Source organism: Dendrobates tinctorius, unplaced genomic scaffold, assembly GCF_039654945.1.
Source record: "Dendrobates tinctorius isolate UK_male_01 unplaced genomic scaffold, ASM3965494v1 ptg000370l, whole genome shotgun sequence".
NCBI classification, from domain to species: Eukaryota; Metazoa; Chordata; class Amphibia; order Anura; family Dendrobatidae; genus Dendrobates; species Dendrobates tinctorius.
The window spans coordinates 5545211-5833568 of record NW_027362036.1 but is presented as its reverse complement, the minus strand read 5'-3'; the positions used below and the strand labels follow the sequence as shown (position 1 = coordinate 5833568).

General features: G+C 45.2%; 2 protein-coding genes across 4 annotated transcripts; both read right to left on the bottom strand.

The window, feature by feature from the left end:
• Positions 1-48901: 48901 nt before the first annotated feature.
• SLA2 (Src like adaptor 2) lies at positions 48902-76764 on the bottom strand. Of its 2 annotated transcripts, none has more exons than XM_073562912.1 (8): positions 76608-76764; positions 59781-59901; positions 58075-58174; positions 55000-55086; positions 54698-54801; positions 52968-53117; positions 52360-52489; positions 48902-50588 (listed from the first exon to the last, which is right to left on the bottom strand). In XM_073562912.1, the coding sequence occupies exons 2-8, from the start codon at positions 59854-59856 to the stop codon at positions 50438-50440; spliced, it is 798 nt and encodes a 265-aa protein (XP_073419013.1). In that variant the 5' UTR covers positions 59857-59901; positions 76608-76764; the 3' UTR covers positions 48902-50437. The 2 variants fall into 2 exon arrangements, with proteins under 2 accessions (XP_073419013.1, XP_073419012.1); XM_073562911.1 differs by lacking the exon at positions 76608-76764 and adding an exon at positions 73981-74110.
• Positions 76765-160151: 83387 nt separating this feature from the next.
• NDRG3 (NDRG family member 3) lies at positions 160152-273267 on the bottom strand. Of its 2 annotated transcripts, XM_073562909.1 has the most exons (17): positions 273110-273267; positions 226594-226683; positions 220271-220306; positions 209871-209976; positions 207023-207143; positions 206815-206877; positions 206663-206723; positions 190151-190237; positions 189879-189935; positions 189631-189734; positions 188047-188109; positions 187043-187098; positions 186805-186848; positions 184707-184742; positions 164705-164756; positions 164175-164213; positions 160152-162907 (listed from the first exon to the last, which is right to left on the bottom strand). In XM_073562909.1, exons 2-17 carry the CDS (start codon positions 226648-226650, stop codon positions 162726-162728), a joined length of 1164 nt encoding a protein of 387 aa, XP_073419010.1. In that variant the 5' UTR covers positions 226651-226683; positions 273110-273267; the 3' UTR covers positions 160152-162725. The 2 variants fall into 2 exon arrangements, with proteins under 2 accessions (XP_073419010.1, XP_073419011.1); XM_073562910.1 differs by lacking the exon at positions 164175-164213.
• Between the last annotated feature and the right edge of the window lie 15091 nt (positions 273268-288358).

Sequence of the window (288358 nt, the reverse complement as noted above, 5' to 3'; positions counted from 1 at the left end):
GGGACTTTTCATGTAGGTTGTATTATGTCCTCATGAGCCATATTGTGACAGGTGGGGGTTCTTCTTTACACATGCTGTTGGGTATTTTCAGTATTATTATAATAACCATGTCCTTATATCATGTCATGTTGGCAGATAATCATGGATGTTATGGCCATGCTACTTTACTTAAGTTTTAATGTTTTGGCTTTTTTGGTGTATTAATAAAGTCTATTTATAACTACTTCAATTTTTGCGTCAGTGTGTGCAATTTTACAGCAGTGCTTTCTCTCCCTTTGTCTATTGGAGATTCCTTTTGCTATCATGGCTAAAGCAAAGTGGCTCATTGCCACCTCCATGACACTCACTACTAGAGGCACATTCTCAGGTTGATCCTCTAACTATACACCTGGTCTGGCTAATCACTCGGCAGGGATGACAATAGTGTTAGAAAAGTTTCATGCAACTTTGTTTCATTTCAGCTCTCCATGGCTTTCTTTAGAGGCTTCACGTTCAGACTGTCATAAACAATGGAAAAAGCTGATCTGAAAGGAGAATGATGGCTTTCCTAATTGCTGTCACTTCATTGGCAGGGATCACAGTGGCCATACTAATTGAATATTGGTGGAATGTTCTAGTTATTTGCCACCAAATGTCTATTTTAAAATAACCTCTTCAAGGTGCTTCAACTAATTATTAAGTTCTATAGGGTTGTGTTACTCATATGGATTCCCTTTTTACTACTATAAATACTGGGGATGATTGTGGTTTACAGACATTTTCCACCCAGTCTTCAGCTGTACAAATTCAGTCAAATAATTTCTTGTTAAAAAGGAATCCCCTGTGGTTGGTCTCGTTAAAATGACTGTAGAGGTGAGTGGTGCTGAAGATTGTAGGCAGCTTTCTCCAGTGACTCACCTACCTGTCTGTTAGAGATTCAAAGTCTTCTGCCTTGTTCTCCTCCCACATTGGGAAGAAATATCACTCTTTTCTGTTTTGTATTTTGTACAAAGAAAGAGAACCTACAAATGATCGTAAACCAGCTCAGTTTAGAGAGTGGAAATATTATATAGTAAAAGATATGACTTTTAGGAAAATGCTTGACTCATATATCATGAGTTATGCTACTGTCAGAATGAAGATATTTAAGACATTGTACTACCCATGAAAGCATGGGGTGACCTCCAAAATGTAATAGTAACACCATAGCTAAATAATTACAGGTTGCAAGCTCCACACTGAACAGCATTTTGTATGAACCACTTTTGGAAACTAACATGCGAAGCACACGTTACGGCAGCGGTGACACTACAGTGCACTTCAGCTGTATATGCCATAGGTGAGAAGTAATATTTCTTTATGATACTTTTCTAGTACTATGATATGCACTATCATTTTCCCATTTGGTGTATAGACTATGGCCCGATTCATCATTGCCTTTGCATATATTTTTGCCTAGTTTTGTCTGTTTGCTCTCTTTCTTTTTGTTCACCCAATTCATTATTGTATTTGTGGCTATTTTTAAAGTCTATTTTATTTGTGCTCGCCTGGGTTTTTTTTCTGTTTTGTAAGCTCAGTTTATTGTTTCCACATATTTTATCCTGATTCATCAATCAATCAAATTTTGTGCAACTTCCCTCCAGTCCCCAGTCCTTGATGGCACAATTTTGTGACTTTTGGCACCAATATGTGACTTTTGGTTACAAAAGTAAAAGAAACCAAAGTCCAAGACAGGAAGAGAACCCATTTTTTTATTTTACACGAAATTCATTAATTTCGTGTGCCATTTTTATACATTGATGCCAAAAATGTTAACTGATATTTCAAAACAAAAATAGTAAGCAAGTTAAAAAAAAACCCTCAAATGACGAATGGGGCCTATATGTTCTTGACATGTTAGTGAGCAATACCCTGCCTTGGATTGCCTTAGTATGCACTAGCAATTTTTTGTGAAGCAGCAAAAAGAGCGGTCTATAGGAGTGCTAAAGGAGAGGCAGAAACCAGAAAAAGTGTAAAAAAAACCTCTGCTTTTATACTTCCTACAATACCCACAACGCGTTTCTACGGTCACAGCAGAGGAAGATGGCTGTGACCATAGAAACGCATTGTAGGCATTGGAGGAAGAATAAAAGCTGAGTTTTTTACCCTTTTTCTGGTTTCTGCCTCTCCTTTAGTGCTCCTATAGACCGCTCTTTTTGTTGCTTCACATTGAATTTTCCTCTCTGAGGATTAGCGGCAGGAGCAGCTTGGAGGGCAGTTGTTTGGGGGAGAACCTGCATTTGCTGGGCGGTGCTGGGAAGCTCCGGGACCCTTGGTGTTCACCTACAGCTGGAATTGGTTTCAACTTCACATCCGGAAGCCGGTGAGAGATGGACTGACCAGGAGAGCGGAGGTTTCTGACAGCCACACACAGTGCCCTTCTGGGCTGCGAGGACACGCTCCCCAACTACCATTTACGTTCACACCGTGGTTGTGCAAGGGTGGCACAACCCTGTAAGGTGAGCACCCTGTTGATTCAGTTAGGGACTTTAATTTCAACACAGGTACACTCATTGCGCCTCTCTTTGCATTTTTTTTTCTAGCAATTTTTTGGTCTTACTATTTTGTCATTTGAAACAGGATGCAATAACTTGTTTTTATTACAGCTGATATTGTTATCATTGTAATCGCTCTGTTTTGCTACTTTAGATTTTGAATTTTTTTTCTACTTAGGTCTCTATTTAATATGAATTATGTGTGTGTATTTTAATGTGATATAATAAATGTAATATTATTAGTGAGATAGTATTGTGACTTTTTTATAGAACTCTAGTCTACTAACATTTTTAAGGCAGTAGAGGAGAACATAAAATGTTGAATATTCAGTATACAGCTAAAGAGAGCAAATTTTGTACTAACCTTGTATGTAATGCTTTTGTAGTATTTCATAGAATATTTGTGTAGGGTTGCCAAAAACAAATATATTTATATATTTTAATATACTGTTTGTTTTAACCCCTTAGTGACGGAGCCAATTTTTAAAATTCTGACCAATATCACTTTATGTGGTGATAACTCTGGAATGCTTCGCTTCAACAAATCCCATTGATTTTGAGATAGTTTTTTCATGGCACATTATAATTTATGATAATGGTAAATTTAGGTTGATATGTTTTGTGTTTATTTATAAAAAATATCAGAAGTTTGACAAAAATGTTAAAAAAATTGCAATTTTCAAACTTTGAATGTTTATCCGTTTAATCCAGATAGTCATACCACACAAAAACATTAATAAATAACATTTCCCACATGTCTGCCTTACATCAGCATCATTTTTAAAACGCTATTTTATTTTGTTAGGCTTTTAGGAGGTTTAAAAATGTAGCAATAATTTTTCATTCTTTCAAGGAAAGTTACAAAATTTATTTTTTGAGGGACCTATCCAGGTTTGAAGTGACTTTGGGGGTCCTATATATTGGGAAACCCCAAACGTGATACCATTTTAAAAACTGCACCCCCTGACATATTGAAAACTTCTGTCAGGTAGTTTATTAACCTTTCAGGTGACTTTCAGAAATTAATGCAAAGTGGTATAGCAGAAATGAAAAAGTGTTTGTTTACCACCTAAAAGTCACTAACATCTTAACTGACCACTATATCCGGGAGACTCTAAGGCCGCTAATTGGCCATGAAATGCTATGGCAAACATCAGGACCCCACAATCATGATCTCGGTGTGTCTACTTGATTAAAGCAGAAGCCCCCACAATCTTTCAACCATTTTTCCGATGTAGTCACTTTTTACAGCAGCAACTAAGGGGTTAAACAGATATGGACAGTGCCAACACTGATCGTTTGTGGTACAGCAAGTTTTCAGCTATAGTGTACAGCTGACAGCTGCTGGATTATCACCTGTGTGGGGATGATAGTCTCTTATATCTCAGGTCAATAAAAAGACGTATTGGCTGTCATTAAGGGGTTAATACTGTACAGCTAAGGAATTGTTATCAAAACATTTACTGAAAATGGTTTTGTTATATTTAATGACTCATTTTTTTCTTTTTTGACATATTGAGGGAGATTTAGGGGAACAGTGGAGCAGTTGTAAATGGCAGACGGTAAGTGGTAAAGATGTAGCAAGTCCCAAATCAGAATACTGGAAAACTTGGTAGTTGAATAATGACACTGAAGAGAAGAGAGGTGTTTTAGGCTATTGGTGTCTTTGTAAAAATACTTTTAAACTTTAATTTTTGTCCCTGACCATGGCTGCTTAACTCCTTAGATACTGTTGTCAGTAGTCACTACATCATCTAGATGGTTAACAGAGTGTGAGGCTCTCTCTTTAACCCCATTGGCATTCTGAAATTATGATGGTGTGGTCCTTATGTTTGCCATTACAATTGAAAGCCAAATAATGGCCATAGAGTCTGCCGGCTATAGCGGCCTGTTCAGAAGAAAAGCAACTTTTAGATGGTAAAAATATTTTTTTCATTCCTGTCATGTCACTTTTCATTAAATCCTGAAATGCACCTGAAGGGTTAATAAAATACCTGACATCAGTTTTGAATATATTGAGGGGTGCTGTTTTTAAAATGATGTCACTTTTGTTTGTTTTTCTAATATGTAGGACCCCAAAGAGACTTCAAAACTGAATAGGTCCCTAAAAATTAATTACTTTCAAAAATGCTAACAAAATAAAAAAAATAAAAAAAAACATTTTACAAATGATGCTGATGTAAAGCAGACATGATGTAAATGTTATTTATTAATGGTTTTCTATGGTATGGCTATTTGGATTAAAGGGATAATCATTCAAAGGTTGAAAATTCATTTTTTTAATTCAATTCCTGTCAAAGTTTTGATTTTTTTTTTTTTTTTATAAATAAACACAAAATATATCCATCTAAATTTGTCATTATCATAAAATATAATGTGTCATGAAAAAAAACAAGCTGAAAATTACAGAGATATGTTGAAACTTTCAAGAGTTATTACCACATAAAGTGACTTTGGTCAGATTTCAAAAATTTAGCCCAGTCAAGGGGTTAAAAAAGTCAGATTACCTGCATTAAAAGTAATAATTTTCTTAAGTGTCAAATATGTGTTCAAATAAAAAAAAACTACATTAGAGAGTAAAAAAGAACAAAAAATATATATAAAAATACAGAAATATGAATTTTTTATTTTAACACTACAGAATTGATTTAATACATGTTTCATTATAGTTATTTTCACTTTATCTGCGGGTATAGTTAGGCAGGTAAGCTAGCAGTAAAAGAATAAAGTATAGCTTTAAAAACAATACAGGAAACACATTGTAGAAAGTTTTATTGTATAATTCTGTCTATGGCATATACATTTCCTTATTTTTTAAAAACTTTTGTAACACAAATAAACAATGGTGTTACTAACATATACACATATGGATGTGACTTTAATCTGGTCTATGACAAAAATTGAAAACCGTTTGGGGTTAGTGAGATTATTTTTTCAAAAAACTCGATGGCCTGTCTGTGTATGAAGCTTTTTTTTTTATAGCTTATTCTCATAACCTTAAAAAAAAATTCTAGAAAAAAATCCATCTTCAATGTTACAAAGTATAAACAGGCTGCAAAATGTTTGAAATTAATGTCATTTTATTCTACAAGCATATATAACACTGAGAAAAAAGTGTGGGACAGAGCCGTAATATCTAATGTATTTTATTGCTTTATATAACTATTATATACCGCTCTTGTCCTTTCAAGATAAAAACAATTAGGCCGGGATCACACACAGCGAGATACGGCAGAGTCTCGCAGGTTAAAACCAAGCTCTGGCGCCGGCACTCCGGAGCGGAACGTGCAGCCGCACAGCAATACATGGAGCTGCACGCTGCGCTCCGGAGTGCCAGAGCTTGGTTTTAACCTGCGAGACTCGGCCGTATCTCGCTGTAGTGTGCCTCCGGCCTTACAATTCTTATCACTGGTAAAGTTACTTTTTTAATTATTGATGTGTCAAAAATAGGCACTTTATAAATTGATATTTTAGAAAGTACACACTGCACTTTTTACCAGCGGCCTTGTCTAGTGGAAACCGCTTCAAGAATCTTTACTTCTTTTTGGAGTTTTCGGAGGAATTTTGCGTTTCCTGGAACGTCTTTGAAAAGTTTTTCTAATGTTTTTACAGAATTTTTTTTCCTGAAGTTTTTTTTTCATCCTTTTTTTTCATCCTTTTTAATTGAACAGTGCCCAGTTTGCAGTATTTTCTTCAGGAACTGCTACAAAGAAGTGACAGCCACTTTCTTTTCTCCAGCTAGGTATTTTTGAAAGCCTGAAGTGTTTAAAAGAAGCTTAAAAGCCTAAATATATGAACAGCAAGTCATTTGTCTGTAGAAATGAATAGGAAATAGTGATACTACTGATCACTAGTGATAATAGTATACTCTTTGCTCGGGTTTTCCCGAGCATACTCGGGTGGTCTCCGAGTATTTTGGCGTGCTCGGAGATTTAGATTTCGTCATCTCAGCAGCATGATTTGCGGCTGCTAGACAGCTTGAATACATGTGGGGATTGCCTGTTTGTTAGGGAATTCCCACATGTATTCGGCCTGTCTACAAGTCGCAAATCATGCAGCTGAGACGACAAAAACTAAATCTCCGAGCACGCCAAAATTCTCGGAGGACACACGAGCATGCTCGGGAAAACCCGAGCAACGAGTATACTCGCTCATCACTAATAGGAAGATTCTTTTAAACATTTTGCGAGCACTTTTTCCAGTGTTTAGGAGCTGAGCCCCTTAAGGAGACACAGTGTGAGCATACCCCAATAGGAACATACTTTACCTGAGCTATTTTTGATCGTACATTAATAATACAGGGCGGTGAACTCAGAGATAGTAGAAACATACTAACTCCAACTTCAAAAGATAAATATTGCATTTTATATATTAGCCCCTTTATTCCAAGGCATAACATTATTTTTCCATCAAGTAAGCCATATGAGGATTTTTTTTTCAGGACGAGTTCAAGTAATAGATAAGAAAAAGGGAAAAAATTCCCAGTGGTATAAAATGTTAAGAAAAATGCTATTCCACAATGTTTTCTTGTATTGTTTTTACAGTGTAAATTGTGGGGTGATATTCAGGTTAGTATGACTATAGCAAACTTTCTTTATACTTTTTTTTCATTATTATTTTAGTGTTTAGAAAAAAATTAAAAACATTGCAGCAAAAAAATTGTTATATTTTCTGAGACTAAAAATTTATTTATTTTTCCACCAATGAAGATGTGTAACAGTTTGCTTTATTTTGTGTGGTGAGCACGTGTTTTTATTAAAACTATTTCGGGGTACCTATGAGAATTTGATAGCTTTTTATTTCATTTTTTTTAAAAAGGTGCAGCAACTCAAAAATGGCATTTTTTACTTTTATTTTTTTCTTTTTATGGCATTTACTGTACTGGTGAATTACTTTTATAATTTGATAGATCAGATTTTTACTAATGTGGTAATACCAGAAATGTCTATTTTTTGTTTCTTTGCTTTTAAACTTGAAAAAGAAGGGTGATTAAAATTCTTCTTTTTTTAATACTTTTTTCCCTTTCTTTTTTTGTCCCATAGAGGACTTGAACCTGCAATCCTTTGATCGCTTGCTCTATATACTGCCACAAAGCTGTATTGTAGTATAAGGTGTACCTGTTGGTCTCCTATGAAGCCCAGTTTGTGGCTGAGTACCAAGATATCAGTTATGGGGCCCTTGAGCAGGCTCCTTGTTGCCATGGCAACCCATCGACGCTCTGCAATCACGTTGTGGGGTGCTGATGTCGCTCCCATTAAATGTTGCTATCAGTGATTTACAGCAGCATTTAATTGGTTAAACAGCAGCGATCAGAGCTAGTTCTGTTTGTCACAGTTACAGGCTGCTATGTAACATAGCTATTTGCTTGAAGTACTGTAGATCCGCTCCATACATGACAACCCCGGCACTAAAGATCTGATAACCCCCATATACCCCCCATTTTTTCCTATTTTTCATTATATTCCACGTTACAATAAATGGTGTCATCCAAAGCTACAACTTATTCCGCAAAAATCAAGCCCTCATAACACTACGGCAATGGAAAAATAAAAAATAAAAATCTTTGGAAGAAGAGGTGGATGAAAGAAAAAGCAAAAAAAGAAAATTGGCCAGGCTTTAAGGGATTGTAGGGAATCTGTCAGTGGGATGACCAAAGCTAAGCCGTCTATATGTGAATGTTGGTCATAGGAAGCTGACTAAAATGATGCCTTGATATCTGCGATCCGATTCCAGAGAAATCCACTTTTTTCTTAATATTCAAATGAGCTATAAAGAACTAATGGCATGACACTGATCGGCATGAGAAGCTGTCTCCAGGGCTTATTCCTAATAAAAGGGAGAAATACCAGTGTGAGACATGAAGTTATCAAAGCACAATCGAACTAAACTTTGCCTTCTGAGGCTATGTTGCCATGTGATTTTTTAATAAAAGCTGTTGCTTTTTTTTTTTTTTACACCAAAATAACTTGTTGTGCATTTTATTTTGTTGGGCTATGTAGTTTGGGTGATGTGCTAATAATATATGAAGGTTCATCCCATATCCAGAAATCATGAACTCCCCGGAGTACTAGGCATAGTGACGTATGACAGTAGGAAGGGGGGACCCTCAAATCTTGGAGTTTTTTGGAGTTTTTATTATTTTTATTTATATTGCTTGTATTAGTATATGTGTTTCTCGTTTTAGAATCAGCAGTCCAATTGTGTGCCTGGATTTGTATTACTGTTGAGAGGGAGGCGTTAATGAAAAAATATAACTTCCTGTCTCACTGTCTCTTCCTCTTACTCCTACCAGATGAGATGGCAGAAATATTTCCTTCCCACCTGCCTCCTTTCCCTTTTTTTATTGTGCAATTGTAAATGTTATACAGGGTGGGCCCTTTATGTGGACACACCTAAATAAAATGGGAATGGTTGGTGACCCAGATCGGCGCGCTGAATTTGCAGAATGGGCAAAACAAAAATTGGAACAGGACCCTCAGTTTACACAGAACATTATGTTCAGTGATGAGGCAAACTTTTTTGGGTGGGCCATTTATATGGATACACCTAAATAAAATGGGAATGGTGACAGTTTTCTTGTGTAGGGTGTCTTGCATTGAAATCTGCTGCAATGACCCGAGTACAGCCTTCATCAGACATCAACACAATTTCTATCAGCTCCTCACGTGTTAACCTCTGTGACATGTCAATGGCTGTAAACAAAGAGAAACTTGTAAATAACTCATGAAAGAATAAAGTTACCTTAAAACCAAGCACACCATTGTTTTTCTTCTGAAATTCTCAATAAATTTGAAAAAAATAAAGTTGGATCCAAAATGGCCAACTTTAAAATGGCCACCATGGTCACCACCCACCTTGAAAAATTTCCCCCCTCCCGTATACTAATGTGCCCAAAATTTTTTATTTAGGTGTATCCGTATAAATGGCCCACCCTGTATATTACTTGACTGCTTACCCTCTTTAGGTTAATGTATATATCTTTCCTCTGTCTGTAACCTTTCTTGGTATATGTTATCATCATATCATGTAAAAAAAAAAAAAAAAAAAGTTGATTAGCATTAACCTTCTAAGCCCAAGGAAGGACAATCCTTCTGTCATGGTTCCCTAGAGATTTCCTTCACAGGGTTTTTTTCCTTTCCTGAGTGCTGAAGGATATCTAGTTGGAAGTTTAGTGTCTTTTTATAGATTTTAACCTAGTTGTATTAATAAAAAATAAATTAAAGGTTGGAAAAAGGTAATTTAAATCAGATTGGTATATTATTGTCACAGCTGTGATATTGTGATTGGGGAGTCAGTTGGAAGTGGGCGGCAAGTTATGATGGACTTATTTTAATTTAGTAGAAGTTGTTAGGCAATGGTGGTGAATAGGTTGAGCTTTGGTGGCCAGCCTGAAGGATTCAGATCATGATAACATCATCCATGGGCGATTTAGCTATAAACATAGGAATGAATAACTTTGGTAGGGTCATTGGAGCCCTTGAAGTGGACTGGCCTTGCTACTGTGGCAGGTCAGAGCGTGCCAACCCTAGATTGCTCGGGGATCTCACAGCTTGGGGATCTCACGATATCCGTGAATCTCAATATTCTTGTCTAGCATTTCTCCTCACTCTTACTATACTCATTTGATTTTCAATAAAAGCTGTGGCCTTTTTAATATCAAAATAACATGTTGTATATTTTATTTTATTGTGCCGTGTAGGTTGGGTTATGTGCTAATAAATGAGGGTCCATCCCATTTCCAGAAGTCATGGCTTTTATGCTTGTAAAAAAAATACGTTCGTAACATATTTAGGTTGGCTTCATACTTTCTGTGTTTTCATGCACACAAGAAAAAAATGAACCATTTTTATCAGTGTTCTAGATCTGATTTTCGTTCATTTTTGGTCAGTGTGTCAGATCTTACCACTGATGTGTAAAAAAACAGTTCATAATTAGAAAAAATCTCAGTATTTTTCTTTTTGTCAAAAAAAAAAATTGTTCATGTGAACAGACCCATAGACTATAATGGGTACTTGTTTTATGTGAAAAACTAATAGCTCCAAGTTCCAGGGCCCACGCTGCAATTTGTGTACACTGCATGTATGAAGTGGGGTCAGCAGTGCTGACTGAGTTGTACTGGTGGCACCCTATAGGAGCACTCCAGTGCTGCGATTGAAGCTAGCTTGAATCACAGCAGATCAACCTCTTAAATGTTTATGTCTATTGCCATAGATGCATTTAAGAGGCTCTAGATGGGAGAAGGTGCTCCTTCTAGAGCCCACTAGCCCACCCACACCATGAATGTCACGGCAGATGAGGGGGGCCTTCTGGTGGCTCCTATGTTTGCCATCATGTTTCTACACTCATGGCTGGGCTTTTAAGGAGATATTATAATGCACTGCAAAAGTAAAGTGTTGCAGTGTATTGCATAAGTTAACAAGTGATTACAGGTTCAAGTCCCCTAAAAAGAGCCATACACTATGTAAAAAAATAACTAAAATATATATACAAAATATATAATATAAATGTTCATAACAAACCCCTTTTCCCATAATGTACATAAAATCTTAAAAAAATAATTACATACTTGGCATTGCAGCATGGGTAGCTGAACTTATAAAATATAATATTTATCACTTTTAATAATAGTAATAATAATAATAAAAAATATATACTGAATATACAGTATATATATATATATGTATGTATATATAATTTTTGAATAAAAATACATCAGAAAGTGGCATGACATGGACTCCAAAATGCTAATAATAAAAACTACAAATTTCTTTACAAAAAAATGTGAACGTTTATGCAACGCTATAAACCAAAACAACAAAAGCAATGTATAGTTCTTGTTGCTCAAGGGCCTGCATATACATGGCCATACTGAGAAAACAGAAATAGAAAAAATAAAACAGATATAGAAAAACTAAAATGTGAGATTCTCAGTGGCAACATCCATTGAGGACTCAGATTTTTTTTATTGTACATGTAATGATTTTCAGTAAATTGTAATCTCGTCTTCATTTTTTAACTTTTGCATTATTTTTTCCATGTTTCCATAGCTCGTGTTTAATTTTTATATTGTAACTCTAGATTTTTATCTTTGCTAAATAATGACTACAAATATTAATGATCCTATTAAAAGTAGGACTGCTTATACTGTATATTCTTAATTTCTGTCTTGCTGGTATTAGTAATTATAAGAAAAGGTACTGTATGTCAGGATAATTACTGCCACATTAGTGTACCGGTATATAAGAGGAACAATTGTAAAAACAGAAGGAAATAACAGTAAAAGGACTTGAAAGCTATGAGCAAGGCTCAGTGTAAAGCCAAAATGTCGTACACATACTGTATAAAATGTGCACAACATAAATAAACCTGTTTAAGGTATTTGTCAAATTTTAGTGCTTGTTGCTTTTGGCTTTTCATAGGAAGGTTCTAACCCTGTGTTAACGTGCACTTGGCCTGAGTTACTGGAGGCTGTGCTGTCTAAGGCCACGTTCACACGTTCAGTATTTGTAAACCAAAACCAGAAGTGGGTGAAAAATACAGAATCGGTGACATGTTTCTATTATACTTTTTCTCTGGTTCCACTCCTGGATTTGGCTTACATATACTGATGCAGAGTACTGACCAAATACTGACCGTGTGAACGTGACCTAACTTGGTTTTATAGGAATAAATGTATATGCATGGTTAACCCCTTTCCGACATGTGGCGTAATAGTGCGCTCATGTCAGACTCCCCCTATTTGGTGTGGGCTCCGGTGCTGAGCAGCACCTTTCCGGACACATGACAGCTGATCTATACAGCTGGCATGTGCCCGCAACAGCCACGGGTGGAATCACAATCCACCAGTGGCTGTTAACTAGTTAAATGCCGCTGTCAATTTCTGACCGGGCATTTAACTCGCGCTTATAGGAAGCATTGCTAATCCCGCCCATCGGTGACCCTGTCACATGATTGCGTCTCACTGATGTGTCAGCATGACAATCAGAGGTCTGCAGCAGACCTCTGTGGTTGTCATTGCCAGATTGCTATGAATGCATGCAAAAAGTTAAAAAAAAGTTTTTCAAAATATAAAAAAATAAAGGTTCAAATCACCCCCCTTTCACCCCATTCAAAATGAAACAATAAAAAAATTAAATATGCACATATTTGGTATCGCTGCTTTCAGAATCGACCGATCTATCAATATAAAATAAGAATTAGCCCAATAGCTAAACAGCGTAACGAGAAAAAAATTAAACACGCCAGAATTACGTTTTTTTGGTAGTCGCTACATTGTAATAAAATGCAATAACGGCCGATCAAAAAATATCTACACAAAAGTGGTATCAATAATAACGTCAGCTCGGGAAATTTGGGAATTTTTTTTCACCACTTAAATAAAAAATAACCTAGACATGTTTGGTTTCTGTGAACTTGTAATAACCTGGAGAATCATAATGGCAGGTCAGTTTTAGCATGTAGTGAACATGGTAAAAAAAAAAAACCTGTGGAATTGCACTTGTTTTGTAGTTTCACCGCACTTGTAATTTTTTTCCCGTTTTCCAGTACACAATATGTTAAAACCAATGGTGTTGTTCAAAAGTACAACTTGTCCTCACATGGCCATATTGACAAAAAAATAAAAAAAATTATGGCTCTGAGAAGAAGGGGTGCATAAAAACAGAAATTCAAAAACTGAAATACCCCTGGTTGTTAAGGGGTTAAAGGGTCGGACATCTTTGGGGACATTCTTTTTTATTAAGATTCATGTATTTTGGGCTAGGGGTCAATTTTGTAACTGGGTTTCATTAGAAATATTGAACCATTTTACTTTTACAGGCATATTGTTTCCCAGCACATTCATTGAAGGTCTATGGTCATAAGTCAGCTGAGAGGAACACAGAAAAAGGTAGATAAGAGTTACACACTTTCCTCTTAAGGTCCCGTTACATTTAGCGATGCACCAGCGATCCCGACAAACAGGCAGATCTCACCAGCGATGCAGCAGCGGACGGCGGTCGTTACTTACCTGTCAGACGCAGCTCTGATGACGTCTTCCGCCCGCATCCATGCGTCGCTCGTCGGCGCCAGCAGGAAGCCGGCAATGAGAAAATGGACCATCCCGTTCTCGCGCGATTAGTGATATCCAGCGGGGGGGTGGTCGGAATTAAGTGTCACATGTAGCGAGATCGGTAGCGATATCGCTGTTGCGTCACAAAATCGGTGACGCTTTAGCGATATCGCTAGCAATCTCACTATGTGTGAGGGGGGCTTTAGATAGAACAAGCTCACTGACTGATTCTCAGGTAAAGCTGTCGGCCATTTTCTCCTGTTAGTCTGTGAGGAAAGCTGCACTATGTAGCACTTCTCTCCATACAATGGCTGCTGGTAGAGGAGCAGTGACCAGACCTGCCCATTAAACACCTCACATGGGAAAGCTCTCTTCTATTGGAGGAGGCTGATGGACAGGTCTGGTGACATGACCCTCCATCAGCGGTCATTGTATGGACACAAGTGCTGTTCAGTGTGGGAGGAAAGCTGCACTAACAGGACAAAATGGCTGACCTCTAACTGAAAATCTGTCAGTGAGCTCGTTCTCACAATCGGGAGAGTTTGAACCTCATTTCTCTTTTTCTGCGCTCCTCTCAGCTGATATATGCCCACAGACTAATTTATTGAATGTGCTGTTATCCAAAGCCTGTAAAAGCAAAACTGTGCAAAATTTGTAACCTAACCCAATTGAAAAAAATATTTAAGCCCAAAATACAGGCAATTAAGTAAAAACAAAAAACAACAACTTTATCCACAAAAAACAACAACTTTATCCACAAAGGTGGACGACCACTTTAACTAACCATACACAGCCAGAAGTAGCATCATTATTACGGATTGGATCCATATATAGTGTGTCTGACTGTATGGTGCCTCCATTAGAAAACACATTCTCCCCAAAAGCAATGTAAGGACCCTTACAATACAATAATACCATAGTGTGTGTGAGCCCAGGATTAGGAGCATTACACGTAGAGTAAAACTAATAGGAAGCTGCAAAGCAGAACTCTCCTGGAAGCAACGTCTTGGATTTTAGTCAGTGTCAAGCAATTATAGATCATTAAACAAAAAACATGCAAAACACCTTGAATTATTCAGCCATTACCTGTATAAATTGTAAATGCTGTGTCCAGTACCTCACAGATTGTCTGCTGATTTAAATGCCATCTTTAAATGCTTCACGTTACATGAAGCGTCTGTGACTTTCACAGTTTCTGATATTACTTTATTATGCAGAAATGTACTCTGCTTTGTTCCTAACGCACACCGACACACCGCAGGCCTCACACTGCTGCCCACCTACTCACATCATGTATACAAAGGCAAAGTGCGAAAGAATACGATGAGGAGGATCAAGACAATTTCAGTTTCATGTAGATAAAGATACTCAGGAACTTTACAAGCTTGCCTCCCACCAGCCATTACCACAACTCAGTAAAAACAATGGGAAATCCACAGCTGTTTTCACTCATAATCAGAATGAATACACCCAACATTGGTTTCTAAACTTTTACATTATTTGTTAGATTTTTTTCATTATCAATAATTTTTTTTTTTGGATGGTCACAACAAGCGCTCAGTAACATAAGGGGAAAAAAATGAGGGCATGGCAACGCCCGCTCATCTAATTCATTCAGCTGTGGCATATCTTATACCACAAAGCTTAATCCAATCTCTGACTGAATAAGGTGCATCTCACTCTAATATGCCCCAATGTCAAGACTGGTGGGAACATGACTAGTCCTAATGAATTGGGTCAAATAGTTACATCTATTGGTCCTTATATGAGTGTAGGAGGAAGGGCCCCCGCCGAGTGTCCGGGCCGGAACCAAGGGGACCGTCATCTAGGTTCCTAGGGGGTCTGTTTCCGGGGAGCAGAGTTAGGGGACGGACCACTGAGACTTCCAGGACGGTTGGGGAAGGAGCCTATATAAAGGGGCGGAGGACGCCAGTCAGAGTGAGTCAGCAGAAGGGGAGAGAAGGAGCAGGAGACCGAGAGGGTGCCAGGGAGCCAGAGCCTCCAGCAGTAACCAGAGAGGAGGACGGCGACAGGAGGGAGACTCATGGTGGACCGCAGGGAGATGCCGCCGAGCCGACCGACAGAGGACCACTGCTTCACTCCTCTCCTGCCCGCGGCTGTTGCCGCCTTGCTTCAGCTCTCAGCTGCGGCCTGCCCGCAACCACCCGCGGCCGCTGCCGCCTCACTTCTGCTCGTGGCTACTGCCTGCCCGCTGCCACCCGTGGCCATTGCCGCTCCACTCCAGTCCGCGGCTGTGGCTTGTCCACTACCACCCGAAGCCACCACCGCACCGCTCCAGTCCGTGGTAGGGGCCGGGCCATCACCTCCAACGGGTCCCCTAGTGCAGTCTGGGGCTGCGCAGGTGGCTCACCAACCGCCACTCAGCACCGCCACTGCCCGCCCCTGTCCAGGGGCTGCAGCCTCCACTCTCTCACTCCCAGGCGGTTTCCCGCTGCCTCCGTTGGTGGACATCCCTCCAGAGAACTCTTCTAGGGCCTGTTGTGCCCCTACCTCGCCGGGCGTAGGAACGCCCAAAGACTTCGCCAGATCCTCAGCGGCTGTGACGCCGAGGCACCATCGAACAGCACGCCGTTGGACGTCAGGATGGCTAAGTGACACATAGTATCTAAGGACCCGTAGTCGGCCATACCGTAGCCCTATAGTTACCGGCCTTTGCCGGGGTAGTTGTGTTCTCATAATAAGTGTTTGTTTGTATTTGGTCCCTGTGAGGACAATTGCTGTTATCGTGTTTGGTTGCTTAGCATCGCCCACCGGCATCCATCTATAAAAGTTCTACCTAAAGTTCAATCCGTCTCGCGTCTCGTTACTGCATCCCGCGTACCTGCCATGACCACATGAGGCCAGAACTTCTAGATGTCATTATCTTCATCATCACGTGTAGAGAACATTTACCTCCCTGGAGGACCTAGAATGTCTGTGTGATAGGGCTCATTTTTGGACATAGAGACCCCCTACTTCTTCTAGGGTTTCTGTGTTCTTATATGAAGGGGTGGAGTGGTGCCGTGTGGGGGATTTTTTGTTCAGGAAACAAGTATATACATATATATGATGTTTTAATTTTCAGGGGCATGGTGATCAGTGCGGGAAACTCTGCAGTGACCGCATCAAGGCTTTGGAACATCAATATGGAGGTTTGACGAGATTGTGAAGAAAGAAACAAAATGACTCTAATTAGATAAGATGATAGCCTTAAAATTACTGGCTGCAAATATCTATTCTGTATCTACACTGTACAAGGGTCCGTTTACATGGATGACCTGCGTCAATAAGCGACCGTTGACTGGTAAACTATTAACAATCGGCCCGTCGTTTAATGGTCTGTTTACACTTGAAGACCACAGTAAATTATTCCCACTGAATGATTGATCGCTCAGTGCAAATAGGTTACCATGGTGTTCAATAGTGCAAGTCTTGTTTACACAGAACAGCATATTACCGAGAATGATGATTTTTTTGGGCTCCAAAAAGGATCCTTTCACCCAATGAACGAGCAAAATCCAGCAGTCTCTCTACACTGAAAGATTATGTCTTAAGAATACTTGTTCACTATTATCTTTCAGTGCAAATTCCACTTTACTCCCAGAAAGATGAAAATAATATACTTATTTGTAAAGAAAACATCCTTATTATGTATGTTATCTTCCCATAGTATATAGGGTCTGTATAGTGATGTCCCTATTTAAATAACATTCCCTCTTGATATGTATAGTATAATGATGTCCTTATTACATAGTATGCACTTTTGCAAGCCTACACAACATATTGCCCAAAGGATGTTTTGTGGCCCACGAAGAACCAGTAGATGCCAGCTCTCATCTTGCTATGTTCAAATGTATTCACGTTTTTAAGCCACATCTGCATTTAAAGATTTTAGCACTGGGACAGAGCAGTGCTCGGCAGCCCTCAACCTTATGTACAATGGTGTTATGACGTCTTCATACTGCTGACCTCATTACAATGCTGCCATTGCCGCAGAGGTGGCAAGGACATGGCGGGGAATGGTGGAGGAGTTTTGTGTTACTGTAAGGGTGCATTATGGGGCAATGGAAACATTGGGGCAGCGTGAGGGGATATTATGAAGAGGTGCTGTGTGGTGAGGGACATTATAAAGAGGTGAAGTGTGAGGGAATATTTTGGAAAAGAGCAGTATGGGGAGATATTATGGAGAGGGGCAGTGTGGGGTGGACAATATGGAAAGGCCATGTGGGGGTATTTTGGAGATTGGCAGTGTGGGAGTGTAAAGGATGCTGGAGAGAAGTTCGTTGGATGCAGTGAAGAGCCGGAGGCAGAAAAGGGGTTAACAGGATTTACTAAAACAGGTTATTGACGTACAAGGAATACTCCGCACAGGGAGATTAGATCAACAACGAAATAAATAACAGTGGAACACTAAGCGCAACAACAGAATTTGAACAAAAACATAATATTTTGGAAAAAGGTGTACAAAAGAGATAACAAGTTGCTTGCAGTTCTTGTTTGAGAGAGGCTGGAATATCTCCCGCCGGCGTCGTAGATTGTGGACAATGTCTCTGGCTCTGTTACGGAGGAACAAAATGCACTGTCTCCCGACCCTGCCGATGTATACAGACTCGCTTGGCTTGAGTGTGTTGGAATGTAGAAACAGTCTCTTTTGTTGATTCCTCTGAAATGGCGCAAAACACAAACAGCATGCATACTCGCAGGCCGCAGCAGTGTGCGAACCTCTGACATACTCGTTATGAACAGTACAAGAAAAGTTATCTTTCACTGGGAGCGTGAAGGACCCGACCGGTACGGGAACGTGTGGGAACAGCTCAGTAAGGTCACAGTCAGTAGGTAAGTCAATCCGCAGGGAACTAGAGGATGAGGCGTTCGCAGTCGGAGCAGTGGGGAGGGAGTCAACCTTCTCTTTGTTCTCCTGTCGCCTTCCTGCCAAATCTCCCCCATTCCTGTGCTCAACCCCTTTTATCTCCCCCACGCCCCCTGCTGTCCATTGCAAAGGTCCTCCCCACTCAAAATAATTGTCTCCCGGCAACAGTGGTGACAGTCCCGATAGTTCCGGCCCCAAAGTGTACAGGGAACCGCTGACTCTGTCCTGGCTCATCTTACAATGGGAAATTATGAAGTGCTGAAAAGTGTGGGAGACATTTTGAAGAGGGATACTGGAGGAAAATTCTGGATAGAGGTGGGAGCATTATGGAGAGGGACAGTGTATTGTAGATATTATGGAGAGGGGCAATGTGTGGAAGTTATCATGGAGAACGACAGTGTAGGGGACATTATAGAGAGGGGTAGTGTTGGGGAGACATTTTGGAGCGAGGCAGTGTGGTGGGATATTTTGTGCAAGAAGCACAGCGAGGGCCAATTATTCAGGGGCACAGCAAGGGAACTATTTTTATTCATAGGGCATTATTATGATATCTTTATTTTTAAGGTTAACTTGTCGGGAAGTGCTGCAGAAGCCTGTCGAAGAGGGAAATCTGAAGAGATGAGCTGTGCGCATTAACTCTCATCATGGCATCTATACTATGACAAAAGGATTAAAGACAAAAGGGATGGAAATGATTTCAATCAGAGAATATGTCGTCTATAAGGCACCAGGATGTAAATTTTTATTTGTGATTCTGACTACATCTTATCACTTTTGTGGTTCCTATATGGCCAACAATCTGATGATGGGTGGTAACAACAACTCGCAGTGTGTCCTTAACATTATTTTAGACATACTGGAAGTTGCATTTTCACATGACATAAGTGTATATGATGCTGACCTGACACTCCAATTGAACACAATGCTAAGCTTAGTGATGTATTCCTGCACTGTTGGTTGGTTTGGCACTGCATTTATGTACAGACAGTGGTTCTGGTGATGTATTCATATTCTGACGGTGTCATGATATATTCACGTACTGACAGTTGATTTCTTGTTGTATGCATGTACTGACGGTGGTCATAGTGATGTATTTATGTACTGATGTACTGATCGTGGTTCTGATCTTGTACAAATATAGCAATATATAACATGCTACATGGCACTGTTGAAACTGAAAAATCCTCAAAACTTAATGTTTTGAGATTGAGGGGGATTTGGTTGAGTTTTTATTCAGTTTTTCCTCCAAAAACTCAGTGCATGTTTGGGTGTGTTCACGATGCTGTATTTGTCTCCTTGCCTCTGCAGATGTGTATCAGAGCACCTGTGTGTTCAACATGTGTCCTATCACATGACTTCCAAAAAACATTATGTGAATCGTCACATGAGACATTGGGTAATGTTTGGTCTACACACTCTAAACTTACAAGGGCCCTGGCTACCCTTATTTATTTCTTGCACTAACATAATTTATTATTCTTGGTTTTGGTAAATCAGCATCATTATATGTACATGCCTTGTTACAGCACATACAATAATTGCATTTTATGTTGTAAGGAGCTTATATAATGTTTTTCATAGGTCAGGCAGCTTTGTGTATAATAAGGTGTATTTTTTGCCATTTATAATGGAGAGCCAGTGTGATTTTTGTGTGTAGCACAATGGAGCTCTTTTAAATGTTTTCAACCATTTGTGTTGCTTCTTAATTCTGCATTGAAGCTTTACTAAAATTATGTGAGCATGTAGCACCAAGAGATTACATTTAGGCTGTGCTCGTCAATTTACTGAATGTAGATAGGGCTTGCTCAGACAGCTGGTCAACATGTTAAACAGTCAGTTCCAGGGGAGTACTTAATTGGCGCAATTGGCTGTGAAGAGGCCCAAGAGGTAAGGGGCTCACTTTCACCTTCAAATAAGCAAGCAGGTTTGGTCACAGACAAAAAAAGGGGTCTAAATACTATTCTTGTACAGGCGTCCTCTTCCGACTGTGTCCCCAGCACACTGAACCAATAATAACCAGTGGGCCCCAAATGCAGAAATACTGTGCCAGTCACACAGCTATTTAGTTCAGAAGGTAATGAAAATTGTAGTATCTTACAAGACCAGGACCACTAGCGTCAATGCATGTTATTGTGGCGCCCCTGAGGGTTCAGTCGCCACAGAGGTACTGCACCTCCTCCTGTGGTGTGGTACCCCACCATTCAGGTAAGGTGGAGACATCTGACCACACTCCAACACCTGCATCCCACACAACATAGTAGTGTAGCAAAGCACCCTTGGTGGCTTCCTGCTTGGAACACGAAGCGTGCTGGGGGGCGGGTGGAGTTTAGTTTGCATTAAAAGAGCGGGAAGAGGATAGGATTTAGTCAGTTAGTCACAGGAGTCAGACGAGGTCAGTCTGTGAAAGGAGATCCCCTGAGTGGGATGGATGAAGGAAGTGCTGCAGCCGACCTCAGTGATCTGGTTCCGCTGGCACAGGAAAGGAACATTACTAGACAGCCTGACTCTCCATAAGAAGGGAAAGATTAGTACGGAATGTGAGGAGAAGAGAACCAAGGATGAGAGTTAGAGGAGAACCCTTCCCAAGTTCTAAGCGCAAGGCCGGGGTCCGGTCCCCGAGGCTGTATGGATACTAATGGTCCTGCAGCAGACACCGGAGGAATAGAAGTCACCACTTTATTCCCACACCAGACTTGGGGGCACAACAGCAACGTGTGTGAGCCGGGACTAGGTAGTAAGGAGTCCCCGAAGCAGGCTACAGCTGTCTGCTGTTCAAGTAGAGTTCATAGAAACATCTGACAGGAGGAACTCCAGTGTAACTCAGTACTGTGAGTACTTCACTAAAGGCGCTAAGAGGGAGAAGTTCAGAAAAGGCACATATGTTGGCGGAGTGTTGGAAAGGAGTACTTCATCTTGCCTGGAAGTTAGCTGAGCTCCTGACCCGGAGGACACAGCATGGATGCGGGCTCTGGTGCCACAACAGACTGAGTAAAGCCTTGGAACTACATGCCCCGGTGTCCTCCACTTATTCCTGCGTCAACCTGCCTAGCACTGCTACATCCCCTGCGCCCGACACTTCCTCATCTAAGTGTCACTTCACCTACTCTGCCCTGGGAGTACTGCCCTGCCTGTGGAGGGCTATAACATCATTGCTGCACCACACCATCTGTCCCAGAGTATCTGTCTGCAGCGTCGGCTCAACATCTCCATTGCCGAACACCACAGGTGGCGTCACGACTCATTCATTCATAAACTCTAATCATGATAAGCACACTGAACATTTTCCCCTCTTTTACACGCCTAGGGCCACGGGCCGGGTCCCAGCTGCTGTGACATCTCCCATTGAAGCTCATCGGGCCCGGTACCGAGTACCCCACAGCCCTGGGAGGGCGACCCAACTTTGGCGTCACGAACAGGATGACGAAGCCCGGTGCCACCGGGTTCTGTGTGCCTACGATTTATTGGACTTAAAAATTTGTGGAAATGTGCAAAAGACCAAATTTGATAGACTGTAAAATGAACGCTAAAAATGGCCGCCGGCGCAGAGAAGAAGGGCGTGACAACAAGGGTGGTCCTAAGAAAAGACTGCGAACTGTCCTGGGCCTCGCCTGCCTGAACTTCTATGCAACTGCAACATGGCCCACCCCCTGAGGGGTTCGTATACTGGCTTGGTATGGAGGAGTAGGAAGAAGACGCCGCCCCCAGAAGGAGGAGCGAGAGCCGGTGGCGGGAAAAGAGTCCAGACAGGAAGAAGAAGGAGGAGAGAATGTCATGATGGAAGGAGAGAGGAGGCCTGAAGAGCGAAGGGAGGTTGAGCTGAATCTCCCTGCCGTAATGGCTGAAGGCTCCGATCTGGCTTCCTGCATGAGCCGTCAGCAGCTGGAGGATGAGATAGCCCAGCTGACCACCGATCTGCAACTGAGGCAGGAGGCGTTATGGAGGATGACCTGGCAGCACGCCCAGGAGGGACCTTCATCAGCGATACCCCAGTCACCGGTACCCACCACTGCTGCACCGGACCTCCCCCAGACAGACCCTGTGGAGCCTGCGGCCGCTGCAATACCACCGGCAGCGTCTATCACCATCTCCCCGCTGTCATCACCGCTGGGTGAGGCCTGCCAGGAGGAGTCAGCCGAGGGCCTGGGAGCTGAAGTGGAGGAAGAAGTTGAGCTCCCGCCTGGACCTGACGTGGCTGTGCAGGTCCCACCAGAGACCCCTGCGGACCCAGAGCCGCCATCTGCTCCACCGCTGGTGACATCCAAATGGACTATCCCTAAGGATGTTCCTGTTGCTGCCTGCCGCCTCAAGCCTGCACAGGAGCCAGGACACCACCAGGAGGCCCCAGGTACGTCTACTGCCCCTGCCCCTGGGAAGGCCTCTGGGTGTGTAGCTGCTGCAGCGTCCGGACAAGTGGTGCTGGACCTCGTCTGGGACCGGGACTCTGAGCCCTGGGGTGGAAACACCTGAACCCCTAGCGGTAGTACCCTTGTCCACTGTGGGTAGTAGCAGGCCCCGGGAAGAGGAAGATGAGACACGGGCTTGTTGCCAAGAAACCATTCGTCAGCTGGCAGCCGAGCAAAGAGAAAGGGAACGGAGGAGGCTGGCTGTGCAGGGCCCTGATCTGAACCAGAAGGAAAAGGTCCATGCCTTTCACTTTGGACCCCGGGACTCAGCTGGATGGCGACAGGTCCTCAATGTGAACCATGAGCGGGGGTTTGGGTTCATTGCAGACCCCAAGAGGATCAGTGACCTGTTCTTCAGCAGGAGAGATGTGGAGTCGCACCTGAGGAAGGGATACCCTGCTAGGGATCTGAAACCGGGGGAATATGTAACCTTTACCCGGCATGAGGGGCTGCGTAGATGGTACACGATGAACGTGCGCCGCATTCCTGAAGATTTCATTGCAGCCTATAAGAAGGAACACGCTTATGGTCCCTCAGCAGGAATACCACCCACTGTAGTGATCACACCTACCAACGCCAGGCCGGCAACATCTACCCCTGTCGCCCACCCCATGGTACAGGTAGTTACACCAGCTGTACCTTGGGCAGCAATCCACCCAGCTGCCACCACCTCGTCCTATGGTAAACAGACAACAGGAAAAGGATGTCCAGAAGTTCTCCCCTGGAAGCAGCAGCCCAAGTCATTAGCTTCCAGTACCCCAGGAGGGGAACACCAACACTAAAGGAGAAAATAACTAACTCTGTTACCCAGAAGGTTATTTGCACCATTGTGCCTGTTTTTCTATTTTTCTATTTTTTTTGGTTATCATGTTTTCCCTGTTGTTTCCAGTTTTGTTGCCCAGTTTTATTGGCATCGTTTTTCTTATTGAACTGCAGTGATCATGAACTTGGAGTGAATCACAAACTTTATTGTATATAGTTGTACCTCTTTAGGTGCCCTTTCTTGGTTTTACATAAGTCTTTTAAGAATAAGGACTACCTCACTAAGAATAAGGACATTTCAAGACATCTTGGCTGGATCAATGTCTATATTGCACTTATTAATAATGTCTAGCATTTTTGATAGAAAAAAAAAGTAGATAGTGAATGTTTTATAGAATTTAGACCAATGCTTCGAAATTTGAGTAAAGATTTAAAAATTGACCGGTGACGAACCCGGCATCAACGGTTGTCACTTAAGGTTAATAATAGGAAGTAGAAAAGGTGAAAGAAGAGATGAAGAAGAAATGTGTTGATGAAGAATACTTGAAGTGGTAGTGAGTTACTGCCAATAGCACTTTTGAATTAAGTACTGTATTAAAACATAGATAGTTCAAATTGTTTGCAACGTTCAAGAAACAGTGCCTCTCATATTGAGAAGATTAGATAAGAATTGTTCACTAAGCATTACAAAAATTTTTGTATGTTCCTGTATTTGTCAACCTTTGTTTTCTTGCAGCCCGCGGACGTGCTGTGTTTAACGGGGGGTATGTGGCGCCCCTGATGGTTCAGTCACCACAGAGGTACTGCACCTCCTCCTGAGGTGTGGTACCCCACCATTCAGGTAAGGTGGAGACATCTGACCACACTCCAACACCTGCATCCCACACAACATAGTAGTGTAGCAAAGCACCCTTGGTGGCTCCCTGCTTGGAACACGAAGCGTGCTGGGAGGCGGGTGGAGTTTAGTTTGCAATAAAAGAGCGGGAAGAGGATAGGATTTAGTCAGTTAGTCACAGGAATCAGATGAGGTCAGTCTGTGAAAATAGATCCCCTGAGTGGGATGGATGAAGGAAGTGCTGCAGCCGACCTCAGTGACCGGGGTCTGCTGGCACAGGAAAGGAACATTACTAGAAAGCCTGACTCTCCATAAGAAGGGAAAGATTAGTACAGAATGTAAGGAGAAGAGAACCAAGGATCGGGGTTAGAGGAGAACCCTTCCCAAGTTCTAAGCGCAAGGCCGGGGTCCGGTCCCCGAGGTTGTATGGATACTAATGAATGTAGTATATATGTAGTATGTATGTATTGTATGAGTGTATTGTATGTAGTATGTATGTAGTATGTATGTTGTATGTCTGTAGCATGTTGTATGTATGTTGTATTAATGTAGTATATATGTATGTATGTTGTATGAATGTAGTACAGCATATATGAATGTAGTATGTATGTATGTATGTTGTATGAATGTAGTATATATGTAGTATGTATGATGTATGAATGTAGTATATATGATGTATGTAGTATGTATGTATGTTGCATGAATGTTGTATATATGTAGTATGTATGTTTTTTTTTTTTTTTTACATTCAACACATTAGCCGGATGATGGGACTACTACTGTCCCATTATTGGCTAATGTGTCAATCACTGTCATTGTAGCAGGCATAGCCCGATGGGACTTGTAGTCCCATCGGAACAATGCCTGCACACACACAAGACCCCCGGCAGGCCCGCACAGGCCCCCGGCAGACCCGTACAGACCCCCGGCAATCGACACAGGCCCGTACAGACCCCCGACAGCCGGCACAGGCCCCCGGCAGGCACGTACAGACCCCCGACAGCCGACACAGGCCCCCGAAGGCCCGTACAGACCCCCGGCAGCCGGCACAGACCCCCGGCAGGCCTGCATAGACCCCCGGCAGCCGGCACAGACCCCCGGCAGGCCCGCACAGACCCCCGGCAGTCCGCACAGACCGCTGGCAGGCCCGTACAGACCCCCGGCAGGCCCGTACAGACCCCCGGCAGCTGGCAGGCCCATACAGACCCCCGACAGCCGGCACAGACCCCCGGCAGCCAGCACAAGCCCCTGGCAGGCCCGTACAGACCCCCCGCAGTCGGCACAGACCGCACATCATGATGCGCACAGACCGCGCATCATGATGACATCATTTCAGCAGCCAATCACAGCCACAACAGTGGCTCATTGCATTATGGGAACTTCCAATTCCGGTATCTGATATTGAAAAAATATCGATACTCGGTATCGGAATTCCGATACAGCGAATATCGGCCGATACCCGATATTTGCAGTATCGGAATGCTCAACAATAATAATAAGTATGAAACTATAATATAAAAAACAAGGTCTATAAACACAACTAAATGAGTGACAGCCTGGAACATAAGAAGAGGAATGCTGCACATGAGAATTTATAATCTACAAATAAAAACTGTGAACATACCCTAATGCCATAATACCATGACTACTACTGTTATGGATATATATGTGTATATGTAGTTCATCTAGATCTCATTTGCCTGCCATAGGCTATATACTGCTATATACTCCATATACTCATGTATTCTTATATAGCCATACTGCACACAGATACATATTCACAATTTGAACCTTATAACTAGTTGGTGGAAATTGACCTGCTACCCAGTCATCTCATGATAGCATTGTTTTGTGACTTGAGAAATATCTAGCAGACATAGGGAATGAGGAAGTAAGGCCAGGTGGTCCAGCCGATATTGAAGACTTGCTGACGAGTGCAAGACTCCGGACAGTAAATCACGTGGTGTCTAAGTAACCCCAGGTCGGACACCCATATATGTTCATGTATTTAAACTGACCAATTAGATAAGAAGTAAAGCCTTTATGTTAATGAGTAACCACTCCTTTTTGTACAGCTGATAAAACCAAGTATATTCAATAAAGTTTCCAGAGTTCTGCTGGAATGAGTTGTTGCTAACCAAGTGTAGCTTCCTCTTTTCCTTTGAGCGCTCAATAAGTCTCTGTCTAATTAGGACAGGCCACAGCATGCACAGAGATATATATCTATATCAATCAAAATTTTCCACATCAAGAGACGCCCAACTCGTGGCTGTGGACGAAAACGCACGGGGATCCTACTGACCGGAGAGGACAGAGGTGCCGGCCAAGGTCTTGGCTCATGGGAACGGAGATTTGCGCAACTCCATAAGTAAGGTAAGAAAATCTAGTTATCTTACCTGAATGTTCCCTGTGCCCAGTCCGGTGTCAGCAACTCTAGCCGGTCAGTGTGGTCACCAAACCCAGGTAGTGTGAAAAAAGTCCACGCTCTTATCCAAACTCTGGGATAAGCTAAGTGTCTGCTGTGGTCCTGTGTGTTTTGATCCGAGGGAGAGAGTTGGTGGAAACACGGTGACTGATTGTGTTTTTTGTGGCTGCTGAGAAACCGATAGCAAGACACTGAATCTCTCTGACTAAGTTACATCACGTCCCCACGCGGAGGTTTTGACTTAGACGGGATATCACATGTGAGTTCCTCTGAAAACGCTGTCACGGTCCCCACACACATACACTGAGGTGTCAGCTTCAAGGAGGTATTACAGGTGAATCCCTCGTCTGCCACCGTCCCCGCACACACGCGGATGCAGGCAGACTGGAGAGATATCACAGACTGATCACTGGAGAGATTGTAACGGTCCCCGGGTGCACACGGAGGGGTGATAATCTAGTGGGATATCACGGCGCCCGTCTCCCAGCAGACGGAGGGTGATACATCCCGGTGCTAACCAAAGCGCCACGGGTGATTGGCAGTTACCGGTTGTCAGCAGCTGTTTGACATACGAGTCACAAAACAAGGGCTTCGATCTCTCCCCGGACGTCTATATGTGAATTCATTGCAGGTTTCCACGAAGATCTGAAGCAGAAAGTGTTTTTTTCCCTTTTTCCTTTTGTCTTGTAAACTTCCTCTTTTGCCTACAGGGTGTGCCCCTGATATGTATATTTTTCATACTGTTACATTTTGTTCTATACTCTGCTGTTTGCATTATTTCATCTTGCATTTTTGGTAGAGTTTTGTTACTGCAGTGTGAGAATTTTCGGGAAAGCTGGGTTTTCCATTGCTTTCTATTTTCCATTGTTCTCAGATTTGACTGAGAGACACAGGCAGAGGAAAAAAAAAAAAGGGGGAAGTGTGTGTATCCTGCATCATTTCTGCATTAACCATTTTATTGTTGGAAGTTGTACTGATTTTTAGATTCTTATAAATATTTTGGAGTGTTTTTACCAAGGTTTATCAACTTCTTGATTGTGCCTTTTGTTTTCTTTCTTTTTCCCTCCATTTTCCATGAATTTATTGGTTTTTGGTTTTTCTGAGTGGTTCTTTTTAAAGTTTATATACTTTTTGATTTTATCAATTTTTTGGGTTTCATCCTTTAAAAATCTTTTTAAGGAAAAAAAAGAAAGAAAATCATTTTTCCCTTTTTATCTCTTTTTAGTTTTCTTCCACTTTTTGTGACATTTTATCAGTTTTCTTTAGGTTTTTAGATAGCAGAAGGGAGGTGTGGGCCATCAGACACTGCACCTGCTAACTCTGAGACTGAAGATCCTATGTGCCACATGGAGCTGCAGTCTCAAGGGGGGGGGGGGGGGAAGTACCCACACGCAGAAAGACCATCACACAATGGCACAGTTCCTCCTCTGATGAACATGAAGAGGAGATTATGCTGCACAGCATTAGGGGAACTCACAGACACCAAGAAGGCAGGGGCAGATAGAGCCAGAACTCTTACACTATGTGCCCTTCACCCCTAGTCAGGTGTTCAGTATTCCAAAATACCTGCCAGACCCAGATATGGACCCCATGCCATTTTACAGAAGAATGCAGCAGAGCCAGCAGACATATGCTGCAACCTGGAGTGATCTCTGGTCCATAATGGAGGTAAAAGCAGGTGAAACACTCTGGCCAATTATGAAGGAACACTTCAAGCTTCCATCAGAATTAGATGTGCATTCCTGGGAATCAGGATCGAAGCTAATTGAACAGCTTAGGCCTCTTTCACACTTCAGTTTTTTGCATCAGTTCAAATCCGCCAAAAAGTCAGACAAGCGGATCCGTTCTCAACTGATGTGAACGGATGCCACAGGATCCGTTTTTAGACGGATCCTGAAAATGAGGAAATTTAAAGGAAACGCTGGGGGGGGGGTGGGGGGGGGAGAGAGAGAGAGAGAGAGAATTTTTTTTGTCCAGCACCCAGAAAGAATTTCGGGTTAAATGAGTGTCTGGAGGATCCGCCAGAGAAAAAAACGTTGCAAGCTCCGTTTTGAAATCTTTGAGGATGGTGACGGACAGAAACTTTTGGCGGATCCTCAAAAAAAACGGATACAACGGACAGCAATCCGTCACAATCCGCCATTAATGAAAGTCAATGGGGAAAAAAACGGATCCTCAAAAGAAAATTGAGGATCCGTTTTTTTTCAAAACCTGGCGGATTGTGATTGATTGTAAAAAACTGAAGTGTGAAAGAGGCCTTAGAGAGTGGGCCAACTCCAGACAAGCACTTATCCTGCATAGCATGGGCGAAGCCGAGACAGAGTCTGTAGACGAGTTTCATGGCAGAGTGAGGCAAGTATTCCAAATTTTAGGCTTCACTATTCATGATCAGGTACACGGACAAATGTTGGCACAGGCCTTTGTGCATGGACTAAGAGAGCCAATCAAGAAACTACTGATAGTGGCCAGGCCTGAGTACAGGACAATAGCAGTAGATGTCCTGCTCGCAGTAGCCAGAAGAATTGAGTCCCTCCCAGGAGTGCGGAGGACAGGCCCTCCTGTGGTGGCCACTGACGTAGAGGAGCAACCACCCTGCAGAGACAGAAGACCTGTCAGGTGTTTCAACTGTGGCAACCTTGGCCATCTCCGGAACCAGTGCACAGCACCCCGTCAACCCAGGTCATCATGCAGAGGAGTAGGCCAAGAAAGAAACACAGAAGACAATGAAGAACCCTGTCCATAGGACAGAGGCAAAACCAGGTCCGCCAGACGCCACGCCCCTGACATGTGAAACCTCATCAGCGGACCCAATACCTCAAATCACTGGGGGCTGTCATATCTTTCCTTGTGGACACTGCCGCAGTCAGAAGTGGAAATCCCTGACCCCACCAGTCCATCAGAGCACTCTGTGTCTTGTATGGGGATAAAAGGTCAAGGCAGACGTCCCCCAGCTTGCAAGCCCCTGAGCATGTGGACACAGCCAGGATACTCCATCCTCTTCCAGTTTATGGTGGAGACCTGCCCACCACACCTGAAGAGCGCAGACCTACTGCAGGAAGTGAAGGTGACCAAAGTGTCCCATGAAGATGTGACCTTGACCTCTTCTCCACCCCAGACCCAAGAAGAATCAATCATGCCCATGCTGGTGGCCCTACAAGAGCCTCGCTTGAACAACCAGTGCAAGCCTACCCAAGGAGGTGCTGGACATAGCACCCGGAAGCCTATGGCCCAAGGGAGAATTCAAGTCGCGCCAGTGCGGGTGTCACTCAAGTCTGGAACCCTGGACACTCAGAAGGCCCAGCATCCGCTGCTCATCACCCAGAGCCAAACTGCCTCTGACCAACTGGAGGTCTAAGTGGAACTGCAGTTCAAAAAACAGCCTAAGAACTTTGGCATGGGCCAGGAAAACTCTCAACCCAGAGGGACCACACCCGCTTCGTGAAATGGCTGCACTGCTTCTGGCTCCAGCGCCAGAGGATCATCTTGGACAAGATTCTGAAGGTGCTCCCTAAAGTTAATCCAGGCCCTGGACCAGAAGACAGCCACTCAGCTCCTCAAATTGGTTAACAAGATGCTGACCTGAGATCAAGCTGGGTGAAAGGAACTGCTGCTGGCTGGTAAAGAAGACGCCCCAGCAAAAAGACCCCCTGTAAGAGCAAGAAAGCTCAGCTGGATGTCATCTCTGATGAGGAAGACCCCAGCAAATGGCTTGCTTTCCTGCTGGCCCTGTGCCAGAAGAAGGGAGTCCCTCACGGCACTGTGAAGAGCAAGGCCAGATTGAAGCTGCCTCACCCATGGGAATCATCATGCAGTCCCAGCTTTTCTCGATCAAGAGAAAGACTGTGGAAGGAGAACCAGACTGGATTGAATGGTGCATAAGCTGAGGGCTGTGAGCGAAGCAACTGTGTTTGAAACGCCAGTTGTGCCATGTCTGCACACTCTGCTGACAAACCTGCCAGCCACAGCAATGGTGCTCACGGTGATGGATCTGCCTGTAGCTCCCCTCAAAGTTCCCCCTCACCTGGATGACCAGTTCCTGAAAAGGCACAAGGGGGGTGCAGAACAAATGGACAGTGATGCCCAAGAGGGCCCGGAACAGCCTTTCACAGCTCGCCAGAGCATTGTCCTCCATCCCCGTCAACTGGATTGCGCAGCATGCAGAAGTCATCGACATCGCTACCTGCACAGCGCTTTCCATGTCTCCTCTACTCTGCCTGATGGAGCAGCAACGTAAGTTTTGCAAAAAGCAGAGTCCAGTGGTGTCAAAAGCAAGTTATGTTCCCGAAGACACCGTATCGCCCACCAGACGAAACTCTTGACAGATGACCGGAGGACCGCGGAGGAGAAGATGGCTCCCTCAACAACTCCGAAGATGCAGGCCTTCCTTAGTCTAGTCTCGTACTGCAGAACTTGGATCCCTGGTGCTCCAGGCTTAATGCAGCCTCTGTACAATTGCATCAATGCATTGAAGCCTTTATCTCGTACAGGAAACTGAAAGACTTCATAGTCTCTGCGCCAACTCTAGGCCTCCCTGACTACGAGAAGCCATCCCATCCTGACCGAACGGAAAAAGAAAGACAAAGAAGGAGAAGGTCATGCTACTGGCCAGGCTTAAAACAGACCCACGGAGGAAAACCAGAGGCCTCTAGACTACCTCTCAGCCTGCCTGGATCCAGTTGCAAGGGGGGGGCCCTCCTGCATGAAAACAATACCCGCAGCACACGCCCTCCTGACAAGGCTGCTCTCCACCACTCTTCAGTGCTCTCAGCCGTTAGCTGTCTCTACTCCCACTCCCAAGGGGGGATGCGGATACGGACCCTCAGATGAAAAATCTGCAAGATACCGTAGATGGCTCCAGTTTTGCAAATGATGAAGGAAGATTCCACACGGGATGTGCAGTGACCAGCAATCAAGACATCCTATGGTCCAGAAGTTTGTCAGCCAAAGAGCCCAAGAAGCGGAACTAATAGAGCTGACGAAAGGCCTGCCAGATTGCGAAGAACAAAACTTCCAGGTACTCGCATGGCATAGCATATGACTTCGGACCCATCTGGGCTGCAAGAGACTTCATCACAGCAAGCGGGTCGACCATGAAGCACCATGGAGCCATCAGAGACCTGCTGGACACTCTCCAACTACTAAAAGTGGTGGCAGTGTTGAAGGTCAAGGCACACTGAAAAATTGAACACAGTAGAGACACGGGGCATCAACATGGCAGACGTGGCAGCCAAAGAAGCAGCCAGAGGAAGACAATCTGGAAAATGGGAGAGGTCGTAGAGCCGGATGGCTACTACATGACGACAGAAGACGAGAAAACCTGGCATACAGAAGTCAATGGGAAAACCGGTGAAGACACCATCTCTGAATTGGACAGAAGTGCTGCCTCCTCCTCCACCAGCCAACGAGCTGAATCACTTCCAGGATGAAGACTCTGACATGGATATGAATTCTGAGGCAGAAGAATGGTGCCCACCTTTGCCAGAAAGGACGTATTTGATGGAGAACATTTCAGAAGATTGTCCTCCACCACCCCCTCATGGGGAAGCTTCTTCTCCAGCACAGTCCTACTGTCAGCAGTCCACGGCAACACTTACCCCATCCCCCCAAGACGAGCTGCATGAGTCCGAAGGTATCCCAAGGCTACAACAGTTTGACCTTCCCCCTCATCCCCGGAGAATACCGGCTGGATCTGTACCAATGCAAAGAGTCCAAAGTCCTCCTCTGACACAGTCTAACCCGAGTCTCCATACAGAGGGAGGCACGGACATAGACGAAACCTCAGCTAAAATCCCACAATCAGCTCAGAGAATGTCAATTACCACAACCCAGTCAACTAAACCTGACAAAATGACTTCCTGAAACCTGTACAAGAAGTAGCAGGATCAGACTCAGAAGGAGAAGGAAAGCTGGATGCTGTAGGGCAAAAGGACTGGGTTCCAAGAAACGTCTACCTCAAACCGTCTACCTCAAAACGTCTACCTCAAAACGTCTACCTCAAGACAGACCCAGTCTACCTCAAAGTGTGTACCCTACAGTGGTTCAATGGGCACATGGCCCCCCGCACAGAATTGAAGACACAGATGAATGACCTGATTAGACTGGACTCTCGCCTTAACAGCCAAAATTCCCAGCAGCTGCCTGGCCACCGACAAATCCAACATCGGACAAGCGGGAAAAGTTCCCCCACATCATCCAGCCTGAAGACTTCACAGTAAGGAACCGGTTGGCGAAGACTACTGCAAAGAAGTTACTCTCAAAAATAGTGTGCAGATATGGGGGTTCCAGAAGCAATAGCAAGTGATCAGGGACCCACATACACAGCAAACCTGACACAAGAGACCTGATTAGCAGTAGGGTCAGACTTAGGCCTGCACACTACCCACCATCCCACACCATAGACTACGTGGGACACTTAAGAGCAGCATGCTAAAAATTTTGCCCAAGAGACAGACAAACCCTGGCATTAGACATTCCCATAGGCTTAGAAGAAGCTGTCACCGATATGAAACTTTATTTGGGTCTAAACCCAGGTTAGGGGTATTCTTTACTTAGCAGTTGACTATGCAATATGATACTTTGTCTGCATGTGTAATTGAATTTATCAAGAATTTTGCTAACGTCCATTCTCGAGTTTTTCTCCCTCATTGCCAGGTCCAAGATTCGGTGCCTGGTATGCACGTCCTGAAGTCAGGAGACTGAGTGTGGGTGGAAAAAGTCCGTAAGAAGAAGCACTCGATCCCAGATTTGATGGCCCTTCTCCAAGTGCTGACGCCACCAACCTGGAGGGAAAACCCCCACCTGGATCCACGCACTGCATTGCAGGAAAAAGCCTTCATACCAGAGGACACACCTGAGCTGGAATGATGCTGTGGATGACCTACCTGACTGAATAAATCACCTACGTGACAGAGAATACACATGCATTGACTGCATAGACTGCTAACTAAGAGACTTCGATCACATTGCACCACACCCCCCTTAGGGACAGATCTCCTGACCGCCCATTTGCGAAAGTCTGTACAGAGGAGGATGTATGCACTAGGCATATGTCAGTCCACTGGCGGCATAAAAGAGTTGTAGCGCTTTGGGCCAGGAGCAGGATTTTTAGGGCAAGTGATATATAAGGGGGGATTGTTATGGAAATATATATGTATATGTATTTCATCTAGATCTCACTTGCCTGCTATAGGCTATATACTGCTATATACTCCATATACTCATGTATTCTTATATAGCCATACTGCACACAGATACATATTCACAGTTTGAACCTTATAACTAGTTGGTGGAAATTGACCTGCTACCCAGTCATCTCATGATAGCATTGTTTTGTGACTTGAGAAATATCTAGCAGACATAGGGAATGAGGAAGTAAAGCCAGATGGTCCAGCCGATATTGAAGACTTGCTGACGAGTGCAAGACTCCGGACAGTAAATCACGTGGTGTCTAAGTAACCCCTGGTCGGACACCCATATACAGTGGGGCAAAAAAGTATTTAGTCAGTCAGCAATAGTCCAAGTTCCACCACTTAAAAAGATGAGAGGCGTCTGTAATTTACATCATAGGTAGACCTCAACTATGGGAGACAAACTGAGAAAAAAAAATCCAGAAAATCACATTGTCTGTTTTTTTTTCATTTTATTTGCATATTATGGTGGAAAATAAGTATTTGGTCAGAAACAAGCAATCAAGATTTCTGGCTCTCACAGACCTGTAACTTCTTCTTTAAGAGTCTCCTCTTTCCTCCCCTCATTACCTGTAGTAATGGCACCTGTTTAAACTTGTTATCAGTATAAAAAGACACCTGTGCACACCCTCAAACAGTCTGACTCCAAACTCCACTATGGTGAAGACCAAAGAGCTGTCAAAGGACACCAGAAACAAAATTGTAGCCCTGCACCAGGCTGGGAAGACTGAATCTGCAATAGCCAACCAGCTTGGAGTGAAGAAATCAACTGTGGGAGCAATAATTAGAAAATGGAAGACATACAAGACCACTGATAATCTCCCTCGATCTGGTGCTCCACGCAAAATCCCACCCCGTGGGGTCAGAATGATCACAAGAACGGTGAGCAAAAATCCCAGAACCACGCGGGGGGACCTAGTGAATGAACTGCAGAGAGCTGGGACCAATGTAACAAGGCCTACCATAAGTAACACACTACGCCACCATGGACACAGATCCTGCAGTGCCAGACGTGTCCCACTGCTTAAGCCTGTACATGTCCGGGCCCGTCTGAAGTTTGCTAGAGAGCATTTGGATGATCCAGAGGAGTTTTGGGAGAATGTCCTATGGTCTGATGAAACCAAACTGGAACTGTTTGGTAGAAACACAACTTGTCGTGTTTGGAGGAAAAAGAATACTGAGTTGCATCCATCAAACACCATACCTACTGTAAAGCATGGTGGTGGAAACATCATGCTTTGGGGCTGTTTCTCTGCAAAGGGGCCAGGACGACTGATCCGGGTACATGAAAGAATGAATGGGGCCATGTATCGTGAGATTTTGAGTGCAAACCTCCTTCCATCAGCAAGGGCATTGCAGATGAAACGTGGCTGGGTCTTTCAACATGACAATGATCCAAAGCACACCGCCAGGGCAACGAAGGAGTGGCTTCGTAAGAAGCATTTCAAGGTCCTGGAGTGGCCTAGCCAGTCTCCAGATCTCAACCCTATAGAAAACCTTTGGAGGGAGTTGAAAGTCCGTGTTGCCAAGCGAAAAGCCAAAAACATCACTGCTCTAGAGGAGATCTGCATGGAGGAATGGGCCAACATACCAACAACAGTGTGTGGCAACCTTGTGAAGACTTACAGAAAACGTTTGACCTCTGTCATTGCCAACAAAGGATATATCACAAAGTATTGAGATGAAATTTTGTTTCTGACCAAATACTTATTTTCCACCATAATATGCAAATAAAATGAAAAAAAACAGACAATGTGATTTTCTGGATTTTTTTTTCTCAGTTTGTCTCCCATAGTTGAGGTCTACCTATGATGTAAATTACAGACGCCTCTCATCTTTTTAAGTGGTGGAACTTGCACTATTGCTGACTGACTAAATACTTTTTTGCCCCACTGTATGTTCATGTATTTAAACTGACCAATTAGATAAGAAGTAAAATGTCATGGTCACGTGTGTCAGGACGCAGATGATACCGCAAGGCGAACCCATGTGACACACGTGACCCTGGATACACCGCCTCCAGTGGGGCGCATTTAAATAATAAAACGTGCCGGTGGATACGCCGCCTCCACCTGGCGAATTTGGGAATTACATGTTATACATAAAATCTGGAAACCCCGCCTCCAGTAAGGCGAATTTAAATAATAAAGGGGGAACCTGGGAAACTTTAACAATGGTGGGCCCTGCGATAGGGAATGGGGACATGGAGACCTCCTAAGCTCCCCTGAGCCAGTGTCCCTGCACTCCTCACATTCCCTAAACAGGCTCCGCACCTGTCGCCGCACGCGTACCTTAATGCCCTTGCTCACCCTGACCCTAAACCCTCACTAGGGAATGGGTCGGTGCAGAGACTAATCCCACCACTGCACTAATAACACACATGAGGAAAGAGACAATACAGGGGAAACACCACTTAGCTTTGCTCTGCTGCGTGCGCTCCCAGCAACAGAGCCCACCACCTGTGTGCGTCTTCTCCTCCACCCGGATCCATCACCATAACAGGATCCTTCACCTTAGTGCAGCCTTGGAGCAGAGTCCACCACCAGTTGCAGCTGCTTAGAACCAGAGTCCCAAGGATGAGTTCAGCTTCTGACCCGAAGTCGAGCATGCTTGAGTCCAGTTCAGCAGCCAAGTCCCACATGGTGAGTGCCACTCTCCATAGTCGCCACTCCACCAGCCCATGCAGACACTTCCCGCTGACACCATCACTGCGACTCCACCACGCCATGTCCAGACACCATAGCTGAAACACGTCCCCCCTGGCTAAGCTGCGCAGGACTCCTCACCAGCTCCGTCCTTCCTCCAGGCTCTCCAACTCAAAGTGAAAACAAACTCACAATATCACAGGCAGTGATTGCACCCCCTAGCACACCTTTATAGGGTGTCACACCTGATTCATAATTAAGTGCACAAACCTAACCTAAGGTGCAATACCACAACCACCACCGGGGACAGTCAAAACAGCTTTGAACTTTCCAAAGTAAAAAAAGTTCACCCAGTGCAATTTAAAACTGTCAGATCATGACAGTACCCCCTCCTTAATGAGGGGCCTCTGGACCCTCAAGACCACCCCTCATTAGGGAAACACCCACAGCGGGGACGCCCAGATCCTGAGTTCACCCCACCATTACCTGACATTTCAGGTTTATGACAAATGCACCGCTGGAATTGGCAATAAAGTTCATTTTGGAGGTACCACTCATCTTCACAGCGCCGACCTGGGGAACGAGTTTATGTATGTGTATGTTTGTTATGAGCTGATCAGGCTCCACAACACACATCCACAAGATGTTTTTTGATGGCACACATACACGCTCGTTCACACACAGGTCCGGACCTGAACGTTTATTGCATATATTCATTTGTCATAACTTGGTGAACTCACTCTGGACTTGACAACAGAGGCGTCCCCCTGTGTCACCACACTCACACCCCCACTATTCACCAAGGGACACCACCCTCCAACCCTTTCACCATGAGGACTGCGCCTCCTAGGGTTGGTTAATGGCGAGGGTAGAGATTTGTCCCTACTCCCCCGCAGCACACCTGCTGCACACACCAGGAGGAGAAGGGGACCGGGAAATGGAGGAAATATACTCTCGCTGGTCATCTCCACACGACCAGGAGGGCGGCTTCTTCGATGGTATGAAGATTTGGCGTAAAACCCCGCGGACTCTACATCAGTCTGCTCATCACTGGAACGCACCCCTTCACCTCGGGGAACACCAAGCAGCTCCGTGGGGCACCATTCCTCCCACCTGCCTGGGTACGCCCACGTGCATGAGCAAGTCCCGCTCCCCAGCAGCGACTCTAGGGGGCTTTAGCCAGACCGCAGCCGCCATTTTTTTTTTTTGATTTTCTGGTTAGCTGAGCAGAGGCCCCAGACCCTGATAACTGCTGCTGCAGCGGCACTAACACACCTTGCCGCTCCCCACACCTCAGTGAGGCCCGGCATCAATTACTAACAGGTCTCCTCATGGCCAAGGCTCACCAGAAAAAAAAACTGTAGGGCCTGTGATAATGTCATGGTCACGTGTGTCAGGACGCAGATGATACCGCAAGGCGAACCCATGTGACACACGTGACCCTGGATACACCGCCTCCAGTGGGGCGCATTTAAATAATAAAACGTGCCGGTGGATACGCCGCCTCCACCTGGCGAATTTGGGAATTACACGTTATACATAAAATCTGGAAACCCCGCCTCCAGTAAGGCGAATTTAAATAATAAAGGGGGAACCTGGGAAACTTTAACAATGGTGGGCCCTGCGATAGGGAATGGGGACATGGAGACCTCCTAAGCTCCCCTGAGCCAGTGTCCCTGCACTCCTCACATTCCCTAAACATTCTCCGCACCTGTCGCCGCACGCGTACCTTAACGCCCTTGCTCACCCTGACCCTAAACCCTCACTAGGGAATGGGTCGGTGCAGAGACTAATCCCACCACTGCACTAATAACACACATGAGGAAAGAGACAATACAGGGGAAACACCACTTAGCTTTGCTCTGCTGCGTGCGCTCCCAGCAACAGAGCCCACCACCTGTGTGCGTCTTCTCCTCCACCCGGATCCATCACCATAACAGGATCCTTCACCTTAGTGCAGCCTTGGAGCAGAGTCCACCACCAGTTGCAGCTGCTTAGAACCAGAGTCCCAAGGATGAGTTCAGCTTCTGACCCGAAGTCGAGCATGCTTGAGTCCAGTTCAGCAGCCAAGTCCCACATGGTGAGTGCCACTCTCCATAGTCGCCACTCCACCAGCCCATGCAGACACTTCCCGCTGACACCATCACTGCGACTCCACCACGCCATGTCCAGACACCATAGCTGAAACACGTCCCCCCTGGCTAAGCTGCGCAGGACTCCTCACCAGCTCCGTCCTTCCTCCAGGCTCTCCAACTCAAAGTGAAAACAAACTCACAATATCACAGGCAGTGATTGCACCCCCTAGCACACCTTTATAGGGTGTCACACCTGATTCATAATTAAGTGCACAAACCTAACCTAAGGTGCAATACCACAACCACCACCGGGGACAGTCAAAACACCTTTGAACTTTCCAAAGTAAAAAAAGTTCACCCAGTGCAATTTAAAACTGTCAGATCATGACATAAAGCCTTTATGTTAATGAGTAACTACTCCTTTTTGTACAGCTGATAAAACCAAGTATATTCAATAAAGTTTCCAGAGCTCTGCTGGAATGAGTTGTTGCTAACCAAGTGTAGCTTCCTCTTTTCCTTTGAGCGCTCAATAAGACTCTGTCTAAATAGGACAGGCCACAGCATGCACAGAGATATATATCTATATCAATCAAAATTTTCCACATCATTACCATTACTATTATACACTCTGGCATAAACAAGTGCTTCTCACTAAATTACAATATCATCAAAAAGTTAATTTATTTCAGTTATCCAATACAAAAAGTGAAACTCAAATATTATATAGAGTCATTACAAACAGAGTGATCTATTTCAAGTGTTTACTTTTGTTAATGTTGATGATTATGGCTTACAGCCAATGAAAACCCAAAAGTCATTATCTCAGTAAATTAGAATAATTAAAACAAAACACCTGCAAAGGCTTCCTAAGCATTTAAAAAGGTCCCTTAGTCTGTTTCAATAGACTCCACGATCATGGGGAATACTGCAGCTTTGACAGATGTCCAGAAGGCAGTCATTGACACGCTCAACAAGGAGGGTAAGCCACAAAAGGTCATTGCTAAAGAAGCTGGCTGTTCACAGAGTGCTGTATCCAAGCATATTAATGGAAAGTTAAGTGGAAGTAAAAAATGTGATAGAAAAGGTGCACAAGCAACTGGGATAACCGCAGCCTTAAAAGGATTGCTAAGAAAAGGCCATTCAAAAATTTGAGGGAGATTCACAAGGAGTGGACTGCTGCTGGAGTCATTGCTTCAAGAGCCACCACACAGATGTATTCAGGACATGGGTTACAAGTGTCGCATTCCTTGTGTCAATCCACTCATGACCAATAGACAATGCCAGAATCGTCTTACCTGGGCCAAGGAGAAAAAGAACTGGACTGTTGCTCAGTTGCTCAAGGTGTTGTTTTCAGATGAAATTAAATTTTGCATTTCATTTGGAAATCAAGGTCCCAGAGTCTGGAGGGAGAGTGGAGAGGCACACAATCCAAGCTGCATGAGGTCTTGTGTGAAGTTTCCACAATCAGTGATGGTTTGGGGAGCCATGTCATCTGCTGGTGTAGGTCCACTGTGTTTTATCAAGACCAACATCACTGCAATTATCTACCAGGATATTCTAGAGCACTTCATGCTTCCCTCTGACGACAAGGTTTTTGGAGATGGAAATTTCATTTTGCAGCAGGACTTGGTACTTGTCCACACTGCCAAAAGCAATACCTGGTTTAAAAACAACAGTATCACTGTGCTTGATTGGCCAGCAAACTCGCCTGACCTTAAACCCATAGAGGTGTATTGAGGTATTGTCAAGAGGAAGATGAGAGACACCAGACCCAACAATGCAGACGAGCTGAAGGCTGCTATCAAAGCAACCTGGGCTTCCATAACACCTCAGCAGTGCCACAGGCTGATCGTCTCCATGCCACGCCACATTGATGCAGTAATTGATGAAAAAGGAGCCCCGACCAAGTATTGAGTGCATTTACTGAACATACATTTCAGTAGGCCAACATTTTGGATTTTAAAATCATTTTTCAAGCTGGTGTTACAAAATATTATAATTTACTGAGATAATGACTTTTGGGTTTTCATTGGCTGTAAAAGAAATAAACATGTGAAATATATCACTCTGTAATGACTCTATATAATATATGAGTTTCACTTTTTGTATTGAAGAACTGGAATAAATTAACTTTTTGATGATATTGATATTTTAATTTAGTGAGAATCACTTGTATATCAAAACTGTCTTAAAGAAAGTATCTTTGGTTCTCATAGCAAATGTCACAGCAAGGTTGATTAGAAAAAAAAATAAAAGCAGAGCTCCGACTGGTTGCTGTCCCCAAAGACAGATTCTTTTTCTAATACAGTTTTGATAAATTAAATAATAAATAAAATGAAATCCAATTCCTCAACAATATTACCATACTATTATTACTAGTGGGATTGCTGCAGTGTGAAGACGGAAATGGAGGGGCTTTAGGAGGAGGCTGTCTGTGGGTAGCATGAGAAGAGACTGGTTAATGGACAGCTGAAGTGGTGGTGTGGATAAGGCAGCGAGTTCGGGAAGGATGCCTGCAACACATGCTTTAGAAGGGAAGTCTTTGCAACGCCAAGCATATCTCTGCTCAAGCACTGCAGAAGACCGCTTGCCCCATTTCCCCTGGCTAGAGATGAGTGACTTTGCCTTTTATAGGGTCGAGTCGGTTTCATGAAACCCGACTTCCGCAAAAGTCGGGTTGAACGAAATCAGCCGACTATAGGGAAAAGTCCGAGGCCGACTGAAACACGAAACCCAATGCAAGTCAATGGGGAAGCAAAGTCGGCAGGGAGTGGAGGACAGTAAACACACCTACAGTGCCCATTTCAATGCCAAAAACATCAATTCTTATCACTGAAGCTTGTCAACCTTAATTTACTTCATAATGATAGTTACGCATTGAAAACTGGGGGTTATTTGGCCAAAGTTGTGGGGGGTAGGGCTAACTCAAGGTTTTCGTGTGCCCTGGGCCAATGAGTGTCAGTGCGCCCCTTTAACACATACCACAACTCATGATGCTCCGATACGGCACAGAAATATGGGTATAGTACAATGACAAATACTTCACTGCTTACATGACATGACTGATCTATTTTAAATTGTACAATAGCTCAAAAAAAAAGACAGTATATTACTCCATACAGTATTATGGCCACCACATTGTGCGCCATACAGAATAATGAGCCCCATATACAGTGGGGAAAAAAAGTATTTAGTCAGTCAGCAATAGTGCACGTTCCACCACTTAAAAAGATGAGAGGCGTCTGTAATTTACATCATAGGTAGACCTCAACTATGGGAGACAAACTGAGAAAAAAAAATCCAGAAAATCACATTGTCTGTTTTTTTTCATTTTATTTGCATATTATGGTGGAAAATAAGTATTTGGTCAGAAACAAAATTTCATCTCAATACTTTGTGATATATCCTTTGTTGGCAATGACAGAGGTCAAACGTTTTCGTAAGTCTTCACAAGGTTGCCACACACTGTTGTTGGTATGTTGGCCCATTCCTCCATGCAGATCTCCTCTAGATCAGTGATGTTTTTGGCTTTTCGCTTGGCAACACGGACTTTCAACTCCCTCCAAAGGTTTTCTATAGGGTTGAGATCTGGAGACTGGCTAGGCCACTCCAGGACCTTGAAATGCTTCTTACGAAGCCACTCCTTCGTTGCCCTGGCGGTGTGCTTTGGATCATTGTCATGTTGAAAGACCCAGCCACGTTTCATCTTCAATGCCCTTGCTGATGGAAGGAGGTTTGCACTCAAAATCTCACGATACATGGCCCCATTCATTCTTTCATGTACCCGGATCAGTCGTCCTGGCCCCTTTGCAGAGAAACAGCCCCAAAGCATGATGTGTCCACCACCATGCTTTACAGTAGGTATGGTGTTTGATGGATGCAACTCAGTATTCTTTTTCCTCCAAACACGACAAGTTGTGTTTCTACCAAACAGTTCCAGTTTGGTTTCATCAGACCATAGGACATTCTCCCAAAACTCCTCTGGATCATCCAAATGCTCTCTAGCAAACTTCAGACGGGCCCGGACATGTACAGGCTTAAGCAGTGGGACACGTCTGGCACTGCAGGATCTGAGTCCATGGTGGCGTAGTGTGTTACTTATGGTAGGCCTTGTTACATTGGTCCCAGCTCTCTGCAGTTCATTCACTAGGTCCCCCCGCGTGGTTCTGGGATTTTTGCTCACCGTTCTTGTGATCATTCTGACCCCACGGGGTGGGATTTTGCGTGGAGCACCAGATCGAGGGAGATTATCAGTGGTCTTGTATGTCTTCCATTTTCTAATTATTGCTCCCACAGTTGATTTCTTCACTCCAAGCTGGTTGGCTATTGCAGATTCAGTCTTCCCAGCCTGGTGCAGGGCTACAATTTTGTTTCTGGTGTCCTTTGACAGCTCTTTGGTCTTCACCATAGTGGAGTTTGGAGTCAGACTGTTTGAGGGTGTGCACAGGTGTCTTTTTATACTGATAAGTTTAAACAGGTGCCATTACTACAGGTAATGAGGGGAGGAAAGAGGAGACTCTTAAAGAAGAAGTTAGGCCGGTTTCACATTAGCGCATTTTCAGCGCGCGCACGGCCGGGGGTAGCTCCGCCCCCGATCCGGCTCTCTGCCTGGCGTGCCCGCCCCTTGCTTGTAGCGCCGCCTACTAGCGGACAGCGGCGCCTGCGATCGGCGCACCCTATCTTTAGCATAGGGTGCGCAGATCGTGCGCAGGCCGTGCGCTAGTTGCGCTTTGACCTGTGCTGCGCACTTTTGACGGTGCGCCGTGCGCGCCAAAATCAAACTTTTCGGATTTTGGCGCGCACAGCGCACCGTCAAAAGTGCGCAGCACAGGTCAAAGCGCAACTAGCGCACGGCCTGCGCACGATCTGCGCACCCTATGCTAAAGATAGGGTGCGCCGATCGCAGGCGCCGCTGTCCGCTAGTAGGCGGCGCTACAAGCAAGGGGCGGGCACACCGGGCAGAGAGCCGGATCGGGGGCGGAGCTACCCCCGGCCGTGCGCGCGCTGAAAATGCGCTAATGTGAAACCGGCCTTACAGGTCTGTGAGAGCCAGAAATCTTGATTGCTTGTTTCTGACCAAATACTTATTTTCCACCATAATATGCAAATAAAATGAAAAAAAAAAACAGAATGTGATTTTCTGGATTTTTTTTTCTCAGTTTGTCTCCCATAGTTGAGGTCTACCTATGATGTAAATTACAGACGCCTCTCATCTTTTTAAGTGGTGGAACTTGCACTATTGCTGACTGACTAAATACTTTTTTTCCCCACTGTATTTCTACTTACAGAATAATTGGTCACATATAATGTTCCATACAGTATATGATGAGCTCCACATAATGCTACAGTATATGATGGTCCCCATGGACAATGCTCCAGTGTCTTATCGGCCCAAATAATGCTCTATATATAATGGGCCCAATTTCTAATGCTCCAGTGTATAATGTGCGCCATAGATGCAGCTCCAGTGTCTGATCTGCCCCATTTAGAATGCTCCATTATACGATGGGCCTCATGGATGATGGTCCAGTGTCTTATAGGCCCAAATAATGCTCCATATATAATGGGCCCCATTTGTAATGCTCCAGTGTATAATGTGCCCCATAGATGCTGCTCCAGTGTCTGATCTGCCCCATTTAGAATGCTCCAGTACATGATGGGCCCCATGGATGATGCTCCAGTGTCTTATGGGTCCAAATAATGCTCCATATATAATGGGCTCCATTTCTAATGCTCCAGTGTATAATGTGCCCCATAGATGCTGCTCCAGTGTCTGATCTGCCCCATTTAGAATGCTCCAGTATATAATGGGCCCTGTTATGAGCTCATTTTCTCCTTCACCTTTGATGTCTGATGAACTCCCTCTGCTGGTGAAAGGAGGTAGTGAAATTGATTTGGATGGGAAAAACCTGTCAACTGAACAGGTGGAGTGTGATTGGACATCCGGAATCTCTGAGTGGATATAAGGCCGCCGATGCCCTGCTGGGTTGCTGGTGATCCTCTCTGCTCTGTGCTTTGGCCTCCAGTTTAGTCCTGTTTACTAAAGCTAAGTTTTTGCTCTGCTATTGTTCCATGAGATTTGGTCTGGTTTACTTAGTGTTTGTGTTCAGCCAGCCCTGGTTGGGACTGGCTGAACTCCATTTTTGTCTCTGATCAGTTGATCGCTTTGCTCTGTTTTCAGAATATACCTGAGTGCTGATATAGTGATTTTGAAGTCTAGTGACTTCAGGGCCTTTTCTATCAGACGTGTTGGACATTATTTTTGGCAGGGCTTTTGCGTGATTGCAGACAGTTGCTTTTCTTTCCTGTCCTATCTAGTTAGTGAGGGCCCCATCGTTTGCTCAGCCTATCTTTCTGTCTGTGTTTGTGTTTTCACCATCAATACATGTTGGGGGCTGTCTATTGCTTTGGGGTCTGCTCTGGGGCAGTTTAGATTTCCCCTTTCTTTCTTTAGGTTTATTTAGTTCTCCGGCTGTGAACTAGGTGTCTAGGACCACCGTAGGAACACCCCACGGCTACTGTTAGTTGTTGTGAATAGGATCAGGGGTCTGCAATCCGCTAGCTACCAACCTCTCCGGTTTTCTGGACTTAGCTTGTATTTTTGTTTTTTCCTCCTCCGGTGACTCATTCATAACAACTGTGTCTGTATGGAAAATTGTCAGTCTCAGTCTACTTTTATGCGGAGTGACACACGCTGTCTCTGTCTAGTTTTGACCATAATCAAACAGCAGATATACGAAACTGTTTGAAAAGCGGACAGCTCTATAAGGTGTAGGTCTGGAAAAATGGAAAATCTCCTTGGCTTGTTTTTCCAGAGTCACACCCAGATACCTTCTATTTGTCCGTGATACCAGCCGGTACACGGTAGTGTGTGAGGAGCGTACACCGCTATACGGTGTCTGTATGGAAAATTGTCAATCTCCGTCTATTTTTATACGGAGTGACACACGCTGTCTCTGTCTAGTTTTGACCATAATCAAACAGCAGATATATGAAACTGTTTGAAAAGCGGACAGCTCTATAAGGTGTAGGTCTGGAAAAATGGAAAATCTCCTTTCCTTGTTTTTCCAGAGTCACACCCAGATACCTTCTATTTGTCCGTGATATCAGCCGGTACTCAGTAGTGTGTGAGGAGCGTACACCGCTATACAGAGTGTTAAAAAATGAACGCTCGGTAACTCACCAGAACAAATTAATAAAAGTTGGAGTGCTTTGAAAAAAGCAGTTTGAACAGTAGTGTGCACACAGCAATGCAGCTATCAGGTAGCCTTAAAAGGCAGCCTAATGACCACCAGCGCTGCTGCACACAACAAAAATCCTCCCTTTCACTGCACACTAACTGTACAGTGGAAAGCGCTATCAGCAGAAGCAATTTTTTTTCTTCTTCCCTGCCTAATGCTCTCCCTATTCAGAATCAGCAGCAGCACCTCTCCCTATTCTAAGATCGGCAGAAGTAAGATGGCGGTCGGCGGTCACAGCCTTTTATACCCACTGTGACGCCACACAAAGCCAGCCAATCACTTCAATGCCCTTCTCTAAGATGGTGGTGGACGCTGCCCATGTCATCAAGTTGCCCACAGTGTGCGTCCTCCATCATTGGCTGAGAAAAGGAGCTGGAAGCATTATTTGAAACGTGACTTTGGCGCTCGGCGACCTCATGGCTGACCTCACGCTATGGTCGGGTTTCGATTGGAGAAACCCGACTTTAGCTAAAGTCTGTGATTTTTTAATTTGACCGACCCGTTTCGCTCAACTCTACCCCTGGCTAAATGCTTAATCGGCCATAAGGTATTCTTCCTTGTGAGAAACCTATACACATACTGCAAGGCTATATTCACACTTGTGTTGTTGCTTATGTTCACCACGTTCCACAGGATTCATTGTAGGACAGATACCACCATCGACTCCCTATGTTGTACCAGGGTTTCTGTGTTGTACCAGCAAAAATGCTGCAGCTATTTATACAGTATATTTAGTGAATGCTTGATCAATGACTGTATTAGAACACTTGGTACAGAAAGAGTGGACTTGGCTTTATCAGCAGCCCATATGGGTCACAGACTGCAATTCCGATCTTGCATTGCACACCGGTGTTCTTCCCATGGCTGCAGAATAGATATTCTCCACGCTCTTGTGTATTTCATATTATGTCTACTCTACTGCCAAGTAGCTCACATTATTTCCCAATTACAGCTGCTACCAACCCTAACTTTTATTGCTGAAACTGATGTCACGGCTGTGCCAGGTGCATCAGACAATCATTTTTGATCCAGCTGTAGAAGGTCATTGCCGCTTTGCTTTGCAAGCACCTTCTTGATTTTCATCTCTGTATGGAGTGATATCCTTTCCCTTTAGAATCTAGCAGCGACCTCCACCTTCTACTGCTTATTTACCCACCCTTGCTGGATGTTTAAATACCCCGAGTCCCTTCAGCAAGGTGCTGGTGTTAGCTCTATTTACCGTTGGAAGTGCTAGAAGTCGACTAATTTTTCTAGGATTGCTGGCGTGAGCCCTCTTGTGTCATCTCAAGCTAAGTGTATTTCCTCATTTGTCTTCCTGCTTTGTCTTTAGTTGTATTGGGGGCTGACTAGTGCTCACCTAGTCCCTTCCTTATTCAGGGTCTATTGCTAGGGGCAGACAGGGATTAGGCTCCTGCTCAGCGATAGGTGCGGAACCTCTTTAGGGACGTTAGGGCAGACAGGGTATTGTCAGATCTGCCTAGGGGTCTCTATTCTCTCCTTTCCTAGTGTTTTGGCTCCCCCACCTTCTTCCCATTGTTGTGCACCTAGCTTCTCCCTCAACCAGCGTGACAACTGAGCAAGCTCAACTAGCAAAGTGAAGTGGAACTACAAATTGTAACCGTAGGCAGCGAGCTATATGCATAACATTTTGGGCCAATAATGCAAGTTTTGTGTAGCAGATTCCTGTTGACAAAATGAGATAAAAAGGTAGGTTTGACCCAACTATCATTGCTGCAAACCACAAGCACCCTCATTGTTTTTCCAAAATACTCCTTATTGGGCTGGTTAAATATCTCTATGAAACATAGTCCGTGCTCAGATCAAAATACCAAGGCCCAGTAGCCTCATCTCACTGAATGTGAGGCAATTAGACAAATCAGAACACCTAAGAGACTGGGTTGTTTATTCTGATTTCAGTACGGACCTTGTTTTACAGATGTTTAACACTGACCTTACTTTGCATACAGAAAAATCTGTCAATCGGCTTAAGGGGGCCACCACAGCACATCAATATGCCTGACTCCTGCTTTATAGTGCTGACGGCATGCTACAATGAGACAACAAAAGCAGGATCAAGACACTGTCCATAGAAGGGCAGATAAGGTACCCAGAACAGTGCGAGTGCACGGCGCCTGCGCGGGATTACGGTGCCGCATCTGCACGTCATAGGTCAGTGTGACGTGCATGGGAGGTGGGTGCTATTATAATGGAGAGGAGGCAGGGATTTCTTCCAGGCACCCGCATGCCATGGAGCCTGGAACAAATTATTAACATAAAAGATTAAAAGTGCATTTCTCAACATCTACACTGCAGCTATGAGGCATACAGGTAACACTAGTTTACCCCTTCTACTACCTGTATGCCCATAGTAATAGCTTAAAAGCATCACCAGAGGTGACAGTCTCCCTTTAATATTGTACATGCCAGATACAGTTAATCAGAATGTGTCATCAGAATATGACCTAGCATTTAAATGCAATGTATTTTTTCTATTTTTGTTATGCACTTTTTTCATTTTCCTATTACTATCCAATTTTTTTTTAAAAATCTGAAATCTTAATAATTTTCACACTAGCTACAAGGCTATATGCTGGACTCATATTTCCTATTCTGTACAGATGAATTCTCATCTGCCTTATTATTACCACAGACTGGAGTACAATGGCAGGTAGCACCTTTATATACAATATACATCCACCATTCTCCTCCCCCTTCCTTCACAATGCCTTTTGCCCATATTACAGCATGCCCAGTTTATTCTTCTCTAAGAATGTCTATGGCTGTTGTTGTCCATGTTAAGGAAACGAAGCATGAGTCTATTACACTCTTCAACATTAAAATTGCAACACCAAGAATAATAAGTGGTGAAATTATGGAAATCACAGGATTAAAAAATGTTTTTTAAAAATCGATTTATTCAGTATCGAGTATAAGCTTCACCACAGAAATAGACGCTCTTGCACGCTTTGGTATGTTATCAATGAGGTTATAAATGGTTGCATGCAAATCATCAAGATCCACTGTGGCAGCTTCTTTTGTCATTTTCAACTAGTGATGCCCCATGTGCTCGATGAGAGACAAGTTCACAGACCCTACAGGCCATGATAGCACACTTAGACTACTCAGGAAGCTCACAGAAGCACAAGCATCTTGCAACCTGGTGTGTTGAAAAACGGCTCTTGGAACTCTTTGGAGAAATGGTTGTACCAGTGATTCCACTATTGATCCACTCCATACTTCAAATGAAATTGGACATCACAGACCCAATATAAGGTATCAATCATTGTCTACACAAACGATCAGAAGGTTTTTGCACAATATTGGGCATATACTATTGAATCTGTAGCCTATGATTTCTATTGAATCCGTACCCTGCTTTGCGTGCACATACAGCTCAGTAATCCTGCCTTATGAGCTGCATGCCTCAGGATTCAGGCTCCCATTGATCTACTTGTAATTTTAAGGGCACGCAAATATGAAAATATCTTACAAGGGTCTAGTTATGCTTTATGGGAGGAACATGTATAAACTACTTATACTCATATGTCTGCATCTGTCTTTTAAGGCTGATTTCAAGCAACCTCATTGTATGGGAAAAGTTTAAAGTAGTTCACCTTTTCAAACTTTTGCCACATATTCAAAAGACCTTGACTAGCCAAAAATTTGTGCACTACGGGCGGACCATCCATATCCTGTCTGCTGATAGTATGCCCACTGATCACTGATCAGGCCTCACTCTCTTGCTAAACCTCACCTTTTCAAACTTCTTTATTTTTCGTTTCATTTCTCGGTTCCTTGTGAACGCCGTTGCAAAGAAGAAGAAAGAAATTTGAAATAGTGAGAATCTATACTGCATATTCTGTAAACTTTCCCCACTCAATGAGGTTGCCAGGAATTTGCCATAAAAGACTGATGCAGCCATATAATTAGCTTATAAATATTCACCCAGCTGTCAATTTCCCTTTAATGGCTTCTCAATTAGAAATTTTGATGCATTTCTACTAATGATCAGTAAGATTTTCTCTAGATTTCAGTGACTACTACACATTAGTGTTAATTGGTCATTGAATTGACTATCATGCTAGTATATAGAACAAGCTCACACATTCACAAATTGTCTCCATATTAGAGTGGTTCAAGTTTTGAATTCACCAAAGGTTTGCCTGCTTCTGTACCTATTCATTTCGATGTTTGTCATGTATTGGTCAGTCCATAGCCGCAGAGGACATTTCTTTATGATTGACAAATAAGCTGATAATAGAAAACGCAAACACACAGTAACAACAAAGCAGCTCAGCTGCAATAAATATAGTACTGTCCTCCCCAGAACCAGTCAGCAAACATTGGCCTGCAACGTCTCGCTGAACAGGTACCGATTCACTGATGAAAATTGTCCCTCTCCCAAACAATGAAATGAGCTTGCAGGTCACTTTATACATTCCACCGATGATCTCTCTCCAGATCTGTCATCGAGTCCATCTCTTCTGTCATATACATGTAAGAACTGACCGCCTCCCTGAGACCCAAGCTCACCGGGCAGTCTTCTTCATTTAAGTTCGTATTGTCACTAAATAGGGCAGAGCTGTGGAATAAAAGAAAAATGCATGAGAGATCAAACACAGATTGGCAGGTTACTGCAACTCCATGCTTCATACACTTCATAAAAAATCTCCAATAAGCTTATAACCCACCTCCCCACAATTTCTCTACCTATAATGTCACCACCTGGCAGACAGCCAACTATTTACTTACTCACCCACTGCCTGTATTTGTCTCAGGATCTTTAGATTTTGAGCTCCTAAATCTAAGGTTATCTTTCCTGAATTTAAAGGGACTCTGTTAGCACAGAATGACTGTTGGAACCAAGTCCAGCCGTTCAGTGCTTCACAGCGGGGCCAATCAATTAAAACACCTTACCACATGCTTGGTTTCCATCTATCTCCTCCTTTCTCTGGCCATTTGAAGCCAGAGATGTCAATCAAAGACAAAGGAGGGAAGAGCTAGAGGAGAAACAAGCAGGTGGAAAGGTGTATATAAATGACTGGCCCGCCGTGAAGCACTGTGCTGCGGGACTTAGTTTGAACAGTCCTTCCTTGCTCACAGAGTCCCGTTAAAGGGTGTCTGTCAGCACAAAGTGACTGTTCACATTAATCACAATGCTTGGTGCTCACATGGTGTGGCTACACACTTTAGTACACCTTCCCACCTCTTTGTTTTTCATATATCCATTCCCTCTTTGGCTACTGTAAAGCCAGAGCTGTCAATCAAGGAGGAGAAGGGTAAAGATAGATACAGAACAAGCTGGTGAAAAGGTGTACTTAATTTCTTTGCCATGCCAAGGGTACACTGAGAGACTGTGCTTGGTTTGAGCAGTCATTTTGTGCTGTCAGACTTCCTTTAAATATCGCAGTGGTTGAATTAATTGTTTAGCACCTATCTCCTCCATCAAATTTTATATGAGGTTTGGAGAGATGCTCCTACACAGCAGGTGTGATGGTTGTAGAGGTATCCTTCTGATGCTAGCAAGCTTCTATGACTGCCTCCACCATCTGAATGCAGCAAAAAATACAAAAAAAGCTGGGGAGAAAAAAGAAAGAGATCGTATTGATATATGCTGACCTGATCTAGGATTGGATAGCTACTGCAGATCCATGGGTGATTTCACTAAAAAAATAAATAAAACATGGAAAGTTTATGGTCAATATCCATGCTGTCAGCTTGTGAAGAAACCTCAAATGCCAGAGGTATTATTAATTTAAAAGAAACCATAATTTTTATAATACATCCGGGGTTTGATATTTCTTCACAAGCCAGCACCGCGGATATGGATCACAAACTTTCCATGTTTTATTTATATGCAGAAGAATCCTTAGGACAGGTTATCAATATCAAATTGGTACAGCACTGATTAGCTGCTAGAATGTCCCACGGCAGAGGCAGGTACACAGTGTATGGAGCTGGAACAGCATAGCTCCATACACCTCATAGTGGCTGCTCTCAGTTACTGCAGCTCAGTTCCCATTATGCTAAATAAATACGTGTGGATTGCAAGTCACAGTGCCCCCTTCTGACAAATGATGGCAAGTATAAATGTCTTCTTCTACAGTGCATGCAGCAGGCAAAGTCAGACAAATCTCGTCAGATCTTTTTGAATTATTGGTGTGCATCATTTTACGGAAAAGAATAGTTTTTCATCTTGCGCAATTCTCTTTGTGAAATATGCCGTAATCTGTAAATCGAGCCTTTTATGCTGGAGTGAACATAACCTGGCTCAGACATTTTTGACACTTTCATAAAAGCAGAAAATGCTGGAGAGGAGGATGTGGTTATTTGGGATCTTATCTGTATTTTACCTATCTAGATCTCGCCAGTTCAGCGTTGGTTTCCTGACCATGGTGGGTTCTGTTGTCAGAGCAGCAGGAGGGACAAAACGTTGTGCTACACATGGCTCCTTTAAGATGCAGCAAATTCCATCTGCCAATTCTTAAAGAGAAAGACAAAAATCAAACTAAGTTTATAGATAAATAAGAAAGTGTGAAACAGTTGAAGATGTCGTTATCCGGCATACCTAGTTACAGAAAAGACTCTTAAAAAGTAATTGGTCTAAAGATTTAATATATATTTATATAAACATTGCAGAATTAATGCACAATTTGTATTATACAATCAGTTATTGCTATAATTAGTAATTAGTTGTTAGTTACAGATTCAGGATAAGAAAACAATACTGTATATACACTAAATATAAACTTTTTTTTTTAAACAGAATTAGTTCCATTTCTTATCTTATTAGACTGCAAATCAGCTCTATTTAGATGACCAGTCTGAATAAGTCAGTTGCACTACCAGGCACAGCCTGTAGATAATAGTGGCACTGTTCATAGAAGAAAGAAGCTATGCTTTTCTAACATCAGACATACATGGTTATATACCGTATTTACTTTATAAAACTTGGCCTTACCGGAGTAATACTCCACCATTTCCTGAAGTGTGGAAAAGGTCAGACGGGGTGAAATATAATACCAGCCATTTTCTAGCTGGTTAATACGATAATGCTTGATAGAATCCAGTGAAGCTTGATTTGATTTCCGTACCGATAAACTATAACACCCTGTAATGAAGAAACATAATTTTTTGTAAATAGGTGTCCTATAATCAGCGCATTGCTGTAATGCTGATCTGAGGTGCTGGGGTTATATTAGTTGTAAGAATGAAAAATTAGTATATTTATTTTTAGCTTTTAGTGTAATTATTAAAAAAATCTTATATCCAATTTTAGAATTCTTGCTCTATATTCCAAAACATGCCCCACACAAGACTCTCAAACCAACACCATACAACCATATCACTGTTCTGTACCTTATATTACCTCATTATACTGCTCTATCAGTATATCCCATTGTACCACTCATATATAGCCACAGGAGTTAGAGTTATGTTTGCTGCTCTTTAATGATATCCAGTAAATTACACTTTGAGGACCCAGACACATATATGACATTGGCTGCATTGCACCTGGGTATGAGCACCAGGCTAGATGGTTTCCTGTTACTAATGTCTTCAGAGCATCATTTCCACAGCTCACACCACATATTGTATGACAGGTGTGAGGACTTCCTGATGGCTGACAAGAGCGCTCTTTGAAAAGTACGGCCCTTTAAACAGACGTACATCTGATATCTAGCCTATATGCAATTTATGCCTTCACTCAACGCTATCTGCAATTCTCTCCAATATCCTATTTCTCATAAGTCACACTAACAGGGGTGCAATAAACTGCGATATCGGTAGTGGTTTGGCTTTGCTTTCATGCTGGTCTGTGATTGATTCCAGCTCTGTTATCCCTATTGAGTGGTTCCCTTCTTTGGCCCCTGTAAGAGTAATGTGGTGGAAAGGTTGGAGTATAGGTGTTATCTGCAGGTACATCTGTTTTTCCAGGTTAAGGGTGGAGTTAGTCTTCCTCATTGTACAATTAGATCTTTGGGATGGAAAATATTTCAAAATATGCCCAGCCACAGTGAGTATCGTGCCGTACTCCCATTGATTAGAATAGGACCTGGACAGAATGCTCACTGCGTGTCGGACTTTGCATCGCTCTACGTTTGATGTTAGATTGGGTCGGAGAGTAATTATGGACAAGCCTTCGATCTTAGAGGCTGGTTCAAACCAAACTCAACCCACCTTAACCTTTACTAAGAGAATAGATTAAAAATATCCTGTGTACCGCTGATATGTATATGCATATATATATCTCCATAGTTACAGACTACAAACAAATCCTGAGCAGTCTGATCCTGCAGTTAATATTACTACATATTATCTTGCCCCCTGCTTCTTTATAGTCAACTGAACAATTAGTGAATAGTGATGAGCAAACATGATTAGATAAGGTGCTATCTGAGCAATCTCGGGTACTAGCCAAGTGTCTTCGGCGTACTTAGAAAATATGTTCAAGTCCCTACTCCTGCACGTCTCGTGGCTGTTCGACAGCAGCAACACAAGCAGGGATTGTCTAACAAACAGGCAAGCCCTCATATAATGCAACTGTCTAACAGCCACGAGACATGCAGCCTATAGCCAGAGATGAGTTTTTACCACTAAACATTTTCTTTACTTCTATTGTTAAAGTAATCTTAATGTAATGGATGAATTGTGTTTTATTATAGAGGAAGGCTATCATCCAGATCATACCTCTTCTGGTTTCACTTTCTCGAATCAAGAAGGAACCACTTTGGTTACAGCTCACCAGAAGCAACTCTTCTGCTTTCTCCCGGTTTATTCCTTTATATAACCACCTGTAATAATAATCAGGAACTTGAGGTTAGGAACTACCTGGTTCCTTACGTGTTATGTTGCAATTTTGTCATATATTTGTACAGAAGACCCTTTATGAGATAATTTAATGTTGTAGATTTAGACAGCACAAAAATAGACAAGATTGAAAGATATCGGTGCATTGTGCTAATGTTACTACGATTATGATTTTGGTTTACCTGTTGTACACTTTTGCAACATATTTTCTAGGCATGTAGCACTCTTTTCCAGTTGAAATTGACTTTACCTTCCACCATTCACCATCTCTGTAAGATAATAATAATAAGCATTGGTTACGAATAACTATTAGTTTACACTTATCACATGATCATAGCCATCATCTACAGAGAACTGACAAATATCCAAGGCAATGCCTAATGTAACAGTGAAGTAATGCCCAATGTTCAAAAAATTCATTGTATTGATGTAAAAAAATGTATAAACCCAGATTAGGGACAGAGATGGAATCACTGCAATATGCAAAACTTTAGAACAAGCCAATTAGGAGAAGAGCAGCAAATAACTTGTCTGTAATGCCCTGGTTGCAGTGGGGATCCACACCTTTTCCTCTTTGAAGAGGGTATTTGTATATTAACATTCCCAGAGATGCATGGCATTGCCTATAAGTCTCCTTATACTGGCTTGACACTCTCTACAAGGTGAAACGTTCCCCCTTAGACCCATCCAGAGGCCTCTCACCCAGCCAAATCAGAACTCCTGCTTTGCACTTATGAGGAGCAAACTTCCCAAAACATGTGTCTGCAAATTGAGTGTCTGGGTTGGATTCTTATCTTTTTTTTTAGCAGGGTATGTGTGGCGCCCCTGAGGCTTAGTCGCCACAGAGGTACTGCACCTCCTCCTGAGGTGTGGTGCCCCACCATCCAGGTAAGTTGGAGGCTCCTGACCACGCTCCAACATCCGCACCCCACACAACACAGTAGTTCAGCAAAGCCACATTGCGGCTCTTTGCTTGGAGTGTAGCAGAGCACCTTTGGTGGCTCCCTGCTTGGAACACGAAACGTGCTGGGAGGCGGGTGGAGTTGAGAATACATAAAAGAGCGGGGAGGTTTAGGATTACAAGTCAGTCAGACAGGGAGTCTGAGGAAGGAAGCCACTCGGAGAGGAGTGGGGATCCCTGGAAGAGGGATGGAGGAAGGAGTGCTGCAGCTGCCTCAGTGATCTGAGCCAGCTGGCACGGGAAAGGAAAGAAGGAGAAAGACATTGAACTGAGACCCTATCTTCCATAAAGGTACTGTCACACGTAGCGATGTACCAGCGATCCCGTCCAGCGATATGACGCGGACAGGATCACTGGTACATCGCTAAATGGTCGCTAGTGAGCTGCCACACAGGCAGATCTCACCAGCGACATCGCTGGGGACGGGGGTCGCTACTTACCTGTCACACTAGGCGATCCTGCATCCTCCCGCCCGGCTCCATGCTCGTCGCTCGTCTCTCCACAGGAAGCGCCGCAGGAAGCTGCCGACGAGAAACAGTCCTGGACGTTCTCGCCCGATCAGCGATAACCAGCGGGGGAGCGGGTCGTAGGTAAGTATCAGACACAGAGATGTCGCTAGCAATATCGCTATAAACGTCACAAGTTATAGCGATATTGCTAGCGATATCGCTTAGTGTGACAGTACCTTAAGAGAGAGAGAGATTAGTACGGAACGAAGGAGTAAAAGGGAATAGAGAGGACGTGGGTTAGGAGAGAACCCTCCCTAGAAGTTCTAAGCGCAAGGCCGGGGTCCGGTCCCCGAGGTTGTATGGACACTAATGGTTCTGCAGCAGACACCGGTGGAGTAGTGGGCTGTAAATGCACTACTCCCATCTAAGACTTGGGGGCACAACAGCAACTTGGATAGAGAGCCAGGACTCAGGAGTAAGGAGTCCCCGAAGCAGGCTACAGCTGTCTGCCGTACAAGTAGAGTTCTTGGGAACATCTGTCAGGAGGCACTCCAGTGTAACTCAGTACTAGGAGTACTTCACACTTAAAGGTGCTATAGAGGAGACGTTCAGAAGGGTACATGTTGGCAGAGCGTTGGAAGGGAGCATTCCATCTTGTCTGGAGGTTGACCGAGTCCCTGACCAGGAGGACACGGCACGGAGGCAGGCACCTGTGTATACTATAGACTGTGAGTAAAGCTGTGGAACTACAAGCCCTGGTGTCCTCCATTCATTCTCGCGCCAACGCACCCAGCACCGCTACATCTGGGTACCAGCTTCTACACCGCTTGTGCCTCTCCTCTAATTCCACATCTACAATGCCCTGAGACTACAGCTCCACCTGTTGGGAGCTTCACCATCTTGGCTGCAACACACCACTAGTCCCAGAAGATCTGCAGGCAGCGTCGGCCTAACACCTCATTTGCGGAGCACCACAGGTGGCGTCACAAACTATTCATCTAACTACATTCCACCACCATTTCAATTCCCCCCCATTAATTGGGCACCCAGGGCCACGGTCCGGGTCACCGCTGCTGTGACACATCCCGCCGACACCGGCCTGGTACCGAGTGCCCCACGGCCCTGGGAGGGTGTCCCATATGTTAAAATCATGAGGGCATCACAAGCCCACTAACTCATTATTGCAATTCAAGTGTTATCACCCTAGACATGTAGAAAGAGCTGTCCCATATGGTCAGTTTCTGAGGCCCTGTCATATTCATGCCACATATTCATGCCACTGGCAGTGATTTTAGCCAACAAGCAAAGGCCGTTTTAATTTAAAAATTAATCTGAAGCTATTATTGAGAAAGCATTTAATAAAGCCAAACATAAAAAAAGAAAATACCTCATTCAGGGGTCCAAAGAATAGAACGCAATAAGGAATTTATTCTATTATTCAGTTTAATCATATGTCTAACTTATTGAAAAAGTGATCTCAAAGTGATCTGGACATTGTGATATATCAATTGGTCTATGTCTAAGGCAAGTGATGAGGTGTGTCGTAGGAGTATTGTAACAAATCGCACAACTTCATTCACTTTTATTCATTCATTAGATCTTTGAATGAATAAATGAAAGAATTAATGAATGGCCCATGTATTGTCCACAATTCTGTAGGGCAGGGCCACAGGGACTTCATCTTCAACCTCTGTGTACAAGGATCTCTGTGTGTGTATGAGGCTGTGCATGAATTAAGGATGATGCCAGGTTAGGTGAGTATCTCAGACAATGCCAACCTGAAAACATATTTATCTGCATCATAGTCAACTTGCAGGATAAAAACAAGACAGTTTGAGGTCACTTACTCAGAAAGAACGTTGAGCTGCTCCCCAAGGCGAATGCTTAAATCACCTTGACCACCAGATGGGAAATTGAACAAAGCCACAAACACGCACTTGTCCACTGCTGAAAAACAAAAAGCCATGTTTGTGCAACGCTATAGAGAATGTGACACGTTGTGACTGAGCAGGTGGCTTAGTAATGATGAGAGAGAAGGAAAATACCATTACAGTTCCCAACATACTTATGCTTCAGTTCTCTAAATGTAGAGCTTTCGCTGATATGCAGAACCAACTATTAATAGGTTTTCTAAAGGGCTGGACTTACTGGAGACATACTTGGGACATAACATATAATTCATGGATTTGCAATTCTATAATATATATAGTTTGTCTCCATGTGGTAGTCTATTAAAGATGACAGAAGCAGGTGCGTAAAGTAAAATTTACATGCTCCATAATTGTACTTAATTTTTATTTGCATTGTATGGATGTTAAAAGCATGTATGGAGGCTAATAGCATTACAATACTGTCCAGCCACCTTACTGAAAGCCAGGCGAATGAGAGAAAATGATTATTCTTCTTCAGGGAGCCGCTGGCTTTCAGTCATGGAGGCATGCCCGTAGCGCTTACAATCACTGCTCAGTACACAGTGAACGGTGGCATAAGCACATGCCAGCATTTTGATTGACAGCTCGTTCTACATAGATGCACATCTGAGAGCTGTCAAAGTGCTGGGGCTTACTACAGCAGCCACTCACAATGCTGTGAGCAGTGACTGAAGCCACTCCGGGCACGCCTCTTTGACTGAAATCTGGAAGGAATGAAAGCTGGGAGGAATAAAGTTAATTTCCTCCCAGTAGCTGCGCTTTCAGTAAAGCAGCAAGACAGCATTTGCACGCTATTAACCTGCAGATTAACCCTATATTTGTGTGTTAATAGCATTTGGGGACATAGCAGGTTCCCTTTAAGAAATGCAGCTTTGTACTTGGTCTATATGGTCATATAACTGCCCTATACATAAAGTGTACATTTAGAGATCTAATCCTATGTTATGAGTTCTACCATCAAATACATGCTACAATACAGTCATGTGAATGAACTCTTACCAACCAGAAATGGGTAGTGCTTGGGAATCCCACCTATATTAACTTATGTTGTCTAATGTAGGTCACCCCATTACAGACGTTGTTTACATTCATAACCATTTAACTATTAACTATTGTTTCAATGCATCCAAAATGGAAAAAGAAGTAACTTGGCAGAGTGCTGAATTTCCTTTACCATTTTGTTTTTACAGCTCTTGTGCAAATCTATGCAACACCATGGCAACAGACTACAAACAATCCTTTGCAGATCTATGTGTTTCCATGGTAACAGACTACAAACAAACTCTTTTGCAACACTGTATACTACGAATGGCAATTATTGAAAACTTTTATGTGGACGTGTGCAGCTCAATGCTAATATAATGGGTTAAAATTAGGAAGTTTGATATTGAAAGCTTCTATGTGTTCAGATAAGAAACAGCAGATAAGAAATGGTTCCCTGTTCTTCACTATTTGCATATCATTGTGTTGTCTTTCACTATGAGTGATGGAAAAAGTGAATACCGCCGCCGAGCACAGTGGAGCCAGGCTCCTGGCACAGCACCCAGAAGGAGGGCATCGACATGCTTTGCTGGAGAGCTGGAGAACTACAAATGCAATGGAAGTAAAGTAAAAGTTCTTACCAATAGGGCTTCTCTGAGTGACTGACATGGTGGACTGTATAGCTGAATATCCCCTTTTGCTGGGCAAGCTCCCCATTCCTTAATTTGCTTTCAGTAGTGAAATTCCTTCAGTAGTAAGGATCTGCCAGAAATAAGAGCCAAGTAATTATACCATTATTTGCTAATTCTTCTTATAAGCTTATGTGTCATGCACCATGGTAACCAGACGCATTGTTACTAGACGATCAGATGTAGCAGGGCTGAATTGGTTATTAAACCTTTCCTGCCTTATGTGAATAATAATCATGCAATAGGTTTCCATTTCCCTCTAGTTCGGACACTAAGGACCTGTATACAAAGCCAAGCACATATAGAAGGACTTGTTGACAAAGTGTAAAGTTAAGCTGGCCATACACATTAGAAGGCTACCAGAGAACAAATCATCGGCTGATGGTTTGACTGACAGCCATCTCAGCCGACATTCCTATACACAGGAGCTCTCGCCCGACCAAGCGCTTCTGTGATCTCTATGAGAAAGCCACCGACTGAGACATTGAATTGTTCTTCTGGAGATGAACGTTAGACAATCAGCGGACATGCACGATCAACATCTCTCCTGACCATCAGTCAGCCTGTGCCCACGTACACATTAGACCGTTGGCGGAGTCCATCAACATCGGCGTGTTCAGCTATTAGTCTAATGAGTGTGGTGACCTTTAACGTCTGCCATTAAGACCATGGATCACAAATCAACGTATTTAATTATTTATTTTTTTACAAAATTCCAAATTTCTTTCACCACTTAAATAAAAAATAACTATACAAGTTTGTATCAGTGTAGTTGTACATCTTTACAGAAAATCATATTGCTAGGTCATTTTTACCACTCAATGATCTCTGTAAAAACAAAACCCCAAAAATCAGTGGCAAAACCGTATTTTTTTCCGCCATTTCGCTGCACTTCAATTTGTTGTTTTTTTTTTCCGTGTTCCAGTATATCGTATGGTAAAATGAATAGTGTCATTCAAAACTACAACTCGCCTTGGAAAAACACTCGTCTCATATCGCTATGTTGGCAGAAAAATAAAAAAAAAAACCTGTTGCTCTTGGAATAAGGGGAGGAAAAAACAAAAGTGTAAAAACGAAAACTGTCCATGTCCTTAAGAGGTTAATTTGTAATGTACAGTGGGGAAAAAAAGTATTTAGTCAGTCAGCAATAGTGCAAGTTCCACCACTTAAAAAGATGAGAGGCGTCTGTAATTTACATCATAGGTAGACCTCAACTATGGGAGACAAACTGAGAAAAAAAAATCCAGAAAATCACATTGTCTGTTTTTTTTTCATTTTATTTGCATATTATGGTGGAAAATAAGTATTTGGTCAGAAACAAAATTTCATCTCAATACTTTGTGATATATCCTTTGTTGGCAATGACAGAGGTCAAACGTTTTCTGTAAGTCTTCACAAGATTGCCACACACTGTTGTTGGTATGTTGGCCCATTCCTCCATGCAGATCTCCTCTAGAGCAGTGATGTTTTTGGCTTTTCGCTTGGCAACACGGACTTTCAACTCCCTCCAAAGGTTTTCTATAGGGTTGAGATCTGGAGACTGGCTAGGCCACTCCAGGACCTTGAAATGCTTCTTACGAAGCCACTCCTTCGTTGCCCTGGCAGTGTGCTTTGGATCATTGTCATGTTGAAAGACCCAGCCACGTTTCATCTTCAATGCCCTTGCTGATGGAGGAGGTTTGCACTCAAAATCTCACGATACATGGCCCCATTCATTCTTTCATGTACCCGGATCAGTCGTCCTGGCCCCTTTGCAGAGAAACAGCCCCAAAGCATGATGTTTCCACCACCATGCTTTACAGTAGGTATGGTGTTTGATGGATGCAACTCAGTATTCTTTTTCCTCCAAACACGACAAGTTGTGTTTCTACCAAACAGTTCCAGTTTGGTTTCATCAGACCATAGGACATTCTCCCAAAACTCCTCTGGATCATCCAAATGCTCTCTAGCAAACTTCAGACGGGCCCGGACATGTACAGGCTTAAGCAGTGGGACATGTCTGGCACTGCAGGATCTGAGTCCATGGTGGCGTAGTGTGTTACTTATGGTAGGCCTTGTTACATTGGTCCCAGCTCTCTGCAGTTCATTCACTAGGTCCCCCCGCGTGGTTCTGGGATTTTTGCTCACCGTTCTTGTGATTATTCTGACCCCACGGGGTGGGATTTTGCGTGGAGCACCAGATCGAGGGAGATTATCAGTGGTCTTGTATGTCTTCCATTTTCTAATTATTGATCCCACAGTTGATTTCTTCACTTCAAGCTGGTTGGCTATTGCAGATTCAGTCTTCCCAGCCTGGTGCAGGGCTACAATTTTGTTTCTGGTGTCCTTTGACAGCTCTTTGGTCTTCACCATAGTGGAGTTTGGAGTCAGACTGTTTGAGGGTGTGCACAGGTGTCTTTTTATACTGATAACAAGTTTAAACAGGTGCCATTACTACAGGTAATGAGTGGAGGAAAGAGGAGACTCTTAAAGAAGAAGTTACAGGTCTGTGAGAGCCAGAAATCTTGATTGCTTGTTTCTGACCAAATACTTATTTTCCACCATAATATGCAAATAAAATGAAAAAAAAACAGACAATGTGATTTTCTGGATTTTTTTTTCTCAGTTTATCTCCCATAGTTGAGGTCTACCTATGATGTAAATTACAGACGCCTCTCATCTTTTTAAGTGGTGGAACTTGCACTATTGCTGACTGACTAAATACTTTTTTTCCCCACTGTACTTCTGACAGAGAACAAGCTCATATGCAGAAGATTTGATCATATCTCTTATAGATGGTGTTTTGGCATATACTGATATAGGAAAGTTAAATTATTGCTTCTTTTGATAACAGGTTAACCTGCAGTCCTATGCAAAACTACTAACGACACATTTTAGTTTTAACATATTATTGCGGTTTTTCATAATATTTCCGATATTATTACATACATACACCTGACTCCCATGTAGGCTGGTCACACAAATTCTGATACCAATCAAGACAATGAATGCTTTGGAAACCGCTGTAAGATTTCCAGCCCGATAAGATTTGTATAAACAGAAGTGAAAGAACGCGATCATCATATATATATTGAATTTCTGCCTCCTGTACAGCGGAAAATTATTCATGTAGTGTTCCAGGTGTGTGATGTGTGTATTACACATTGCGCTTTATTTCATGTGGGTGACGGGAGAGCCAACCTTTTATAATAAAGATGCCTTGTGGCAAGTAGAAAAGTTTGTACATGGAAAAGCTACAGCTGTCACCGGGTCATAGAAATGGCTGACAAACTGGAAAAATGTAGATAATATCTAACACAAGGAGAGAAAAAGTGATTGTGCTAGAGCATCCAGGGCAGCTCTAACTACATACATTTATATCTAGCAGGTGTAAATTTGTGCAATAATTTGCACCAATATCTGTCACACTTAAATCAATTTATTCCTGATGATGGCACCAACACTTCAGTTAATTCCCCCTGCTTTTTTGCTACTTTTTAAAAGTGAAGACAAGAGAAATTAAAAGAAAGTTGCACAAATGTATATGTGCCCAAATTTGCAACTTTCTTACCAAAATTGTTAATAACTCCCCCCCAAAAAAACAATTTTGAGTAAGTTTTTGAGCCAAAGTTAGAAATGGATTCAGCAAGAATGTGAAGCATTAGTTGTTTCTTCGGCTATTCCATTTATTTTTAACCTACTCTTGAATTTTTCTCAAGTAGGCTAGGGTCACACAACATATAAAATCGGTCCAATTTTTATCCAGAAAAGTGGGTCGATTTTTTTTCCTTGTCATTCATGTCCAGTCTGTTTTTTTAGTTAACAGGTACTAATCATTTCCTAGACCATAATGAACATTGATCTAATAGTCATTTTCACTACCTTCAAAACTATCAATGGTCACCTCATCAATAAATATTGTCCATGTGGCGTTCTATCTATCCCATATCTATCTATCTATTCTATCCATCCCATATCTATCTATCTATCTATCCCATATCTATCTATCCCATATCTATCTATCCCATATCTATCTATCCCATGTCTATCTATCCCATATCTATCTATCCCATATCTATCTATCCCATGTCTATCTAACTATCTATCTATCTCTACCAGGAAGCACACAGAAGAACAGGGAGAGGAGCCTGCAGTATTGAGAAGAAGCAGTGTGCTGCTAAATGTAGATTTATCAGATAAGAATTGGATCATCCATTCAGCTCTGTAAAGCTGGGTCCAGGGAGAAGCAGAAGGAAATTTGAAAAGAAAGAAAGGTATTGGAAAAAAAACCCACTATATGTTGGTCTTGTACTGTATATTAACAATAGCCTTGCAGATAAACACTTAAGATTGGCCAGACATATTCAATTACATCAGGAAAAGTATGTGTCACCTTTATGGGTACATTACTTCAAACTATTATATTTCATATATTGTATAAAGATCTAGCATAAGACAACTGAAGGATAATGTTACACTCAGCCAACCATATTTCACAATGTGCCCAACGTCAACTAAAACGATCGCTCACTGTTAAATTTCACTTCATAAAGGAATGTTATGGTTGAAATTGTCCATTTTCATATACTTTGCACATTAAGTCTAGTATCTTTATTCCTCTTAAAGTTGCTCACCAGATCAAAGATCAAGAGGAAAGTCTTCCTAAAGAGGTGGCCTTTTGGATAGGTTTCCTTAAAAAAAAATATGTGAATGAAAATAAATGAAAAAATGACCTTACAGTAATCCCCAAATTATAATATGTGGCTACTGCAGGCAGCAAATACGCAAATCTACCCTGTTCTAAGTTGATTATGTGGTATATACATTAGAGTTTATGGATGATTATTGTTCACTTTTACATCAAGAGAATATATATTACCTTCAAAAGTTATTGTTGATTGATAAGTTCAGTTCTGCTACATCTGAATATAGCAGGATTATACATGACATATACGTTAGAAGAGTAGTAGCATGAATTGTCGTTACCCAGAGTTTTCTTAGAACCTAGTTATATATAGACATTGCCTCCCACCAGTGGTTGAGGTTAAAAGCCAAAGGAAAAATAACTTAGTGGCTGTATTGTGCGGACAAGTTGTTATATTTTGTTGCCAGCAAAACTGACATATGCAAGGGTACTTAAACTGGATGTGAGGGAGCTTAGGACAGAACTGTAAGAAAATATATTTGAGATGCGGGGCGCCACTGCCAGCATTTTTTCATCCTGTGTCATTAGACCACAGTCATGTTATATCCATAGTGAAGTGTCAATCAAGTTAGCTTTGTTATCTTGGTTGTTGGCTACATAGAGAGCGGTAGCTGACTGCAAACTCATCTTGACTGTTGCAATCTGTAAAGGCAGCGACCGAGATGACAGCGGCTGACCAGCTAATGACTTAAGACTGTGTTGAATCATGCACTCTTCCTTAGCTCTCTACCTCTTCTCTTGAAAAAATTTTTGAGAAGAGAGACAGAGACCTCCTGGGAGGCTTCCTTTAAAAAAACGATTGAAAAAAATATGTATGCATGTATAATGTTTCATTTTTACACACTTTTGTAATGCTACCTATTGAGATTGCTAGGGTTAGGGTTAGGACTAGCATTAGCTTTAGAGTAATTACTGAATAAAAAATGTAATAAAGCAAAAAATAAAATAAAAAAAAATATATTATGAAAATGCATAACTGTTTATTTGCTACTTTTTATGTCGGATTTTAGCAAAATTCTGAAAAAAAATAGAGAGTCAAGGACAAACTCAAAGTACAGTTTCTTAAAAGATAGTACATGTGCTTTGGGGATAAAGGGTTAGCTACTGGACTTAGAAAAGGGACTTAGGAAGGGCTGGTGGTCCCCATGTAAGGGAGCGTTAAATACGTGTCTTGTCCTGAGCTCTGGCTACCCACGCTACACCACTGTTTGGACAATTGTGACATTAGGCTACTATACACCACATGCAAATGGGATTTTGCTGTCTTAGAGAGCAATCAGACGGCTATTTTACTCGCGCAAGGATCGCATCACAATACATGGACTGGCCACCAACTCTCCTGACCTGAGCGTGACAGCTGCATAGAAATATATGCTGTCGCTCTCAGGTCAGGAGACCAACGGCCAGTCCAAGGATTGCGATGCGATCCTTGTGCGAGTAATACGGCTGTCTGACTGCACCCTCAGACAGGTTGACACAATTAGCTGCAATTAATTTACCGACAAAATGTGCTATGATTATTACTATTATTACAAGCCTAGAAAACCAATGGGGATGTCCTAGTAGACAATTGCAGTAGACATATACAGATTGATGCTGACTAAAATGGGTTTCACAATGAAGTCTCTAAGGGAAGATGCGCTGCAAGGAGAAGGAATATTCATACTGAAATCCCTCAGCGCACTCTAATTGTCTCTGCATGACTAAGGCTGGTTTCACACTAGCTTTTTTTGCTCTGCGTTTTTGCGCATACATGTGCTTGCGTCCTTTTCCCTTTCTTTAACATGGGTGCGCATGGTGTAGCATTTGCACGCGTTCGTACGCGTTTTACGTGCGCATGCGTTTTTTTGCAGTGTTCGCCCAAGCGCGCCGGACGCAACCTGTTGCATTTTTGGTCCGTCCGACCTGTCTCAAAAAAACGCATGCGCACGGAATGCGCAAAAAAACACATTACAGTCTATGGGAACGCAGATGTGCGCATGGATATGCGCACGTCTGCATTTAAAAACGCATGCGTTTTAAGAGTAAAAATGGCTAAAAAATGGTTAAAACACATGCGCAAAAAAGCAGCAAACACATACAAAATGCATGATGTTTTTTGTATGCGTTTGCACTGCGCAAAAACACAGCGCCAAAAAACGCTAGTGTGAAACTAGCCTAACCGATATGTCAACATGTCATATATAGTAGGTACCTCACATTTACTAATACTGTACATAGACCATAAAGCTCCAGTTACTTTCTTTGTCTTAAAGGAAATAATATGTTTTCCTCTTTGATCAATGCAAATTGCCTCTTCAGAGGAAGAGGACTAGAATTCTAGTGCCACCTATTGGAAGTAGCAATCCTAGAAGTCAATGTCGACCCTTTAACAAGACCGGTCACATGAGTTAGGATAAAAGCCAAAACCAGAATCTCAATTTGCAGACACTGTGTTTCGGAGTAATGCCCCTCATCAGTGCAAAGTGTGAGATCTGGTTTGGCTGTGTGAGAGTCTCATTGATCAAGAGTTACATTGGCCATATGAAGTCTGAGCTTTACTAGCATTGGCAGCATTAAATAGACACTAATGGTTTAGGGGACTGACTATCCAGTCATTTATGGGTTGGGTACATCCAGTGCTGTTTCATCCGTACCTGTACAGGGAACACAGCATATACTTATTCACTAGTGAAGATAGATGTAAGCATAGGAAAATTTCATGAATATCCAGTAGATATCTTTGGTCACAGCATGGGGCGCTTAGGTAGAAACTGTCCTCTCAAAAGGTATTCTGATTTAGCACCCATTAATGTTTATGTCATTAGTATTACGTAAGGAGAAGTGGACCCAAATGTTTTTGGCAACTGGCTCTTGTTGGACTGGGTGAAAACTAATATGATCTAGATAGAATAAGTGAGCACCAACAGCAACAAAACAGCCATACATTGTTCGCTCGCTCCAAATTCTAGTTGGTGGAGAACTGCAGTTCCAAATCTGGATGGAAGAGGGTGAAGAAAACATTAGCTCAAGAGTCCATTTTTAACATTACACAAATAATTGTTCACGGGAGAGGTTTACAGAATGATTATCAACATCCACAAAAGTGAAATTTTATTCTACAAAGTGTAAAAGCTAGGCCTTATTCGCACATCAGGTTTAAACACATAGAAGAAAAAATGGTCCCTGTGTCATGAATGTTTTGGATCAGTGTGTCCCTGTTATCCATCTGCGTCATCAGTGTTTTTTATGGATGGATGAAGAAATAAATAGCTTACAAAACTTCTCCTATGCTTTGCGGTGTTAAATACGGACAACACACAACCTGTACACAGAAGCCATGTGCTGTACATGTTTTTCATGGACCCATAGACTTGCATTGGCACTATTCATTCATGACACAGGAAAAAAAATGAACAAGTATCTTTGAGTTTTGCATGGACCCACGTCCTCAGAAAATATATGGACAAGTGAATAGCACCTAAGGTTATAATGGGTACGTGTGCTATACTTGAAATAGAACACGTACGTGCAACATGGACGTGTGAATGAGGCCTTAGAGAAAAAGAATGTGCTCAAGGATCTGTTGCTTTCCCTTGTAGATACAGGTGCTTCTCACAAAATTAGAATATCATCAAAAAGTTAATTTATTTCAGTTCTTCAATACAAAAAGTGAAACTCATATTATATAGAGTCATTACAGAGTGATCTATTTCAAGTGTTTATTTCTGTTAGTGTTGATGATTATGGCTTACAGCCAATGAAAACCCAAAAGTCATTATCTCAGTAAATTAGGATTATGAACAAAAAACACCTGCAAAGGCTTCCTAAGCGTTTATAAAAGGTCCCTTAGTCCGTTTCCGTAAGCTCCACAATCATGGGGAAGACTGCTGACTTGACAGATGTCCAGAAGGCAGTCACTGACATACTCCAAAAGGAGGGTATATTTTGTATTTCATTTGGAAATCAAGGTCCCAGTGTCTGGAGGAAGAATGGAGAAGCACATAATCCAAGCTGCTTGAGGTATAGTGTGAAGATTCCACAATCAGTGATTGGGAGCCATGCCATCTGCTGGTGTAGGTCCACTGTGTTTTTTATCAAGACTAAAGTCAGTGCAACCGTCTACCAGGAAATTTTAGAGCACTTCATGCTTTTTCCTCTGTCGACAAGGTTTTTGGAGATGGAAATTTCATTCTCCAGCAGGACTTGGCACCTGTCCACACTGCCAAAAGTACCAATACTTGGTTTAAAAACAACAGTATCACTGTGCTTGATTGGCCAGCAAACTCGCCTGACCTTAACCCCATAGAGAATCTATGGGGTATTGTCAAGAGGAAGATAAGAGACACCAGACCCAACAATGCAGACGAGCTGAAAGCTGCTATCAAAGCAACCTGGGCTTCTATAACACCTCAGTAGTGTCACAGGCTGATCGCCTCCATGCCATGCTGCATTGATGCAGTAATTGTTGCAAAAGGAGCCCTGACCAAGTATTAAGTGAATTTACTCAACATACATTTCAGTAGGCCAACATTTCGAATTTTAAAATCAATTTTAAAGCTGATGTTATAAAGTATTCTAATTTCCTGAGATAATGACTATTGGGTTTTCATTGGCTGTAAGCCAGAATCATCAACATTAACAGAAATAAACACGTGAAATAGATCCCTCTGTAATGACTCTAATATATGAGTTTCACTTTTTGTATTGAAGAACTGAAATAAATTAACTTTTTGATGATATTCTAATTTTGTGAGAAGCATCTATACATCTTTCAAGCTTACACGGCTTCCATTATCAGGAAAACCACAAACTATTAGGCCATGTGCAGTGTATCAGCCCTAGATCTAGATTTCACATCTGTGCTATTAGTTACATTGCAATATCATGATAATGATAATAGTTTTATCATTTTTAAATATGAGCAGAGAAATGATATTAGATAGACTGACATTAAATATTTTACATGGATCTCAGATACACATGACAGATATGTGAGATAGATAGATCTATAGATAGATAGATATGGGATAGATAGATAGATACAGTAGATATATAGATACGGGATAGATAGACAGATATAGAGATAGATATGGGATAGATAGATAGATACAGTAGATATATAAATATGGGATAGATAAATAGATAGATAAATAGATACGGTAGATAGATAGATAGATATAGAGATAGATATGGGATAGATAGATAGATACGGTAGATAGATAGATGTGGGATAGATAGATAGATACGGTAGATAGATAGATATGGGATAGATAAATAGATAGATATAGAGATAGATATGGGATAGATAGATAGATATAGAGATAGATATGGGATAGATAGATATAGAGATAGATATGGGATAGATAGATATAGAGATAGATATGGGATAGATAGATAGATAGATATGGGATAGATAGATAGATAGATATGGGATAGATAGATAGATATGGGATAGATAGATAGATAGATAGATATGGGATAGATAAATAGCTAGATAGACAGATAGATATAGAGATAGATATGGGATAGATAGATAGATATGGGATAGATAGATAGAGACAGATAGATATAGAGATAGATATGGGATAGATAGATAGATAGATAGATAGCTAGATAGATAGACAGATAGATATAGAGAGATAGATAGATAGGGGACAGATAGATAGATATGGGATAGATAGATAGCTGAGTTGAATATTCCATTGAACCTTCTAAGACTCAGTTGGGATAAATCTGTAGTTATCCGACAGAGAAGCACATTTATCGCCCTGTGAATTCACAATAAATTGTGGCAAATTCCAAACTTTCTATCCTCAATATCGCATCAGGAATAGTTTTGAAATATTTCGTAATTTTGAATGTAAAATGTCATCAGATCAGATTTGGAATTGCAAGTTGTAGTTACCACAATAAACGCTTCATGCTAGAAAAACGTTTCCAGCGTCCGCTATTCAAGGTTGAGATTATGGTGCGAGATCTTCATAAAAGTTTTCTAATGTCAAAAAAAAAAATCTACAAAGACTCCAGTGCTAGTTAAGTATTTAGGAACAAGCGCAATGATACCTCAAACACTACCCAAATGTCAGAAAACAAATATATTGGCCTGGTCTGACATGGTGAAGGATGTCCGCCAGTTTTTAGACGCAGAACATGTGATCAATGTCTAATAAATTTGGTGCATTCTTGTAAGAAATGACGCTACATCCCAGACTGAAAAACGTTCAGATCTTGAGAAAACATGAAAATGTCTGTTAGATGCATTGGAAATATTTGCTCCCTATAATTTCTTATAAATAAGCCTCAACTTCGGCAAAGTGACCGGAATGGAAAACAGCCATTTCTATATAAGACTTTCAATAACGACCATATGTAGCAAAACTGAATTCTTCACTTTGATTGTATTTGAATGAAGTTCTTTATACAAACCTGAATCATATATTGTGATAGTCAGTAAAAACCTCAACTCTGCTTTATTTCCATGTGTTTTATATAAACATTTTTCTTAGGTAATTATTGCCAAATATATGATGGTGCACAGGCAGTGCTAAACTTTAATCAGGACCTTACCATAAGTTTTTTTTTTTATAGATTCACAGTTAGGTGATATATGACTAGAGGCAATAAATGTGTCTAACATAGCAAACAACCCCCAAATAAAATATACTTTTCATTAATATTGATTAAGGTAACAAAAGAACATATCCCAAGAAAAGAAAAAGTAGTGGTAGGTGGCCCCGCTCTATGCTCGCCTCAGCTTCTTATGGAGAAGATATTTTGTCAGTTGCGAGTGACTGGTCTCATAGATTGTAAGTTTGCGAGCAGGGCACTCATTCCTCTTGGTATCTGTTATGATCTATGTGATTATTGTTATGCTGTAATGTCTATCGTCTGTACAAGTCCCCTCCGAAATGTAAAGTGCTGCGGAATATGTCGGCGCTATAGAAAGACAATTATTATTACTGGTTTTCATGTTGTAATTGATGGAAGCTCGTATATACATATAGATTGAATACATGAATTAATGTGATACTCCTAATTACTAAGGTTTGGAAAAGGACTTTGTATACGGTATGTCTTCTCCCACATGTAGGATTGCAACAGATTCCGTATTAAGAGGGAATACGTAGTAGCTCTAGGTTGTAGAATATGACTTTCCCTGGTTAATTTGCAAATGTTATTACTACATTATTTACTAACTGTCATTTATATAGCACCAACCTATCCATTTGAACTGGACAAAATGTATATACTCACATCTGAGCACAATTTCATTTTGCTTCTTTATCTCCAGTTTTGTAATTTTGGAGACCTTGTTATTTCTAGCAAAAAATTAAGACATTTGTTTTCTAGCAAAAACCATGAACCAATAGATACAATTTTGAAATCTAGTTTTGCTTCCAAATCCAAGTTTACCTGCAATTTTCTTCAAGAATACCATGGTAAAGACAGAGATAAATGGTTAACTATAAAAATTGTAGAATTGTCACTATGCCATAAACTGAACCAGTTCATTATTGGATTACGCACCTGAGAAAATAATACATCAGACCCTTGGGACTACCGATTACATACTGTTTCTTACTGATACACAAAATCAAACTTTGACAGCCACAGTTTGCTAGAAAGATACACTTTTTAGGCATTTATACATGTGCAGATATTGATGCATGAATGATCTGATACCACACAAATCTAAAAAAGCAGCATAAACAACAAACCTAAGTACAACCTATATTATTAAAGTACAGTAATGCTACGTACAGACCAGAAATGTGCAGACTTCAATACTAGGAACTTTCAGTAGATTACAGTAATTGTATGCACGCGGAAAAATAAAATAACACACATAAATGGGTAATATAGATAAGTAAAAAGTTACTACAGAAAGCATAGATTTTCCAAACCTATATATAACCCTATATAAATACTCTGCTTCATAGATTGTGACATCACTGTGTGTGATCATCCAGAAATCCTGGATTAAGGATGGTTGAAGAACCGTTGAATGAATGCATGTCTGGTGGACATTAAATTATCAAACAGAACCTTGTAACCCGCATTGGCACTTGCAGTTGTTCTAATTAGCCATACATATTCAATCACTCCAGGGGATGAGCAAACAATCTTTTTAGGAATGTTCTTTCATAGAAAGATCTTTTGTGAATTAGCAATTATGGGACAAAAATATAAACATGGCTGATTTCTTTTTAGTCAGTGACCGGCTGCCATAAAACTTTCTAAGACAATTGTCTTTTATGTTTCATTCAGTCAATGATTAGCTTGGTGGAAATCATCCGTGTGGCCACCATAGGTCACAGAGCAATATGGAACTATTTTGCCCCCATATCGTGTCTACAAACTCGAACCTGACCACAGGCCTAATAACCAGAACAAACATGATAGATCCCTATGTGTCCTTATATATAAACCTGATCATTCTAGATGGATTGTGAGAGTAGAATTCCTCACACCATTCTAAACATTCACTATATACATCGTACACCCTTATGGTGCTGTTTGCTGAGATCACGAGACCTGCAGTTGGGTCGGCATTAAGGGGTGCAGAAATGCACTTGTCCAAAATCTGACAATGTGCCTCTTGTTTCCTGCACACAATTGCAATACAATGTGGAGCTTCACAATCACAAGACAACAGAAGCAGAAGACTGATCAGAGATAACAAACTAGAAGCTTATCTTTATGGCCTTCCCGGTAGCAAATTTGGTGTTAACGTTTATTTCTAAATTTTTCCCCGCAGGTTCTCAACCTTTACAAATGAGGCTTAAATACTTTATTATGAAGACTAATAATCCCAAATATTTCATTGATAAATCCCTTTCCTTTTGGATTAAGACAGGAATCACGCAATGGCGCAGATTTTTAAGCCCTTTGTAGAAGTGGATCTAAAAAGAAGGAAAAGGAAAGACTTAAATTCTCTTATGGATTCACTCCTGTGTTTGGCTCAAAAGTTGCATCAAAGCATACAAGTGGGATTCTGACCCAAAGAAATTATATCATGTAATGTTACCGGAGTCAGTTGTTTTGGGTTGGAGCAGTGGACAGTGCTTATCAACAGTTGAATGAACATTAATACTAAAATATTTTCCCCACTGTGTTATTATCGACTTTATGGTTCTTTTATTCCTAGAAAAGCCCCTATATATTAGATTAAAGTAGGGCAAACCATCCAAAGTGCTCGATCCTCCTGTTTTCCCTCGAGATTAGCTGTTGCCATAAGTGTCTGGCAGCTATTTACTCTGCTCTCCCCGTTAAAAACATACGAACGCTCAGGCCAACCCATTTTTTAACCAGAACTTGCAAAAAAATAATATAATAAAACAACAGAAAACTATCCTAGATATAGCCAATTGGCATTAACATCTGTATTTTGTATACATCAGAATTACAGATTTGCCTCTTCTACTTTTGACATGCTCAGCTCTCCTAAATGACACAGTGTTCTTGACAGTACATCGTAAAACTTACTTTGCTAGCATGTTTTCCTCTGCTCAGAGCAAGGTCTGGGTTCACGACAGTGAGAGTTAATGAAGGAGGAAGTTTCCAGGTTGACAGCTTGGTTCTTTATGAGCAGCATATGGTCACACCAGCATCTAAGTGGGAAGTCTCTGCTGGTGACATTAGAAGTTATGTTCCCACAGGCGGCTTTCACTCCCAGATCTCTTAGGGGAGACCTGTATGCATCATTTGTAGGGGTGTCTGAAACTACGGTACTAGTCGCCTATGTGTGTCACGGACTGTATGCTGCAATATCACTAGACGCATAGGTCATGGAAAGTACAAATTGTTTTTATGGCTCTTTAAAGTATAGAACATTGAAAACACATTTCTTAATACATCACACCTCAGTCACCCCCAGACCACAAGTCTCTACATAGCCTGGGATTCTGACATCCCACTCTACAGCTATAAAGAAAAATTGTATATGTCCCTATTAATTGTAATTTATGCAAACTCTCAATATAGAAAAGCTCTATAAAAATCTCTATGAACTCCAAACATCCACTTTTTAATCCTAATGTGACTCCAATTTAAGGAATTGTACAAAATTAGAGAAAGATACTTTTAGCACCACATCTGTCTGCAGGTGGTGTGCGGTATTACAACTCAGTCACCCACGATTTCAGTGAAGCACAGCAGACATGCCAGAATAATCAAACGACAGGTGAAAGCCACCATGTGTTTATAATCCTGTACAAACCCTATGGGGGACCTTCAGATTATTTTTTTTCTTGCTCTGTTAATTATGTGACATTTTGAAAATGTATTTTCCCTGGTATAGTTGAAGCAGATGGATTTATAATTACTACAACCTGTGCAGCAGCACAGGGGTCCAAGATTTAAGGGGTCAAAGTGTCGCGATTCCTCTGCTGAGAGTGTCTAGGACAGCTCTGGCATCCTATCCTATGCTGGGGTGTGCTGTGCTGTCAGTGCTTTGATTGACAGCTCGATCGACCTATCTGACTGGAAGGTGCAGAGACTTCCACAGGTGCTCCATATTCTTGGTAATTGCCCTGTTATTTAGATGAGCTGTCTGGCCCAGATCATTGCCAGTCAAAAGCTTGTTCTAAGCTGGTGCTCTCTGGTGTGGTCGCCCGTACCCTGTGCTGTAAGTTCTGATCTTCTTCTGCTGTTGACCTTTGGACCGTGTTCAGACTACCTGTTTGTCATTGCCTCTTTGCATCTTATATCCTGTTGCTGACCTTTGGACCATGTTAAGACTACCTATTCGTTATTGCCCCTTTGCATCTGATATTCTGTTGCTGACCTTTGGACCGTGTTCAGACTACCTGTTTGTCATTGCCTCTTTGCATCTTATATCCTGTTGCTGACCTTTGGACCGTGTTAAGACTACCTATTCGTTATTGCCCCTTTGCATCTGATATTCTGTTGCTGACCTTTGGACCGTGTTCAGACTACCCGTTTGTTATTGCCCCTTTGCTTATCTGCTATTTCTCTGGCATTCTGACCCTGGCATGTGACCTGACTTGCGACTTCATATTTTCCCATGGTTTACTACGTGATCTTTTGGTATTGACCCAGGAACATCTGACTGCGCTTATTCACGGCCTAGCCGTGGGTTGTGACTAGCGTCACACAAAGTAGGTGGAATTGTGCATTGTGATGAACTTTTGGACTGCAAGGGGGCCACATTTTTTTCTTGCAAAAGGGCCATCTTTTGTTGGTTTATGCTCCTATTTCAGATTCTGATATAAAGATAGTAAATATTATATAGGAAGCCCAAAACCTGATGTCTGACTGCATCTGTTCCTGTAGTGTGCAGAATATTGTGTAATGCAGCTGAACCCTACTACTTCCCAGACACCTCTGATGAAAACTTGGATGAATGTGAAAATGCAACACACATACACATATACATACTCACATATTTATAGACAGAGAGAAAAAGGTAGATATATGTGAGATAATATCCAGTGTGATACCTGTACAAGTACAATACTTTAAACAGTCTTTACTTTTGTAAGGAGATGGACGTATTGTTCAGTGTGGTGTTTTGTGAAATGTGAATTGTGATATGCGTTAATGATGTTGGTAATGTGTGTTACTGGATGGTAGGGAGAGTTAGAATTAAGTTTGGGACTAGCCCAGAGTCAGAGGGGCTAAGCTGAGGGGACAGAGATAGTTTTCTTTCCGGACATCAGATAGGGGGCAGTGTGCTCAGAAAGCAGTCCTGAGGTCTGATCTGAGCAGTGCAGCATGACATGAGTGTTCCTAACATGAGAAAAGACCATGATGGAAGATAGCGAGATCCTGGTAGAAGGAAGGGTAAAAGTAACGGAAAGACAGTGATTGATCAAAGACAGGTCTCAGGAAAGGACAACTGGCAGTACAACCCAGAGTTTATAACTACAAGAAGTAATGGGCCAAGACAGGACACAGTACGTGAAGCATAGAGAGTGCCCAAGGTGGCTATTGTAGAGCGTTTGGGACAGAGAAAATACAGTTAGGTCCATATATATTTGGACAGAGACAACAAAACAATTCAGATGCAGTTGAAGTTCAGACTTTCAGCTTTCATTTGAGGGTATCTACATGTTCCTGTTTTTTTGCAGCTTAAGGATGGCTTGTTTCACCTGCATGGAGAGCTCCTTTGACCGATTGTTTCCTTCACAGCAAAACCTTCCAAATGCAAGCACCACACCTCAAATCAACTCCAGGCCTTTTATCTGCTTAATTGAGAATGACATAACGAAGGGATTGCCCACACCTGTCCATGAAATAGCCTTGGAGTCAATTGTCCAATTACTTTTGGTCCCTTTAAAAACAGGGTGGCACATGTTAAGGAGCTGAAACTCCTAAACCCTTCATCCAATTTTAATGTGGATACCCTCAAATGAAAGCTGAAAGTCTGAACTTCTACTGCATCTGAATTGTTTCATTTAAAATTCATTGTGGTAATGTCTAGAACCAAAATTAGAAAAATGTTGTCTCTGTCCAAATATATATGGGCCTAACTAAGTACCAGCCATACAGCTATACTGGCAATATACAGTAGTTCCCTGGAGGGGAAAGAAGACACGGAACCGCAGGTTGAGTAAAGGACTTTTGCTAACTGAACTGTGATATTGAGCTTGTTGTGATAAAGTAAGGAATAACGTGAAGATAGTTGACAAGCGAGTAAAGAGGAAGGACTTGAAGCAGTGTTTGGAAAATGCTTCGCTTTGGGAAGGAAACGCTAAGTAAGTTTTGTGCCTGCTATTAACTGTATATAATCCCCGCCAAGTTATAGTTTAGTAAAAAGTTTATTTTTCACTGCTAGTCTCCCTCATTGAACTGTCAAACATCTGGTCCTGGCCAACCAAAGTCAATGATTAAATGGGGCATGCATGGGCATAGTACTCCCACAGCACAAATCCACACACCCTGCCAGGGCCACCACCTTCATATAACGTGCAGGATTGTAAGAGATGAGTAGCTTGCCCATGGCTACCACCCATGCCATGTTACACTTTCCACATTCAACTTATTATGTCACAGATGTCTGGGATGATTTAGTGAATCCTGCTTTGAGCAGGGGGATGGAACAGATGACTCAGGAGGTCCCTTCCAACTCTACCATTCTATGATTCTATGCTTGTAGAATTCTAAGATGTGGAACAAAACTGGAAGACATAGTTATTCAGCAGGCATATAAAAAGGATCAGTGAATAGATTACACGATACAATCTACATAAATTATGTAGATTTCAGACCCAATGAAACTGGTGTACTTACTTTGAAAGTCCAAGTCAGAATTTTCCTATAATTGGCTGAGCACCTACGGCAGGTATAAAGTCTACACAGCCCTAGTAGAATGGAAGGTTTAATTTTTTCCACCTTTAAAGTCATCAATGATCTGTACAATTCAATTGAGAGAATACACTGAATTCTTATCAGAAGGAAAAATAAAAATAAAGAGCTAATGTGGTTTCATAAATATGCATACCTGTTAACTAATGCTTTGTTAAAGTATCCTTTAAACTTATGATAGCATTCAGTCTTTTTACTTTGCACATCTAGAACTGGCAATCTTTGCCCACTCTTCTTTCCAGTAGCTATCCAACTCTGTCAGATTGCAAGGGCATCTCCTTTATACAGCGCCATTTTCAGGTCAGCCCACAGATTTTCCATTGTATTCAGGTTTGGTCTCTGTCTGGGTCATTCAGAAACTTTGATCTTTTTGGGAAGTTTTTTTTACTGAATTGGAGGTATGTTTAGCGTCATTGTCATGCTGAAAAATAAAATTCTTCTTTATTTTTACCTTTTTAACAGAGGCCTAAAGATGCAGAATTGACTGATAATTGGAACTGTTAAAAATTACATCCACCTTGATTAAATACTCAGTTCCAGCTGCTAAAAAACAGCCACAAAGCACAATGCTGCTTCCATCATGCTTCACTTTGGGTATTATGTTCTTTTGTTCATGTTCAATGTTGGCTATGTGGGAATTATGGCCAAAAAGTTCAGCCTTGGCCTCATCAGACCATAACACCTTTTCCCACATGATTTTGGCAAACTTTATCTTGGTGTTGGCAAAACATAGCTGGGCTTTGAGGGATTTTTTGGTAAGAAAAGGCACACACCTTGTTACCCTACCCACCCCAAAGGACAGATTTATGAAGAATATTGTGGATTATCATCACTAAAAGTGGCCATTTTAGTATTTTACAGCCTAGGGATAGGAAGTCAGAGCGCACGGTCCATTATTGTGGTGAACCACTACAGTGCTGGTAGCCTTAGTCTGTGAATAATAATCCAAAAATTTAAATAACAGGGAGTTTCTGGACCTTCATAGTCAGTGTGACTGTGAAATGATTGATCTGTCATATATTGCAGTAGCAAAAACTTAACAGCAGCTTTTTTTTTACTTTTCACACACTGCAAACAACGAGAGCAGTTTGTGATTAAATGTTCATAGATCGCAAAAAAAATGCCTAATCTACTAAAGATTCAGAAAGCTGACTCATGGCATCAGCCATTGCCAAGCTGGCTTCCTCACAGTATCTTGGATTTTACAGTGTTAGGCTGGTTTTACACTTACTGTATTTTTGCGGGCTGCGAACCTATTTTGCGAACCTATAGCTTTCTGTAGGGCCACAAAATTGGCCCGCAAAAATTCAATGGTGCGCCGTATGGCCATGAGGGCCGTTTTTGCGGCCGTGATAAAAGATCGAGCCTGCTCGATCTTTTATATGGCATATGGACATGGCCCCCATTGATTTACAGAAATTTGTTTTTGCAGCGCTCCGTGATTCCGGTTTTGCGGAACACCGTTTTTTTCCCCAATACTATTTCCATAGTATTCGAAAAAAAAACCTGTGATCTGCAAATTTTTTGCGGACCGTTATTGCGGTACACCACAAAAATGCGGCGATACGGCCCACAATGACGGCCCGCAAAAAATGCGGTAAGTGTAAAACCAACCTAAGGAAAAGATGTCAGAGAACACAGCATAGTGCGCTAAGGGGTTGGAAAAGTCTTAAACCTGATTGTGGTGTACTACAACACTGATGCACATTGAAAATGAGAATGGTATTCTCAGTCTGTGAATAACATTCTAAAGATTAAAGTAATATAAAAGTGCTGGCTTTGCAGTGTGATTGTGAATTGATTGATCTGTGATATACTGCATTAACATCACCTTAATAACAGCATTTTTTATTCTTCACACACTGTAAACAAGGAGGGTAGTTTAATACCCATTTGTCCTAATTTTGCTACTAAAGAAAATCCTGAGACAAAGGCTTGTGTATCTCAGAAAGTGTGCTTTTTTGTGATCAAGTTAATTTTCGTCACAGGGAATAACTTTGAAATTTTTTGGATTTCATCTGATCATTCTTCATAACACCCTAGAGTTAATGCAAATATAAAAACTGAAGCAGCAAACTTTGTGAAAACCAAAACATGTCAGTCTCAATACTTTTTATCATGACTGTAGCCACTCAGCAAAACAGCATTTTAGAGTTACTTTTTTATAAAAAACGGGATCATTAAAAATAAATAAAATACTAAAAGAGATTAAGGTTTTGCCACTGTTTAACTAGTCCAATTTAACAAGCATATGCGTCACAACAAAATTTGTTTTATTATAGGGGGGAATTTAAACAAAAAATATTGTGTGGTAATAAGGTAGTGACCCAGGATAGTTCAAATTAAATGTCTTTATTTTAGCAACTTATGAAAAATAAAACTAAACATGATCCTCCGATTTGCAGCCGGATCGTCCGTAACAGGCCCTATCAGTCCTCAGACAGGCCAGACATGCATAGCGCTCCATCTCTGCTGTTTGCAAAACCAATACTGACACACCCAACCCTTACCTGAAAGGTTAAATGGGAATCATGGACATGGGACACTTCCACGACCCGATCTGGAGGGAGAGATTTGTCCCACTACGCTCCTACAGATCTCTCCAAAAATAAAAGCCAATGTCAGGTTTTCCTAAATCTGACTTGGTCAAATAGCTTGACCAAGTCCATACTGTCTTTTACTTTGCACTGTGCACTTTGCAACTGTGACTGCAGTTACAATGCTCTCCAGCAAGTTCAGTTTGTTTCTATGCACACGGGGGGGACACATAACGACTCTCGTATGATTCCTCTCACTGCCTCACATAATCCCTCTCTGCTTAAACTTGGTAGAGTTGAACACTTGTTACCAGACAGGGTGCCCGTTATAGGGCATCTGCATCTCCTTTACGATTTCCCAGCTTGATGTTCCACAGAGAAAATAAAGATTTGCAACAACAAAACCCATCTGGTGATCTGAGCATTCCTCTCCTTGGCATTTCTCATCCAGACCAGGGGTGAATGGTCCATTACCAGGTCGAACTGTCACTCTGTAATAGCATAGGGACTCCAAGGCCCAATTAATAGCCAAGTACTCCTTGAATGTAGTCTTTTATTTTGTCGACTCTGTCAAAGGCACCTGCCAGTAACCAGGGCCGATTTTAGGCAAAGTGGGGCCCTAGGCAAAGTTTAAAATGGGGCCACAAATGCTAACATATTGCACATCACACAGAAGCATTTTGGTTGTATTTACATGCGTTCAGTTCAGGCTGCTAAATGAGTGTCATCGAGAATATTGAAGTCGTTCGAAGTCATTCAACACTTGTTTCCCGTTCTCTTTCCACTGTCTGAGAAAGAATGATGGGGACAGAATGATCACTAATGGATCAGATCACCATACAGTATCATGTTATCAGCAGCACATCTACAGTTTACACCCCATAGTCCTCCATATAATATAATGTCCTCCATATAGTATAATACGCTCCTCATAGTCCTCCATATAGTATAATACACTCCCCATAGTCCTCCATATAGTATAATACACTCCTCAGTCCTCCATATACAGTCATGGCCAAAAGTTTTGAGAATGACACAAATATTAATTTTTACAAAGTCTACTGCTTCATTTTTTCTAATGGCAATTTGCATATACTCCAGAATGTTATAAAGAGTGATCAGCTTAACAGCAATTACTTGCAAAGTCAATATTTGCCTAGAAAATGAACTTTATCCCCAAAACACATTTCAACATCATTGCAGCCCTGCCTTAAAAGGACCAGCTAACATCGTTTTAGTGATTGCTCCATTAACACAGGTGTGGGTGTTGATGAGGACAGGGCTGGAGATCAATCTGTCATGATTAAGTAAGAATGACACCACTGGACACTTTAAAAGGAGGCTGGTGCTTGGCATCATTGTTTCTCTTCTGTTAACCATGGTTATCTCTAAAGAAACACGTGCAGTCATCATTGCACTGCACAAAAATGGCCTAACAGGGAAGAGTATCGCAGCTAGAAAGATTGCACCTCAGTCAACAATCTATCGCATCATCAAGAACTTCAAGAAGAGAGGTTCCCTTGTTGCCAAAAAGGCTCCAGGGCACCCAAAAAGACCAGCAAGCACCAGGATCGTCTCTTAAAAGTGTTTCAGCTGCGGGATCAGCCACCAGCAGTGCAGAGCTTGCTCAGGAATGGCAGCATGCAGGTGTGAGTGCATCTGCACGCACTGTGAGGCGGAGACTCTTGGAGCAAGGCCTGGTCTCAAGGAGGGCAGCAAACAAGCCACTTCTCTCCAGGAAAAACATCATGGACAGACTGATATTCTGCAAGAGGTACAGGGAGTGGACTGCTGAGGACTGGGGTAAAGTCATTTTCTCTGATGAGTCCCCTTTTCGATTGTTTGGGACATCTGGAAAACGGCTTATTCGGAGAAGACCAGGTGAGCGCTACCACCAGTCTTGTCTCATGCCAACTGTCAAGCATCCTGAAATCATTCATGTGTGGGGTTGCTTCTCAGCCAAGTGAATGGGCTCTCTCTCAGTCTTGCCTAAAAACACAGCCATGAATAAAGAATGGTACCAGAATGTCCTCCAAGAGCAACTTCTCCCAACCGTCCAAGAGCAGTTTGGCGATCAACAATGCCTTTTTCAACATGATAGCACCTTGCCATAAAGCAAAGGTGATAACTAAATGGCTCAGGGAACAAAACATAGAGATTTTGGGACCATGGCCAGGAAACTCCCCAGATCTTAATCCCATTGAGAACTTGTGGTCAATCATCAAGAGACGGGTGGACAAACAAAAACCTTCAAATTCAGACAAAATAAAAGCATTGATTTTGCAAGAATGGACTGCTATCAGTCAGGATTTGATCCAGAAGTTGATTGAGAGCATGCCAGGGAGAATTGCTGAGGTCCTGAAGAAGGGTCAACACTGCAAATATTGACTTGCTGCATTAACTCATTCTAACTGTCAATATAACCTTTTGCTACTCATAATATGATTGCAATTATATTTCTGTATGTGATAAAAACATCTGACAAACACACATAAAAACCAGAGGCCAGCAGATCATGTGAAAATATAATATTTGTGTCATTCTCAAAACTTTTGGCCATGACTGTAGTATAATATACTCCTCATAGTGCTCCATATAGTATAATGCACCGCCATAGTTATCCATGTAGTACAATTCACTTCCCATAGTATAATACACCCCATAGTTCTTCATATAATGTATTCCCCATAGTCCTCGATACAGTATAATGCAGCCCACATATAGAATAATGCAGCCAACCCATAGAGCAGGGGTCCCCAACCACCGGTCCACGGCCCAGGACTGGGCCATTGCAGTGCTGTTGCCGGTCCTCGGAGCTGGACACAAGGGGAGCCAGCGGCTGTAGCTTCCAGATCACATGGATACTCACCCTCAGTTCCTGTATCCCTGTCGGCGCGGCGGCTTCATCCAGCGCTGAGCGGTCACGTGGTACCACTCATTTAAGGTCATGAATATGGATGCCACTCCTCTCCCATAGGTGTGGCGTCCATATTAATGAACTTGATGAGCGGTACCACGTGACCGCTCTGCACAGGAAGAAGCTGACACGCCGCGAGATGCAGGGAAGTTCAGCGACGTGAGGGTAAGTATGATGGGGGAGCCCAGCTATGCATACACGGGTGGGAGCGGAGCCATATATACAAGGGTGGGAGGGTGCTTGCGGAGCCACATATACAAGCGTGGGATGGTGGAAGCGGAGCCATGTATACAGGATGGGAGGGTGGGAGCAGAGCCATGTATACAGGATGGGAGGGTGAGAGCGGAGCCATGTATACAGGATGGGAGGGTGGGAGCGGAGCCATTTATACAGGATGGGAGGGTGGGATTGGAGCCATGTAGCCATTTATACAGGATGGGAGGGTGGGATTGGAGCCATGTATACAGGATGGGCAGGGGAGCCATGTATACAGGATGGGAGAGTGGAAGCAGAGCCATGTATACAGGATGGGAGGGTGGAAGTGGAGCCATGTATACAGGATGGGAGGGTGGGAGTGGAGCCATGTATACAGGATGGGAGGGTGGGAGTGGAGTCATGTATACAGGATAAATGTTATATTAAATGATAAGTATGCACTGACTACTAAACTACAACCCTGTCCATAGCCCCGCCCCCTTATTAACAAAGCCCCACCCCTGAGTCACCTCCATCCCTGCCCTGCCGGGCCATGGAAGAGTGGTCTTGCTTGAAGCCGGTCCCTGGTGCAAAAAAGGTTGGGGACCACTGCCATAGAGCATAATGCAGCCACCCCACAGAGTATAATGCAGCCCCGCCATACAATATAATGTAACCCCCCATAGAATATAATGCATCCCTTCTCTTATAATATAATGCAGCCACCCCTTAGAGAATAATGCAGCTACCCCAGAGTATAATGCAGCCACTACACAGAATATAATGTAACCCCCATAGAGTATAATGCAGCCCCCCATATAGTATAATGCAGCCCCCATAGAATATAATGTAGCCCCCTCATAGTAAAATGAAGCCCCCATACAATATAATCTAGCCCCTCATAGAACATAATGCAGACCCCCATAGAATACAATGTAGCTTCCTCATATAGTATAATGTAGCCCCATCACAAAGTATGATGCAATCACCCCCATAGAATATAATATAATACAGCCCCCCATAGAATATAATGTAGCCCCAAATAGAATATAATACAGCCCACATCCCCGTAGAATATAATGTAGCCCCTCCATATTATATAACACAGCCTCCCCCATAGAATATATTGTAAAATGTACCCCCAATGGTATATAACACAGCCGTATAGTATATAGCCCAGTACCACATGGTATATAGCACAGCCCCACATGGTATATAGCACAGCACCACACATTATCTAGCACAGTACCACACATTATATAGCACAGCACCACACGTTATCTAGCACAGCCCACCATGGTATATAGCCCAGCACCACATTGTATGTAGCCCAGCACCACATTGTATATAGCCCAGCCCCACATGGTATATAGCCCAGCCCACCATGGTATATAGCCCAGCCCACCATGGTATACAGCCCCACATAGTATACAGCCCCACATGATATACAGCCCAGCATGGTATATAGCCCAGCATGGTATATAGCCCAGCATGGTATACATCTCAGCATGGTATACATCTCAGCATGGTGTACAGCCCAGCATGGTGTACAGCCCAGCATGGTGTACAGCCCAGCATGGTATATAGCCCAGCATGGTTTACAGGCTGCACAGTATGGTATACAGCCCAGCATGGCATACAGCCCAGCATGGTATATAGCCCAGCATGGTATATAGCCCAGCATAGTATACAGCCCATCATAGTATACAGCCCAGCATGGTATATAGCCCAGCATGGTATATGGCCCAGCATGGTATACGGCCCAGCATGGTATACGGCCCAGCATGGTATACGGCCCAGCATGGTATACGGCCCAGCATGGTATACGGCCCAGCATGGTATACGGCCCAGCATAGTATATAGCCCAGCATGGCATACAGCCCAGCATGGTATATAGCCCAGCATGGTATACAGCCCAGCATGGTATATAGCCCAGCATAGTATACAGCCCAGATGGTATATGGCCCAGCATAGTATATAGCCCAGCATAGTATACAGCCCAGCATAGTATATAGCCCAGCATAATATACAGCCCAGCATGGTATATAGCCCAGCATGGTATACAGCCCAGCATGGTATATAGCCCAGCATAATATACAGCCCAGCATAGTATACAGCCCAGCATGGTATATAGCCCAGCATGGTATACGGCCCAGCATGGTATACGGCCCAGCATGGTATACGGCCCAGCATGGTATACGGCCCAGCATGGTATACGGCCCAGCATGGCAAATAGACCAGCATGGTATGCAGCCCAGCATGGTATGCAGCCCAGCATAGTAAACAGCCCAGCATGGTATTTAGTCCAGCATAGTATACAGCCCAGCATGGTATTTAGTCCAGCATAGTATACAGCCCAGCATGGTATACAGCCCAGCATGGTATACAGCCCAGCATAGTATACAGCCCAGCATAGTATACAGCCCAGCATAGTATACAGCCCAGCATAGTATACAGCCCAGCATAGTATACGGCCCAGCAGGGTATACGGCCCAGCAGGGTATACGGCCCAGCAGGGTATACGGCCCAGCAGGGTATACGGCCCAGCAGGGTATACGGCCCAGCATGGTAAATAGACCAGCATGGTATGCAGCCCAGCATGGTTTATAGCCCAGCATAGTAAACAGCCCAGCATGGTATTTAGTCCAGCATAGTATGCAGCCCAGCATGGTATACGGCCCAGCATGGTATATAGCCAGCATGGTATACACTCCATCATGGTTTATAGCCCAGCATAGTATACAGCCCAGCATGGTATATAGCCCAGCATGGTATATAGCTCCCCCAGAATGGCCCCACAGTCCAGTACTCACACGGATTTAAAAAAAAAAAAAAAAATACCACTCCTCACCTTCTCCTTGTGCCTGCACTGCTTCCGGCTCCTGTCTCCTGCACTGCCTTGCACACAGTGAGTGAGCGATGACGTCATCGCGCACCCGCTGTGTCAGAGGCAGAGCGGGGAATGATGGGAGAGGGAGCGTCAGCTGATGCTCTCTCCTCCATCATTGCCTCCTTCAATGCGGCGGCGGTGGGATTCGACGCTGGGGGCAGGAAGGCCCCCCTGCCCCACAGGGACCCCATAGCGACGGCATGATGTGTCGCTAGCTGGGGGCCCCTGGGGGAGCGGGGGCCCTAGGCAACTGCCTGGTCTGCCTGCCCCTAAAGCCGGCACTGCCAGTAACCCTTGGTCAGATCAAGCATTGTGAAGTACTGGGTCTGGCCCAGTTTCTCAATCAACTCTTTTACCCAAGGCATTGGATAAAAGTCAACTTTTGACACTTCATTCAATTTCCAGAAATCATTACAAAATCGTAGCAATCAATCTGGCTTTGGGAACAGTAAAATGGGAATACCTCACTTACTCCTGAACTGTTCAGTAACTCCTAGCTGGAGCATTTGTTTCATGTCAACTGTGATGGCTTACCTCCGGGCTTCTCGCACACAGTATGGTTTCATTCACACCCTTACTTAAGGCTCTGTGACAATGTCAAGGTGGATCACAGATGTACAGCAGGGAAGTTCTGAGAATACGTCTGCATTCTGCTGCACTAATTTCTGAGCCTCCCATTGCTGCTGTTTAGAGAAAGCATTTCTTATCTTTACCTTGTTCCCGGCCTCCTTCTCGGACAGTGTCAGAGGGTCCATAGTCGATACAACCGGAGTTGTGTCTGTAACCATACATTCCCGTTCATTCAACACGTTTAACAGATTTACATGATATAGTTGCTCAGGTTTCCTCTTCACTGGCTAATATACCTTGTAATTCAACTCGCAACCTTTTCCCGGACTTCGCATGGCCCTTGCTACTTGGCCATGAGCTTACTTTCTGCAGTGTGCACCAAAACTAATAACCTATCATTTTTTTTTTTTTTTTTTTAAAGGATCTGACTGTGGCCTTTCTATTGCATGTTCGGCTCTGCACCACCCGGGCATCGACTAGATGTTCCTTTATAATAGGCATCACAGCCTCAATCTTGTCCTGCATAACAGCAACATGCTCTATTACACTTCTATGGTTAGGAGGCTCCTGCGGCCACGTCTGTATGGCTATGTCCAGCAGGCCCCTGTGAGGTTAACCATATAACAGTTCGAATGGAGAGAACCTGGTTGAGGACTGTGGTACCTTCCAGACAGCAAACATTAGATAGGCAGTAACATATCCAAATCCTTCCTGTCTTTGGAGAACACTTTTTTTTTAGCATAGATTAAAGGGTTTTGAAAAATCTTTCCACTAGACAAATTGTCTGTGGGTGGTACACTGACATGTATTGTTTTATCTGGAGCATTTTACAAAATTTCTTTGTAACATTGCATATAACAGAAGTTCAAAGATCTGTAAGGATCTCCTTAGGAAGCCCAAGGTGACAGAACATGTAAAACAGCTCCATTGCAATAAGTTTAGACAAGGTGTGACAAAGCGGAATTGCCTCCAGGAAATGAATTTCATAGTCTACTACCGCTAATATGTCTTGGTTGCCACAGGCTAACTTTACTATGGGGCCCACCAGATCCATGGCAATCCGCTCAAAAGGCACTTTTATAATAGGCAGGGGAACTAATGCACTATGGAAAATTGGGTGGGTGTTGTCAGCTGACACTCTGAGCAAGACTCCCCAAACCTCTGAACCTCAGAATAAGTTCTGGGCCAAAAGAACCGATGTAGAATATGCTCTAGTGTTTTACTAATCCCTAGGTGACCACACAACATGTATTTGTTGGCCATTTCAAGCATTGCCCGGGGGTACGATTGGGGCACTACCAGCTATTCCACTACTTCATCCCGGATTTTGTCAACCCGATATAGCAACTCCTGGTTGACCACCATGCGCAGAAAAAAACCCTCACCTCCAGGTTGCTGAGCCACCCCATTTATCTCTATCACTCTTTCCCGTGTCCGATACAGTGTGGGTTCCTGGAGCTGATAGTCCTCTGGGATATTTCCAGCTCTGAGATTGTTGTGGTCTCTTCGACCTCTTCTGCTAACACCTCTAGAGTAAACCTATCAGGTTTACACTCTTTCCCTATGATGGTGACGCCTACAGCAGGTATCTCTGACTTGGGATCTTCAGGTTCTGCACCCGGATACACCTTTACCCTGGGAAAGGTATTTTTACTCTCCCACAGGGACCAGAACAAGGGTAAGTCCCTTCTCAAAAAAGTCCTTTAAGGAAGGGTCTTTACTACTCCCACCACATGTTTAACCTTCCCGCACGGAGTGGAAAAGATAATCTATGTAGTCGGATACTCCCAGAGTTCGCTATGTATACAAATGACCCTAATTTCCCCCCCAGTGGGTTCTAACCCGGAGATCTTTGACCTATGGACTAGCGTCACTAGGCTCCTTGAGTCAACATGAACCTCTGCCTGGTGTCCGTTGACGCGCACCTGGCATCTGCGGTGTAGACGGTCTGGGCATACATCGATACTTGGTAATTAAACCCTCAGTCCATGGGTTCAGCAGTCAGGGAGCAATTGGAAACCAAATGTCCTGGCCCTTGGCACAGCCAGCACCTGATAGCAGTGGCACTGCTAATTCTCAAGACCAGTTATGGGGAAACTGGTCTCGTCTCCCGTCACCCTCACTTTGGGGTATCACCTCAGTATAGACTTTGTTCTGACTGTCCTCAGCAGAGGGTTGTGTCCCTTTTCCAGGCTACTGGCCTTTTGCACGGGACAGCTGTGGCTGTAATTACAACATGTTTCTATGCACATCCTGGGGGACACGTTACGACCCTCATATATGATCCTCCTCCCTACCTTACAATATATCAAATAAAAAATAGAAAATAAATAAACTTTTTGTCACCAGTTTATTTTTATGTGTATACTTCCCAACAAATGTAGCAATCTTGGTTACGATGTTTTTTTGAGGGTCATAATACTGTTTTTGTTTTTTAACCCTTTCAGCCCAAAGCCTGTTTTCACCTTCCTGACCAGGCCAAATTTTGCAATTCTGACAAGTGTCAGTTTATGTGATAATAACTCTGGAATGCTTCCACGAGTCCTAGTGATTCTGAGAATATTTTTGCATGACATGTTGTACTTCATGTTAGTAATAAATTTTGGTTGATATTTTTTGCTTTTATTTGTGAAATATGGGAATTTTGGCTACAATCGCAATTTTCAAACTTTCAATTTTAGATCCTTAACCCCTTTCTAACATTGGAAGTACTATCCCGTCCACGGGACCCGGGCCTGTATGACCGTGGACGGGATTGTGCGTCACTGAGATCCGCTACGCTCCCGGGGGGCACAGCTGATCGCGGCCGGGTGTCAGCTGATTATCACAGCTGACACCCGGCACTATGTGCCAGGGGAGGTCACAGACCGCCTCGGCACATTAACCCCTGGCACACTGCGATCAAACATGATCTCAGTGTATTGGGGGCATAGGAAAGAATCAAGCAGGGAGGGGGCTCCTTGCATGCTTCCCTGAGACCCTTGGAGCAACGTGATGTGCTCGTGTTGCTCTGATGGCCTCCTCCCTGCGAGCCCCTGGATCCAATATGGCCACAGGGGCCTTCGGGGTCCTGCAGGGAGGCGGCTTTCTCAGTGCCTGCTGAGAACAGGAGCTGAGAAAGCCTCCTGCAGTGCCTGTCAGATTGCTGATCTGACACAGTGTACTGCAAAGTGTCAGATCAACGATCTGACACTTTATAGCAATGTCCCACACTGGGACAATATAATAAAGTAAAAAAAAAAAAAAAACCAAGAGTAAAAATAATTATAAAAAAATTCCTAAATAAATATATTAAAAAATCCCTAATTCTTTTATTTGTAAATAATAAAAGAAACATAGTAAACATATTTCGTATCGCTGTGTCTGTAACGGCCCGCCCTTTAAAACTGTCCCACTAGTTAACCCCTTTAGTGAACCCCTTAAAAAAAAAAAAACAAGGCAAAAAACAATGCTTTATCATCATTCCGCCGAACAAAAAGTGCAATAACATGCAATCAAAAAGACGAATATAAATAAACATGGTACCGCTGAAAATGTCATCTTATCCCGCAAAAAACGAGCCGCCATACAGCTTCAGTGAAAAAATATCCTTGTCTTCAGAACATCCACGCTGAACAAATGGGATGAAAGTGGTGTAGGTACTACCATCTGTGACTGTGAGCAGCAAGCGTTTCAGTAGAGAGAGATGTGAGGCGGTGACGCTGATAATGGTTTCATTGCCACTCATCATCTTGGTCGAGTCCTCAAAGTTTTTGAGAACCACATAGATGCTAATCAGCTCTTATGTGCGGAGGCTGACCGGAATACTGCCGTGCATGGTGTAGTTGGTATTCAACTACTGCCCCATGCTGCTTACAAAGCCTTCCAATATTGTGTGTAACATCGCACACCAGTCAGTAATATGGAAGCTGCAAATGCTACTGAAGTACTGCCAGGACGGCGGCAGCTGTAGCTGACTTGAGGAAATGGACACACATGCGGCGTACTTTAACAAGTAGTTCAGGGAGGTCTGGGTGCGTTTTGAGAAACTGCTGAACCACTTAGTTGAGCACGTGGGCCAGACATTGTACGTGTGTGAGGTTGCCAAGCTTCAGAGCCGCCACCAGGTTATGGCCATTGTCACACACGACATGCCTGGTTGTAGGTTGAGGGGCGAGAGACACAGATCAGTCTGGTCTGCTAGACCTTTCAACAACTCTGCGGTGCTGTGTGGTTTGTCACCTAAGCAGATTAGCTTCAACAGAGCTTGTTGCCAGGGACAGCTGCTGCCATAAAGTTACGGAAAGGTTCCGTCACCACAAGCCTAAACGGCAACATTTGCAGGGCAAGCAGTCTGGAAATGTGGCCGTTTATTATTTTAGCCTGTGGGTGGCTGCGTATTTACTCTTGCGTTCCAAGGACTGGGATAGAGACAGCTGAAAGCTGCGTTGGGACAAGGATATGGACGTGGTTGCTGACGGTGGTAGCAAGTGTGCAACAACAGGTGCAGGGTGGGAGGCATCTTTGCCTACATCATGGACAGGGGATTGTTGTGCACGTAAAACAGGGTAAGGCCTCTTTCACACATCAGTATTTTTGATCAGTATTTCATCAGTATTTGTATGCCAAAAAAAGGAGTGTCTCCAAAACAAAGAACAGACTTCAGTCTTTCAATTATATTTTTTTCTTGGTAGGTTCCATTCCTGGCTTTGGCATACAAACACTGATGGAAAATACTGACCAAATACTGACGTGTGAATGAGCCTTAAGAGGCAGTGGTGTCACCTGTGGACACTGTTTCTGGACTTTGGCGTTCGGCCCAAGTAGTCAAGTGCTTTGCTTGCATGTGCCTGAGCTTACTGGTGGTGATCAGGCTGGTAGTTATGATGCTCCTGCTGATGCTAGCATGGCAGATGTTGCAAATGGCCTTTATAGGGTTAACTGGAATGTCTTTAAAAATGCACCAGACTCATGAACACTTAAATTTCACTTGTTGGTTCTCTGGGGAACAGTTGCCTGGCTTGTGTCTCTGGCCAACCCACTGCCTCTTCCTGCTGTTTGTAGTGCTGCGGATCCCTCCCCCTGTGTGCTGCTGTCCTCACTCTGCATGTCACCTTCCCAGGTTGGGTCAGTGACTTCATGCCACCACCTCTCTTCCAATTCCACACCTTGGTCCTCCTCCTGACTTGCTGACACAACAACACTTGTTGGCAATTGTATGCCATCATCATCCTCTACCTCTTGCGACAGTAATTGCATTTTCCCACTGTCATCTTGTGAACGTGAGTGCACAAATAATTTGGCATTTCTACTTATGAAGTCCTCATGTCCCACTTGAAATGGGCAGGGTGAGAGGCTAGAATCTATAAATGGAAATCTGAACAGCTCTTTGGAGTGTCCAAGTGTGGGATCACTTGTCTCTGGGCACTTGGCATGGTGTAAGGAAGAAGGAATACGTGCCAGGATTATGTGGTCCAGAATCACGGCTACTGAGACTTGACCACGTGGTAGACAGGGTAGTGCTGGCAAAGTGACTGGAAGCATTATCTGCTGTCTATCCAAAAACCTTTTCACACTGGTCTGACTCCAAGAGTGGTGTTCTGTGCTCCCCCCCATGAAGTGGGACAAGAAGCTATATCGACATGTGTGTGTTTGTTGTGCTTGCATGGCAGGCACAGTTTCACCTTACCCACGGCCTCAGCCTCTGGGCTCACCATCACGTCCACTTCCCCATCCCTGACCACGCACCTTGCCTATTTTAAGTTACATATTATACATCCCTGTTGAGAAAATGATTCAGAAAGTATTACAATGCCAGCAAAATTTGCCCAATACCAACATATACGACTGCAGTATCAGTATAGCAATGTTTTTTTTTTTTAACAAACAATTATTTCTTTGGGAGTGTTTTAAGGCCCAACTCTACCATGATAAATGCCGTATAAAATGTCAATGCAGAAAAAAATTACAATATTACAATGTCAGTAAAATGTGCCCACTTCAGATGGATGTATAATACTACAGTATCAATATAACAATGCGATTTTTTTTTTTTTTGAACAAACTATTTTTGGACGGGGCTTTTGAAGCCCAATTCTAGCACGATAAATGCCATATAAAAAAAAAAAAAATCTTAGCGTTAACCTCCTATATATTCAGACCTAGCTAGGGGGAGCATTTATGCAGGGGTGGCATTTATGCACATGTAATCGAAGTACATGTATCAAAGTACTACTGGCAGTTATAACATGGCAGTTAGAGAGGGCAGGAGACAGGTAAGACATTTATATACATCTACTCCCTGTACATTAGGAGTACAACAAATATATACCATATGCATTTGTGTAATTTTTATTCTGGCCGCTGCATTCACACACATCCACCGTCCTGGCATTAACTCTCTACACTCCATCCATATCGACCCCTCGCTCCTTTCCTCTCCTATGTATAGCACTCACGCTCTTTTCACATTGTTAAATTGCACAGATCCAGTCAGTCCCACCATTCAACATCAGAGACGCTCTCACAAATCACTTAACCATCTGCTCACTCTTTCTATTCTCCTTCTCCTAGTCGCAGGAGACATTGCTCCCAACCCTGGTCCCCCATGTTATAAAAAAACGAAACCCCCAGACTTAGAAACCCCTCTAATCTTATTAATATTACCTGCATGCCATCTGTCTCTCTTAATTGTGCACTTTGGAATTCTCGCTCAGTGTGTAACAAACTCTCCTTCATCCATGACTTCTTCCTTTCTAATTCTCTTAACCTCCTGGCTCTTACTGAAACCTGGATCCAGCAGTCAGACACTACCGCTGCTGCTGCTCTTTCATACGGGGGGCTACACTTCTCTCATACCCCAAGATCAGACAATAGAGCAGGTGGAGGCATTGGTCTGCTCCTATCACCAAAATGTACCTTTCAGGTTATCCCTCAAGCACGCTCACTTGTCTTCCCTTCTTTTGAGGTCCATGCCGTCAGACTCTACACCCCCTTCTCCATGCGAGTGGCGGTGGTGTATCGTCCTCCCGGCCCCTCCCATCAGTTCCTGGATCATTTTGCCACTTGGCTTCCACATTTTCTCTCCTGTGACATCCCTACCCTCATCATGGGAGATTTCAACATCCCCATTGCTCTTCCCCTCTCATCATCTGCTACTCACCTTTTATCTCTAACCTCCTCATTTGGCCTTTCGCAGCTTACTAATTCTCCAACGCATGAAGACGGTAACTCCCTCGACTTGGTCTTCTTTCGGCTTTGTGCAGTGGATGATTTTGCAAACTCCCCTCTCCCGCTCTCTGACCACAATCTTCTTTCATTCTCTATCAAGAACTGCCAGGCTGCTCATGTCACCCCCACTGTCCAGACTTATAGAAACATACAGGCCATTAACACCCAGAAACTTATGAAGAACTTACAGTCTTCATTGGCCCCTATCTCCTCCCTCTCATGTCCTGATTCTGCATTGAAGCATTACAATGAAACACTTCAAAGTGCCCTGGATGAATTTGCACCCCCTATAAATAGAACACCACATCGCAGATGGCGACAACCCTGGCACACAGTGCAAACACGTTTCCTGCAGTGGTGCTCCAGGTGCGCCGAACGTCTGTGGAGAAAATCCAATCTACACGAAGATTTCATCCATTTTAAGTTTATGCTTAGAACATACAACACTGCCCTTCACCTCTCCAAACAAACCTATTTCAACACCCTCATCACCTCACTGTCCAATAACCCGAAACGTCTTTGACACTTTTAATTCTCTACTCAATCCAAGAGTACAGGCCCCAACCACGGAGCTCCGAGCTGACGATCTGGCCAATTACTTCAAAGAAAATATTGACCAGATTCGACAGGAAATTATCTCCCAATCACCTCATACCATGCACTGTCCTCCCTCCCCCACTGCATCTAGCTCACTCTCTGATTTTGAACCAGTCACAGAAGAAGAAGTAAGCAGGCTCCTTGCATCTTCTCACCCAACTACTTGCACCAGTGACCCATTTCCGTCACATCTCCTCCAGTCCCTTTCCCCTGCTGTCACCCCTCACCTAACTAAAATATTTAACCTCTCTCTCTCTTCTGGTATTTTTCCCTCCTCATTTAAGCATGCCATCATACATCCACTACTTAAAAAACCATCCCTCGACCAAAACTGTGCCGCTAACTATAGACCTGTCTCTAATCTTCCCTTCATCTCTAAACTCCTGGAACACCTGGTCCACTCCCGTCTTATCCGCTATCTCTCAGAAAACTCTGTTCTCGACCCTCTCCAATCCGGTTTCCGCTCTTTACACTCCACTGAAACTGCCCTCACTAAAGTCTCTAAAGATCTGCTAACAGCTAAATCAAATGGTCATTACTCCATGCTAATTCTCTTGGATCTCTCTGCAGCATTCGACACTGTGGATCATCAGCTCCTCCTCACTATGCTCCGTTCCATTGGCCTCAAGGACACCGTTCTCTCCTGGTTCTCCTCCTATCTCTCCGACCGCTCCTTTACTGTTTCTTTTGCCGGTTCCTCCTCCTCTCACCTTCCCCTTACTGTTGGGGTCCCCCAAGGATCGGTTCTAGGCCCCCTCCTCTTCTCCTTGTACACTGCCCCTATTGGTCAAACAATCATTAGATTTGGTTTCCAGTACCATCTCTATGCTGATGACACCCAATTATACGCTTCTTCTCCTGACATCACGCCAGCCTTTCTAGAAAACACCGGCGATTGTCTAAACGCTGTGTCTAATATCATGTCCTCACTATATCTGAAACTGAACCTGTCAAAGACTGAACTCCTGGTGTTTCCTCCCTCTACTAATGTACCTATACCCGACATTGCCATTTCTGTGGGTGGTTCCACTATTACTCCCCAGCAACAGGCCCGCTGTCTTGGGGTCATACTTGATTCTGAGCTTTCCTTTGCCCCCCACATTCGATCACTGGCTCGCTCTTGTCATCTGCACCTCAAAAACATTTCTAGAATTCGGCCTTTTCTTACTTTTGACTCTGCAAAAACTCTTACTGTTTCTCTTATTCATTCTCGTCTCGACTATTGTAACTCTTTTCTAATCGGTCTCCCTCTTACCAAACTCTCCCCTCTCCAATCTGTCTTGAATGCTGCAGCCAGGATCATATTCCTCACCAATCGTTACACTGATACCTCTACCTTGTGCCAGTCATTACACTGGCTACCCATCCACTCCAGAATTCAGTATAAACTTATTACCCTCACCCACAAAGCCCTCCATGGCTCAGCACCACCCTACATCTCCTCCCTTGTTTCAGTATACCACCCTACCCGCGCCCTCCGTTCTGCTGATGACCTGAGGTTAGCATCCTCAATAGTCAGAACCTCCCACTCCCGTCTCCAAGACTTTACACGTGCCGCACCAATTCTTTGGAATGCACTTCCCAGGTCAATACGATTAGTCCCCAATCACCACAATTTTAAGCGTGCCCTGAAAACGCATTTATTCAGACTGGCCTATCGCCTCAACACATTAACCTAATCTATCCCTGTGTGGCACAGCCAAAAGTTTTACCATAACCAGATTTCCCGCATCATGTTCCCACATGCTTTATGCATCCATTAGCCCTCTGTGTCCGTACTGTCACACACCTAACATTATGGCTGGTCCATACAATCAGGGCAACTGTTACCACCCACCTTTCGTGTCTCCCTCTTTCCTCATAGACTGTAAGCTTGCGAGCAGGGCCCTCTTTCCTCTTGGTATTTGTTATAATCTACTGTATGTGATTATTGTTATGCTGTAATGTCTATTGTCTGTACAAATCCCCTCTGAAATGTAAAGTGCTGCGGAATATGTCGGCGCTATAAAAATAAAATTTATTATTATTTTTATATAAAATGTCACTGCTGAAAAAATTGCAGTATTACAATGCCAGGCAAATTTGCTTCAGATGGACATAGACTGCAGTATCCATATAGCAATGCTACTTGTACCCAAGCAATTTTTGAATTGGTGTTTTTTGAGGCACAACTCATAGAATCATAGAATAGTAGAGTTGGAAGGGACCTCCTAGGTCATCTGGTCCAACCCCCTGCTCAAAGCAAGATTCACCAAGTCATTCCAGACAGATGTCTGTCGATCCTCTGTTTGAAGACTTCCATTGAAGGAGAACTCGCCACCTTTCGAGGCAGCCTTTTCAATTCATTAATCACCCTAACTGTCAAAGTTTTTTCTAATATGTAATCTGTGTCTCCTCCCATTCAGTTTCATCCCATTGCTTCTAGTCTTTCTGTGACACTTCTGAGAAACGCAGCGTCTGAGAGTGGATCCTCTGGGTCACGGAACTGAAGCCCCCGAGAGCGAGAGCACCAGGTGGAACCGACCCCTATACAGGGACCGTTAGGGGCAGGCCCGCGGGAGTCAGACACCGCGACAGCTGGAACCAAGAGGGACGACTTAAGGGACTGGGGTGTACCTCAGGCAGGATAGAGTGCAGGACCGAGCACAGCGTACAGGAGCGGGATGTACCGGACGGAGAACGGGATGCTGGATACCAGGCCACAGGAGATGGATGAAGCAGGTACCGGGTGGTGGATGCAGCACCCAGCACTGGGCAAAAGGCACAGGAAGGAGCCTGGGTACAGGACTACAGGACCAGGAGTAGGATGGGCACAGGGAACCAGGACAGGAGTGTGACGGAGCACGGAAAGGAGCAGGAACTAGGACACGGAGCACAGGACGGGGCAGGAACTAGGACACTGAGCACAGGACGGAGCAGGAAATAGGACATGGAGCACGGAGCACAGGGCAGAACGGAGCACAGGGAAGAGACGACCACAGTAAGGCGGCCAGGATTAGCGCAGGCAGGGCGCACGATAATCAGGTGCCTCTAACAGGGAGGAAACGCCATATATATCCTGCGCCAAGAGATGATTGGCCAGCCCTGGCTTCAGAATGGCCGCTGCAGGGTTAAAAGACCTGCAGGGCGCGCGCACGCAGCCTAAGGCGCATGCGCGGGACTGCGCAAGTGAAGGAGGGAGGAAGCAAGGAAGTGATAGGCGGGGGCACACAGCGTAGGGAGGCGGTGGTTACAGCCGCCGCCGAGACAGTACCCCCTCCTTAAGTCTCCCCCTTCTGAGATTGGCCAAAAATGTTTTCAGAATACGTAGGGCGTTAACATTCTCCCGAGGTTCCCAGGACCTTTCCTCAGGACTATATCCTTTCCAATCAATAAGCAAGAAGGTTTTTCCCCTAACTCTCTTCATGGCTAGAATGTCTTTTACTTCAAAGGTGTTATCAGCCCCAATTGGCTGAGGGAACGGAAGTGGTGCCGAGTGAAAACGATTAAGAATGAGAGGTTTAACCCCTTCATGACCAAGCCTATTTTGACCTTAATGATCAGGCCATTTTTTGCAATTCTGACCAGGGTCACTTTGTGAGGTAATAACTCAGTAACGCTTCAACGCATCCTAGCGATTCTGAGAATATTTTACTGTGACATATTGGGCTTCATGTTAGTGGTAAATCTAGGTCGATAATTTTTGCGTTTATTTGTGAAAAAAACAGAAATTTGGCGAAAATTTCGCAATTTTCAAATTTTGAATTTTTATTCTGTTAAACCAGAGAGTTATGTGACAAAAATAGTTACTAAATAACATTTCTACTTTACATCAGCACAATTTTGGAAACAAAATATTTTTTTGTTAGGAAGTTATAAGGGTTAAAAGTTGACCAGTGATTTCTCATTTTTACAACAAAATTTACAAAACCATTTTTTTTTTTTAGAGACCACCTCACATTTGAAGTCACTTTGAGGGGTCTATATGGCAGAAAATGCCCAAGAGTGACACCATTCTAAAAACGGCACCCCTCAAGCTACTCAAACTACATTCAAGAAGATTATTAACCCTTCAGGTGATTCACAGGAACTAAAGCAACGTTGAAAGAAAAAAAAAAAAAAAAAAATCGACATTTTAATTTTTCCAAATTTTCTTTTAGCATCAATTTTTTCATTTTCACATGGGCAACAGGATAAAATGGATCCTAAAATTTGTTGGGCAATTTCTCCTGAGTACACCGATACCTCATATGTGGTCATAAACCACTGTTTGGGCGCACGACAGGGTCCGGAATGGAAGGAGCGCCATTTAACTTTTTGAATGGAAAATATTCTGGAATATTTAGTGGTTGCCATGTCATGTTTGGAGAGCCCCTGTGTGCCTAAACATTGGAGCTCCCCCACAAATGACCCCATTTTGGAAACTTGACCCCCCCAATGAACTTATCTAGATGCATAATGATCACTTTGAACACCCAGGTGCTTCACAAATTGATCTGTAAAAAAAGTACTTTTTTTCACAAAAAATTTATTTTAGCCTCAGTTTTTTCATTTTCACATGGGCAACAGGATAAAATGCATCCTAAAATTTGTTGGGCAATTTCTCCTGAGTACACCGATACCTCATATGTGGTAATAAACCACTGTTTGGGCACACGGCAGGGTCCCGGAAGGAAAGGAGCACCATTTTACTTTTTGAACGCAAAATTGGCTGGAATCAATCATTGCACCATGTTGCTTTTGGAGACCCCCTGATGTGCCTAAACAGTGGAAACCCCTCAATTCTAACTTCAACCCTAACCCCAACACACCCCTAACCACAGCCCTAACCCCAACACATCCCTAACCCTAATCCCAACCCTAACTATAACCCTAACCCCAACACACCCCTAACCCTAATTCCAACCCTAACCCTAATTCCAACCCTAACCCTAATTCCAACCCTAATTCCAACCCTAACCCTAATTCCAACCCTAACCCTAATTCCAACCCTAACCCTAATTCCAACCCTAATTCCAACCCTAACCCTAATTCCAACCCTAACCCTAATTCCAACCCTAACCCTAATTCCAACCCTAACCCTATTTCCAACCCTAAACCTAACACTCTTTCCAACCCTAACCCACTTTCCAACCCTATCCCTAACCCTCTTCCAACCCCAACCCTAATGGAAAAAAAAATAAAAACAATTTCTTTATTCTATTGTTTGTTCCTGCCTATCGAGGTGATAAACGGGGGGTTTATTTACTTTTCATTCTATTTTGATCACTGTGAGAGTTTATCACAGTGATCAAAATGAATGAAAGGAAATTGCAGCCGGCGGGGCCCATGGTCCGGGACCGCGGGACACCAGGAGCTATAGCGGCACTCGGTGAGTACCGGGGGGTGATCGGAAGGTGGGGGTGATCGGAAGGTGGGGGCGATCGGAAGGCGGGGGGGCAGATGATGACAGCGGTGGCACATCGCCACTGTCATTCAGTGGCGGGGGGGCAATCGCTGCTGGGGGAGGTCAGATCGGTGTCACCAGCCATGTCCGATGCCACAGCAGCGTCGGACATGGCTGGATTGTAATATTTCATCAATTTTCATTGATGAAATATTACTATCGCTCTGATTGGCTGTTAAAAGTCAAACAGCCAATCAGAGCGATCGTAGCCACGTGGGGGCGAAGCCACGCCCCCCGTGGTGAAGTACAAAGCCCCCTTTATCTGAGGGTCGGGTGATCTTTCAGTGACCTAGGTCACCCGACCCGCAGGGGGGCTTTAAAGTCATGACGCCACATAGGCGTCACTGGTCAGATTGGTACCAGTTTTCATGACGCCTATGTGGCGTCATTAGTCGTGAAGGGGTTGAGGAGCGAGACATGGAAGGCGTTAGGGACCTGGAGTGAAGCCAGCAACCTCAATTTGTAAGCCACGTTGTTGATGCGTTCAAGTACCTCAAAGGGACCGATGTACGAGGGACTCAACTTGTACGAAGGGACTTTCAGGTGGATATACTTGGTCGAAAGCCAGACTTTGTCGCCAGGATGGTATGGTAGGAGATCCCTCCGTCTCTTGTCCGCGTGTCTTTTTATCCGAGCACTGGAGTTTGCAAGAGCCTCTCTGGTCTCCTTCCAGACTTGAGAAAATTACAAGAAGAGGGCATCGGCTGCGGGGACCCCAGAAGAAATGGAAATGGGTAGCGGAACACAAGGGATCCGGCCTGAGACCACAAAGAACGGGGATGTGGTGGTGAATTCATTAGGATGGTTGTTATGGGCGAACTCCACCCAAGGAATAAGAGAAGCCCAGTTGTCTTGATGGGTGTAAGTAAAGTGACGCAGGTAGGATGTCAATACTTGATTAATCCATTCTACTTGCCCGTTGGTCTGAGGATGAAAGGCGGAGGAAAAGTCCAGGGATATACCCATGAGTTTACTGAGAGCTCTCCAGAATCGGGAGGTAAACTGGACTCCTCGATCAGACACAATTCGTTGAGGGAGTCCATGCAGATTGATGATCTGATGGATGAAGATCTTGGCTAACTCAGGTGCTGAAGGCAAGCCGGGCAATGGAACGAAATGTGCCATCTTGGAGAAGCGATCTACCACTACTAGGATAGTAGTACATCCAGAGGAGCGAGGTAAATCAGTGATGAAATCCATTGCGATTTGCTGCCAAGGAGCCTCGGGAAGAGGCAGAGGATGAAGAAGACCGGAAGGGAGGCTTCTAGGCACCTTGTTCTGAGCACAGATCGTACAGGAGGCTACGAAATCCGTCACATCCTGGCGAAGGGAAGGCCACCAATAATAGCGGGAGAGAAGAGTGAGGGTCTTCTTGGTCCCGACGTGTGCTCCAATCTTGGAGGAGTGCCCCCAGCGTAGCACCTCCAGTCTTTTGCTCTGTGGAACGAAGGTTTTGCCCGGTGGGATAGGGGAAAGACTCACGGGAGCCACGGTGATAACTTTGGCAGGTTCGATGATATGCAAAGGGACCTCCTCCGCCTCAGGAGATTGCAAAGACCTGGAAAGAGCATCCGCTTTGGTATTCCTATTCCCAGACCGAAAATGGAGTTTGAAGTCAAAGCGAGAAAAATATAAAGACCATCTGGCTTGCCAGGAATTGAGTCTTTGAGCTGACTGAAGACAGTCTAAGTTCTTGTGGTCCGTGAAGATAGTAAAGGGATGAACCGTCCCCTCCAGAAGATATCGCCACTACTCCAGAGCCATTTTTATGGCCAGCAACTCCCGATCTCCAATTGAATAGTTGCATTCGGCGGGGGAGAATGATTTAGAAAAGAACCCACAGGGAACCAAACGCCCCGCTGGCTTCTGCTGAGAAAGGACCGCCCCAGCTCCTGTGGAGGAGGCATCCATCTCTAGGACGAAGGGCCTGCTGGCTACTGGGCGGTGTAGGATCGGAGCTGATGCAAAAGACCGTTTCAGGGCAAGAAAGGCATCTTCCGCCTCAGAAGGCCTAACGTTAGATCCTCTCCCCTTCCGGGTCAGAGCAGAGATGGGCTTGGTCACCGAGGAGAAGTGGGGGATGAACTGCCTATAATAATTTGCGAAGCCAACAAACTGCTGGATTGCTTTTACTCCGACTGGACCTGGCCATTTGAGTACGGCGGACAGCTTCTCGGGATCCATCTTCAACCCGGAGTCCGTGATAATATACCCCAAGAAAGGCAACGAAGTTTGCTCAAACAGGCATTTCTCTAGCTTTGCATAGAGTCGATTCACCCATAGGCGTTGCAGGACCAGGCGAACACTCTTCCTATGGGAGGATAAGTCAGGAGAGATGATGAGGATGTCATCTAAATATACCACGTCTCATCAGTACAGTAGGTCCCGGAAGACCGTCGGGGCATTGCAGAGTCCAAACGGCATGACCAAATATTCGTAATGACCATCCTGTGTACTGAAGGCAGTTTTCCACTTGTCCCCAGCACGGATTCTGATCAAGTTATAGGCCCCCTTGCAGGTCCAACTTGGTAAAGACGCGGGCCCCCCTCAGGTGGTCAAAGAGTTCTGGGATTAGCGGAAGGGGATACCTATTCTTGACTGTGATATTGTTCAAGCCTCAGTAGTCAATACATGGCCAAAGGGATCCATCTTTTTTCCGGACAAAGAAAAAAACAGCGCCCGCAGAAGAAGAGGATTTCCGAATGAAACCCTTGGTCAAGTTTTCCCGAATGTACTCTGACATGGCCGAGGTTTCTGCTGGAGACAGTGGATAAATTCTCCCCCTGGGAGGGGTAGCCCCTGGAATCAGGTCGATTGGGCAATCGCAGGACCGATGCGGCGGTAGGGACTCAGTCTCCTTTTTACTGAAGACATCGGCGTACAACTGGTAAGCTGGGGGAAGCCCAGGAAGATCGACAGGAACTTGTAGCGGTTTGGGACGGCCAATCGATAGCAGACAGTGTTCATGGCAGGAGTGGCCCCAGCGCAGAATCTCCCCTGAACGCCAGTCAAGAACTGGCTCATGCGACCTGAGCCAGCGTAGGCCAAGGAGTACAGCGTGAGATAAGTTGGGCAGGACGTAAAAGGCTATTCTTTCCAGAGGAAGTGCTCCAACTTGCAACTCCACTTTGGCAGTAACCATGGTGATGGGCTCAGGTAACGGTTTGCCGTCCACAGAGGTGGTGATCGCATGCGGGTTTTCAAGGGTAACCACTGGAATCCGGAACTTGTCCACCTCTTCGAGCCGAATGAAATTACCAGCCGTACCAGAGTCCACATACGCCTCCACAGATCTACGCTCCCGACCTAGAATAATTAAAGCTGAAATGGTAAGGGGCAGAGAGGAATCAGGGTCACCTAGGGAGGCCTCTCTTACCTGGCCTAGGTGGAGGCGTTTCCCGGCTTCTCCGGTCTCTCTGGGCAAGAACGCAAAAAATGATTGGATCCCCGCAATAAAGACACAAACCCTGCGTCATTCTCTCCCTCCTCCGCTGTTCGGACAATCTTACCCAGTCCACCTGCATGGGCTCAGGAGCGGCACTGGTAGGCAGTGTGGGGGAAAGAGGAATGGGAGCCTGGTATAGCCTAAAGGGTCTCCTCTCTCTAACAGCCTCGCGAGAGCGCTCTAGGAACTGTAAATCTATATGGGTAGCCAGGGATATGAGGTCCTCCAGGGTGGTGGGAGTGTCCCGGCCGACAAGCTCGTCTTTTATTTTGCCAGAAAGCCCTCTCCAAAAGGCCCCAACCAAAGCCTCATTATTCCACCCTAACTCTGAGTAAAGTGTCCGGAAGCAGATTGCGTACTGTCCTACAGTAAGGAAACCCTGACGGAGATTAAAAAGAGCCTCGGTAGTAGAAACCAATCGTCCGGGCTCATCAAAAACCTTACGCAAGGTATCCAGGAAATTTTGTATACTAGATACCACGGGATTATCCCTCTCCCACAGAGGATTTATCCAAGCTAGGGCCTCCCCATCTAGGTGGGACACAATAAACGCTACTTTGGCCCGGTCTGAGGGGTATTGCTGGGGCAGGAGCTCGACGTGCAAACGACACTGGTTCAAAAACCCTCGGCACAGCTTGGGGTCTCCGCTATACCTAGGGGGCTTCCCCAAACGTGGCAGCGGGTGAGATACAGGGTCCCGGGGCAGAGCTGAGGCAGCAGCAGAGGACTGCAGGGTAAGTAGTCGATCATCAACGGACGCCATGTAGCTCAGCATGTGGGACTGGGCATCACGTTGCTGCGCAAGCTCCTGCTGGAGGCCTGCTAGCAGGGAAGCATTTCCTGGGTCGGTGGTCTGAAGAGCGGAAAGCCGGGTATCCATGGACTTCATAAAGGCAATTATTCAAGTCTGGTTTTCCCGCAAAAAGAGTAATTCTTTTTGTGTAGCTGCCGCAGCACCAGCGGGGGTCCATGGCCGGATAATACTGTGACGCTTCTGGGAAATGTAACGTCCGAGAGTGGACCCTCTGGGTCACGGAACTGAAGCCCCCGAGAGTGAGCGCACCAGGTGGAACCGACCCCTATACAGGGACCGTTAGGGGCAGGCCCGCGGGAGTCAGACACCGTGACAGCTGGAACCAAGAGGGACGGCTTAAGGGACTGGGGTGTACCTCAGGCAGGATAGAGTGCAGGACCTAGTACAGCGTACAGGAACGGGATGTACCAGACGGAGAACGGGATGCTGTATACCAGACCACAGGAGATGGACGAAGCAGGTACTGGGTGGTGGATGCAGCACCCAGCACTGGGCAAAAGGCACAGGAAGGGGCCCGGGTACAGGACTACAGGACCAGGAGTAGGACGGGCACAGGGAACCAGGACAGGAGTGGGACAGAGCACGGAAAGGAGCAGGAACTAAGACACGGAGCAGGACAGAGCACGGAGCACAGGAAGGGGGCAGGAACTAGGACACGGAGCACAGAGCACAGGACGGAGCAGGAACTAGGACACGGAGCACAGGGCAGAACGGAGCACAGAGAAGGGAAGAACACAGTAAGGTGGCCAGGATTAGCGCAGGCAGGGAACACGATAATCAGGCGCCTCCAACAGGGAGGAGACACCTGATATACCCTGCGCCAAGAGATGATTGGCCAGCCCTGGCTTCAGAATGGCCGCTGCAAGGTTAAAAGTCCTGCAGGGCGCGCGCCCGTGGCCTAAGGCGCATGCGCGGGACCGCGCGAGTGATGGAGGGAGGAAGCAATGAAGTGACAGGCGGGGGCGCGTGGCGGAGGGAGGCGGCACAGCGGAATGGAACCCGGTGAGTGAAAGCGGCGGCGGGCCCTGCCACTGAAGGAACGGCAGAGGTTACAGCCGCCGCTGTGACACTTTCCTTGTGCAAAAGAGAATAAAGATGATCCTTCTACAATGTGACAGCCCTTGAGATATTTGTAGACAGCTGTTAAGTCTCTTCTGCAAGCTAAACATACCCAAATCCTTTAACCGTTCCTCATAGGACATAGTTTGCAGATCGGTCACCATCCTGGTCGCTCTTCTCTGAACTTGCTCCAGTTTGTTGAAGTCTTTTTTAAAATGTGGTGCCCAAAACTTGACACAGTATTCCAGATGAGGTCTGGCCAAAGAGGAGTAGAGGGCAATAATGACTTCATGTGATCTAGACTATATGCTTCTGTTAATACATCCCAGAATTGTATTTGCCTTTTTTCCTTTTTGCTGCTGCATCACACTATTGACTCATGTTCAGTCTGTGATCTACGAGTATATTCAAGTCTTTTTCACATGTGCTGTTATGTAACCCTATTCCACCCATTCTGTATATGCTTTTTTCATTTTTATTGCCCAGATAAAGTACTTTGCATTTTTCCCCTTAAAAATCATTCTGTTAGTTGCTACCCACTGCTCTAGTTTATTTATATCTTTCTGAATCCTCTCTCTCTTCTCTAGTATTAGCTATGCCTCCTAGCTTTGTGTCATCAGCAAATTTAATTAGTTTACCCTCAATTCCTTAATCTAAATCATTGATAAAGATGTTGAACAATACAGGGCCCAGGAAAGAGCCCTGTGGTATCCCACTTGAGACATTCTTCCAGCTGGATGTGCAGCCATTTACAACCACTCTTTGGGTCTGACTACTAAGCCAATTATAAATCCACCTAACCATTGCCTTGTCCATTCCATACTTAGTCATTTTTTCAATAAGGATAGTATGAGATACTTTGTCAAATACTTTGGTAAAGTCAAGATATACTATATCTACCACATTTCCCTGATCCACCCAGTCAGTGATTCTGTCATAGAAGGAAATTAAGTTAGTCTGACATAACTTATTAGTTACAAACCCATGTTGACTCTGGATAATCACTTAATTCTTGTCCAGGTACTTGTATACATGTTATCTAATAATTTGTTCAAAGATCTTTCCTAGTATAGAAGTCAGACTTATCTACCTATAGTTCCCTGGGTCCACCTTCTTCCCCTTTTTGAAGATAGGAACAACATTTGCTCTTCTCCAGTCTTCGGGGACTTCGCTTGTTCTCCAAAATTTTTCAAAGATTATGGACAGTGGTTCAAAAATTTCTCCTGCTATCTCCTTCAGTACTCTGAGGTGTAATTCATCTGGACCTGGAGACTTGAATTCATTTATCTTAGCTAAGTATTCCCTCATTCCCTCACCATCTCTGTTTATGGATAGTGTGGACTCTTCTATTCCTTTAATAGGACAGTGAAGATCAGTTGATGTTACATTTTCTTTCTAAGAGAAAACAAATGCAAAATAGGAATTTAAAAGTTCGGCCTTCTCAACATTCTTTTACTATTTCATCATTTTCATCCTGTAAAAATCCTATAGCATCTTTGACTTTTCTTTTACTTTTTACATATCCCCAAAATCCTTTTTTATTGCCTTAATTCATTGTCAGCTTTAGTAATCTGATTCGGGCCCTGAAGGTTCTGCAGACAGCATTATATTCTTCTTTAGATATGTCTCCCTCTTTCCATTTTATGAACATTTCTTTCTTCCTTTTTAGCATGTATTTAAGTTCTGTGTCATCCATTCTGGTTTCCTTAAATGCTTCCTATTCTTCCCTCTGTTCGGAATTGTTTGTTAATGATTGTGCTCTGAGAATCTCATTTTTCAAGATTTCCCATCCTTCCTGGACATTTTTGTCCTTCAGGATATCCAGCCATTGGATCATTCCGATTCTCTTTCTGAATCCCTTTAAAATCTGCCTTTTTGAAATCTAACCTTGAAGTCTGAGTCTTCACGGGTCTTCCTCCTTTAGTTATCCAAAATTCTAAAATAGCATGGTCTCTACCTCCTAGGGTCCCAGCCACTTTTACCTCCTCGACCCTTTCCTCCCCGTTTATAAAGATTAGATCCAAGGTAGCAAACCCCCTTGTTTTCTCCCCTACCTTTTGGAAGATAAAGTTGTCAGCAAGAGAGGATAAGAATTTGCTTGACCTGTTAGTTTTGCCTGATGGAGATTCCCAACAAATGTCTGGATAGTTGAAATCTCCCATGACCACTATGTCATATCTTTTGGAGAACTTGGCCATTTGATGCATAGAGTTCATCCATATCTTCAGCTTGCACAGGCAGCCTGTAGTAAATGCCTACAATAGTGTCCTTTCTGTTGTTCTCTCCTTGTATTCTTACCCTGTTTCCACAGAACTCCCAGGCTCTGAAGCTTTAATCTCTGTGCAGATATACGCTCTTCTAACATACAACTCAAGCACAATAAATGCTGTATAAAATTTAACTGCTCAAAAAGATTGCAGTATTACTATGGCAGTAAAATTTGCTTGCAGCAAATGGACTAGTTACACTGCAGGAGCAATATAGCGATACTATCGAGATCCAACCAAGTCTAGCTGTATGCTTTTGAAGCAGAACTGCCACAGTATAAATGATGTATAATATTTCCCTGCTCAGAACAATTTGCAGGATTAAGAATATGATTAGTCCTGAAAAGGGGTTTCCAGGTCACCACCTGACAGCACATTGGAGGACGTCCTTCTCATCCGTAGTGGGACAGGAAACCACGAGAGTTTAAAAGGATCCTCCCCTTTCCATCCCTCTGTTTTTCCTTTCCCACTGCGGATGGGAACGACGAGAGAGGGACAAATATAGCCGCGACATCGGTAGCATGCTCCATGCATCTGTGGATAGATGACCTAGAGGAGCATCTGTCAGACAGAACCCCGAGGGAAACAATCCTAGAATCACTCCCCTTGCTTAAGTTGGCTACGGGATTCTTGGCCGACGCCTCAGCAGAATCAGTTAGGTTCTCGGCCAGAAGCCAGTCCCTGTCCAACACAGCCAGAAGAGCTATCTGGTTAAAGAATTGGACAGGCGACATGCAGTCAAAAAATAAACTCTGCTCAATTCCTTTCTCAGGGGGCAGGGTCTTCGGGCCCGTGCTCGACGACATTTTAGAGAAAGCGTCGGATGAAAAAAAGGGTTTCCCTGAGGAGAAACGTAAAAGATACCAGCCCTTTCGTAGGCCCCGTTACAACCAGAGAGCGGACTACAGGGGGAAAGGTAAAACGGGTAGATGGAGCTACCCCAAAGGAGGCGAAGGTAGAAATAGGAATAGAGATAACATCTTTTCCGGCCCAGGGTCCAGCTCCCGGAGGAAATGACGCCACCAGAGTAGGGGGGCGATTACTCAAGTTCCCGGGAAAGTGGCAAAAGGTCACCTCCAGCCCCTGGGTATTACAAGTCATCTCAAAGGGGTACAAAATAGAATTCAGCTCCCTACCCCCGAACAGATTTCTGGTGACCAGTTCACGCCTCAGTGCAGCTTCCCCAATGTGGTTGGACATCAAAGATCTCCTAGACATGGAAGCAATTACTCCGGTCCCCGCCCAGGAGGAAGGCAGAGGACACTACTCGAGTATCTTTGCAATAAAAAAAACCCTCGGGGGAAACCCGAACAATAATAAACCTAAAACCTCTGAACAAATGGGTGTCTTACAGGCGCTTCAAAATGGAATCGATAAGATCCACGATTCCCCTTCTGGGAAGGGATGTGGTAATGTGCACTTTGGATTTAAAAAACACATATTATCATGTCCCCATCCACCCGTATCACCAGAGATACCTCAGGTTTGCGGTCGAAAGAGACGGCACAATATACCACTATCAGTTTCGCTGCCTGCACTTCGGCCTAGCATCGGCCCCGAGGGTCTTTACAAAAGTAATAATAGCGGTAGTGGCCTACCTAAGGGCCCGAAATATCACGGTGGTCCCATACTTAGACGACTTCCTATTTATAGTCGATTCAGCAGCCCAGCTCAGGATCGACGGTCAATCCTCAATCTCCACGCTGCAGAGTTTAGGATGGATAATAAATTGGGCAAAATCAGATCTCATACCCAAACCCAGAGTAAAATTCCTGGGGGTCATGTTAGACTCAGAAAAAAGGATGTTGTATCTACCAGCCGAGAAACAGACTTCAATGCCGAAGAAAATTCGTCAGTTCTCGAGAAATCAGGTATCGGTCAGAGATGCAATGAGGATCCTGGGGCTGATGACTTCTTGCATTTCCTGTGTCAGATGGAGTCAGTTCCACTCCCGCGACCTCCAACACGCAATTCTAACATCCTGGGACAGAAGGCAGACTTCTCTGGACAGCAAGATATGGTTTACCCTCCGAGCCAGAATATCGCTTCTATGGTGGACCATTCCGAGAAACCTAAAAAGGGGTGTCTCATGGGTTCAGTCCCCGGAGGTAGTAGTGACGACGGACGCAAGTCTATTCGGCTGGGGCGGACACGTCGCAGGAAAGTATTACCAGGGGCAATGGAGTCCAGAGGACAGCAGAAGATCCTCCAATGTCAGAGAACTACATGCGGTCTGGAAAGTGCTGCTCGTCGCCAGGTCCCATGTGAGAAACAAACACGTCAAAGTCCTGTCAGACAACACCACAACAGTAGCCTTTCTCCGCCATCAAGGCGGACCAAGACATCCCACACTTCAGGCCTTAGCAGATCAGATTTTCGGATGGGCAGAGAGGGAAGTCCTCTCAATCTCGGCCGTACATCTGGAGGGCTCTCGGAACCAGATCGCAGACTTCCTCAGCAGGAGAAGGGTAACGGCAACGGACTGGGAGCTCAACGACGATGTGTTCAGTAGCCTGTGCGATCGTTGGGGACAACCAGCGGTAGACCTGTTCGCGGACAAAGAGAACGCAAAGCTTACGACCTTCTACTCCCTGAACCCCCTGGGAAATCCGGCAGGAATAGATGCCCTATCACAGTCTTGGAGCAGGGGTCTGTTGTATGCCTACCCGCCCCTAGCCCTCATTCCACGGGTCCTCAGAAAAATCTGCGAGGACAGAGCCAGTGTTATATTGATAGTTCCCTACTGGCCAAGAAGAAGCTGGTTTCCCCTACTCAGGAAGCTAGCGGGCGAGGAACCCATTTTTCTACCAAGAAGGAAAGACCTCCTCCATCAGGGTCCGGTTCTGCATCAAAAACCGGAAGCTTCCCAGTTGTCAGCCTGGATCCTGAGCGGCAGGTCCTAAGGGCAAGCGGTCTATCGGACGAAGTCATTTCTACTCTACAAGCAAGTAGAAAACCCGTGACCGCGGCAATATATAATAAAATCTGGAAAAAATTCTGCAGCTTTTGTGGGGAGGAGACAGTCGGAACTGACCAGCCTGACATCCCAAAAATACTCGACTTCTTACAGGAAGGGTTCAGGAAAGGCCTTAGACCCAGTACTCTGAGAGTACAGATATCAGCCTTGAGTGTACTCTATGACACAGCCCTATCATCACACCCATGGGTAGCCTGGTTCTCGAGAGCGGTGCAAAGGCTTAAACCCCTAATTAGGAACAGCATACCACCTTGGGACCTTAACCTAGTCCTCAATACGCTTTGCAAACGGCCATATCAGATAGGGACAGAGACAAGTATTCGTAATCTCTCTCTTAAAACAGCCTTCTTAGTGGCAGTCACCTCAGCCAAGAGGTTAGGAAAACTGCAGGCCTTATCAACCCAGGATCCCTACTTACAGGTATTCAGTGACCGGTTAGTGTTAAGACTCAACCCAGCCTTCCTACCCAAAGTCGTCTCAAACTCCAACATGAATCAGGAAGTAGTACTTCCTTCCTTTTTCCAGTCTCCCAAAAATAGCAGGGAAAAAAGCTACCATAGCTTGGACGTAAAGGAAACTGTGCTCAGGTACCTGGATGCAACCAGACCCTGGAGACAGGATAGTAATCTTTTTGTCCAGTTTAGAGGTCCTAATAAAGGGAATAAAGCATCAAAATCGACAATAGCAAGGTGGATTAGGTCCACTATTAGCATAGCCTACAAATCACAGGGTCAAAATCCCCCGGGGAACCTTAGAGCCCACTCAACCAGGGCCATGGCCGCTTCATGGGCAGAAAGGGAGGGCGCCTCGGCGGAGCAGATTTGCAGGGCGGCATCTTGGTCTAGTCTTAGAACTTTGTCCAAACACTATAAACTAGACATAGCATCCACACAGCTGGCATTTGGGGAAAAGTACTCCATGCAGTAGTCCCGCCCTAGGACCAATATACTTTGGTACTACTCCAATGTGCTATCAGGTGGTGACCTGGAAAATGGTAATTAGACCTACCGGTAATTGTGTTTCCAGGAATCCATCCTGACAGCACTGTTAGATCCCTCCTGATAATACTTTTCATACAACTGTGATGTAACATGTGTATGGAGAATGATGGTTTTAATAAAATCTGTTTGCATCCATCCAGAGGTGTTACTTTGTGAAATCACTGAGGGATGGGAAGGGGAGGATCCTTTTAAACTCTCGTGGATTCCTGTCCCACTACGGATGAGAAGGACGTCCTCCAATGTGCTGTCAGGATGGATTCCTGGAAACACAATTACCGGTAGGTCTAATTACCGTTTTCGTTATCAGTTGCAGACTGCTGCATAAAGGACATGCAATTCACCCTAGCCTGTCCTACATGATCCCTTAAGCACAATCTCTCCCTAAGTTCTGCTAACAGCAGTATTACTATTGATTATAAATAGCCCTATGAAGGACTGTTGTTGTTCTTAAAACAAATATAAATGTGGTTAAATTCCAGACTAATATGCAGTTACAATTGTACCCATCTTTAACTCCTTCCTGACCTTTGACGCCACATAGGTGTCATGAAAAGTCGTGCCAATACGACCCATGAGGCGTATGTGGTGTCATGAATTGATTGCCCCCCTGCGGGTTGGGTGACTGGGGTCACTGAAAGGTCACCCAACCCACACACAGAGGACCCTTCATAGTTAACCCCAGGGGGCGTAGCTTAGCCCCCACGTGCCTACAATCGCTCTGATTGGCTGTTAGAAGTGAAACAGCCAATCAGAGCAATTGTAATATTTCACCAATGAAATTTTGTGAAATATTACAATCCAGCCATGCCCGATGGTGCAATAGCATCAGCCATGGCTGGAGACACCGATCAGACCCCCCCCACAACTGACGGCATTGATCGTCTGTCACCACCAACTGACGGCATCGATCGGCAGCCGCCGTCATAACCTGCCCCCCCTTCCCTCTGCTCCCCCCTGGGTTACGATCCCCCCTCACCCTCCACAGTGCCTCCGACGTCCCTCTGGCCGTCCCGGTGTCCCGCCGTCTCGGATCATGGGCGCCACGTCTTGGAAAATGGCGGGCGCATGCGCAGTGCGCCCACTCGAATCTGCAATGCTGCAGATTCATTCATTTATTTTGATCACTGTGATAAACTGTCACAGTGATCAAAATAAAAAAAGTAAATCATGGCCCCCTTATCACCCCCATATGTAGGGACAAATAATAAAATAAAGAAAATATTTTTATTTTTATTTTTCCATTAAGGTTAGGGCCAGGGTTAGTGCTAGGGTTAGGGTTAGTGCTACGGTTAGGGTTAGAAATAGGGTTAGGGTTGGAATTAGGGTTAGGGTTGGAATTAGGGTTAAGATTAAGGTTAGGGGTGGGTTGGGATTCGGGTTAGGCTTGTGGTTAGGGTTAGGGTTGGGATTAGGGTTAGGGGTGTGTTGGGGTTAGGGTTATGATTAGGATTGGGATTAGGGTTAGCGGTGTGTTGGCGTTAGGGTTGGAGATAGAATTGAGGGGTTTCCACTGTTTAGGCACATCACGGGGTCTCCAAACGCAACATGGCACCACCATTTATTCCAGCCAATTTTGCATTCAAAAAGTCAAACAGTGCTCCCTCCATTCCGAGCTCCGACGTGTGCCCAAACAGTGGTTTACCCCCACATATGGGGTATCAGCGTACTCAGGAAAAATTGCACAACAACTTTGGGGGTCTAATTTCTCCTGTTACCCTTGGTAAAATAAAAAATTGGGGGATAAAAAAAATTGTGTGTAAAACAATTATTTTTTATTTTCACGGCTCTGCGTTATAAACTTCTGCGAAGCACTTGGGGGTTCAAAGTGCTCACCACACATCTAGGTTTAGTTCCTTGGGTGGTCTAGTTTCCAAACTGGGGTCATTTGTGGGGGGTTTCCACCGTTTAGGTATATCAGGGGCTCTGCAAACGTAACATGACGCCCGCAGACCATTCCATCAAGTCGGCATTTCAAAACGTCACTACTTCCCTTCCGAGCCCCAACGTGTGCCCAAAAAGTGGTCCCCCCACATATGGGGTGCCAGAGTACTCAGGACAAACTGGACAATAACTTTTGGGGTCTAATTTATCCTGTTACCCTTGGGAAAATAAAAAATAGCGGGCTAAAAAATCATTTTTGAGGAAAAATTTTTTTTTTTTTTTTTATTTTCATGGCTCTGCGTTATTAACTTCTGTGCAGCACTTGGGGGTTCAAAGTGCTCACTACACATCTAGATAAGCTCCTTGGGGGTTCTAGTTTCCAAAATGGGGTCACTTGTGGGGGGTTTCTACTGTTTAGGCACATCAGGGGCTCTGCAAATGCACCATGATGCCCGCAGAACATTTCATCAAAGTCTGCATTCCAAAATGGCGCTCTTTCCCTTCTGAGCTCTCCCATGCTTCCAAACAGTGGTTCCCCCCCACATATGGGGTATCGGTGTACTCAGGACAAATTGCACAACAACGTTTGTGGTCCAATTTCTCCTGTTAGCCTTGTGAAAATAAAAAATAGCGGGCTGAAAAATGTGAGGAAAAAAATGATTTTTTATTTTCACTGCTCTGCGTTATAAACTTCTGTGAAGCACTTGGGGGTTCAAAGTGCTCACCACACATCAAGATAAGTTCATTCAGAGGTCTAGCTTCCAAAATGGGGTCACTTGTGGGGGAGCTCCACTGTTTAGGCACACAGGGGCTCTCCAAACGTGACATGGTGTCCGCTAATGATAGGAGCTAATTTTCCATTCAAAAAGTCAAATGGCGCTCCTTCCCTTCCGGGCCCTGCCGGGCGCCCAAACAGTGGTTTATGACCACATATGAGGTATCGGTGTACTCAGGAGAAATTGTCCAACAAATTTTAGGATCCATTTTATCCTGTTGCCAATGCGAAAATGAAAAAACTGAGGCTAAAAGAAAATTGTGAAAAAAAGTACTTTTTTTACGGATCAATTTGTGAAGCACCTGGGGGTTCAAAGTGCTCATTATGCATCTAGATAAGTTCATTGGAGGGTCTAGTTTCCAAAATGGGGTCACTTATGGGGGAGATCCAATGTTTAGGCGCACAGGGGCTCTCCAACCTCGACATGGCAACCGCTAAATATTCCAGCATATTTTCCCATTCAAAAAGTCAAATGGTGCTCCTTCCCTTCTGAGCCCTGTCGTGCACCCAAACAGTGGTTTATGACCACATATGAGGTATTGAAAATGAAAATGAAAAAATTGATGGCGAAAGAAAATTTTTGATGGAAAAATTAAAATGTCCATTTTTTCCTTCCATGTTGCTTTAGTTCCTGTGAAGCACCTGAAGTGTTAATAATCTTCTTGAATGTAGTTTTGAGTAGCTTGAGGGGTGCAGTTTTTAGAATGGTGTCACTTTTTTGTATTTTCTGCCATATAGACCCCTCAAAGTGACTTCAAATGTCATGTGGTCCCTAAAAAAATGGTTTTGTAAATTTTGTTGTAAAAATGAGAAATCGATGGTCAACTTTTAACCCTTATAACTTTCTAACAAAAAAAAATTGTTTCCAAAATTGTGCTGATATAAAGTAGACATGTGGGAAATGTTATTTAGTAACTATTTTGCGTCACATAACTCTCTGGTTTAACAGAATAAAAATGAAAAATTTGAAAATTGCTAAATTTTCACCAAATTTCCATTTTTTTCACAAATAAACGCAATAATTATTGACCTAAATTTACTACTAACATGAAGCCCAATATGTCACGAAAAAAACATTCTCGGAATCGCTAGTATGCGTTGAAGCGTTCCTGAGTTATTACCTCATAAAGGGATACTGGTCAGAATTGCAAAAAATGGCCTAGTTATTAAGGTCAAAATAGGCTGGGTCATGAAGGGGTTAACCAGCACCTCTCCCTACTCTGCCTTTGTCTGGGGTACAGTGTGCCGAGCATGGCTTATATAGACCTGACGACACTATGTGGCCAGCCAATCAAAGTAATGCCAAAATCAAGATTGCTACGGCATTACATTGACTGGCAGGCAATCATCCCCACATGTTGTCTAAAAAGCCACAAACATGCGCGGGTGGGGACTCCAGCTCCCGCACGAGGTTTTAAAAACTACTCGCCAAGTAACAAGCATCCCATGCACACTGATGCTCGAGCGAGTAGTGATGAGCACGCTCGCTCATCACTAGTAATCAGTGCAATGTTTGGCACAAGGAAGAGGCATTGGTGTAGTGGCTGGACAGAAATATGACCCTGGCAACTGCATTCAGTTTGAATTGGAGAGAAGACAGTTTGGTAAGAGGGAGACTTTTCAGTAGAGCGTTGCAGTAGTCCAAACAAGAGTAAATAATGGCAACAGTAACAGTTTTTGCAGTTTCAAAGCAATCACATCACATGTCTAGTGCTGCCAATCAGGGGGCAATCACAGGATAAGAGGTCAGAGTGCACAGCTCATTACACAAAGGGATAGAAAAAGGTCTAAACCTGATTGTTGTGTTTTACTGCCAAGCTAAAGGGCCTTTTAGGCTTTTCAGTAGACCGTTGCAGTAGTCCAAACAAGAGTAAATAATGGCAACAGTAACAGTTTTTGCAGTTTCAAAGAAATCACATCACATGGTCTAGTGCTGCCAATCAGGGGGCTATCACAGGATAAGAGGTCAGAGTGCACAGCTCATTACACAAAGGGATAGAAAAAGGTCTAAACCTGATTGTTGTGTTTTACTGCCAAGCTAAAAGGGCCTTTCACACATAGCGATATCGCTAGCGATGTCGCTAAAGCGTCACCGATTTTGTGACGCAACAGCGATATCGCTAGCGATCTCGCTACATGTGACACTTACGTCCGACCGGCTCCCCGATGGCTACAGCTGATCGCGCGAGATCATCCCGGTCCATTTCTCATCGTCGGCTTCCTGCTGGCGCCGACGAGCAACGCATGGACGCGGGCGGAAGTCGTCATCATCGCTGCCGTCTGACAGGTAAGTAACGACCGCTGCTACATCGCTGTGAGGTCTGCCTGTGTGCAGCTCACTAGCGACCATTTAGTGATGCACCAGCGATCCTGACCGGGTCGTATCGTTGTCGGGATCACTGGTGCATCGCTAAATGTAACGGGACCCTAAGGCATAATGAAAATGGGAGTGGTTGTCTCAGCCTGTGAATTCATCAAGTGATATAGGGAGGTGCTGCATTGGCAAAGTCAGTGTGACTGAATTGATTCATCTATGACACACTGTAGCTTAAAAACTGCATTTTTTTTATTCATTACACAGCAAACAAGGATTGCATTTTACCTAATACTTTTGTGTCCTAATTTTTCCTACTAGACAAAAATTCTGAAACCATGGCTTGTGTGTCAGAGAAAGTGTACCTCCTGGATTGTGAGATGGACACGCATTAATTAAAAAAAACAAAAGAAAAGTCTCTACACTACAGAAATTAAAACACAACTGTCTACTTCATAAAGTGTGCATATTGTAGAAAGAAATCTTTTTTCATGCCTCCTTGTAGTAATAGGTAAATATATGTATTTCAGTATAAGCATTGTAAATGAAACTTGCATAAATCTAATTCTCATGTTGCAGAAAAAGTTGACATAATAATTTCACATATTAACTTAACCTCAAGGGACAGTTTTAAATGTCCATAATAAAGATGTTTATGAATTAGTTTCAGATGTTGTGTTGTAAATTCATATATAAAATGGGCTTACTTGTATAAAAATCCATTGCCTCAAGTCACCAAGCATTACAGCAGCCCTTGCTGGTGACTCAGTTATTCTGATGTATATTTGAATTGATCGTTCTATGGGCCTTTGACATCAGAAGCGATATCACTGAAATCCCGCTCATGCTCTGAACGCCTCTGCTGTGCGCAGGTAGTATACACCTCAGTTTCAAGATGCTTACTGCGCATGGCAGAGGCATTCTGACCACGTCCAGAACAGAGCATGCACAGGACATCAGTGACATTGCCTCTGGTATCCCTTAGAAAATATTGATTATGAAAGGAAACTATAGGGTTTTCTGACAAATCTAGATGGCTTCAAAACTATATGGCATTGGTGAGGAGTACAAATAAACATGCATGGTGCCTATAGTGAAACATGGTGGGGTAGTGTCATTATGTTGAGCTGCATATGTTAGGGAACTACAGTACATTTCATGAATGGTATGATGAATTCACAGATGTACTGCTCAATATTGAAAAAAAAGCTGCCATCATGGTACATATGACCGTTTCGAACATGACAATGATCCAAAACACACATCTAAGGCCACTGTTGAATTTTTGAAGAAGGACAGGGTGAAAGTGATTTAGTGGCCAAGTATGTCAACTGATCTGATCCCAATCAAAGACCTATGGGGAATGCTGAAGAGACAAGTTGAGCATCACTCTCCATCCAGGCTCTAAAACAGGTCGTTCTTGAAGAATGGAAAAAAAAACAAAAAAAAAAAAAAACATGTTGCAATATGTTGCCAACTTGTTTTTTACATATCTAGAAGACTTGGTGGTGTACCTAAAATTCATGATGGCGATACAAAATTCTAGATTTAGTAAATTTTGATGTGGGGTGTACTCATTTTTGCATCAAATAATTTGAGTAAAATTAAAGATTTTATAATGAAAGTTAGATTGTTAACCTTACTTTTATGTTATGGGTTAAAAAATGTTCTATTAAGCGCAAACTTGTCAAAATTTTGGAAACTGCTTGTGTTCAGTGAGATATTGATTAACATATTACTTTTCAACAAGGGTGTACTCATTTATGCTGTACACAGTATATAAGAATGTTGAGTTATATTCAGGAGACCCACAGACAGTACGTTCATGTTCAGACTGTGAATGCTGGACATGTGAAACTGGCCTTAAAGAATTTAGACATTACTCATCACATGTAATGTTTGTAGGGTGGATTTAACCCCTTCACTACCAAGGGTGGTTTGCACGTTAACTCCCGGGCCAATTTTTACAATTCTGACCACTGTCCCTTTATGAGGTAATAACTCTGAAACGCTTCCATGGATCCCGGTGATTCTGACATTGTTTTCTCGTGACATATTGTACTTCATGTTAGTGGTAAAATTTCATTCAAATAACTTGCGTTTATTTGTGAAAAAACGGAAATTTGGCGAAAATTTTTAAAATTTTGCAATATTCCAAATTTGAATTTTTATGCCCTTAAATCACAGAGATATGGCACAAAAAAACTTGATAAGTAACATTTCCCACATGTTTACTTTACATCAGCACAATATTGGAACCAAAATTTTTTTTTGTTAGGAAGTTATAAGGGTTAAAAATTGACCAGCAATTTCTCATTTTTGCAACACCATTTTATTTTTACGGACCACATCACATTTGAAGCCACTTTGCGGGGTGTATATGATGGAAAATACCCAAAAGTGACACCATTCTAAAAACTGCACCCCTTAAGGTGCTCAAAACCACATACAAGAAGTTTATTAACCCTTTAGGTGCGTCACAGGAATTTTTTCGAATATTTAAAAAAAATTAACATTTAACTTTTTTTCACAAAAAAACTACTTCAGGTTCAATTTATTTTATTTTACCAAGGGTAACAGGAGAAATTGGACTGCAAAAGTTATTGTGCAATTTGTCTTGAGTACGCTGATACCCGATATGTGGGGGGGAATCACTGTTTCGGTGCATGGCAGAGCTCAGAAGGGAAGGAGCGCCGTTTGACTTTTTCAATACAAAAGTGGCTGGAATTCAGATCGGACGCCATGTCGCGTTTGGAGAGCCTCTGATGTGCCTAAACAGTGGAAACCCCCCACAAGTGACCCCATTTTGGAAACTAGACCCCCCCCCCCAAGGAACTTATCTAGATATGTGGTGAGAGCTTTGAACCCACAAGGGCTTCACAGAAGTTTATAACGTACCGCGGTACAATTAAAAAAAAATCATATTTTTTCCACAAAAATGATCTTTTCACCCCCAATTTTCATTTTACCAAGGGTAACAGGACCCTAAAAGTTATTGTACAATTTGTCCTGAGTACGCCGATACCCCACATGTGGGGGTAAACCACTATTTGGGCGCATGGCAGAGCTCGGAAGGGAAGCAGCGCCATTTGACGTTTTTGGCTGGAATTGAGATCGGACACCATGTCGCGTTTGGAAAGCCCCTGATGTACCAAAAAAGTGGAAACTCCCCACAAATGACACCATTTTGGAAACTAGACCCACCATGGAACTTATCTAGATGTGTGGTGAGAACTTTGAACCCCCCAGTGCTTCACAGAAGTTTATAATGCCTGGGCGTGAAAATAAAAAAATCGTATTTTTTCCACAAACATGATCTTTTAGTCACCAACTTTTTTATTTTCCCAATGGTACCATGAGAAATTGGACCCCAAAAGTTGTTGTCCAATTTGTCCTGAGTACGCTGACACCCCATATGTGGGAGAAAACTACTGTATGGGCACATGTCGGGGCTCGGAAGGGAAGTAGTGACGTTTTGGAATGCAGACTTTGATGGAATGGTCTGCGGGTGTCATGTTGCTTTTGGAGAGCCCCTGATGTACCTAAACAGTGGAAACTCCCCACAAGTGACCCCATTTTGGAAACTAGACCCCCTAAGGAACTTATCTAGATGTGTGGTGAGCACTTTGAACCCCCAAGGGCTTCACAGAAGTTTATAATGCCCGGGCATGAAAATAAAAAAATCTTATTTTTTCCACAAACATGATCAATTAGTCCCCAATTTTTTTTATTTTCCCAAGGGTACCAGGAGAAATTGGACCCCAAAAGTTGTTGTCCAATTTGTCCTGAGTATGCTGATACCTCATATGTGGGAGAAAACTACTGTATGGGCACATGTCGGGGCTCGGAAGGGAAGTAGTGACGTCTTGTCATGTTGCTTTTGGAGAGCCCCTGATGTACCTAAACAGTGGAAACCCCCCACAAGTGACCCCCATTTTGCAAACTAGACCCCCTAAGGAACTTATCTAGATGTGTGGTGAGCACTTTGAACCCCCAAGGGCTTCACAGATGTTTATAATGCCCGGGAATGAAAATAAAAAAAATCATATTTTTTCCACAAACATGATCAATTAGTCCCCAATTTTTTCATTTTCCCAAGGGTAACAGGAGAAACTGGACCCCAAAAGTTGTTGTCCAATTTGTCCTGAGTACGCTGATACCCCATATGTGGGAGAAAACTACTGTATGGGCACACGTCGGGGCTCGGAAGGGAAGTAGTGACGTTTTGGAATGCAGACTCATGGAATGGTCTGCGGGTGTCGTGTGCGTTTGGAGAGCCCCTGATGTACCTAAACTATTGAAACTCCCCACGAGTGACCCCATTTTGGAAAGTAGACCCCCCAAGGAACTTATCTAGATGTGTGGTGTGCACTTTGAACCCCCAAGTGCTTCACAGAAGTTTATAACGCCCGGGCGTGAAAATAAAAAAATCATTTTTTTCCACAAAAATGATATTTTTGCCCCCAATTTTTTATTTTCCTAAGGGTAACAGGAGAAATTGGACCCCAAAAGTTGTTTTGCAATTTGTCCTGAGTAGGCCGTTACCCCATATGTGGGGGTAAAACACTGTTTGGGCGCATGGCAGAGCTTGGAAGGGAAGGAGCACCATTTGACTTTTTCAACGCAGAATTGGCCGGAATTGAGATCGGACGCCATGTTGCATTTGGAGAGCACCTGATGTGCCCAAACAGTGGAAACCCCTAATTCTAACTCCAACCCTAACCCCAACACACCCCTAACCCTAATCCTAGCCCTAATCCTAACCCTAGCCCTAATGGGAAAATGGAAATAAATACATTTTCTTTTAATTTTATTTTTTCCCTAACTAAGGGGGTGATATCGGGGGGTTTGATTTACTATTTATAGCGGGTTTTTATTTTTGGCAGCTGTCACACGCTAAAAGACGCTTTTTATTGTAAAAATAGTTTTTGCATCACCACATATTGAGAGCTATAATTTTTCCATATTTTGACCCACCGAGTCACGTGAGGTCTTATTTTTTGCGGGACGAGTTGACGTTTTTATTGGTACCATTTTCGGGCACGTGACATTTTTTGATCACTTTTTATTTTGTTTTTTGGGACTCAGAATTTACAAAAACCAGCGTTTCATGAATTTCTTTTGGGTGGTGCGTTTACGCCGTTCCGGGTGCGGTAAAATTTATAAGGCGGTTTTATTCTTTGGGTCAGTACGGTTACAGCGATACCTCATTTAGGTCGTTTATGTTTTGGCGCTTTTATGCTATGAAAACAATTTTATATAAAAAATAATTATTTTTGCATCACTTTATTCTGCGAGCTATAACTTTATTTTTTCGCTGATGCTGTGTTGCAGCTCGTTTTTTGCAGGACAAGATGACGCTTTCAGCGGTACCATGGAAATTTATATGCGTCTTTTTGATCGCGCGTTATTGCACTTTTTGTTCGGCGGTATGATAATAAATCATTATTTTTTGCTTCGTTTTTTATTTTTATTTTTTAAGGGGTTAACTATTGGGACAGTTTTATAGGGCGGGTTGTTACGGACGCGGCGATACCAAATATGTGTACTTTTATTGTTTTTGGGTTTTTTTATTTCCAAAAAATGAATTTATTGGGGATTATTTTTTTTTTTTTTTATTTTTTTTTAATTTATCTAGTGATTTTTTTAAAATTATTTTTACACTTTTTTTTTTTTTACTTTATTACAATGTCCCAGGGGGGACATAACTGTCCTGTGACAGATCGCTGATCTGTCACATCACAGATCACTGACAGATCAGCGATCTGTCATAGGCAGTCCAGAAGGCTTCCTCATGCCTGCGCTTTGCAGGCGCTGAGGAAGTCAGCTTCCTGGAGGTCCCCGCCGCCATATTGGATCCGGGGACCTGCAGGAAAGGAGCCCCCTGCAGCAGCGCTGCACATTGCGCTGCTGTGGGGGGCTCAGGGAAGCACGGAGGGAGCCCCCTCCCTGCCGATGCTTCCCTTTAACCCCCGGTACACCGCGATCGTGTTTGATCGCGGTGTGCAAGGGGTTAACGTGATGAGGGCGGTCCGTGACCGCCCCTGACACATTGTGCCGGGTGTCAGCTGTGATAATCAGCTGACACCCGGCCGCGATCAGCGGCGCTCACCACGTGGGCGCCGCTGATCGCTGTGACGTAATATTCCGTCCATGGAAATTCGGTCCAGGGTCACATGGACGGAATATTACGTCCATTGTAGGTAAGGGGTTAATAATCTTTGTCTACACAAACCTTATATGATAGTGGTATCCAAAGTATTCCCAAAAGGACATGAAAGACCTCCTGAGTAGAGATCAGTGAACCTGAACTGGACTTCTTCCGGAAATACATGTTACTGTTCAGAGTTCATATGTTTAATAAAGCTTGCTGGAAGGCTGTAGCGCAGCCAACCAACAAGCTTTAAGCTGTTGTCACTTCCAGAGCCATCACAGCCATGCCAAGTATTGTCATGGCTGTGATTTACCGGCGCCACCCGTGACCAGTATAAGCGCCAGATCACGACAAGTGGTGATGCTGCTAAAGTGAGGGATAGTGTAAATAAATAATGAATGTAATAAAACAACGTAGAGTCCCCATATTTTTAATTACCAGCCAAGGGAAAGCAGATATCTGTGAGCTGGTCTTATGCTGGGAAGGTGACAATATCTATGGACCTTCCCAGCCTATTAATATCAACACCCAGTTGTTTGCTTTGCCTTTGCTGGTTATTAAAAATGGAGGAATCCTAAAAAAAAATAAAAAAAAATGAATGAATAAAGATACACATCACCGTTTCCCCAAGGTGCCCAGATAAGATACCACTCAATAATATGAAAACAAAATCTGACACTTTTGTCTGCAGTATGAAGAATATGAGTATTTATTCTCAAGCAAGCGACACTACTCTGTCCTCCTCCTCCTGGACCTGTCGGCTGCCTTTGACACAGTGGACCATTCCCTATTATTACAGACCCTCTCATCCCTCGGCATCACAGACTTGGCCCTCTCCTGGATCTCATCATACCTAACAGACCTCGCCCCCTATCTGTCGGAGTCCCACAAGGTTCAGTCCTTGGGCCCCTGCTGTTCTCTATTTACACCTTTGGCCTGGGACAGCTCATAGAATCTCATGGCTTTCAGTATCATCTTTATGCTGATGACACACAGATCTACATCTCTGGACCAGATATCACCTCCCTACTAACCAGAATCCCTCAATGTCTGTCCACTATTTCATCCTTCTTCTCCACTAGATATCTGAAACTCAACATGGACAAAACAGAATTCATCATCTTTCCCCCATCTCACGTGACCCCCCCTACGAACCTATCAATTACAGTAAATGACTGCCCACTCTCCCCAGTCCCACAAGCTCGCTGCCTCGGAGTAATCCTTGACGCTGATCTCTCCTTCAAACCACATATCCAAACCCTTTCCACTTCCTGCCGACTTCAACTCAAAAATATTTCACGCATCCGTTCATTCCTCACCCAAGAATCTGCAAAAACCCTAGTCCATGCCCTCATCATCTCTCGCCTTGACTACTGCAACCTCATGCTCTGTGGCCTCCCCTCAAACACTCTCGCACCCCTCCAATCTATTCTAAACTCTGCTGCCCGACTAATCCACCTGTCCCCCCGCTATTCCCCAGCTTCTCCCCTCTGTCAATCCCTTCACTGGCTCCCAATTGCCCAGAGACTCCATTTCAAAACCCTAACCATGACATACAAAGCCATCCACAACTTGTCTCCTCCATACATCTGTGACCTCGTCTCCCGGTACTTTCCTGCACGCAACCTCCGATCCTCACAAGATCTCCTTCTCTACTCCCGTCTTCTCTCCTCTTCCCACAATCGCATACAAGATTTCTCTCGCGCATCACCCCTACTCTGGAACTCTCTACCACAACATATCAGACTCTCACCTACCATCGAAACCTTCAAAAAGAGCCTGAAGACCCACCTCTTCCGACAAGCCTATAACCTGCAGTAACCACCGATCGACCAAACCGCTGCACGACCAGCTCTACCCTCGCCTACTGTATTATCACCCATCCCTTGAAGATTGTGAGCCCTCGCGGGCAGGGTCCTCTCTCCTCCTGTACCAGTTATGACTTGTATTGTTTAAGATTATTGTACTTGTTTTTATGTATACCGCTCCTCACATGTAAAGCGCCATGGAATAAATGGCGCTAGAACAATAATAATAATAATAATAATAATAATTCTACAAAGCAATCCCAAAAATAACATTTTGGTCATTAACATCGGCCTAAAGCAAGCTGTAATAAATAAAAAATAAATATTAAAAAATGTACATATCTATTGTCAAAAGGAATATCACAATACATTTATGAAAGAAGGGAAAACAGCCGTACTGTAGAAATCAGAATAGGTAAGATGTAGCGGCACCAGGAAACTTGCGATACCTGAATTTGTGATGCGATCAAGTGTCATACCTGAGCAGTGTATTGAATAGTAACAGGTGCTCAGCAAAATAAAAAAAAAAACAAAAAAAACTTTAAATGTACAACAATAGCATGACGATAGCACAGCACCCACCAATTCGATAAAAAATTATAGTCCTTTATTCCTTACTTCGGGACATATACAGGGTGTGCAGGATTGCAGAAGAATGCAGGGAGAGAAAGAAACAGGACAAAGGCTGTTTCACATTTGTCCAATCACAATTGCACAGAATCATATTCTAAAGAAGCACAGATATATCTAATCTGTCATTTAAGCCTATGGGACCTTGCACATTGGTATTAGTAATCCACTTCGCTTCATGTGTTAATAATAATTTATTGTAGTTACCACCTTGGAGGTGGATAATTAACCAGCTCAAGACCTGCAAAGTGCAAAGTATCTGGGTTAGGCTAGTTTCACACTAGCATATGGAAGAGCTGCAGACGGCTGTGGGCTTCCTCCGTGAAGCTCCGCCCCTGGCCGCACCTTCTCCGGTCAGCTCCACCTCCGTTGGCATGCGGCCTGCGTACTCTATCTTTAGCATTAGGTAAGCAGGCCGTGTTGATGAATGCAGATGCCTCCACATGCGTCTTTTTGACGACGCGGCGACCTGTGCCAAACGTAGCATGTTGCATTTTGGTGCGCTCGCCGCACTGTCAAAAAGATGCAAGCGGCATCTGCATTCATTGGCATGGCCTGTGTACCTAATGCTAAAGAGAGGATACGCATGCTGACAGAGGCAGAGCTGACCGGAGGAGGTGCGTCCGGGGGTGGAGCTTCACGGAGGAAGCCCGCAGCCCTCTGCAGCTCCTCCATACGCTAGTGTGAAACTATCCTTAGAATTATGTTTTTCTTGCAGATGTTTAGTAAGTCTCAATGAGCCCTTATCTGAAGCAATCAAGCGATAATGTTCACAAAATCTTGTTTTCAAAGATTTAATCGTTTTGCCAATACAATATAAAATAAGCAGGAATAAATAGACAATTAATTTTATCTTACAAGAAATGAAGTAGGTAACAAGATACGAAACTGAACCTATGCGTAATGGATTGTTTGTGACATGCAAAAGGCAATTTAAATTAGAATTATGTTTATCTAACCAAGTATTAGGCGTGGATAGTAATCCATTATGAACTAAAATGTCTCCTATATTATGACTTCTTCTATAGGAAAAAATGGGTTTTAATAGACCAATTTTACAATATGCCAATTTCTGCGAATAGCCATATGGACTGTGTTATCCATTCGACTATGTTTGAAGTTAAAAATAAATTGCTGCATTTTCTGTAAAGGCTGATCATTTTTGTTAGTATTTTTATTGTCATGAAATAGGTGGGTTTGTGGTGACAGAGGATTTAATTTGAGCTTCATCTAAAATAGAAGGATAGCCTCTTTGCATAAAACAACGGTTTCATTCATTGGCCTTTTCCTGAAAGATGTTCTCATTATTTGTTAATCTTGCGTAGCCTTAACATTTCACTATATGGTAATGCACACCTAGAGCCATGTCTCACATAACGAGATAGTTAGCGAGATCGCTGGAAAGTCACAGATTGTGACGCAACAGCGATCTCGCTACGTGTGACACATAGTGGCAACCGGCCCCCCGCTGCATATCGCTGATCATGCTCGAATGTCCGAGGCCATTGTTTGATCATTGGCATCTCGCTGGCCAGCATGCATCGCTGTGTTTGACGCCGATGAACAACCTCGTTGGCGACGCAGAACTCATGGACGCAGGCGTGAGTCGTCAGAATAGCTGCTGTGACAAGGTCCCAATGACCGCCGAGGTCGTTATACAGATCACTGGATCGTTGCTGCGTCATTGAGTAGATTTGCCTGTTTGACAGCTTACTAGCCATCATGTAGCGACGTACCTGCAATCCTTACCAGGTCGCATCGTTGTCGGGATCACTGGTGCGTCGCTTAATGTAACAGTACCCTAAGTTTGATTAGGATGCACACTCTTGTAATGCAGAAGCATATTGGTAGAGGTTGGCTTGTGATATGTTTTTGTTACAATTCGGCCATCTTTAGTTTCCACCTGAACATCTAGAAATTTTATTGAATTAGAAAAAAAAAAAACTTTTATTGAAAAGCTATTAAAATAAATAACACATAATGTCGGGCTAGTAAGCTGATTTACAATATTAATTATATTGAATGACAACCAAAGTTATATGTGAATTTCATATTTTCCACATTAGTTGTATTAAGATAAGTAATAAAGTCCATGAATTGTTCTTTAGAACCTGCCTTTACCATAAATATATCATCCACATATCTAAGGTACAGTATGTATGGATATATATAAGGTAGCGGTTATAATGATAAGCAACGTATTTATCCTCGAAAAATGCTAAAGATAGATTAGCGAAAACACCTGCCACAGGTGTGCCCATGACTGTGCCAACTTGTTGCAGATACCATTTCTCCTTGAATTTTAAATCATATGACATAATATAAACTCTTAAGGCTTAAGGTTCTGTTACAAATTCAATATAATAAGGACTTTTATGTGTATTCTGCAGGATGTTCCTGATAGCCTCGATCCCCAATTTCTGTGGGATCCTTGTATAGAGGCTTTCTACGTCAATAGTGACTAAAGGAAAATCCTCTTGCCAGTCTAAGCTATTTAATGCTTTCAAAAATTCACCCAAGTCCTTTAAATAGGATGGAACCTTTAAGGGAGCGGTTTTAGCAGCCAGTCTAAGTACCTATACAACGGTTCTGATATTGAACCGACCCCAGAAAATATTGAACGACCTGGGGACGATTATAATAATTTATGTATCTTCGGGATACTACACCAATATGGTTTTAAAGGATATTCAGGTAACAATTTTTCAACTTTTTTCTTTTTAACATTTTCTTAATAGGGTTCTTAATTTTTTCAAATTATTGGTGGGATCTTGTGTTAAGGGTAGATACGTATGGGTGTCATTCAATTGTTTTAAAGCATCCTCGATACAACACTGCTTTGCTAAAATGACCAAACTGCCTCCCTTGTCTGCTCTCCAGAAAATCCCATCATTCCATTTTTTTCATATCTTGTAACGCTTTTTGTTCAACTTTGTTTAAATTTTGAGGAGGACATTTATAGCATAATGCTTCCACGTCTTTTATTAATTGATCTTGCAATTGGTCTATGGCATGACCTGGTGATATCGGGGGCATGCAAGTAGAAGGAACTCCACCTGTGAAGGGTGGCTATACAGCCGTGCTGTTGGAATAAGAGGTATCATGTGGTTGAGAGGCATTAGTCAAACTTAACAATAATGTTGCTCCATTTTGCATTTGCAATCTGTCATCCATATTAATGCTGAAGCCTAAGGAACCTAAAGAACTGGGAATGTCACCCTGGAGATATGGCTGTAACGCATTAGTATTATCATTAGCATAGACTTTGCATAAATGCATTTTTCTTATAGTCTTAAATAAATCTATTTTAAAGTCCGTCAGGTCGAATGCATGAAGCAGACAGAAATTAAATCCTTTGGAAAGCAAAACTAGACGATCTTTAGTAAGTTCTTGATTAGTAGGACTGAGAACTTCATTACCAACTTGTGCGTTAGTTACTTCTTCCAAGAGACTTGCTTATGCTTTATTCCGAATCCGGCGGCTCTTACCACCCCGTCTGGGGAGTTTCCTAAAGGGTTATTCATTTCAACATTAGTGAAAGTCTGTGAATTACTAGGGCTTGCTTTTATATGGTCTTCTGTAGCACTTGAGTCCGAGTCTGTAGTGCAACCGCCTAAATTAGATTTTCTTTTTTCATTTTTGGCCACAATTTCTTTTATTACTGAAGGGTTTCTTGTTCCAGGAAAATATATGGCCCATATCGTAATCATTTTTGTCTCTAAGGAATTTCTCCTTTTTTCTCTGTTTAATCTGTTTGAGTCAAGATGAATTTTCTTTCCAGTTTTTTATGGAAAGCTTGCGTCTGATTTTCAGTTAAGTGTGTCCACAATTCTGCTTTGCTTTATCCAGCTGATTGCTTTAATATGTACTTTACTTATTATTCCATAAGACAAGACTAATGTTAATACATTTTGTGAACACTGTGAATTCATTTGTTCCCATTTTTTCTAAAAAAAACTATGTCGTCTTGGAGTTGAGAAATTTCTATAAACATGCGCAGTCCTCTTGGGACATGTTCAGACTCAACATAGGCTTTCAACTACTTAATAGTCCAGAAGAGACAAATTTATTTTTCTGATTGAAAACTAATTTTTGATTCCAGAGTCCTTGTGCTTATAACTTGTAGTTCTTCTTTATGGTTACAACGGTTGCAAAAAACTCTCCTGCCTCCTCGCGAGCTGCTAGAATCCCTTCTTTATCTGCTGGAAGATCAGACTATGGTCTTTGTTACATCAACTTCCATTACTGAATACCTGTTAACTGTGCCAAATACAAAAGTGCATAAGAGTTCCAATAGAATAGGAACAGTAGAAATCATATTGCATCATGGCTTCATATTTATATATGATATGTATATTGTGTATAACATTTTAAATAAGACACTCAAAAATGTCATATGAGTAAATAATTAGATATATATGGCATATCCCAAAATGTTATAACCTATTTAAAGGGTGTGTATATCATCCAGCAGAAATATGTAGAAAAAAAAAAGTGTCCAAGTCATGCTACAGCCACTAGGGGGAGGCAAAAATCTGTAGAGTCGTCGATGTGAAGTAAAGGGAATAATAATAATAATAATCTTTATTTTTATATAGCGCTAACATATTCTGCAGCGCTTTACAGTTTGCACACATTATCATCACTGTCCCCGATGGGGCTCACAATCTAAATTTCCTATCAGTATGTCTTTGGAGTGTGGGAGGAAACCGGAGTACCTGGAGGAAACCCACGCAAACACAGGGAGAACATACAAACTCCTTGCAGATGTTGTCCTCGGTGGGATTCGAACGCTGCAAGGCTGCAGCGCTAACCACTGAGCCACCATGCTGCCCACAATAAAATGTCTAATAAATAGAGTACCTGTAAAAAAAAAAAAAAAAAAAAAAAAAAAAAAAGGTGGTGACTAGTTGCTTACAGGATTACTATGTGTAAAAGGAGACAGTAGGCAACAGTGCCCAAGAATGTCGGTAATGAAATAAGCCATGTGGAAGTTGCACCTAAATCCCCCTCTGACCTAGAGGGTTTATATAGCTGCACCAAATAATTCATAGGGGTTATTACCCCCATTCCTTGGCATTGTTACCTATTGTCTCCCTATAAATGTTGTACACAATATACAAATATATGAATATGAAACAGTACGGCTGCTTTCCCTTCGTTCCTAAATGTACTGTGATATTCCTTTTTACATTAGATATGTACATTTTCTTATATTTCTTTTTTTATGGTATATTACACTTTAATGAAGACCAAAACATTACTTTATTGCTTTGCTGAATAAATACTCATATTCTGCATACAAGACTGCCAGATTTTTTTTTAAATACAAAATGACATGGGCCCCCCTATTTTTAATAACCAGCTTAAGCAAAGCAGACAGCTAGGCGCTGATTGTTAGGGACGGCGGAACGCACTAAATATTAAATAGAAAGTGCGTTCGCCGCCCGGGGTCCACCGTGCAGTAGTTGTTAAAACCGCTGCTAAACAATTGCAGATGCGCTATATGGCGGTATAATGCGCACGGGTTCAACGTCACCCGATGTGCGCAGAGCGGGCTCTGTTAACTCACAGAGGCGCTGTAACATAAGCATAAACACCGAGCCTGTTAGACTCACAGGTCTCAGCGGAATTGCACGCACAGTATCAGGTCACAGGACAGGGTCCAAGACAGGGGACGGTGTCCGTCTAGACCTACCGTGCGTGCAATGTCACTACTGCGGACGCCGGTAAGTGCTGCTGAATGCAGCGCGGCAGAAGACACAGCCGCTATGCGATAGTGCCGTGAGAGACGTGACACCACCGGACACTAGTGTAGAGGTGCAGTGTGCACAGTGGCCTAAGGTTTGCCACTGACTGGCGCTGACTCTTTCTATAGTTCCCTATTCACATGCGTAATATCAGAGGGAGGGGAATCTTAATAATTCAGTCACCAGAATCATACATCCATCACCATTCACACATCTAGCAAGAAGAGTCTATACTAGCGCATGGCCGAGCGGCCATGCGGGCCTTTTATGGCTGTGCGCTGCCGGGACCTTCCAGATCTCTGAGATGGACCAATCAGATCAGGAGAAGGACCTGAGCACGTGACTCCCGGTCTCCAATGGGAGATTGTCTCGTGAGCATGCCCAGTAGCAGGACGAGAGGACAGCCTCTGGAGTGGCTTGCTGTAGGACAGCCTGCGCTGCTATTGCTGACCCAGAGGTGGCAGCAACAACCAGTCCTACAGAGCTGGTCTGAGCAGAGCATCTGGGACGCCAAGATTGCATTGCAGGCTCCTGAGCGGTCGGTGGAGAATGGGAGACTACTGGATGCAAGGCTCTGGATTCCCACTGTGCAGCTGCAGGAACCTGACGCCCAACACTGATATTAATAGACTGGGATGGCTCCTTCCCAGCCTAGCCTATTAAAACCAGCCCTAAACCGGCCTAGAAATAGCGCATCCATTGGATGTGCCAATTCTGGCGCTTAGGCTCGGTTATTGGCTTTTGCCCTGGTGTGGTGGCAATCGGGATAATGGGATTGATGGCAGCAGCTGGAGCAGACAATAAAATTTCTATAGCACCGACATATTCCGCAGCACTTTACATTTCAGAGGGGATTTGTACAGACAATAGACATTACAGCATAGCAATAATCACATAGATTATAATAGATAACAAGAGGAATAAGGGCGCTGCTCGCAAGCTTACAGTCTATGAGGAAAGAGGTAGACACGAAAGGTGGGTGGTAACAATTGCCCTGATTGTTTGGACCAGCCATAATGTTAAGTGTGTAACAGTACAGACACAGAGGGCTAATGGATGCATAAAGCATGTGGGAACATGATGCAGGGAACCTGGTTAGCAGATAACAAGCCCAGGGGTTAATAATAGAGAGGCAGCTATCAGACACACCCATTACTAACCCAGTAAACACAGTAGTCAAAAAAAAAAAAAAAAAAAAACACCCCCCCCCCAAAAAAAAGAAAAACAAAAAAACACCCCCCCCAAAAAAAAACAAACAAAAAAACACCCCCCCCAAAAAAAAAACAAAAACAAAAAACACCCCCCCCAAAAAAAAACAAAAAAAAACACCCCCCCCAAAAAAAAAAACAAAAACAAAAAAACACCCCCCCAAAAAAAAAACAAACAAACCCCCCCCCCCCCCAAAAAAAAAACAAAAACAAAAAAACACCCCCCCCAAAAAAAAAAACAAACTATAAGTAAATTTATCTTTTATTCATTACAAAAAAAATAAAAGCAAACTCTGTTCACTATTGATCGGCCAGGATGTAGAAACTTGGTAAAAAAGGCAACATCCATAGTAAAGGTTTTCTAAATCATTATAAAGCAGTAACGTTATTTTAGTATGGCAACCCAGTGAGCCATTTGCTTCACTCAATCCTCATAAGCATGTTTTTAACTTTCTAATTATGGGTCTTTTCAGGATTACAAGATTACTAGACGACTGATCCCTCAAAGCCGCTGCTTAATAGAAATAAACATCTGTTCTAGCACAGATTAAGAAGTGATATTTTCTATTCACTGTTCAGCCCTGCTCATAATATGGCCATAGTTTGAATGGATTAGATTCAACACTGGCTTTAGGCCTGAGGTCTGCAACTATCAAAGGCAGTCAAGACATACTGGGAAAAGTAGCTAAATCAGGAGAGCCACGTTACAGTCTACCGCTTTCAGGATTGGTTCAGTGCATACTTTGGCCAAAATCTCGAAAAGGAACCCAAGTGAACCTGCACACATAACAGGCTCGATCCAAAGTTTCAGCATCATGTCCATATACCCCATGGATGACATGACATTTTTAAATCCTATTCCAGAGAAATATATTTAACACCTTACTGCCATTGGATGCAATAGTACGTCCAATGGCAGTACCCTCGCTTTGATGAGGACTCCGGCTGTGAGCCCACATCAAAGCCAGGACATGTCTGCTGTTCTGAACAGCTGACATGTGCCCATAATAGATGCAGGTGGAATTACAATCCACCAATGACTATTAACTAATAACTAGCTAAATGCCGCTGTGAAACGCTGACAGCGGCATTTAACCAGCGCTTCCGGCCGCCGTGCCGGAAATACTCGCATCGCCGACCCCTGTCACGTGATCGGGGGTCAGTGATGCGTTGGCATAACAACCAGAGGTCTCATAGAGACCACTATGGTTGTTTATGTCGGATTGCTATGAGCGCCACCCGGTGGTCAGCGCGCTTAGCAATGCTGTAATTCTGCTACATATAGGTGATCTGCTCATCGCCTACATGTAGCAGAGCCGATCAAGTTGTGGAAGCTTCTAGCCACCCATGGAGGCTATTGAAGCATGCCAAAAGAAAAAAAAAAAGTTTTAACCCCTTCCTTACGGATGACAGAATAGAACGTCATCAGTAAGGATCCCCTGGTTTGAAGTGGGCTCCGACGGTGAGCCCACCTCAAACCGCGACATGTCAGCTGTTATGAACAGCTGACATGTGCCCACAATAGGTGCGAGTGGAATCGCCATCCGCCCGCGCCTATTAACTAGTTAAATCCCGCTGTCAAAGCTGACAGCGGGCATTTAACTAGCGCTTCCTGCCGCCGGTCTCATCGGTGGCCAGCACTCAAAGCAATACAGTAAATCGCTACATATGGGCAATCTGCTCATCGCCCATATGTATCACAGCCGATCAAGTTGTACACATGCTTCTAGCCTCCTATGGAGGCTATTGAAGCATGCCAAAAGTATAAAAAAAAAAAAAAAAAAGTTTAAAAATAAAGAAACTAAAAAAGTCCAAAAAGTTCAAATCACCCCCCTTTCGCCCCAATCAAAATAAAACAATAAAAAAAAAAAAAAAAAAAAAACAAACCAAACACACATATTAGATATCGCCGCGTTCAGAATCGTCCGATCTATCAATAAAAAAAGCATTAACCCAATCGCTAAACGGCGTAACGAGAAAAAAATTGAAAACGCCAAAATTACGTTTATTTGGTCGCCGCGACATTGCATTAAAATGCAATAATGGGCGATCAAAAGAACAAATTTGCACAAAAGTGGTATCATTAAAAACGTCAGACCGGCACGCAAAAGCCCTCACCCAACCCCAGATCATGAAAAATGGAGACACTACTGGTCTCAGAAAATTGCGCAATTTTTTTTTTTTAAGCAAACTTTGGAATTTTTTTTCACCACTTAGATAAAAGAGAACATAGACAAAAACCAATGGTGGTGTACAAAAGTACAACTCGTCCCGCAAAAAATAAGCCCTCACATGGCCATATTGACGGAAAAATAAAAAAGTTATGACTCTGGAAAGGGGAGCGAAAAACGAAAATGAAAAATCGAATAAAGCTCCGGGAGTTAAGGGGTTAAAAAATATGAAAAAAATATAAAAAAGTTTAAATCACCCCCCTTTCGCCCCATTCAAAATAAAACAAATAAATTTTTTTTTAAAAAAGTCACACAACCACATATTAGGAATCGCCATGTTCAGAATCGCCCGATCAATAAAGAAAAAGATTAACCCAATTGCTAAACGACGTAGCGGGAAAAAAAAATCAAAATGCCAGAATTACGTGTTTTTGGTCGCCTTGACATTGCATTAAAATGCGATAACGAGTGATCAAAAGATCGTATCTGTACATAAATGGTATCCTTAAAAACGTCAGCTTTGCACGCAAAATATAATTCCTGACCCAACGCCAGATCACGAAAAATGGAGACGCTATGGGTATCGGAAAGTGGCACATTTTTTTTTTTTTTAGCAAATTTTGGCATTTTTTTTCACTACTTAGATAAAAAAGAACCTAGACATGTTTGGTATCTATGAACTCATAATGACCTGGAGAATCATAATAGCAGGTCAGTTTTAGCATTTAGTGAACTTAGCAAAAAAGCCACACAAGAAACATGTGTGAGATTGCACTTTTTTGCAATTTCACCACACTTGGAATTTTTTTCCCCATTTTCTAGTACAAGACATGGTAAAATTAATGGTGTCGATCAAAAGTACAACACGTCCCGCAAAAAAATAAGCCCTCACATGGCCACATTGACGGAAAAATAAAAAAAAAAAAAAAAAAAAGTTATGGCTCTGGGAAGAAGGGGAGCGAAAAACAAAAACGCAAAACCAAAAAAAGCTCCGGTCATTAAGGGGTTAAACTTTATTATTTAAATAGGTGTCAATGGTTTTTGGTAGTGGTGGTCACAAACTTTACCAACACAAGGTTGGCATGACTTTTAAATTGTTTAGTGCAGGGGTCTCAAACTCGGCAGAGTAAATGGGCCGCACAAAAAAAAAAAAAAAAAAAATTTGAGCTGGGGGGGCCGCATTCCTTTCAAACTTAATACACCTCGTACACACGCGGCTGCGCTCCGTACACACGTGGCTACGCTCTGCACATCTCGTACACACGCGGCTGCGCTCCGCACACACACAGCTCCTCTCCGTACACCCCGTACACATGCGGCTCGGCTACATACACCCCACTCCGTACACACACACAGCTCTGCTCCCCACATCTCGTACACACACACGGCTCTGCTCCGTACACCTCATACACACGCAGCTCCGCTCCGTACACCTCATACACCTTGTACACACACGGCTCCGCTCCGTACACACATAGGTCTGCTACATCCACCCTGTAAACCCCTCCTGACCCCACACATAAATTTATCTTCATCCAGCACCATGACAACCAGCACAGACAGCAGCGTCCTGCAGACACTGAGACCCCTGATCATGTGACCCCAAGAATCATAGAATCGTAGAGTTGGAAGGGACCTCCTGGGCCATCTGGTCCAACCCCCTGCTCAAAGCAGGATTCGCTAAATCATCCCAGTCAGATGTCTGTCCAGCCTCTGTTTGAAGACTTCCATTGAAGGAGAACTCACCACTTCTCGTGGCAGCCTGTTCCACTCATTGATCACTCTAACTGTCAAAAAGTTTTTTCTAATATCTAATCTGTGTCTCCTCCCATTCAGTTTCATCCCATTGCTTCTAGTCTTTCCTTGTGCAAATGAGAATAAAGTTGATCCTTCTACAATGTGACAGCCCTTTAGATATTTGTAGACAGCTATTAAGTCTCCTCTCAGTCTTCTCTTTTGCAAACTAAACATTCCCAAATCCTGCAACCTTTCCTCATAAGACCGGGTTTGCAGACCGGTCACCATTCTGGTCGCTCTTTTCTGAACTTGCTCCAGTTTGTGGATGTCTTTTTTAAAATGTGGTGCCCAAAACTGGACACAATATTCCAGATGAGGTCTGACCAAAGAGGAGTAGAGGGAAATAATGACTTCACGTGATCTAGACTGTATGCTTCTGTTAATACATCCTAGAATTGCATTTGCCTTTTTTGCTGCTGCATCACACTGTTGACTCATATTCAGTCTGTGATCTATAAGGCTGTGTGCACACGCTGCGGATTAGGTGCGGATTCATCCACGTGGATTTTGTAAAATCCGCAGGTGAAACCGCAGGTCAAAATACCTGCGGTTTTACCTGCGGATTGCTCTGCGGTTTTTCATCTCCTCAATGGAGGAGATGGCAAACCGCAGGAGAATCTGCAGAAAGAATTGACATGTCAATTCTTTCTGCGGATTGAAAACCGCAGATAATCCGCGCGGAAAATTCCGCACCGTCTGCATTGCGGTTTTTGATTCCCATAGGGAATCATGGTACTGTACACCGCAGTAGAAACTGCTGCGGGTCCGCAGCGGCCGGAACCGCAGCGTGTGCACACAGCCTTAGTATACCCAAGTCTTTTTCACATGTGCTGTCACTTAGCCCTATTCCTCCCATTCTATATATGCTTTTTTCATTTTTATTGCCCAGATGTAGTACTTTGCATTTCTCCCTGTTAAAAACCATTCTGTTAGTTGCTGCCCACTGCTCCAGTTTATTTAAATCTTTTTGAATCCTCTCTCTCTCTTCTCTAGTATTAGCTATCCCTCCTAGCTTTGTGTCATCAGCAAATTTAATCAGTTTACCCTCAATTCCTTCATCTAAATCATTGATAAAGATGTTGAACAATACAGGGCCCAGGACAGAGCCCTGTGGTACCCCACTTGAGACATTCTTCCAACTGGATGTGCAGCCATTTACGACCACTCTTTGGGTCCGATCACTAAGCCAGTTATGAATCCACCTAACAGTTACCTTGTCCATTCCATACTTAGTCATTTTTTCAATAAGGATTGTATGAGAGACTTTGTCAAATGCTTTGCTGAAGTCAAGATATACTATATCTACAGCATTTCCTTGATCCACCCAATCAGTGATACCGTCATAGAAGGAAATTAAGTTAGTTTGACATGACTTATTAGTTACAAACCCATGCTGACTGTTTAAATCACTTCATTCTTATCCAGGTATTGACATACATGTTGTTTAATAATTTGTTCAAAGAACTTTCCTGGTATAGAAGTCAGACTCACCGGCCTATAGTTGCCTGGGTCCACCTTCTTCCCCTTTTTGAAGATAGGAACAACATTTGCTCTTCTCCAGTCTTCTGGCACTTCTCCTGTTCTCCAAGAATTTTCAAAGATTATGGAGAGGGGTTCAAAAATTTCTTCTGCTATCTCCTTCAGTACTCTGGGGTGTAATTCATCTGGACCTGGAGACTTGAATTCATTTAGGTTAGCTAAGTGTTTCCTCACTATCTTTCTGTTTATAGATATCCTGGATTCTTCTATTCCCTTAATAGGACAGTGAATAACAGTTGATGTTACATTTCCTTTGAGAGAAAACAGATGCAAAAGTATTAAGTTACGTACCGGTAACGGTATTTTTCGGAAGCCCATGACAGCACCACGAGAGAGGGGATCCGCCCTATAGGAACAGGAAACCTACAGATACAAAAAGGGCGGCACCTCTCCCACGCATCAGTTGGATTACAGAGCTTGAGAGGCTACCATGGTTAGTACACAACATATAATATATACAACCTATCTACCCTATTTACCAGAATTATTTTACACCATCTCCCACATAAGGTGATTTTAAGAACAATCTTCTAAAGGAGTGCACCCCTATATGTGAACAAGGGAGGGAACTAAGGGTGCTGTCATGGGCTTCCGAAAAATACCGTTACCGGTACGTAACTTAATACTTTATTCGGACTCCCATGACAGCACCACGAGAGAATTACAGAGATGTAAACTAACTTAGGGAGGGACTACGGCCTGCAGCACCCTTAGCCCAAAGGTGAGGTCTGAGGAGGCACCCATGTCTAACCGATAGTGGTTAAAAAAGGTGGAAGGAGATAACCAGGTGGCCGCCTTACATATTTGATCAATAGATACTCCAGATCTTTCTGCCCAGGATGATGCCATGGCCCGAGTGGAATGTGCCCTCAGATTCTGTGGAGCTGGGCCGCCACCTGCTGTGTAGGCAAGAGAGATAGCCTCCCTAATCCACTTTGCTAACGTGCGTTTTGATACTCTGTATCCTTTCCTGGGACCTTGGAAGGATAGGAATAATGCGTTCTCCTTCTTCCAAGGATCCGTGGCTGCTAAATATGTAAGTAAGCATCTCCTAATATCTAATGCCTGAAGTTTTTGCTCTTTAGGGTTGGTTGGATTAGGGAGGAAGGAAGGCAGAACTATCTCCTGTGTCCTGTGGAATTGTGTTGCTACCTTGGGAAGGTATGCTGGATCTGGCCTTAGGATTACTCTATCTTGTAAGAACTCTGTGTAAGGGGGCAATCTGGAAAGTGCCTGTATGTCGCTCACCCTACGTGCGGATGTTATCGCTACCAGAAATTCTGTCTTAAGAGATATAACCTTTAGTGAGGCAGAATCTAAAGGTTCAAACGGACTTTCCGTCATGGCTGTAAGGACTAACTTTAAGTCCCACGGCACACATCTGTCTTTGTGTATAGGTCTCGATCTGGCTGCTGCTCTGATGAACCTTGCTACCCAATAATTTTTTGCAATATCACCTGCAAACAGGGCCCCTAAGGCTGAAACTTGCACTTTTAAAGTACTTGTGGACAGACCCAATTCGAAACCTTTCTGGAGAAATTCCAGAATATGTTTCGTGGGAATTCCGTCTCTGATGTCAAAGTGAAAGGTGGACAGGAAGCGTTTCCAGGTCCTAGAATAGATGTTAGTGGTAGTTAATTTTCTGCTCTTTAGGAGGGTGTCAATTAAGTTCTTGGAGAACCCTCTATCCTTTAATAGTGACTTTTCAAACACCACGCCGTCAAATGAAGTCCCGCTACTTGTGGGTGGCTGACTGGCCCCTGGTAGAGGAGATCCGGAAGGTTCGGCAGTACCCAGGGATCGCATACCGACATGGTCCTCAACCACGCGAACCAGGTCCTCCTGGGCCAAAAGGGGGCAGTCAGTATGACTTTTGCCCGATCCTCTCTGATCTTCCTGACTACCAGAGGAAGAAGATTCAATGGCGGGAAGGCGTATGCCAGAGAAAAGTCCCATCTTATCAGGAGGGCATCCACCGCCAGGGGATCTTCCCTGGGGTTCAGAGAGCAGAACAATCTTTTTCCGTTTTCTCTGGTGGCAAAGAGGTCTACCTCTGGCTGACCCCATCTGCGGGCAATCTGGTGGTAAATATCTTTGTTCAAAGCCCATTCTCCTTGTCTTAGAGCCTTGCGGCTTAAAAAGTCTGCTCTTACGTTGTCCTTTCCACTGATGTGGAGCGCGGTTAAAGATAGAAAATTTCTCTCTGCTATCTGGAGGAGCCGTTCTGTTATCTGCATCAGAGCGCTGGAGCGGGTTCCACCTTGGTGGTTGACATATGCTACCGCTACCTGGTTGTCCGAGTGTATCCTCACATGATGGCCCTGTAGGTACATAATGAGTTTCTTGACTGCCCGTTCTATCGCCAATAGCTCTCTCTGGTTGGATGAGATTTCAGAATCAGAATCCCACTGTCCCTGTAACACTATGTCCCCCATATGGGCTCCCCAACCGAAGGAACCTGCGTCTGTGGTTATAATACGGGTTATCTGTGTTATCCAGGGCACCCCTGATGCTAGGTTCTCGCTATCGAGCCACCATCTTAGTGATGTAACAGCTGAGGGGCTTAGCAACATCCGACCTTGTAAGGAGCCTTCCAGGGCCCTGCTATTAACCAAGACGTCGTTTTGAAGGGGTCTGGTATGGAATTGTGCCCACCTGACTGCTGGGATGCATGAAGTTAGAGAGCCTAACAGGGACATGGCCTGTCTGAGGGTCATAGATGGATTATCAATTGCCCGAAGAACCTGCTCCTGTATCTTTTGTAATTTATCTAGTGGCAGCAGGCACTGCTGAGTCTCTGAATTTAGTAATAACCCTAGAAACTTCTGTATTTTTAAGGGCTGGAGTCGGGATTTCTCGTAGTTTAAAATCCATCCGAGGTTTTCTAACCTGGATCTAGCTTTTTCTATCTGGGATCTACAATGACCCACTGATTTTCCCACAATCAAGAAATCGTCTAAATATGGAATGATTAAGACGTCAACCTCCCGTAAATGAGCCATAACTTCGGCCACTATCTTTGTAAATACCCTGGGTGCTGCTGAGAGACCAAAGGGAAGGGCTCTATACTGATAATGACGCACTGTGCCATCTACTGAAACTGCCACCCTCAGGAACTGCTGGAAGTCTGTATGGATAGGTACATGATCGTACGCATCTTTCAAATCTATGACTGCCATAAAACAACCTTTAAACAATATTTTTATTGTTGTATTAATGGACTCCATTTTAAATGTACGATTAATCAAAAACTCATTAAGGGAACAAAAGGTTTATAATCGTTCTGAAAGTCTTATCAGGTTTCTGGATTAGAAACAGGGGAGAGTAAAACCCTCTTCCTCTTTCAGCTTCTGGAACCTCTACCAGGACATTTTTCTGGCATAGGCTCAAGACTTCCGCTTCTAAAGCCGCTTGTTCGAGATGAGAAGATCTTAAGGGGGTTAGTTTAAAGGTGTCCCGCGGGATCTGGGTAAATTCCAATCTAAGCCCGGTGGATATTACCTTGCGCACCCAGTCACTATTCGTAATCTGTGACCATGCCGGGAAGAAGGATGACAGTCTACCCCCCACGGGAATTGCTAGTCATTGATTTGGTCTCTTTTGATCTCTCGACGAGCGTGTGAACATATAGCCCGTACCTCGTCTCCTTCTGTCTTCCCATCTGGGGCGATCTCTAACAGGCGAAGAGTTGCGCCTTCTCCCCTGGCCGAATCTCCTTCTACCAAATGGACGACGGTAGGACGCAGACGAAAGGTTTGGAAATTTTTTTCTTGTCCCCCGCCTTCTCAAGCAGCTCGTCTAGGACAGCTCCGGACAAATATTCGCCCTCACATGGAATCGCACAGAGCTTTGCTCTGGACTGAATGTCTCCCTGCCAGCACTTTAGCCACAGGGCTCTGCGAGCTGCATTAGAGAGACCTGCTGCTCTGGCGGCCATTCTCACTGCATCCGCTGAGGCATCTGCTAGGAAGGCTGCTCCCTCCTGGATGGTCGGTAGGGCCCCAAGAATTGTCTGTCTTGATGTACCGTTTTAGTTGTGACTCCAACTGGTCCAACCAGACCATCATGAACCTGGCCGTGCACGTTGAAGCCACTGCTGGTCTTAAGGACCCGGCCGCCATTTCCCAGGTGTTTTTCAGGAAAGTATCAGCCTTCCTGTCTAGGGGATCTTTAAGGGATCCCATGTCCTCAAAGGGGAGCGAGGATTTTTTCGATGCCTTTGCAATGGCTGCGTCTAATTTGGGGGCTCTGTCCCAAGTATTCACTGCCGGATCATCGAAGGGGTATCTGCGTTTGAGGGCTGGTGGTAGCGACCCTCTTTTGTCCGGTTTTTTCCACTCTCTGTGGATCAGATCCTGTATCTTTTGATTTAACGGGAAGACTCTCCGCTTCCTCTGTTCCAGCCCACAGAACATGACATCCTGCATGGACAATTGGGGCTTAGGCTCCTCTACCTCCATTGTCCCTCTGACTGCTTTGACCAGCTTGTCTACCCGGTCAAGAGGCAGACAAAATCGCCCCGAGTCCTCTTCTCCTGAGGAGGACGAGGGAGATGAAGCCTGGGAGTCTCTGCTTTTCCTCCACTCTACCGAGGAATCGGACTCCGCCGGGACCTCGCCCCTTAGACTTTCCGGCTGGGACAAGGACTTTAGGGTTTCCCTCATTTCTGCCCTGACAATGTCCCTTAAACTCGCCGCTACCGCGGGCGACTCTTCTGCCACCGTCTGCTGAATACAGGGGGGGCACAATTTTTTGAGGCACGCGTCCGGTAATGGGCATGCACAGAGTGCGCATTCCCTATGTTTAGTCTTACTCGTAGCTTTTTTCCCCTAGAAAAAAAACACAGAAGGGGGGTCCCGTCACTGAGTGAACTTTCACGAAGATCACTTACCAGTGCCACAATCAAGTACCGGAGAACGAGGGGGATTTCTTTCAGTCTATGCTCCTGTCTGCCTGGAGGAGCTCTTACGAGTGGACTGGTCACTTCGTCCCGGCCGCTCATTACTGTCACGGGACACTTTCTTTTTCTGTTTGACCTGCCGAAGGTCATCCAGGGGCGGCAGTGATGTTTGCCGCTGCTGTCGCCCTTGTTCTGCCGCTGCTGCTCTCGGTCACTCTCCATTACCACTGCTGCTGCTGTACGCTGCTGTTTGTAATAGTGTGGCCAAGGCAAGGTACCCTGCCGGGGTCCTGCCTAAATACCCCTCCTCCGGTCAGCAGTATCCATGCCGCACCCCTCCCCCCCTTAACAGGGCTCCCTACCCCAGCTGGCGCCGGACCCGGTCCGAAAGCCGACGCTATCGGTGTTTCCGATGGGCGCCGCCATCTTGGATTCTTCGCGCATGCGCAGTGGCGCGCTGACCCGTTAGTGCATCCTCTGCCCGCCCCCTGACGTCACCGCTACCCTGGGAAAGACCGGAAGTCACGCAGGATGCCCGGGAGCCCCGGAAGCAGCGCCACCCGGTCGCAGCCCCCTGCAGCCGCGCTGCCGTCGTACCTGCACCGCCGGAGCCGGGAACCCCCGGGGGGAATATACTCACTGGCGGCGGCCTAATCCCGGAGACGGACATCCTCCGGACGCCGCTCCCTGCTGCACACGCCACCGCCGTGACACCCATCCTGGGCCACCGTGGCGTCCTTCAGGAGATCCCCACCAGGCCGAGGTAGGAGACCCCCTCGCTACCGGTATCGGCTGGCCGGCCTGGGATCCGGTCCTTCTGTAGGATCCCGTCCCCTCAGGAACAGGAAACCAACTGATGCGTGGGAGAGGTGCCGCCCTTTTTGTATCTGTAGGTTTCCTGTTCCTATAGGGTGGATCCCCTCTCTCGTGGTGCTGTCATGGGAGTCCGAATAAATAGGAATTTAAAAGTTCAGCCTTCTCAACATCCTGTCTTACCATTTCATCCTGTAATAATCCTATAGCATCTTTGACTTTTCTTTTACTTTTGACATATCCCCGAAATCCTTTATTATTGCTTTTGACATCTCTAACTCTTCCCCCTCCTGCGACCTCATCCCAGGTCCTGTGTAGTGTGTGCACACAGAGCAGCCATCACGCGCTCCTGAATGTGCACCTTCCCCCTGCCTCAGGGAGTGAGACATGTGGTGCACTGCGGGCCGCGTGTTTGAGAACTCTGGTTTAGTGGGTAAAAGGTTTTGTTAACCCATTTTATTAATGGTAATTTTACAATTTATAAAGCGCCAACATATTCCGCAGCACTATCCACTTAATCGGGGACATATACAAACCATAACATTAAAAGTAAAACATAGTTCAGCAGTTACAGGGCTCTGCTGGCAAGCTTACAGCTATAAGGAAATAGGTAAAAAGTGCTTGACATGTATGGTCCGGCCATCATAATACCAAATCATGCAGCCTTATCAGCCAGTATCTATGTACAGTTACCAAGTGCTATTGGGAGCATGGAGAAAGTCGATACAGCAGAATTGGAGAGACCAGATTCTGAAGTGAATTTAGAAAGAGAGAAGAGTTATATTAGTGAAGTGAGATGAGAAGCCATCTAAAGAGATGAGTTTTTAAAAGCACCCTTATAAATGCAGGAGCTATATATTAATCGTATTGTCCGGGGTAATGCATTCCAGGAAACTGGCCCAGGACAAGATAAGTCTTGAAGAAAGAAATGGGAGGTTCGACTTATGGAAAATGTTGTTAGGTCAGTTGAGGAACAGAGTACAGTTAGGGTGATAGATAAATGAGGAGCTGTATGATGGTCCAGAACTGTGGGGAGCTTTGTGGGCGAGAGATGAGTTTATATTGTACTCCGTAGCAGATGGGTAACTAGTGTAATGACTGGCACAAGGTGGAGGCGTCAGTGAAGCAGTTGGATATAAATGCCACCCTGGCTACCGCATTCAGGATGGATTGGAGAGGAGAAAGTTTGGTAAGAGACAGATCAGAAGAGAGATACCGTAGTCCAGACAAGGTGAGAAAAGGTCAGATTCTGGAGAGGTTTCTAAAATGCAGATAACATGAGAGAGTGAGTGACAAGATATAGGTAATAAAAGGAAAATTCTGACTCAAGTACGAAACCAGGATAGCGAACATGCTGTTTCGAAGTTAATGTTGAACTATCCAAGGCAATGGCACTGGTATAGGAAGGTTAGCAGAGGGAGGAAACACGACGTTCAGTTTTGGAGAGATTTAGTTTCAAAAAGACGGAGGACATGATGTTACAAACACCAAACTGAATTCCTAGTATTTTTTTTTTTTTTTTTTTTTTTAAGGTGAGGTGATGTCAGAAGAAGAGGTATACAGTATAATTGGGTGTCATCACCAGCATAAAGATAGTACTGGAAACCAAATCTGCCGATTATTTGTCCAATAGGGGCAGTGTATAGAGAGGAGACAGCCTAGGAGTAGACCTTGAGGAAACCGGACAGAAAGCAGAATTTTAGAGGAAGAACTGGAAAAAGATACAGTAAATGAACGTCAGAGAGGTTGGAGGAGACCCAAGAGAGAATGGTATCTTGAGGCCTATAGAGCAGAGGATAGTGAGGAGGTAGTTGTGACCAAGTGTACAATGCAGCAGAGCAATCCAAGACAATCAACATGGAGAAGTGAACATTAGATTTAGAGTTTGTAAGAGACTTTAGTAATATCAATTTCAGTAGAGTGTAAAGAACAAACTGGTTTGTAAAGGGTTCACTAGTTTAGAGAGCACTCTAGTAAAGATATTTTTTTATGTTTGAATTAGGAGGGAACAATAGCGGAAGAAAGACAGAGGTTAAATATTTTAGTTAGTTGTGCAGTAACAGCCGAAGAGAGGGACTGAAGGAGATATATGAGGGAATAGTATCCTTGGTGCAGGTTGTAGTGTGAGAAGCTAGAAGGATAGTAACTTATATGTGAGAGGTTCAAAGGTGGAATGTGAATTTGATGTGCGGGGGGGGGGGGGGATCCAAGCTGTGGAGGGGCATAAGTGAAAGTATCCCAAAGGATTTTTTTTTTCTAGGAAAAAAGCGGCCAGACCGTCTGCATTGACATTGGAGATGGGGGCTTGTTTAGGGCTCAGGAGGGAGTAGAAGGTTTCAAAGCGTTGTATACTGATGTGGGTAGTGAAGTAGACTTGTTTAGCCAGATGGAGAGTAGAGTTATAAGTTGAGCATGAACGTCACATGGATGAAGTTTTCTACTGAAAGCGATTTTCTCCACTGATTCTCTTCACACGCTTAACAACATGTGTCTGAAGAGTGTCAGGGTTGTCTGTCTTTGTGTTGGGACTTTATGAATGTAGCAGGTGCTGCTACATCCAGAGCACTTTCCAATGTCTCATTATAATGTAACAATATCAAGTCTGAACAGGAGAGGGAGACGATTGGAGCTAAAGAAGACTGTATATTGCTTATAAGCTGATGAGTTTTGTTGGCATGTAGATATCTATATGTGTGACAAATGGTGTGTATAGAGTAGGGGCAACAGTGACAAAGGTTGACATCAGAGTGAGCCAGTGTTTTTCCATCTTCATGTGTAGGATTGTTAGAAAGTGGTGATGAGCAAGCGTGCTGAGCATCTTGGGCGTGCTTGATTAATATGTTTGAGTCCCCATAGCTGAATGTTTTGCAGCTGTAAGACAGCTGTAAAATGTGAGGATTGCCTGGTTGTTAGACAACTGCATCTCATGCGTGGATTGCCTAAGCCACGAAACATGCAAAAGCAGGGACTCGAACATATTAACTGAGCACACCCGAGCATAATACCCAGATAACAAACTGGGCACATCAACCTAAGCCTACATTTTCAGAGTGTTACCAAAGGAGGAATTCTTTTTTTTCCTGTGTCGTCTTAATTGCTTTTGCTTGCTCGCCCTCCCACCAATTGTGTGCGCTTGAATCATCATGATGCAACAGATCGAAGTTTCTTGGATCCCCATAGACTAATGGCAGAGTCAAATCATACCATATTTCGATTTGCAGATCAGAGCCCCACTCTCGGATCTGCAATTTAACATGTGTGAAAGACTTTGCCTCATTCTTCAACCAGAAGATTGATATCATCGAAAGCTTTGGCCTACAACTCCGACAACCTCTCTTCCTAACTGCTCAGCCCTCCTCCTCCTCCAAAACCAGCTTCTCCACCATCACAGAAGATCGACTCTCCACTCTACTCTCAAGATCATGTCTCACCACCTGTGCACTCGACCCGATTCCATCCCAATTCATCCAAAACCTCACCAGTCTTCATCCCAACCCTAACCCATCTCTTCAACCCATCACTAACAACTAGTGTTTTCCCCTCATGCTTCAAACATGCCTCAATCACAGCCATCCTCAAGAAGCCTGCTCATGACTTATCCTCTGTATCTAGCCATTGCCCCATATCACTTCTCCCCTATGCCTCAAAACTACTGGAACAACACGTCCATCTTGAACTGTCCACCCACCTCTCTTCCTGCTTCTTCTTTGTCCTCTTACAATCTGGCTTCTGGCCACATCACTCCTCTGAAACTTCCCTAACTAAAGTCACCGATGACCTACTAACTGCAAAAGGCAAGCGACACTACTCTGTCCTTTTCCTCCTGGACCTGTCCTCTGCCTTTGACACAGTGGCCCACTCCCTATTACCACAGACCCTCTCATCTCTTTGCATCTCAGACTTGGCCCTATCTTGGATCTCTTCATACCCAACAGACCAGACATTCAGGGTCTCCCACTCGCATACCACCTCCTCACATCGCCCCTTATCTGTCGGAGTCCCACAAGGTTCAGTCATAGGGCCCCTGCGCTTCTCCATTTACACCTTCGGCCTGGGACAGCTCATAGAGTCCCCCGACTTTCAGTATCATTTCTATGCCGACGACACACAGATCTGCATCTCTGGCCAAGATATCACCCACCCTCCTAACCAGAATCCCACAATGTCTATCCACTGTTTCATCCTTCTTCTCCACTAGATTTCTAAAAGTTAATATGGACAAAACAGAATTCATATTTCCCCCATCTCACTTGACCCCCCCCATGGACCTATCCATTACAGTAAATGGCTGCCCACTCTCCCCAGTCCCATAAGCTCGCTGCCTTGCGGTAACCCTGGACTCTGATCTCTCCTTCAAACCACAAGTCCTTTCTACATCCTGCCGACTAACTCAAAAATATTTCCCGGATCTGAACATTCCTCAACCTATGTTCTATGAAGACATCCAGTCCTCTCTTGAACTCCTTGACTGAGTTCGCCATCACCACCTCCTCTGGCAAGGAATAGCAGATTCTCACTGCCCTAACAGGAAAGAATCCTCTTCCATGTTGGTGGAAAAATCTTCTCTCCTACAGACGCAGAGAATGCCTCCTTGTGACTGTCACCTTCCTTGGTATAAACAGATCCTCACAGAGATATTTGTATTAACCATGTAAAAGTATATAAGGGGACATTAGATCGCCCCTCAGTCGTCTTTTTTCTAGACTAAATAAATCTAATTTTGCTAATCTCTCTGGGTATTCTAGTTCCCCCATCCCCTTAATTAATTTTGTTGCCCTCCTTTGTACTCGCTCTAGTTCCACTATTTCCTTCCTGAGCACCAGTGCCCAAAACTAAACACAGTACTCCATGTGCGGTCTAACAAGAAATTTGTACAGAGGCAGTATAATGCTCTCATCATGTGTATCCAGACCTCTTTTAATGCACCCCTTGATCCTGTTTGTCCTTGGCAGCCGCTGCCTCACACTGGCTGCTCCAGTTAAGTTTATCATTAACTAGGATCCCCAAGTCCTCCATGTCAGATTTACCCAGTGGTTTCCCCGTTCAGTGTGTAATGGCGACATTGATTCCTTCTTCCCTTGTGTATATTTATCATTAAGTACAAATAGTGTGCAGCGGTAAATGAAGGTAAAAATTAACTTTTGACTAAGACGTAATGTCGAAACGCGTAGATCTATTCTGTTTCTGAGCCAGTGTGTACTAAGTGCTGGATTGTCATTGTACCATATTTTAACGTATGCAAATTAAAAGTTAATTTTTACCTTCATTTATCGCTGGACACTATTTGTGCTTGTTGGATTCTGCTGTGGCTGCTTCACCCTTGTCCCTGCGGAGTCTCAGCATGCAACATGGATCGAGACATAAGGGCCTGTCACACTAAGCGATATCGCTAGCAATATCGCTATAACTTGTGATGTTATAGCGATATTGCTATGTCTGATACTTGCCTACGACCGGCTCCCCCGCTGATTATCGCTGATCGCGCGAGACCGTCCTGGACCGTTTCTCGTCGTCAGCTTCCTGTGGAGACGAGCATGGAGCCGGGCGGGAGGACGTCAGGATCGCCTCGTCTGACAGGTAACGACCCCCGACCCCTGCGATGTCACTGGTGAGATTTGCCTGTGTGGCAGCTCACTAGCGACCACTTAGCGACGCACCAGCGATCCTGACTGCGTCATATCGCTGGTCGGGATCGCGGGTGCATCGCTAAGTGTGACAGCACCTATAGGACTTGGTGGTGAGCTGATGATTTTTTTTCTATTTACATTTATCATTGTTAAACCGCATCTGCCACCTTTCGGCCCAAGTTTCCAACTTATCCAGATTCATCTGTAGCAGAATACTTTGTATTGACTGCTTTATATAGTTTTGCATCATCTGCAAATATCGATATTTTGCTGTGTAAACCTTCTTCCAGATCGTTAATAAATATGTTGCAGAGAATAGGTCCCAACACCGATCCCTGCGGTACCCCACTGGTCACAGCGACCCAGTTAGAAAATATACCATTGATAACCACCTTCTGCTTTCTATCACTAAGCCAGTTACTTACCCATTTACACACATTTTCCCCCAGACCCAGCATTCTCATTTTGTGTACCAACCTCGTGTGACACAGTATCAAACGCTTTGAAAAAAATCAAGATATACCACATCCAATGACTCACCTTGGTCCAGTCTATAGCTTACCTCTTCATAAAAACTGATTAGATTGGTTTAAACCCATGCTGATATGAAGTAAAACAGTTAGTCTCATTGAGATAATCCAGAATAACATCCATCAGAAACCCTTCAAATATTTTACCAACAATAGAGGTTAGACTTACTGGACTTTAATTTCCAGGTTCACTTTTAGAGCCCTTTTTGAATATTGGTACCACATTTGCTATGCGCCAGTCCTGTGGAACAGACCCCGTCGCTATAGAGTCTCTAAATATAAGAAATGGTCTATTACGTTACTTAGTTCTCTTAGTACTCGTGGGTGTATGCCATCCGGACCCGGAGATTTATCTATTTTAATCTTATTTAGCCAGTTTCGCACCTCTTCTTGGGTTAGATTGGTGACCCTTAATATAGGGTTTTCTTTATCTCTAGGCATTTCACCTAGCATTATGTTTCCACCATAAATACCGTGGAGAAGGTGGTGTTTAATAAATTAGCTTTTTCCTCGTCATCTACGACCACTCTTTTCCCAAAATTTTTTTTAAGGGGCCTACACTTTCACTTATGATTCTTTTACTATTGATATACTTGAACAATTTGGGATTAGTTTTACTCTCCTTAGCAATGTGCTTCACGGTTTGCTTTTTGGCAGCTTTAATCAGTTTTTTAGATAAAGTATTTTTCTCCCTATAGTTTTTTTTTTAGAACTTCAATGGTGCCATCCTGCTTTAGTAGTGTGTTTTTTTTTTTTTTTTTTAGTCAATTGCCCCTTACTTCTTTGTTTAGCTACATTGGGTTTTTCCTATTTCTTGTCCTTTTATTCCCACAAGGTATAAACCGCTTACAGTGCCTATTTTGGATGTTATTAAACATTTCTCCATTTATTTGCATTTTCGTGCGGTCGCTGCACACATCAAATGGCCGCATGCGGACGCATCCGCATACAACGCATGTCCCTGCGTACCCAAAAAATATTAAAGATAGGTACGCAGGGAAATGCAGGATGCATACAGAAGTAGGCGGAGCTTCAGGGAGGAAGAAAGGAGGAAGTAGGCAGCCATCTGCAGCTCTCCAGAACGCAAATATGAACCTAGCCTTAGATAGTATTAGGGGACGTATAAAAGTGCAGCTCCTCTGGTTGGATTCTGCACAAATTGTGAAAGAAAACCAAGAAAAAAAAATTATTAGCAGAACCTGTTGCCTTTATGGGTTTTGTAGGTCTCTGTTTCCCAGTTAATAACTGGGTAAAGTCCCCCTTAACAAGGACCTCATTAAGGGTTGCAGCTTCATCTGCCTTAGTAGTAAACTTTCCATGATTTCTGTTACATTTGGGGGTTTGTAAACAGACCCCAATGAGGATTTTATTACTATTTTTCCCTCCATGTATTTCGACCCATATGGACTCGACCTTATTCCCTTCACCAATATCCTCTTAAAGTAGACTTTAGACAAGACTTTACATAAAGACAAACCCCTCTCCGATTTTTACGATCCTTTCTAAACAGACCGTAACCCTATAAGTTTACTTCCCAGTCATAGCTTTCCACTAACCATGTCTCGGCTATTCCATGTCATATTTACCTGTAGATATTTCTGCTTCTAGTTCTTCCATCTTGTTTGTCAGGCTTCTGGCGTTTGCGAGCATGCAGTTTAGAGGATTTTGTTTTGTTCCAATCTCCTCCCTGTGGATCGTTTTAGAAATTTTCTTACCTCCCTTCTGAGTATGTTGTCTTGGGTCTTCTCTTCCGTACCTCATAGCCTTCATCAGTATATTATCTGGCTTCATGTTCGAGTCTGTTTTTATTCCCGTCCCCTCTTCTAGTTTAACGCCTTCCTGATGTGTAGCGAGTCTTCTGGCGAATGTGTTTCCCAAGTTTGTTGAGGTGTAGTTCGTCTCTAGCGAGGAGGCAGTCGTACAGGTAATTCACATCGTGGTCCAGGAATCCGAATCCTTGCTGTCTGCACCATCATCTTAGCCAGTTGTTTGCATCAAGGATCATGTTCCATCTCCTGGTGCCATGCCCTTTTACTGGAAGGATAGTAGAAAAAAAAAAAAAAAAAAAAAAAAAACTACCTGTGCATCTAGTTCCTTTACTTTCTTCCCCAACTCTTTAAAGTCCTTGCAGGTTGTCGGTAGGTCCTTCCTTGTCGTGTCATTGGTGCCAACATGTATCAGAAGAAAAGGGTGGACGTCCTTGGAACTGATGAGCTTTGGTATCCTATCGGTCACATCCTTGATCTTCACACCTGGGAGGCAGCATACTTCTCCTGCCTTGACTACTGCAACCTACTGCTCTGTGGCCTCCCTTCTAACACTCTTGCACCCCTCCAATCTATTCTAAACTCCGCTGCCCGACTAACCCACCTGTCCCATTCCCCAGCATCCCCCTTCTATCAATCCCTGCACTGGTTCCCCAATACCAAAACCCTAACATACAAAGCCATCCACAACCTGCGCCCTCCATACATCTGCGACCTCCTCTCCCGATACTTACCAGCACGGAACCTCCTATCCTCATAAGATCTACTCTTCCCACAATTGCATACGTTTCTCCTGCGCATCTACCTCTACTCTGAAACCCTCTACAACATATCAGACTTTCACCTACCATGGAAATCTTTAAAAGGAACCTGAAGACCTACCTCTTCCGACAAGCTTACAACCTGCAGTATCCACCAAACCGCTGCACGACCAGCTCTGCCCTTGCCTACTGTTTCCTCACCCAGCCCTTGTAGATGGTGAGCCCTCTTGGGCAAGGTCCTCTCTCCTGTACCAGTAGTGACCTGTGTTGTTTAAGATTACTGTACTTTTTTTTATTATTTATACCCCTTACATGGTAATCGCCATGGAATAAATAATGATGCAAGTGATTATGCACATTTGTGTGACGATGCGATCCCAGATTGGGAAAATTGCAGTGGAAGTTGTCACAGCATAAAGTGGTAGGTTAGCACAAACAATTCTAACTTAATTATGCAGTCATTGGGCGGTTCTCTGAAAAACCTCTCCAACCTTTGATTGGTTGGAGGTTATTTTAATAGTGGGGATACTCCCCACTCAGACACGCCCACAGAAAGAAGCAACAGAGACATGCACATGAGGGTGAGACAGCCTGCCAGCTGAGAGATTAAGGTACTGTCACACTTAGCAATGCACCAGCGATCCTGACCGCGTCATATCGCTGGTTCATCGCTAAGTGGTCCCTAGTGAACTGCCACACAGGCAGATCTCACCAGCGATATAACAGGGGTCGCTACTTACCTGTCAGACGAGGCGATCCTGACGTCCTCCCGCCCACGCGTCGCTAGTCGGCGCCACAGGAATCTGACGAGAAACGGTCCAGGACGTTCTCGCGCGATCAGCAATAGTCAGCGTGGGAGCCGGTCGGAGGCAAGTATCAGACATAGCGATATCGCTAGCAATATCACTGCTACGTCACAAAAACCAGTGACGTCACACTAAGCGATATCGCTAGCAGTATCGCTTTGACAGGCCCTTTAGCCACAGGTAATATGTACTTTTTCTAGCTTGTGGAGTGCTGACATCCATATATAGCATTGCATAACTTGTTAAGTGTGCATTATTCTTATATCTTTAGAGGGTGTTGTGTTTGATATATTTGACCATGAATGCCACATGAAGGAGACTGCTCTTGCAATAGTCATTGAGATCTGAAACGGTCACCATGTCCATTCTTGCGGATTATATCCTGTGGAACACTTTGCATTAGTAAGTATAGGCCAACCATCTATTTTGAATATCATTGGCATCACAACTCACTAGTGAGACAATGCAGTTTCACTGAATAAATATATTTCCTCCAATATTGGGAGCATTGTTAGGTTGTTCATTGTAATTCCTGTGATATTCATATTCAAAATATATTGAATTCTAGCAATGACTTTATAATCAAATGCTTTGATAGTGTTCCCTATGCTTCACTATTTTCATAACATTTGCATACTCCTGGTTTATCCTATGGTCACTTTATACTTCAAGGAATGATTATAGGACCACTGCACTAATTTCGTGATATCTGGTATTTAAGCTATTTTCCTTTTGCTTGAGGCAGCCTTTCAATCTTTGATTTTATATTGAAATAATAAACATAAGTGTTGATTGTTAAAAACAATGTAATTAAAACTTATTGATCTCTGAGTGTTATGTCATGATTCATGGAGGTTTCTACACAAATGTCACTGTAGACCAACTCCCCTTTAGGATATAACCATTTTTGTACACAACGCCAAGAGACAGATTTTATTTTCTGCCATGTACATCAATGCTCAAAAAATAAGCTCTGCTGGAAACCAGCTAAAAGACTGCATAACTGTACTACATTAGTCTGCTTCCAAAATGAAGCTTGAAGTAACCATCGTAGAATCAGACAAAATTATCCTTGTTTGTTGCTTGCCACTCTAGATTAAGCAAAACTGAAAGTCTTAGTTACTCACCGGTTAACGATATTTTTCGGAGTCCATGACAGCACCACCTGAGAGAGGGGATCCGCCCTTTAGGAACAGGAAACCTACAGATACAAAAAGGGTGGCACCTCTCCCACGCATCAGTTGGATTACAGAGCACAAGAGGACTTTCAAGGTTAATGCATGGTTTATGAACAGTATTCTTTACAATTATAAACTTTTATCACCAGTGGGCATATACAAGAGGAAGACGTGCACACCCAAATTAAACTAAAGGGAGGGAATATACGGGTGCTGTCATGGACTCCGAAAAATACCGTTAACCGGTGAGTAACTAAGACTTTATTCGGTCGTCCATGACAGCACCACCTGAGAGATTTACAGAGAGTAATATCAGCTTTAGGGAGGGACTACAGCCTGCAGCACCCTTATACCAAAAGAGAGGTCTGTGGAAGCACCCAGGTCTAGCCTATAATGACTATAAAAGGTGCTCGGAGAGGACCAAGTAGCCGCCTTACATATTTGGTCAATGGAGACTTCTGATCTTTAGGCCCATGAGGTCGCCATGGCCCTGGTGGAATGCGCCCTCAGCTTCCCAGGTGGCGACCTGCCCTTTGAGGCGTATGCTATTGAAATCGCCTCTCTAATCCATCTGGCTAGTGTATTTTTCGATGCTCTACAACCTTTCCTGGGGCCTTGATGAGAGATAAATAGGGCATTATCTTTCTTCCAGGGATCGGTGACTGCCAGATATTCTATGAGGCCTCTCCTAACATCCAGGGTGTGTAGTTTCTTTTCCTTCGTTAGTTGGATTAGGGAGGAAGGATGGGAGAACTATCTCCTGTGTCCTATGGAAACTAGAAACTACCTTGGGCAAGTACGCTGGATCAGGTCTAAGTATTACCCTATCCTCTTTGAACTGTAAATAAGGAGGACGCCTAGATAATGCCTGGATATCGCTTATTCTGCGGGCTGATGTTAGAGCTACCAGGAAGGCTACTTTGAGGGACAGGTTTTTTAGGGAAACCGACGAGATAGGTTCGAATGGGGTCTCAGTCATAGCAGTGAGGACTAGGTTCAAGTCCCACGGCATGAATCTATCCTTCATTATTGGCCTGGATCTACCTGCCGCCTTAATGAACCTGCTTACCCAATAATTACCAGCGATGTTGCAGCTAAAAAGGGCCCCCAAGGCTGACACTTGTACTTTAAGGGTACTGGTAGAAAGCCCCATGTCCAGACCTCTTTGTAGAAACTCTAATATCTGAATTATAGGTGCTGAATCCCTAGCAACTACTCCTGAGTTTTGAAGGAATTTTTTCCAAATTCTAACAAATTTTCGTGGTAATGATTTTTCTACTCTTAAGTAGGGTGTTAATTAGGTCTGAGGAGAAGCCCTTCTCTTCTAATAATGACCGTTCAAACTCCACGCCGTCCAATGTAGGCCAGCCTCCTGAGGATGGAAGACTGGGCCCTGGGACAGGAGATCCGGGATGTCCTGCAGAACCCAAGGATCGGACACAGACATGGTCCTGAGGCATGAGAACCATGCTCTCCTGGGCCAAAATGGAGCGATAACTATAACCCTCGCTCTGTCTTTCCTGATTTTCCTCATCACCAGGGGTAGAAGAGATAGGGGAGGGAAGGCATAGGCTAGTCTGAAGTCCCACTTTATCAGGAAGGCATCTACCGCCAGAGGATTCTCTCTGGGATTTAGGGAGCAGAATTGTTCCAATTTCCTGTTGTCTCTGGTGGCGAAGAGGTCTACCTCTGGATATCCCCACTTTTGTACAATCAGATTGAATATGGAGGTGTTTAGGGACCATTCCCCTTGCTTTAGCTGATTGCGGCTTAAAAAGTCTGCCGTGATGTTGTCTCTTCCTTTTATATGCAGCGCTGTTAAAGATAGAAAGTATTGCTCTGCTAGTTGGAACAACCGCTCTGCTACAATCATCAGGGGTCTGGAACGGGTCCCGCCTTGGTGATTGATATATGCCACGGTGACCTGATTGTCGGAGAACACTCGCACGTGATGGCCCTGTAGATACACAAGGAGCTTTTTAGCCGCCTGCTCTACTGCTGTCAATTCTTTTAGGTTAGACGACATTCCTAACTGATGATGTTGCCATTGGTCCTGGACTAGTATTTCACCCACATGAGCTCCCCAACCGGAAGGACTAGCATCCGTGGTGACTATACGGGCTACGTTATACTCCCAGGGCACCCCTTTAGACAAATTATCCTTGTCTAACCACCACTCTAGGGACTCCCTTGTGTTACGGGACAAGGTTAGCTGTCCCTCCAAGTAACCCCCAAGGACTTTTTGATGTAATAAGACCTTGCTCTGTAGTTTCCTTGCATGAAACTGGGCCCACTGGACTGCCGGGATACAGGCCGAGAGAGAGCCTAGAAGGGACATGGCTTTCCTGAGGGACATGGTGGGGTTATTGGAGGCGTTCAGGACCTGATAATGGAGATGAACAAGCTTCTCCGGAGGCAGACGGCATTCCTGTTTCTCAGAATCTAGGGTTAGGCCCAAGAATTGTTGGACTCTCATTGGTTGCAAACCGAGATTTTTTGACGTTCAGCAACCATCCTAACCGTTCTAGGGCAGACATTGCCTTTTGTAGCTGTTGTAAACAATGATTCGCCGTTTTGCCTACAATAAGAAAATCGTCCAGGTAGGGGATCACCAGAATGTCTGATTCACGTAGATGGGCCATGACCTCCGCTATCACTTTAGTAAATACTCGGGGAGCGACTGCCACTCCAAAGGGGAGGGCCGCATATTGGAAATGTCGAATTGACCCATCCAACTGAACCGCCACTCTGAGAAACCGCTGATGGGCTGCATGGATGGGTATATGGTAGTATGCGTCTTTTAAATCTAACACCACCATAAAGCAGTTTTGGAACAGCAATTTTATTGTAGATTTAATTGTTTCCATTTTAAACGGACGTATGACCAGAAACTTGTTGAGGGCCTTAAGGTTTATTATCGTCCTAAAGGAGCTGTCTGGTTTGCGGACCAGGAACAGAGGGGAGTAGAATCCCTTCCCCCATTCTTCCTCTGGAACCTCTATTAGGACTTTCTTGCCGCACAGGTCATGAACCTCGGCCTCCAGGGCAGCTTGTTCTGAAGTAGAAGACCTGAGTGGGGTGATTTTAAATTGATCAAGGGGAACCCTAGAAAACTCTAGTTGTAGTCCCACGGCTATTATCCCCAATATCCAGCTGCTATTAGAGATCAGGGACCAGGATGGGTAGAAGGCAGCTAGTCTCCCTCCTACCGGGGCAACTAGTCATTGGGGCGGCTTTTTCGTATCCCGAGCTGGACCTTCCTTGCGCCCCCCTCCAAACATGAATCCTGTACCTTTCCTTTTTTTCTCATCCCATCTGGCCTGATCTCTGGACGGCCTTCTCCGGAAAAAACCTTTCCTAGTAAAGGGACGTCTGTAAGAGGGGTTCGGGAGACTGGGAAATTTCTTTTTGTCATCTCCAGCTTTTTCTAATAATTCGTCCAAGACGGGGCCGAATAGATACTCCCCCTCGCAAGGAATGGAACAGAGACGGGACCGGGCTTGAATATCTCCCGGCCAGCATTTTAACCAGAGCGCTCTTCGCGCTGCATTAGATAGACCCGCGGCTTTAGCCGCCATTCTTGCAGAGTCTGCTGAAGCATCGGCTAAAAATGCCGCGGCATTCTGAATGATCGGCAAACTTTTCCGAATAGATGTTCTTGAAGCTCCGTCTTAGCTCGGAATCCAGCTGATCTAGCCAGACCATCATGGATCTGGCTGTACAGGTGGCAGCTACCGCTGGTCTTAATGCGCCTGCTGACATCTCCCATGTCCCTTTAAAAAAAGAATCTGCTTTTTTGTCTAGCGGATCTTTCAAGGAGGCCATATCGTCAAATGGTATGGCGGATTTTTTGGACGCTTTGGCTACTGCTGCGTCTAGTTTCGGGGCTTTATCCCATCTGTTTACTACCGGGTTATCAAAGGGGTATCTCCGCTTAAAGGCTGGTGGCATGGTGCCCCTTTTTTCCGGTCTCTTCCATTCTCTGTCAATTAGGCTCTGGACTTTATTGTTTAATGGAAAAGCCCTGCGTTTTTTGGGGTCTAGACCCCCGAACATTATGTCCTGTGCTGAGAGCTCCCGTTTTTTGTCCGCTACCCCCATGGTGGACCTTATTGCTTTCACTAATCTGTCCATCTGATCTAAGGGGAAGCAGAACCGGCTAGAGTCTTCATCCGAGGAAGACGACGAGGAGGCCGAGGAGTTGTCGCCTTTCCTAGGGGTGACTGAGGCCTCCGAGCCTGAAACACTAGCCTCTCTTCTCCTAGAAGGTTCACCTTGAGGTAAGACTTTCATTTCTGCCCTGATCATCTCTCTCAGGCTTGAAGTGAAGTCAGGTGTCTCTTCCGCTACCTGCATAAACGGGAGAGTATAAGGTCCTGACAATCTATCCCTGGACTCCCTGTCTCTATTAACCCCTACCGTCTGTCGTATGCATGGCTGACAATTTTTTAGGGTGGCCATCTGGTAGGGTGGGGGGGGGGGGGGGAACTACAGAGGGCACATTCCCTGTGCTTCTGTTTTCCCGTAGCTTTCTTCCCCTGCAAAAAAACATAAGGGAACACTGCATGAGGGTACATTCACGGAGATCTCTTACCCATGCAGTTGAAGCAGGTACCGGATCACAGAGGGAGGCAGGGGGATCCTTTAGCCTGGAGGAACTTTCGCGGCTTTGGTCGCTTGTTCGTCTCTGCTTCTTCTGCTGGCCACTCGTATGCGGTTTTGTCGTGGCCTGTTTTTGCGGGCGCTCCTGCGCCTCATCCTGCTGGTCTATGGGGGCTTCCGTCGTATCCATCGCTGGGGCCTTCGGAAGCACCCCAGCAGCGTCCCCATCTGCCTTATATGGCCTCTTGGCGTCCTGGTCAGCAGGTATCTGGCCATAGCACCACCCACCCGGGATCCTCTCGTGCGCTCCCCCCTCGCCTTACCCAGGCCGCCGCGCGACCCCCCGGACAGGCGTGCACCCGCGGCGCGCATCGGAGGCCGGCGGGCACCCGACTGGTATCGGCGTTTTCGGCTCCGCCCCTTCCGTCGCGTCACTTCCGCTGCTCACCAGAGCCTTGCGGGAGCGCGCGCGAAGGAGCTGGCACGGCGCCCCTGCTCGGAATGCCCCCCAGCCCCCGCCGCCATGACCGCCGCCAGGGGCCAGCATTGACCGGGAGGACCGGACCCGGGGGAGCGCAGCAGGAAAGCCCGGGGCATACTTACCAGGTGCTGGCGTTCTGGAGACGGTATCCACCGGACCCCTGCTCCGTCCACTGCCGTGGTGACCTACCCGGCCCCACCGTGGCGCTTCCAGGGACCCCGCACTGACCGAGGTAGGAGACCCCCTCGCTACCTGGGTCGGTCAGCCGGCCTGGGCATTTATGACGACTCCATGACGGACGATCTGTTGAGAGTCCTGTCCTCTAGGAACAGGAAACCAACTGATGCGTGGGAGAGGTGCCACCCTTTTTGTATCTGTAGGTTTCCTGTTCCTAAAGGGCGGATCCCCTCTCTCAGGTGGTGCTGTCATGGACGACCGAATAAAATGCCCTTCTGTTGATGCATATGGCAGATAATTGTCAGCTGTGTGCATCAGAGGGGCATTTGAAGTGTTGCTTCATTGACCTGTTAGCAGTAAGCAAAAAAGACAGCTCGGCTATGATTTCACACTACTTACTTTAAACCCCATAGTAGCAGCTCAGCAGATTGTTGGAGAACAATTGATGAGGACAAAAAGGAGCATACCACTTAATGAATCAAGTGCATCTAAATCACTGGCAAATCACCAAAGTGTGCCTTGCCAGAATTGTTACATCAGGACATTTCTACTCTAACTTGTGATAAATTGTCAGTCAGGCATTGGCTCTGACTTTGGCAGAGTTGGTTAGTACTCGTGTGAAAATGCAGAGTTGCAACACTTTTGCACAACCAAGTGTTTTCTGCCAGAAGTGTGGCAAAACACTGATGATTTGTGAATAACCCTTTAAACTTCTGCAGGACAGTGCAATTTTCGTTATTAGTAAGAACAGAGTACATTAGAATGACAATGCTTTTATTTAAACAGCAGAAAACTATTATAATGGTTATACTTGAGTCTACATTCTTGTTCAACTACAGGAAAATATATAATATAGGCTTGCTAATAAGATAGAAAGTAGTAAATCCCTTTACATTTTATCGGTCTATTACTACTGCTGGCTAAAAAGGTGACTAGGCACAAAACAGTCATGTCCATCTGTAACCCACAAGGGGCGCTCAAGAGGTGCTAAGGAGGGAGCACAGCTCTAGGATACAAAGAAAAACATATGACATCGAAGACTACATTCTACAGTAGTGGACCTGGTGAGAGGTGTATGAAAAAGCAGTAGCTGTGGCTTGAGAAACCCAGTACTGGCAGCATTTCACCAATTTTTGGTATCTGAACAATTGACTCTTCATTTCCACTATACACGTGTATAGCTCCCACTGGACCCGAAGACCAATTTAGCCAATACAATTTCTTCATTATACATTTAAGGCCAACCAATATCCACATATTGCTTTCTAAATCAGTGCAGTTTCTAATGACCAGCCATGGTACGACAGTGTCAATATAGATCTCGCACAGCAGCTCTGGGCAAAGGGTGCAGTATGGAGACCCTGATCTCTGATGAATAACCATTTCAGGGCTTTAAGACCAGAGTTGGAGCACATTGAAAGTGGGAGAAGGTCAGACTACACTTTGCCCATGGAGTTCTGGCATATTCTAATAAATAGATTTGTACCAGGACTGATCATTTTATACTATTTCCACTTTAAATGAAAAGAAAGGACATGATGTCTTTTACTTTTTCCTAATTACCAGTCTTTCCATTAACAGCGCATGGGACCAACATCATAATGGCCCAATGTTGGATAGGTCATCAATATCAGATCAAATGGCACCTCCACTGATCAGCTGATATAGTCTACATCCAGCAGCAGCAGATGCCTAAAGTGAAAACTACAACAGTGTACATTGCTTTGTAGCCGCTGATCACTACTGCTGTGGATCTCTCCACTTGAATGGGAGAGACAACATACAGTATTTGGAAGTAGCCACAGAACAAAATACAGTGATTTACTCCATACACGGCCTACATCAGGCCAGAGTGGTGATCAGAGGTGATAGTCCTCATGTTGAGGACTAGTGATGAGGGAACGTGCTCAGATAAGGTGTTATCAGAGCATGCTCTCATGCGAACAAAGTCTCTTCAGGGAGCTTGAAAAATATGTTTTGTGTCCATGCAAGTCTCACAGCTGTTCAACAGTTGCAACACATGCAGGGATTGCCTGTTAGTCAATCCCTGCATGTGTTGTGGCTGTGAAAAAGACATACAGGCATTCAAACATTTTTTGAGCGTGCCAAAGAAACTCCGTTAGTGTTATCAGGGCACGCTCTGATAACACTTAGGCCCTGGTTCAAAAGGGGAATTTAATAAGTTAAGTAAATCCTACATTCTAATTAAAATAAGACAACACTAAAGTCAACATTACTTGTTAATGGGCTGAGTTATTAAAACTCAAAAGGCAATGTCAGCACAAAAGTGACCATTTAAACCAAGCACAAGTGCTCTTTATACATTTAGTGTGGCCAAACAAGTTTTGTACACCTTCTCCTCTACTAGTTCTCCATCCACCTCTGGCTCCTGTAAAGCTGGAACTGCCATATGTAAAGGATGGTAGCTGTAGACTTGAACACAATTAGAGTAGAAGGTGCAATACATTTTTTGGCTGCCACAGGGAGCAGCACCTTGCACCTGCACTTTGTTTGAACAGACTTTGTGCTGGCAGACCTCCTTCAGGTGCTGAGCTACACTACCAAAACATTGGATCAGAGTGGTGCGGTTCTGAAAGGCGAGTTTTTGTTTTTTTTTGTTTTTTTAACTTCACACAAAGTAATGGAAAGGATCCATAGCTGCCTTCTGCATTATAATACGACATCCATAAATTGTTGAATGGAGTGAAGTGACAAAGGAAGAAAAAAAAAAAAAATTAAAAAAAAAAAACCACACAAACCAAAAACAAAAACCAGCTATAACAATGGGTAAACGCCAACGGTTCCTAGTGTTCTACATTTCAGAATGGGAAGTTCCCTTTGTCTCTGGTAAAGGCTCAGATTTGCTTCTACAAGATATCGGCAGTGTGTTCTAAATCATATAGCTGTATGACGAAAGTTCTACATCAAGTGCAATAACGTTCATTACTCCACAGGAAATCTAGAGACCACCAATACATTTTTCTCCTGCAAGGGAAAAAACCTCTCACGTTAACACTGGGTGTAAAGACTGGGAGGGGAAAAAAAAAAAAAAAAAGTGAACCCATGTCAGCAAGAAACAAACACGTGAGATTCAGTGCATGTCACAGAACAGTCCAACCACAAGAAAACTCCAGGAATGATACAAAGGAAAGGATTACTGCAGTTAGAAAGAAAATATATCAAATACTAATCTGAGAAAGATACAGAATAGTTCATGCACATTATACAAGTCGATGGTGTCATGGGAAGAAATGGGAAGGACATTTCCGGGGTCACTCAGGTTGCAGGTCTGCACGGGTCCATAGTACAGCCGACAGGCGGAGGACACAATCTAGCAAGATAGCTCTATTGTATGCGGAGCCTCTTCGATGTCTTGTGTCGTTGCAGAGCCTGGTGTGGCATCTACTGTGGCATTGCTGGTCTTGGAGCGGCTTCGGGGCACCTCAGTTGAGCCACTGCTGGAGGCAGACTGGGTACGAGCACGTGCAAGCCTGGTCATACTGCAAGTTGCCACTGGAAAGAAACAGATACACATTAATAGAATCACCAAGGCAGAATGGCTACAACTCAGCCATCAGATACTTTGTTGAATGAAGCAATAAACAGGACAGACTGGATGTTGAGGGTTACCATACATTCAATGCCTAAGCAACACCACCATTTACTGTCAGAGCGGCCATGTTAAAGGGATCCCAATTTTTGTATAAATTTACATTGTGTGCCCAACCTCCTCCAATGTCAGATCTTGGGGCAGTGGCTGCAGCCAGTGCGACACTGGAACCATACATGTGCTCCTCAATAGAGTGGAGTAAATTTATTCTGGTTCCTTCCCACAGTCACAGCACATGCATGGAGAGCCCAAACAGGCTGTCCATGCATGTGCTGTGAAAGTGACAGCCACGACACATGCAGCTGTGGCACCGATCAGCTGGCGCGCTCCATGTATCTGGGTTCCCTCTGCAGCTTATTCAGTTAGTGCTATAGCTTGCCGAAAAAGAGGGAACCTGAACAAAGTCGCTCAACTCTACTCCTCAACATCTGCTGTGAAGGGGTCACATTGTGACCAAACACCCTAGTAGTAGTTTTTTGTTTTTTTTTTTTTAAAACAGATGGCACACCTGTTAACACATTGTTCGTGGCATGGATAGTTTCGCTCCACTGAGGCATCTTGAGAAATATTGTAATCCCACACAGCCTGTAGACAGGTGAGGGGCTGTTTTCACTCTTGAACCACCATTGGATTATACAAAATTAGGGAAAAGCCTTTATCCTTATTAGGGTATGTGCACACGCTGCGGAATGCTCTGCGGATTTTGTAAAATCCGCAGGTAAATCTGCAGGTCAAAAGACCTGCGGTTTTACCTGCGGTTTTTCATCTCCACAAGGGAGGCGATGGCAAACCGCAGCGGAATCCACAGAAAGAATTGACATGTCAATTCTTTCCGCAGTTTTAAAACCGCAGCAAATCTGCTCGGAAAATTCAGCAGCGTCTGCACAGCAGTTTTTTTTTTTTTCCCATAGCTTAGAATGCTACTGTACACCGCACCAAAAACTGCTGCGGATCCGCAGCGGCAAAATCCGCTGCGGATCCGCAGCGTGTGCACACACCCTTAGACTCAGATAAAAACTCAGGCATGCATCATGCACAAACATGCCAACAAGCCACTGTACTGTGCAGTTACACAATACATCACATTTACATCCACCAGCAATGCACAAGTCACAGTCTACTGACAGCAGCAGCCAAGATGTACTGAACACCTGGCTGCACTACAGATACCTGATTCACTGCTCAAGTGACTGAGCTGAACGTATGGAACTGCAGGGACATACAACAGGAGAAAAGGGCACACAACAAACCGTTAGGAGAACAAGAAATGGACTTCATCCAGGCTACATATTCAGACATTAAAAGGGCAGTTTTCCACTGCACATTCTATCAATTCTTCAATATTGAATATCTGCTTGATGTTCTTTACTAGGATTTGTCATAGTTTGCAATATCCAGCAGGTGACAAACGCTTCTATTCAGGTGGATCATAGAGGGCTAACAGAACATTTCTGAGGACTCATTTAGATATGCATTTCCCATCCCTGTGTGACAATCACACATGGACCAGTTGTAGCCAGCGCACTTTTTTTTCCCCACAGTTCAGTGTCTTTTTTTCCTTAAGAACCCCAACTTATCAACCAAGCTTCCATAGATGAATGACCACCAGCGGATGCTGTGTCCATAATACCAAACACAATTACAATACTCCTGCAGTTGTGCAGACTTAATTAGTGGGAGATAAAAATAGTGTTACTTACTGTATCCCAGTCCTTGTATAAAATATTTCAAGGCCTCTGCAAGTTTTCCAGGCTAAAATAAAAAAAAAAAAAAAAAAAAGTTAGTCTCACCAGATATACTGTTATAGTAATCCAACTGCAGAAAGACTCATGTAGCGTTGAATAGTCCTAAATTAAAGGACTAAACATTTTAGGAATATGCTTATTAATTGGTTTAAATTAGGCTAGTTTCACACTAGCGTTTCTGGGCGCAGCGCAGGGCCGCCGCTAAGCCCCACCCCCTCCGGTCAGCTCCTCCTCTGATCGCATGACACTGCATGCAATCAGTGAAATCTATATTTAGCGTTGGGTACGCTGGTACACTTGCCAGAACTTGCGCCCTTTAGGTGCTGCGCCAAGCGCACAAAAACGGGACTGCATTTGAAGTGACTTTGGTGGGCCTATATGGCGGAAGATACCCAAAAGTGACACCATTCTAAAACCTGCACTTGTTGTGCAATTTCTCTTGAGTGCGCAAATACCCTTTAAGTGGAGGAAAACTATTAGGCTGGCATCACACTAGAGAAATATGGACGAGTGAGGAGTAAAAATCACGCATTGCACACAGACCAATGAGTCTCTATGGGGCAGCTCCCATCAGCCGTATATTTTATCTTCCAAAAGGTAGGGGAAAAAACAAGGGGAACTGCTACCTTGGATCTAATCCTTATAAAAACAGGGAGGAAATGGTTGAGGAGGTAAAAGTGGCTGGGACCCTAGGAGGTAGCGACCATGCTATTTTAGAATTTTGGATAACTAGAGGAGGAAGACCTGTGAAGACTCAGACGTCAAGGTTCGATTTCAGAAAGGCAGATTTTAAAGGGATTCAGAAAGAGAATTGGAGAGATCCAATGGCTGGATATTCTTAAAGACAAAAATGTCCAGGAAGGATGGGAAATCTTGAAAAATGAAGTTCTCAAAGCACAATTGTTAACAATTCCAAAAAGAGGGAAGAATAGGAAGCATTTAAGGAAGCCAGGATGGATGAACACAGAACTTAGGCTAGTTTCACACTAGCGCTTTTGAGCGCAGCTACGGCCGCCACTAAGCCCCGCCCCCTGCCGCGCCTCCGCCGGTAGCTCCGCATACCGGCACATGACGCTGCATGCGTCCCCTATCTTTATCACTGGGGGCGCAGGCCGTGCGCAGTATGCGTTTGGTGGCGCATGCGTCCTTGACGGTGCGCAGACCTGCGCCAAACGCAACCTGCTGCAGTTTGGTTGCACCGGCGCACCGTCAAAAAGGCGCATGCGCCGCCAAACGCATACTGCGCATGGCCTGCGCCCCCCAGTGATAAAGATAGGGGACGCATGCAGCATCATGCGCCGGTAGGCGGAGCTACCGGCGGAGGCGCGGCAGGGGGCGGGGCTTAGCGGCGGCCATGCGCAGGCCATCGCTGGGCTCAAAAGCGCTAGTGTGAAACTAGCCTAAAGCACATGCTAAAAAGGAAGAAAAAAAAAAAATGTTTATCAAATGGAAAGAGGGTGGCATATCTAAAGAATATAATGCTGTCTGCAGAACCTGCAGGGCAAAAATCAGATTATCTAAATCTGACAATGAATTGAGGCTTGCAAGAGATGTCAAAGGCAATAAAGGATTTTGGGGATATGTCAAAAGTAAAAGAAAAGTCAAAGATGCTATAGGATTTTTACAGGATGAAAAGGATGAAATGGTAAGACAGGATGTAGAGAAGGCCGAACTTTTAAATTCCTATTTTGCATCCGTTTTCTCTCAGAAAGGAAATGTAACATCAACTGTTATTCACTGTCCTATTAAGGGAATAGAAGAATCCAGGATATCTATAAACAGAAAGATAGTGAGGAAACACTTAGCTAACCTAAATGAATTCAAGTCTCCAGGTCCAGATGAATTACACCCCAGAGTACTGAAGGAGATAGCAGAAGAAATTTTTGAACCCCTCTCCATAATCTTTGAAAATTCTTGGAGAACAGGAGAAGTGCCAGAAGACTGGAGAAGAGCAAATGTTGTTCCCATCTTCAAAAAGGGGAAGAAGGTGGACCCAGGCAACTATAGGCCGGTGAGTGACTTCTATACCAAGAAAGATCTTTGAACAAATTATTAAACATGTATGTCAGTACCTGGATAAGAATGAAGTGATTAAACAGTCAGCATGGGTTTGTAACTAATAAGTCATGTCAGACTAACTTAATTTCCTTCTATGATGGAATCACTGATTGGGTGATCAAGGAAATGCTGTAGATATAGTATATCTTGACTTCAGCAAAGCATTTGACAAAGTATCTCATACAATCTTAATTGAAAAAATGACTAAGTATGGAATGGACAAGGCAACTGTTAGGTGGATTCATAATTGGCTTAGTGATCGGACCCAAAGAGTGGTCGTAAATGGCTGCACATCCAGTTGGAAGAATGTCTCAAGTGGGGTACCACAGCGCTCTGTCCTGGGCCCTGTATTGTTCAACATCTTTATCAATGATTTAGATGAAGGAATTGAGGGTAAACTGATTAAATTTGCTGATGACACAAAGCTAGGAGGGATAGCCAATACGAGAGAGAGAGAGAGAGAGAGAGAGAGAGAGAGAGAGAGAGAGAGAGAGAGAGAGAGAGAGAGAGAGAGAGAGAAATTCAAAAAGATATAAATAAACTGGAGAAGTGGGCAGCAACTAACAGAATGTTTAACAGGGAAAAATGCAAAGTACTACATCTGGGCAATAAGAATGAAAAAAAAAAAGCATATACAGAATGGGAGGAATAGGGCTAAGCAACAGCACATGTGAAAAAGACTTGGGTATACTAATAGATCAGAGACTGAATATGAGTCAGTGTGATGCAGCAGCAAAAAAGGCAAATGCAATTCTAGGATGTATTAACAGAAGCATACAGTCTAGATCACGTGAAGTCATCATTTCCCTCTACGCCTCTTTGGTCAGACCTCATCTGGAATATTGTGTCCAGTTTTGGGCACCACATTTAAAAAAAAAAACAAAAAAAAAAAACACACAACAAACTGGAGCAAGTTCAGAAAAGAGCAACCAGAATGGTGACCGGTCTGCAAACCCTGTCTTATGAGGAAAGGTTGCAGGATTTGGGATTGTTTAGTTTGCAAAAGAGAAGACTGAGAGGAGACTTAATAGCGGTCTACAAATATCTAAAGGGCTGTCACATTGTAGAAGGATCAACTTTATTCTCATTTGCACAAGGAATGACTAGAAGCAATGGGATGAAACTGAATGGGAGGAGACAGATTAGATATTAGAAAAAAACTTTTTGACAGAGTGATCAATGACAAGCTGCCACGAGAAGTGGTGAGTTCTCCTTCAATGGAAGTCTTCAAGCAGAGGCTGGACAGACATCTGACTGATGATTTAGCGAATCCTGCTTTGAGCAGGGGGTTGGACCAGATGGCCCAGGAGGTCCCTTCCAACTCTACGATTCTATGATTTATCGCACATTTTACGGTCTGTGCCAATCACAGCATGCTGCGATTGTCAGCGTACTGCGGCCGAAATACGCCAATGCAAGTCTATGGGTGCGCAAAAAAAACCCATTACACGCGGACCACGTGTGACTTGCGAGAAATACACACCAGGTGTCCTTTAGAAAAGCTGGCAATTCAGTGCGCGATACAGTAAAATCACACTAACAGGTTTAATAAAGAAACGAAAGAATAGATATATACAGATAGAATCTTTGAGTTCTACATAGCATAATAGCCACAAAATCAATTGCCGGCTTCTGTAAAATCATTCCCCAGCCTGACATGAAGTGACACATGGTTTACATACCATAAACCATTCCATTTCGTGTTTTTTTTTATATGTCCCTGACTAATAATTAAATTAGGGTTTGTGTGTAAAATTTGAGACGTCTAGGTGTTAAAGGGGTTAATTCGCTGGATAAAATGCGTGGGCTCCCGCGGGGGGGGGGAAAAAAAAAAAAAAAAAAACCGCAAACAGAGAGGTAAAGCAGGTGAATGAGGGCAGATTTTAAATAGCCTTGAGTGAGACCATTGTTTTTGCCCCCCTCCCCCGGCTACAAAAATCTGCCCCCAGACACCCCAGAAAAGGAGCATCTATAAGATGCGCCTTTTCTGGCACTTATCCTCTCTATTCCCATTGCCCTGTAGCGGTGGCTAATCGGTTAATGTCATCTTGCAATTGGAAGGTGACATTAAGCCGATTAATAATCGAGAGTCAGACACTTATCCATTAACCTAGACTAAACGGTTAAAAAACCACCATGGTTACTTACCGGTAGCCGGTTTTTCCGGAACCCATGACAGCACCACATGAGAGAGGGATCCGCCCCGCCAGGACAGGAACCTACTGAGACATAAGGGGCGGCACCTCTCCCCCGCTTCAGTTGGGTTACAGAGCATTGAGAGGACTTCCCGGTTAGTTACATGTTTATCCAACACCACAACACTCAAAACACCCTACTAATTGTGCACACCATACAGTGAAAAAGGGGGGGAATGTACGGGTGCTGTCATGGGTTCCGGAAAAACCGGCTACCGGTAAGTAACCATGGTGGTTTTCCCTTCACCCATGACAGCACCACATGAGAGATTTTTGGAGACTTCGAAACACCTTAGGGAGGGACCACCGCTTGCAGCACCCTTCTACCAAAGGTTAAGTCAGCAGAGGAGGATAGATTTAATCTATAGTGCTTAAAGAAGGTTGAAGGTGAGGCCCAGGTAGCGGCCTTACAAATTTGTTCGATTGATACCTCTGCCTTTTCAGCCCAGGAGGTCGCCACGGCTCTGGTGGAATGAGCCTTGATGCCGTCAGGAATCGGGATACCACTAGCTGAATAGGCTACACTAATGGCTTCCCTGATCCATCTAGCAATAGTCCCTTTTGAAACCCCATAGCCTTTCCTGGCACCCTGAAAAGCTACGAATAGGGACTGTGACCTCCTCCACTGGCTAGTGGCAGATATATATTCTACAAGAGCTCTTTTAACATCCAGACTATGGAATTTTTCCTCCCCCAGATTTTTTGGATTTTCGCAAAAGGATGGAAGAACAATTTCCTGACCCCGATGGAAATCTGACACTACCTTGGGCAGATAACTGGGGTCTGTTCTTAACACTACCCTATCCTGAAAGACTTGCGTATAAGGAGGATTTACTGAGAGAGCCTGTAAGTCGCTTATCCTGCGGGCTGATGTGAGGGCTACTAACAGGATCGTTTTTAGGGTCAAAAACTTTAGGGGTAGCTGATGTAATGGCTCATACGGTTCTTTTGTAAGGGCTTCTAACACCAGGTTTAAATCCCAGGGGGCTATTCTAGGTATTGGAATAGGTCTAGCTCTATGGCAGGATTTAATAAATCTGGCTATCCACCTATCTGATGCCAGTTTGCAATTGTAGAGCGCCCCTAGTGCCGACACCTGAACCTTAAGTGTGTTTACTGCTAACCCCATCTGCAACCCAGATTGTAAGAACTCTAGGATGTCACTAATCGGAGGTTCTTTCCCTAACGGCTTACCCAAGAACTGTAGGAACTTATCCCATGTTCTGCCGTAGATGTTAGTAGTCACCGGTTTCCTGCTTTTTTGCAGAGTGGCCACCAGCCCAGGGGAGAACCCCCTATCTATTAAAAGCGACCTTTCAAATTCCACGCCGTCAGATGGAATCCTTTGACCTGAGCGTGTAATATTGGACCCTGAACTAGTAGGTCCGGGATTTCTGGCAGAACCCAAGGATCGGAGAGGGACATCTTCCGTAGCAGAGCGAACCAGGGCCTTTTTGGCCAAAATGGAGCTATTAGAATCACCCTGGCTTGATCGTTTCTGATTTTTCTTACCACAGTCGGGATCAGAGCTACTGGGGGGAACGCGTAAGCCAGTCTGAAGTTCCACTGGATGTGCAATGAGTCCACTGCCCATGGGTTTTCCCTTGGGTTTAGAGAGCAGAACCTTTCTGTTTGCCTGTTGTGCTTGTTTGCAAAGAGGTCTATCACCGGTTCCCCCCAAAGCTGAATTAACTTTTGAAAAATGGATCGGTTTAGTGCCCATTCTCCTTGCCTCAGGGTATTGCGACTCAGGAAATCTGCCTCTATGTTTTCTGCCCCTTTTATGTGTAGGGCTGTCACGGAGTGTAGGTGATCCTCTGCCCTGCTCAGAATGTTTGTTGCTGCTTCCATTAAGGAGTGTGATCTTGTCCCTCCTTGGTGGTTGATGTATGCCACTGCTACCTTGTTGTCTGACATGATGCGTACATCTTGACCCTGGAGTAGCGGAATGAAGTGGTTTAGGGCCTTGCCCACTGCCCACAGTTCTCTCAGGTTGGAGGATGCCTTCCTTTCTTGAGGTGTCCAGGAACCCTGACCTATGAGGCCCCTTAGGTGTGCCCCCCACCCCGAGGAGCTTGCATCTGTTAAAATTATATCTGTCGCCTGTCTGTCCCATGGTATTCCTAAGGTCAGATTTGTCTCGTTCAACCACCAGTTGAGAGAGTCTCTGGTTTTTAAGGAAAGCTCCAGCTTTCCTTCCAAACGCCCTCTTAGCGATCTTTGTGCTCTTAGTATCTCCCTCTGGAGTTGCCGGGTGTGAAACTGAGCCCACCTGACCGCCGGAATACAGGATGTTAGGGTACCTAGCAGGGACATTGCTTTTCTTAATGTCATACATGGTTGGTTTCGGCCCGCCAAGGCCAGATTTTGCACCTTCTCTATCTTGGACTCTGGGAGCAGACACTCTTGCCTTTCTGAGTCCAGTATAAATCCTAGGAAGGTCTGTTTCTTTAGGGGTTGTAATTTTGATTTTTTGAAATTGACTATCCACCCTAACTCTTGCAAGGTGTTGATCACCTGAGTCAGCTGTGCTGTACAGTGGTCCTCTGAACTGCCCACTATAAGAAAATCGTCCAGGTATGGTATTATGACCGTATCGTGAATCCGGAGAAAGGCTGTCACTTCCGCTATGACCTTGGTGAAGACCCTCGGGGCTATGGATATGCCAAACGGAAGAGCCCTGAACTGAAAGTGCCTTAGTGTGCCCTGAATATAAAGCGCTACCCTCAGGTATTTCTGGTAATCTGGATGGATAGGGATGTGGTAATACGCATCCTTTAAATCGACTACGGCCATGAAGCAATCTTGATGTAGCAGCTTCACTGCCGTAGTTACTGATTCCATCTTGAAGGTCGGGTTCTTTATCCATAGATTGAGGCGTCTGAGATTTATGATTGTCCTGAATGACTGATCCGGTTTTTTTATTAGGAAAAGGGGCGAATAAAACCCCTTTCCTTCCTGTAAGCGTGGCACCTCGGACAGTACCCGCTTGTCTATCAGGCTCAGGATTTCTGTTTCTAAGGCCAGTTGTTCTTCGGTCATCTTCCTGATAGGTGTGATGACAACCACGGATTTTGGCTGACGAATAAAGGGGATTTTCAGGCCTTCTTTTAGGATGCTCAGAATCCAGGTGTTGGAGGAGATCTTTTCCCAGGCCTGGAAAAAGAGTGCCAATCTCGCTCCTACTGGAATACTGGCGTCACTGTGGTGACTTTTTGGAGGTGGAGGTGCCTCCACCAAACATAAACCCTGATTCTTTCTTCTTTTTATCCTCCCATCTTCTCCTGTCAGCGGGAGGACGTCCTCTATTGAATCTTCCCCTCCGAAAGGGCTGTCTCCTCTGATCCATAGGGAATCTGGGGAAGCCTTTTTTCTTATCGCCTGCTTTCTCCAGAATATCGTCCAAGTTTTTGCCGAACAGGAATCGGCCATCGCAGGGGAGAGAGCACAATTTGGCCTTGGACTGAAGGTCACCCGGACAGCCTTTAAGCCATAACGCGCGTCTAGCAGCATTTGATAGTGACGCTGCTCTGGCTGTTAATCGCATAGAGTCCGCCGAGGTATCTGCCAGAAAAGCCGCTGCCCCGTGCAAGAGATACATGTCTGATAAGATCTTCTCTCTTGGGACCCTTGACGCCAGCTTCTCTTCTAACTGCTGCAGCCAGATCATGAGGGAGCGTGCCGTGCAGGTGCCCGCTATCGCCGGCTTAAGACCTCCTGCTGTTGCTTCCCATGCGTGCCTCAAATATGAGTCCGCTTTTTTGTCTAGCGGGTCTCTAAGAACCCCTGCGTCTTCCAAGGGCAGGGCCGACCTTTTGGAAGACCTGGACACCGCTGCATCTATTTTTGGGACTTTGTCCCATATTTCCGTATCCTTGTATTCAAAGGGGTATCGCCTCTTAGAAGCGGATGGAAGGGCCCCCGATTTTTCAGGCTTTTTCCACTCCTTCTCAATAAGCGCCTGGATTTTCGCGTTTACTGGAAAGGTTCATTTTTTCCTCTCCTGAAGCCCCCCAAACATGACGTCCTCTAGGGTTTTGGCCGCCCTTTCTTCCTGTAGGCCCATTGTGGTTCTAATGGCCTTTAGGAGGGCATCTGTATCTTCTACAGGGAAACATGGCTTACCCCCTGTGTCACTATCTGAGGAGTCTGAGGAGGATGATTTTTCCGCCTGAGATGATACTGATGCGGAATCTGAGGGGGAACTAGGGAAATCCTTCCTGCTTTTTTTCCCTTTTTTCAATAAGGACTTAATTGAGCCTTCCATTTCTGACCTGAGGGCAGATATTAGATTGGCTGCGAAACTAGGCGCTTCCTCCGCCATAGTTCGCTGAATGCACGAAGCACAGAGATCTTTTTGCCAGTCTCTTGCTAGGGGAGATTTACATATAGCACAATCCCTATTGTTCTTCTTGCTTCCTGCTTTTCTGGGCCTTTCCGGATTTGGAGGCTGCGTCGGAGCACCTGACCCGCGCTCTTTGGACCTTGAGGAGTGCCCCGACCTGCGGCTGGGGCGACTGCTGCTTGAATGGCTTCCATGCTTTCTGCCAGAGGGCTGTGAGGGAGGCAGGGACGCTGAACGTTCCTGCTCGGACTCCATCTTGCACCGCCGATCTACCGCTGTCTTCCCCTTTTAATTTGCATGCCTCCGCCTGGTGAGCGTCTTCCTCCCCTCCCCCCTGCGACCGCCGGCCCAGCGCTTCAGAAAGCCGGCCGGCGTCGCACCCGGCGCCATTACACCGTCGCCTTCTGCTGACGTCAGCCGGCGCACCCAGCATTCCAAGCGCCGCTGACGTCAGCGGCCGGAAGACGCCAGCGTCTCTCCCCTGCCACGGGGATCGAGATGCGGCGTGCGCGAGGGGAGGGCGGCGCGGTGGGGGCTTCCCGGAGCCACCAGGATCCCATCCACGCCCGCACGAACCCGGAGCCCCAGGGACCCCGGGGACTGCGCTTCCAGGACCCGACGGCCGGCGCTACAGGTAAGCTACCTGTTCTTCCCGCGCCGGGACGGGCCTGGGTCTTCTTTCTCTTCGCCCATGACAGGCACCGCCACAGTGGGATTCCTTCCAGGACAGGAACCCAACTGAAGCGGGGGAGAGGTGCCGCCCCTTATGTCTCAGTAGGTTCCTGTCCTGGCGGGGCGGATCCCTCTCTCATGTGGTGCTGTCATGGGTGAAGGGAAAACAGACATTGATTAAAAATTATAATGCAAACAATCAGTGGTGCTCAAGTATATATACAGACTCCAGCAGCATATGTAAAATACACACCTGCTATAATTAAGTAGATTGATAAAAAGGATGATCCTTAGTGGAAACCAGATAGTTCAATTTTGCTGTTTAACCCTTTAGGAATGAGAGTGTCAAGCATAAAAATCCAGCGTGATTCGGCACGGGACATGAGTTTTATAGGATCTCCTTTACGTGCCTGTTTATGAACGAGTTCTAAACCCATAACCGTTATGTTTGACACGGATCCTTCATGATGTTTTGCAAGATGGCTTGATAGAGGATGGCCCATGAATTTCTTTTTTTATATTTCAGATATGTTCACTAATTCTTGTTTTTAAATGGCCGTTTAGTGCGCCTTATATAAGTTTTTTTGCAAGGACATTTTATCATATAAATGACACTCTGTGGCACAAGTAATACAGTCCTCAATAGCATATTTCTTATTGCCTTCTACCACAATTGTTTGGCAGTTTGACTGCAAATAAAAGGTTTTTTCCTTGTAGAAATTGTTGTATTTGCCGTCAAAAACTAGGTGTCTATTTCATTAAAATAATTTTTAATTGTCTGTCTGTTAAACGTTTAATAGTCTAGGATTAATAATGGATAAGAGCCTCCATTATTAATCAGCCTAATGTCACCTTCCAATTGCAAGATGACATTAACCCTTTAGCCACTGCTACAGGGCAATGGGAATAGAGAGGCATTTTATAGATGCGCCTATTCTGGGGGCAGGTTTTTGTAGCCGGGGGGGGGGGGGGGGGGGGGGTCACAAAAGCAATGGTCTCTCTCAAGGCTATTAAAATCTGCCCTCATTCACCTGCTCTTCCTCTGGTTGAGATTTTGCCGCAGGAGCTCACACATTTTTTTCCCAACTAATTAACCCCTTAAACACCTAGACATCCCAAATTTTACACACAAACCCAATTTGATTAGTCAGGGACATAAAAAAAAAAATTACATGAAATCCTGTCATAGGGCTCCATTATATGTCCATTTTGCAAGCTTGCGAGAAAATCTCGCCATACGGATTACAAATGGATGCTTACATGCGCAAAATACGCGACCACACCTTGATTACGGATGACATACGGCTCACTATTTAGGGGACATTTCTCAACATTACACATGTAAAATACGGACCGTATTTCTCATCGGTTAGTTTGACTCCGGCCTTATTTCAGGAGACAGCAGGGCTTGGAAGGAAAGGAGCGTAGTTTGACTTTTTGACCACAAAAATGGCTGGAGTAAAGAGCAGGTGTCATTGTCTTGTTTGGAGAGTCCCTGATGTGGGGGGGCAGGTTTCCACTGTCTAGGCACAAGTGACACCATTTTGAAAATTAGCCCCCTCAAGGGATGTTTAGAAATTTATCAAGGAGGTGTGGTGACCACCTTAAATCCCCAGATTCTTCACAGGTTTATAATGCAGAGCTGTGAAAATGAAAAATTTTCCCACAAAAAAAAAAAAAAAAAGTTGGTTTGACAGTCTCATTTTCACACAGTTTGTTCAATTTCTCCTGAGTACACCGATCAACCATATATGGTTGAAGACTACTTTTTGAGGCACAGTGCAAAGCTCAGATGGGAAGAAGCTTCATATTTGAGTTTATATTTTGAAGGAGTGGTTTGAGGCTGCCATGTCACATTGGTAGAGCCCCTGAACTGTCAGAACCTCCCCCATGTGATGTAATTTTACAGACTACAACTCTCAATGAATTCATCTAGGGTTGCAGTGAGCATGTTGACACATGTGCCTCACAGAAATTTATACCATTGGGTGGTGAATTACATTTTTACTGCTAAAATGTTGGACTTGAGGGGCCTATACATTGGAAACTCTCCAAAAGTGATGCCATTTTAAAAACTGCAAGTCTTAAATACTTAAACTTGTTGTAAAATTTAACCCTTCAGTTATTACAGGAAAATTGAAGAAAAAAAACAAAAAAACAAAAACACACCAAGGTTACTTACCAGTAGCCGGTTTTTCTGGAGCCCATGATGGCACACGAGAGAGGGGATCCGCCCAGCCAGGACAGGAATCCTACTGAAGATAAAAGGGGGTGGTACCTCTCCCTTGCTTCAGTTGGTTTACAGAGCATGAGGCGCCCCCGGGTTAGTACACATGGTAAAACTATCACCACATTATATCTAACTAAAAAACGCACCCCAACTATAGTGCACACCAAACACCAAAGGAGTGATGTGGGGGGGGGGGGGGGGGGGAGAAACATACAGGTGCCGTCATGGGCTCTGGAAAAACCGGCTACCGGTAAGTAACCTTGGTGCTTTCCCGTCTCCCATGACGGCACACAAGATTTTTGTAGAAAAAGACACCTTAGGGAGGGACCACCGCTTGCAGCACCCTTCTACCATAGGTTAGGTCAGTAGAGGAAGATAGATCAAGTCGGTAGTGCTTAAAAAGGTTGAAAGTGAGGACCAAGTAGCGGCTTTACAAATCTGCTCAATCGATACCTCAGCCTTCTCTGCCCAGGAGGTAGCCACAGCTCTGATGGAGTGAGCCTTGGTGCCTTCTGGAACCAGAGCGCCACTTGCAGAGTAGGATAACATAATGGCCTCCCTGATTCATCTGGCAATGGTGTTCTTAGCTACCCCGTACCCCTTTTCTACTACCCTGAAAGGCTACAAAAAGGGACTGATCTTTCAACTGACTAGTTTGACATATTGTAATATGGCTCTCCTTACATCCAATGTATGGAACTTTTGCTCCCCAGGGTTTCTAGGATTATTACAGAAAGATGGCAAGGAGATCTCCTGAGTCCTATGAAACTTTTGGACCACCTTGGGGAGGTAGGCCGGCTGGGTCTGGTCTTACAACCACTCGGGCATCCAAGATCTGCGTATATGGAGGGCATATAGGTTGAGCGACCTACAAGCTCTCTACGGGCCGACGTTAAGGCTACCAGTAATACAGTTTTAAGTGTGAGTAGTTTTGGTGACAGCTCTTGTAATGGTTCAAAGGGATCTTTGGTTAAAGCCTCTAAAGGCCCTTTTACATTTAGCGATGCACCAGCGATCCGACCGGCGATCCGACCCGGTCAGGATCGCTGGTGCATCGCTAAATGATCGCTAGTGAGCTTTCATACAGAAAGACCTCACAGCGATGCAGCAGCGACGCAGAGAACGATACTCACCTTTCACACACAGCAATCCTGACGTCCTCCCGCCCGCCTCCACGCGTCGCTGGACGTCACAGCAGGAAGCGCCCGACGAGAAATGGACCCGGACATTCTCGCGCGATCAGCGATGGACAGCGGGGGAGCCGGTCGTTGGTAAGTATCACACTTAGCAATATCGCTATAACGTCACAAAACCAGTGACGTTTTAGCGATATTGCTAGCGATATCGCTTAGTGTAAAACCCCCTTTAGACTAGATTCAGGTCCCAGGGTGGTATCTTTGGGATAATGACCGGCCTCGACCTGCCACAGGACTTTATGAACCAGGACACCCACCTATTGGCTGCTATGTTGCAGTTATATAGGGCCCCCAGAGCTGAGACTTGGACTTTGAGGGTGTTAGTAGCTAACCCAAGTTGCAGCCCCAACTGTAGGAATTCTAGGATAGGTCCCACTGGAGCTACATCCCCTAAAGGTTCCCCCAGGAAGTCTAGGAACTTTTTCCACGTTCTACTGTAGATTTGGGATGTTATATGTTTCCTACTCTTCAACAGGGTGGAGACTAACCCTGGAGAGAATCCCTGGCGACTCCGTAGCACCCTCTCAAATTCCAGGCTGCCAGATGTAAGCCCTTCACCTGAGAGTAGACCACTGGACCCTGGGAAAGCAGGTCTGGACCCTCCGGTAAGATCCATGGATCTGTCACTGACATGAGTCTCAGAAGGGAGAACCAAGGCCTCCTCTGCCAAAACGGAGCTACAAGAATTATTCTCGCTAGATCCTCCCTCATTTTTCAGACCACTACTGGGATCATTGTTATCGGGGGGAATGCATAGGCCAGGATGATTTGTAGGGCATCTACTGCAAAGGGGTTTTCTCTTGGATTCAGTGAGCAGAACTTCCTGACCTTTCTGTTGCATGCGGTGGCGAACACGTCTATTTCCATTTCGCCCCAGGCTTGAACTATTTTTGTTGGAAGACTTGGGGGTTTAGGGACCATTCCACCTGTCTTAGGTGCCTGTGACTCAGGAAGTCTGCTTGTGTATTTTCTACCCCCTTTATATGCAGTGCCATGATGGATAACAGATGTTGTTCTGCTAAATAGATAAGTAGATCTGATATTTCCATGAGGCCCCGAGATCTTGTTCCCCCCGGTGGTTGATGTAGGCTACCACTGCCCGATTGTCCGTCATGACTCGTGTTGCGGCCCCGAAGCAAGGGGAGAAAAGGTTTCACGGCTTTTTCTACTGCCCATAGTTCTTTTATATTTGAACCGTGATCCTTTTCTAGCGAGGACCAGGTTCCCTGTATTGAGTGGGATCTCAGGTGTGCTCCCCATCCTGTGGCACTCATGTCGGTTGTAATGATGTCCTCGACTGGTTTTTGCCACGGGACACCAGCTATTAGATGCTTTTCTACAGTCCACCAGAGGGAATCTTACAGCCTTGGAGAGACATAGTTCGCCCTCTAAATGCCCTTTCAATTGTTTTTGCGCTGACAGAACTTCCCACTGTAGTTGTCTTAAGTGGTACTGTGTCCACGCTACCGCGGGTACGCATGATGTCAACGAGCCTAAAAGGGACATTGCATTCCTCAGTGTCATAGCTGGCCTTTGTATTGCTGTGCGAGCTAGGCCTCTTATCTTGGTCACTTTGTTCTCTGACAGGACGCAGCATTGTCGCTCGGAGTCCAGTATTAACCCTAGGAAGGATTGCACTTTACTGGTGTTAATCTTGACTTGGGGTTGTTTACTCTCCATCCTAGTCTTAGAAATTGATATCACTTCCTTCACTTGGTGTGTGCAGTGGGTCTCTGACCTCTCTACGACAAGAAAGTTGTCCAGGTATGGGACGATCACCATGTCCCGGGAATGAAGAAATGACATTACTTCGGCCATCACTTTGGTGAAAACTCTGGGGGCTGTAGACAGGCCGAACGGAAGGGCTGCGTATTGGTAGTGTTTTATCTGACCTTGGACAGAGCGCTACTCTCAAGTATTTTTGATACTCCCGATGGATTGGGATATGATAGTAGGCATCCTTTAAGTCTCACTGCCGTGAGGCAGTGCTTGAACAGGATTTTTGTGGCCGTATTGATGGACTCCATTTTGAAGGAGCAATTGTCTACCCACTGAGTCTTAAGAATCATAGAATCATAGAATCGTAGAGTTGGAAGGGACCTCCTGGGCCATCTGGTCCAACCCCCTGCTCAAAGCAGGATTCGCTAAATCATCCCAGTCAGATGTCTGTCCAGCCTCTGTTTGAAGACTTCCATTGAAGGAGAACTCACCACTTCTCGTGGCAGCCTGTTCCACTCATTGATCACTCTAACTGTCAAAAAGTTTTTTCTAATATCTAATCTGTGTCTCTTCCCATTCAGTTTCATCCCATTGCTTCTAGTCTTTCCTTGTGCAAATGAGAATAAAGTTGATCCTTCTACAATGTGACAGCCCTTTAGATATTTGTAGACAGCTATTAAGTCTCCTCTCAGTCTTCTCTTTTGCAAACTAAACATTCCCAAATCCTGCAACCTTTCCTCATAAGACAGGGTTTGCAGACCGGTCACCATTCTGGTCGCTCTTTTCTGAACTTGCTCCAGTTTGTTGATGTCTTTTTTAAAATGTGGTGCCCAAAACTGGACACAATATTCCAGATGAGGTCTGACCAAAGAGGAGTAGAGGGAAATAATGACTTCACGTGATCTAGACTGTATGCTTCTGTTAATACATCCTAGAATTGCATTTGCCTTTTTTGCTGCTGCATCACACTGTTGACTCATATTCAGTCTGTGATCTATTAGTATACCCAAGTCTTTTTCACATGTGCTGTCACTTAGCCCTATTCCTCCCATTCTATATATGCTTTTTTCATTTTTATTGCCCAGATGTAGCACTTTGCATTTCTCCCTGTTAAAAACCAGTCTGTTAGTTGCTGCCCACTTCTCCAGTTTATTTAAATCTTTTTGAATCCTCTCTCTCTCTCTTCTCTAGTATTAGCTATCCCTCCTAGCTTTGTGTCATCAGCAAATTTAATCAGTTTACCCTCAATTCCTTCATCTAAATCGTTGATAAAGATGTTGAACAATACAGGGCCCAGGACAGAGCCCTGTGGTACCCCACTTGAGACATTCTTCCAACTGGATGTGCAGCCATTTACGACCACTCTTTGGGTCCGATCACTAAGCCAGTTATGAATCCACCTAACAGTTGCCTTGTCCATTCCATACTTAGTCATTTTTTCAATAAGGATTGTATGAGAGACTTTGTCAAATGCTTTGCTGAAGTCAAGATATACTATATCTACAGCATTTCCTTGATCCACCCAATCAGTGATACCGTCATAGAAGGAAATTAAGTTAGTCTGACATGACTTATTAGTTAGAAACCCATGCTGACTCTGTTTAATCACTTCATTCTTATCCAGGTATTGACATACATGTTGTTTAATAATTTGTTCAAAGATCTTTCCTGGTATAGAAGTCAGACTCACCGGCCTATAGTTGCCTGGGTCCACCTTCTTCCCCTTTTTGAAGATGGGAACAACATTTGCTCTTCTCCAGTCTTCTGGCACTTCTCCTGTTCTCCAAGAATTTTCAAAGATTATGGAGAGGGGTTCAAAAATTTCTTCTGCTATCTCCTTCAGTACTCTGGGGTGTAATTCATCTGGACCTGGAGACTTGAATTCATTTAGGTTAGCTAAGTGTTTCCTCACTATCTTTCTGTTTATAGATATCCTGGATTCTTCTATTCCCTTAATAGGACAGTGAATAACAGTTGATGTTGCATTTCCTTTCTGAGAGAAAACAGATGCAAAATAGGAATTTAAAAGTTCAGCCTTCTCAACATCCTGTCTTACCATTTCATCATTTTCATCCTGTAAAAATCCTATAGCATCTTTGACTTTTCTTTTACTTTTGACATATCCCCAAAATCCTTTATTATTGCTTTTGACATCTCTTGCAAGCCTCAGTTCATTTTCAGCTTTAGCTAATCTGATTTGTGCCCTGCAGGTTCTGCAGACAGCATTATATTCCTGAGTCTCCTCAGGTTGACTATGGTTCTCTAAGAGCCATCTGGTTTTTGTATTAAAAAGAGAGGAGAGTAAAACCCCCTTCCTTCTTCTTACAGGACTTGTTTTTGCACTAGTCCCAAGACTTCCATCTCCAGGGCCAGCTGTTGCTCTTGGGCTCTCCTTCGGGGTGTTATTATAAAGGTATGCCTGGGAGGACGGGTGAATTTTATTTTTAAACCGTCCTTGATTATGTTTAGGACCCATGTACTGGGGGAGACATTTGCCCAGGCGGAAAGGAAGAGAGAAAGCCTTCCCCCTACCTCCGACCTGATGTCATTGGGGAGATTTTTTGGAGGAAGTAGAGGGCCCTTTAAAGAAAGGAGAGGATCAGGCTATATGTTTAAAGTCCCAATTTTTCCTATCTCCTGGGGGACGACCCCTGTTAAACCTCCTCCTCTGAAAGGGCTGCTTTTTGGGTTCTCCTGGAAATCGAAGAAAGCCTTTCTTCCTATCCCCCGCATGTTCCGAAATTTCCTCTAGTTTTTTCCCCGAAGAGGAATTGGCCATCACAGGGAATGGAACATAATCTATGTTTTGATGGCAAATCCCCTGGACACCCCTTAAACCACAGGGCTAGTCTTGTCGCATATGACAGGCTTGCCGCTCTAGCTGTTAATCTCACGAAATCTGCTGAGGTATCCGCTAGGAAAGCCACTGCTCAATGTACCAGTGTCAGATTTGACAGTATTTCATCCCTAGGAACTCTCTTTGATCTGGTCCTCTATTTGTTGCAGCCAGACCATGAGGGCACGAGTGGTACAACTACCAGCTATCGCTGGTTTTAATCCAACTGCCGAAGCTTCCCAGATATGCTTCAGGAAACCATCTGCTTTTTCATCAAGTGGGTCTTTCAGTACGCCAGAGTCCTCTAATGGTAGAGATACCTTTGCGGATTTAGCTACAGCACCATCAATTTTTGGGACTTTTTCCCAGGTTTCTGAATCTTTTTGCTTAAATGGGTACCTCCTTTTTGATGTAGAAGGTAAGCCACCTGACATTTCAGGTTTTTTCCATTCCATCAATTAAGGCCTTTATCTTATCGTTTACAGGGAAGGTTCGTTTTTTTCCTTTCCTCCAAACCCAACATCCTCCAATGATTTAGGGGTCTTTTCCACCTAAAGGCCCATTGTAGACCTGACAGCTTTGACCAGCTTTTCCACGTCCTCTGTTGGGAAACACGGACGGCCCCCTATATCGCTGTCTGAGGAGGATTCTGAGGACTGAGTAGAGGAAGAGGGGGGCAGGGGTCTTTCCCAACCTTTCTGCACTAGCGAGGCCTCTGAATCAGAATCCCTTCTACGGCTTATTTTATCCTTTTTAAGGGCTGCCTTTAGGGAGCCTCTCACCTCCTCTTGTATTATAGCCCAAAGGCTAGTCACCAAATCAGGGGTTTCATCCTCTATGGTTTTGTTTAGTTTATACAGTCAGCGCAGAGATCTTTCTGCCACTGATCTGCCAGCAGTGTCTGCATAGGGCACAGTCTCTATTCTTTGTTTTGCCACTAGACTTCCTCGACCCCTAGTGATCAAACAGAAAAATGGAACCCCGTTACCATAAGGGTGATGTTCAAGTAGATCACTCACCACCGCTGTCAATCAAGGGTACCGATCTCGGAGACTCCTCTGATGCACTTGTGACGTTTCTTCTGGCGCCCCCGAGTTAGTACACTGCCGCTCCCACCACTTGAGCAGCTGCTCCTGGTATGCTGGCGGCTCGGCCTGCCATCTGGCAAGAGCTCTTGCTGCTGCTGCCGCCGTCACTGCTGCTCTTCTTGCCCCACTTCCATTGTGAAGTTTTGGGCATGAGCGTCTTCTGTGGTCATCCCCCTTATAACGGGGATCCACTGCACTCTCAGCCTCCTCTGGTTACCCCCACAGCCCCTCCCCCCGCCACGATCTTTTGCCGGCTGGCGTTTTTCCAATGGGCGCCGCCATCTTGGATTCCGGCGCCGCCTCACAACATCACGTCCCTTTCCCAGCATGTGACGTCAGAGGGGCGCGACCAGGAAGCGGCCACCCCTTCTGGACTGGATAGATGCGGCAGAGGGGGGAGGGAGGCACGGTAGCCACGGCAGAGCCCCAGGCCGTGCTGCATCTACGCCCGCTCGGACGCTGAGCCCCCAGGGGACCCGCGGACGGCGCTTCCCCCTCCCGACGCACAGCGCCCAGAACCCCGCCTGCTCTTCCACGCCGGCACGGGAGAGGGGCAGGTACATGTGACGCCGTCTTCAGCATGCAGGTCCCTGTCAGGACAGGAAACGCAACCGAAGCGAGGGAGAGGTACTGCCCTTTTATCTTCAGTAGGGTTCCTGTCCTGGCTGGCTGGATCCCCTCTCTCATGTGTGCCGTCATGGGAGACGGGGGGGGGGGGGGGGGGGAGGTTCCTTCTAAAATCTCTTTAGCCCCAAATGTGTAAGATTTGCAAGTAGTAATACAAACAAGTAGAATCCACAGTTGGTTACCCACTCTACATGTGGGCCATCGCCTCCCTCAGTCAAGAAGTTCTGTTTGGACTAATGAGAGGGCTCGGCGCAATATTTGAATTTAACACAAATTTGGCTGAAAGATGGTGGGCACCATGTTGCATTTGCAAAGCCTCTATGGTGCCAAAACACAGACCCTCCACAAGGGTGAAAACTACACCCCTGAATGATTTAATACAGGGGTAGAGTGAGGATTTTGAACCTAGGGTACTACATAGAATTTGAAAACATTAGGGCGTCCTATTGACTAGGTCGTCATTAGTGTTGAACGCAAGAGCTCATTACTCGAGTTTGCATAGGGTGCTCAGTTATGCACAGAGTATTGCGGCTGGTCGAGTGACATAATTAAGTAGCAGCCCCGAAAGGTTTTGTGGCTGTTACACACCCAAAAATATGAGGGGATTGCTGGTGTACAGCCAGAAAAAAAAAAAGTGTAAGTTTTGCCCAACAGTCACTTGAGCACCAGCAATATTCTATGCATGATTGGAAAATGGAATGTTCTTTATCAGTACACACAGACCCATTTACACATCAGGAGCCAACTAGAAGTAACAGTAGTTGTAATCTAGGAGCATGGATGATCAAAATTTTGAGCATGCATTTACAGGTCTCAGATAAATCAGCCAGTGTATACTGACTGCCAATCACCTGACAAATTATGTCACAATGAATGAACGTTTTTACTACTCATGTTTACAATCAGCTTACATACAGCTTATCAGCAGTTAGTGACTGCAGGTCAGAAAGTAAACCAATCGACAGTCAAATCACAAAAGAAAGCCACCAACCTGCACCGCTTGTGGTAATCCTCCGCAATCTGACATCTATAAGCAAAAAGTAAGAAATTAACATTTTAGGAAGGGACAACAATGCCATTTTGTTCAGAGCTATAGGGTGAGTGAAATAGGTTTGGGAATTTACACTGTCAGGTCATCCTTATGACAGGCTATATAGGGTTAGTGGAGGGGGCATCCCAGAGACCCTACAAACAGTACAATATACTTGTGCTACGATACCCAACAGCATTGCTCAGTGGCGGCTCTGTTAGGATGCAGAGATTAACTGATCACACATTCATGGTCCATCTTTGGCTATAGCCTATATCAGGCAACACAAACTTCACATTGCATCTAGGGATTGCCAGTGAGGTGGAGTTTGCACCCAAGAGCCATTTGATTTTTTTTTTAATCTTTATCTCCATATGCTTCAATGTCAGCAGTGTGCCGCTTGTGACAGGAGCATGACAGTCTGCAGTTTCCCATTATACAGGGCCATTTATGTTGCTCTAGATGCTATAGTTATGAGGGAGAAAAAAGTTTTTGGACCACTCATTTTCTGGTTCTTGAGCAACAACTTGACGGCGCAGAGCTACAGTCAGACTCGTCAGTAGTTTGGACTGGCATGGAACTGTAGCTGTAACAAGCCGGAATATAGATCTGCTATTCCATTGTGTGAATAAGCCTCTATTATTGTGGGGAGGTTTGCAAACACTGATGTTTAGTCAGCACTTAGCCAGCTGGAGTGAAGAGCCAAAGCCTAGCTCAGGTTTGTACAGTGCTCTGATCAGCACTTGCATTGATTTTTCATCCAAGCCCATGAAAAATTGCATTTGCATAGAGTAATTGAGTAGGCCAGACAGGCAGAGTCACCTTGGCCTCAGTTCTGGCTGGGTCCTAGGCAGACAGTAGTGAAGCAGACTTCACTTGTATCTCGTTTCCATTCAGACGGTGTCCAATCTTCAAGCAAAGGGACACTGCTGGCCCATTAGACAGAGCTTCAGAAATATGGGATCCTGACAGATAAGAGTGCTCAGTGCAGAGCACTGTATGTAGACAAGCCCAGCTTCATTTTGATTAGCCAATATTAAAATGCAACCAGAATCCCACATCTGTGATTAAGTCATCTAGCCAAACATTTACAAGTAATGCCCTGTATGGATCTTATATGGCAGGAGAGAAGGGTGCTTGGCACACTACATAGGCTGCCACCAAGTGTGGATGCATGCAACCTGTCGAATTTGGCATGAACGTTTTCACATGCAGAAGCCATCACAAAAACTGAATGAAATGCCTCAATTTGACTGGCACTGCTACTGTCCAACTGACCCCATAATCAGTGGTTTCTCAATATAAAGCAGAGGCATCCACATGCTGAACTGTGGGCCCATCTGTCAGGCTGCGTCTTTAGTCACAGTATATTGCCGCTCTGGTACAATATGCTAGTTAAGCCAACAACCAATATAACATGTACGGATATTCATGAAAGACAATAGAAACCTTCTCAACTAATGAATAAACCAAATGAACGTCCAGATAATAAAGACTAAAAATATTTTATTAATTACACAATAAAAGAGAAACCAGACATATAAGACATAATGCAATACCATAAAAAATCATGATGCAAGAAGGTATTTACATAGAGAACACATAAGCCATAAGTAAATATAGTGATCATAAAAAATTCCAACCGCATCTCAAGGACTCCTTGAGAAAGCCTCGGTAGGCGAAACGTACGTTGGAGGGAGCTGGAGACGTATTTAGCCATTGACCACGGGTATCTATGATCTTATTACATTTCCTATGCACTTTATTTGAGTTTCTATACTCTGTCTGTTCATTATATGCACCATGATGCGGTTGGAATTTTTTTATGATCACTATATTTACTTATGGCTTATGTGTTCTCTATGTAACTACCTTTCTACATCATGATTTTTTATGGTATTGCATTATGTCTTATATGTCTGGTTTCCCTTTTATTGTGTAATTAATAAAATATTTTTAGTCTTTATTATCTGGACTTTCATTTGGTTTATTCATTAGTTGAGAAGGTTTCTACAATATGCTAGTTGTTGAAAGCTTGTGACTGGGTATAATAACTCACCTTTAGTAGGGTTGTTCTTGTTGGATCTAATCTTGAGTTGCATTCTACCTACAAATTCCACAAAAAAAAAAAAAAAAAAAAAGCACAAGTTATCCACAGAAGATTTGACACATTTTTCTACAATTTGCCAATAACCCCGATCTAGGAAAGATCTTCAATTTCTGATTTTCAGCAGATCCCACAACAGATCGCCAGCCTATATCCATGTCTAGTAACAGTGATAAAAAGAAATCAACACTTGCCACAACATCGACTGCAGGAGAGTTATCGCCAACCACCAACAAGGCAGGACACCTAGGAAAGAAAAAACAGGATACTTCATGGCATGGGAGGTTTTGGGATAGACATCCACAATCAGTGAAGTAGTGTGTATGAACGTAAAGCTGTACACTACTGTAGTACACGTGTGGTTGTACGGTACAATACTCCATAGCATAAATTTCAAACTGTAAATCTGGCCTGCAGGCTCATTATATTTGGCCTGCGAAGAGACGCCAAATGTCAACTAGGTCTGTCCCACCAATTGACAGCGCATGCCCCACTGATGCTGCAAGTCCCAAGTTTCCAGTCTGGCACGCTCCCTGGTTCCTACCCTCCATTTCCTCCACATTCTGGGCACAGATATGCCATCAAGCTGATGCACCCATGCCAGGATTTTATTGCTTCATTTGGTCATGCATTTTTTAATTTTGTTTCTTGTACATTGTTAGCCTGCGCCTATGTATCGACATCTTACTTTTTGTTCACCCCATCATCTTGACTCATTTTGATTGAGTGCTTTTTATGCACTTTGATGTTTTCTAGTTCTCTGTATCTTTCCATTTGAGGGTTACCACACCCTTTCCATCCCCCTATATATTGCCATCCCCACTTGTCACACTTGTTACAAATATCAAGGTTAGCCAGAGACTTTGTCCCAAAGTTTTAGTTTTGGCCTACTGTGTATATGAGTAGGACATCCTTGCTCCAGAGTAAGAATAACTGATAAGGCATGACATTATGCAGGACAATACCCATGTATGCTTCAATAGACAGATACATTATGGGTGGGTTGGGAAGAATAAAAAAAAAAAAAACAGGGGGAAGAAGACCCATCTACAGTCCAGCCTCTACACCAAGACCTAATTGGCAGAAAACATCAAATGCTGGTAAGAGAACAATGCATATTTCTGCAAAGGTATTAATTTAATCAGAATTACAGTAGGGCCTTAGCAAAGTTGACAAGTTCTTTGACCCACTTACTTGAGAGTGCCTTCAGAAGATTCGCATGGAAGCGCTGGTCTTTCAATTTCCAGATCTTTGCGACTAGTACAGGAATAAGATGTGATTTGTGTAATTAGAACTCTGACATTTAGTGAACAAATTCATAGCAGCGGTAAGACAGAGACACACAACATAAGCCTTGATTGTCACAGCATCCTAGAGCCCCAAAGATTAGGTTCCTAACTCATGGCGTGTATTCACAGGTGAACCCACCAGTCTCCAGGGGATACTTGCACTGCCCAGCAAATAGACTAAGGGTACCGTTACACTTAGCGATGCACCAGCGATCCCGACAACGATATGGATCGCTGGTGCATTGCCAAGTGGTCGCTAGTGAGCTGCCACACAGGCAGATCTCACCAGCAACATCGCAGTGATCAGGGGTCGCTACTTACCTGTCAGACGCGGCGATCCTGGCGTCCTCCCGCCCGCGTCCACGCGTCGCTCGTTGGGAGCCACAGGAACCTGACGAGAAACGGTCCAGGCCGTTCTCGCGCGATCAGCGATAGCCAGTGGGGGAGCCGGTCAGAGGTAAGTATCAGACATAGCGATATCGCTAGCAATATCGCTATAATGTCACAAAAACCAGTGACGTTACAGCGATATTGCTAGCGATATCGCTATGTGTAACGGGCCCTTAACCCATTTAGGGACGGGGTATTATCGCAGGCACACTTATGATCATGCATACTGTGACTTGGAACGCACTTACATTTCTTCCCTCTCATACCGCTGAAAATGTGCTCTGTTACTAAGGAGTTAAAGGCTTAATTACCAGGCCAAATTACAATTCTGACCATTGTCACTATGCGTCAATACCTCTGGAACGCTTCTGCAGTTCCATGTAATTCAGAGACTTTTAATCCCAAGTTGTACATATTTGTTTAATATGACTTGAGTGGGAAATAAAAATGCAATTTTTAAGCTTTTCAATCTTTATATCCTTAACCCCTTAGTGACCAAGCCAATGTTGACCTCAATGACTGGGTCAAATTATTTTTTTAAGTCTGACCCAGCATCATTTTATGAGGAAACTGAATGCTTCAACAAATCTTAGCGAGTCCAATATTTTCACAATATCCAAACTTAACTTCATGATTTAAGGACATAAGAATTAGGTGTCACAAAATAGTCAAACGTGTCCCACACGTCTACTTTACATCAACATCATTTATTAAACTTGTTAAGATAAATGTTAACAGCGATCAGGAGATGGCGAAGGTACTGATGTGAGCGAGATTGGGACATCATTTCTCTTCAAGAAGATCTCATGTCAGAAGAGACTTTTTTTTTAATAGTTGACACTTATGTGATCTCTTATTCTATGAATAACTGCAATTAACTGTTTGCTACCAGCCATATCAGGGCTGTTTTTTTTTTTTTTTTTTTTAACAGAGACCCTGGGGATTTTCAGACTCTGGGGTGGGGCATGGGGGCACTATAGATTTACTCTCGATCACCATTTTAACAGCAATGAGGGAATAAGGTTCCTTAGTGACAACTGTTTTAATATGTATTAGAGGTCATTATAACCTATATTTTGATTACACATCACTGAGTTACCCATTATAGGAATTGACAAAGAGTTGAAGGTTTTCTTGATTTATATCCTGGGCAATATGTAATCTGTAGGTCTGAACCAAGTCCAAATTTGACTCCAGTTCTTCCTGTGTAAACAAAACAAGAACTTATAAAAACAGGATTTCTACCTTCAGCACAATTATCCACATGTACCAACAGGTCAGTAACTGAAACCAATACATCAATCCGAGCCTTCTAAAGCTGCAGGATGCAGACTGAGCACTACTTACATCGCCAAACAGGTGCGCCAGCACAATGTCCACTATGTTAGAGGTCCAGCCAGAGAACTAGAAGATAAGAAGTCATGTCATCAGCCTCACCATGTCCAGCATATATATTGGTACAGATAATTTACCCTTTTTGCTGAGCAGTGTTAAATCCAAATTTATTCTAACCAGAGAAGGCTGGCCATCTTCAGTGGTTGGTATAAAGCACATGAGGCTTGTTAACATTCCACTAGACATTTATACGGAAAACACAGGGTATGCATGTATGATCTTACCTTGGAAGCTGCCCAATCAATCCAGCCTTTTGCACACGGGTCAATGTTTATTAGAACAAGTCCTTCCACCAAGTTCGGGTGATCAAGCTGTAGAGATAGTAAAGACCCTTTATGACCTAGAGATCTGACCCCGTAATGGCAAAAGAGAATCAAGACTACAAAATCAGACTAAAGTTCACAATAGTCTAATATGCATAGGCGCTGCAGCAACAAAAAGAATATGGATATTTTTGTAATCCAAGACCAGTTCAGGCCACCTAAATGAGTTTTTTTTTTAGGCCACTTTCACTCAGTATGTGTAGTGACAGTTTTTCCACGTACCGGAGACACTGACACAGACCCATTCAAATGAATGGGCCTGTGCACATGTCATCGTGTTTTCCCAACTGTAAACGACTGGGGAATGAATGCAAGCCGAGCGCAGACTCTGATGAGCGGTGACATCACCGCTAGTTACTGAGCATGTTTCGGCTGCTTCAATTCATTCTACAGTTTACAGTCAGGAGCGGCTGTATTAGCAGCGCTCCTTCTGTAAATGTATTAACACACCCCCCCCCCCCCCGAGATGGATTACGCCGTGGGACGTGACTGAGCACCGGACAGGTAATGTATATTGTTTATTATTTTCACCTTTTTTACAGGAGACAGAGGGCATCGCAAAGGAATTAGTGTAATAAAAATTTTAAAAAACACCAAGGTTACTTACCGGTAGCCGGTTTTTCCGGAGCCCATGACGGCACACATGAGAGGGGATCCGCCCAGTCAGGACAGGAACCCTGCTGAAGATAAAAGGGGCGGTACCTCTCCCTCGCTTCAGTTGGTTTAGAGAGCATGAGAGGCCCCCTGGGTTAGTACACATGGTAAAACTATCACCACATTATATCTAACGAGAAAAAAAAAAAAAAAAGCACCCAAACTATAGTGCACACCAAAGGAGTGAAAGGGGGGGGAATATACAGGTGCCGTCATGGGCTCTGGAAAAACCGGCTACCACACATGAGACTTTTGTAGAATAAGACACCTTAGGGAGGGACCACCGCTTGGAGCACCCTTCTACCAAAGGTTAGGTCAGTAGAGGAAGATAGATCAAGTCGGTAGTGCTTAAAAAAGGTTGAAGGTGAGGACCAAGTAGCGGCTTTACAAATCTGCTCAATCGATACCTCAGCCTTCTCTGCCCAGGAGGTAGCCACGGCTCTGATGGAGTGAGCCTTGATGCCTTCTGGAACCGGAGCGCCACTTGCGGAGAAGGATAACATAATGGCCTCCCTGATCCATCTGGCAATGGTACGCTTAGCTAACCCGTGCCCTTCTCTGCTACCCTGAAAGGCTACAAAAAGGGACTGATCTTTCCTCCACTGACTAGTTACTGACATATTGTACTATGGCTCTTCTTACATCTAATGTACGGAACTTTTGCTCCCCAGGGTTTCTAGGATTGTTACAGAAAGATGGCAAGGAGATCTCCTGAGTCCTATGAAACTTTTAGACTACCTTGGTGAGATAGGCCGGGTCTGGTCTTAGAACCACTCGGTCATCCAAGATCTGTGTATATGGAGGACATATAGATAGAGCTTGTAGGTCGCTCACTCTTCGGGCTGATGTTAAGGATACCAGTAAGACAGTGTTAAGTGTAAGTAGCTTTGGTGACAACTCTAGCAGTGGTTCAAAGGGATCTTTGGTTAAGGCTTCTAAGACTAGGTGGAGGTCCCAGGGTGGTATCTTTGGGATAATGACCGGCCTTGACCTGCCACAGGACTTTATGAATCGGGACACCCACCTATTGGCTGCCAAGTTGCAGTTATATAGGGCACCCAAAGCTGAGACTTGGACTTTGAGTGTGTTAGTGGCTAACCCCAGTTGCAGCCCCGACTAAGAATTCTAGGATACACTGGCGCTACATCCCCCAAGGGTTCCCCCAGGAAGTCTAAGAACTTTTTCCACGTTCTACCGTAGATTTGGGATGTTATAGGTTTCCTACTTTTCAACAGGGTGGAGACTAACCCTGGAGAGAATCCCTTGGATTTAGTGAGCAGAACTTCCTGACCTTCCGGTTGTGTGCGGTAGCGAACAGGTCTATTTCTGGTTTGCCCCAGGCCTGAACTATTTGTTGGAAGACTTGGGGGTTTAGGGACCATTCCCCTTGTCTTAGGTGCCTGCAACTCAGGAAGTCTACCTGTATATTTTCTACCCCCTTTATGTGCAGTGCTGTGATGGATAACAGATGTTGTTCTGCTAGCTGGAAGAGTAGATCCGATATTTGCTTGAGGCCCCGAGATCTTGTTCCCCCTGGTGATTGATGTCGGCTACTACTGCCTGATTGTCAGTCATGACTCGGGTGTGGTGGCCCTGAAGTAAAGGAAGGAAGTATTTCACGGCTTTTTCCACTGCCCATAGTTCTTTTACATTTGAACCGTGATCCTTTTCTAGCGAGGACCAGGTCCCCTGTATTGAGTGGGATCTCAGGTGTGCGCCCCTATCCTGTGGCACTCACGTCTGTTGTAATGTCCTCTACTGGTTTTTGCCACGGGACACCAGCTGTTAGAGATTCCCTGCTCTAGTGGACTGTAGAAAAGAATCTTACAGCCACTGAGATACATAGTTTGCCTTCTAAATGTCCTTTTAATTGTTTCTGTGCTGACAGAACTTCCCACTGTAGTTGCCTTAGGTGGTACTGCGCCCATGCTACTGCGGGTATGCATGATGTCAACGAGCGTAAAAGGGACATTGCGTTCCTCAGTGTCATATTTGGTCTTTGTATTGCTGTGCGCGCTAGGCCTCTTATCTTGGTCACTTTGCTCTCTGGTAGGAGGCAGCATTGTTGCTCGGAGTCCAATATCAACCCTAGGAAGGATTGCTCTTTTACTGGGGTTATCCTTGACTTGGGGATGTTTACTATCCATCCTAGTCCTACTTGAATTGCTATCACTTCCTTCACTTGATGTGATGTGCGCAGTGGGACTCCGACCTCCCAATTACAAGAAAGTAGTCTAGGTATGGGACGATCACTATGTCCCTGGAACGAAGAAAAGACATTACTTCAGCCATCACTTTGGTGAAAACTCTGGGGGCTGTAGACAGGCCAAACGGAAGGGCTGCGTATTGGTAGTGTTTCACCTGCCCCTGGACATAGAGCGCTACTCTCAAATATTTTTGATACTCTCGATGAATTGGGATGTGATAGTAGGCATCTTTTAAGTCTAATCACTGCCATGAGGCAATGCTGGAACAGGATCTTTGTGGCCATGTTGATTGACTCCATTTTGAAGGAGCGATTGTCTACCCCCTGAGTCTCCTCAGATTGACAATGGTTATCCAAGTGCCATCTGGTTTTTGTATTAAGAAGAGGGGGGAGTAGAACCCCCTTCCTTCTTGCACTGGGACTTCCTGAAGGACTTGTTTTTTCACTAGTCCCAAGACTTCCGTCTCCAGGGCCAGGTGTTGCTCTTCGGCTTTCCTCCTGGGTGTCATTATGAAGGTATTCCTGGGCGGACGGGTGAATTTTATTTTTAAACAGTCCTTTATTATGTTTAGGACCCATGTACTGGGGGAGACATTTGCCCAGGCGGAAAGGAAGAGAGAAAGCCTTCCCCCTACCTCCAGCCCGATGTCATTGAGGAGATTTTTTGGAGGAAGTGGAGGGCCCTTTAAACATACACTGTTCCAAATTATTATGCAAATTGGATTTAAGTGTCATAAAGATGTAATTTTTTGTTTTTCAAATAAACTCATAGATGGTATTGTGTATCAGGGCTTTGATTTCAGTGATCCAATCTCAAATGCCTGTGATAATTAGTTTACCAGGTGAGCCCAATTAAAGGAAAACTACTTAAGAATGATGTTCCACATTATTAATCAGGGCACAGGTTTCAAGGAATTTAGGAAAGAAAAAGGATCTTTCTGCTGCTGAAAAGCATCAAATAGTGCAATGCCTTGGTCAAGAGATGAAAACATGAGATATTACCCAAAAATTTAAACGTGACCATCGTACTGTTAAGAGATTTGTGGTTGATTCTGAGCACAGACATGTTTGTGCTGATAAAGGCAGAATGAGGAAGGTTTCCACCAGGCAAGTTCATTGGATTAAGAGAGCGGCTGCTAAAAAGCCATTACAAACCAGCAAACAGATATTTAAAGCTGCTGGTGCCTCTGGAGTCCCTCGAACCTCAAGGTGTGGGATCCTTCAAAGGCTTGCTGTGGTGCATAAACCTACTATTCAGCCACCCCCAAACAGTGTTCACAAGCAGAAATGTTAGAAGTGGGCCCAGACATACATGAAGACTAATTTTCATACAGTCTTGTTTACTGATGAGTGTCGAGCAACCCTGGATGGTCCAGATGGATGGAGTAGTGGATGGTTGGTGGATGGCCACTATGTCCCAACAAGGCTGCGACGTCAGCAAGGAGGTGGAGTCATGTTTTGGGCCGGAATCATGGGGAAACAGCTGGTAGGGCTCTTTAAGGTTCCTGAAGGTGTGAAAATGACCTCTGCAAAGTATATCGAGTTTCTGACTGACAGCTGTCTTCCATGGTATAAAAAGCAGAAATGTGCCTTCAGGAGCAAAATCATTTTCATGCATGACAATGCCCCATCTCATGCTGCAAAGAATACCTCTGAGTCATTGACTGCTATAGGCATAAAAGGAGATAAACTCATGGTGTGGCCACCATCTTCCCCTGACCTCAACCCTATAGAGAACCTTTGGAGTATCATCAAGCAAAAGATCTATGAGGGTGGGAGGCAGTTCACATCAAAACAGCAGCTCTGGGAGGCTATTCTGACTTTATGCAAAGAAATACAAGCAGAAACTCTCCAAAAACTCACAAGTTCAATGGATGCAAGAATTGTGAAGGTGATATCAAAGAAGGGTTCCTATGTTAACATATAACTTGGCCTGTTAGGATGTTTTGGAGTTAAATATCTTTTTTGTTCAGTGAATGACCTCCTAATGCTGCAAATTCCACAAATGAACATTTTCAGTTCTTTAAAACATATCAAATGTTTAGAAATTCTACTGTGCCTAATAATTTGGAACAGTGCAATTTGAGTTTTTATTCATTTTGGAGATTGTACTGTTATCATTGGGAGGTTTCTTCAATAAAATTTGATGTATACTCTAACAGATGATGACTTATTAGACTGACTGTCATTTGTACCGACTATTTAGGAAAATAGAAAAATATAATTTGCATAATAATTTGGAACACCGTGTATAGCCCGATACTCTTTTTTCTTTAAAGTCCCAGCTTTTTCTATCTCCCGGGGGACGACCCCTGTTAAATCTCCTCCGAAAGGGCTGCTTTTTAGGTTCTCCTGGAAATCGGGGAAAGCTTTTCTTCCTATCCCCCGCATGTTCCAAAATTTCTTCTCGTTTTTTCCGAAGAGGAATTGGCCATCGCATTGAATGGAACATAACCTATGTTTTGATGGTAAATCTCTGGGACACCCTTTAAGCCACAGGGCTCGTCTTGCTGCATTTGACAGGCTTGCTGCTCTAGCTGCCAATCTTGCGGAATCTGCAGAGGAATCCGCTAGGAAAGCCGCTGCTCTGTGTACCAGTGTCAGATTAGACAGAATTTCGTCCCTAGGAACTCTATCCCTGATCTGGTCTTCTATTTGTTGTAGCCAGACCATGAGGGCACGAGCAGTACAGGTACCAGCTATCACTGGCTTTAATCCACCTGCCGAAGCTTCCCAGATATGCTTCAGGAAACCATCTGCTTTTTTATCAAGTGGGTCTTTCAATATGCCCGAGTCGTCTAATGCTAGAGATACCTTTTTTGAGGATTTGGCTACAGCCCCATCAATTTTTGGGACGTTTTCCCAGGTCTCTGAATCCTTTTGTTCAAAAGGGTACCTTCTTTTTGATGTAGAAGGCAAGCCCCCTGACCTCTCAAGTTTCTTCCATTCCCTGTCAATTAGGGCCTTTATTTTATCATTTACAGGGAAGGTGCATCTTTTCCTTTCCTCCAAACATCATATCCTCCAATGATTTAGGGGTCTTTTCCTCCTTAAGGCCCATTGTAGCCCTAATAGCTTTGACCAGTTTTTCCACATCCTCTGTTGGGAAACATGGACGGCTGCCTATATCGCTGTCTGAGAAGGATTCTGAGGACTGAGTAGAGGAAGGGGAGGGGGACAAGGATCTTTCCCACCCCATCTGCCCTGGCGAGGCCTCTGAATCAGAATCCCTTCTATGACCTCTTTTATCCTTTTTAAGGGCTGCCTTTAGGGAACGTTTCACCTAATGCTGTATTAACGCCTTAAGGCTGGTTACCAAATCAGGGGTTTCCTCCTGTATGGTTTTATTTATACAGTCAGCGCAGAGGTCTTTCTGCCACTGATCTGCCAGCGGGTGTTTGCATAGGGCGCATTCTCTATTTTTGGTTTTGCTGCTGGCCTTCCTTGACCCCTAGTGATCAAACAGAGAAAAAAGGAACCCCATTACCATAAGGGTGACATTCACGTAGATCACTCACCACCGCTGTCACTCAGGGGTATCGATTTCGGAGGCTCCTCAGATGCATTCGTGATGTTTCTTCTGGACGTCTCAGAGTCATGCCGGTCGCGTTTACGACTGCCGCTCCCACCACTCGAGCGGCTGCTCCTGGTATGCTGGCGGCCCGGCCTGGCATCTGGCGAGAGCTCTTGCTGCTGCTCATCTTGCCCCACTTCCATCATGAAGCCTTGGGCATGAGTGCGTCTTCTGTGGTCATCCCCCTTATGTAAGGGAGATCCACTGCACTCTCCGCCTCCTCCAGTTACCCCCACAGCCCCTCCCCCCCGCCATGCCACTGGGATCTTATCTTGCCGGCCGGCGTTTTCCCTGCACCTCCATCTTGAATCCTGGTACCGTCTCCTGACGTCACGCAGGCACACCCTTCCCAGCGTGCCCTGCGGAAGTGGCCGCTCCTGACACTGCATTCTCCGTGCTCCAGGATGCGGCAGAGGGGAAGAGGGCGGCGCAGTAGCCACGGCAGAGACCAAGGACCCCAGGCCGTGCTGCTTCTGCGCCCGCTCGGACGCTGAGCCCCCGCGGACGGCGCTTCCCTCCCGACGCACGGCACCCAGGACCTTGCCTGTTCTTCCACGCCGGCACGAGAGAGGGGCAGGTACGTGATCTTCAGTACACGGGTCCCTGTCAGGACAGGAAACCCAACTGAAGCGAGGGAGAGGTACCGCCCCTTTTATCTTCAGTAGGGTTCCTATCCTGACTGGGCAGATCCCCTCTCTCATGTGTGCAGTCATGGGAGACGGGAAAAAAAATGTGTGTTTTTTCATTAAAACACTTATTGTGTTTATTTAACCCTTGACTGACTCTAGGATTAGTAATGGATAGGTTTGTTATTGACACCTCCATTACTAATCTGGGCTTAATGTCACCTTACAAGAGAAAGGTGGCATTAACCCCCTATTACTCCTGCTACAGGGCAAGTGGGAAGAACCAGGCAAAGCTCCAAATTAGGCTCATCTAATAGATGCACCTTTTCTGGGCAGCTGGGGGCTGCTGTTTTTAGGCTGTGGGGGGCCAATATCAATGGCCCCTTACCAGCCTGAGAATATCAGCCCTCAGCTGTCAGGTTGGTTGTCAAAAATAGGGGGGACCCCACGCTGTTTTTTAAAAAAAAAAAAATTAAAAAACCAGCGTGGAGACCCCCTCTATTCTTGAGAACCATCCTTGATGAAGCAGAGTAAGTTTCGTCTGGCTGGTTCATAAACTGAGGAGGACCTCACGTCGGGTTTTCTTTCATTCTGCTCTCCTGCTTGCTTGTTGCCGGCAGAGCAGGAGAGCAGAATGTCAGCATCGGTCAGCACCAGCCGCCGGGAACAGCACTTACTGTAGCGCTACTTCCTGGCGGCCGTCCATGTGGTCCTGATGCGGCTCATGTGCGGCACACTGTTGCAACACGGAGGTACAACGTGTCCACATGGACAGCTCCGGTACACTGTTTACCGCCATCATCTGGATGTGTGAAACTGGCCTTAAAGATTTCTGGGTGGGACAGATGTCCTAGAGTTCTCCAGGGCTTATATTTTATTTTAATGTTTAAAGGCATTGTCCCACAATGGTTTTTTTTTTTTTTTCTTCTCTAAATCTTTTTCATTTAAAAAAAAAAAATAAAAAAAAAAAACTCAAAGGTTCCTGGGATTCAAACGGTTTTTTGAGCAAAACCTTTAAGACACAGGCATGGAAACATTTCATCTCAGAGAATCAGCTGTGATCTGATGCTGTGAAACCTGTATAGACTTTCTTCCTCCCCAGGAACTGTGGTATGATCAGACATTGTTCCTGTACGGTGAGAGACAGCCATTACACAGTAGGGGCACATTTAGGCCGGGAGCACATGCGAGAAACATGGCCGAGTCTGGCATCTTAACGCCCAGTTCACACGTGGCTTTTTTTGCATTTCCGCAGCGGTTTTAACCACGCGATTTTGCCGCGAAAACTAAGCATCCCATGCATTCCTATGTGATTCCGCAATGCTGTGCCAATGCTGTGGTTTTTACCGCGGCGGCATAGCGTCGCGGTAAAAAACGCAGCATGCTCATTAATTTTGCGGAATCGTGCCCATGATTGGAATACAAGACTAGAAGGATACAACTTATTTGCAAGAAACAGACTTGATAAACGAGGAGGGGGTGTCGCATTGTATGTTAGAAACGCCTATATCTGCACAGAGATTGAAGCTTCAGAGACTGGGAGTTCTGTGGAAACTGTTTGGATAAGAATACAAGGACAGAACAATGGAAAGGACACCATTGTAGGCATTTACTACAGGCCGCCTGTGCAAGCTGAAGCTATGGATGAACTCTTTATGCATCAAATGGCCAAGTTCTCCAAAAAATATGACATAGTTGTCATGGGAGATTTCAACTATCCAGACATTTGTTGGGAATCTCTCTCAGGCAAAACTAACAGGTCAAGGAAATTCTTATCCTCTCTTGCTGACAACTTTATCTTCCAAAAGGTAAGGGAGAAAACAAGGGGAACTGCTACCTTGGATCTAATCCTTATAAACAGGGAGGAAATGGTTGAGGAGGTAAAAGTGGCTGGGACCCTAGGAGGTAGCGACCATGCTATTTTAGAATTTTGGATAACTAGAGGCGGAAGACCTGTGAAGACTCAGACGTCAAGGTTAGATTTCAGAAAGGCAGATTTTAAGGGATTCAGAAAGAGAATTGGAGGGATCCAATGGCTGGATATCCTTAAAGACAAAAATGTCCAGGAAGGATGGGAAATCTTGAAAAATGAAATTCTCAAAGCACAGTTGTTAACAATTCCGAAAAGAGGGAAGAATAGGAAGCAGTTAAGGAAACCAGGATGGATGAACACAGAACTTAAGCACATGCTAAAAAGGAAGAAAAAAATGTTTATAAAATGGAAAGAGGGAGGCATATCTAAAGAAGAATATAATGCTGTCTGCAGAACCTGCAGGGCACAAATCAGATTATCTAAAGCTGAAAATGAATTGAGGCTTGCAAGAGATGTCAAAAGCAATAATAAAGGATTTTGGGGATATGTCAAAAGTAAAAGAAAAGTCAAAGATGCTATAGGATTTTTACAGGATGAAAATGATGAAATGGTAAGACAGGATGTTGAGAAGGCTGAACTTTTAAATTCCTATTTTGCATCTGTTTTCTCTCAGAAAGGAAATGTAACATCAACTGTTATTCACTGTCCTATTAAGGGAATAGAAGAATCCAGGATATCTATAAACAGAAAGATAGTGAGGAAACACTTAGCTAGCCTAAATGAATTCAAGTCTCCAGGTCCAGATGAATTACACCCCAGAGTACTGAAGGAGATAGCAGAAGAAATTTTTGAACCCCTCTCTATAATCTTTGAAAATTCTTGGAGAACAGGAGAAGTGCCAGAAGACTGGAGAAGAGCAAATGTTGTTCCTATCTTCAAAAAGGGGAAGAAGGTGGACCCAGGTAACTATAGGCCGGTGAGTCTGACTTCTATACCAGGAAAGATCTTTGAACAAATTATTAAACAACATGTATGTCAATACCTGGATAAGAATGAAGTGATTAAACAGAGTCAGCATGGGTTTGTAACTAATAAGTCATGTCAGACTAACTTAATTTCCTTCTATGACGGTATCACTGATTGGGTGGATCAAGGAAATGCTGTAGATATAGTATATCTTGACTTCAGCAAAGCATTTGACAAAGTCTCTCATACAATCCTTATTGAAAAAATGATTAAGTATGGAATGGACAAGGCAACTGTTAGGTGGATTCATAACTGGCTTAGTGATCGGACCCAAAGAGTGGTCGTAAATGGCTGCACATCCAGTTGGAAGAATGTCTCAAGTGGGGTACCACAGGGCTCTGTCCTGGGCCCTGTATTGTTCAACATCTTTATCAACGATTTAGATGAAGGAATTGAGGGTAAACTGATTAAATTTGCTGATGACACAAAGCTAGGAGGGATAGCTAATACTAGAGAAGAGAGAGAGAGGATTCAAAAAGATTTAAATAAACTGGAGAAGTGGGCAGCAACTAACAGAATGGTTTTTAACAGGGAGAAATGCAAAGTACTACATCTGGGCAATAAAAATGGAAAAAGCATATATAGAATGGGAGGAATAGGGCTAAGTGACAGCACATGTGAAAAAGACTTGGGTATACTAATAGATCACAGACTGAATATGAGTCAACAGTGTGATGCAGCAGCAAAAAAGGCAAATGCAATTCTAGGATGTATTAACAGAAGCATACAGTCTAGATCACGTGAAGTCATTATTTCCCTCTACTCCTCTTTGGTCAGACCTCATCTGGAATATTGTGTCCAGTTTTGGGCACCACATTTTAAAAAAGACATCAACAAACTGGAGCAAGTTCAGAAAAGAGCGACCAGAATGGTGACCGGTCTGCAAACCCTGTCTTATGAGGAAAGGTTGCAGGATTTGGGAATGTTTAGTTTGCAAAAGAGAAGACTGAGAGGAGACTTAATAGCTGTCTACAAATATCTAAAGGGCTGTCACATTGTAGAAGGATCAACTTTATTCTCATTTGCACAAGGAAAGACTAGAAGCAATGGGATGAAACTGAATGGGAGGAGACACAGATTAGATATTAGAAAAAACTTTTTGACAGTTAGAGTGATCAATGAGTGGAACAGGCTGCCACGAGAAGTGGTGAGTTCTCCTTCAATGGAAGTCTTCAAACAGAGGCTGGACAGACATCTGACTGGGATGATTTAGCGAATCCTGCTTTGAGCAGGGGGTTGGACCAGATGGCCCAGGAGGTCCCTTCCAACTCTACGATTCTATGATTCTATGATTCTATGATTGTTCCGCTTACTTCCCGCATGTGGCTGTGCACAACATGCAGAAAGTAAGCAGAACAATTGCGGATGGTACCCACGGTCCGGAGGAGAGGAGACTGTCCTCCAGGCTCTGGGTACCATATCCCTGTAAAAAATAGAATTTAAAATAAAAAAAAATATTGTTATTCTTACCTTCTGATGTCCCAAGCAGCCTTCCCACCTCTCTCCACGCTCTCGTTCCCAGTAATCCTTTGCGAAAATGCCCGCAATGGCGTCCGTTCTCACAGGATCGCGACGCCGGTCATTCGCGCAACGTCATTGTGAATTACCGCAAGACGTCGCAATCCCGCGAGAACGGACGCCATCGTGGGCATTTTCGCAAAGGATTACTGGGAACGGCTGCGCGGGACGTCGGAAGGTAAGAACACCACTTTTTTTACATTTTATCTTTTACTACTGATGCTGCATAGGCGGCCTCAGTAGTGAAAAGTTGGTCACACTTGTCAAACACTGTGTTTGACGAGTGTGACCAACCTGTCAACCAGTTCTCCAAGCGATGCTACAGATCACTTGCAAAATGCTAGTTTTTCCAAGGGAAAATCGCGGGAATTTAAAATGCGATTTTCCCGCGGAATGGAATTCCGGAATTCTCGCGGTAATTTCCACGAGAGTTCCGTTACGTGTGCACATAGCCTAATACCCGACACTGCCGCCGGCACTCTGGAGTGGAGCATGCGGCTGCATAGCAATACATGGAGCTGCTTGTATTAACATGCGAGACTCAGCCGAGTTTCTCGCATTTGTGATCCCAGCCTTACAAGTTCTCAGCACAGGAATTTATTATTTTTTTTTCTCCACACTTGTGGAGAGGACTCAAGATTTATAAAAAGAAATTAAAGGGAAACCCCTTTAATATTCCTGTATGTAAATTGATCCCTATACTGCATGTGTGATATCAGGCTCAGTTCATGAAAGCTGGGTGTGAGCAGATCACGCTGTCCTCAACTCTGCAGTTCTGCCCTTCTATGAGCGCTGCATCAATTTCCTCCTCCAGAGAAGGAAGTTGGTGGTCAAAACAAGGCACAGAAGTGAGGACCATGGCAAACTGCACACACCTGAGCTTTCATGAACCCATCACACATTGAGCAAGGGAATCAATTTACAGACAGTAGCATCAGGGTTTTAAAATAAGCTTTAGAAGTAGGATCTCCCTGTCCAGAGATGTTAACACGTCATAAGCAGAGAAAAAAAAAAGAAATTGGACTTGATAAACAGACTTTATAAACGAGGAGGAGGTGTCGCATTGTATGTTAGAAACGTGTATATCTGCACAGAGATTGAAGCTTCAGAGACTGGGAGTTCTGTGGAAACTGTTTGGGTAAGAATACAAGGACAGAACAATGGAAAGGACACCATTGTAGGCATTTACTACAGGCCTCCTGTGCAAGCTGAAGATATGGATGAACTCTTTATGCATCAAATGGCCAAGTTCTCCAAAAAATATGACAGTTGTTATGGGAGATTTCAACTATCCAGACATTTGTTGGGAATCTCTCTCAGGCAAAATTAACAGGTCAAGGAAATTCTTATCCTCTCTTGCTGACAACTTTATCTTCCAAAGGGTAGGGGAAAAAACAAGGGGAACTGCTACCTTGGATCTAATCCTTATAAACAGGGAGGAAATGGTTGAGGAGGTAAAAGTGGCTGGGACCCTAGGAGGTAGCAACCATGCTATTTTAGAATTTTGGATAACTAGAGGAGGAAGACCTGTGAAGACTCAGACGTCAAGGTTAGATTTCAGAAAGGCAGATTTTAAGGGATTCAGAAAGAGAATTGGAGGGATCCAATGGCTGGATATCCTTAAAGACAAAAATGTCCAGGAAGGATGGGAAATCTTGAAAAATGAAATTCTCAAAGCACAATTGTTAACAATTCCAAAAAAGGGAAGAATAGGAAGCATTTAAGGAAACCAGGATGGATGAACACAGAACTTAAGCACATGATAAAAAGGAAGAAAAAAAAAAAGTTTATAAAATGGAAAGAGGGAGGCATATCTAAAGAAGAATATAATGCTGTCTGCAGAACATGCCGGGTACAAATCAGATTATCTAAAGCGGACAATGAATTGAGGCTTGCAAGAGATGTCAAAAGCAATAATAAAGGATTTTGGGGATATGTCAAAAGTAAAAAGAAAAGTCAAAGATGCTATAGGATTTTTACAGGATGAAAATGATGAAATGGTAAGACAATGTTGAGAAGGCCAAACTTTTAAATTCCTATTTTGCATCTGTTTCTCTCAGAAAGGAAATGTAACATCAACTGTTCTTCACTGTCCTATTAAGGGAATAGAAGAATCCAGGATATCTATAAACAGAAAGATAGTGAGGAAACACTTAGCTAACCTAAATGAATTCAAGTCTCCAGGTCCAGATGAATTACACCCCAGAGTACTGAAGGCGATAGCAGAAGAAATTTTTGAACCCCTCTCCATAATCTTTGAAAATTCTTGGAGAACAGGAGAAGTGCCAGAAGACTGGAGAAGAGCAAATATTGTTCCCATCTTCAAAAAAGGGGAAGGTGGACTCAGGCAACTATAGGCCGGGGAGTCTGACTTCTATACCAGGAAAGATCTTTGAACAAATTATTAAACATGTATGTCAGTACCTGGATAAGAATAAAGTGATTAAACAGAGTCAGCATGGGTTTGTAACTAATAAGTCATGTCAGACTAACTTAATTTCCTTCTATGACGGAATCACTGATTGGGTGGATCAAGGAAATGCTGTAGATATAGTGTATCTTGACTTCAGCAAAGCATTTGACAAAGTCTCTCATACAATCCTTATTGAAAAAATGACTAAGTATGGAATGGACAAGGCAACTGTTAGGTGGATTCATAACTGGCTTAGTGATCAGACCCAAAGAGTGATCATAAATGGCTGCACATCCAGTTGGAAGAATGTCTCAAGTGGGGTACCACAGGGCTCTGTATTCAACATCTTTATCAACGATTTATATGAAGGAATTGAGGGTAATCTGATTAAATTTGCTGATGACACAAAGCTAGGAGGGATAGCTAATACTAGAGAAGAGAGAGAGGATTCAAAAAGATATAAACTGGAGCAGTGGGCAGAAACTAACAGAATGGTGTTTAACAGGGAAAAATGCAAAGTACTACATCTGGGCAATAAAAATGAAAAAGCATATATAGAATGGGAGGAATAGGGCAAAGCAACAGCACATGTGAAAAAAAGACTTGGGTATACTAATAGATCACAGACTGAATATGAGTCAGTGTGATGCAGCAGCAAAAAAGGCAAATGCAATTCTTGGATGTATTAACAGAAGCATACAGTCTAGATCACGTGAAGTCATTATTTCCCTCTACTCCTCTTTGGTCAGACCTCATCTGGAATATTGTGTCCAGTTTTGGGCACCACATTTTAAAAAAGACATCAACAAACTGGAGCAAGTTCAGAAAAGAGCGACCAGAATGGTGACCGGTCTGCAAACCCTGTCTTATGAGGAAAGGTTGCAGGATTTGGGAATGTTTAGTTTGCAAAAGAGAAGACTGAGAGGAGACTTAATAGCTGTCTACAAATATCTAAAGGGCTGTCACATTGTAGAAGGATCATCTGTATTCTCATTTGCACAAGGAAAGACTAGAAGCAATGGGATGAAACTGAATGGGAGGAGACACAGATTAGATATTAGAAAAAACTTTTTGACAGTTAGAGTGATCAATGAGTAGAACAGGCTGCCACGAGAAGTGGCGAGTTCTCCTTCAATGGAAGTCTTCAAACAGAGGCTGGACAGACATCTGATTGGGATGATTTAGCGAATCCTGCTTTGAGCAGCAGGTTGGACCAGATGGCCCAGGAGGTCCCTTCTAACTCTACTATTCTATGACTTCTCTGGAATAAAACCTTGGATCGCAGATGAGGGGGTTTTCACCACTAGAACAACCCCTTCTCGATCTGAAGGATTGGGGTGAAAAAGTTAAATTGCATATTCATCCCTGCTGCCGCTCCAGCAGTGCCGAAACCCTTGTGCCGTTATGACATGCAAGCCCTGTGCCCAATCAGTGCTCATGTTGGTCGCCGCCGAACATTTTACAAAATTAACGGGAAGTCAGGTCTGTGGCAACTGCCTCTAGATATTTTTTGTCCAAAAGCAGGGACAGCGATGCCGGCACCGATTGGGCGCTTGGCTCACGTGTCATAACAGCATGAGAGTACAAGGGCTTTCCCCCCCCCCCCCCCATATGTGCCAAACATTCAGATAGAGAAGGGTTTGTCTTAGTAGTAGACAACCCCTTTAATCTGCAATTTCATTCTGCTTTCTATGACGTGCGTGCACATATAGTTTGATTAGAAGGGGGGGACACACACACACACACACACACACACACACACACACACACACAAGGAGACAATCGTAAACCAGCTTCAATTCGGCCATGTTCCCACATTGCTTTTTTTGCAATTTAAAAGCTGTGTTTTACAGTACTAGCTAGAGCTAAGAGATTTCAGAAATCTCACACATTGTCTTTTCCTGACTTAATTGTTTAATTACTGAGTTTTGAAAGCTGCTTTCTGTGGGTAAAAAATAAGCTGTGACATGCTGCAAAGTGCAAAAATGCAGGCATCAGGTTTTGTTGCTGGACACTCAGGGACAGGCAGTAAACATCAGCATGAAAGATGCAGCAAAACTGGCTTTTTAAGCAGCTTTTTTACTGCCAAGAGAGCACTTTTGCCTGAAAGTTATTAAAAAAAAACAAAAAAACGTGTGAACATAGCCAAAGGCTGAAGTCACATGTGGTAAGTTTTTCCAATAGAAGAGACCAGCATGGTACAGATTTCACCATCTTCCATGTAACAAGAATGTGAGGAATCAGCAACAAGATATACAAGTGGATTCACAGGAAAAATTCTTCCACTTGTGGACCTTTACTGTGATGTGTAAAATATAGGTTTTAGCTTCGCCTGGGGCCAATGAAGCTTCACATTAGGTTTATATTGCATTTAAAGGCCAAAGTGTGCAGCTCTTATCAAAGTGATCTTTTGAGAACTTCTTGGAATAAAAACAAATAGACGACATCACAGACCATTGAGTGCCACAATTAATAAGGGCTCTGGAGAAAACGTTTACACATTTTCTTCCTGTACTAAGCTTTCTCTTTATAACATTTTTGCTTTACTTCCAAACTAGGGTGGGAGGGTTGTAGTGTACTCACAGTAAATTTTGACAAGACATAGGCACCAGCTCCAACACCAATTCCAATGATTGATCGCAGACTAGAAAAAAAAAGTGCATTGAAATAAGTTTCCCAATCTTCCCACTTACAAACAATTATAATTCCCGCTAGAAATGTAATGTGTTATTTACTTTAGGTGGGTAAGGACCGCAGATAACATCTCGGCCAGTTCGTCCAAAGTCGGGTACTGATACCTGAAAGAGGCAAATACTCTATGAAAAAGCACAAACTGTCCTCTCTGCTTTGAGCAAGTACAAAGCTTAAGACCACACTCTGCAAGGCACAGAAACTTCAACCATCAGAATATTTACAAAAAACACAACTAATGACTGAACTTACCCCGTGGGAAACGGGGGTGCTCCCACCTGCTGACCTGGAGCATCCACATGGCAAACTGCAAAATACTGGGTAATTTCATGCATGTCTTCATAGTTAAAGAATGTGTTGAAGCAGGATTTATCTAGAACACAATGATTTTCATTAGGTGCAGCTCACCACGCACATCGACAGCAAAAAAAAAAAAAACAAAACAAAAACACAGGTTAGCGATACTGGACTCAAGCGTTATTGGTAGACAATAAGATGTGTAGGCAGGACCAATACTATCAGCCATACTGTATACTGCCTGTAGCCTCCTCCGCGCCAATAGTCTGATGATGCATTGTATAGAGGCGGCATCTTCACTGCATATGCAAAAGAAGGCATTTGCCAGTTCTCTTCCCAGGAAAGCGCTCAAAGTCTGATCCAACACAGCAATCACACGACCGCTCTGCCCAGTGTACCACTATATACTGGCATCTTTTGCTTCATGCACTACTAACTTTCTGATTTTAAAGGGGGAAGTTTCCTTCCACACTTGGCCCACTTTTCCAGTGATCTGTGATTATCAAGTTCATAGGCGATCAGCCTTTTTCCTTCAGGCATCACCACACATGCAGTTATAGCGCCATTTATTCCATGTCACTTTACATGTGAATGAATGTAACCCATCGGTTTAACAAGCCTTATGCGCATTACAAAAAAGAATAAATGTATTTTAATTTTTTTTTTTTTTTTTTTTTTTTTAAATTAATGACCTCAGGCAGTTTGCTTATATTTTGCAAACCCTTGACATAAAGATAGTGGGACAACCCCTTTTAGTTAATCAGAGGTGTTTGGGAGAAGACTGGTGTACACTTGGTTCTTCTGCTTGTTAGTGCCGATTGTCTCACGCTGACCAGCATTTGTCTGTATGGGCTGCAGGTGGAGTTGCAGTGACCAGATCGGTAATACCCATATAACAGGAAGCTTCCCCAACACATCTGATGAGAGATGAAGCCATTCTTTTAAGTGATTCTACAGCCAGCAACAGAGCGCAGCTCACAAGCTGTAAAAACTTCTGGTTTCTATAGCAACCCAACTGCAAAACTGACCATTCACCCCAAATGCATGTATTTAAGATCATCTATAACATGCAAAACACAAATCTTTAAAGCTTAAGAAAAAAAAAAAAAAATGTGATTCAGGCTTTATATCTCACAGTGTCATAACTTTTCATATTTCTTGACAAAGCTCACTGTACCATGAAGTGTAATGAAGAACATATTATAAGGGAAACCCATAGTTTCCCCATTGTTCCTTGGTTTGCCTCTGCAGCCTTCATCATTCGATAAAGAGGGCCTGGCAACAATTCTTCAGCTCATAAAGAGTATGGCGATGCCAAACAAGGTTTTCCATTCTTGGGATTGAGCCATGTAACCATTTATTTTTTCTACAATGGAGAACACAAATGCTCATTTTTCTGCACTCAGTACCATATTTATCCATCTAATTTTTGGTCTAAACAAATGATTTAATCTATTGAACTTTTCGTAATTCAGAGACTAGAAAACCTGTTTTATTTTCACAGTTTAATGTCTACTTGACAATTTCATAGCCTAATAGGACATTTAGGGATGTGGTGATACCATACTTATTTTTTTTTTAAGTGGTAAAAGTAAGGGAGGATTTAAAAAAAACAAAAAAAAAAAAAAAAAAACACCACACCCCCACACGCATATGTAGTGACCCAGTCCAGAGTGTGTCTGTCCCTTTAAGTAATACTGAATTGTGAGTAACTTCTGTACACTACTGCTCACTCGCTAACTGGCTCTCCACATTATTTGTGAGCGGTAATTCTCCATTTCTAGTCACCTTTTCATTTGCTGTGTTCTGTCGCCATCTAATGGTGAAAGTGTACAATGACTGAATTATCGTTTTGTAAGGATCTGAGATGCGAGCTCGGTCTCCTATTGGCCAGCTCAGTCACATGGTCAATAGGAGGAGCCGTTTTTCCAGGCTAGTCTAGAATGTTCTTTAATCTGAGGGATGCCTTCAGTGAGAGCAGAACACTCGTGGAGGAGGTTTTTACCTCAAGATCTCCTGCAGGCGTAAAAGCCTGGGTACCCTCTCTAACCTGTACAGACATCATTCTATTTCTGACAGGATTCACCACATCTAAAGTATTGCTGATAGGATTCACCACAGTTTCTACAGTCACCTATAAGTACTTGTGCACATGCCATGACACACTGTGGCGCTAACCCCAAGTACAGGTCTGTAACCTCTAGTTGCTGCGTCTACCTCCCTCTGTAAAATACCAAAAGACACTGTCCAGTGCTTTTAAAGCTCCAGACCCCAATCACATCTCAGCATCCAAGTGTGAACTGTAATTGCTGTGGACTACCCATGAGAGACTGTTCCTTATTTGTTCCAAGTTATTATTCCCGTTCCTGCTGAAGTAAAAGCAACTGTTATCCCCAAGACCGGTGTGTGTCATAATTCCTTCTGCTGCAGACACCGTGTGGGGGTGGATAGCAGGGAACGTTCGGCCTGGCCATTACAGACAGACACACACACACACAAACATTACAATACCACAGCAGAACTATGAAGAAACTATAGTGTCAACCCACATGTCTACAGGGCTTTTAGCAGGCTTCAGGCTGCCATGTCAACCCATTAGGTTCCCACAATTGAATGCTCAGGGGATGAGGCTCCTGTTACTCTTCACCAATAGCAAGCAAATAGAGCCCCCAACATGATGGTGGCCTAGTCAGTACACCAGGTATAGCACACTGCTCTGCAGTCATGTCATAAGGACATGGATGACCCTGCATAATCTGTCATCCTATAAAAGTAAACTGAACACAAAAGCAGAGATACTCACGGTTCAGGCCGATGTCATGGTAGGTAAGAATCACTGGTTTCTTGGCTCTTGGGGTGCCCCTCATGGTGACATGTAACACACCATAAGCAGTCTCAATGTCATGCTCCTACATAAAACCCAGAAAATGTATGGCTGAAACAGGCAAAATGTGCACTGTATGCAGAGAACAAAAGGTTAATGACAAGGGCTGTAGTTATAACCATTCCTCAGTGTATGCAAATATAGTAGCATTACCAGTCACATTCAATATAGTAAATCCTCATCCCCCCAACTGGAGATATCGAATCCTGAACTTACCAATGGAGCCAGGGAAAAATCTATGCGATCTACATCCAAGTATGCCATAGGTAAAGTAGACGGGTGGTAGGAACAACAAGTCGTCCAAAAACATAAGCAATGTATGAGCAGAGTGGATTAATGGCTGACTAAGTGGATTACAACTTGTAAGAAGGATGATGGGTGACTGCAGACAAACATTCGGCATTATCCATAGCTCATGGCATAAACCCTGTGTAAGCATGGGCACGGTAAAAACACTCATTTGGCCTGCCGTACATTTTCAGTCACTAGAACACAGGTCTCTTGTGCATCTCCAGTTACAAATCTACAACTTCCAGCACAGCACACTGATGCCTTCTCTGTCCTGTCATTGAGGACTAAATATAAAAAAGGTATCAGGGACAGAATACACATGGTCAGACAATACCTGCTGTCCACAGGATTACATACAACCCATTCATCATAGTTAACAGATGTACTACAGAAAGTCTCAGCTTTAGGTGTCCAAGATTTAAAGCGTGCACTAGAAACTTTAAAGTTCAGTCATGGGCCCCCTTATTCAATCTTACTTTTTTTTGTTTGAAACCCAAAGAGGAAGAAGAATGCACAATTGCATAAATTACCCCAACATAAAAATATATTGTATATAATTTTTTTTCCTGACTGTGTATGGTTTCTGTATAGGCATTTGGCTCATTTATTGAATATAGAATTCATATATTTTTAACATTGCTATATAATCTATTTAACATGAATTTTAAACTATGGGTTCTTATTTATGAAGATATAATGTATAGTACGATATAGATATAAAGTGTGTATATATGTTCCTGGATTTATTGTATTTACCCTTTATTTTGTTATACATTTTGTGTGGCGCACCTTTAAGCGTTTTTGGTTTGTGGTTTTATGCCAATTTCAGACAACTATTGCAAGATTTCTAAGCCTTTATTCGATATTCATTATTTTGGGGTTTAAATGTCAATGTGCTCATGGTCTTTATCCAAAATATTCCTGGCAAATTTGTTTGAGAAGTACATATACATACACAAGTGGCAATCTTTGGCAAATTCGTCATTTTGAGAAATTTCCAGGAACATTTGGATGAAGACCACGAGCACATTGACACCAACCCAAACAATGACGAGTGAATAAATGCTTCGAAAATTTTGCAAAAAACGGCAAGTTGTGTGTTTTTTGTTTGGCATGAATCTTGTAAAAAAAAAACAAAAAACAAAACAAAGTATGATAAATAAGGGGTCCCATGACTAAGCTTTAGAGTGTTTTTCTAGTCCAAACTTTAAGTCTCTTAAACACCTAAAGCTGAGACTAGGATGAACAGATTGTATACAAATACACCTTAGATTGTATGTACTGTATTATACATGAGGCCAGCACCCCCTCATCCACAACCTGGTAGGCACAGCCGCCCCCCGCCCCCCCTTGCAGCTGATTTATGCTTGAAAGTAGTGCATGGCAGTGAATATCCATTCCATTTAATAGCAGGCACACATGATCGCCCGGCAGCTGCAGGAGCCAGCTGCTGTTCCTGTGCTCGCTATTAAAGATTAATAAATATTCACTGCTCTCCATACCTATGGGAGTGGAATGCAGTTAATATTACTTTCTCTTTAGCAGTGGACACAGGGGTTAGTTGCAGCAGCTGGCTCCTACCTCCTGTGACCTGATGCTCCCACTCCCCATCCACAGCAGGTACATCTGGACTACAAGATGCACCCTTCCACATTTTCCTCCAGTTTTGGAGGAAAAAAGTGCGTCTTATAGTCCGAAAAATATGGTAAACTTGTGAACGGCAGTATTCTCTGATGGCATCAGATTTAGGATCACAGTATGACAAAGTCATGATTCACTGATTTACTAAAATTGTACAACACAGTAAGATCCAGTCAGCCAACAAGGCTTACCATGTAAAGTGCAGCTTCATGTAGCTCAGGATTGAGACGTCACCTTCTCTACCAATGGTCTACACAGGTACCAGCCAGCATGCTCTTTGGATCAATAGATTGTTGATATAAGGGGTGGGCTTGGGAGCTACAATGGGGAAGATGCTCAGCTACTTACCGGTAGCGGTGTTTTTCAGGAGCTCATGACAGCACCACGAGAGAGGGGATCCACCCTTCGGGGACAGGAAACCTACAGACAAAGGGCGGCCCTCTCTCCTGCCTCAGTTGGATTACAGAGCATGAGAGGATCTCCCTGGTTAGTAGCAATTCATATATACACAGACAAACTAAATATTCTTCACCCTTGTGACTAACGTTTTAACTGAAAAAAGGTGCTGATCCAAGACGTGAGAGCAGAGGGAGGGAATGTAAAGGTGCTGTCATGGGCTCCTGAAAAACACCGCTACCGGTAAGTAGCTGAGCATTTATTTTAGTCACCATGACAGCACCACGAGAGATTTACAGAGATGAAGAGAACTCTTAGGGAGGGATAGCTGCCTCAAGCACCTTTCTCTCAAACGTGAGGTCGGCAGACCCGCCTAAATCCAATCTATAGTGGTTAAAACACATGGATGGAGAGGGCCACATGGCTGTCTTAGATATGTCCTCGATGGATACTTCCGATCTCTCTGCCCAGGATGTTGCCATGACCCGAGTAGAGTGCGCCCTTATGCCTTCTGGAATTTCTAGCCCACCTGCTGTATAAGCAAAATAAATTGCCTCCCTAATCCACCTAGCTAGGGTGTTTTTGGACACCAAGTCCTTTTCTGGCTCCCTGAAGAGATACAAACAGGGCATTGTCCCTTTCCCATGGTTCTGTGGCCGAAATGTAACTACAGAGGCACCTTCTTACATCTAAAGAATGGAGCTTCTGCTCAGTCGGGTTAGTGGGGTTCGGGCAGAAGGATGGGAGGACTACTTCTTGTAGTCTGTGGAACTTTGAGGCAACTTTGGGCAGATACAAGGGGTCTGGCTTTAAGGTGACCCTATCTTCTCCAAACTGGGTGTATGGAGGTATCCTAGAGAGGGCTTGTAGATCACTAACCCTCCTGGCTGACGTTAGGGCAACCAACAGGGCAGTCTTGAAGGAAAGGATTTTTATGGGGACAGAATCAATAGGCTCAAAAGCGGGTTCTGATAAAGCTGATAAAACTAAGTTGAGGTCCCATGGAACCAGCTTCTGTTTAATGATGGGTCTGGATCTCGCTGCTGCTTTAATGAATCTTGCCACCCAGTAATTGTTTGCTAGGTTGCAGTTGTAAAATGCCCCTAGAGCCGAAACCTGGACTCTAAGTGCATTTGTGGCTAAACCCATCTCCAACCCTTTCTGAAGGAATTCCAGTATCTGGGTCAATGCGGATTTTTTGACCAACCTCCACCCCTGAGGCTGATAAGAAGCTTTTCCAGACTCTGGCATAGATACTTGTTGTGGAGGCTTTCCGACTTTTTAATAGGGTGTTGACTAGTCCCCGGGAAAACCCCCTCCGCCTTAGCAGCTCCCCCTCAAACTCCATGCCGTTAGGTGTAATTTGGAAACCCGTGGGTGATACACTGGACCCTGGGACAGAAGGTCCAGGAGCTCTGGGAGAATCCATGGCTGGGATACAGACATCTTCCTCAGCCAAGGAAACCAAGGCCTCCTGGGCCAGAAAGGGGCTACCAAGAGCGTGAGCCCTGTCCTCCCGAATCTTCCTCAGTACCATCGGAATCAGATTCAGTAGGGGGGGGGGGGGGGGAGGAGAGAGGCATACGCCAGGTCAAAGCTCCACGGAATCAGGAGAGCACCCACTGCATACGGGTTCTCTCTGGGATCCAGAGAACAAAAACGTAGGGAGCTGTCTGTTCTTTCTGCTGGCGAACAAGTCTATTTCTGGGAGACCCCACCTGTGTACGATCTGTCCGAAGACGGCCCTCTTTAGTGCCCACTCTCCCTGTTTGAGCCTGTTGAGACTTAGGAAATCGGCTGTTAAATTTTGTTTCTTTTTATATGGAGGGCTGTAAGGGATAGAAGGTGACCCTTGGCGATCTGAAAGATACAATTTGCCACATCCATTAAGGGCCTGGACCGGGTTCCCCCCGGTGGTTAATGTAGGCTACAGTTACCTGATTGTCTGAGAATAGTCTGGTGTGTTCGCCCTGTAGGGACATAAGGAAAGCACTTACAGCCCGCTTCACGGCTAACAGCTCCTTAAGGTTAGAGGAGAATTTCTGTTCCGACAGTCCACGCTCCCTGGACCCATTTATCCCCCATATGAGCTCCCCAGCCCCTGGGGCTAGCATCTGTGGTTAGAATTTGGGAGATCTGGTTTAACCAGGGAACTCCCCTACGCAGATTTGGAATCAGCGACCACCAACGTAGGGACTGAATGGTATCGTTGGATAAGGTAACTCTACCCTCGAGGCGACCTTCTAGCTGACGGGTGTTGTGTAACATGTCCCACCGCAGGGTTCTGGTGTGGAATTGGGCCCTGCTGGTATACATGCTGTAAGTGAGCCCAACAGTGACAGTGCCCCTCTAAGAGTAATCGATGGATTATCTATCACCCTGAGTATCTGACGCTGAATGTTGAATACCTTAGACTCTGGTAACTGACACTCCTGTATATCAGAGTCTAGGATAAGGCCGAGGAACTGTTGCACTTTTAGGGGCTGCAGTCGTGACTTCTTAAAATTAATGATCCAACCCAGACCCTGAAGGCTGGATATTACCTTCCCTAATTGGGTAGTGCAGTGAGACTCCGAGTGCCCCACAATTAGTAGATCGTCTAGATAGGGGATCACGAGAATGTCTTGTTTGTGCAAATCAGCCATAACCTCCGCCATTATCTTTGTGAAGACTCGGGGTGCCACTGCCACCCCGAAGGGAAGTGTCCTGTATTGGAAATGGCCTATAGTTCCGCCCAGTGAAATAGCCACCCTTAGAAATTGCTGATGATCTGCGTGTATCGGGACATGATAGTAGGAGTCTTTAAGGTCTAAGACTATCATAAAGCACCCACCGAATAGCAATTTAACCGCCGATTTTACAGACTCCATTTTGAAAGTGATTGTCAATGAATTTATTAAGGCTTCTGAGATTAATAATGGTGAGGAAGGAGCCGTCTGGCTTCTTGACTAGAAAGAGGGGGGAATAAAACCCCTTACCTCTTTGTAGCTCAGGAACCTTCACCAAGACACCGTTCTGGAGAAGATCCTGGTTCTCCACCTCCAACGCCTTCTGTTCTGTAGATGAAGAACAGATAGGGGTTAGAAGAAACTTCTCACGAGTAGTATGCTGGAACTCAAACCTCAGTCCTGCTCTGATAATGTTCCGTATCCAAGGACTGTTTGAAATACGAGACCAGGATGGGTAGAAGGACAACAACCTCCCCCCCACCTGGTCTGGCAGTCATTTCGGATCGCTGCAGTTCCGAGGGGTATTAAACATACCTACCCTACCTTTCCTCCTGGCGTCATATCTGGGTCTCTTGTTCTCCTATGGTCAAAGCACCTTCTGAAGGAGTCTCTTCTGTAAAGCGGTCTTCCTAAATAGGGAAAGCATTTCTTGCTGTCGCCAGCTTTCTCTAACAGTTCATCAAGCACTTTACCAAATAAGTAAACCCCTTCGCATGGGATACCGCATAACTTTGATCTGGCCTGCATGTCACCTGGCCAACATTTGAGCCACAAGGCCCTACGGGCGGCATTGGAGAGGGCCGCGGATCTGGCTGCCAACTTCACAGAGTCTGCCAACACGTCTGAGAGGAAGGCTGCCACTCCCTGTGCTGTAGAGAGGAGGAAAGAATGTCCTGTCTTGGGACCTTATCTCTAAGCTGTTCTTCCACCTGGTCCAACCATACCATTAAGTACCTGGCAGTGCACGTGGCAGTGATCGCTGGCCGTAGGGCTCCAGCTGATGTTTCCCAGGTTCCTTTGAGGAACACATCCACCTTCCTGTCCAGCGGGTCCTTTAAGCTACCAAGTTCCTCAAAAAGGTAGACGTCTTTTTGCACGCTTTAGCGATAGCCACGTCCAATCTTGGGGCTTTGTCCCATGAGGACGAAGCAGTTTCCTCAAATGGATACCTTCTTTTGAAGGCAGGGAGCCATTCCTCTCGGGTTTTTTCCACTCCCTTGTAATAAGGGCACTAATCATGTCTACCAATGGGAAGGACCTTTGTTTTTTTTGGTCCAATACCCGGAACATCGAATCCTGCCTGGCTTTAAACAGCGCAGTACCAGGTTCTGTGGGGGGGTCCATCGGAGCCACTGATCCTTTACAGCTCGTGGACCTTTCTGGTCTCGCCTTCTGAGTAGATCCATGTTTCTCAGAGCAGCTGCTGCTAGACCGCTGCTGGGATTTTTCTAAAGGCTGAGGTTGCGTCTGTGGATTCTCGTCCAGAGCCTCTGCCTGCTCCTGTGACGCCATTATCAAACACAGGGCCAGAAGCGCCTCGCAGCTGCTCTGCTCGGTTTCCCCCGGTACCGCCCTCTATGGGGCTCACAGGTGTCCCTCATCCAGGCCTGCCGAGTACCCCCCTGATGTCCGTCCGTCCGTCCCCCCCCCCCCCCCCCGACCGTGTCCACGGCAGGGACCGGAAACCCGACCGGGCGCGCGCCGCCCTGGGCACGCTGCGCACCCCCCCCCCCCAGAGGTGCACACCCCTGACTCCACAGCTGCAGCCCACAGTGCACATCATATGGTGCGACCAGGCCACCACGTCACTAGTACGCACCCGTGAACCAGCAGCCCCCACCCCCCGCTGAAGGCACCCGCCGCCCCCCGCAGTATCGGACGAGGAGGGATAGCCCAGAGATACCTACCCGGTACTGGCGTTGGGCCCCCAGAAGCAGGCTCTCCCCCTGAAGGCCTCTTCCACCTGCACCAACAGTCCCCCTGTCGTGCGGCGCTTCCAATACTCCGAACAGACCGAGGCAGGGGACCCCCGCTGCCTGAATCGGCCTGCCGGGCATGGGATTCCATACTGAACACTCCGGACTCCTGAAGAGGTATGTCTGAAGGGATCCCCTGTCAGGGACAGGAAACCAACTGAGGTGGGAGAGAGGGCCACCCTTTATGTCTGTAGGTTTCCTGTCCCCGAAGGGCAGATCCCTTCTCTCGTGGTGCTGTCATGGCGACTGAATAAAATATGTATTTTCTACACTTCAAATGAAGCCATTTACATAATTAGCATTTTATTGCATGAAAAGTATTTCATACAATAGAAAAACAGAACTTAACCCTTTGCCCCTCCCTTTGATGTGGGCTCCGGCACTCAGCCCACATCTTTCACGGCTCCTGTCAGCTGTTTTGACCAGCTGACATGTGCCCCCAACAGCCGTGGGTGGAATTGCGATCCACCCATGGCAGTTAACCCGTTAAATGCACGTCAATCTCCGACAGCGGCATTTGTGATCGTGCCATTAGTTCCACCCATCTCAATAGGATGGCATGACAACCCAGGTCTACAGGATACCCCTGTGGTGGTCATCACCTTTGTTACACACAGGCAATCGGATTATCGTAGAGTAGACTATTGAAGCAAGAAAAAAAAAAAAAAAAATATGATTAAAATTACCCCCATTCAAAAATTAAAAAAAAAATTATATAAAAATATACATTTGGTATTGCCGAGTTAAGAATCGCCCAATCAATATATAAAAAGAATTGATCCAAATTGGTAAACGACCGTGGAAAGGAAAAAAAAAAAAAAAAAAAAATTGTCGCCACAGCATTGCATTCATGTGCAATAACGGGCAATCAAAGATCGCATCCACACTTACATGGTGTCATTAAAAAAAAAAAAAAGTCAGCTCGGCATGCAAAAAATAAGCCCTCACCTGGATCACAAAAAAAAAAATGAATAAAATAAATAAAGCTGCTATGGGTCTTGGAAAACGACAAAAAAAAAAAAAAAAAAGTAAATAAAACACTTTTGGTATCCATGAACCCATGACCTAAAGAATCATAATGGCAGGTCAGTTTTAGCATTAGGTGGATATGGAGAAAAAAAAAAAAAAAAAGTGTGGAATTGCACTTTTTTGCAATTTCACCACACTTGGAATTTTTTCCCTTTTTTTTTTTTTTTTTTTTTTTTAAATACACAATATGGCAAAACCAATGGTTTTGTTCAGAAGTATAGCTTTTCCCGCAAAAAAACAAGCCCCAACATGGCCATATTGACAGAGAAATAAATACAGTTATGGCTCTGGGAAAAAGGGGAGCAAAAAAGTAAAACAAAACAAGGGCTGCAGTGTGATGGGGGTTGATATTTGGTACAGAAACCCATGTTTGCAATTAGAGGTCAGACACTTCCTGTAGTGCTTGACCAAGTTTGCACACACTACAGCAGGGATTTTGGCCCACTCCTCCATATAGATCTTCTCTGGATCTTTCAGGGCAATAAAGTTTCAGCTCCCTCCAAAGATTATATATTGGGTTCAAGTCTGGAGACTTGCTAGGCCACTCCACAGGTCCTTGAAATGCCTCTTATGGAGCCACTCCTTAGTTTCCCAGGCTGTGCGTTTCAGGTCATTGTCATGCTTGAAGACTCGGCCACATCCCATCTTTGATGTACGTCCTGAGGGAAGGAGGTTGTTGGCCAAAATGTCATGGTACATAATCCCATCCATCCTCCCTTTAATACAGTGGAGATGCTTGTCTAGAAAGGAGACAGGATAACTGCAAAGTATGTTTCCCCCCCACCATGCTTCACGGTTGGCAGTGTTCTTGGGGTTGTACTCATCCATCATCCAAACACTGCCAGTGAAGCAAAAAGTTCTATTTTGGTCTCATCTGGCCACATGACCTTCTCCCATGCCTCCTCGATCATCCAGACGGCCAGTGGCAACCTTCAAATGGGCCTGGACAAGTGCTGATGTGTGCAGGGGGACCTTGCATACCCTGCAGGATTTTAATCCTTTACAGCATAGTGTGTTACCAATGGTAATGTTTGAGACAGTGCTCCCTGCTCTCTTTAGGTCATTCACCAAATCCTCCTCTGTAGTTCTGAGCAGATTCCTGACCTCTCTCAGAATCATCCTTAGCCCATGAGGAAAGATCTTGCATGGGGCACCAGACCAAGGAAGAATGACGGTCATCTTTTGTTTCTTCCATTTTTCTAAAAAATTGTGCCAACAGTTGCTGCCTTCTCAAACTGCTTGGGCATTGTCCAGTAGCCCATCCCTGCTTTGTGCAGGTCTACAATGTTGTCCTTAGACAGCTCTTTGGTCTTAGCCATGGTGGAGAGGACATTGTGTTTGAGTGTGGACATGTGTCTATTACAGGGAAAAAATTAAAAATTAAAACAGGTGCAATTAATACAGAGAGTGCCGATTAGGACGGCTTCTTAGAGAAAAGCCAACATGTCTGAACCAGAATTCTTGCACGTTGGTAGGTGATCAAATACTTAATTCATACAATAAAAATCAATTTAAAAATTATACAATTTTTTTTTATGAAGATGGTCTTACAATTGAAGCGTACCTACGATAAATTACAGACCTCTATTCTTTGTAGGTGGGAAAAAGTGTAAAATTGGTAGTGTGTCAAATACTTATTTTCCCCACTGAAAATGTAGAGCGGATTAACCCTTGACGCTCATTGGTTCTGCTTCAACCTCACCCTGCTTACTTCACATGAGACCAACAGCTTTACGTTTGTGCCAGTGCTGGCACAGTGTGCTTCCTCACCAAGTATTAGTGGCAGGATCAGGACTCACTTTTTCAGCCACTGAAAAATCCCAAATACAGCGCTCATATTAAGTGCCATGTTGCCAAACTCAGAAGCCGTTGCTATTGCCTTCAAGTGGTTGCTAAGTAACAAGATGTCAATGACATCACTGGATTCCCTAGACAGACTGAGGCAAACAGAAGGGATCCAAGTGTGGGCACATGTCACAGGCAACCATGAGCAAATGGACAGTGAGCTACTTAGGGAGGCAGCACTAGTGGATTTTCTATTAGTGTATTTTTCATGAATGCCAGGAGCTCAGACATTAACACACCCTAACAAAAAAAAACTAATCAGAATATATTCTAGTTAATTTCCAGGGTAATCAACAATTTAGAGGCAATGGCATCACATCCAGTCCACAAATACTGAAGTAAACGATGATGGAAAAAATGTCTTCCTATACATATCACACAGTTTTCCAAAACAGAAAAGTCAATGTCCTACCTGTCCATCAAAGTCTTCAAAACTACGGCCCGTAGTCTAAGGAAAGATGGGGGGAAAAAAAAAAAAAAAAGTCAATTTAAAACAAAAACCACACATTAAAGCAAGAATATTTTACACAAAGTAATCCTAGAAAATATAGTCAAGGAACAGGGTCTCTTTAGGTTGATTTCTCACCATTGCCAGGTTTTTGCCTCGCCAGCGGTGAATGGAAACGCTCTTGCTCACATTCAGAGGCCAAAAACCTGCGCTGAATGGCTGCGTTTACTCTCCATGTCCGAGGTGTTCACTTACATATACTGTACCTCCGATTAGGCTTTCCATTGCCAAGGCCGTGATTTTGGAATACATTGAGGCATTGGCACATTGTTTAATGTTCCATTTTGAAGGAAAGCATGGCCTACTACATTTTACCATGAAGACTTACTCTTCCTTAGTAAGACAATAGTGTCTTATCCGGTTCAAGTGGATAAAACAAAATGCCAACCTGATGCGATCACACAACATTTGAAGGAGTATGTAATACCAGCTGCATCAAGTTCACGGGTCCAGGGACAAGGTAGAACTTTGTGGTTAGGAAAAATCCACGCTGCTGGTATGGTAAATCCAGATACACACTAGGATAAGGTGCGGTTTATTTCAGCTACGCATTTCAAAGTACAATACTTCAGGATGAAAAAAAAAAAAAAAAAAACGGCGCCAAAGAAAAAAGTCAAGTGAGGTGTTAAACTTCATCTTGGGCATTTCGGTATTACAAAATAGATTAAAAGAAAAAAAAAAAAAAAAAATGAATCATTGCATATAAATCATGAAGTGTATTAAAGTGTCAAAAAAAAAAAAAAAGGAATTCTGTTTATCTATTGTGGAGGTTCATTTCATTTAAAAATTAGATCTTTTCCCACGCTATGTCTGCAGCGATTTCTATGGATTGCCTTCTAGTATGTCATGCTCCTTGATTTTTTTTTTTTTTTATATAGTTTCTCATATTTAATGTGAGAATAAATACATGCAAATGATTTTATTTGGGCTCTTCATCTATCTTATCCCCTTGGGTTCGGTCTCCTCCTTGCCCCTTCATCACGTCAATCACACTCATCCCGTGGAAACGTGACCGTTCTAGTCTCTAATGTACACTGATATTTTTACACCACATTAACCACCACAATTGCCAAATGCACATTTGACATTAACCTTTACTACTTCTTCAGTAATCTTTTTTGTAATACTTAAAGGCCCAAGATGAACTTTGAGAATATACAATATACTAGCCATCATCCCGTCAGCCTCGGGTCAGAACCAGAGTGCTTAGTGGAACTGCCCTCACTTCCATGTCATTGATCCCTTTAAGAGACCCTTGGGTCAGAACCAGAACGCTGAGTGGAACGGTCCTAATTCCATATCAGGGATACCTTTAAGAGAGGCCTGGGGTCAAAACCAAAGAGCTGGATGGATTTGCTCTGACTTCCATACCAATGATCCCTTTAAGAGGGAAGATGTGCCTACGGGATGGAGGATGTGTGATGGGTATATAGGCAGGGAGGGGGGATACATTTATCATGTGCTCTCTGCTCCTTTCAGGGGGGCAGACAGTGGCTGGAAGCTTATGTTCCCAGGGATGCTAGATTTCTCCCTCCATGTCAGTGTCTGCTGAGGTGTTGTCAAGTGGCAAAACTTGCTCATAGCAACCAATCTCAGCTTCTTTTAAACATCTCTGGTGAAATGAGAGATGCTTAGTGATTGGTTGGTGACACTCAATTTTATATATAGAGATTATATTATATATTAACCTGTCATTTGTCACATTTTTTACCCGAATTAGTATGGGACTTTTGAAACACTTAGATGGGAGAAGGGAAAAAAAACCCTAGTGTACCTGGAATTTATTACCATCCAGCAGCACAGATTTTTCACACACGCGGTCTAGGAAATATCCATCAGACTACAGAGGAAGAGATGTGGCTGCTGGGACTAGAGCAGGAGATTGCTTAGATCTGTGGCTATAATGCTGCTAGGAAACTACTACTCAGCATGCATTTGTGGTACAATAGTAATTGATTGGGATCCCAATCTGCTACATGCATGTAGTGGATGCCATTGTGAAGGTAGATGGAACGTTCATATATTTTTTTGTTAAGTCCTCACTAGACCTTTTTGCCACCAAATTGTAAACTATAAATAATGTGCACAATATTCTTCTAGTAGAATGATCTCAAATGAGGACTGATGCTGCATGATCTACACCAGCCGTTATCTGATGCACACTATTATTCACAGAAGTGATCCCATGGTATTGATCAGAGGTGATCGGCAGGGACAGCAAGCATGTTTAGATGTCTCCATTTGTGCTCCACATACATTGCTCACACCTACTGTAATGGAATATAACTTTGAACATGAGAGCAGCCATTTCACTTTGTTACCCGATGAGCTGCAGGAGATAGTAGAATTAGTGATAACAGATCTGTAACTAGGTAATTTCAAAACCCAACATCACTTGGCTGATGTGTGAGATCTGCACATTTTGATATTAAGAAATGGCCAAAGAGGCAACATCCAGACAAATCATTTTCTCCAGAACGATGCCATGCTCCTGCACAACATGTCATTTGGGGGTTAACCTGTCATTTGGGGGTTACAAAACACCATTCATATTTGGCAGAACAAGGAGCTGTCAGAGGGACAGCAGGTTAGTCCTTGAAATCTGCTACAGTGACCCAGGCACTGCGTTCACCAGACAACACAATTTCTATCCGCTCCTTACATGTTAACCTTTGTGACATGTCAATGGCTGTAAACAAAGAAACTTGTAAATAACTCATGAAAGAATAAAGTTACGGTAAAACCAAGCACACTGTTTTTCTTGTGAAACTCTCAAGTTTGATGTCACATGAACCTCTTCCCATTGGAAAAATAAAGTTGGATCCAAAATGGCCAACTTCAAAATGGCTGCCATGGTCACCACCATGTTTTCCCCCTCCCATATACTAAATATGCCACAAACAGGAAGTTGATATCACCAACCATTCCCATTTTATTTAGGTGTAGCCATATAAACAGCCCACCCTGTAGATTCTTAACAGAGGCAAAGTCCAGGACACTAGTGTCACCTACTGTAGGTAGCCATCTTCAAGTCAATTGTAACCCTTAAACACCTTCAATACATGATTTTGGGCACTTTGTGCTCTCCACAAGGAGAAAGTTTAAAGCGGTTGTTGTCCACTACAAGGACAACCCCCTTTTAAACTAAATGTTCGGACACTAAAATAAAGCCTATTCTCCCCTCCCATGCTGGCTCTGTTCCAGCAGGGTCGGCGATCCGGGGGCTGTGATGCAGTAGAATGTCTCCTTTTTTCATGTTCAGTTTGTCCATAGTCTTGGATAAGCTGCAGCCCTGGATTCCTCTTTATGTTCAGTTTGTCCGAAGGCGGAGACCGTGACGCCAGCACTGTTTGGGTGCCAGGCATCATGTGTCATTCCACCGCATCACAGCCCCGGGGAGAGCACATGCCGACGCAATGCAGGAGAAGAGTATAAATGTTCAGCACCGATAAAGTAATAAAGCTTAGTTTAAGAAGGGGTTGTCCTAGTAGTGGACAACCCATTATTCCATCACTGGCCTCTCAGCCAGTTCTGCTTTTTCTCCTATTTGGGGGGGGGGGGGGGGAAGAAAAAAAAAAAAAAAAAAAACACACACAACCACACCAGAAACATTGCAATTGGAGTTTCTGGTATTTTCATGTAACAAGACTTGATAAGAATCAATATTGACTTTGAATTCCTACCTTCAGCAGGTGGCACTAGAGCCCCTGTCCCTTTTCTCTATAAAGGCCAAGTGCATACACAGCAACTAGGGGGCAACGTTTCTTATGCAGAGTGACAAGCCAGGCCTGGTATGTGAGCGTAAGGGGACATATGCCATGCATGCTCCTCTGGGAAATTAAATATGCAAATTGCCTCTTCAGAGGAAGAAGACTAGAACTCTAGTGGAAGTATAGAACTGGAGAAACCAAAGTGTTATTCTGCACTGCCGTGAGGAAAAAAAAAAATAAATAAAAATAAAGCCAATCCAGCAGCCTTAAAGGGAAGCTGTCAGCAGGATTGTGCCCAGTAACCTACAGACAGTGTCAGGTTGGCGCCGTTATACTGACTACAGTGATACTTTGGCCGATGAAAGCCATAGTGGTTGTTTAATCTGCATTTTCAGGTTTGAGTTAATGATATGCCTGTGGTCTGTGGTCGGGGGTCATCATGTGGTGCTCTGATTAGGTATTCATAATGCAGACTGCTGATAGGTCACTGATCCCTCACTGACCTGCCCCCTGGGAGAGGCCAATATCTGCTACTGTGCAGGTGCAATTTTCAAATGGATTTTTTGGTGGAATATCAGGATAACAAACATTAGTTATATACACAGCACATATGCGATTATGCTGCAGGGCAGGTGACACGGCTGGTGCCTGCCTGCAGAAGTTCCCCCTTCCCCCACAATATGTATATACAATATTCAGTATGTAAACTAGGGGGCAGGTCAGTGAGGGATCAGTGGCCTGTTTGCATTATGAATACCTAATCAGAGCACCACATGAAGACCCCCCCCCCCCCCCCCAACAAGCCCAACCTGGATCACGAGCATCTATAGAGCGCAAAATGGAAAATATAGATTAAACAGCCACAAGACAGATTTCATCACCAGGCATCATTAATCAGCGTCCAGTCGGCACCGTTCTACTGTCTGTAGGTTACTGTGCACAATCCTACTGACAGGTTCCCTTTAAGCCTTATTAGTGGTTGTGTGCACAATCCTGTATATCCTTCTATGTTGTTGGTGAGATAAGACCCTATTTGCACTTTGGCTCCTCTCCAATTTCTGTTGGACCTATTGCAAGTAGAATCCTAGAAGTCAAATGTCACATATTGGAAGTAGCAATCAAACTGGACTTAAGATTGCCGCTTCCAATATGTGGCACTAGAGATCTAGTCCTCTTCTTCGCTGAAAAGGCAATTTGCACATACACGGCAAGGCACAGGATATTTTCCCCTTTGTCAGCAGGAAGATCACTGAATAGAGTGCACAAGAAACACACCTTCAAACGGTTCATGAGTCAGTCTGCAGGTGACGCAGTATGTCTGCGAGCTCCAGAGAGAACAAGGCAATGCCAGTGTGCCGAGAGCCACAGGAAAGCTTAGCACAATGTAAGGGAAAGGAGGAGGCAGAGCTGAGGACAGAACACTAGATGTCCTGATGTACAGTGAGCATTGACTAGTCTTGTATGAACAGTCACCTCACACTAACACTTGACAAATTAAAGCTTGTTATTCAATTAAAATATTATAACAGTTATTTAATAAACTAGTATCCTTCAAGGCATAGTCACTTCTTTACACCATGGTAATGTACCAGGGCTGCCCTGGCACAACTATAGAGATGGCAACAAGATGAACAAAACAGTATTTGTTCCATTCCGGCGTACCATCACTGCATCTGCACAAAGGAAAAGACATTGTGTCCTTGGTACAGAAGAATCAGTATATATGAAGAGGAACGCCTTTCACAAAGCCATAAAGTCTTCATGTGTCCACAGCTCCCATGAGGACCCATGTGCCTACATGGCAACAGGCATTAAACACTGGGGCAATTCACTGAGGAGCATACAACAAATCTGGTTTAAACACCTTAAGTCGCAACATTTTTGCACGCCAGCTATGCCGATATAGGTGTAGCAGAGGCAGGACATCACATGCTCATGTCCACCCATCAGATTCAACATAACGTCACCAAAGTGGCACAACTTCCAGAAACGTAGCACATGCCAGTCTTAATGAAGCACCCACTTGAGTACACTGGCCTGAATAACCAGCACGTCTATGACCCAGTGTGCCTCATCGCCACAAGCCTACAAAAACCTGAGCTTGGTGAAATTTACACCACTTCAGTGGCATAAAGGATTCATTTGACTGGTGGGTGTGACCACACTCCATGCATGCTGGCATAGCAGTGCCAAGAGTGTTTTTTTTTTTTTTTATAAACTACATACACAAAAACAGCCACGTTGCACAAGAACATTGTGATTTAGTGTCTTTATGCCAGATTTCTGTTGTAAGCACCTCAATGAATCGGTCCCCTAGTGTATAAATCTTACAGATGGAATGATTAGGACTACAAACTGAGACCATAGAAACAGATCAGCACAGGAGCTGCAGACATTAATAATGAACCATTTTTACACCATTTACAAAGTTGCTCGTCCACCCATTTTAGACACTGGGGAAAAGGTGTTGTGAAGGTCGACAGCACAAGAATAGATAAAATGTCTGGCTGCTCCTACCTTGTCTGTAAGAAGAGGCTTTATCTCTGTCAGCTGGACATCTTGCAGTTCATCCATTTTTAAGTTCAGTAACTGAAGACAAGGAGACTCCTGTTACAAGGAGAAATTACAAGATTAGTGCTCCTTCCCAACATCTAGACTTCTCCATCACAGGTATGGGACCTCCCAGCAGCATGCACCAGTGGAGGCCAGAAGTTAATCTTTCCCAGAGGCCCATTAGTAGAAATTAGAAGCTCCCACCATTATTGCCTCCATTAAACTGACCCACAAGACTGACTACACAGGTATATAAAGTTAATGCACCACTCAATCTTTGTTTTTTTTTTTTTTTACCAATGGAGTGGTATCACTAATGCAATTTTCCTGCCCGTAGTATTATACTCACCAACCACAAACTTATGTTACCAACACCAATCCAGTCTTCTGCTGGTTGTGAGCTTCTGGATCTCTCCAGTGTTTGCTGGGCGAGCCAGAGGTCACTTCTCAGTGTAGTCTATGAGTGCTAGAATGAGGTTCTATGACTAATACCACTGACTTCTGGTTAGTCAGAAGTTGCAGTCACAAGACTGAGCATCAGGACCAGAGTATCTTCTGCTCCTTCTGCGATCAGAGAGTGGCAAGTGTAATAGGGGCAGAGGCCACTGATTAGTGCTTCCACCCCAGCACTGGGGGGAGGGAACATCACACAACCCACTGGAGTGGTGCTTTAAAAAAAAAAAAAAAAAAAAAAAAAAACACCCACACAACTTTTAGGGTGCCTATAATACTACTAGGGGAGGCTTAGTGCTAAAGTTTATCATTGAGCTCAATATATACTTCCAGGGGCCCTCTAGTGGTGGCAGTAGGCAAGCAGGATTGTTTCCTATGGAAGAACTCTGATTATAAAAGATGCTTCTATGGCTCATGGTTACAAAAAGATTGAAGTTTCTCAAACTTAGTTTTAGAGCAGCTCCATGGCCACAATCACCAGCATTCTGATAGTCACGTGCTGAAATTGCAGTCAGTCCTGATCAAACTCTTGAGTCATTGACAATCTAATGCACTCAGAATCGGGGGACTAGGATGATTGGGCTGTGAGTAATTAACTGACTGGGTTATACATGTACATGCTGGAATGTTAATAGACCGCTTCTATGAAACATTACACTGGTAGAGAAGTGAATATTTCCCGAACATAAATACCAAGCGGTCAACCACAGCTTGTTGCAAAACCTAAAAACAGCACTTAACCATGCTACAAGGGTCATTGGAGACTGCACTGGTAAACTGAATACAATTCACGTACCACCGAGCCTTAAGCCCCTGTCTCACAGAGAGATAGAGATCGCTAATGCGTCACCGATTGTGACGCAACAGCGATCTCGCTACATGTGACATGCAGCAGCGACCGGCCCCCCTGCTGGATATCGCTGATTGTGCAGGAATGTCCTGGGCAGTTTTTTCGTCGTCGGCATCCCGCTGGCCAGCGCACATCGCTGTATCGTTGCTGCGCTGCTGAAGAGATCTGCCTGTTTGGCAGCTTACTAGCCATCATTTAGCAACACACCAGTGATCCCTACCAGGTCGCATCGTTGTCGGGATCGCTGGTGCGTCGCCAAGTGAAACAGGACCCATAGATTAGGGCATTTTACTGCACACAGATATGAAACACATTGGTTTGACTTCCCCCCCCCCCCCCCCCCCCCACTTAATATATCAAGTCTTTCCGTTGTCTACAGACTCTTTGCAACGCTCCATACACAGGCCAAGAACTCATCCTTTCTGTGCCTCCTTCATAACAGGTGTCTATCCTTCCTCCCCCCAACTGTACAGATAAGTCCTGCAGCCCCATTATATGGATTGAAGTGACTATTCAATACTTTGTCAGTAAGGCAATATTGTCCTATTCAACAGGAATAAAGCTGCAGATGCTGGCAACACCAAATACTCACTGTACAGAGCTGGACTGTTGTCACCGAACATTACTGGCAGAGGCAATAAAAGCTACTGACTGTCTGGGATCAAATATTGAGGACCTTAGGATAGGTCAACAGCAAACTCACACAACACCTTTGAGTATTTAGAAAGCCAAGATGCAAGTTTCAACAACGTAAAACAGATTGTTAATGAACTGGAATCAAATATTGTGCTTGCACGTTTTCTGTTTTTTTTCTCATATACAGAATGAAGAATGCAAAAATCAGACAAGTATGTATGCGGAGATTCTTTTGACAGAATGGCAGCTCAATGACCAACTGGGTCAGTGCTCCATTTGAATGCGGTCCGATCTATAGACCTGGACACTCGCAGAGGATCATAGCTTGCGATAATAAGCCCTCCTTATATAGCGTGATGAACATACATAGATGGTTGAAGGAAAGAGCGCTGCACTACGGCCAAAGGACTGGGCCTGAATCAGCCATTAGTAAGCAAGCACCCTACACTCCCCTGGGCAAGAAAAGTGCATGTACATGAAAGATTTATGTCACATTCTATGGAAAGAACAATGACATACAGTGCATAGTACAATGACAAGAGCCCTCAGGAGAGAAAAAAAAGAAAAAAAAAAAAACGACCTGTTGACACAAGCAGGTCATGCTGCACATTAGTCAATAAGATTTTTTTTTTTTTTACTGTCAGTCAACACTACAGTATAAAACTTAAATAGAGACAGAGTATTTGATGTTCCTCATGCACTCAGAAGTGTAAAGGACATGAATGTTTTCTGTATTGCGCTTGTAGCATGGTTGTCTATAGACCCGGCTGACTCCTAAGGAGGTCCGTAGGTCTGCCGAGACTGGTTGCACATGTAGCACTAGTAATCTACGCCACAGGTTGAGTAGCCATACAGAGTCACCATCAGGTATTAAGCTGGCAGTAAACCATGCATGTTACAGCTGATTAAGTGAGGTGTACAAGCCTGCCAATGAAGTGATCCTCTGGAAACTAGACTCAAATGATGCTATGGCTCCCCCCACAAAACCCAACATAAGAGAAAGTGCCCTTGCATCTAGTTGTGGACATCTCCATAATTAACCCTGCAAAGCAAGTGAGACCTGTGCCAGAAAAAAAAAAGAATTATAATAAAAAATATTATATATATATATATATATATATTTTTTTTTTTTTTGTATATATCACTTCTCAAATCTTAAACTTTCTACAAACTTTAAAAATGGTAATTTCCCATGTTAGATTGATCCTGCAAGTCCCAGAACAAGCCATATAGGATTACAGCACTAGAAAGCCATCACATCTCACATGAACAGCAACCATACACAAATCAAGGGGGAGCACAGACACTGTATAATAACAGATGCCAACAAAAGAACAACATCAAGTTAATTTTTAGCGGTTCCTAACTGCTAATTTCTTTGAGAAAACTGAAGAAAGCTTAGGAGATTGAAGGCGACAAGTACCGAAACCACACAGGTTTCTTCCCTTTGCCTTCACCATGGAAACTAGCCATGGGAATCGGAGCTAATTGTGCTCCATCTGCGAAGAGTCATTATGTTCCTTCCTTAAAATCATTAACATTTTACAAAAAGTCTAGAAGAAAGGTTACACTTCACACCTACCGCGATTGTCTCAAGGCTTGTACAATTGTTACATACTAGTTATCAGGGAACTAAAACCTTACTGGGAAAGTCTCAAAAAGTAAAAACTACTACTGGACATACAGAAGTATCCAACACATGTAGGTCCATGCCATCACAAGTTAACATGAGGCCTAGCTTCTTAGCAGAATGGCAAGATTTACTTTCACATCTTCCTGCTAAAAGCAAGAGATTTAGAATGTACATTTTTTTCCTCCTCCAAAAGCTGATTTATTTTCTCCGTTGACAGTCTTACCAGGGCAGCTTCTTTACAGGAGACGTTGTGGTTTTGAGAGATATGGATTCATTTTAGTATATGATGTACTGGAATTCCAGACCCTCCCCCACTATTAAAAACCCCCACAAATACACCATTGTTTATTGGTTTCTCTTTTACAGCGTTTGTTGCAAAGTAAAAATTACATGGTAAGAAGTCAGGTCAGTACAATTACAGCAACAGTAAAACTGACTTTTCAAAAACAAAATCTAAAAAATAGTCAAGAAAATAGAATGGTTGTCAGCATTTAATTTGACCTGTACCTTTCCAGTCAATAGGACTTGGCTTTGTGTACCAAGCTATAGGGTTTTTGGGTACCATTTTGGGATACATATGATGTTTTGAATGCAACTGTGCTAAAAAAAACAAAAAAAAAAACAAAAAAAAAACACACAATTCTGGATTTGATTTTTTGCGCTCAAGGCACTTACAACAGGAGGTAAATAATTTTATATAATAGACTACCAGTTTTATAGATCCAACAATACAAAAAAATATTTTTAGCTCTAAATATGGAGAAGGGTTCTTCAATCTGTAATGTATTTTTCCCTCTTTTTTAACCCCTTAGCGACAGAGCCAGTTTGCAGCTTAATGACCAGGCCAATTTTTACAATTCTGACCACTGTCACTTTATGAGGTTATAACTCTGGAACGCTTTAATGGATCCTGCTGATTCTGATAGTTTTTTCGTGACATATTGTACTTCATGTTAGTGGTAAAATTTCTTCGATAAGTCTTGTGTTTATTTATGAAAAAAAACAGAAATATGGCAAAAAATTTTAAAATTTTGCAATTTTAAAACTTTAAATTTTTATGCCCTTAAATCAGAGAGATGTGTCACATAAATTTCTTAATAAATAACATTTCCCACATGTCTACTTTACATCAGCACAATTTTGGAAGCAAATTTTTTTTTTGTTAGGAAGTTATAAGGGTTAAAAGTTGACCAGCGATTTCTCATTTTTACAACAAAATTTACAAAGCCATTTTATTTTTTAGGGACCACATCATATTTAAAGTCATTTTGAGGGGTGTACATGACAGAAAATACCCAAAAGTGGCACCATTCTAAAAACTAGACCCCTCAAGGTGCTCAAAACCACATTCAAGAAGTTTATTAACCCTTTAAGTGCTTCACAGGAACGAAAGCAATGTGGATGGAAAAAATTAACATTAACTTTTTTTTGGAAAAAAATTACTTCAGAACCAATTTTTTTTATTTTCACAAGTGTTAAAAGAGAAAATCAACCACAAAATTTGTTGTACAATTTCTCCTGAATACGCCGATACCACATATGTGGGGGTAAACCCCTTTTTCAACACACGGCAGAGCTCGCAAGGGATGGAGCACCGTTTCACTTTTTCAACGCAAAATTGGCTGGAATTAAGATCGGATGCCATGTTGCGTTCGGAGAGCCCTTAATGTGCCTAAACAGTGGAAAACTCCAACAAGTGACCCCATTTTGGAAACTAGACCCATTAAGGAACTTATCTAGATGTGTGGTGAGCACTTTGAACCTTCAAGTGCTTCACAGAAGTTTATAACGTAGAGCCGTGAAAATAAGAAATCCATTTTTTTTTCCACAAAAATGATCTTTTCACCCCAAAATTTTTATTTTTACAAGGGTAACAGGAGAAATCATACCCCCACAGTTATTATGCGATTTGTCCTGAGTACGCCGATACCCCATATGTGGGGAGGAACCACTGTTTGGTCGCATGGGAGAGCTCGGAAGGGAAGGAGTGCCATTTTGGAATGCAGACTTTGATGGAATGGTCTGCGGGCATCATGTTGCGTTTGCAGAGCCCCTGATGGGCCTAAACAGTGGAAACCCCCCACAAGTGACCCCATTTTGGAAATTAGACCCCCTAAGGAACTTATCTAGATGTGTGGTGAGCACTTTGAAAACCCCAAGCGCGTCACAGAAGTTTATAAACACAGAGCCGTGAAAATAAAAAGTTTTTTATTTCCACAAAAGTGATTTTTTAGACCCCAATTTTTAGACCCCCAAAGTTGGTAAATAGTGGAAACTCCTCAATTCTTGCTCCAACCCTAACCCCAACACACCCCTAACCCTAACCCCAACCCTAATCCCTAATCCTAATTCTAACCCTAATCCTAGTTCGCCCTAACCCTTAACCCTAGCCCAACCCTAACCCTTAACCCTAGCCCAACCCTAACCCTTAACCCTAGCCCAACCCTAACCCTTAACCCTAGCCCAACCCTAACCCAACCCTTAACCCTAGCCCAACCCTAACCCTTAACCCTAGCCCAACCCTAACCCAACCCTTAACCCTAGCCCAACCCTAACCCTTAACCCTAGCCCAACCCTAACCCAACCCTTAACCCTAGCCCAACCCTAACCCTTAACCCTAGCCCAACCCTAACCCTTAACCCTAGCCCAACCCTAACCCAACCCTTAACCCTAGCCTAGCCCAACCCTAACCCAACCCTTAACCCTAGCCCAACCCTAACCCTTAACCCTAGCCCAACCCTAACCCTTAACCCTAGCCCAACCCTAACCCTTAACCCTAGCCCAACCCTAACCCTTAACCCTAGCCCAACCCTAACCCTTAACCCTAGCCCAACCCTAACCCTTAACCCTAGCCCAACCCTAACCCAACCCTTAACCCTAGCCCAACCCTAACCCTTAACCCTAGCCCAACCCTAACCCAACCCTTAACCCTAGCCCAACCCTAACCCTTAACCCTAGCCCAACCCTAACCCAACCCTTAACCCTAGCCCAACCCTAACCCTTAACCCTAGCCCAACCCTAACCCTTAACCCTAGCCCAACCCTAACCCAACCCTTAACCCTAGCCTAGCCCAACCCTAGCCCAACCCTAACCCAACCCTTAACCCTAGCCTAGCCCAACCCTAGCCCAACCCTAACCCAACCCTTAACCCTAGCCTAGCCCAACCCTAGCCCAACCCTAACCCAACCCTTAACCCTAGCCCAACCCTTAACCCTAGCCCAACCCTTAACCCTAGCCCTTAACCCTAGCCCAACCCTAGCCCAACCCTTAACCCTAGCCCAACCCTTAACCCTAGCCCAACCCTTAACCATAGCCCAACCCTTAACCATAGCCCAACCCTTAACCATAGCCCAACCCTTAACCATAGCCCAACCCTTAACCATAGCCCAACCCTTAACCATAGCCCAACCCTTAACCATAGCCCAACCCTTAACCCTAGCCCAACCCTTAACCCTAGCCCTTAACCCTAGCCCTTAACCCTAGCCCTTAACCCTAGCCCTTAACCCTAGCCTAGCCCAACCCTTAACCCTAGCCCAACCCTAGCCCTTAACCCTAGCCCAACCCTTAACCCTAGCCCAACCCTTAACCCTAGCGCTTAACCCTAGCCCTTAACCCTAGCCCTTAACCCTAGCCCTTAACCCTAGCCCTTAACCCTAGCCCTTAACCCTAGCCCAGCCCTAACCCTAGCCTAGCCCAACCCTTAACCCTAGCCCAACACTAGCCCTTAACCCTAGCCCAACACTAGCCCTTAACCCTAGCCCAACCCTAACCCTTAACCCAACCCTAGCCCTTAACCCTAGCCCTTAACCCTAGCCCTTAACCCTAGCCCTTAACCCTAGCCCTTAACCCTAGCCCAACCCTAACCCTAGCCCAACCCTAACCCTAGCCCAACCCTAACCCTTAACCCTAGCCCAACCCTAACCCTTAACCCTAGCCCAACCCTAACCCTTAACCCTAGCCCAACCCTAACCCTTAACCCTAGCCCAACCCTAACCCTTAACCCTAGCCCAACCCTTAACCCTAGCCCAACCCTAACCCTTAACCCTAGCCCAACCCTTAACCCTAGCCCTTAACCCTAGCCCTTAACCCTAGCCCTTAACCCTAGCCCTTAACCCTAGCCCTTAACCCTAGCCCTTAACCCTAGCCCTTAACCCTAGCCCTAGCCCAGCCCAGCCCTTAACCCTAGCCCTTAACCCTAGCCCTTAACCCTAGCCCTTAACCCTTAACCCTAGCCCAGCCCTTAACCCTAGCCCTTAACCCTAGCCCTTAACCCTAGCCCTTAACCCTAGCCCTTAACCCTAGCCCTTAACCCTAGCCCAACCCTTAACCCTAGCCCAACCCTTAACCCTAGCCCTTAACCCTAGCCCTTAACCCTTAACCCTAGCCCAGCCCTTAACCCTAGCACTTAACCCTAGCCCTTAACCCTAGCCCTTAACCCTTAACCCTAGCCCTTAACCCTTAACCCTAGCCCAACCCTAGCCCTTAACCCTAGCCCTTAACCCTAGCCCTTAACCCTAGCCCTTAACCCTAGCCCTTAACCCTAGCCTAGCCCAACCCTTAACCCTAGCCCAACCCTAACCCTTAACCCTAGCCCAACCCTAACCCTTAACCCTAGCCCAACCCTAACCCTTAACCCTAGCCCAACCCTAACCCTTAACCCTAGCCCAACCCTAACCCTAGCCCAACCCTAGCCCTTAACCCTAGCCCAACCCTAGCCCAGCCCAACCCTTAACCCTAGCCCAACCCTAACCCTTAACCCTAGCCCAACCCTAGCCTAGCCCAACCCTAACCCTAGCCTAGCCCAACCCTAACCCTAGCCCAACCCTAATCCTTAACCCTAGCCCAACCCTAACCCTAGCCTAGCCCAACCCTTAACCCTAGCCCAACCCTAACCCTTAACCCTAGCCCAACCCTAACCCTTAACCCTAGCCCAACCCTAACCCTTAACCCTAGCCCAACCCTAACCCTTAACCCTAGCCCAACCCTAGCCCTTAACCCTAGCCCAACCCTAGCCCAACCCTAGCCCAACCCTTAACCCTAGCCCAACCCTAACCCTTAACCCTAGCCCAACCCTAACCCTTAACCCTAGCCCAACCCTAACCCTTAACCCTAGCCCAACCCTAACCCTTAACCCTAGCCCAACCCTAACCCTTAACCCTAGCCCTTAACCCTAGCCCTTAACCCTAGCCCTTAACCCTAGCCCAACCCTTAACCCTAGCCCAGCCCAACCCTTAACCCTAGCCCAACCCTAGCCCTTAACCCTAGCCCTTAACCCTAACCCTTAACCCTAACCCTTAACCCTAGCCCAACCCTTAACCCTAGCCCAGCCCTAACCCTTAACCCTAGCCCAACCCTAACCCTTAACCCTAGCCCAGCCCTAACCCTTAACCCTAGCCCAACCCTAACCCTAGCCCAACCCTAACCCTAGCATAGCCCAACCCTTAACCCTAGCCCTTAACCCTAGCCCAACCCTAACCCTTAACCCTAGCCCAACCCTAACCCTAGCCCAGCCCAACCCTAACCCTAGCCCAGCCCAACCCTTAACCCTAGCCCAACCCTAGCCCAACCCTAGCCCAGCCCAACCCTTAACCCTATCCCAGCCCTAACCCTTAACCCTAGCCCAACCCTAACCCTTAACCCTAGCCCAACCCTAACCCTTAACCCTAGCCCAGCCCTAACCCTTAACCCTAGCCCAACCCTAACCCTTAACCCTAGCCCAGCCCTAACCCTTAACCCTAGCCCAACCCTAACCCTAGCCCAACCCTAACCCTAGCATAGCCCAACCCTTAACCCTAGCCCTTAACCCTAGCCCAACCCTAACCCTTAACCCTAGCCCAACCCTAACCCTAGCCCAGCCCAACCCTAACCCTAGCCCAGCCCAACCCTTAACCCTAGCCCAACCCTAGCCCAACCCTAGCCCAGCCCAACCCTTAACCCTATCCCAGCCCTAACCCTTAACCCTAGCCCAACCCTAACCCTTAACCCTAGCCCAACCCTAACCCTTAACCCTAGCCCAGCCCTAACCCTTAACCCTAGCCCAGCCCTAACCCTTAACCCTAGCCCAACCCTAACCCTTAACCCTAGCCCAACCCTAACCCTAGCCTAGCCCAACCCTTAACCCTAGCCCAGCCCTTAACCCTAGCCCAGCCCTTAACCCTAGCCCTTAACCCTAGCCCTTAACCCTAGCCCTTAACCCTAGCCCTAGCCCAGCCTAGCCCTTAACCCTAGCCCTTAACCCTAGCCCTTAACCCTAGCCCTTAACCCTAGCCCTTAACCCTTAACCCTAGCCCAGCCCTTAACCCTAGCCCTTAACCCTAGCCCTTAACCCTAGCCCTTAACCCTTAACCCTAGCCCTTAACTCTAGCCCTTAACCCTAGCCCTTAACCCTAGCCCTTAACCCTAGCCCTTAACCCTAGCCCAGCCCTAACCCTAGCCTAGCCCAACCCTTAACCCTAGCCCAACCCTAACCCTTAACCCTAGCCCAACCCTAACCCTTAACCCTAGCCCAACCCTAACCCTTAACCCTAGCCCAACACTAGCCCTTAACCCTAGCCCAACCCTAGCCCAGCCCAACCCTTAACCCTAGCCCAACCCTAACCCTTAACCCTAGCCCAACCCTAACCCTAGCCTAGCCCAACCCTAATCCTTAACCCTAGCCCAACCCTTAACCCTAGCCCAACCCTAACCCTTAACCCTAGCCCAACCCTAACCCTTAACCCTAGCCCAACCCTAACCCTTAACCCTAGCCCAAACCTAACCCTTAACCCTAGCCCAACCCTAACCCTTAACCCTAGCCCAACCCTAACCCTTAACCCTAGCCCAACCCTAACCCTTAACCCTAGCCCAACCCTAACCCTAGCCCAACCCTAGCCCAACCCTAGCCCAACCCTAGCCCAACCCTAGCCCAACCCTAGCCCAACCCTAGCCCAACCCTAACCCTAGCCCAACCCTAGCCCAACCCTAGCCCAACCCTAGCCCAACCCTAGCCCAACCCTAGCCCAACCCTTAACCCTAGCCCAACCCTAACCCTTAACCCTAGCCCAACCCTAACCCTTAACCCTAGCCCAACCCTAACCCTTAACCCTAGCCCTTAACCCTAGCCCTTAACCCTAGCCCTTAACCCTAGCCCTTAACCCTAGCCCTTAACCCTAGCCCTTAACCCTAGCCCTTAACCCTAGCCCAACCCTTAACCCTAGCCCAACCCTTAACCCTTAACCCTAGCCCAACCCTTAACCCTAGCCCAGCCCTAACCCTTAACCCTAGCCCAACCCTAACCCTTAACCCTAGCCCAACCCTAACCCTTAACCCTAGCCCAACCCTAACCCTAGCATAGCCCAACCCTTAACCCTAGCCCTTAACCCTAGCCCAACCCTAACCCTTAACCCTAGCCCAACCCTAACCCTAGCCAAGCCCAACCCTTAACCCTAGCCCAACCCTAGCCCAACCCAACCCTTAACCCTAGCCCAGCCCTAACCCTTAACCCTAGCCCAACCCTAACCCTTAACCCTAGCCCAACCCTAACCCTTAACCCTAGCCCAGCCCTAACCCTTAACCCTAGCCCAACCCTAACCCTTAACCCTAGCCCAACCCTAACCCTAGCCTAGCCCAACCCTTAACCCTAGCCCAGCCCTTAACCCTAGCCTAGCCCAACCCTTAACCCTAGCCCAGCCCTTAACCCTAGCCCAGCCCTTAACCCTAGCCCAACCCTTAACCCTAGCCCAGCCCTTAACCCTAGCCCAGCCCTTAACCCTAGCCTAGCCCAACCCTTAACCCTAGCCCAACCCTAACCCTTAACCCTAGCCCAACCCTAACCCTTAACCCTAGCCCTTAACCCTAGCCCTTAACCCTAGCCCAACCCTTAACCCTAGCCCAGCCCTTAACCCTAGCCCTTAACCCTAGCCCTTAACCCTAGCCCTTAACCCTAGCCCTTAACCCTAGCCCTTAACCCTAGCCCTTAACCCTAGCCCAACCCTAACCCTTAACCCTAGCCCAACCCTTAACCCTAGCCCAGCCCTAACCCTAGCCCAACCCTAACCCTTAACCCTAGCCCAACCCTAACCCTAGCCCAACCCTTAACCCTAGCCCAACCCTAGCCCAGCCAAACCCTTAACCCTAGCCTAGCCCAACCCTTAACCCTAGCCCAGCCCTAACCCTAGCCCAACCCTAACCCTTAACCCTAGCCCAACCCTAACCCTAGCCCAACCCTTAACCCTAGCCCAACCCTTAACCCTAGCCCAACCCTAACCCTTAACCCTAGCCCAGCCCTAACCCTTAACCCTAGCCCAACCCTAACCCTTAACCCTAGCCCAACCCTAACCCTAGCCTAGCCCAACCCTTAACCCTAGCCCAGCCCTTAACCCTAGCCCAACCCTTAACCCTAGCCCTTAACCCTAGCCTAGCCCAACCCTTAACCCTAGCCCAGCCCTTAACCCTAGCCCAGCCCTAACCCTAGCCTAGCCCAACCCTTAACCCTAGCCCAACCCTAACCCTTAACCCTAGCCCAACCCTAACCCTTAACCCTAGCCCAACCCTAACCCTTAACCCTAGCCCAACCCTAACCCTTAACCCTAGCCCAACCCTAACCCTTAACCCTAGCCCAACCCTAACCCAACCCTAACCCTTAACCCTAGCCCAACCCTAACCCTTAACCCTAGCCCAACCCTAACCCTTAACCCTAGCCCAACCCTAACCCTTAACCCTAGCCCAACCCTAACCCTTAACCCTAGCCCAACCCTAACCCAACCCTAACCCTAGCCTAGCCCAACCCTAGCCCAACCCTAACCCAACCCTTAACCCTAGCCCAACCCTTAACCCTAGCCCAACCCTAGCCCAACCCTAGCCCAGCCCAACCCTTAACCCTAGCCCAGCCCTTAACCCTTAACCCTAGCCCAACCCTAACCCTTAACCCTAGCCCAACCCTAACCCTAGCCCAACCCTTAACCCTAGCCCAACCCTAACCCTTAACCCTAGCCCAGCCCTAACCCTTAACCCTAGCCCAACCCTAACCCTTAACCCTAGCCCAACCCTAACCCTAGCCCAACCCTTAACCCTAGCCCAGCCCTTAACCCTAGCCCAGCCCTTAACCCTAGCCCAGCCCTTAACCCTAGCCCAACCCTTAACCCAAGCCCAGCCCTAACCCTAGCCCAGCCCAACCCTTAACCCTAGCCCAACCCTAACCCTTAACCCTAGCCCTTAACCCTAGCCCTTAACCCTAGCCCAACCCTTAACCCTAGCCCAACCCTAACCCTTAACCCTAGCCCAACCCTAACCCTAGCCTAGCCCAACCCTTAACCCTAGCCCAGCCCTTAACCCTAGCCCAACCCTTAACCCTAGCCCAGCCCTTAACCCAAGCCCAGCCCTTAACCCTAGCCTAGCCCAACCCTTAACCCTAGCCCAGCCCTAACCCTAGCCTAGCCCAACCCTTAACCCTAGCCCAACCCTAACCCTTAACCCTAGCCCTTAACCCTAGCCCTTAACCCTAGCCCAACCCTTAACCCTAGCCCAACCCTTAACCCTAGCCCTTAACCCTAGCCCTTAACTCTAGCCCTTAACCCTAGCCCTTAACCCTAGCCCAACCCTAACCCTTAACCCTAGCCCAACCCTAACCCTAGCCCAGCCCTAACCCTTAACCCTAGCCCAACCCTAACCCTTAACCCTAGCCCAACCCTAACCCTTAACCCTAGCCCAACCCTAACCCTAGCCTAGCCCAACCCTTAACCCTAGCCCTTAACCCTAGCCCAACCCTAACCCTTAACCCTAGCCCAACCCTAACCCTAGCCCAGCCCTTAACCCTAGCCCAACCCTAGCCCAACCCTAGCCCAGCCCAACCCTTAACCCTAGCCTAGCCCAACCCTTAACCCTAGCCCAGCCCTAACCCAACCCTTAATCCTAGCCCAACCCTAACCCTTAACCCTAGCCCAGCCCTAACCCTTAACCCTAGCCCAACCCTAACCCTTAACCCTAGCCCAACCCTAACCCTAGCCCAACCCTAGCCTAGCCCAACCCTTAACCCTAGCCCAACCCTAACCCTTAACCCTAGCCCAACCCTAACCCTTAACCCTAGCCCAACCCTAACCCTTAACCCTAGCCCAACCCTAACCCTTAACCCAAGCCCAACCCTAACCCTTAACCCTAGCCCAACCCTAACCCTTAACCCTAGCCCAACCCTTAACCCTTGCCCAACCCTTAACCCTTGCCCAACCCTTAACCCTAGCCCAACCCTAGCCCAGCCCTTAACCCTAGCCCAGCCCTTAACCCTAGCCCAACCCTAGCCCAGCCCTTAACCCTAGCCCAACCCTAGCCCAGCCCTTAACCCTAGCCCAGCCCTAACCCTAGCCCAGCCCAACCCTTAACCCTAGCCCAACCCTAGCCCAACCCCAACCCTAGCCCAGCCCTTAACCCTAGCCCAGCCCTTAACCCTAGCCCAGCCCAACCCTTAACCCTAGCCCAGCCCTAGCCCAGCCCTTAACCCTAGCCCAGCCCTAACCCTAGCCCAGCCCAACCCTTAACCCTAGCCCAACCCTTAACCCTAGCCCAACCCTTAACCCTAGCCCAACCCTAACCCTTAACCCTTAACCCTAGCCCAACCCTTAACCCTAGCCCAACCCTAGCCCAGCCCTTAACCCTAGCCCAGCCCTAACCCTAGCCCAGCCCTAACCCTTAACCCTAGCCCAACCCTTAACACTAGCCCAACCCTTAACACTAGCCCAACCCTTAACCCTAGCCCAACCCTTAACCCTTAACCCTTGCCCAACCCTTAACCCTAGCCCAACCCTAGCCCAGCCCTTAACCCTAGCCCAGCCCTTAACCCTAGCCCAGCCCAACCCTTAACCCTAGCCCAACCCTAGCCCAGCCCTTAACCCTAGCCCAGCCCTTAACCCTAGCCCAGCCCAACCCTTAACCCTAGCCCAACCCTTAACCCTAGCCCAACCTTAACCCTAGCCCAACCCTAACCCTTAACCCTAGCCCAACCCTAGCCCAGCCCAACCCTTAACCCTATCCCAGCCCTAACCCTTAACCCTAGCCCAACCCTAACCCTTAACCCTAGCCCAGCCCTAACCCTTAACCCTAGCCCTTAACCCTTAACCCTAGCCCAACCCTTAACCCTAGCCCAGCCCTAACCCTTAACCCTAGCCCTTAACCCTAGCCCTTAACCCTAGCCCAACCCTAACCCTTAACCCTAACCCTTAACCCTAGCCCAACCCTAGCCCAACCCTAGCCCAGCCCAACCCTTAACCCTATCCCAGCCCTAACCCTTAACCCTAGCCCAACCCTAACCCTTAACCCTAGCCCAACCCTAACCCTTAACCCTAGCCCTTAACCCTAGCCCTTAACCCTAGCCCAGCCCAACCCTTAACCCTAGCCCAACCCTAGCCCTTAACCCTAGCCCTTAACCCTAGCCCAACCCTAACCCTTAACCCTAGCCCAACCCTAACCTTTAACCCTAGCCCAACCCTTAACCCTAGCCCAGCCCTAACCCTTAACCCTAGCCCAACCCTAACCCTTAACCCTAGCCCAACCCTAACCCTTAACCCTAGCCCAACCCTAACCCTAGCATAGCCCAACCCTTAACCCTAGCCCTTAACCCTAGCCCAACCCTAACCCTTAACCCTAGCCCAACCCTAACCCTAGCCAAGCCCAACCCTTAACCCTAGCCCAACCCTAGCCCAGCCCAACCCTTAACCCTAGCCCAGCCCTAACCCTTAACCCTAGCCCAACCCTAACCCTTAACCCTAGCCCAACCCTAACCCTAGCCCAACCCTTAACCCTAGCCCAACCCTAACCCTTAACCCTAGCCCAGCCCTAACCCTAGCCCAACCCTAACCCTTAACCCTAGCCCAACCCTAACCCTAGCCCAACCCTTAACCCTAGCCCTTAACCCTAGCCCTTAACCCTAGCCCAACCCTAACCCTTAACCCTAACCCTAGCCCAACCCTAGCCCAGCCCAACCCTTAACCCTATCCCAGCCCTAACCCTTAACCCTAGCCCAACCCTAACCCTTAACCCTAGCCCAGCCCTAACCCTTAACCCTAGCCCTTAACCCTAACCCTTAACCCTAGCCCTTAACCCTAGCCCTTAACCCTAGCCCAACCCTAACCCTTAACCCTAACCCTAACCCTAGCCCAACCCTAGCCCAACCCTAGCCCAACCCTAGCCCAGCCCAACCCTTAACCCTATCCCAGCCCTAACCCTTAACCCTAGCCCAACCCTAACCCTTAACCCTAGCCCAGCCCTAACCCTTAACCCTAGCCCTTAACCCTAACCCTTAACCCTAGCCCTTAACCCTAGCCCTTAACCCTAGCCCTTAACCCTAACCCTTAACCCTAACCCTAGCCCAACCCTAGCCCAACCCTAGCCCAGCCCAACCCTTAACCCTAGCCCAGCCCTAACCCTTAACCCTAGCCCTTAACCCTAACCCTTAACCCTAGCCCAACCCTTAACCCTAGCCCAGCCCTAACCCTTAACCCTAGCCCAACCCTAGCCCTTAACCCTAGCCCAACCCTAACCCTTAACCCTAACCCTAGCCCAACCCTAGCCCAACCCTAGCCCAGCCCAACCCTTAACCCTATCCCAGCCCTAACCCTTAACCCTAGCCCAACCCTAACCCTTAACCCTAGCCCAACCCTAACCCTTAACCCTAGCCCAGCCCTAACCCTTAACCCTAGCCCAACCCTAACCCTTAACCCTAACCCTAACCCTAGCCCAACCCTAACCCTTAACCCTAACCCTAACCCTAGCCCAACCCTAGCCCAGCCCAACCCTTAACCCTATCCCAGCCCTAACCCTTAACCCTAGCCCAACCCTAACCCTTAACCGTAGCCCAGCCCTAACCCTTAACCCTAGCCCTTAACCCTAACCCTTAACCCTAGCCCAACCCTTAACCCTAGCCCAGCCCTAACCCTTAACCCTAGCCCTTAACCCTAGCCCAACCCTAACCCTTAACCCTAACCCTAACCCTAACCCTAGCCCAACCCTAGCCCAACCCTAGCCCAGCCCAACCCTTAACCCTATCCCAGCCCTAACCCTTAACCCTAGCCCAACCCTAACCCTTAACCCTAGCCCAACCCTAACCCTTAACCCTAGCCCAGCCCTAACCCTTAACCCTAGCCCAGCCCTAACCCTTAACCCTAGCCCAGCCCTTAACCCTAGCCCAGCCCTTAACCCTAGCCATTAACCCTAGCCATTAACCCTAGCCATTAACCCTAGCCATTAACCCTAGCCCTAGCCCAGCCTAGCCCTTAACCCTAGCCCTAGCCTTAACCCTAGCCCTTAACCCTAGCCCTTAACCCTAGCCCTTAACCCTAGCCCTTAACCCTAGCCCTTAACCCTAGCCCTTAACCCTAGCCCTTAACCCTAGCCCTTAACCCTAGCCCTTAACCCTAGCCCTTAACCCTAGCCCTTAACCCTAGCCCAGCCCTAACCCTAGCCTACCCTAACCCTTAACCCTAGCCCAACCCTAACCCTTAACCCTAGCCCAACCCTAACCCTTAACCCTAGCCCAACCCTAACCCTTAACCCTAGCCCAACCCTAACCCTAGCCCAGCCCTAACCCTTAACCCTAGCCCAACACTAGCCCTTAACCCTAGCCCAACCCTAGCCCAGCCCAACCCTTAACCCTAGCCCAACCCTAACCCTTAACCCTAGCCCAACCCTAACCCTTAACCCTAGCCCAACCCTAACCCTTAACCCTAGCCCAACCCTAACCCTTAACCCTAGCCCAACCCTAACCCTTAACCCTAGCCTAACCCTAACCCTTAACCCTAGCCCAACCCTAACCCTTAACCCTAGCCCAACCCTAACCCTTAACCCTAGCCCAACCCTAGCCCAACCCTTAACCCTAGCCCAACCCTAACCCTAGCCCAACCCTAACCCTAGCCCAACCCTAACCCTAGCCCAACCCTAACCCTTAACCCTAGCCCAACCCTAACCCTTAACCCTAGCCCAACCCTAACCCTTAACCCTAGCCCTTAACCCTAGCCCTTAACCCTAGCCCTTAACCCTAGCCCAGCCCAACCCTTAACCCTAGCCCAACCCTAGCCCTTAACCCTAGCCCAACCCTAACCCTTAACCCTAGCCCAACCCTAACCCTTAACCCTAGCCCAGCCCTAACCCTTAACCCTAGCCCAACCCTAACCCTTAACCCTAGCCCAACCCTAACCCTTAACCCTAGCCCAACCCTAACCCTTAACCCTAGCCCAACCCTAACCCTAGCATAGCCCAACCCTTAACCCTAGCCCTTAACCCTAGCCCAACCCTAACCCTTAACCCTAGCCCAACCCTAACCCTAGCCAAGCCCAACCCTTAACCATAGCCCAACCCTAGCCCAACCCTAGCCCAGCCCAACCCTTAACCCTAGCCCAGCCCTAACCCTTAACCCTAGCCCAACCCTAACCCTTAACCCTAGCCCAACCCTAACCCTTAACCCTAGCCCAACCCTTAACCCTAGCCCAACCCTAACCCTTAACCCTAGCCCAGCCCTAACCCTTAACCCTAGCCCAACCCTAACCCTTAACCCTAGCCCAACCCTAACCCTAGCCTAGCCCAACCCTTAACCCTAGCCCAGCCCTTAACCCTAGCCTAGCCCAACCCTTAACCCTAGCCCAGCCCTTAACCCTAGCCCAACCCTTAACCCTAGCCCAGCCCTTAACCCTAGCCCAGCCCTTAACCCTAGCCTAGCCCAACCCTTAACCCTAGCCCAACCCTTAACCCTAGCCCAACCCTAACCCTTAACCCTAGCCCTTAACCCTAGCCCTTAACGCTTAACCCTAGCCCAGCCCTTAACCCTAGCCCTTAACCCTAGCCCTTAACCCTAGCCCTTAACCCTAGCCCTTAACCCTAGCCCTTAACCCTAGCCCTTAACCCTAGCCCTTAACCCTAACCCTTAACCCTAGCCCAACCCTTAACCCTAGCCCAGCCCTAACCCTAGCCCAACCCTAACCCTTAACCCTAGCCCAACCCTTAACCCTAGCCCAACCCTAGCCCAGCCCAACCCTTAACCCTAGCCTAGCCCAACCCTTAACCCTAGCCCAGCCCTAACCCTAGCCCAACCCTAACCCTTAACCCTAGCCCAACCCTAACCCTAGCCCAACCCTTAACCCTAGCCCAACCCTAACCCTTAACCCTAGCCCAGCCCTAACCCTTAACCCTAGCCCAACCCTAACCCTTAACCCTAGCCCAACCCTAACCCTAGCCTAGCCCAACCCTTAACCCTAGCCCAACCCTTAACCCTAGCCCTTAACCCTAGCCTAGCCCAACCCTTAACCCTAGCCCAGCCCTTAACCCTAGCCCAGCCCTAACCCTAGCCCAGCCCTAACCCTAGCCTAGCCCAACCCTTAACCCTAGCCCAACCCTAACCCTTAACCCTAGCCCAACCCTAACCCTTAACCCTAGCCCAACCCTAACCCTTAACCCTAGCCCAACCCTAGCCCAACCCTAACCCTTAACCCTAGCCCAACCCTAACCCTTAACCCTAGCCCAACCCTAACCCTTAACCCTAGCCCAACCCTAACCCTTAACCCTAGCCCAACCCTAACCCTTAACCCTAGCCCAACCCTAACCCTTAACCCTAGCCCAACCCTAACCCTTAACCCTAGCCCAACCCTAACCCTAGCCTAGCCCAACCCTAGCCCAACCCTAACCCAACCCTTAACCCTAGCCCAACCCTTAACCCTAGCCCAACCCTAGCCCAACCCTTAACCCTAGCCCAGCCCTTAACCCTTAACCCTAGCCCAACCCTAACCCTTAACCCTAGCCCAACCCTAACCCTAGCCCAACCCTTAACCCTAGCCCAACCCTAACCCTTAACCCTAGCCCAGCCCTAACCCTTAACCCTAGCCCAACCCTAACCCTTAACCCTAGCCCAACCCTAACCCTAGCCCAACCCTTAACCCTAGCCCAGCCCTTAACCCTAGCCCAGCCCTTAACCCTAGCCCAACCCTTAACCCTAGCCCAACCCTTAACCCTAGCCCAGCCCTAACCCTAGCCCAGCCCAACCCTTAACCCTAGCCCAACCCTAACCCTTAACCCTAGCCCTTAACCCTAGCCCTTAACCCTAGCCCAACCCTAACCCTTAACCCTAGCCCAACCCTAACCGTAGCCTAGCCCAACCCTTAACCCTAGCCCAGCCCTTAACCCTAGCCTAGCCCTTAACCCTAGCCTAGCCCAACCCTTAACCCTAGCCCAGCCCTAACCCTAGCCCAGCCCAACCCTTAACCCTAGCCCAACCCTAACCCTTAACCCTAGCCCTTAACCCTAGCCCAACCCTAGCCCAACCCTTAACCCTAGCCCTTAACCCTAGCCCTTAACCCTAGCCCTTAACCCTAGCCCTTAACCCTAGCCCTTAACCCTAACCCTTAACCCTAGCCCAACCCTAACCCTTAACCCTAGCCCAACCCTTAACCCTAGCCCAGCCCTAACCCTTAACCCTAGCCCAACCCTAACCCTTAACCCTAGCCCAACCCTAACCCTAGCCTAGCCCAACCCTTAACCCTAGCCCTTAACCCTAGCCCAACCCTAACCCTTAACCCTAGCCCAACCCTAACCCTAGCCCAGCCCTTAACCCTAGCCCAACCCTAGCCCAACCCTAGCCCAGCCCAACCCTTAACCCTAGCCTAGCCCAACCCTTAACCCTAGCCCAGCCCTAACCCTAGCCCAACCCTAACCCTTAACCCTAGCCCAACCCTAACCCAACCCTTAACCCTAGCCCAACCCTAACCCTTAACCCTAGCCCAGCCCTAACCCTTAACCCTAGCCCAACCCTAACCCTAACCCTAGCCCAACCCTAGCCTAGCCCAACCCTAACCCTTAACCCTAGCCCAACCCTAACCCTTAACCCTAGCCCAACCCTAACCCTTAACCCTAGCCCAACCCTAACCCTTAACCCAAGCCCAACCCTAACCCTTAACCCAAGCCCAACCCTAACCCTTAACCCAAGCCCAACCCTTAACCCTAGCCCAACCCTTAACCCTTGCCCAACCCTTAACCCTAGCCCAACCCTAGCCCAGCCCTTAACCCTAGCCCAGCCCTTAACCCTAGCCCAGCCCAACCCTTAACCCTAGCCCAACCCTAGCCCAGCCCTTAACCCTAGCCCAGCCCAACCCTTAACCCTAGCCCAACCTTAACCCTAGCCCAACCCTAACCCTTAACCCTTAACCCTAGCCCAACCCTTAACCCTAGCCCAACCCTAGCCCAGCCCTTAACCCTAGCCCAGCCCAACCCTTAACCCTAGCCCAACCCTAGCCCAACCCTTAACCCTAGCCCAACCCTTAACCCTAGCCCAACCCTAGCCCAGCCCTAACCCTAGCCCAGCCCAACCCTTAACCCTAGCCCAACCCTTAACCCTAGCCCAACCCTTAACCCTAGCCCAACCCTAGCCCAGCCCTTAACCCTAGCCCAGCCCTTAACCCTAGCCCAGCCCAACCCTTAACCCTAGCCCAGCCCTAGCCCAGCCCTTAACCCTAGCCCAGCCCTAACCCTAGCCCAGCCCAACCCTTAACCCTAGCCCAACCCTTAACCCTAGCCCAACCCTTAACCCTAGCCCAACCCTTAACCCTAGCCCAACCCTAACCCTTAACCCTAGCCCAACCCTTAACCCTAGCCCAACCCTAGCCCAGCCCTTAACCCTAGCCCAGCCCTAACCCTAGCCCAGCCCAACCCTTAACCCTAGCCCAACCCAACCCTTAACCCTAGCCCAACCCTTAACCCTAGCCCAACCCTTAACCCTAGCCCAGCCCTTAACCCTAGCCCAGCCCTAACCCTAGCCCAACCCAACCCTTAACCCTAGCCCAACCCAACCCTTAACCCTAGCCCAACCCTTAACCCTAGCCCAACCCTTAACCCTAGCCCAACCCTTAACCCTAGCCCAACCCTAACCCTTAACCCTTGCCCAACCCTTAACCCTAGCCCAACCCTAGCCCAGCCCTTAACCCTAGCCCAGCCCTTAACCCTAGCCCAGCCCAACCCTTAACCCTAGCCCAACCCTAGCCCAGCCCTTAACCCTAGCCCAGCCCTTAACCCTAGCCCAGCCCAACCCTTAACCCTAGCCCAACCCTAGCCCAACCTTAACCCTAGCCCAACCCTAACCCTTAACCCTAGCCCAACCCTTAACCCTAGCCCAACCCTAGCCCAGCCCTTAACCCTAGCCCAGCCCAACCCTTAACCCTAGCCCAACCTTAACCCTAGCCCAACCCTTAACCCTTAACCCTAGCCCAACCCTTAACCCTAGCCCAACCCTAACCCTTAACCCTAGCCCAACCCTAGCCCAGCCCTAACCCTAGCCCAGCCCTAACCCTAGCCCAGCCCAACCCTTAACCCTAGCCCAACCCTAGCCCAACCCTTAACCCTAGCCCAACCCTTAACCCTTAACCCTAGCCCAACCCTTAACCCTAGCCCAACCCTAGCCCAGCCCTTAACCCTAGCCCAGCCCTTAACCCTAGCCCAGCCCAACCCTTAACCCTAGCCCAGCCCTTAACCCTAGCCCAGCCCTTAACCCTAGCCCAGCCCAACCCTTAACCCTAGCCCAACCCTTAACCCTAGCCCAACCCTTAACCCTAGCCCAACCCTTAACCCTAGCCCAACCTTAACCCTAGCCCAACCTTAACCCTAGCCCAACCCTTAACCCTAGCCCAACCCTTAACCCTAGCCCAACCCTAGCCCAGCCCTTAACCCTAGCCCAGCCCTAACCCTAGCCCAGCCCAACCCTTAACCCTAGCCCAACCCTTAACCTTAGCCCAACCCTTAACCCTAGCCCAACCCTTAACCCTAGCCCAACCCTTAACCCTAGCCCAACCCTTAACCCTTGCCCAACCCTTAACCCTAGCCCAACCCTAGCCCAGCCCTTAACCCTAGCCCAGCCCTTAACCCTAGCCCAGCCCTAGCCCAGCCCTAACCCTTAACCCTTAACCCTAGCCCAACCCTTAACCCTAGCCCAACCCTAGCCCAACCCTAACCCTTAACCCTTAACCCTAGCCCAACCCTTAACCCTAGCCCAACCCTTAACCCTTGCCCAACCCTTAACCCTTGCCCAACCCTAGCCCAGCCCTTAACCCTAGCCCAGCCCTTAACCCTAGCCCAGCCCAACCCTTAACCCTAGCCCAACCCTAGCCCAGCCCTTAACCCTAGCCCAGCCCTTAACCCTAGCCCAGCCCAACCCTTAACCCTAGCCCAACCCTAACCCTTAACCCTAGCCCAACCCTTAACCCTAGCCCAACCCTAACCCTTAACCCTAGCCCAACCCTTAACCCTAGCCCAACCCTAGCCCAACCCTAACCCTTAACCCTTAACCCTAGCCCAACCCTTAACCCTAGCCCAACCCTAGCCCAACCTTAACCCTAGCCCAACCCTAACCCTTAACCCTAGCCCAACCCTAGCCCAACCCTTAACCCTAGCCCAACCCTTAACCCTAGCCCAACCCTAACCCTTAACCCTTAACCCTAGCCCAACCCTAACCCTTAACCCTTAACCCTAGCCCAACCCTAACCCTTAACCCTAGCCCAACCCTAACCCTTAACCCTTAACCCTAGCCCAACCCTAACCCTTAACCCTAGCCCAACCCTTAACCCTAGCCCAACCCTAGCCCAGCCCTTAACCCTAGCCCAGCCCTTAACCCTAGCCCAACCCTTAACCCTAGCCCAACCCTTAACCCTAGCCCAACCCTTAACCCTAGCCCAACCCTTAACCCTAGCCCAACCCTAACCCTTAACCCTTGCCCAACCCTTAACCCTAGCCCAACCCTAGCCCAGCCCTTAACCCTAGCCCAGCCCTTAACCCTAGCCCAGCCCTTAACCCTAGCCCAGCCCTTAACCCTAGCCCAGCCCTTAACCCTAGCCCAGCCCTTAACCCTTAACCCTAGCCCAACCCTAGCCCAGCCCTTAACCCTAGCCCAGCCCTTAACCCTAGCCCAGCCCTTAACCCTAGCCCAGCCCAACCCTTAACCCTAGCCCAACCCTTAACCCTAGCCCAACCCTAGCCCAGCCCTAACCCTTAACCCTTAACCCTAGCCCAACCCTTAACCCTAGCCCAACCCTAGCCCAACCCTAACCCTTAACCCTTAACCCTAGCCCAACCCTTAACCCTAGCCCAACCCTTAACCCTAGCCCAACCCTTAACCCTTGCCCAACCCTAGCCCAGCCCTTAACCCTAGCCCAGCCCTTAACCCTAGCCCAGCCCAACCCTTAACCCTAGCCCAACCCTAGCCCAGCCCTTAACCCTAGCCCAGCCCTTAACCCTAGCCCAGCCCAACCCTTAACCCTAGCCCAACCCTTAACCCTAGCCCAGCCCAACCCTTAACCCTAGCCCAACCCTTAACCCTAGCCCAGCCCAACCCTTAACCCTAGCCCAACCCTTAACCCTAGCCCAACCCTAGCCCAACCCTAACCCTTAACCCTTAACCCTAGCCCAACCCTTAACCCTAGCCCAACCCTAGCCCAACCCTAACCCTTAACCCTAGCCCAACCCTTAACCCTAGCCCAACCCTAGCCCAACCCTAACCCTTAACCCTTAACCCTAGCCCAACCCTTAACCCTAGCCCAACCCTAACCCTTAACCCTAGCCCAACCCTAGCCCAACCTTAACCCTAGCCCAACCCTAACCCTTAACCCTAGCCCAACCCTAGCCCAACCTTAACCCTAGCCCAACCCTAACCCTTAACCCTAGCCCAACCCTAGCCCAACCCTAACCCTTAACCCTAGCCCAACCCTAACCCTTAACCCTAGCCCAACCCTAACCCTTAACCCTAGCCCAACCCTAACCCTTAACCCTTAACCCTAGCCCAACCCTTAACCCTAGCCCAACCCTTAACCCTAGCCCAACCCTTAACCCTTAACCCTTAACCCTAGCCCAACCCTAACCCTTAACCCTTAACCCTAGCCCAACCCTTAACCCTAGCCCAACCCTTAACCCTAGCCCAACCCTTAACCCTAGCCCAACCCTTAACCCTAGCCCAACCCTAGCCCAACCCTTAACCCTAGCCCAACCCTTAACCCTAGCCCAACCCTTAACCCTAGCCCAACCCTAGCCCAGCCCTTAACCCTAGCCCAACCCTTAACCCTAGCCCAACCCTAGCCCAACCTTAACCCTTAACCCTAGCCCAACCCTAGCCCAACCTTAACCCTTAACCCTAGCCCAACCCTAACCCTTAACCCTTAACCCTAGCCCAACCCTTAACCCTAGCCCAACCCTTAACCCTAGCCCAACCCTTAACCCTAGCCCTTAACCCTAGCCCAACCCTAGCCCAACCTTAACCCTTAACCCTAGCCCAACCCTTAACCCTAGCCCAACCCTAGCCCAACCTTAACCCTTAACCCTAGCCCAACCCTTAACCCTAGCCCAACCCTAGCCCAACCCTTAACCCTAGCCCAACCCTAGCCCAACCTTAACCCTAGCCCAACCCTAACCCTTAACCCTAGCCCAACCTTAACCCTAGCCCAACCCTAACCCTTAACCCTAGCCCAACCCTAGCCCAACCTTAACCCTAGCCCAACCCTAACCCTTAACCCTAGCCCTTAACCCTTAACCCTAGCCCTTAACCCTTAACCCTAGCCCAACCCTAACCCTTAACCCTAGCCCAACCCTAACCCTTAACCCTTAACCCTAGCCCAACCCTAACCCTTAACCCTAGCCCAACCCTAACCCTTAACCCTTAACCCTAGCCCAACCCTTAACCCTAGCCCAACCCTTAACCCTAGCCCAACCCTTAACCCTAGCCCAACCCTAGCCCAACCTTAACCCTTAACCCTAGCCCAACCCTAGCCCAGCCCTTAACCCTAGCCCAACCCTTAACCCTAGCCCAACCCTAGCCCAACCTTAACCCTTAACCCTAGCCCAACCCTTAACCCTAGCCCAACCCTAGCCCAACCTTAACCCTTAACCCTAGCCCAACCCTTAACCCTAGCCCAACCCTTAACCCTAGCCCAACCCTAGCCCAACCCTTAACCCTAGCCCAACCCTAGCCCTTAACCCTAGCCCAACCCTTAACCCTAGCCCAACCCTAACCCTTAACCCTAGCCCAACCCTAGCCCAACCTTAACCCTAGCCCAACCCTAACCCTTAACCCTAGCCCAACCCTAACCCTTAACCCTTAACCCTATCCCAACCCTTAACCCTAGCCCAACCCTTAACCCTTAACCCTTAACCCTAGCCCAACCCTAGCCCAACCCTTAACCCTAGCCCAACCCTTAACCCTAGCCCAACCCTAACCCTTAACCCTAGCCCAACCCTAACCCTTAACCCTAGCCCAACCCTAACCCTTAACCCTAGCCCAACCCTAACCCTTAACCCTAGCCCAGCCCAACCCTTAACCCCAGCCCAACCCTTAACCCCAGCCCAACCCTTAACCCCAGCCCAACCCTTAACCCCAGCCCAACCCTTAACCCCAGCCCAGCCCTTAACCCTAGCCCAGCCCTTAACCCTAGCCCAGCCCTTAACCCTAGCCCAGCCCTTAACCCTAGCCCAGCCCTTAACCCTAGCCCAGCCCTTAACCCTAGCCCAGCCCTTAACCCTAGCCCAGCCCTTAACCCTAGCCCAGCCCTTAACCCTAGCCCAGCCCTTAACCCTAGCCCTTAACCCCAGCCCTTATGGAAAACTGAAAAAAAAAAAATATTTTTTTATTTCATTATGTGTGCCTATATAAGGGGGTGATAAACGGGGGGGGGGGGGGGGGGGGTTATGTACTATTTTTATTATTTTGATCACTATGATCGTTTATCATAGTGATCAAAATAATGAATGGAATCTGCCAGCCGGAGCCAGCAGATTCCCGGCGGGCGCACTGAGCATGCGCCCGCCATTTTCAAGATGGCGGCGCCCATCGAATGACGCCGGCGGGCGCGGGACCACCGGGAGGGGACGGAGGACAAGGGAGAGGTACCGTGAGGGGACCGGGGACCCTATTTCTCTATCCTCTGATGTGCGATCACATCAGAGGAAAGAGAAATGAAATGTAAAATCGCGGCTTTTTTTTTTTTTGCGGTCGCCGTTATAGGGTTAATAACGGCGATCGCAAAAGCGGGGGTCGGTAAAAACCGACCGATTCATGTTCTCTGGGGTCTCGGCTACCCCTGGCAGCCGAGACCCCGGAGAAAATCCGACACTGGGGGGCGCTATTCACTTAAATCACAGCGCCGTGAATTAACGGCGCTGTGGTTTAAGTACCCTTAATTACCGCCGTTAAAAGGCGTATCGGCGGTCGTTAAGGGGTTAATTTACCACCACAGAACTTCAACCTTAGATTGAATGCATGTGCTACAATACTGCGATAAGAGTATTAGGCTATGTGCCCACGATGCGATTTTTAAGCGTTTTTGCCGCGATTCGGCGCGAAAACATTTAAAAATCTTGTACATGACGCACCCCATGCATTCCGCACATGCTGTGCTAATGCTGCGCTTTTTTCCGCGGCGGAATCGCATCGCGGAAAAAAAAAAAAAAAAAATAGCAGCATGCTCATTCTTTTGTGTGAAATCGCAAAGAATTGCCGCGATTCCGCACCCATAGGAATGCATGAGAATCGCTTACTTCCCGCATGTGGCTATGCCCACCATGCAGGTAGTTAAGCGTCTCATGTGCTGTTGGTACCCACAGTGTGGAGGAGAGGAGACTGTCCTCCAGGCCCTGGGTACCATACCCCAGTAATTAAAAAAAAAAAATCTGGGTATATTTACCTTCCGACGTCCCGCGCTGCCATCCCGGGCCTCAGCGTTCCCAGTAATGCCTTGCGGCAAGGCCCTGTAATGACGTGGTCTCGTGAGCTCGCTATAGCAACGCGAGACCAACGTCACAGGTCTCGCAAGGCATTACTGGGAACGCTGAGGCCCGGGATGGCAGCGCGGGACGTCGGAAGGTAAATATACCCAGATTTTTTATTTTTCAATTATTTTTTAGATTCTTTTTACGATTGATGCCGCATAGGCAGCCTCAATAGTAAAAGCCTGGTCACACTTGTCAAACACTGTTTGACGAGTGACAACCTGTCAATCACATTCCAAGTGATGCTTCAAATCGCTTGGAAAGTGCTTGAATATCGCACGTGAAAATCGCGGCAAAATCGCGATCATAATCGTGGTAAAATCGGGCGGAAAAAGCCACACGATTTCTGGGAAGGAGTCCTGTTTTCAGTGTCCGGATTTAAACGCTACGTGGGCACATAGCCTGAGAGTAGATCTTTACTGTTAGGGCAGTGAGAATCTGGAATTCCTTGCATGAGGAGGTGGTGATGGGTTCAAGAGATGCCTGGATGTCGTCTTGGAGCGTAACAATATTGTATCTTACAGTTATTAGGGTCTTTAGAAGGACGTAGATCTGGGGATTTAGACGGATGGAATATAGCCTGGACTGGATGGACAAATGTCTTTTTTCAGCCTTGCTAACTATGCTATGTTACCATGTTAAAATGAGTGAAGCACTGGCTGGGATTTATTGAAGACAAAGGATGGAGGGAAGGAATGATGGGTGGTTAACTGGAGCATCACTTTGGCTTCAATCAGAAAATGTCAGCAACATTTAAGAGATTAAACAGCAGCAATCCAAGCCAGTTGAGGTCTCTGGTTAGCAGCAGGTGCCAGATAGATATCACAGCCTGCATCTGCCAGTTATGTGGGCTCAGAGCCAGCTCCTCACATTGGCACCTGATGTACAGATAAGGCTGGTTTTCACATTAGCGTTTCTTTTAGTGCAGCGCATGGGGCACACCCTATCGCATGCGCCATGAGCCCCTATGTTTAACATGGCGTTCGCACGGTGTAGCGCTTGCATGCATTAGTTTTCGTGCTCATGCGCTTTTTCCAGGTGTGCAGCTAGACGCAACATGTTGCATTTTTTGTTCCGCCCAACCTGGTTAAAAATAAACGCATGCGATCGCATGCACACGGAATGCGCCAAAATAACACATTAGTCTATGGGATCACAGGCGTGCGCATTAACAAGCGCATGCCAGCGTTTTTGATCGCATGCGATTTTAGCATAAACATGTCTAGACACTGGTTTAAACCACCCCCTACACAAAGAAATATTGTTGGGGGGGGGGGGGGGGTAGTGTAGATAAAAGGTGTTGGTACTGGCAGACCACTACTCTATAGACAGCCTGGAAGAGACAATAGCGTCCTGTCCTGAAATGTGGAGAGAAGCAACTTCAAGAATGAGTATTCTAAACCTAATGTCTGCCTGTCCTTTTTTAAATTTATTATGTACTAATGTCTTTTTATTGCAGCATGTCTTCTGGGGAGGAATGTAGACCGGCCCGTGGTGAACTGGCCCAAGCAGTGTGTGAAGTGAGTACTTTCCTGCCCTACAGTCTGGGCAAGTATTCGCTGTCACATCTACACATGTACCAAATTAATTTTTTGTTCTTTTTCAGACGTCATCGTCCACAGCAAGTGAAGACGAACAGCAGGAGCAGCCAGTCCAAGTGCCGGCGGGGAGATGGCCTGTAAGTATAGACTGGACTGTGATTGTGTTTTTTTCCCCCCTACCCCCTCCCAGCAGGTTTTGGCACATTTGGAATGCCTCATCCCCAACCATTACAAATGGCTGTGGTGGATCTTCGGTGTGGGGAAGAGGCCATGGCATAGAGAAATTAAAATGGTTGCCATACAACCGACAGCCCATGTCCGAGTTCTTAAAAGCCTGCGAGTCATCACCCTGGCCAAATGCCCCAATGTACACTGCAACAAACCGAGTCTGCATCCACAATGGCCATGAGTACTGTAGAAAAGTACTTTTTGTAGTTATAGTACTCCGATCCACTTCTTTTGGGTTTGATTATCCGGATGTGTTTCCCATCCACCGCTTCCAAACAGTTGGGGAAATTGCAGACTGTCCAGAATTTTTTTGGCAATATCAATCCACTTTTCCACAGTGGGCATGGGCATAAATTCTGGACAGAGAACATCCCACAAAGCCCAGCAGGTGTCCACAACTATTCCTAACAAGGTGGAGATTCCAAGCCAGTACTGGAAGTGGAGTGAAGATAGGGTCTCTCCAGTAGCCAGGAATCTGCCAAACAGAGAAAGAACAAAAACTACTATTTATGTCAAGGTTTTTTTAAAAAACACTGAAATGAAAAAATATTAGTACATGGCGTAACAATAATTCTGCAGGCTTTTGTTTACTACATGGCAGAACAAAAACAATTATGCAGGCATTGGTTTCTAAATATTACGTACCGTAAAGTGACCAGGAGCCGTTCCTCAGGACTAATTGCACGACGGAGCTGTGTGTCCTGTCTACGGATGGCTCCTTGAATACGAGAAAGCAAATCTCTGAAGCTTTCTTGGGACATCCAGGTATAGTCACTAAATTTCGCCGGGTTTCCCTGAAGCTCACTGTAGAGGGTGTGGTACGCTCCACAGCTCTCCCGGACTTCAATAAATCTGATGTTTCCAAAAATGCCGTCGCTGCCATCTTTGCTGTCTCTCTCCTTTTGTTGCTGGCAAGCAAATGCCTGAGACAGCGCGATGTCCAGATCCAAGTTGAAGCGAAAACTTCCAGCGCAGATCCATGTTGACAAAGGAAAAAGCAACAAAATCTGAAGAATTCAGCTGTAAACAGGGTCTATATAAAGAATTCCCATGACACGCCCACTGGTGTCCCATTGGTGGAGTCTGTTTCAAGAATTTTTCAAGGATTTTCCTCCTGGGAAATGTGACGCATGCGCCTAAAAGACGCAAACGCATGCAAAAACACAAAAATGCTGCTTTTGTGGTCATGCGCACTCTGATGCGTCTAAAAATCACTGTTTACAAGCGTTTTTTGCTTGCGTTTCAAGTGCGCACGAAACACTGCGCAAAAAGGCGTAAATGTGAAACTAGCCTTCGTCACATTACATAACCGAAAGGGTTTTTCAACCAAGATATTGGAACCTGTAAAACTAGCTCAATATTCCTCCATTGCTTGTTCCCACCATAACAAGCCCATTGGTTGACAAGTGCTTCTGGTTGCCTGCACTACCCGACATCCTCATGAGAAGGCAGCACACGCTCGGCCTCCCACAATCTCCTGAAAAGATACACGGGTGCTGGTTTTATAACCCACTGTGGGGCAGATCAGCTCCTGAGCACAGCATATCAATGGTGATGTCAGGAAGTATGGTAAATACCGTATGTACTCGTGTACAAGTCGAGACTTTCAGCCCATTTTTTTGGGCTGAAAGTCCCCCTCTCGGCTTACACACTAGTCATATTGAGAGTCGGCGGGGGGAGGAGGAGCAGAGGTGTCAGACGATACTTGCCCCCTCCTGGCGCGGTCTCTGAAGGCCCCCCCGCTTCTCCACAGTCTCCCTTCAGCGGTCATGTGGTACTGCTCATTAAACTCATGAATATGCGCATATTCACATGTATTGAGCGGTATCACGTTACCGCTGAAGGCAGGAAGGGAGACCAGAGAAGCGTGTCTGCAGAGAGTATAGCGATATTCACCTGTCTGGGGTCTATCACTGCTCACCGCTGTCTTGCTACACCCTGTGTTAGTGACGTTTAGGCAGCAGAGGAAGCGATGTGGTTAGTACGCGCCGCATCCTCTGCTGGCTGAACAGTCACTGACACAGGAAGCAGCAGACAGCGGTGAGCACGAGTATATATGGTATATGCAACAAAAGCTTAGCTTTTTTTCACACCGAATCCCTTGCATAGACATTTTAGTATAGGGTTCTATCAATTTCAGAAGTACATTGGCCAAGGGGAAACAGACAAAACAAATAAGAGTCCACCACTCAATTCCCAGATTTCTGACTGCACCGCAGCCCCTTGTCAGCTTGCAGGGATAACATCCCAAAACCATGTGAGCAAGAAGCCAGTACCAGACCAGTGTCTTATGAGTCATGAACAGGGAGTAAAGACATGGTCTGAACCCAGGCATCACTGGAGAGAGGACCACCTTAACATACAGCCTACTCCTGTACACAGCACACTCAGCAGATCACTGTTTGGGTCCTCTAGATGGGACCCAAAGCAATAGACACTTATGCCACATTCTGTGAACACCATTAATTGACTAAAGGAGGGTAACCATACCATCTGTATGAATGGAATAAGTCTTTATTCTAATTTACCAGGTACAACTTTGAGCAGTGCAATTTAGTAGACAAGGGGCAGAGATGGTACATTCATGAATATACATTACATGTGGAAAAGCAGCCAGCAGCTTCATTAATTGGAGTGATAATGAAAATGATTGCACGGCTGTAAAGTCTTTCTAAGTAATTTGCAAGATTTCAGGTTATATTTACACCTCGGATTAGATGCCTTCATTAAGGTTTTATAAATACACCCGAGAACAAAAGACCTGGTAGGCACATCTAGGACTGCAGAGATCCAGGAGTGATCAAGAAGAAAAGACTGCTGAAACAAAGGAAAATAATGAAGGCGTACAGGTTGTATGGGTTACAAGTGGCTCTACTCCCTGTATAATGGAGACATAACACCTAAACGTCCCTTAGGCTTTGTGTGCACGTTGAGTGCTTGTTTGCAGAAATTTCTGCAAGGCTTCTCCATCTCTTGGCAGGAAAAATGCTGCAAGCAAAAACTCATTTTTGCAGTGATTTGGTGCATATTTTTGCACTACATTGAATGCTTTTTTTGAGCTAAATAAAGATATTAAAAAAAAAAAAAAAAAAAAAAAGTTGTGATGTAATTTCTTGGCTGAACACCAAAATTTTTCATGCTGATTCAGTGTGGCATCAAGGTAATGGGATTGGGGCAGCAGCAGCTGTCATTGACACATAGCTCTAGGCTTAGTAATGAAAAGGTGTCAGCCCGACACCCTCATTACTAAACCGATAAGTAAACACACAGTCACCAGCCTAGGAGCATTAACAGAAGGAAGGTACATTTGCTGTCTGGCTACAGCCTCTGTTAATTTTAACCCCTTTCTGCCATGTGACGTACTACCCAGTCCATGTACCCTGGGACTTAATTCCCAGGGACAGGATAGTATGTCACAGCGATCAGCGGCGCCCACGTGGTGAGCGCCGCTGATCGCGGCCAGGTGTCAGCTGATTATCACAGCTGACACCCGGCACAGTGTCAGGGCCGGTCACGGACCGCCCCCGACATGTTAACCCCTTGCACTCCACGATCAAACACGATTCCAGTGTACCGGGGGTTAAAGGGAAGCATCGGCAGGGAGGGGCTCCCTCCGTGCTTCCCTGAGCCCCCCACAGCAGCGCAATGTGCAGCGCTGCTGTGGGGGGGGGCTCCATCCCTGCAGGTCCCCGAATCCAAGATGGCGACTGGGACCTTCAGGGGCCGGCTTCCTCAGTGCATGCAAAGCGCAGGCACGAGGAAGCCTTGTGCCGTGCCTGTGACAGATCAGCGATCTGTCACATGACAGTTATGTCCCCCCTGGGATAATGTAGTAAAGTTTAAAAAAAAAAAAGTGTAAAAAAAAAAAAAAAAACCGCTAAATTAAAAAAAAACAATTCCCTAATAAATTCGTTTTTTGGAAATAAATAAAAATACAAAAAACAAAAGTACACATATTTGGTATCGCCGCGTCCGTAACGACCTGCCCTATAAAACTGTCCCATTAGTTAACCCCTTTAGCGAACCCCTTAAAAAATAAAATTAAAAAACGAAGCAAAAAATAATGACTTATCATATCGAACAAAAAGTGCAATAACGCGCAAAAAGACGCATATAAAAATATCCATGGTACCGCTGAAAACGTCATCTTGTCCCGCAAAAAATGAGCCGCCATACAGCATCAGCAAAAAAAAAAAAAAAAAAAAAAAAAAGTTATAGCTCGCAGAATAAAGCGATGCAAAAATAATTTATACAAAATGTTTTTCATTGCATAAAAGCGCCAAAAACAAAAAAACAACAAGTGAGGTATCGCTGTAACCGTACCGACCTGAAGAATAAACGCACCCCCCAAAAGAAATTCATGAAGTGCTGGTTTTTGTTCATTCGGCCTCCCAGAAATCAGAATAAAAAGCGATCAAAAGATGTCATGTGCCCGAAAATGATACCAATAAAAATGTCAACTCGTCCCGTAAAAAATAAGACCTCACATGATTCGGTGGGTGAAAATATGGAAAAATTATACCTCTCAATATGTGGTGATGCAAAAACTATTTTTACAATAAAAAGCGTCTTTTAGTGTGTGACAGCCGCCAAACATAAAAACCGCCATAAATAGTAAATCAAACCCCCTGTTATCACCCCCTTAGTTAGGGAAAAATAATAAAATTAAGAGAAAATGTATTTCCATTTTCGGGTTAGGGCTAGAGTTACAATTGGGGGGGGTTTCCACTGTTTGAGCACATCAGGTGCTCTCCAAATGCAACATGGCGTCTGATCTTAATTCCAGCCAATTCTGCGTTGAAAAAGTCAATTGGCGCTCCTTCCCTTACAAGCTCTGCCATGCGCCCAAATAGTGTTTTACCCCCATATATGGGGAATTAGCCTTAGGAAAATAAAAGATTGGGGGCAAAAAAAATTTTCTTTTTACGCCCGGGCGTTCTAAACTTCTGTGAAGCACTTGGGGGTTCAAAGTGCTCACCACACATCTAGATAAGTTCCTTAGGGGGTCTAGTTTCCAAAATGGGGTCACTTGTGGGGGGTTTCCACTTACATCAGGGGCTCTCCAAAAGCAACATGACACCTGCAGACCATTCCATCAAAGTCTGCATTCCAAAACGTCACTACTTCCCTTCCGAGACCTGACGTGTGCCCATACAGTAGTTTTATCCCACATATGGGGTATCAGTGTACTCAGGACAAATTGAACAACAACTTTTGGGGTCCAATTACTCCTGGTACCCTTGGGAAAATTAAAAAAAAAAAAAATAAAAATAAAAAATTGGTGACTAAAAGATCATGTTTGTGGAAAAAATACGATTTTTCCATTTTCACACCTGGGCATTATAAACTTCTGTGAAGCACTGGGGGGGTTCAAAGTGCTCACCAAACATCTAAATGAGTTCCTTGGGGGGGGGGGGGGGGGGGGCAGTCTAGTTTCCAAAATGGTGTAGTGTGTGTGTGTGTGTGTGTGTGTGTGTGTGTGTGTGTGTGTGTGTGTGTGTGTGTGTGTGTGTGTGTGTGTGTGTGTGTGTGTGTGTGTGTGTGTGTGTGTGTGGGGTTTCACTGCTTTGGTACATCAGGGGCTTTCCAAACGCGACAGTGTCCAATCTCAATTCCAGACAAAAAAGTCAAATGGCGCTGCTTCCCTTCTGAGCTCTGCTATGCGCCCAAATAGTCATTTACACCCACATATGCGGTATCAGCGTACTCAGGACAAATTGCACAATAACTTTTAGGGTCCTGTTACCCTTGGGAAAATAAAAATTGGGGGTGAAAAGATCATTTTTTTTTTTTTTTTTAATTGTACCACTGTGCGTTATAAACTTCTGTGAAGCCCTTGTGGGTTCAACGTTCTCACCACACTGTATAGGTACATCAGGGGCTCTCCAAACGTGACATGGCATCCGATCTGAATTCCAGCCAATTTTGCATTGAAAAAGTCAAACGGCGCTCCTTCCCTTCTGAGCTCTGCCATGCGCTGAGGTTCCCCCCACATATCAGGTATCAGCGTACTGAGGACAAACTGCACAATAACTTTTGCAGTCCAATTTCTCCTTTTACCCTTGGTAGAATAAAAATTAAACCAGACATTTTTTTTGTGAAAAAAGTTAAATGTTCATTTTTTTTTTTTTAAATATTCAAAAAATTCCTGTGAAGCACCTGAAGGGTTAATAAGCTTCTTGAATGTGGTTTTGAGCACCTTAAGTGGTGCAGTTTAGAATGGAGTCACTTGGGTATTTTCTATCATATAGACCCCTCAGAGTGGCTTCAAATGTGATGTGGTCCATAAAAATAAAATGGTGTTGCAAAAAATGAGAAATCGCTGGTCAACTTTTAACCCTTATAACTTCCTAACAAAAGTTGTGCTGATGTAAAGTGAACATGTGGGAAATGTTACTTACTAAGTTTTTTGTGTGTCATATCTCTGATTTAAGGGCATAAAAATTCAAAGTTGGAAAATTGCGGAATTTTAAAAATTTTCGCCAAATTTCCGTTTTTTTTCATAAAAACGCAAGTTATTTGAATGAATTTTTACCACTAACATGAAGTACAATATGTCACGAGAAAAGAATGTCAGCATCACCAGGATCCATGAAGCGTTTCAGAGTTATTACCTCATAAAGGGACAGTGGTCAGAATTGTAAAAATTTGCCTGGTCATGAATGTGCAAACCACCCTTGGGGGTTAAAAAAAAAAAATAAATAAAAAAAACAACCACACGTCGGGTACCCCTATAAATAACCAGCAAAGGCTATGCAGACAGCTGTGAGCCGATAATAGCCTAGGAAGGGGCTGTGGATATTGGCCCCTACCAGACTAGAGACATCAGGTCTCAGCTGCCCCAGAAAAGTCACATTGCTCTTCCCACTTGCCCTGTAGCAGTGGCAAGTGGGGTTGATGTCACCTGACAATGCAAAGAGGACATCAAGCCCACAGGTTAGTAATGGAGAGGTGTCTAAAGGTACTGTCACAAAAAGCGATGCACCAGCAATCCCGACAACGATATGACCCAGTAAGGATCGCTGGTGCATCGCTAAGTGGTTGCTAGTGAGCTGCCAGACAGGCAGATCTCACTAGCGATGTAGCGACGCAGCAGCGGCCGTTACTTACCTGTCAGACGCAGCGATGAAGACGTCCTCCCGCCCGCTTCCACGTGTCGCTTGTCGGCGCCAGCAAGAAGCCCAGCAGGAAGCGGCTGACGAGAAACGGCCCAGGTCGTTCTCGCGCGATCAGCGATAGCAAGCGGGGAAGCCGGTCGGCAGCAAGTATCACACATAGCGATATTGCTAGCAATATCGCTGCTGCGTCACAAAATCGGTGACACTTTAGCAATATTGCTAGCGATATCACTTAGTGTGACGGGGCCTTTAGTCCAAGGCTGGACAACTTCTTTAAAATGTTAAAGACAGCTTGAGGCTACTGCAATTAATATACTGCCAATTCTTCAGCACTGACAGACTCTGCATGCGATCAGTGGATGGAAACATTCTAGTATACATCCAGAGCCTAAAAATCTTTTGTAAAATAGAATGGAGGGATACAGCCAACGAAAGAGGGAGAACCTAGTGCAACTACTAGTGGAAAGGAATGGGCCAACTGTATACACAGCATGAAGTTAAAGTAGTGCAGTAATGGTGGCGACTGACAGGACCCACAACTACAAGACCTCCGCTCACGACTATGACACTAGCACAATGAGCTGCTAAGAACAGTGCCAGATTACATATACGACCCTGTTTCAGATACAGTGAATGATCTGTAAACTGGCCATTAAATGGACAGACAAGCATGTTCCATCTTACAAAGTAAGTTAACCCCTAGTCACTCCCCAATTAAAAATCTAACGGGTAACCTTTCCATGTGGAGTGTAACAAGCCAGTGTGAGGAGTCAAATAGGCCATACTACTGGTGAAATTAAATATGCAAATTGTCTATGGAGGAAGAGGATCTGAACCCCAATGCCACCCACTAGAAGTAGCAATCTTATACTTCAGAAGGGTAAATAGATATTAAATTTGGTGATTTCTAATGAGTGGCATAATAGTTCTAGTACTTTTACTCTCTGAAGAGACAACTTGCATTACTAATTGACAATGGAACATAATCTGGAGAAAACATCCAGTCCCCTGCATGACTGTTTGTAGAACATGCAGAAAATGTTGAGTGGGATCATCTCACATTCACAAAATGCCAGCTGATAGCCTTTTATTCTTAGCTGGGCTAAGAGGGACATCAATGAATGGATGGAACTGCACATGTATGACCACCAGTCCTGTTCCTGTGGCCAGGGAAACAATTCAGAGTCAGTGTCTCCCATTCTAGAGACAGCTGAGGGTTGAGGACTTTAGGGCTGCATCTATTAGACACTTATGGCCTATTATAAGTCATAAATGTCTAATGACAGTACCCTCTTTCATATCAGGGCTGTGGAGTGTCCATTTTGGAGGAGTCATTATACAAATGGATCTACTCAGACAATATATAATAAATTGGGTGCAGTAGTACAATGCAGGATGTGCTGTAATGTTTCATAAGAATTTGAGAGAGTTATGAAGTGTCCTATAAATGTCTGTTCCTGATCTAAGGATCTAGGCTTTCCTAGTGGAAATGGATCTGTGCTACTGTAAGGAGGTGGCAGGGGAACCTCAGCTGCCTCCTCTCTATTACACATTGAGCCCACGTGGTTCGGCAAACTTTAACGGGCTGTACATAATAGTTCAGGGATAGAAGGAGTTAGAAAGTTGGCCAGTCCAACAGGCTGACCGGGACGAGATTTCCTGTTCTCGCACCATAGCCTGGGCAGGCTTGCCAATGGCAGGATGCTCTTCACTGCAAGTAGCAGAGGATGCCCTGGTCGGGGGGGGGGGGGGGGGGGGGGGGGGGTTGACACTACACAAGCTGTTACGGACTGTCCGGCAGTGTGGACGGGTCCAGGTGTTGTGGAAAGTAAAGTAAAGGTTTCACTTTGGAGCAGAACTGTTGACTGTGGTGTTTTCCTATATGCTCACCCCCAACAGATAGAGTAAGCGTCTGATGGAGGTAACTGACTGTACCGCAGGACTGCAACTACACTCGTCGTGTGAAAGGGGCTGGGGTGCTCACAGACTGTCTTAGTGAACTCAACCATGACTACCACCCCGTGCCCCCTTGTTACACTACACTTTATGTACATGCTCAGTATGAGGCTGTGTAGTCGGAGTCAGGGAAATTGAGTAGTTGAAATTTTGTCTTACCGAATCCGCATCACTGATATAGTCCTGCTCTGACTCCCATTGCCTCTTTTTGATGCAATTGCAAGGGACCGATGGGATGTCATGGCAGCAGGGGGGCCTAATGACAATGTCAGCTTGTGGGGATGGGAAGCCAAAAAAAAAAAAAAAAACCCAGGAGCCTTTATGATATGTCACTAGAATGATACATTTAGGCTGAGTGCACACGTACTTTTTTGCCCTGCGGATTTTTCCACGCAGAATTTACGTAATCCGCAGGTCAAATGACCTGCATTTTTCCTGCAGATTTCTTCCATTTTTAATGCAGTTTTCCCCCTGCGGATTTGGAGACAGGGGAGGTGGAAAACTGCACAATAGTGGTGACATGCTGCGGATTTTGTACCGCAGGAAAACTGCGCGGAAAATCAGCAGCGTCTGCACAGCGGTTTTTTTTACATTGATTTACATGCTACTGTACATCACAATGCGGATATGCAGCGTTTCTGCGCGGAAAAATCCACTGCGGATCCGCATCGTGTGCACACAGCCTTAAAGGGGTTGTCAGAGCTTTTCACAGTCTCAGTACATATCTGGGCTGCAGAATTATGACAATAAGTAATTTACTCTGAACAGAACATCCAAGGGGGGGTGGGGGGTGGTATGGCATTGAAATGAGAACTAGTCGTAACCTCCTACTCTACTCCAAACATGCCCTCTATAGCAACAACCCCACCCTACATAGCTACAGGCCCTCCCCGTCCACATGAAGAAGCCCTCATCACACAGTAACAAATCCTCCCCCTCCAGCAGCCTCACTGCAGAGAGCAGACCACCCAGCTTCTCCTCCCCCAGACACACGCTGAACAGTGGTCTATAGAAAGTGAAAATAGTCCTGTATTCTGGGACAGGCTGCTCCCATCACTATTTGTGTCATTAGAGACACAGTGCTCACACATACACTGCACCAAATCTGCTGCAGTGTGAAGACATCAGTGACAGAGCTGTCTCATTCACAGTTCAGAGGCTTTGTCACACAACAGATTACATCGGTGACTGCCATCTCCTGTGCAGATTAGAAGCTGCAGACCCCCCCATCACACAGTCTGTTCTCACTGCTGCCAGCAGCCTGGGACAGTGAGGGGATGAATTACTGATAATGAGTTATGTATTGTAATCATGGAGTGGCCCAGAATACAGGACAATTTTCACTCTTGACTAGGTTCACTTTCCATAGATCACTGTTCAGCGTGTGTCTGGGGGAGGAGCAGCTGGGTGGTCCTGCTCTCTGCAGTGAGGCTGCTAGAGGGGGAGGATTTGTTACTGTGTGATGAGGGCTTCTTCATGTGGACGGGGAGGGCCTGTAGCTATGGAGGGTGGGGTTGTTGCTATAGAGGGCATGTTTGGAGTAGAGTAGGAGGTTACGTCTAGTTCTCATTTCAATGCCATAACACCCCCCCTTGGACGTTCTGTTCAGAATATCTAGAAAACCGTCCAAACTAGTGACAGAAAGTAAGTTACTTACTTATTTTCATAATTCTGCAGCCCAGATATGTACGGAGATTATGTGAAAAGCCCAGACAACCCCTTTAAGGCTCTTGAAAAGTGGGCCGGAATTGAAACAAATGCTGTAGACTCATGAAAACAGGTAGGATTTTTTCTTATAGGTCTTTTTTGGAGATATTAGCAACCAGATTGTTTATAGACAGCTATTCCAACTGTCCTTTGAACTTGTTTAATGCATCTCCCAATACATCAGCTCTAATCACAGGAGGCGCTGGAATGTACAGTCTACAGAACAGCCTCACAGAAACAAAGGCCAGACACTGCCCAAGTATGAACACAAGTTCTGGGAGCGCCAGGCTGACATTTCTAGCTCACTAGGAGGCCATCCCGTAGAAGAGCAATTGACCGCCACATGGACGAAAGCCAAAAGTGAAGCAAAGCAGAAGCAACCTGAACATTTAGGGGGCACATTTCAGTTAGGAGCAGCACTAGTATTTACAGTAATTCCTGGAGCAGATTATAGAGCACCTGGAGTGGTCCTTGCTTGAAGTTTTATAGCCAGAACAGAGGGACCTTCAGAACTGCTCAAACATGAACATTTCCCACAACCTTCAGGTGCTTAACTGGAATGAACTAGACAAAAAAAAAAAAAAAAACAAACACCCCACACACACACACAACATTTTACTTTAGTCCCAACTCTAGAATTTTCACAAGTGTAACAGGATGGAAAGGCCAGTTTGTTTTGCAATTTCTCTAGAGTATGCAGATACCCCATATGTGGTGAAAAACTACTGTTTGGGTGCATGGCAGGAATTTGAAGGGAACTTTTGCAGGTAAAATTGGCTGGAATAGAGCCCCTGACATAACAAAACAGTGAGATTCCTCCACAAGTGACCCCATTTTGGAAGCTACCCCTCTTGAGGAATTGATTAGGGGTATATTGAGCTTTTTTATAGCATCAAGAAATTCAAAAAAGGAAAGTAAACATTTTTTCCACTAAAATGTTAGTTCAGCCCCAAGTTTTTACATTTTTAAAAGGGACAGTAGGAGAACATGAATGGAGATTTTACTGTTCTGGTTCAACTGGCAAATATAAACTGATTAAAGGAAAAAGAAATCCCATACAATTCTTTTTGATATAATGTAAACAGACAAATAGACGACAAATGTGCAGAAGTGGCATAAGAACCTAGGATGGGCTAATTAGAGGCAGAGAGGGAACATTTAACAGAGGCACCACCCAGGCAGATGAGGGCAAAGAGGAGAAAGGAGACAAGAGAACTATACATAAAAATGATAACAGTTACATGAAGGACTAACTGCTGAGGAGAGCAGGAGAATTGGGATTAGAACCTGGGATAGATCATAGGATAGAAGTCAGAAAGGCAACATTTAATGGAGGAGCCACATAGGTATATGTGGGGATGTAATAAAGAAAAAGGGAACTCAACATAGTGGCAACTGATAAGATAGAATTAGATGAAGAAAGCATTGAATAGAAAGTAATGAAAGAGTAATGGGATTAGAACCCAGGATGAGTCTGTGAATGAGAACCAGAGGGAGGACATTAAACACAGGAGCCACCTAGGTAGATGAGGAAGAGCAGATACAAAAGGGGAAATATACACAAATGAAAAGGAGTGAAAATAAATTTTTTTTGCCAGTGGGTGAGATATTAGGAAAAGGTGCCCTATTTTTCACAGGTATATACTATTGAAAAGAAAAAGGGGGTTGAAGAGGGGGGACAAAAGAAATTGGGATTAAAATTTGCATAAATACAAAGCTGAGAAAAAAAAATTAAAAGCAATTAGTTTAAAATCAAGAAAGTTAAAAAGGATAAGAAATTGGATGCAAAACAATGTGCACATTCATTATTTGGGATAAGACATTGTGATATATTGATTTAACAATCAGAAGGGTATTAAAATTTATAGGAAAGAGGATTTGCGACCCTATGGAGCAACTGTACAGAGAAAAAAAATAAAAAATTTGTGTGAACATAAATAGAATAAAAAGAAGTAAAAATCTCAGTAACTTCATTGAGTCCATAGGGTTTAAGGGTGCTAATCCTGTATATCCAAAACATTTCTTCTCTAAGGGCCATGTCACACACAGCGACTCACCAGCGATCTGAACTTGTCAGGATCGCTGGTGAGTCGCTACATGATCGCTGGTGAGCTGCCAAACAGGCAGATCTCAGCAGCGATTAGGACAACTACACACGGGTAACAAGCGACGCACGTCTTAGTTACCAGCGCACTGGTGCAGGGAGCTGGTAACTAAGGTACACATCGGGTTTCTAAGCGCTGCTTAAAAACCCGATGTTTACCTTGGTTACCAGCTCCCGCTCGCTGATCGGTGGTCTCCCACCTGCCAGACAGCGATGCGTGCTGGCCAGTGGGAGACCAGCGATAAAAAAAAAGGTCCTGGCCATTCCAGGATGATCAGCGATACCCAGCAGGGGGGCCGGTCGCTGGTCAGTGTCACACACCGCGATCTCGCTGGTGAGATCGCTGTTGCGTCACAAAACTTGTGACTCAGCAGCGATCTCACCAGCGAGATCACTGCTGTGTGTGACGGGGGCTAAGGCCGGGGTCACACTGGGGAGGAATACGGCCAAGTGAGGCGCTAAAAGCACGCATTAGACACGGACCAATGATTCTCTATGGGGTCCCTCGCACCAGGCGTATATTTCTCATCCGTATCCTACGCTCCATGCCAATCGCAGCATGCTGCGATTGTCAGCGTACTACGCCCGTAGTACGCCAATGCAAGTCTATGGGTGCGCAAAGAATACGGATTACACACGGACCACACATCTAACCTGCGAGAAATACGAACCCGGTGTCTTCTAGCAAAGCCGGCAATTCAGTGCGCTATACAGTAAACTCACACTGACAGTTTTAATAAAGAAACAAAAGAATAGATAGAGAATATATATGCATTCTATGTGTCTAGATCTATTCTTTGGTTTCTGTTTAGAAACCCTGTCATAGGGCTCCATTATATGTCCATTCTGCAAGCCTGCGAGAAAAAATCTCGCCATACGGATTACATACGGATGCTTACATGCGCAAAATACGTGACCACACCTTGATTACAGATGACAAACGGAGCACTGTTTAGGGGCCATTCATCTGTATTACGCATGTAAAATACTGACCGTATTTTGCGTCGGTTAGTGTGACCCCAGCCTTAAGGTTTCAATAGGGGCTGGAGCTTAATTGAAATTGATTAAATTTGTGTGATAGCGATGCCTGTGGCATCCTTACCATGTAATGCTGGGATCAGCCATGCTTCATGAGACTTTTTAAAAAATTGAACCGATGTTAAGCCTTTGGGTCTGGGTGATCCTGCCCACATATTGCAGGCCGCATTGGCATTCTGTGAGGTATACGTGGGCAGGACCACCCAGACATTTATATGTTTAGTTTTCTCACTCAACCTTTAATCAATTTGTAATTGCCAGTTGAATTTCCCTCCCCTTCCTCATTTCCCTATTGTTTTAAGTGTTCCCTTTGTAATTTTCACCCATTTTGGGCCTTTAAAAGGGAATCTGTCACCCCTTTTTTCGATTATGAGCTGCCGGCACCGACATCAGGGGCTTATCTACAGCATTCTGTAATGCTGTAGATAAGTCCCCGATGTAACGTGAAAGTTAAGAAAAAAAAAGTTATTATACTCACTGGGGGGGGGGGGGGGGGTGTTGTGAGTTCATTTTCCCCTTCACCATTGAGGTCTGATGAACTCCCTCTTCTGGTGAAGGGAGGTAGTGAGGCTGAATATCAAGCACCTGGGTATGATGATGACTGGGTGACAGGAATTGCTGACTGGATATAAGGCAGCTGACGCCCTTCTGCCTTGCTGGTGATCTCTGAGGGAATCTAAGGAGACCAGTCTGATTCCTGCTCCTCAAAAGCTAAGTTTTCTGCACTGCTTTTTGCATTTGTGTTTTGTCTTGCCTTGTTTTTCTGAATTTCTGCCATTCCCTGCTGGGGTGAGTTGAATTCCTTTTTGCTCTGTCTTCAGAAAATACCTGAGTGCTGATATAGTCTTTTTGAAGCCTAGCGTCTTCAGGAAACCCCCCCCCCCCCCCCCCCATCAGCCTGTTGGCCCTTGTTTTGATAGGGTTTTGGCGGATTGCAGACAGCAGCTTTTCTATTCTGTCCTATTTAGTTAGCTTGGGCCCCATCATTTGCTCAGCCTATCTTTCTATCTGTGTGAGTGTTTTTTCATCTTGCTTCACCGTCATTATATGTTGGGGGCTGCCTATTGCTTTGGGGTCTGCTCTGGGGCAGTTTAGATTTCCCTTTCTGTCTTTAGGCTATGTAGTTCTCCGGCTGTGATCGAGAGGTCTAGGGCACCGTAGGAACCCGCCACGGCTACTGCTAGTTGTTGTTAGGTTCAGGGGTTTGCAGTCCGATAGCTGCCAACTTCTCTGGTTTTCTGGACTTAGCTAGTATTTGTTTTTTGCCTCCTACGGTGACTCATTCATAACAGGGGGGGGCGGTCTGGTCCAGCACCTCCCATCTTCATACAATACTGTCCTCTTCTTTCCTTCCTGTCGCGGCTCCTGCGCAGGTGCACTGCTCTGCCCTGTTGAGGGCAGAGCAGAATACTGCAGTGCGCAAGCGCCAGACCTCTCCAGGCACCTGTGCACTGCACCTAAATGTTGAGATCGATATTGGGCGCATTTTTTAGGGTGTTAAACGCAGGGCGGTGCAGGCAAAGCTCCTGGCTGTGAGCTGGAGTTGACCGCTGGGAGCTCTGCTTGCACGATAGCTCCCAGCGGTGATCGCGTGGGCACAGCTCCTGCGCCATGCACGATTGCCATGACGAACACGTCATCAGTCGGGAGCACCTATCAGACCATGACGTATAGGTACGCCAAATGTCATGAAGGTGTTAGATGTTGGTCAATGCCATGGCTGCACTGAGCACCTGTACTTTGTTGCAACAGTCACAGTGCTGTTGCTTTAACCCCTTAGCGACCGCCGATACACCATTTAACAGTGGTAATTAAGGGTACTAAAAGCACAGCGCCGCTAATTCATGGTGCTGTGGAGAAAGTGAATAGCGCCCCCCCAGTGTCGGATTTTCTCCGGGGTCTCGGCTGCCGGGGGTAGCAGAGACCACAGAGAACATGAATCGGTCGGTTTTTACCGACTCCGCTTTTGCAATCGCCGTTAAAAAAAAAAGTTTTGTAGATTGTGTTGTGAAATCGCTGGTCAACTTTTAATCCTTATAACTTCCCAACGAAAAAAAAAAAAAATTTTGCTTCCAAAATTGTGGTGATGTAAAGCAGACATGTGGGAAATGTTATTTATTAAGAAATTTGTGTGACATCTCTCTGATTTAAGGGCATAAAAATTTAAAGTTTTAAAATTGCAAAATTTGCCATATTTCTGTTTTTTCATAAACAAACAAGACTTATCGAAGAAATTTTACCACTAACATGAAGTACAATATGTCACGAAAAAACTCAGAATCAGCGGGATCCATTAAAGTGCACCAGAGTTATAACCTCATAAAGGGACAATGGTCAGAATTGTAGAAATTGACCTGGTCATTAAGCTGCAAACTGGCTCTGTCGCTAAGGGGTTATATGTGGCTACTCCGGGGGCACTTATACTTTGATGGCTGACAGAGTGCCACTAAACTTGCGGCAAAAGGATAAAACACAAATGTCCCAATTGGGCTGCATTCACACATTACAGTTTGAGTATTTTGTTTCTTAACTGAATGCAGAACTTTTAGGCAGCTTTTACTACGGTTACAAGAAACAGATGCATGCCCCAGAGCTTGGGAAGAGGTCTGCCCTCAACAGCTGTGCAGGCAAGGCCATAGAAGACCAATGGGCCTCTCAGAAACTGCGGTCTGCAGCCAGAAGACGCCTAGAGAAACCAACTAATGGTAGATCGGCCAAGAAGAGACCGTCAGGCGGTTGTAGGTCTACAAGTGCGGAAGCATGGCAAGTCTGCAGTGCCAGGAGAGCAACATCCCAAATAAGTCCAAGTATTAATGGGCCACAGACTATGAGGAATCCCTGCACCCAGCCTGGGCATGGACCTGAGGGCACAGGTTGTACCTCAGACCTAGAACGCCCATCACCACACCGACCTTGGAGCCATGCGGTCTGGTCAATACTTCACCTTACTAATAAGCATAGAACATGGCTGCCCCAGCTACACAGGAGGGAGAAAAGCCACCTAGCCGCATGTGACAGGTGAGCAGCGGAACGCCATCAGTCCCTCACTAGCAGCCACAGCCTCCATCTCTACCCCAGATGCCAGAACCTGGGGTCTGCGGGAGAGGGCAGTGTCTAGGTGGCCCCATGTATGGTCAGGGATGTAGGACAGCCTAGAAGGGTCAGATCTAAAGGCTTGGCTTGTGGTCAACTGATCGCAGACAAGAGGAGGATGATGGGAGAAGTGATCCAAGAGCAACAGTGCTCCTCATCAGATGAGGGGGCCAAGCGCACCGACAGCCCTGGCCGGATTATGTGCAGCAGTCACAGGCTCTGAGGAAGGGAGAGTTATCGACAGACGTCGCATACATGGCGCCTGCCGTGCGCCACCAGGTACAGTCCTACCTGTTGTGCCAATGTCGCTCGCAGCCTCAGAGCGGCGCACACACCTGCCCCTCCCCACCGCCCGCAGCGGCCCCCAGCAATGCCGCTCACCTCAGAAAGCTGCTGCAGACACCGCCGATAGCCGCGCACTCCGCCCTCGCTGCTTCTCCTCGCCGGACCGCCAGCTGTGACCCCGGGACTGACAGAATACGGCTCCGCCCTGTGCGCGGCTTTAAACCCTCATGTTACGCGGCCTCCTATTGGCCGTCTGTGACAGCTTCTCTGGGCTCTGAGAGCGCGGCGGTGATTGGTGGGCAGGACGCTGTAGTCATTTCCATGTGTTCCCGCACACAGTTCTGTCCCTATGATATGGTGGGGGAGGGGCCGGCACAATGGCACCTGAGCCTCTCCTGTCACCAGGAATGATGCGGTCATGTCCTCTCCCGTGTCACTCCGTGCTGACCAGTGGGAGCTGGACTTGTGCAGATACAGTCACTTTCCTCTGTACCATCACTAATGGCAGAGATATCAGCAGAGGCGACTATGGTACCTGAGGGGAGCCCAAGTTTTGAAGAACAGTAGGGGGACAGGTGTGGCGGGCCTCTAAATTCTGGCCATGCTCCAATCCAACCCATTTACCTTTTCTTCCTCCCCGGCATGAGATGTCAGAGGGGCGGTGAGGGGTCTTCAGGTAGCGAAGAGCGAGCGTGCTTGGGTGGTAATAGCGTCTTCGGGGTTAGTCAGGCCAAAAGACAGGGGCGGACAGCCAGACAGGGGGTTAGTCAGGCCAAAAGACAGGGGCGGACAGCCAGACGGGGTTAGTCAGGCCAAAAGACAGGGGCGGACAGCCAGTCAGGGGGTTAGTCAGGCCAAAAGACGGGCGGACAGCCAGACAGGGGGTTAGTCAGGCCAAAAGACAGGGGCGGACAGCCAGACGGGGTTAGTCAGGCCAAAAGACAGGGGCGGACAGCCAGACGGGGTTAGTCAGGCCAAAAGACAGGGGCGGACAGCCAGACAGGGGGTTAGTCAGGCCAAAAGATGGGCGGACAGCCAGACAGGGGGTTAGTCATGCCAAAAGACGGGCGGACAGCCAGACAGGGGGTTAGTCAGGCCAAAAGACGGGCGGACAGCCAGACGGGGTTAGTCAGGCCAAAAGACAGGGGCGGACAGCCAGACAGGGGGTTAGTCAGGCCAAAAGACAGGGGCGGACAGCCAGTCAGGGGGTTAGTCAGGCCAAAAGACAGGGGCGGACAGCCAGACAGAGGGTTAGTCAGGCCAAAAGACGGGCGGACAGCCAGACAGGGGGTTAGTCAGGCCAAAAGATGGGCGGACAGCCAGACAGGGGGTTAGTCAGGCCAAAAGACAGGGGCGGACAGGGGGTTAGTCAGGCCAAAAGACGGGCGGACAGCCAGTCAGGGGGTTAGTCAGGCCAAAAGACAGGGGCGGACAGCCAGACAGGGGGTTAGTCAGGCCAAAAGACAGGGGCGGACAGCCAGGCCAAGGGACACGGGGGCAGCCAGCCCAAGAGACGGGGTGGACAGCCAGACAGGGGGTTAGTCAGGCCAAAAGACAGGGGCGGACAGCCAGACAGGGGGTTAGTCAGGCCAAAAGACGGGCGGACAGCCAGACGGGGTTAGTCAGGCCAAAAGACAGGGGCGGACAGCCAGACAGGGGGTTAGTCAGGCCAAAAGACAGGGGCGGACAGCCAGACAGGGGGTTAGTCAGGCCAAAAGACAGGGGCGGACAGCCAGACAGGGGGTTAGTCAGGCCAAAAGACAGGGGCGGACAGCCAGGCCAAGGGACACGGGGGCAGCCAGCCCAAGAGACGGGGCGGACAGCCAGACAGGGGGTTAGTCAGGCCAAAAGACAGGGGCGGACAGCCAGACAGGGGGTTAGTCAGGCCGAAAGACAGGGGCGGACAGCCAGACAGGGGGTTAGTCAGGCCAAAAGACAGGGGCGGACAGCCAGACGGGGTTAGTCAGGCCAAAAGACAGGGGCGGACAGCCAGACAGGGGGTTAGTCAGGCCAAAAGACAGGGGCGGACAGCCAGGCCAAGGGACACGGGGGCAGCCAGCCCAAGAGACGGGGCGGACAGCCAGACAGGGGGTTAGTCAGGCCAAAAGACAGGGGCGGACAGCCAGACAGGGGGTTAGTCAGGCCAAAAGACAGGGGCGGACAGCCAGACAGGGGGTTAGTCAGGCCAAAAGACAGGGGCGGACAGCCAGACAGGGGGTTAGTCAGGCCAAAAGACAGGGGCGGACAGCCAGACAGGGGGTTAGTCAGGCCAAAAGACAGGGGCGGACAGCCAGGCCAAGGGACACGGGGGCAGCCAGCCCAAGAGACGGGGCGGACAGCCAGACAGGGGGTTAGTCAGGCCAAAAGACAGGGGCGGACAGCCAGACAGGGGGTTAGTCAGGCCAAAAGACAGGGGAGGACAGCCAGACAGGGGGTTAGTCAGGCCAAAAGACAGGGGCGGACAGCCAGGCCAAGGGACACGGGGGCAGCCAGCCCAAGAGACGGGGCGGACAGCCAGACAGGGGGTTAGTCAGGCCAAAAGACAGGGGCGGACAGCCAGACAGGGGGTTAGTCAGGCCAAAAGACAGGGGCGGACAGCCAGACGGGGTTAGTCAGGCCAAAAGACAGGGGCGGACAGCCAGGCCAAGGGACACGGGGGCAGCCAGCCCAAGAGACGGGGCGGACAGCCAGACAGGGGGTTAGTCAGGCCAAGAGACAGGGACGGACAGCCAGGCCAAGGGACAGGGGATCAACCAGGCCAAGAGACGGGGCAGGCAGCCAGGCTAAAGGACAGGGTGGGCTGCCATACCAAGGAACATGGGGGCAGCCAGGCCAAGAGACAGCGGACATAGAGGCTAAGGGACATGGGGGCAGCCAGGCCAAGAGACGTGTGGACAGCCAGGTGAAGGGACGGTGGGCAGCCAAAGGACGGGGTAGGCAGCCAGGCCAAGAGACAAGGCAGGCAGCCAGGCCAAGGGACAGGGGGTCAGCCAGGCCAAGAGACGGGCGGGCAGCCAGGCCAAGAGACGGGGCGGGCAGCCAGGTGAAGGGACAGAGTCGGCAGCCAGGCCAAGGGACAGGGCAGGCAGCCAGGTAAAGGGACAGGGTGGGCAGCGAAGCCAGGGGACATGGGGGCAGCCAGGCCATGAGACAGATGCGGGCAGCCAGGCCAAGGGATAGGGGGGACAGTTTGGCCAAGAGATGAGGGGTAGCCAGGCCAAGAGATGGGGGAACCAGCCTTGCCAAGAGATGGGGGACAGCCAGGCCAAGTCAATAAGATGACCCTATTATTAACCCCATAGTAAAATTGTGAAGACAACACAAACACCCATTAAAAAATCCTTTATTTGAAATAACAGACTCCTTTATTAATCTTAATTAAACCATACTTACAAACACACCTAATCCATGCGAAGCCCTCGTTCTCCTGTAAAAAATCTAATATATAAAGCTCAAGTGTGTGTATGTATGTGTGTGTGTGTGTGTGTGTGTGTATGTCCGGGATTGGCATCTGCACCGTCGCAGCTGCAGCCACAAAATTTGGCACAGTCACACGTCTGGACCCCGAGAGCGTCCTAGGCTATGTTGTGAGGCGAAATTTTAACCCCGTGCGTTCCAATTCACCAAACAATTTTGCCCCTATCTACATAATGGGGGAAAAGTGTGTATCAAGCCCCGCCCCTCATTATGATGTCATAATGGTTGCCATGGCGACGCTGATGTCATCATAGGTTGCAAGCCCCGCTGCTCATTATGATGTCATAATGGTTGACTATGGGATGGAGGAAGTGTGATGGGTATATGGGCACTGGACTATGGGATGGAGGATATGTATGACGGGTATATGGGCACGGGGCTATGGGATGGCGGATATGTATGATGGGTATATGTGCACGGGACTATGGGTTGGAGGATGTGTGATGGGTATATGGGCACGGGACTATGGGATGGAGGATATGTGATGGGTATATGGGCACGGGACTATGGGATGTAGGATATGTATGACCGGTATATGGGCACGGGACTATGGGATGTAGGATATGTATGACGGGTATATGGGCACGGGACTATGGGATGTAGGATATGTATGACCGGTATATGGGCACGGGACTATGGGATGGAGGATGTGTGATGGGTCTATGGGCACGGGACTATGGGATGGAGGATATGTGATGGGTATATGGGCACTAGACTATGGAATGGAGGATATGTATGACGGGTATATGGGCACGGGACTATGGGATGGCGGATATGTATGATGGGTATATGGGCATGGGACTATGGGATGGAGGATGTGAGATGGGTATATGGGCACGGGACTATGGGATGGAGGATGTGTGATGGGTATATGGGCACGGGACTATGGGATGGAGGATATGTATGATGGGTATATGGGCACGGGACTATGGGATGGAGGATATGTATGATGGGTATATGGGCGCTGGACTATGGGATGGAGGATATGTATGATGGGTATATGGGCACGGGACTATGGGATGGCGGATATGTATGACGGGTATATGGGCACGGGACTATGGGATGGCGGATATGTATGATGGGTATATGGGCACGGGACTATGGGATGGAGGATATGTATGATGGGTATATGGGCACTGGACTATGGGATGGAGGATATGTATGACGGGTATATGGGCACGGGACTATGGGATGGCGGATATGTATGATGGGTATATGGGCATGGGATTATGGGATGGAGGATATGTATGATGGGTATATGGGCATGGGACTATGAGATGAAGGATGTGTGATGGGTATCTAAGCACTCGACTATGGGATGGCGAATATGTATGATGGGTATATGGGACTATGGGACGGAGAATATGTATGATGGGTATATGGGCATGGGACTATGGGATGGAGGATGTGTGATGGGTATATGGGCACTCGACTATGGGATGGAGGATATGTATGATGGGTATATGGGCATGGGACTAAGGGATTGGAGGATGTGTATTATGGGTATATGGGCACGGGACTATGGGATGGAGGATAATTATAATTTGTTATAACTAACCACAGTCAGTTACTATGCCCGGGCAGCGCCGGGATCTTCAGCTAGTATTAAATAAAAAAGCAACAATATACCATACCTGTTCATCGTTGTGTCCCATGCCGCATTCCATATCTGGGGGATATCAATTTTTTAACCTGGACGCTGCTAAGTGCTAAGATGCGACCATCCCAGCTGAAAAACCACTGGTGAATGAGGAGATGTTGCCAGCACAGCCTCAGGGAATTTCTCACGGTGATAAGCTGTGAATACACTGAGCATGAACTGCCATAACCTCTTCACAGGCATTTTCCGACGGTACAGAGGTCATCGCAGTTCAGTCTGTGAGGGAGCGCAGACTCAGTGACGTCACCGCTAATCACTGAGGCTCCATTCCCAGCATTTCCTCATTTAGTGTTTTTCAGCAGTGACGGTCGCATCTTAGCACCATCCAGGTTGAAAAATGTATATCCCCCAGATATGAATTACGGACCGGTATGGTATATTATGATGAACCATGTCCACCATCAATAGATGGCAGAAGAAGAGGTATAGTTAGATCAAGATAAAATTCAAGCAACTTTTTATTTAAAGGGAATCTGTCACCCTTTTTATCCCCTATTAGCTGCCGGCATAGACATCGGGGGCTTATCTACAGCATTCTATAATGCTGTAGATAAGCCCCCGATGTAACCTGAAAGAGAAGAAAAACACGTTATATTATACTCACCGAGGTGGGCGGTCCGGTCCGATGGGTGTTGCGGTCCGGTCCGGCGCCTCCCTTCTTCATGCGATGACGTCCTCTTCTCCCATCCTGAAATGGCCCCGACGCAGGCGCATTGCTCTGCCCTGTTGAGGGCAGAGCAGAATTCTGCAGTGTGCAGGCGCCAGACCTCTCCCAACGCCTGCACAATGCAGGACTCTTCTCTGCCCTCAACAGGACAGAGCAATGCGCCTGCGCCGGAGCCATTACAGGATGGGAGAAGAGGACGTCATCGCATGAAGAAGGGAGGCGCCGGACGGGACGGCGACACCCATCGGACTGGACCGCCCACCTCGGTGAGTATAAAATAACGTGTTTTTCTTCTCTTTCAGGTTACATCGGAGGCTTATCTACAGCATTACAGAATGCTGTAGATAAGCCCCCGATGTCTATGCCAGCAGCTGCAAAGCCAAAAAAAAGGGTGACAGATTCCCTTTAAACAATCACAGGGTTAAAAATTGAACAAGGAATGTACACATAAATTGCGCCGTGAGTACATCTCAAGGAACACCTGAGGATATAATTACTGGACCAGCATAAATATATTATTTACAATGTATGATAATCTGTATATAATTAGGATACACAATACTCTTCCTTAATTATCATATATCTCCATACCATACATAATGAGCCTGTTGTGAAAATGCGTGAAAGATGTAAAGTTGAACTCACTACAAATAAACAGTGGTCACACTAATACAGGGACTAATCTAGTACCTGCACAATAGCACTCAATGTGTCACCAGCAATAATAACATGCTCAGTGCACGCTAGTCACACTAATACAGGGACTAATCTAGTACCTGCTCAATGGCACTCAATGAGTCACCAGTAATAATAACATGCTTAGTGCAACATCTTAGTTAACGTGTTAAATAGCCGTGACACAAAAGAGCACTAAGTGCCAACTACAAAAAGGTGAAAGAATCCTCTTGCTGGAAATCAATTGCTAGCCACCTAACTGTAAGAAAATATCCTTCACTTATATATGTGCTGTTCATTGTATGAACGCTCACAGCCACCCCGACAGCGCCGTTTCGCCTCTCAGGCTTCTTCAATCAGGGGCAGTTCAGGCTGTGAGGGAGCGCAGACTCAGTGACATCACCGCTAAAATTGTTGCTTTTTTATTTTATATTTATTACAGGAGATTGAGGGCTTCACATGGATTAGGTGTGGTTGTAAGTATGGTTTAATTAAGAATAATAAAGGAGTCAGTGTCATCATTTCAATTAAAGGATTTTTTAATGGCTGTCTGTGGTTTCTTTACAATTTGACTATGGGGATAGTAATAGGGGTGTCTCTCCATTACTACCCTCGGGGCTTGATGTCACCTGAAAGGTGACATCAACCCCCCAACTATTACCACATATGACACCGCTACAGGGCAGTAGGAAGAGCAAGGCTATGTGCCAGAATTGGCGCATCTTAGAGGTGCGCCATTTCTGGGGCGACTGAGAGCTGATGTTTTTAGCTGGGGGGGGGGGGCAGGATCCATGGGCCCTTGCTAGGCTATTAACATCAGCCCTCAGCTGTCTGCATATCCATTGCTGGCTATTAATTATAGGGGGACCACACGCCATTTTTTTCCGTAAAATATTTTACTAATTAAATACCTGTCCAGAATTTTGCATACACACTATACTAATTGTATTTGTCACAGAAATCTATATATCTACCTATTCTCTCATATCCTGTCGGCTCCTGCAGTGATTTTACTGAAGCTGGCAAATGAATTACCGGCTATTCTTCTATACAGCTCTTTATAGGTATATTTTTGAGTAAAATGTAAGCTGTTCTTTTAGTCTACAAACTACTGACAACATGTCTCCGAATTTCCAAGCAATAAATTTTGTATTTTTTTTCTGAAAAGGAGAAATGGTCAAAATTAGAAAAAAAAAACCCTTCATGACCCAGCCTATTTTGACCTTAATGACCTGGCCATTTTTTCCAATTCTGACCAGTGTCCCTTTATGAGGTAATAACTCTGGAACGCTTCAACGCATCCTAGCGATTCTGAGATTGTTTTTTCATGACATATTGGGCTTCATGTTAGTGGTAAATTTAGGTCGATAATTTTTGCGTTTATTTGTGAAAAAATCAGAAATTTGGCGAAAATTTTGAAAATTTCGCAATTTTCAAATTTTGAATTTTTATTCTGTTAAACTAGAGAGTTATGTGACATAAAATAGTTACTAAATAACATTTCCCACATGTCTACTTTACATCAGCACAATTTTGGAAGCAAAATATTTTTTTGTTAGGAAGTTATAAGGGTTAAAAGTTGACCAGCGATTTCTCATTTTTACAACAAAATTTACAAAACCATTTTTTTTAGGGACCACCTCACATTTGAAGTCACTTTGAGGGGTCTATATGGCAGAAAATACCCAAAAGTGACACCATTCTAAAAACTGCACCCCTCAAGCTACTCAAAACCACATTCAAGAAGATTATTAACCCTTCAGGTGTTTCACAACAGCTAAGGCAATGTGGAAGGAAAAAATGGACATTTTAATTTTTCCAACACAAATTTCCTTTCAGCATCAATTTTTTCATTTTCACATGGGCAACAGGATAAAATGGATCCTAAAATTTGTTGGGCAATTTCCCCTGAGTACACCGATACCTCATATGTGGTCATAAACCACTGTTTGGGCGTACGGCAGGGCTCAGAAGGGAAGGAGCACCATTTGACTTTTTGAATGGAAAATATGCTGGAATATTTAGCGGTTGCCATGTCGCGTTTGGAGAGTCGCTGTGTGCCTAAACACTGGAGCTCCCCCACAAGTGACCCCATTTTGGAAACTAGACCCCCCAAGGAACTTATCTAGATGCATAGTGATCACTTTGAACCCCCAGGTGCTTCTCAAATTGATCTGTAAAAAAAAAAGTACTTTTTTTTCACAAAAATTATCTTTTAGCCTCAGTTTTTTCATTTTCACATGGGCAACAGGATAAAATGGATCCTAAAATTTGTTGGGCAATTTCTCCTGAGCACACCAATACCTCATATGTGGTCATAAACCACTGTTTGGGTGCAGGGCAGGGCCCGGAAGGGAAGGAGCGCTATTTGACTTTTTGAATGGAAAATTAGCTCCAATCGTTATCGGACACCATGTCGCGTTTGGAGAGCCCCTGTGTGCCTAAACATTGGAGCTCCCCCACAAGTGACACCATTTTGGTAACTAGACCCCTTAAGGAACTTATCTAGATGTGTAGTGAGCACTTTGAACCCCCAAGTGCTTCACAAAAGTTTATAACGTAGAGCAGTGAAAATAAAAAATCATTTTTTTTTCCTCAAAAATGATTTTTTAGCACGCTATTTTTTATTTCCACAAGGGTAACAGGAGAAATTGGACCACAAAAGTTGTTGTCCAGATTGTCCTGAGTACGCTGGTACCCTATATGTGGGGGGGGGGCACTGTTTGGGTGCACGGCAGGGCGCAGAAGGGAATGAGCGCCATTTGACTTTTTGAAATGAAAATTGGCTCCAATCGTTAGCGGACACCATGTCGTGTTTGGAGATCCCCTGTGTGCCTAAACTTTGGAGCTCCCCCACAAATGACCCCATTTTGGAAACTAGACCCCCTAAGGAACTTATCTAGATGCATAGTGAGGACTTTGAACCCCCAGGTGATTCACAGAAGTTTATAATGCAGAGCAGTGAAAATAAAAAATCTTTTTTTTTTCCTAAAAAAAAATTTTTTAGTCTGCAATTTTTTATTTTCACAAGGGTACCAGGATAAATTGGACCCCAAAAGTTGTTTTCCAGTTTGTCCTGAGTACGCTGGTACCCCATATGTGGGGGGAGACCACTGTTTGGGCACACGTCGGGGCTCGGAAGGGAAGTAGTGACATTTTGAAATGCTGACTTTGATGGAATAGTCTGCGGGCATCATTTTACATTTGCTGAGCCCCTGTGTGCCTAAACAGTAGAAACCCCCCACAAGGGACCCCATTTTGGAAACAAGACCCCCCCAAGGAACTTATCTAGATGTGTGGTGAGCACCTTGAACCCCCAAGTGCTTCACAGAAGATTGTAACGAAGAGCCGTGAAAATAAAAAATCATTTTTTTCCCTCAAAAAAAATGATTTTTAGCCCGCAATTTTTTTTTTCACAAGGGTAAAAGGAGAAATTGGACCCCAAAAGTTGTTGTCTAGTTTGTCCTGAGTACGCTGATACCCCATATGTGGGGGATGACTACTGTATGGGCACACGTCAGGGCTCGGAAGGGAAGTAGTGACGTTTTGGTATGCTGACTTTGATGGAATGGTCTGCGGGCATCATGTTACATTTGCAGAGCCCTTGATGTTCCTAAACTGTGGAAACCCCCCACAAGTGACCCCATTTTGGAAACTAGACCCCATAAGGAACTTGCCTAGATGTGTGGTGAGCACCTTGAACCCCGAAGTGCTTCACAGAAGATTGTAACGCAGAGCCATGAAAATAAAAAATCTTTTTTTTTCCTCAAAAAATGAATTTTTAGCTCGCAATTTTTTATTTTCACAAGGGTCACAGGAGAAATTGGACCCCAAAAGTTGTTGTCCAGTTTGTCCTGAGTACGCTGGTACCCCATATGTGGGGGGAAACCACTGTTTGGGCACACGTTGGGTCTCCGCAGGGAAGTAGTGACATTTTGAAATGCTGACTTTGATGGAATGGTCTGCGGGCGTCATGTTCGATTTGCTGAGCCCCTGTGTGCCTAAACAGTAGAAACCTCCCACAAGTGACCCCATTTTGGAAACTAGACCCCCCAGGGAACTTATCTAGATGTATGGTGAGCACCTTGAACCCCCAAGTGCTTCACAGAAGTTTATAACGCAGAGCCGTGAAAATAAAAAATCATTTTTTTCCCTCAAAAAAAATGATTTTTAGCCCGCAATTTTTTTTTCACAAGGGTAACAGGATAAATTGGACCCCAAAAGTTGTTGTCCAGTTTGTCCTGAGTACGCTGATACCCCATATGTGTGGGGGAACCATTGTTTGGGCACACGTCAGGGCTCGGAATGGAAGTAGTGACGTTTTGAAATGCAGACTTTGATGGAATAGTCTGCAGTCGTCATTACGTTTGCAGAGCCCCTGATGTGCCTAAACAGTGGAAACCCCCCACAAGTGACCCCATTTTGGAAACTAGACCTTCCAAGGAACTTATGTAGATGTATGGTGAGCACTTTCAACCCCCAAGTGCTTCACAGAAGTTTATAATGCAGAGACATGAAAATGAAAAAAACATTTTTTTTCCACAAAAATAATTTTCTAGCCCCCAATTTTTTATTTTCCCAAGGGTAACAGGAGAAATTAGACCCCAAAAGTTGTTGTGCAATTTTTCCTGAGTACGCTGATACCCCATATGTGGGGGTAAACCACTGTTTGGGCACACGTCGGGGCTTGGAAGGGAGTGAGCACCATTTGACTTTTTGAACGCAAAATTGGCTGGAATCAAAGGTTGCACCATGTCGCGTTTGGAGACCCCCTGATGTGGCTAAACAGTGGAAACCCCTCAATTCTAACTCCAACCCTAACCCCAACACACCCCTAACCACAACCCTAACCCCAACACATCCCTAACCCTAATCCCAACCCTAACCCTAACCCCAACACACCCCTAACCCCAACACTAACCATAACACTAACCACAAGCCTAACCCTAATTCTAACCCTAACCCTCTTTTCAACCCTATCCCTCTTTTCAACCCTAACCCTCTTTCCAACCCTAACCCTAATTCCAACCCAAACCCTCTTTCCAACCCTAACCCTCTTTTCAACCCTAACCCTCTTTCCAACCCTAACCCTAACCCTCTTTCCAACCCTAACCCTAACCCTAACCCTCTTTCCAACCCTAACCCTAACCCTGATGGAAAAATAAAAATAAAAATATTTTCTTTATTTTATTAGTTCTGCCTACCTATGGGGGTGATAATCGGGGGGTTCATTTACTTTTTATTTCATTTTGATCACTCTGAGAGCGATCAAAATGAAATAATGGAATCTGCAGCCGGCAGATTAGGGCGGGCGCACTGCGCATGCGCCCGCCATTTTCTAAGATGGCGGCGCCCATGAACCGGACCCGCCGGACACCGGGAGCGACGGGGGGACTTGGAAGGTGCCGGGGGCGGTGAGAGTGGGTGAGGGGGGGATCGGAAGCTGGCGGGGAGCGAAGGGAATGGGAGGGGGGGCAGATGATGACAGCGGCGGCAGATCGCCGCTGTCATTCAGTGGCAGGGGGGGCGATCGCCGGTGGGGGGGTCAAATCGGTGTCTCCAGCCATGTCCGATGCTACTGCAGCATCGGCCATGGCTGGATTGTAATATTTCATCAATTTTCATTGATGAAATATTACTATCGCTCTGATTGGCTGTTTCACTTTTAACAGCCAATCAGAGCGATCGTAGCCACGTGGGGGCGAAGCCACGCCCCCTGTGGTGAATTACAAAGCCCCCTGTATCTGCGGGTCAGGTGACCTTTCATTGACCCCGGTCACCCGACCCGCAGGGGGGCTTTGAATTCATGACACAGGGTATGCGTCATAGGTCGGATTGGCACCGACTTTCATGACGCATACACTGTGTCACAGGTCGGGAAGGGGTTAAATACCTGTCCAGAATTTTGCATACACACTATACTAATTGTATTTGTCACAGAAATCTATATATCTACCTATTCTCTCATATCCTGTCGGCTCATGCAGTGATTTTACTGAAGCTGGCAAATGAATTACCGGCTATTCTTCTATACAGCTCTTTATAGGTATATTTTTGAGTAAAATGTAAGCTGTTCTTTTAGTCTACAAACTACTGACAACATGTCTTCCGAATTTCCAAGCAATAAATTTTGTATTTTTTTTCTGAAAAGGAGAAATGGTCAAAATTAGAAAAAAAAACCCCAGTGCTTTCAGACCTCAAATAATGCAAAGAAAACAGAAACAACAATGCTAATGTTTTAACTCAGGAAGAATTCCGAAATCAATATTTTGTGGAATAACCATGATTTTTAAAAACAGCTTTCATGTGTCATGACATGCTTGCCACTAGTCTTTCACACTGCTTCTGTCGCAAAAATTTAAGCAGTTGTAAGGTAGCGCTTGTTACTCAGCTTGTTACCCCTTTCTAATGATGTTGGACCCCACTCCCGTAGCTTCCCCGCCATCAACGTTCACACAATCTGTTTTGCCTACCAGCGTCAACCTGTCTTCACCTTGTGGAGCTCTGTCACTATCATTCACACTGTTGTACCCATCAGGTGTCATCATGTCCGTAAGTGGGGCAAAGGTATCCTTCCCTCTGGTCACCCCAACATCTGACCCGTCAGGGTTGGAAGATGTTATTGCCCTTATGTACGCAGCCCCCGCAGCCAAGAGCCCTCCATCCTCCTGCTGTAGAGCCGCTCCCCTCTCCCACAAGTTAGAGAACAGCCCAGAGTCCTGGCCTATTACTACCGGACAGCATAAATTCGGGACTATAGTGATATCCTGTCCGGTACTGTCCCATATCGTCTCAAGGATCACCCTGGCCACTGGATAGTCCCTAGTGCTCCCATGAACGCAAGTGACCCCAACCTTCCTATTGGGTATTACAAATCCCTGGGGCGCCACCCTCACTAGAGTCACCGGGGTCCCAGAATCGACCAGTCCATACAGCTCCTCATTCACCTGCAGAGCACACCCCCGTAGCCTCTTGCCGGGTGGGTAGTTCACCAGGCAGACTGGACACCTATAGTACATTTGCCGCTGGCAACAATTCGTCTGCACCACCCCTTTTACGTCGGGATGCTCCTCCCCCTTTTGGGCCACTATCCCCTTTTGGGACTCCGCCTCCCTCTAGGACTCCACCCCTTTTTGGGTCACCACCCCGATTTGAGCCACCGCCTCCCTTTGGGGCTCCACCTCCTTTTGGGTCACCACCCCGATTTGGGCCACCATTGCCACAGCTCCTGCTGTAGCCGCAAATCACCGGCACCTCTGTTTGCCGCTCACAACCAGCTGCTGGCGTCACTGCAGCTCCTGCTGCGCTGTATTCGTAGACCCACCGATCCACAGCAATCTTCGTAACCCCACCGAGTTACAGCCAGCCGCTTGTCACCTTCGTAACCCCGCCGAGTTACAGCAAGCCGCTTGTCACCTTCGTGACCCTACTGAGCCACCGCAAGCTGACTTGAGGGGGAGAAAAAACACAACACAAAAAATTACATGTGGCCTGTCCGTGTGCTATTCAGGACGTCGTCCCCACTTGGAACTGTCCAACACACAGGCTTCACCGGGTGCTATTCAGAGATCCGTTCCTACTCCCAGGGACTCCCAACACACCGGCCTCACCAGGTCCAAGGTCTCAGCATGTGCTCCAGGGATCCGATTCTTCTCCCAGAATTTCCCAACACTGACCCTCCAGGACCTGGCACCCTGAACCATTCAGGTACACAGTCTTTCTCACTGACCCCAGTCAGTACAACACGGACTCCTGTCCATTACCTGCTGGTGTCAGCCACACAGGTTCCCAGGTACCTCATATGCACAGAGGCACCCTATAGCGACTTCTCAAACAGTCTTTTCTCTGACCCCGGTCAGCATACCACAGACTCCTGTCTGTTAGGCCTCTTTCACACTTCAGTTTTTTGCATCAGTTCAAATCCGCGAAAAAGTCAGACAAGCGGATCCGTTCTTAACTGATGTGAACGGATGGCACAGGATCCGTTTTGAGACGGATCCTGAAAATGAGGAAATTTAAAGGAAACGCTGGCCGGGAAGAGGAAGGGGAGAGAGAGAGAGAGACACTGTGTGTGTATATATATATATATACACTGTATATATATATATATATATATATATATATATATATAAAATCTCCTTCGGCAAGTATCCAGAATTGCAGAGTGGAGTTGGAAGAAAACGCACTCGCAAGATGACTTCACCCGGCCTACTTTACATCTCTCGTATCTTCCTTATCCCACAACCCCAAGCAGTTTTCAACACTTTTAACTCCTTCCTCTGCCCACCACTGCCCCCTCCGACTTCTCTAATCTCTGCCGAGGACTTTGACACACACTTCAAAAATAAGATAGACCAAACAAGGCAAGTCTTTGTTGTCCGACCACCACAACCCCTTTATGTACCTGACCAATGCCCTAACCCCATAACTTCAGTCTCCAAAATCACTGAAGGAGAGCTTGCTCATCTTCTCTCCAAATCACACTTCACCACTTGTGCGCTTGACCCCATCCCATCCCACCTCCTCCCCAACCTCACCACTACACTTATCCCACCCCTAACCCATCTCTTGAACCTATCAGTAATTTCTGGTACCTTCCCCTCTGCTTTCAAGCATGCCATGATCACACCTATCCTCAAAAAGCCAACCCTCGACCCATTTGCTTCCAAACTCCTTGGGCAGCACGTCCACGCTGAACTTTCCTCTCACTTTGCATCTAACTCGCTCTTCGACAACTGACAATCTGGCTTCTGTGACCACCATTACACTGAAACTGCCCTGACCAAACTTACTAACGACTTACAGCCAAAGGTAACAAACAATTCTCTATACTCCTCCTTTTAGATCTGTCCTCTGCCTTTGACAC

Bases quoted from the DNA above. Each gene is read 5' to 3' on its own strand.
- SLA2 (XM_073562912.1), bottom strand. From the start codon at position 59,856: ATGGGGAGCTTGCCCAGCAAAAGGGGATATTCAGCTATACAGTCCACC. The intron at 55,087-58,074 runs GTAAGTGACCTC...ATTATCTTACAG, and splicing joins CAGCTCAACGTTCTTTCTGA to AGATGGTGAATGGTGGAAGG. The intron at 52,490-52,967 runs GTAAGGCCAAGT...TTTCTCTTTAAG, and splicing joins AATGGTGGAGTATTACTCCG to AATTGGCAGATGGAATTTGC.
- NDRG3 (XM_073562909.1), bottom strand. From the start codon at position 226,650: ATGGATGAACTGCAAGATGTCCAGCTGACAGAGATAAAGCCTCTTCTT. The intron at 207,144-209,870 runs GTGAGTATCTCT...ATTGTGTTCTAG, and splicing joins CCATGACATCGGCCTGAACC to ATAAATCCTGCTTCAACACA. The intron at 188,110-189,630 runs GTAACTCAGTGA...TTCCTGTACTAG, and splicing joins TTTGTCAATTCCTATAATGG to TCGCAAAGATCTGGAAATTG.